The sequence below is a fragment of the Canis aureus genome, chromosome 36, assembly GCF_053574225.1.
Source record: "Canis aureus isolate CA01 chromosome 36, VMU_Caureus_v.1.0, whole genome shotgun sequence".
Taxonomy (NCBI): Eukaryota; Metazoa; Chordata; class Mammalia; order Carnivora; family Canidae; genus Canis; species Canis aureus.
The window spans coordinates 1,461,599-1,749,956 of NC_135646.1; the positions used below are offsets into that span (position 1 = coordinate 1,461,599).

General features: G+C 37.9%; 1 protein-coding gene, 4 long non-coding RNA genes and 1 pseudogene across 8 annotated transcripts; 3 read left to right on the forward strand and 3 right to left on the reverse strand.

The window, feature by feature from the left end:
• Nucleotides 1-16,814: 16,814 nt before the first annotated feature.
• Nucleotides 16,815-22,405, forward strand: SCG2 (secretogranin II). The gene is made up of 2 exons (XM_077885715.1): nucleotides 16,815-16,975; nucleotides 20,110-22,405. The coding sequence occupies exon 2, from the start codon at nucleotides 20,124-20,126 to the stop codon at nucleotides 21,969-21,971; it is 1,848 nt and encodes a 615-aa protein (XP_077741841.1). The 5' UTR covers nucleotides 16,815-16,975; nucleotides 20,110-20,123; the 3' UTR covers nucleotides 21,972-22,405.
• Nucleotides 22,406-88,533: 66,128 nt separating this feature from the next.
• On the forward strand, nucleotides 88,534-111,894 carry LOC144305947 (uncharacterized). The gene is made up of 3 exons (XR_013372979.1): nucleotides 88,534-88,633; nucleotides 91,884-91,966; nucleotides 111,672-111,894. It is a non-coding gene; the product is annotated as an uncharacterized LOC144305947 (long non-coding RNA).
• LOC144305944 (uncharacterized) lies at nucleotides 91,629-202,270 on the reverse strand. Of its 4 annotated transcripts, none has more exons than XR_013372977.1 (7): nucleotides 202,131-202,270; nucleotides 134,575-134,640; nucleotides 98,245-98,326; nucleotides 95,864-95,995; nucleotides 93,297-93,385; nucleotides 92,726-92,892; nucleotides 91,629-92,080 (listed from the first exon to the last, which is right to left on the reverse strand). It is a non-coding gene; the product is annotated as an uncharacterized LOC144305944 (long non-coding RNA). The 4 variants fall into 4 exon arrangements; XR_013372975.1 differs by having other exon boundaries at nucleotides 95,864-96,049; XR_013372976.1 differs by lacking the exons at nucleotides 134,575-134,640; nucleotides 202,131-202,270 and adding an exon at nucleotides 99,199-99,255.
• On the reverse strand, nucleotides 114,329-126,122 carry LOC144305946 (uncharacterized). The gene is made up of 3 exons (XR_013372978.1): nucleotides 125,999-126,122; nucleotides 117,561-117,753; nucleotides 114,329-115,200 (listed from the first exon to the last, which is right to left on the reverse strand). It is a non-coding gene; the product is annotated as an uncharacterized LOC144305946 (long non-coding RNA).
• LOC144306079 (large ribosomal subunit protein eL43 pseudogene) lies at nucleotides 115,691-116,084 on the forward strand (annotated as a pseudogene).
• Nucleotides 151,567-180,782, reverse strand: LOC144305832 (uncharacterized). Its single transcript, XR_013372855.1, has 3 exons — nucleotides 179,815-180,782; nucleotides 178,695-178,820; nucleotides 151,567-157,780 (listed from the first exon to the last, which is right to left on the reverse strand). It is a non-coding gene; the product is annotated as an uncharacterized LOC144305832 (long non-coding RNA).
• Nucleotides 202,271-288,358: the final 86,088 nt, after the last annotated feature.

Genomic DNA, 288,358 nt, shown 5'->3' on the forward strand with positions numbered 1-288,358 from the left:
GTGAGGAGCCATACTTCACCTCTGGCAAAGGTCCTGGGGGCTTAGAAAGCCACACTTCACCTCTGGCAAAGCCCCTGGGGGCTTAGAAAGCCCCAAGGGGCACTGAGGAACTGAAAGGTAAGACTAGAGCCAAAGGAGGTGGGACTCGGGAGACCAACAGAGACAGGCTCCCCAAGGACAGATGAGGAGCCTTAGGGACTGGGGTCCTAACCTGAAAAAAGTAGCTAGCCCTGAGGGACTGGAAGTAGACAGTGGTCAAGAACCCACAGCCCGCCGGCGTGGTTGGCCCCTGACCCCTGGCCTGGGCATGAGTGGAACGTGGGTCCTGTTGCAAGCCCCCTGGCTACTAGGGCCACCATCCATGCGGCCACCTCCCTGGTTTGGCATATCGCTGCCCCCCAACCCTCTCCAGTAGCTGGAACTTCCGCAGACAGACAGCTGCCCAGTGGTGCCAGCGGCCGCGGTTCGCAGCCCGGGGTCCCTCGGTGCCCACCTTCCAGCTCAGGTCTTCCTCTCTTGCCCTCTCGTCCCTGTGAAGGCAGCAGCATTCTAGTGGGCTTTACTCTAGCCAAATTTTGCAAAAATTTGATGAAAAAGGGATTCCGCTGCCGGGAATCACACTTTCCTCCTGATGAATGAGAGACAGGTCTGCGGGGGGCGGGGAGGGGGGGGCTTGTGCAGAGCTGAACGGCCACCTTCTGCCCATGAAAAAATGCAGGAATGACGACTCAGCAAGGCATTAATGCGAATATACAAAACCCAATTTGGAGCAATTAGGTGCAAGGCAAATAGCTCCATGTGTCCAATTATGAATTTGTGGGAGAATTAGTTCCCCAGTGGTCTTGGGATTAATTTCTCATTCTTGGAGTTCTGTGTTTAAATTCAGAAGAAATTTAGGGAATGAGTAAGTCACAGGGATGAAAGGCACAGCCCAGGGAAGAGAGTCAGCAGCATGCTAACCCATCGGGCCGGTGGCAAACCTGCGAGCCCAGAGCCTGTGGCCTTGCGCAGTCTCCTCCTCGGGCACCTGGACCACTGGGACGCTCGGCGCCCTCTACGCATCAATTAAAAAAAAAAAAATACAGCAGGAATGTGACGGTCTGCATCTGCTTCACCTGCCTTCCCAACCTCAGTGGTGTCCTGTGACTCTCCCCCCACGACTTTTCGATTCCGGGCTTTGGTCCAAACTTTGAAGAAATAAACAAAACACACACACACCTGAGTGCGGGGAGAGTGGGCAGGGGTTCCGGGCCGCAGAGCCGCGGGGAGGGTTCTTCACACCCAGGTCGCCCTTGCCCTCGGCTTCATCTGGAAGCTCTTCATTAAAGGCTCTAACTCGAGGCGGTTAACGTTCTCATTAAAATGCAAATTAATTCCACACAGCTGCCCTCCTAGTTTTCCTTGTGCTGTCATTTATTTCCTTTTTCCATTTAGAAAGTGTGACAGTAATGAAGCCCAAACTCCTTAACCTGGCTTCCCAAAGCACCTCCATCAAGACCCGGACCTTGCTCTACACTATCCAGAAGGCAGTGGGGGCGTGGCTGGGAGGCAGGTGTGGGAGGGAGGCAGGTGTGGGTGGAAGGCAGGTGTGGGGGCGTGGGTAGGAGGGAGGCAGGTGTGGGGGGCGTGGGTGGGTGGGAGGTGTGGGAGGGAGGCAGGTGTGGGGGCGTGGGTGGGTGGGAGGCAGGTGTGGGGGGCGTGGGTGGGTGGGAGGCAGGTGTGGGGGGCGTGGGTGGGAGGGCAAACTGGCCTGTGGTTGTCTCAGCTCCTGTTAGTACACACCTGAATTTGGCAAAATTATGAGATATTTTGCTCCTTCAGTTTCCTTCTCTGCAAAGAGGGAATAATAAGGGCACATATCTCATAGGCTATTACAAGGATGAGTGTTATAATTTATTTAAATAAAACACTCAACCCTTGGGCAGCCCGGGTGGCTCAGCAGTTTAGCGCCGCCTTCGGCCCAGGGCGTGATCCTGGAGACCCGGGATCGAGCCCGTCAGGATCCCTGCATGGAGCCTGCTTCTCCCTCTGCCTGTGTCTCTGCCTCTCTCTCTCTCTTTCTGTGTGTGTTTCTCATGAACAAATAAATAAAATCTTAAAAAAAATAATAAAACACTTAACCCTGTGCTTGGAACAAAGTAAACATTTAATAAACGTTAATTGTTGTTGTGGCAAGCCGAATTCCCTTTCCTCCAACAGATCTAGTTCCTCCCCGCTCTGCACCTTGCTTATTTCATTCACTCAGTAGAGCGTGTTCTTAGGTCACCTTTTTTTTTCTACCTGAAATATTTCTTCAAGGTCCTGTTCAAATGCCACCATATCCGTGAAGGCTTTCTTAAGCTTCTGGGAGAATGAATTCCTTATTCCCTCTTGGCCCTTTTCTTGGACCTCTCTGGAGAATGTATTTTTTTCCTGCCTCATCTGACCGTGATTTATGCACGTACCTCTTTCACCCCATCTCCATGCAACTGCCCTCATTCTCAGCCACTAGCCTGTGAGCTCTAAGAGGGCATGGAATACAGCTCATTCCGTCTTGAATAATTCAATCTGTTCAATAAACATTTGATGAACAAGCAAATGGCTGAATGAATGCATGAGTGGAAGGTCACTCAAATGGCTCTTTCTGTCATTATTACAGATTGGTTCTATCAGAGAGCAGGACTTCAAGAAACTTAAGTTCTAATATGGTTGGTGTTCATGGGCTAAGGTTTGAGGTTTGTGATGCAGCTGTGGAGAGACAGGCCTGTGTGAGACCAAAGAAGGTGTAGGGCCCCCAGAGAAATGCTACTTCCTTTTTAAGTTAAAAAAAAAAAAAAAAAAGCTCTGGGGCCTTGGTTTGAGTTGATGGTGACAAGTAATTACGTGAGAGATGATGAATAGACAAGCACAAAATGATGTAAATCTGAATATAGCAAAGTCCACAACCATCTTGCTGGATTTTGCACCTCCAGTTAAAACTCCCTGAGTAATAGTAGCTCTTGAAGGAGGGAACTGCTTCTACCAAAGGTTAATGGAGTTGTGTGGGAGACTGAGGCAGAACACACCATGTAGCCTGTGTAGGACCCAATTTTACAAAACCGGGTTCCAGCAATCCCCATTTAGCTTTAGATTTGTCTAGTGGGGAGAACAGTGGAAGAAGATTTTGGGGGAGTCTTTGGAAAGCTTTGCACTGTCATGGCTTCTGGGAAATGGCCATCAATGACACAACCAACAGGATGCTCTTGACATTTTATCGTTTTTATTATCTATGTTCTTCACGCTCCATTCCAGTAGTTTCACTTTAATTGAAACTAGCAGGCTCATCCCAAGTCTCCAGAAACCCAACAAAGGGCCTCCCGCCCAAGTTTTCTGACCTTGAGGTCCGTGATTGCTCCAGGTTCCAGCCATCAGAGTCTTTAGCTACTTACTCAACTCTCTCTCCTGTCCAGTTCCTTGGCATTCATGATTGATCTAGGTTAATAAAAAAAATTTTTTTTTTGGGCTCTAATCCAGCCTTGTGTGCAACTGCTACCTTCAAATGTGTCCATGTTTCCAGATTCAGGAGCTGGGGCCAGATCAGGGTACCAGGGTACCTGGAGGCCATGTCCTCAACCCCAGTCATCTGGTTGCCCAGGAAATGGAGTCTATTTGTTTTCTTTTTCTCCCTTACGGGGGAGCTAAGTTGCTATGGAAGACAAAATTATTAAGAACTTTAACATTTATTACAACTTTCCACTTAATCCTTGAAAGGGTAGGAAGTATTACTAAGAAGTAGTCTGAGCATAGGTCACCTGTGTTTATCTATGACACCCCCAGACTCAGCTTCTTTGTCAACCACATGGTGATAAGATTAGTTTGAATCACAGGAAATAGTCTATATTCAACCATTTTCAATATAAAAATGATAATTGCAGGTGGCTCAATATTCCCTGCTTTATAAGTTAGTTGTAAAGATATAGTTAATTGTCACGTGTGTGATTTGTAGTAAACTGAATTAACATTAGCTATTACAATTGTACCGTGTGCTTTGTGTATGTGCCATCTTCTGCTTCCCGTGTCATAGCTATAGTAGTGTCTCTAACACTTGGCAGATAGTAAAAACTCCATAAATACTTACTTAATTGAATTGGACTTGACTGAATTGGCAAAAACAACCCCCCCCCAAAAAAAAACAAACCACAAAACTTGTGCTGGATTCTATGAATTTCAGAGTGAATGTCATTTGTGACCAATGACCGTATTCATCCCGCTTGAGCCATCTTTGTGGGTGTATGGTTAATAGGTCCTGCTTTAACTTTTCTCATCCTAGAATTCTGAAAAGTGGTTGTCTCATCGTTCTACTGGGGCTACTTGATAGGAGCTATGAGATCCTATTTCAGAATCCAAAGACCAGGATATCCTGACAATTGAGAAAATCTTGGCCATTAGCAAGTCTCTTACTTGTTTTAAAGATAGACCCATTCTTTAACCAGGCTTAGTATCTTTGGGATTGGGAGACACTGCTCCCAATCCCAGACATTGGGGCACCCAATGTCTGGAGGAGCACCAGCATCCAGAACAGCTGCCTGTCTTGTGAGTCACGTGTAGGGCTCAGGACCAGTCTGAGCTTCAGACAAGTGAAGAAAGTGCTGTGTAGAATCTCGGCTGCCTGGGGGGTTAAGATGAAACAAATGCTTCTTCTCTTGGCGGCCGCCATCCATCTTAGACAGCCAAGTTCAAAGTTCCCCTGCTACCTGACATCATCTGCACCCCTGTCTGCAGAATTCATCGAGATCTCCCCTGCTCCTTGACTACACATTTCTGACAGCCCATTGCATCTAGGTTTGTACAGGTGGTTTCCCCAAAAGCCATTTTCTCCCACTAGACTCTGTGGGCAGCCGTCTCATGAATCTTGTTCATGTCCTAACACTGATGCCTAATGCAGTGCTTGGCACACAGAAAGCATCCAATAAATGCTTGCTGATAATTAGAGCACTATGTTTATTGAATGCTTATTGTTCTGATTGAATTTGCACAGAAACCATACCCGCTATGATGATTTCTATTTCATGGGGGAGGAAACAAAAGCAGAGAGAATAACCCGATCAGGCTCCCACAGCTCGCGAGTGGCAGAGGCTCGGTTCAAACCCAGGCAGTCTGGCGCCAGAACGTGCGCATTAACTGCATCTCACTCCTTTTAGTAGACGGAGGATTCTTGACTTCTGGCGAAGATGAAGAGAGAGGAAGGAAGGAAGGAATTCACGCGGTGGGAGAAAAAGAGGCTTTTATCTCCCAGGCTTTTGATTGCTCTTGTTAAAAGGCCCCAACCTGTGCTCGCGCTGATGGGTACCAGGAGGCGATGCCAGTGATTTAGGGATTTCAGAGTTGAGGTCGGCTTGGGGGCGGGGGACTGGGGAGAGTCTCCCTCGCTCCAGCCCTCTAGCTGGCTCCGCAGCGCGGGGGCCTGGGGCCGGGGACCCGGGCAGCCTGGAGCCCCGCTCCTCCCGGCTCCTCCCCGCTCCTCCCGGCTCCTCCCCGCTCCTCCCCGCTCCTCCCCGCGCGCGCATCATCAGCCTCGCGTCCTGGACATCGAGCATCGTGACATCTCAGCCCTGTTCCCGAGTCTCATTAGGACGGAGCCGGGGATGAATGTCACGCGGGCCTTCGTGAATGCGTAATGTGCCCACGGCTTCCGCGCGGGGGCGGGGATGGGGTGCAGGCTGCGCGGGGGGGCGGGAGACCCGTTACCTGGGCGGCGGGGGGCACCTGCTCGCTCCCGCTCAGCGCTGCGGCCGCCGGAGCCTCGGGGCGCGGACCCCGACTCGCGTCCCCTAACCGCCTCGCTCGGTCTGAGCCCGGGGCGTGTGGCGGGAGCAGCATCCCCCGGAGCTCCCCCCTCCCAGGAGCCCCCCAGGAGCCCCGCCCCCGCCCGCAGGCTCCCCGAGGTCCGCGCACACTGGCCTCTCTTCCGCCCTCCAGGTGCGTGCAGGTGGCTAATGACCTGCCTCGCAGGGGCATCCTGAAATCCATTCTCATCACATCGGAGTAAGGGAAATGATCTTTTAGCTTGATTACAATGAGCACTGGGTGTTATTCTGTATGTTGGTAAATTGAACACCAATAAAAAATAAATTTATTATTAAAAAAAAAAACAAAAAAAAACAATTCCAACATTCAGGTCTGGCTTAGTCCTGTTTCAGTGAATTCCCAGGGACTGGGAGGCGAATGCTAATTAGGCGGCGCATCTGCAGAGTGGCTCAGACTTTCTAGAGCATTCCTACAACTCTTGTATATTGGGCCCTTATCCCAGGTAACATCGCCGTCATTTGGCAAATTAATAAACAGGGGCTCAGAAAGGTGGAGTAATTTCCCTGAGGTCACACAGCCAGGCAGGAGCCCAGGGTTGTACCTTCCCCCATACATAGCTGCTGCCTGTTGAATTTGCTCCGAGGCAGGTTTTGCTGAGGAACTAAAATGGTTTTAAAACTTAAATGATTTTTTATTTTTATTTTTCTTTTCTTTTCTTTTTTTTTTTTTTTGTAAATCGAATATAGCATTTTTGGAGATGGGAAGGAGAAGGGGGAGATGTGATTTATACAACTAATAGTTCTGGACCCCGAAATGACAACTGAATCTCACTCAAGGTTGAACTACTACGTAACACAAAATGTCTAAAAAAATGAGTCATTTGAAGAGTTTTCTTGTTATCTTTAAGCATTATCTGTATTACTATTTTCTTAATATTTTTTTCTATATTGAGTCTTTTGTTAAGCCTAAATAAAAAGGAATTTGTATTACTGCCTCAACTTGAAAATTGTATCAGCTACATAAATAGGCATCCCAAACCATAAATTCAATAAAAATATAAATATGTTAATAAATTTCTGTTTAGATCCTGCAGCCTATAGAAAGCTCTGAGCCTACGGCCAAAAGGGGAAGATTTTCAAGTATCAGAAAAGTGTTAAAAACATACTAGCCCCCTGCTGAGAATTTCATCTTTATATAACCAGGAGAATTGTCCAAGGAAGAAATTTCAGACTGTAACTCAATTTTACTTTTGCCATGTTGATGCCTGACATCAAGTCATTCACAGTGGTGCTATGGATATACATGCTAAACTTTGGGAGACTTAGATGGATTCGATGAACTCTCTTCATAACAGGAGCCCCTAGGGGAAAGCAGGACAAAATCCTCATTATCTTGTCTTAACTTGTCTTACCATTCATTTCTGTATAAGACAATGACCATAATACAAGTTCTAGTAATATTTGAAAACATCAGTATTTGTATCTGCCAGTTTGGGCTAGGTTATAGGTAGTAACAAAAATCCTTCCAAATCAATTGCCTAAAACAACTTTACATCTTGCTTACACTGTATGCCCCTGAAAATTCTGGAAGACAATACTTCACATTGCAGTTAGTCCCTCAGAGACCAGGCTGTGTGGGCAGCCACTATCTCAAACCTTGCCTGCCACAGTAGTGAAGGAAAGCAAACTCTGATATGTCCACCTAAACTCATAAGCTAGAACTTGTCACATGCTACTACCCAATCATGAGTCTAAGAAATGTAGTTTCATCATATGCCCAGGAAAGGGGAGAATCAAAAATACTTAATGAATAATACTAAGTGTTATGACAAATTTTTAAGATTACATACTCACTGGAGCATCTGTTTATAGCTCTGGAGCTGTCTGATAAAAAGCACACTGTAATACGGACATAAACTTTTGCATTCAATTTCATGGGATTCAGTGGACCTCCAGTTAAAAATCGATGCTCTAAAAAAATGGAGTAACTGCATGCAGGGTTAGGGATTGATTGAGGAAGGCCTCCCTGAGGAGATTAGTCAACTAAATTTTTTTTTTTTTTAAAGAATTACAATGGTGTAAAAGAGAGGTAGACCATTTTCTGGGCAAGGAGAATGACGTGGCTGAAGATGGATCTGATGAGAATAAGTATATTTTCTGGTAGAGAAATTTATACAATTGAAGTTGAAAATCCAACAAGTTGGGAGAGGTATAGGAGAGCACTAAGAAAAATTATTGAAAGGCCTTGAACTATCTATGGAAAGATAATCCAGTTAGTTCTAGGTTCCAGCAGAGGAGCCTCATAATAGAAAAATGTTGAAAGATAATTTGCTACTGTATTTTAAAAGATCAAGCCCCATGGTTTGTATGCAGTAGACAATTAATATAAATTGACTGTGATTTTTTTAATCAAACACTCCAGTCATTCAGTCAACAGTATTTTCTGAGTGGTGGCCCAGAATAAAAGTAGGAATTATTTCCTATAAGTTGCCAACTTCCTGGTAGAAAAGGACATGTGACGAAGATTAGTGATAAACACTGGAGAGGAAACAGATTCTGAGAAAAATCAAACATTAGGGGACATGAAGAGGCTGTGTAAATGGATAAATAATAAAGGAACAACATGAAGAATTAGCAGTGGTTAGGGAAGGAGGGGTGGGGCGAGGGAGTGTAGGAATGAATTGAGATTCAGATTCCATGGTTGGAACTGAGGGTCAGAGACTATAATTGATCATGTGAGGACATTGACAAGGAGGTAAGAGACTGGGGGGTGATGGGGTTGGTCTTGGTATGTTTATTTGTAGATGTGATATTTTTAAGGTTGGCTTGGATGGCTTTGGGCATAGAGTGGAAGAAACAAAACAAGATCCCTGATCTCATGTCCTCAAAGAGATTACAGTCAATTGGGAAGAGAATAAGTGAAGAATCTCACAAATAAATGCTACATTACAACCACAGTAAGTACTAACCAGGAGAGACATATGGTCCATGAGAGAATATTCTGGAAAGAATTTGCTGTGTCAGGGATCCCTGGGTGGTGCAGCGGTTTAGCGCCTGCCTTTGGCCCAGGGCGCGATCCTGGAGACCCGGGATCGAATCCCACGTCGGGCTCCCAGTGCATGGAGCCTGCTTCTCCCTCTGCCTGTGTCTCTGCCTCTCTCTCTCTCTCTGTGTGACTATCATAAATAAATAAAAATTAAAAAAAAAAGAAAAAAAGAAAAGTAGCAAACTTTAAAAAAAAAAAAGAATTTGCTGTGTCAGGGAAGTCAAAGAAGGTTCTCCCACAGGAAATAGTAACTTAGCTTCCTCCGAAGTAGGAGGTTCAATGGGAAAAGCAGGCAGTATAGGTTTGGGGAGATTTTCTAGGCCAAGGGACTGGGATGAAGGATGGCTGCTCTGAGTTAGATGCTGTTTAGAGTTTTGAATTAAGACAAAGAATGTGCTTTGGGGATGGGGACTAGAACCATGACTCATGAAGAAAATTCAGTAGAGATATTTCACTTAGGAAAAACAGAGTGGAGGAGGAAGCATGATTTTGTTCATAGGAAGAAAATTGAGACCAGCTCCACAGAGCCCTGGAATTCTGAACTGGGATCCATAGTGAAGCCTATAAGAGGTCATACTTCAGGCCACTGCAAGGGAAAAAACTCAAAATTTAAGCATAAAGTTGTTCAAAGATGGAATAACAAAAATGTCATTAAAAGATGAGTTGCCTATCATTAGGGGTATTTAGGTATATGCTGGAAGGCTGTTTGTTAGAGATGTGACTGAGTAGATGAAAGCAATAGACTTTCCAATCATAATAATCTATGAGCTAGTTTATATTTAGATAAAGTCATCTGTATTTATTCAAGAATCAATTTGAAATGAAATCTTTTTAAGTTGAGAAAGAGATATTCTTTACAAATGTCAGTACGATTTCCATAGTGGGAATAAATAATGGATTAGCGAGCTGGTCTCTAGAAAAACTGTAGAAGAAGGTCAAATATATTAAGGTCAAATGTATTTAGATTTTAATTTGGTTTTATGTTTAATGAACATTTCTGATATGAGAACAATTCAAAGATGTAGGAAGAAAAATTAGTGTTTCATTATGCCATCTAAGAAAGGCATAGAAATACCATATCTTTTTTTAGAATATTGTATTTATTTATTCATAAATAAATAAAACACAGAGAAAGGCAGAGAAGCACAGGCAGAGGGAGAAGCAGGCTCCATGCAGGGAGCCAGATGTGGGACTTGATCCCAGGACCCTGGGATCATGCCCTGAGCCAAAAGCAGATGGTCAACCACTGAGCCACCCAGGTGTCCCCAAAATACCATATCTTTTGATAGAGATAGAGAATCAAATTTACTATGACTTGTTTTAATTAATTAAATTTTTAGTATTCTTCTTTATATCAGATGTGTTGTACGAAATGGCCCTGGAGTAACTGCTTCTAGTATTAAGCCCCTTGGGCAGCAATACTGGGGCTATTTCATTTCCCCATGTTTTTTTTTTTTTTCTTTAAATTTTTATTTATTTATGATAGTCACAGAGAGAGAGAGAGAGAGAGAGAGGCAGAGGGAGAAGCAGGCTCCATGCACCGGGAGCCCGATGTGGGATTTGATCCCGGGTCTCCAGGATCGCGCCCTGGGCCAAAGGCAGGCGCCAAACCGCTGCGCCACCAGGGATCCCCAGGGATCCCCATTTCCCCATGTTTAAAGCTGCTGAGGCAACTTCCCCAAATACTCACAGAGGACTAGTGGTACAGATGCATTTCATTTTGTTAATGTTTGCTTGTGGGGCTCTAAGTACTTTAGAGTTATTAAGAAACCTTCAAAAGGGGCTAGTTAAAGCAAAACTGTAAATTTATTAGCCATGACTCTCTTTGTTATTCTTTTTTATAAAGATTTTATTTATTTATTAATAAGAGAGAGACAGATATAGACAGACAGAGAGACAGAGCGGCAGAGAGACAGGCAGAGGGAGAAGCAGGCTCCATGCAGGGAGCCTGATGAGGGACTCGATCCAAGGTCTCCAGAATCAGGCCCTGGGCTGAAGGCGGCGCTATACTGCTGAACCATTGGGGCTGCCCTCTCTTTGTTATTCTTTACTTCATTTTTTGCTCCCACCTTACCCATTATCAGGGTTCTTACCTCTATTTTACAGTCTTTGTTCTGGCCTTTGAGGAATTTCAAGGTCCACCCTAGAGCCCTTTTCTCAGGTTTCTTTCATTCTTTTTAAAGATTTATATTTAATTGAGAGAGAGAGAGAGAGACAGAGAGAGGACATAGGCAGGAGGGGCAGAGGGAGAGGGAGAGAGAATCTTAAGCAGACTCCCTGTTGAGCAAGGAGCCTGTTGTGGGGCTTGATCTCATGCCCCTGAGATCACAATCTGAGCCAAAACCAAGAGTTGGATTTTTAACCAACTGGGCCCTCCAGGCTTGCGTTCTTATGCTGTAACTCACTGTTAATCAAAACTTAGCATCCATTAGAATCACCTAGAGGGGTTGTAGGACATCAATCACTAGGATTCCATCCCAGAGTTTCTGATTCAGTAGATCTGAGTGGAGTCTGAGAATTTGCATTGCTACTTTCCAGAAAATGCTGATGTTGCTGATCTGGAACCACACTGAGAATCACTGCTTTAACAGGTGCTTTAAATCACCCTACCTATAGCACTTCCGCCTTTCTTCAGTGTCAAAGTAGTAGATGATATGGAATACATCCTCGGTGGCTTTCTTTGGGGGAAGAGATTTTAGGTTGGAGAGCCTTTTTACAGTTCCTGACTTCATATCACACATGCAAGTGCCCTACCTCCAGAAGTGATATATTCGTTTCACCAAAATAGCACTCTAAAATCCCAACAAAGGCTAAGTGAACTGTGAAAGTCATCTGGTGAATCAGTGGGGGCACTGGACACAAAATGCTAAACTTGACCATGAAGATGCTAAACTTTGACCTTGAAGACTCTCCCACATCTCCTTGGGCTTCTGGTTAAAAGGAGGTGTAGAAATGTGTACTTGGGTGATTTCCAAACAGAAAATATCCTTGTTAGAATGTTTGCATGTATATACTCAAAATGTTGATTCACAAAACAATTATGTCAGGAGAATCTGAAAGATTGAGACATTCAGTGTTATTTTCAACAAAGTAATTAACTTCTAGTGCACAAACTTCTTTTCCCAAAATCCATTGAGAGAGCAGATGCTCAAACATGCATGGGATTAGATTAAGGGAATGGTACTTTCTTTTCCTCCAAGCACCAGATGGTTCTAGAATCCAAAGGCAATGGAAAATAAAGCCCAAATTTATTTAAGTGGCTCTCTTTGAGAGTTTATGAGAAAAATCATATTTTAATACCTAGTAGGCAAATGCAAAAATAATTTCACAGCCAAATCCCATTTCACAAAGAAAAGAGGCATAGCGTCCAAGGATTAAAAGAGGCCTTAAATGTTTATTTAGTTTGTCTGGAGCCACCAGCAATGTTGTACCTTGATAAGAAGAGGAAGTGGGGGGGGGGTGGGGGGAGAAGGAGGAAGTAGAAAAAGAACAATAACAAAACCCCCCAAAAAACAAAGAATAAACAAATACTAGTCATAAATAGCTTAGCTCACTTTTCTTATGTGCGATTGTGCGATCTCAAACTTTAGCTTAACTACTGGGAATATGTTTTACAAAATAAGGGAAAGAGTAGATAAACAGAGTGAAAGAAAATTTTCCTTAAAAAAAAACCCTAAACATAATTTGCTAGCAAAAAAACTCTAAACATAATTTGAAGCTCACATATAAAGGCAGTTCATTTGCCGAAGGGCACTGAGGGAACAAAAACATTCCAAGCTGGAGCTTGGACAGCACAATGATGACATGTTAACTTAATTCAACACAGCATCGTTTTGTAAAAGTCCTTATGTAAAAGGCAATGGGGCAGGCATGAGGGTACAGTGGTAGAAAACTGAGTTTCTGCCTCCTAGAACTGGTGGATTTTGTCTGAGAAACAGTACTGAGGGTACCCGGTTCCTGATTTATATGTTTTCTGAAAGCAATTTGGCAGGTTTTGCTTTTGCAAGGAAAGTGGTAAAACATTTCATTCTTCTTTGATAGTGTTTTTTTTTTTTTAAGTCATCTCAAGACAGGAACATTTATTAATAAAGAAAGTATACTACAGCTAAAAGAAATTTAAATAAAATTTGGAAGCAGTGCATCAGGGAGGCAAAGAGTAAACAAGACGTATAAAGAAGGAAAAGTGAACAGAAGAGAAGGGAGGCAGACGTGGGAGGAATGAGCAAGAAGTAGTTCAGGACTTTAGGAGTCTGGGGAAGACAGTGCACACCACCCCCTGCCCCTGGTAAATGCTGGAGGACCTCAGGCCATACCTGCTGCAGATTGGATTCCTCCATGAGTCTTAACTTCCAAGGGAGAGAAGGACAAGGGAGTTAAGAGACACGGGAGAAGGAGATGAGAGAATGAGGAGAAAGAAGCCACATTGACTTCTGAATCTTAATTGCTTTCTTATAAATTGAAACAAAATGGGAAACGTAATGGAGTGGAAGAGAGATACATTTCAAATTGAGGGATTACTAAGATTGCTTGTACAAACGACAAAAAAAAAATCAAAGTCTGGTCTAAATGAAATATGAAATTGAGTAACAAAGAATGAAATGACTAAGATTTAAGAAATTCTGATCATAGAAACAAATTAGTTCATTCAAATTACTTAGATTTGAATTGTGAATGATTGGCTTGATCTTAACAGCACATGGTGAAGATTCAAGCTAATTTAGTAAAGACTATTATCATACACAGTACATAATTATTTTGAAAATGTTCAGGATATAGAGCTTTGTTTCTTGGAGGCAATGATAGTTGGCAATTTGGACCTGACAGAAAATTAAAATTTTGTAAGGAACATTTAAAATGATTTTATCCAGGCTTAGTAATAAAAAGATGTATAGGTTATCTGTAATATACATGCTCTAAAAGATCTCACGTCAACAAAAACACTGTTTTCTCTCTATACATTATGTTTTAACTTTGTCAAATAGATTTCTATTTCAGAAAATAGTTTTCTTTAGAACAACTACTGGCAAAAATAATTGATTTCTAGAGTTATATTAAATATAACTCATTGGAAAAATCTATAGAACACAGGCTGCTGGTGAGTAGAATTTTCAAACTCAGTAAATACTCTCTTGTTTGGAAGACATTATAATATGCCACAAAGCATCAATAAAGCGATCTAATGTCAACTCTTGTTTTCTATTTTTGCTGCCCCAGATAGGAGTCTGGGCGTAGGCCATCTGGACAGTGATCAAGAAAAGCAATTGGGACAACCCCTGAGGATTTTGGTCAAAGTGGCTACATTCTGGACTTGGATCTTTAATGGTTGGATCCCTGCCATACTCATTTCTCTATTCCTGTAACCCAGCAGAGTACCTAAATCATAGTCTTTATTATGGAAACACCTTTGGAAAGAACGAATTCAAATTGTACCTCTACCAGTTATGAGTGAGGCAACCGTGGCTGACTTACTTATTTCTGAATTTAAGTTTCATCCTCTGCAAAATGGAGATAAAAATAACTATCTATTGTAGTTACAGGACGATTAAATTAGGTTGTAGAAGTTCCAACTACAGTGGTTGGAACATAATGGAACTCAATAAATGTATTTATCATAGTATCATACAGTAGGCAGAAATTCAGTTATCCACATGTGGCTCATTATTCTACCCACACCTGTAGCTGATGGAGCCAGTTCATCCCAGCAGCTGCCTTCTAACATCTCCATTGGAGTTTTTGAATGAGGTTTTGCATGATTAATCTCAAGAAAGAGATTGACTTTGGGGCCTTAAAAGAACTATAGCTTCTGGTCCCTGCCAAAAAAGTTCAATTCCTGAACTAGCCTGATCAAGAGTGACTTCCTTGAGAGCTATTGGGACCATGTTGAACCAATTCAACCCTTTAAGATTAAACTTCCAGAATTTTCTGGGGGCAGTGTTGTTGATATTGGTTAGTTCAACTGGCCACACAGAACTCCTGGAAAACAAATTAGGTCAAACTCAAAGTGGCTTAAATATTTATCAAGGTTAAAGAAAATATTATGTGTATATAGCTAACAAAAATATCAGCAAAAGAGCTAACTTTGAGTTGGTGGTTGAGAAATGGGATTTTCAACCTTTTCTCTTCAACCTAGCACTAGACGTTGCTCTCAAAACTCATTATGAAGGACACAAATTTTGGGGAATAGGCCCTAGGGTTCCAGTCTGAGCCTGTATCAGTTCCATGTCAATCCATAGATGATGCTGGTCTGGTCATTTAGAAAAATCAAATATTTTCAATAGGAGAATAAGGAGGGAAAAATCAAGGGTAATTTTAATTTTCCCTTGTTTTTTTCCTAAAATTTAAACTATTCCTATTTACTTGAGGATTTCAAGAGAACTGTGGTTTACCTAACATAGTTAGAAACCATTTTATTTTATTTTTTGGAAACCATTTTAATAAAACCTGATAATGACATATCTAAGTGAAGGCTCTTTTCCCAGGAGGCTCTCCACCCCCCTGAATTTTTCCCTTGAATTTGAATATGGAACCAAATAGCTTTCCACAATGCTTCCCAAACACATCTGGCTAACCTCTTTCTTAGTGCTTTCCAATTCATGCCAAAAGAATTAGTCTGTCATTCCCACCAGCTTATGTGTCCTTAAAAGTATATATATATAGATATATCTATCTATCTATATAGGACCATATATATTATATATATATATGTGATATCATGAAAAGCTATCACACATATATATGATATCATACAAAAGCTAACACACATATATAATTCATCTTTGTATCTGGCATTTAGTAGGCATTACAACTTACTGGATGGATAAATCAGTGGCTGGTTATTTATTTAACTGAGATTTAAAGGGATCTCTTATACAGCAAGATACTTTTAATATTTATTTATTTATTTATTTATTTATTTATTTATTTATTTATTATTTTTATTGAAGTTCAATCTGCCAACATATAGTATAACACCCAGTGCTCATCCTTAATATTTAGAGTATGTTTCAAACCATAGTTTTTAGGAAACATATCTTTAATAAAATAGTTAAAAATTTAGACTTATATAAATTATTAAAATAAATAATCATGCTATCTGGCAAAGCAGAGCTGTGGTCATGAATTACAAATCTGAAAGGTTGGGAGTTAACTACTATATTATTCCCTGGGTATTCAATTCATTCATCTGATTCCATAGGGGGAATATATTTATAGCTCAACTTCCTCTCACTTGCAGATGAATTCCCATTACATATGTGTTATATTTTTCTCTAACAGTTAAAGAATCTGTTTTTTTAATTTAATGGAGTATTTTCATTAATACTCAACTTCTAAGCTTCCCTTTTTGAGACAGATGTTGTAAAAGATACCAACAGATTCATATAGAATCATCAACCAGTAGACCTGAAATCTTAGGGATACCACTTCAAAATTACATTGTAGCTCTAAAGCAAAATTTCAACTCCTTAGAGCCTTAAAGTTTATTCTCATACGAGAGAGAGAGAGAGAGAGAGAGAGAGAGAGAGAGGAGAGAGTTTTCCTTTTTATTCAAATAAATTTGAGTTTAAAAACAATGCTGCTTCTGGTCATGTTACGAAATACGACTTTCATTTTCATAAGGTGCCTTCCATTCCTCCTGGAGTATACCAGGGAACGGGAATGTGATTTCTTTGTGGGCAATGAAGGAAAAAAAAGTCCTTTTGTGTAAAACTTTTTTACAACGACAAAAACAATAGCATCAAGAAACACGTATCACCAGATATTAGAACACGGATGAGATTACAGTTCAATTAGCCATGTCCGTCTGGCAGATTTCTTTATTTCTAAGGGGAATGAGTGCAGAGCGTTTTATCCCAAGCCTCAAAAATTTTGATGAAAGAAAAAAGAAAACTGCAATTTTTGCCACGGAAAGGCAGGTGGCGTAAGCATGCAGCATTTCCCCCCCTCCCTTAAATATATAAAGTGATTATTTTCTCTCGGGTTCTTTGAAAAAACTCGCTTGTGCTCGGGTTTGTGGCTGAGCGGGTGACGTCAGTGTGGCAGTGCGGACCGGGCCGGCGGCTCCCTATAAGCCGAGGAGCTGTCCGGGTGCTGAAGCGGCCCGAGCAGCTCGCCAGGCGGACCCGCAGGAACATGCTGTGGACCTCCCCTGCCTTGTAAAAAGGAGGTAAGACCGCTTTTCCCTTGGATTTACTGGAAAGTTCTAAATTGCGTCTTCTTTCCTTAATTCCTAGCTGAGAAGAAAAAGACCCTTTGGCAACCTTATATCTAAAGAATCACTGAATAGCAACCTGCTGCTCTTCAGCCAATGTAAGGACACCATATGTACCTATAGAAGTTAATCTAGGATCGATACCACTTGCTGTTAGGTATTTTATGACCACCATGCTATTTGGATAACCATATGTAAGAAGTGTGAAAAAGTTAAGGATTTTAACGTCAATACCCAATTAATGTAAAGTTAACTAGCCCTGATATTTTTCTTTCCTTCATGTGTTGTTTCTTCTCTTAAAAACTAGATACGAAGCCAGAGATATAATTTATCTGTTTAATATTCTTAGCAGTAGGTTTCCAATCATTCCGAAGCTGTTAAACACATGAGTCACAGAGGCAACCAATTTTGGAACTAGTTCTTCTTTTCCTTTGACATTTACCTTACGAGAGCTCAAAATTAATAACCTATATAAAATTATTTTCTGAATTGGTATACTCTGAAAGGCTTACATTGTTATTTCTTAGGTTTAGCCCCAGGAAAGTAAGACTAGAATTATCTTGAGTACTGGTTTTTTTTTTTTTCTTTTATTCAAGGAGGAATATTATCCTGGGTTATAGGTTGGATATGAAAGTTGATAATTTTGAATTACCATGAGGAAAACATTTGCAATTGTGTTAGCTATGATTATTATGTTTTGAGTGAAAGAGGTTGTACAATATTTTGCTGAAAAATTTTAATGGGACATGTTTTTTTCTATATCCTAATTAGTGGAATTTCTCAAATTAGATATATCTACCTGTATTTGTCAATGTTCCTAGTTTTACTTTCAGTAGAAAAGACATTTTAGCTTACGAGACATTAGTTCAAATTGTACATAGGATATTAGAGCTGTTGAAACCTTCTTCTGCATGTAGAAAAACTGCTACCTGGGAAAGAAATCCCTTGAGTCTTATTCAAAGGCAATAACTATGTCATCCAAACTGAAACCTTATAAATGACCAAGGAATAGCATGTGTTAGGCTGTGGTTTAAATACCTGCATTAAAAATTCTGCCCCAATTCCACAGTAAGCTCATCGACAGGATAATGATTTTAAAGACAAGCACATAACTCATATGTTAAGAATACTGCAGGATAAAGGTTTCAAAGTAAATAAGTTCATTAAGGTTCCTAAAATTACTATTTCAAATGCCAATGTTGAAAATAGATTATCAAAGCTAAATTAATCTTGAAATTATATATATATAAATATATATATAAAGAAGAAATTATAATGTACTTTTATTTAAATCTAAAAATCTGTGAATAAAATTTCTTATAGTAAACATTAATTCATAGTAAATATTTCAGAAGTTTTCTCTGACATGCCTTTAAAGATTTTTCTCTTTCAGTAAATTAAGTGATCTAATAGGGATCATTTTAATAAATATATGCATTTATGCTAAAGAAATTTCTATAACTACAACCACTGCTAGTTCTAAAATCTGAAGCTTACTAAAATACCAAATGATGAAAAATGATATTTTCTATAATTGATAACTAATAGAATGTCATACCCACAAAACAGTATATATATATATATATATATATATATCACAAAATCATGCAAATAAGATATCATGAATAAACTTGTGAGCTCTTCTTACATTTATTTGTAACAAAAATTGCAAATATTAAAATAGTTTTTCAATGTTAGCAATGCTGAATGTAAAACATGTAAAAAAATAATCCCCTTGCTAATTCATATGTGAGATTATAAGGCATTGGAGGAAAAAAAAATGAATGAAGATTTTTAAGTAGGAAGAATTCAACATATCGTCTGTGTTTATCTAAATTGGGAATTACATAGTGGTTATTTTAAGATTTTCTAGCAGTATGAGTCATTTAAGATTTCACAGGTCCACACCAAAATAGACACAGACATAAGTCAAGCTGAATCTGAACACTCACAAGTTCAGAAATAGACTGGTTAAGAAAACTTATGTTCTCTCTGTAGCATCTGTTATTATTTACTATGCATTCTTGAAGGCTGATGAAAAATATAACCATGATTGCATTTTGCAAGACAGTCACAAATAAAATGATTAGAAGCCTGGAGCACAGATATTTTAAAAGTTTCCTTTTTTATTATTATTATTTATGATAGTCACAGAGAGAGAGAGAGAGAGAGAGAGAGAGAGGCAGAGACACAGGCAGAGGGAGAAGCAGGCTCCATGCCCCGGGAGCCCGATGTGGGATTCGATCCTGGGTCTCCAGGATCACACCCTGGGCCAAAGGCAGGCGCCAAACCACTGTGCCACCCAGGGATCCCTAAAAGTTTCCTTTTTAATATGTTTACACAGAAACTTCACTAGGTTAGCCTACTAGCTGGGGCCAGAGAATGTTCTGGATGTTATTAAGGTAGAGAACTTTTAAAACCGACAGCTGGGTTTGGTGTCAGAGTGAGAACAAGTTATTTCTGAAAAATGTATGTAAATAGAACTCATCCACAAGGCAATTCAGTATGATTGACATTAAGATGCTGTGTTACTTCATCATTTATAATGTCACTGCTGTGGTGTTTCTACAACAAAGTCAGATGTACAAGTCAGGAGCTAAACCACAGGATTTTTGATACAACATCAAGGAAATCATTGTGTGTGTGTGTGTGTGTGTGTGTGTACATGCATGTTTTCAATTAAGCCAGCTAATTTTTTTACCAATGATTTGAATAGCAGTGCTATATAAGGGAACTAAAAATCAGCTTGGAAATTTTTTATTTAAACAGACAATGCATACTAAAAAAAAGTACGTGTTTTGCAAATTAAAAAATAAAATTTGAGAAACCTCACATCAGTGTTTTTGTTATTATTTTAGCAGAGTGAATGCCATGCAAACTTGATGCAGTTGGGTAACAATTTTGCTAGATTCTTGTAGTTAGCTTATGGGAGTTATATAGGAAATATGTATGGCTTTAAAAAAGAGTCATCCTAAATGTAATGTGAAATAATCTCTGCTATATATTTTCCCTCAATGGTCAGTTACCTCTTTTGCTATAGTGTCTTCTAGTTTTTCCTTTCTATTAACTCATATTTTCTATGCTTTAAGGACATCTTTCAAACATGGCAGAAGCTAAGACTCACCGGTTTGGAGCAGCCCTGTGTCTCATCCCTTTAATTTTCCTCATCTCTGGGGATGAAGCAGCTTCATTTCAACGAAACCAGCTGCTTCAAAAGGAACCAGATCTCAGATTGGAAAATGTCCAAAAGTTTCCCAGTCCTGAAATGATCAGAGCTTTAGAATACATAGAAAAACTCCGACAACAAGCTCACAAGGAAGAAAACAGCCCAGACTACAATCCTTACCAAGGTGTCTCTGTTCCCCTTCAGAAAAAAGAAAATGGTGATGAAAATCATTTGCCAGAAAATACAAGGGATTCCCTGAGTGAAGATGAGTGGATGAGGATAATACTTGAAGCTTTGAGACAGGCTGAGAATGAGCCTCAGTCTTTACCAAAAGAAAAGCCCTATGGCTTGAATTCAGAAAAGAACTTTCCAATGGACATGTCTGATGATTATGAGACTCAACAGTGGCCAGAAAGGAAGCTCAAGCACATGAGATTCCCTCCTATGTATGAAGAAAATTCCAGGGATAACCCTTTTAAACGCACAAATGAAATAGTAGAGGAACAATATACTCCTCAAAGTCTTGCCACGCTAGAATCTGTATTCCAAGAGCTGGGGAAACTGACAGGACCAAACAACCAGAAGCGTGAGAGAGTTGATGAGGAGCAAAAACTGTACACGGATGATGAAGATGACATCTACAAGGCCAATAACATTGCCTATGAAGATGTGGTTGGGGGAGAAGATTGGAACCCAGTAGAAGAAAAGATAGAGGATCAAACCCAGGAAGAGGTAAAAGACAACAAAGAGAATATAGAAAAAAATGAACAGATCAACGACGAAGTGAAGCGTTCAGGGCAGCTGGGACTCCAAGATGAAGATCTCCGGAAAGAGAGTAAAGACCAACTCTCAGATGATGTCTCCAAAGTAATTGCATACCTGAAAAGGTTAGTGAATGCTGCGGGTAGTGGGAGGTCACAGAATGGGCAGAACGGGGAAAGAGCAACCAGGCTTTTTGAGAAACCACTTGATTCTCAGTCTATTTATCAGCTGATTGAAATCTCAAGGAATTTACAGATACCCCCTGAAGACTTAATTGATATGCTGAAAACTGGAGAGAAGCCAAATGGATCAGTGGAACCCGAGCAGGAGGTTGAACTTCCCGTTGACCTAGATGACATCGCAGAGGTTGATGTAGACCGCCCAGACCTGTTCCAAAATAAAGTGCTCTCCAAGAATGGCTATGCCAAAACACCTGGTCGTGCTGTGGCAGAGGCCCTACCAGATGGGCTCACTGTTGAGGACATTCTAAATCTTTTAGGGATGGAGAGTCCAGCAAACCAAAAGCCTCCATATTTTTCTGGTCAGTATAACCGAGAGAAACTTCTGCCGAGACTCCCCTATGGTCCTGGAAGATCTAGAGCCAACCAACTTCCCAAAGGTACCTGGATGCCGGATATTGAGAACAGACAAATAGCGTATGAAAACCTGAATGACAAGGATCAAGAATTAGGAGAGTACTTGGCCAGGATGCTAGCGAAATACCCTGAGATCATGAATTCAAACCAGGTGAAGCGAGTTCCAAGTCAAGTCTCATCTGAAGATAACCTACAAGACGAGGACCAAATTGAACAGGCCATCAAAGAGCATTTGAACCAAGGCAGCTCTCAGGAGCTGGCCTCGGTAAGCAAAAGACTCCCTGTGGGGCCCCCAAAGAATGATGATACCCCAAACAGACAGTACTTGGATGAAGATCTGTTAATGAAAGTGCTGGAATACCTCAACCAAGAAAAGGCAGAAAAGGGAAGGGAGCATATTGCTAAGAGAGCAATGGAAAATATGTAAGAGTTTTCATCAATTGCCCTACTTTCTTCCTCCAACCCCAAGAAAACCCCAACATTTCTCTTTAGTGTGTTGACTTCTATCCTGTTAACACTGTAATATCTTTAAATGATGTACAGGCAGATGATTCCATTTCACTGGGGTACCTGCTTCCTTTATTCTGACCTGTTCTCTTGTGTATGGATATGTGTCAATGTTATGACTTCTGGATATAAAAAATTAATCATATCCCTTATTCAAGAAAGATATCTGTGATAGTGTTTAATAGTGTATTTAATGGCCGTGGCATTGTTGATGCTCACATATGATAAAGAGTGTCCTATGATTCTCTTGACAGTTTTTAATATTTATTGAATTATTTTGTTACTGTCTGTAGTGTTTTGTGAAGTACTGGAGCAAAAAAATAAAGCATTATAAATATATAGTTTTATTCATAAGGCCTTTTCTATTGTGTGTTTTATTGTTGATTAATAAATGTTATTTCTTGACAACTGTGGACTATTCATTCTGGAGATGACTATGGAGCCCAAAGAGAAAATTCTTACCTTCCACAGCCAACGCAGGTAAGAAATAAGTGTAAATATATTATTATGCTCTATATACTTTTAGAATGCAAAATCCTCTAACAGCCCACTGCTTAACACTTGCCTATGGCTTTCTCACATATATGATTTATGGTTATAAGCCCTTTATCGTCAGAATTATACCTTGCACCTTTGATTTATAAATAAATAAATAAATAAATAAATAAATAAATAAATAAATAAATAAATTTAAACCTTCCATATCCATAACCAGAATTGAAAAAAAAAAAAAAGAGCTATGTTCAGAGTAATCAGAAGTAACTACAGACTTGTAAGTAACCTACCTATTTCCAGATCCCCCTGGTCCTCAGAAGACAAGGCTGATGCCTCTTTTGTATGACTTGAGAGGGGTTAATGGTCTCTCAACCTGTCAGGTAAGTGAATGGGCACAAGCACATGGAAAACTCCAGTTGCATTCTCTTTTGTCCAAGTGCTCAGAGGATCCTGACGGGGCTAGGCAGTGTGTGATTGTCTCAATGTGTATGGTGTTGGAGGAGTGATACCAGCATCCTAACGTATCAAGGGGGAATCAACATTAGCAAAAACAGCAGCCACAACAAAATCTATATAGCAACAAAACAGTGATAATCCTAAAAAGAAGCAAGGAAATAATTACTGCTTACTGGATGCTTATTACACACCAGACACTATACCAAACAGCTCACCTTATTTAGTCTGTACTGTAACAGTCACAAGTCTCTTATTATCCCTGTTTGACATCAGGAAAAGCAAAACTTGGAAAGGTTAAATAACTTTCTCAAAGGTACTTGGCGTTACGAGTTACTGAAGCCTGGGTTCTTCACCACTTCCCTACATTGTCTTTATGGGCAGTGCCCTGTCAGCTGAGTTGGGACTTCGGAAGTGGGATGGTGAGAGGCTCGTGAGGTCTCGGTACTGGGTTACTTCCAAGTCATGACATCTATGTGTTTGTGGGTGGGTGTACCAGGGGTAGGGAGGGGAGGCCACACTTGAGTGGTCAGAAGGCAAAATGAGAGGGCCTGCATGCCTCAGAGAGAACACTAAATATAAGCTTTTCTACTTTTATGGTTTTGCCTAGACTCTTCTAATTATCACACAATTTTGTGGAATTCTAGGATCTGTTAAGTGCAAGAGACCTTAGAGGTAAATAAGCTCTACAGCATTTCTAATTAATACCCATTTAATTAATATTCAATACTCAAATACTTTAAAAATAGAGACTACCTCACTAGACAGTACTATGAATTGAAGATTATGGAGAGATCCAGGATACTTGGGTAGTTTAAGGTCTAGGTACATATTATATACCATGCTCGGCAGATGTCCACATATATCTTCTGCCCTTTGTGTATATTCTCTTTATCTTTCTGTTTCACACAGAAAGTCACTCCTAGTATCCCAAATCAACCCAGTGACTATTTTCATGCCACCCTAAGCAGAAATGAGAACTTGGCACATGACTCCACCCAACAGAAAAGCCCTCACTGTGATGTTTGGACATTCTACCCAGAGGTTAGGAATTGAGTAGAAGTTAATGGACATGATTCAGCTGATGAGTCTCCTGGCTGGGATTTACATACAGATCAGTGGATCTGTGTATGTCAAACCTTGCACTCATTCTGGTAAAGTGTGACATTTTTTTCATAGAATCACAGACTAGAAATTCCATGATTCTCTAAGGATGACATTACAGGCATCAGGATTAGCCGTTGGGGAGCTACTTTAATTTGGGATGTGTATTCTTTGCCTGACTTCTCTGCAACACCAGTCATCAAGTATCTCCCTCTTTTTTGCAATACCACCATATCCCCAGCTACTGAGTCATCAGACTTATTTCTGATCCAATGATTTTTTTTCATAAGTGCTTTAGTGCATTTGCTCTCTAGCATAAGAAAGAAAGCTCTAGCCCATTTAAGGATGGAAATGACAAATTAGTTGGGATTAGAGAAACAAAACGTCTTTCTCTGGCTAGAAGCCTCCTTCAGCAGAAGTCAGGGAGTAGCTTGAACCCTCAAACAGATGCCCTCTGTAGGCTACCAATACAAGGAGAAGAAACTGCCTGGGCATGAAGACTGCATCCCTCATAGGATTCCATGCCTCCATTGGAAGCTTGGCAGTCTCTTGTCAAGGCCCCCACTACCAACCTTCTGTCCCCTTAGCACTCACAGCCGCTCCACCCTACCCACCTTGGGAACAATTAGGACTAATTTGGTTGTGCCTTCTTTGAGAAAACTTCCAAGTTATTCCTCATTTCCCACACTCCAACCCCACTAAACCTTGTATAACACCTTTCTTTTACCCTAGTTCCTACTCTTTCCCATATTCCCATAGCATTTTGTATTATGCCCTTTGATACTCAAGGTCAGTTGTTAGCAAAATCCCCTGCATCCTTAATCTATTCTCTGAATAGTCTCTTTACTTTCTTGCTCTAGAAGAAAGATACCTCTCTCCTCCGAGGTTGCTGCTGCCACTGAAACTCTTCCTTTCTTCTTTTTGCTGCTTCTGGGACATTTAATTTTTCAACTTTTTTTTGGTGGGGGGAGGTGTATGGCATTACACAGCTTTATTACCAGTGAAAATTATTTTATATGCAGGTGAAAGTAAAACCGATTCAAATGAGATATATTAAAACCTAAATTAAGTAGAGGGTCACAAAATCCAAGTAAAGGTCAAGCTAAAATGTTGGACACCTAGAACAGCCGGACTAATGGCTTTTTAGAAAAATGAAATATATTTGACGAATAACACTGTGTGAATTTGAGGTGTACAATGTATTGATTTGGTACTTTGCGTGTCAGGCATCGCTCAGTAACACCCATTACCCCTTGCGGTTGCACTCATCCCCTGTTGCAGGTCACTTCCCCCTCACTCATTAAAGATAGTTGCTCCTCCTCACTTCACTCCTTTCAGCATTGCTCCTTCAAAGTACTTGTCAATTCTAACATTCTTGAAGATGGTCTTCCTAACCCTTTCCAGGAGCCATCCTCTGTCAGCTATTCACTTGCAATAACCATTAGGTCAATAACCATGACCTAACCTGAATCTAAGTCTAAATTTCACTCTAACAACTCCCTTCTATATTTCCAGTGCACTTCCTCTAGAACTGAATTCCAATCATCACCCACATCCACCAAGGAGATGGTATCCATGGACCCTACCATCTTTCCACTCTTTCTCACCCTCTCTATTCTTCACCACCCACCATGCCAATCTTAAATTTCACAGTTCGTCCTTACACTCCTTGTAAATATTCTTAACTTCCTTCAGTCTCTCGTGTTTCATAGTAAAGTCCACTTCTCCACACACTGTTACCTTCTCTCTTACAACTGAACATAACAGGAGAAAGACACACAACTATACTGACCTCATGCCTACTGACCTCACATGGCCCATAATGGGGGAATTCTGATATATTCCTTGTGTACTAGGACTCTTTCCCCTTAGACAGTAATTTCATACTTTCCTTCTGTCCACAAATATTCAGCTCTACCTTCACAATTCATATGCACATGATTATCTTGCTTCCTGTTTCACTGAGAAAAATGAAGCCATCTGAAGAGAAGCTCTAGAGGCCCAGCTGCATTTTTACCTACCCACCTGCCTCTGTGGGGATATATTCTCTGCTTTCTCATTCTTGTGGACAAATGTATTTTTGTCTTCACCGATCCCTCCACTTGTGCACTCAATTCTGCCCTCTAGCTTACTCGAGAATCTTGCTTCAGAAATTCTCTGTTTTTTGTGCATCAACTTTGTCCTCTCTACTGGATGATCTTTCGCAGCGTGCAAATAGGTTCCGATTTCTTTCATCTGCAAAACCAATGAAACAACTAAAAAGCAAACAAAATCTTTCCTGACTCTGCCTTCCCTTACACCGATGTTTCATGCCTATTCTTCCCTTTAAAGAAAAAAATCTTCAATAAAGAGTTGTGTGCACTTAACCGAACTCTTTTCTCATGTCTCAAACTCTTTTCAATCAGGTTCTTACTCCTACTCCACCGAAATGGCTCCTGTTGAGTTTGGTAATGACTTCCAGATTGCTGGGTATGATGTTCACTTCCAAGTCCTTATTTAACTTGTTCTAGCAGCATTTGGGACTGTTAAACACCTTCTTTTTCTTGGTATCCAGGCCACTGCACATGCCTGGCTCTCCCTCCACTTCACTGGCTACTCCTTCTCTTATCATTTACTGTCCCTTCTTTAATCTCTTCAACCTCTGAACATTGGAGGCTGGCACTCAGGCCTTGGAATCCTCTCTTTCCTTAGGTGAATCTATATGTCCAGTCCATAATGTTTTCCTGAACTCCACACTCATTAATTCAACTGTCTATGTGACATCCTCATTGGATATTCAATAGGTATCTCACCTGTAACTTGACAGTAGAACCCTTGGTCTCCCACTCCTTGACGAATTTCCATCTCCTTTCACAGACTTTTCCATCTGACCTCTTCATACCAAAACCCATGGTTTTGTTTCTGACTCTTCCCTTTATCTTATAACTCATTCATGAACTGGCATCCAATCCTGTTGTCTCAACTTCAAAATATATCCATAGTTCATCTTCCTACCACCTTCACTATTACCGACATGCTACCAACCATGATCATCCTCATCTGGGTTATTGGAATATCTTCTTATTATTTTTCCCTGCTTTCATTCTCCTTTCACTACAACCTAAAAACAGCAACCAACATGACCCAATTATAATCCAGATCAGATGATACCCAGGAGTGAGGGCCAAAGTTACTGCTAGGATCTACAGGCACCTACATGTTCTGGCTCTAAATTCATGTCCTAGTACGCTCCCCATTTCGCCCCCTTTTCCATGGGCACTGGCCTCCTCAGAGTTTCTTGAATATGCCAAGCATATTCCCACCTCAAGACTTCTGCATTTGCTATTTCCTCTTTCAGAAGTGCTTTTTCCCAAAATATCTGCATGGATTTTTCCCTTACCTTTTTCAAGATTTTGTGCAAATATTGACTTCTCCATGCCACTCCTCCTCAAATTTCAACTCCTACTCACTTTTCCTGTTTCTATTCCTTGCTTAACTCTTTCTCTTTACCATGTACTACATCTAGTATTATTATTATTATTTTTTTTAAATAGGCTCCACACCAGCATGGAGCCCAAGGTGGGGCTTGAATTCATGACCTTGAGATCAAGACCTGAGCCAAGACCAAGAGTTGGACCTTAACCAACTAAGCCCCCAGGCATGTCCTATTTCTAGCATTCTTTATTTATAGTGTTATTTATTGCCCACTTCTCCACCACTATAATGTGATCTCTCTGGGGGTCGCTATTGTTTGCTTTATCTATTGTTGCACTCTAGCTCCCTAGATTAGTAACTGGAACATAGAAAATGCATAGAAACTAGTCATCAATGAAATTAATGAATTGAAAATGAGAGGCAAAGTCTTGTACAGTAAAACAAGGTAAATTCTTGTTGAAAGAATAAAGAGACAGCAATTTTATTACATCAATACAGATTTAAGAACCACTTAAAATTTTTATAGAATGAAATTAATGAAATAAAGTTCCTGATTCAGATTTCAATATCCTCCTTTACCAAGTCTTTCATCTTTACCTAAAGGGAACATAGCAGGGGCACTGAAGCTCAATTACCTCTGTGACTTAGCAGGAAGGGATGGGTAGAAGTTGTCAGCTTCTGACAAGTGGTTCCAGATATTTTTCCAACTTAAGCATTACCAGAAGGGCCTATGCCATGATTAGGCAATCCTCTAAGATGGCGTTGTTTTCTAGCACTACAAAATTATAGTTATTTTGGTATTTTTATCAATATAGGTGAGAATTATAGTTATTTTAGTCCATAGAAGAAAAAGATTACTGTTATTAGAAATGCTGTGGAGATTAGTCACATGCTGATATAAGCTATGCCAACACGAATATGTAGCTACTACAGCTAATGCTATTTATTCTGTGACTATTATTCCTGACTGTTGGAAGGCTAAGAATCCCCGTGGGTTTTGATCAGGAAACTTCTGAAGGTTGAAAAGAACCAGGGACTGAAACGCCAGTGGAGTTTTCCTGGCGAGTTGAAGTCTTTTGATTTGGAACAAAGATGACAATTTGTCTGCAAGTGTTCAGACAGTATCTACCTTCTAGAGGGTTTATTGTAGCAATCTTCAGCAAGTTTTTCTGGAGGGCCAAACTCACATATGTATTTATAGTTAATTTATATATCATTCGCATATGACCATATCCACTCTGTCTACCATTCTTAGGACATTTTCAAGTAAAAAATGTATTGTTTATACCTTGAAATTTGTTCTTTGTCAGACCCTTTTTTTTTTTCCTTGAAGTCCTTTCATTAACTCATTATCGTTGTTGTGACTTCCGGACATCACTGGGGAACAGTGGATGGTGCTCTTGGAAGGATCTGGTGAAGAATGGGCTACAGTTTGTGATTAAGAAATAATGGTGTAATAGCCACCTAGGTTCTTTCTGTTGCTCCAAAACATTTTTTAAAAAAGATTTTATCTATTTATTCATGAGAGACACAGAAAGAGAGTCAGGGACACAGGCAGAGGAAGAAACAGACTTCCTGTGGGGAGCCCGATGTAGGACTCCCTTCCGGGACTCTGGGTTCATGACCTGAGCCAAAGGCAGACACTCAACTGCTGAGCCACCCAGTGGCTCCAACACATATTTATTAACGATGCTTTTGCTTCCTCAGTCTGATGGACTCTTCCAACATTGTAGTCATTCTTCAAGGTTTAGTGGACATGCTGCTGCCTCCATTAAGAGTGTACTGATTACTCCTTTTCCTCAGCTCTCCCAGGGATTTTCCTTTACCTTCACTGCACTGTTTATTTCTCTTGTTATGCCACATAGCCGTGGTTAATCATCTAACCTGTCTGCCTCATCTGTTGAATTATAAACTCTGAAATCAGAAACCTGCTCTGAATATCCTCTCAACATCTTCTACGATGCCCAACCTCTGTCTCTTTTAAGTGAGCTACTCAATGGACATGTAGCAAATAAACGAGCAGATGTTATCAAGCATACATTCTTCTTTGTTGTTTGGTGCTTTATGGAGTTCATGTGTGTGCTCCTGTTACCCTCAGCTCATATAATAGGAAAGAGTGAAGTGAATTGCCTACTGTGCATCCCACATGGTTGTTTGAAAGGGTTCTTTGACCTTGGTGTTTTCAGCACATTTGAAATCTCAGGATGGTGCCATGAGTTATGCTTTTAAAAAGTATCTTATTTAATATTCACCTTGATTTGAGTGTGAGTCCAACCCTAGATTCCCTTCTAGGCATCCCTAGATGGGCATCCCTTCTTAGCCGACATTTCTCTAATCCTGAGATCTAGAGACACTCAAGAGTTTCTGTTTCAAACAATTAAGTTTTCACACATGTATGATAGGGTGAGTTTGGACCACCACCTACTAATCTAGCTTTTCTAATGTTGGCTGGACTGTCAATTCCTGTATCACAGCTCAAAGACCATTCATATTTCAGTTCTAGAAAGTCCTCTGACCTACCTAAGGCAATGGAACATTTACTTGGAGAAGAGGCTTTCAGGCTAATAAACAAAACAAAACAAAACTGAACCAAATCCTGGCTTTGCTATTTTATTTGGTCAGGCACTTAATCTACCTGGATCTGTGGTAGGGACTATGTTTACCTTATAGGGCTATTGCAAGAAATTATGGGTAAAGTGTGTGAAGTGGCTCTACAGTGCCCAGAATAAAGTAGTTTCTAGATATAAGACAGAACTTCCCAATCAACTAATCAACAGCTATTATTAACCGTTTGCAATGTTGCAACCTAGTATTAGACATTATGTGGAAAGAGGGATATAACAGATGCACATTATGTGTTTCCACAAAAATGGACCATGTTGTGAAGCACTTTTCCTCCATATACAAACACAGGGTTACTTCTCATGCTGCGGCTATTTTAGAAAAGTGCTTTGTGATGAAGCAATAAGTTCTGATTCCATCTGTCATGGGTTCCAATTTAACTGGGGCCATTTCATGGGAATTGAAATGTTCAGAAGTCTGAAGGTGGCATAGACCAACACTTCAGGTTTATTTTAAGCTTAAAATCCCAATTCATGCTAAAGTTCAGGGAAAACTGATGAGATCAAGTTCCAATTTCATATGATTGTCCTTTCTACACATTGCTCCAAATCCCATCTTTTTTTTTTTAATTTTTATTTATTTATGATAGTCACACAGAGAGAGAGAGAGAGAGAGAGAGAGAGAGAGAGGCAGAGACATAGGCAGAGGGAGAAGCAGGCTCCATGCACTGGGAGCCCGATGTGGGATTGGATCCCGGGTCTCCAGGATCGTGCCCTGGGCCAAAGGCAGGCGCTAAACCGCTGCGCCACCCAGGGATCCCAAATCCCATCTTTTCTTTACAATGAATTTTCAATGAGGTGATAAAGACTTTAATTTTGATTTTATCTGTCCTCTACATCCCAATGATGATGTAATGATAAATTAACCCCTGTAGACATTACACGAATATCTAAAAATCATGCCGTTTTAAGAATGCAACATTGATTTAAAAGAAACAAGAAAATCATTCCTTCCTGGTTGTTCCATTCATAGGTGTTGCACAGCGCACTGCCTAAAAAATAAATAAGGTAGAAACCCCTCTTCTCTCCCCCTTAGTGATAATCCCACAGTTCAATTCATTCTGAACCAACAGGTTGCTATGGTAGCAGGAGAGTCAGGGTTACAGCATTGAACCATTCTGCAATGTGAAATCAGCACAAAGCAGGAGGTGCTTCAAAATTCATGAGCCTGGTGGAAGCAATTTTGTGCTTCAAACTTCAGGCTTCCTGCCTCTTTTAAGAGAATGAAAATAAGAAGGTGGCAGTGCCCACCTGAGCCTCTGTGGTGGCTTAGCTGCTTTTCCAGAGTTCTGGATAAAGTAAGCATCATCTGTGCTTTTTATTTATTGAGCTTAAAATTTGATTCTGATAAGACTCACTATTTATGGAAAGTTGCACGCACAAAAAATGAATTAGAAGAGTTTCTAATTTTGCATTCTATATTTCTATTCATGTCTGGTCAGAGCTAAATTAACGGTTTAATTTAAAAAATGTATATGTTTGGATATACTCAGACTGCATTATAATTGGAACCATTGAAGCACAGAATTCAATATAGTATAAAATGTTCACCTTTGAGTCTATCCATTATGTGAAAAATGCCTTTTTAATATGATATATAAAAATATTTGTAATATATGATATATAATATGTTAAAATACATGTGAATAGTATGTGTGCTTTTTTTTTTTTATGATAGTCACAGAGAGAGAGAGAGAGAGAGGCAGAGACACAGGCAGAAGGAGAAGCAGGCTCCATGCACCGGGAGCCCAACATGGGATTCGATCCCGGGTCTCCAGGATCGCGCCCTGGGGCAAAGGCAGGTGCCAAACCGCTGCACCACCCAGGGATCCCATATGTGTGCTTTAAAAAGGCATTATTCACATCATGAACAGACTCATGTGATACACTCCACTATGTTAATCTCACATGTTCACATATGTAAAATACACATAAGTGTACTGATCATTTATTCTACATATTTTTTAAGATTTTATTTATTCATGAGAGACAGAGAGAGAGAGAGAGAGAGAGGCAGAGACACAAGCAGAGGGAGAAGCAGGCCCCATGTAGGGAGCCCGAAGTAGGACTCGATCCCTGGTCTCTAGGATCAGGCCCTGGGCTGAAGGCCACTCGGGCTGCCCCTATTCTACATATTTAATATATGAATAAATCCACAAATCACAAATATTACCTAATATGCCCTCTGCATTCTTTCTTCATTTAGGATGGTTTTCTCTCCTTCGCCTGACTGAAATACTAACCTGCATCCTATGGATGAAGCTGTGACTATAAAATTAAAAGAAAAATAGTTACAAAGAGATAGATAAACCAACAGATCAACTTGATTTCTTAAGTCGGTAGTTTCTTATTTGCCGTAAACTGGAAGCATTTGGGGACTAGGGGTGCATCAGGGCTAGAGAGGTGTGGGAATTAGGCCATTCTGAATCCACAGAGTGCCACGGAGATGCTCCAGTAGGGGTTTCCGTGGAGGAAGGATGTTCCACCACAATGTTTCACATCTCAGTGACCTCATTCCATCCTCTTCCTCCATCTTGTTTTTCTACCAAGCTTTTGTTCAACCTTTGAGATGCAACTTTGCGAAGACTTTTCAGGTACTGCTCTTCTTGCTTGTACGCTCTGCTTTCACCACCCTCCCAGAATTAGTCTTTTTCTCCTTTGTAGTAACTACTCCTTCAATAGCACCCACCACGCACTATTGTAATTATCTGTTTATGTGTAAGTCTATGATAAAATACTGAATCTTAAGGACAGGAACACAGCGTGAGAAACTGTATTTTTGTTTGTTTGTTTGTTTTTTGTACGCTCAACATCCCACTTCCTCTTTCTTCTGGTCACACTGCCGCACCTTGCTTTGGGGACTGCCTCTCCCCATTTCCTCTGTATGTGTTGTGCTTAGTAACAGTGGTACCTCCCTACCTGCAACCACAAAACCATGTGGAGTTTTGAGTTTGATCAATCATAATACCCCATCTTCTTGTTTTTAGTGATGGTTCAGGGACATGCATGTGATCCAACCTGAGCTAATTAGAGTGTTTCCCCTAAGAATTTATATACGATGCTATGAAAAGAATTTCTTGGGACTTTGAATATTTCATGCCTGTGCATATCTATTGCCGTTATTGGACTGCCAGGCTTGAGGCCATGAGGGACATGGCAGTCCAGGGAAAGCTGAGATGAGACTGAATATACCGTGGCCATTATTAATCTCTAACAAACTTAGAGAGTTCAGACTGTGAGTTAGAGCAGCCTGGAAAACCAGCAGGGCGAGTGGCCTTTGGTTGGACAAGTGACTTTGTCCTGAGATGCCAGTAGAGTGCTCCAAGAAGCAGATCCCAAGATGGAGGAAGGGTGCAGTATGTTTGTTGGCTGATACCTCTGAAAGAAAAAGAAAGTGTTGGTTTGCGCTCTGGGAGCTTCCTGGGTAAAATCTGAAACCGGCCTTAGTACATGCAGGGCAGGGAGAAACGGAGGAAAGAGGGCCACTCCAAACTGGTACATGGCAGACTAAATAAGCAAGGAAGCTTGCGTCTGAGGCTTGTCTTGGGCAGTAAAATGAGTATCTCTGCATCTGCCTGTCTGAATCTTAAAATATTATGTAGAGGCCTTGACTGGGTTCAGTTACATTCAGTCTGGATGGTCTTAACAATGCCTAACTCTCTGAAGGCTATGTCCTGGGAACAGCTCCCATTGTGGGAACAGTAGGCAAAGCATACATTCCAAGGTCAGGGGTGGGGGGAAGTGAGGAACCTCTGATTGCAGAGTCCATTCATGAGTTTACCTGTGGTTATGACCCCTCAACTACCTCCTCCAGCAGGGAGGAAGCAGAATGGGCAGGGGAAGTGCTGAGACTAAGTAATCCTGCATAGGCAGCAATTACCAGGACCCCATACCATCTTGCTCATGCTGTGGCAAGGAGCCACCACAAGAAGACCACCACTAGGTTATCATATCATACCTTTACTCAGACTCTGGTCAAAGCCACCCAAGAAAAGCATGATCCTAGCTTTAAAGTTGAGGTGGACTCCGTAGGAGCTAATAGTTGACATCTAATCTCTGACAACTGGGCAGAGTTGTTTTATGCAGGATCTGAGAGACGTACTCCATGTCTGCAACAGACCAGAAGGAGATGATGACATTGCTTCAGGGGACCCCAATTCTTTCCTGGGGCTCCTAGAACACTCAGGTCTTTCCCTACCTCCTACCCTATAAACAAAACACTACTTTAGGGAGAAAAGCTTGGGAGATGAGGAGAAGATCTAAGACATCTAATATTTTTTAACAAATGGAAGGTTATTTCCTGAAAAGACTTTAAATTATTGTGTTGGACATTAGGTTAATTTGTTTTTCTAGTAATCCAGTGATGAGGTCTCAGGAGGATGAGTGGGATATCATCAGCAAAATAAAGATTTTATATTTTCTCATCATATATAAATGTAAGTTGAATTTTGTGATCCAGTCATTGGTGTTATTATCGCTGCTAGAGTCATGATGTGCTGCTAGCACATGGCTATCAAAAAAGAGCATTTTTGCCATGAGTTTGTCAAAGTACTTCCAGGAGATGGTTATTTTTAAGATTTTACTTTTTTATTACCTTCTTTATTTTTATTTTTATTTTTTGGTGGTTGTGAGTGTGGTGGAAAAGGGGAAAAAAATTGCTACCTCCTTTCCCTTTCCTCTGATAATACGTTTCCTCCCATGCATATATATTGTAAATCAAGAACAGAGTGTAAGAAAGAAAATTGGGCCCTTGCAGTGAAAGCCTATTGGATGGTGACTCTCACCTGAGGATTTCAAAGTAATGTGATTTATTGATTGCATGTTACAGATTGTAGCTCATGTATTCTTTCTGCATCCCAGGACACAGTAATGCTTAGACAGCCTCGCTGATTCTCTGTAATGCATGCAACAAACTGAAGCTCAGGAGTCATGGGACAAGGTCACAAACTACAGGAGAAATGATAGCAGGATATTGGAGCCAAATCTAGGAGAATGGGCGCTTTGCTTCCTATTTCATTCATTCATTCTACTTTGTTCTGCTTCAATCCATTCGTTAATTCATTCATTTTTATCTTGCAATTAAAATCATTCATCATTGGTTGTTTGTTAAATGTAGGGCACTAACTGTTAGGATGATGAAGATAAAACAAAATTTTGCCTTTAAGAGTTCACAATCTAGTTAGCACAACTGCCTTGTAAAAATGCTTATTTGGAAAACAAAATAAAATAGAACTATATATACTGCAGAACAGGAAAATGAGGCATTTAAGGGATGGTCTGTGAAAGTTTCTATTTGCCTGCTTCATGAAACTTGATATGAATACACAAAGCAACAAAAGAAAACACATCAAATCAAATCAAAAACAGAACTAGATCAAAACAGAAGTAGGTTATAGACATACCTTAAAATCCTAGCAGCTTTTATTCAAACTCTCCAGTTTTTAGTGGCCTCTCCCACCTTCACTCATCAAGACTCTCATTTTATCTTCTTTGAGGATTGTGGGGAAATATAAAAAAATCCTAGAAATTGGGGTCTTAAAATAATGAGACTCTGGGGAGGCTGGGTGGTGAATTTGGTTAAGCCTCTTGGTTTTGGCTCAGGTTGTGATCCTGAGGTCAAGCCCCACATTGAGCTTTGTGCTCAGCAGAGTCTGTCCTTCTCCCTCTGCACCTACACCCATGCTCTCTCACTCTCTCTTGCTCTCTCAAATAAATGTATTTTTTAAAAAATCTTAAAAAAAACGGGATCCCTGGGTGGCGCAGTGGTTTGGCGCCTGCCTTTGGCCCAGGGCGCGATCCTGGAGACCCGGGATCGAATCCCACGTCAGGCTCCCGGTGCATGGAGCCTGCTTCTCCCTCTGCCTGTGTCTCTGCCTCTCTCTCTCTCTCTCTGTGACTATCATAAATAAAAAAAAAAAAAAAAAAAAAAAACAATGAGGTGCTGAGTCAGCCCAGAGGTTGGCCCTGGTTTCTGCTCACAGAGGCTGCGGGGAGCAGAGTGTATGGGAAGCCTGAGTTGCTGCTCTCGGACCTCATCTCGCCCTGTGTCCTGGTCCAGTACTGCTTATACTTTGATGTGCACATGGATCACCTTGAGATCTCGTTAAAACGCAAATTCTGGGTCAGTATGTCTAGGGTGGGGTCTGAGATTGCACATCTAACAAGCTCCTGGGTGAGGCTGATGTGGTGGCTGGTCTGGGCAGTGTCCTACAGTTTGAACAGCGAGGCCCAGGAGCACACCGTTTCTGGGTTGGGTGGGGGAGAGCATATATGTGCTCCAGTGACCCTATTTCTCCTGCTGACCCTATATTAGTCAGAGGTGGTTGAGACCTAAATGGATTTTTTTGGCATCACTAGGTTTTTTATTTTTTGCACTTTCTCTTTCTAGGATCCCTTTCTGTCTTCCACTGTTGCCAATATCTTCTACACTCTCCTTTTTCTTCTTTCTCTGAGAACAATGGGTGAGCGATCAGAAGACCTGAGTCCATGTCTTGGTCACAAATGTGTGTGTTGGGCGCTTTTACATTTAATCTCAGTTTCCTCATTTGTAAAAAAATCAGGGACCAGACTCACCCACAAGTATTTACACATCTATGAATGTCTTGTCTATGAGGACACTGTCGTCTTTGTACACTGTTGTATCCATTACTCTCTAGGAGGATTGCACTGGATTCACACTTATCTCTAAAGTGGAATGAAAGGTTTAAATTCCTGAAAATGGGTTGCCTTGACAGCAAATATGTAGTGAGTGCAGATAGATGCCTTTCTTAATGCCTCTAAATTTTCTGTATAAAAGCTACCCCTTCCTCCAAAGGGTATAGTTGGTGGCTTTGGATGGGAATAAGAAAAGAGGAAACAATTCTACTGCATTTTCTTTCTTCACAAATAATATCATTCAGGCTTCCTTAAGAGCATTAGAGAGATGTTGGATGTGAAAGTGCAAAGGTCCTAAGGGCACCTATCCATGGTTCTGGAATGACATCCTTGATCCTATGAGAATCAAATCTATTAATTGTAAAAGGAGCAAATAGGTGACTCATGAAATCTTTGCTAGGTTATTGGGCATCAGAAAGCACAGCATTTTCTGTTATAAAGTTCACAAAATTAATTCAATCACACCTCTGTGAACATGATCTCTGTACCTCATTCTGATCGGCAACTTCCTGAGATCAATGGGAACACATAATTCTTCCAGAGATGAGAAGAGTGAGGATATGGGGCTATCTACTTTGAAGAAATATTGATTTAAAAAGGAAATAAAGGAGGAAGAATTTTTTTTAAGAAAAGATTTTATTTATTCATGAGAGAGGCAGAGACACAGAGGGAGAAGCAGGCTCCCTGCGGGGAACTGGATGAGGAACTCAATCCCGGGAGCCTAGGATCATGATCTATCTGAGCTGAAGGCAGACGCTCAACCACTGAGCCACCCAGGTGTCCCGAATTTTTGTTTCCATTCTTTTCCCACTGGGTGCATATATATTGTCCCCATAAGACAGGACTGAGAGGTGCCTCTAAGACGATGAGTGTGCCTTATATGTGTCTTTGAACATATTAGGTTCTTAAACACTTTTTTAAAACAGACTTTATTTATTTATTCATGAGAGACACAGAGAAAGAGGCAGAAATACAGGCAGAGGGAGAAGCAGGCTCCATGCAGGGAGCCCTATGTGGGACTCGATCCCAGGATCCTGGGGTCATGGCCTAAGCCAAAGGTAGACACTCAGCTGCTAAGCCACCCAGGGGCTCCTGGTTCTGAAATATCTTATATGCAATGAAGTATTAATGGGATACCTTGATGCTGAGGGCCTATAATCTATGTAGCCTAATTGCTAGTCATCAAAGAGAAAGTAGCTGTAGCTGCGGGGACAGAGAGCGTAGGTGTGAGAGCCACCAGCGATTCTCCTTCTAGTGGCTTTCATGGCATTTACTGCCTATTTCTGCTTCCTATCCTTGGAGTCCGAGTCCTTGATCTACGCTAATGATCCAGAGCTGGGGATGGACAATAGGCGGCTTACAATGCAAAACCCTAGGTGCCAGCTTACTGAGAGCAGTATAGGTTTAAGCCTTTGGTCCTGGTGTCTTTTCTGTTTAACATTTTCTTGAATTTTTCATTTTTTAAATAAATTATAACTTATAATCGGAAGTTACATTTAAATAAGTCGGGATGGGTTTCAGTAAGCCTCTACTGTGTACTTCCACCTTCCACCATGGTAACATAGTTTTGAGATTCCTGTGTAGACAACAGAATTCTTTAACACATGGTTAAATCTGAGAGATGATTAGTGGTAACTCACTTCTCTTTTCCAACCCTCTCTAGATGTAAGGTGATAACTACTTTCCTTTCTAAGACAATATGGAGGATGCTTGCAGGTAAACCAAGTACACACATATAAGAAGTTAGGGGAAGCCAAATCTTCTCAGTTTCAGATGGTGGTGGAAGAACCATTCTTTGCCTTTGCTAGCTTTAGCTGCACTACCCGGGGATGCCATGGTCTTGGCTGTGATCTGTGAGGTCCAGAAAGTTGCCAGACTGCCACTTGGTGTGATTTGGGATCAGTGGGAAACCAGAAATTATAGGTTAGGTGAACCATGTGTGGGAAATAGAGTTCTTCTGCCACAGAGTGCTCAGAAAGTCATCAGAACGTTCTTGCCATGATTTATTGTTTATAATTTATTGCATGCTGCAGGTCAACAGCTGCTCTTTTTGTCTGATGATGTTTTTAAACTTTTGCAGTAAACCTTTACAACAGAAATGAGCTAAAGAATAAGAGCAAGTACTTAAGAATAAATTAATTGTTAAATCTCTATTTTTCAAGAACGTTGATAATGAACTTTAATTTGCTCAAAATGTTGCCCACATTTGTCATCCACCTTGGGAGCTCTAGTAAGAAAACTGACCATAAGAAACCAGAAGACCAAAATCTTCTGAAGGAACACCAGCAACTATTTCAAAAATTGGTGATTATTTTGTTGACACTGTGCTCAAAGACCATGGTTTAATAGGTGTAGCTGTAGAAAGTTATATATCATGACTTTTCATTTAGATCAAGCTGCTGCATCTATAAATTAATTTAACTCATTTTTACTTCCAAGTAATAGTTGTTAATCTGTCAGTTCCGTGAACCAAAGGGCTTTGCAAACAAATTATGCCAGTTTAATGTCCAGGTTACTAGGTATTTTGATAGAAAACTAGTTAACTAGTTTAATTCCAGTATTTTTGTCATTTCTGATGCTTTGGTCCCCTTTGATGCCCATGAGTATTTAAGCTTAAAAAAAAAAAAACTTACTGGGGGTGCCTGAGTGGCTCATCGGTTGAGCATCCCCCTTTGGCTCAGGTCATGATCCTGGGATCCTGGGATCAAGTCCCACATAGGGCTCCCTGCGGGAGCCTGCTTCTCCCTCTGCCTGTGTCTCTGTCTCTCTTTCTCTCTGTGTCTCTCATGGATAAATAAATAAAACCTTTAAAGATTAAAAAAAAAAAAAGCACTCACTGTTGTTTTTAGGAAGGAACAGAGTGAAGCAGAAGCATATCAGTTTCCAGAGCAAGGAGGTCTAGGTTTGGAAGTGGCTCAGTGTCACATCTGCAGCATTCTTTTAGTCAGAGCAAGGCATGGAGCCAGCCTGGGTTTAAGGGGGTGGAGGAAGAGGCCCCATGGTTGATGGAAGGTGCTGCAGAGTCACGTTGCAAGGATACCTGGAAGAAAAGAAATAGTAATTGCGGCTGTTTATCAAACTGCCATAGTTTTTCCTCTTTTGAAAGTAATGCTTACAAATATAAATTCTGTGTCCGAAATGTGTCTTGAATTAATATTTCCCTTTCCATTCCCATGGTGCTATCACAGGGTAGGGAAGCCTCATCATATCTCCTTTTAATAGATTCTTACCTATTCTCCTTGCATCCAATTTGACCCCACTTCAAACCATCCTCTCCAATCTGAATTACATCTAATCTGAATATATCACTCCACCGTTTAAAACTTTTCAGTGGTTCCTCATAACCTAGGATTTGAAGTTGTTCTGAATCTATGAGATGTCTCGGCATTGGTTTTTTTTAATTTTTATTTTAAAGATTTTATTTATTTATTCATGAGAGACACACAGAGAGAGGCAGAGACAGAGGCCAAGGGAGAAGCAGGTTCCCTGCATGGAGCCCTATGAGGGACTCGATCGTGAACCCCGGGATCACGCCCTGAGCCGAAGGCAGATGATCAACTGCTGAGCCACCCGGGTGTCCCAAGATGTATTGGCATTATAAGGTGCTTCATGGTCTTGCGCCTGTCTCTGTTTTCCAAGTTCTTTTCTGCTACTCTCCAAAATGCTTCTTTAGTCGACAGCTTATTATCTTCCTTGTAATTCTCAGATACACTTCTTGATCTATGGAAAATTTAAAAATACTGTCCTGTTGTCTAGGGGAAAAAATTCCGTAGTCTCCCCAGCCCCTCACTAACTCCACTAACTTTTCTGTTTGGCAAACACCCTTCAAAGTCTAATTCATGTGTCATTTCCTCCAGGAAGCCTTCCTTATACCCCTAGATTGTGAGAACCCTTTCAACGTGCTTGGCAATCTGATTAATTATATGGTTGCAGTAGTCACCCCGTATCACAATTAATGGTTTACTTTTCTAACTTGCTTACTAGACTCTGAGATCATGGAGGGCAGGAACTACATCCCAGATATCTGATTATCTAGTTCTTATTATAGTGTCTCGCTTGAGGGACATTTTTGTTGTGTTTTCTTCCATAGAGAAATGAAATTAGAATACATGTAATTACACAAAAGGTAGAAAACTTAAATTAACTCTGCTTTGGAAGTTTACCAACTCTGTCTCCTGTAATTAATTATATTGCTTCTAGAAATTCATTTAAAATTTATCAAACAAGGTAATAATCCTATTTTTCAACAAAGAAGATTATTACTTGTGCTTGTAAGTGGAGCAGTAGTGCAACTATTAGCTGAAGTTTTAGTCTACAACATTTAAAATTCAGATCAGTCCTTTGATTTGTGTACTGAGGGATTTTTTCCATGGAATAGTATGTGGGCTCTCTAAAGATATTCTGGTGGCAGAGGGAAAGGGTAGTAATTCTTTTATAAGAAAAAAAGTGTCACAGACATATTTTTAAATGTTTAATATTAAATGATCTAATACTTCAAAAAATTAGAAGAACTCATCCTCCAGACTTAATTTATGATGTCATTTTGTTATATGCATATCTTATACATCTTAAAATCTCCCCTGTTCCATTCTTCTCATTCTCCTCTAGATATAAAAATGTATTCATTCATTTGTTCAAAGATAATTACTGAATTCTTATCAGATATTCTTCTAGGTGTGGGGAATAGCTGTAAATAAGTCCCTGTCCTCATGAAATATACAGTCTAATTTCTGATTGTATGCTCTACTCATCAAGTCAATGTATGCCTTATCAGTGTGTTTACCTGTATATTTACCATATTTATATGTATTAATAAAGGATATATCATATATTCTGTACATTAAGTTATATTGCTTAACATATGAACTTAGCATAAATTATATTAAATGACATATTACATAAATGATATACTATCAGAATGCCTTTTCCAACTTTTCCCCTTATACTTATGTTTTGTGGTTTACCTTGTTCATCTACTTAGTTCACTCATTTTATAGTATTTCATCATATATTTAGACTACATGTAATTTTTCCATTCCTTTCCTGGTGGATAATAAGGTGGTTTTCACTGTTCTGATATCATAAATAGTACATGCACATCTATGAATGTGTCTCTGTGCATATGAGTATATTTCTCCCAGAAAGCAATAGAAACTAAACTGGTTAGTCAAAGGTTATGTACATCTTCAACTTCTAAGAGTTGCTCTAAAAAAGTGGTTGGAACAATTTACAGTCTTATTACAATGTGTGATTCCATTTCCCTAATCACCACCAAAACCCTAGTGATTTTTCCACCAATGTCATGGGTGACTTGGAAATACTTTCTTTGTTTACTGGTCACTTAATTTTCTCTTTTGAGAAATTCATGTTTATATTTTTGCTCAATTTCTTATAGGATCATCTGTCTTTTAGGTATTGATTTGTAAGATTTATTTTATTTGGTCAACCTAAAGTCAGTTTATTAGTAACCAAATCACAGGGGTGATTTCCTATAGTATTCACTATATCACTTATATTCGAGGGTAGGGGATTATACAGGGTGAGAACTCCAAGGTGGAGGGAACCTTGGAGGCCATCTTGAAATTCCATATACCACAGTAGGCTTGCATTCTAAATTCACTTCCCCTGTTTTGAATACTTGAGTAAAGTTTATTATCCTTGGCAGGGTTTTTGAGGAAAACCCAATACATAGAACACTTCCTTTCTGCTTGATTTAAAAAAAAAAAAATGAGAAAGTAAACAAAAGAGCCAGCATAAGCAAAACTTTATTAGTGATAAAGTTAATGGTAGGAATGTAGTTCAGGGACAGAACCAAATGAGCACACCCAGTTGACTTTGGGTCTACTTGTCCAAAAGCAAGTTTTAATCTGTAAGGAAATCATTGCCTCAGCTGACATAGGGTGGAGGAAGAAAAAGAAAGAAACCAAATTCCCATGCTTTTGATAAGTTAACTCCACTTAGGACCAATGGGTTTTGCTCACACATGAGTAACTTGATCTACTTCCAACAGTAAGTTTTGGGACAGAGGCTTAAAGGATTTAAGAAAAATTCCTACTCATGGAAATCAGAGGATAAGAGGGGAATTCTCCTTTTTAATACTTATTTATGTTTTAATTCTGTCTCTAAGGGTCAGATTTTCCCAAATTGAGTAGTTTAAAAATAAAAATTAATACCTTTTCCCTTCCCACTAGAGCATCAGAAGCACTGATCAAAGGAGACCAAAAATAGCTATTTGGGATGCCTTAACTTCAAGGGACATAGAAGTCTTGCATAGGAATGAACAATGTAAAGGTCTGATGGCATTAATCCAAGATGCACTGAAGCACAACCAGGATTCCTTAGGATGTGCAGGACATGCTTTTTGGGTACACATTTGAACCTGAGGAGTCAACTAGCTCACTTCAAGGAACTTAAGGTGAAAGAATCTAGAGTTTCATTTTCATTGCACTCCATCTTTGAGCAAGAGAAACCATCTCTTTTCTTTTTGTAGAAATTTAGTTCCTTAGTGCAAAATAATTTTAATTTATCACCAAACTGAATTAAAATGACATTGGCAAAAAAGTATTTTGCTCTACTTCAGGCTTCGCTGTCAATCAGAGGAAAATTAGATTCCTTTGGACTTAGATAGAGGAAAGAGGGAAAATACTTATACAACTCTGTCTCATGCATTTCACTTTCTGCCAACTCTCAGTTTTCTTACTAGTTAAATAAGAAAAATATCCTGGCTATTCGACAGGTTTATTACAGGGGCAACGAGAATCAATAAATACGAAAGTGCTTTGTTAAAAAAAGATTATATAATTATAGCTTATTATCCGTTTTTATTTACAGGAGGATAATCCAAATTTCCAAAGTCTTTTAAAAACATCGATATGTGAAAGGAATATCAATTCTATGAAACATTGATTTAGACCATTTTTATCTGACAAAGGCATGAAAATTCCTCTTAAGTTTTACCCAGTAAAATAAACTGAAAAAAAAGTTTGAACAGATTTTCTAGAAGTCAAACTAAACTATAATGTCGACTTTTACATTTCTTTATAATTTCCTTCCTTAGGTTTTAGTAGGGCAAGACACAGTTGCCTACCAGCCACATTCTCCTACATTCAACAGATTTTTGATTTTTAATTCAAGTTTGTGGCACAAAATAGTAGAGAAAATAGAGACAGCTTGGACACGAGGACTCCCAGAAGACTCATGCCTTCTGGATAAGAAGGAAATCTATTTGTAAATCTCCTATTGCTACTGATGTCAGTATTCACCTTTGTAATTTAGGGTTAAGTGTTCTCTATTCCATTATCCATCTCTCAAATTTTGAAAATTTAATTCAAATCCCTTAAAGAATGAGTTTGTTTGGATTACCGTCTTTCCTTTAGCGTCATTTGAATTCTTGAGTCATGACGGAGGTGACTTCTAGTATGTCAACAGTTTGATAATCTTTGATTAAACTAATTTTTCCTGAGGATTTCAGAAAATCAAGGATTGGCAGAAAATATTATTCACAAAGTAAATATTTGGGGATGTTTACAGAAGAGCCTCAAGAAGAGAAAAGAACAAATGTTATACAGGGCTTTCTGGTTTTCTCCACTTTTGAAATGAAAAAGGAAGTCCAGAGGTGTGCAATTCTTTAGGCTAGACAAGACCACAGACCTAAATACTTTACCTGCCTACCTGACTGCCAAACCTGCTTGTAAAAAAAAGGAAAAAAAAAGATATAAAAATTGATTGGAAACTGTAAATTGCATTGTATATTAACTATAAAACACATGCAAATATAAAAAATAATTTTAATTTTTTAATTTTTTAAAGATTTATTTATTTATGATAGACATAGAGAAAGAGAGAGGCAGAGACACAGGAGGAGGGAGAAGCAGGCTCCATGCCAGGAGCTCGACGTGGGACTCGATCCCGGGACTCCAAGATCGTGCCCTGGGCCAAAGGCAGGCGCTAAACGGCTGAGCCACCCAGGGATCCCCTAAAAAATAATTTTTAAAAACAACATTAAATTGGTTGAAGTCAAATAAGTCACGTAAAATCAAGCCCTTGAATATTTGTGTAGTTAATACTTTTTAAGCTAAACCTATAGGTTTGTCTCAGTTTCTCCAGTTTTCTTGATCTATGAGTGAGGACTTCATGGGTATATGCTAATTTTATTAGCAAAGTGTTGTTTTGCTTTGTTTTTAAAGATTTTATTTATTTATTTATTTATTTATTTATTTATTTATTTATTTATTTATTTATTTATGAGAGACACAGAGAGGCAGAGGGAGAAGCAGACTCTCTGTGGGGAGACTGATGTAGGACTCAATCCTCATGTTTGAATGATTCTAAATTTTTTTATCTCCCATCCTAGATATTCAACTTTAGGAGATAAATTGTTCATTCTGACAGATTGGGGGTGACACCTGAAGATTGTTCTGGAAGCTGAAAATTAACATACAATTCCTTATACAATTTCAGGATTTGGTGTTGATAAAATGATGTTGTGCTCTCTATAAAATATGTCTTTAAAGAGCCCCTATTCATTTTCATATGGAAATCATCATAAAACTTTTCATGTGGTACTTTACAGCAGGAACTTAATAAATGCTGGCTGAATGTATGATGCACAAAATAAATCATACTGAAGAAAACACTTCCCTGGGGCACGTGGGTGGCTCAGTGGTTGAGCATCTGCCTTTGGCTCAGGTCGTGTTCCTGGGGTTCTGGATCTAGTCCCCGTCGGGCTCCCTGCAGGGAGCCTGCTTCTCCTTCTGCCTCTCTCTCTGTGTCTCTCATGAACAAATACATTTAAAAAATCTTAAAAAAAAAAAAAAAAAAACATGATGCAAGCCCTGTCCCTCACTACCTGTAATGTTGCTCATCCCAAACTGCCTTCTCTAACTACTCTAACCAGCTCAGAGGATGTGAAGTGTTAAAACATCTACTTAGTGGTTTTTTCTGTTTAAGTTCTCTGTTCGTAGAGGGGCGTACCAAATCATGTTGTTGAAAAATAACTGAATTTGGGTTGCATTTACCCCGAAGCGAGGGGGTGAAGGACACAAGGTTTAGGAGACCCCATGTTATGCAAACAGCTGTTGAGCGTCTCATGATGGCCATTTGCTTTCTGTTTAGCCTGATTCACCACATTTCAATACCTTTTTTAAACCTTTGATTCAACAGAAGCTGTTTTCTGATCAAATCAGTCCTCATTCCTCACTGTGTGACTACCTAATAAAATAAAATACAAGGAAAGTAATTAATCAAAGCTGTAGTGGGTGCCTGAAATGCCCCAAGCTATGGTTGCAATGCAGAGGTAGTCTTTCCAGTAAGAAGGCGATCTCATATGAAGGGTGTGTGCTCTTACATCCTTAAATTATTCTGTGCTATTCAAGCAAAATCCACCAAATTGCCTTCTTTGCAATTACTCAAAAAAAAAAAAAAATTGCTCCATTAGAGGACATTTCCATAAGCCTTGATTCAACTGCATAGTGTCTTCTTAATTTTTTTTTTTTTTTTTTTTGAGGAGGACCTGAGGCATAAGTAAGCCTCATTTAAAAGACTCTCCATGCTTCCCATTTTATCTTCTTTGGGTACTTTGGCTTCCTGTAATCAGTCTGAGTATTAACCTATTGTTTCATTTGCATTTTTTTCTTCATATACAATTTCTTCATATTTCCCTAAGAAATGCCAATATCTAATTCCGCTTGATCCATGAAAAGTTTTCTTTCACTTGTAGGAGGAAATGGTCTGAAATTACTGAAACCATTGAACATAATGCTAATAAAATCTTGAGTTCATAGAGACCTTCCTAGGAAAGGTTATTGCTACCAAGCTGCTTATTGATTTATCTTCTCAACATTACAAGTCAAAGAATTGTATGTTGGCAAGAAAACACATTTAGTATAAATTATTCAGTACCTCTCATTCTAAATCAGAGATGAGTGTGTACATACAGAAGTAAAGAGACTTAAGACTCAGCCCCTTTCTTTTCCAGTTGTAGATGGTAATTTGTGCCCACAAAGAACAGAAAATCCAGTAGGTCTCTGTTTGTATAAAAAAAGGTGGAGGGTCTTCCTTCCTGGCTTCTACCTCAAATAGAAGACAGCCAGACAAATAGGGCAGAGACAGGTTGATTTAGTCACTAGTTTATGGGTAAAGAGGATGAAAGGAGAAAGGGTGGGGGGAGACAGAAAGAGAGAAAGAGGAGAGGGAGAGAGATGGGGGTTGGGAAATGAATAGCAGGCTTTTTCTAGAAGGTAGATGGAAAGGCACGGAATCTGCTCTTTTGTCCTGGATTCTCTCTAAACAATCAGATGAATTACTCCTCCTCCCACACATGGGAAGCAGTGAATAATTGATAAACAAGATGATGGAAATGTCTGCTTTAACATGCCACCTGCAGAGAGAAGAGAGAAAGCTCTGTCACCTTCAAATGGAGGTCTAGCCCTTTATGGCCCATGTTAAAGAATTTAAGAATCAATCCATTCCTCTGGACCCTGCAGGTTTTCATTCTTTCTGCAGGCATGGCAAAGCAAGGGAATAATCTGAACCCCCTTCCTTTTAAGCAGAAGATTTATTACTCTCACCCAAAACAATGCATATTATATAGTAGTTTTTGAACTATCAACCTGGTTTTGTCAAACTTGATTTTGAATTCCATTTGACTAGAATATAATTTTTTACTTTCTAAGAGGTGAATCTTTCATGGAGCATCAATGTATTGCTGAGGAAGACAGTGGAATGTAATGATCCTAGGATTCCCCAGGTTTCTGTCTCCTTTTGCTCTGACTTGAGGAAAGCAAGCAGGTGAAAATTCCAGAATGGAAGAAGTAACAATAATTCAAGGGAAACATTACCTAGATGGCCTAGACAAAGTCTATGGTAGCATGAGATGGAGAGAAAGAGAAAGGTGCTGAAGGTTAATTGTGGTTGAACTAAGTAGTAGATTTGGATTCAACCATAGGCAGAGAAGGGCACTGATTAGAAACATGATTTTAGGACTTTTGTTAAAGACGTTTGTGTTCCATAAACACTACCTCCATCTGTTCACTGAGGTTCTATTAGCAACAAAAAGTGCAACCAACACTTACATGCTGCTCACTTTATGTCAAGTAACTTTCCAGCAGCATATATTGTACATATGTGTATGTGCATATATGCTTACATATATAATACATATATTCAACGATCATAACTTTATATAGAGTTATGGTCATTCCCATTTTATGGGTGACAACTGAGAAACACAACTGGTAAGGGACAGGACCAGAATTTGATCCCTTAAGACTGTCCCATTGAAGTTCTCACCACCTCGATATACTTTAAATGGAAATTTCCCCAGGGCAGAGAGCTCAGGGTCTGAGATTTACACCAAAAACTTACATCAATTTCTTCCCAAAAAGAAGGTGTGGATACTGGAGAGGTAGAGCTCTGGGACATTTGTAGTTCATTTTCTGTATTTTCTTTTTCAGTTTCTATATTTTCTACTGTCTGTTATGATTTCTTCTTTGAGCCATTAATTATGTATAAATGTATTTTAAGGTGTCTAAATATTAAAGTTTTTAAAAAGTTATCATTTAAAAAATCAGATTTCAAACTTTATTGCCTTGCAATGAAACTGCAATTTTTGACCTTTATTGGGATTTATGTTGTGGCTGAGAATTTTGAGAATTTTATTCTCTATTTCTTCAGGGTTCCAGGCATGTTCATTAGCTCAGGCTTGTCAGTCATGCTGTGTTAATTGTTTATTATGAATAACAATATACATATTAATGCCTATAATTTGGGGAGATATGTTAAGTAGCTCTTTTTGTTTGTTAGCCAGGGGAACCTGGAAATTTAGTTCTCTTCCTTTCATGCATAAAGATGAAATATACTGATACTTGATAGAATGGTTATCTGAAAACAATACTTATGAATTATTTTTGTCGTATCAGCATAGAATTATTTTTTACTTACCCTGCTTGAGACTTGGAATATCCTGAATCTGATAACTTATTGTTTTTATCAATTCTGGATAATTCTCAGCCATTATCTCTTTAATTATACCTCTCCTCTATTCTTTCTTCATGTGTCACACTCCAAATAAATAAATAAATGTTAGAATTTTTCTTTCTTCTTTTCATGTCTCTTAACAGTTAAGATTGTAAACTCTAGAGCCTAAATGTACCAATTGCAGTTTTGCCATTTTCTAGTAGTGTGACTTTGGGCAGGGTATTTCATTTCTTTTTGTCCTAATTCCACTGTTTGTAAAATGAGAACAGAAGAGTTTATAAGAGTTTACTGGGAATAAAAAGAGTTAATACAATTAGAGAATTTTGTATAATACTTGAACATAAAAAGTACCATATACATATTTACTATTATTGCCTCTGCACTTTGTATGGGTAAATTCTTCAGATTTATCTTCCAGTTTACTAATTTTCTCTTGAGCTATATCTCATCTGCTGTTTCAATTGTTAAATGAGTTTTTATTACAATTATTATATTTTTTATTTAAGCATTTTCTTCTTTTTAAATTATGCCTGATTTGGGGGGGTATAAATACTCCTTCATGTTTTATATTTTATTTTTTAGACATTTATGTTCTATATATAATAATTCCAATATCATATTCATGGGGGATTTTATTCTGCTGCTTGTTTTCTTTAATTAGTCTCACACCAGGCAATGTCATATTTCCTTTTTTTTTTTTTTTTTTTTTAAATATTAGATTCAGAGCTCATAGGCAGTGTGAATTTACCTACTCTGCCACGGGTGGGGAGGGGGGCGTATCCTTAAGAGGGAATTTATTTGTTATATCCAATGTCCTAATGGGTTACCAACATAAGAATTGGCTTGGGGTTTTTCAGGCCAAGCAAAGAGTGTAATCTTAACAGCAAACCCATGTGAAGGCAACTCATGGTAATGAATTCTCTTTTTTTTTTTTTAAGATTTTTTTTAAAGATTTTATTTATTTATTCATTATAGTCACAGAGAGAGAGAGAGAGAGAGAGAGAGAGAGAGGCAGAGACACAGGCAGAGGGAGAAGCAGGCTCCATGCAGGGAGCCTGACGTGGGATTCGATCCCGGGTCTCCAGGATCACGCCTTGGGCCAAAGGCAGGCGCCAAACCGCTGCGCCACCCAGGGATCCCGGTAATGAATTCTCAAAGATTTCCCTCTGCAGTTAATAGCTAGAGCAGGACAGACACATTTCATTGGTAGGCAGGTGAGTTTTTCTTCAGTCTGGAGAGGGTTCCTGTAATGGTTAGAAGTCTCTGTTCCAGTTCTGTGTCTTCAAAGGCTCTCATTTGGGGACTCTCACTTAAAAGGTATCTGATGGGCATACTGCCAAAAATAGAAGTTTGTTCTCCTACCTCAAAGAGACACCAAAATGGAAAAACAGGATTCATAAAGAGAGGCTGGAAGTGTTGACCACGATCATCAACTTCTTTGCTGAGTCACAGCTGATCCTGATGGCCGATAAATTCAACAGTTCTGATCTTCAAGCACATGGCAGACAGATAAAGGAGAGCCTGAGTGCCTTGCTCATCTGGCATTTCACAATTATGTATTCAGTATTCTTTTTATTTTTTTAAGATTTTATTTATTTATTCATGATAGATAGAGAGAGAGAGAATGAGGCAGAGATACAGGGAGAGGGAGAAGCAGGGTCCATGCCAGGAGCCTGAGCGGGACTCAGTCCGGGGCCTCCAGGATCGCACCCTGGGCCAAAGGCAGGCGCCAAACCGCTGAGCCACCCAAGGATCCCCATGTATTCAGTATTTTTTAAAGATTTTATTTATTTATTTATTCATTAGAGACACATAGAGAGAGGCAGAGACACAGGCAGAGGGAGAAGAAGGCTCCCTGCGGGGACCCCTATGTGGGACTCGATCCCAGGACTCCGGGGTCACGCCCTGGGCCGAAGGCAGACGCTCAACAGCTGAGCCACCAGGCTTCCTTTTTTTTTTTTTTTTTTTTTTTAATTTTTATTTATTTATGATAGTCACACAGAGAGAGAGAGAGAGAGAGGCAGAGACACAGGCAGAGGGAAAAGCAGGCTCCATGCACCGGGAGCCCGACGTGGGATTCGATCCCAGGTCTCCAGGATCGCGCCCCGGGCCAAAGGCAGGCGCCACACCGCTGCGCCACCCAGAGATCCCACCAGGCGTCCTTATATTTGGTATTATTATTGGTTCTTTGGATAGCAGAACACAACACAAAGATGCTCAGGAGCAGAACTTTTTGTTCTTTGCAGCTCTTAACAAGAGAAGGCTGCCACACAAGAGGGCTGCACCTGGGGACAGGGTAACAGCAAACAGGGACTGCAGGAGGCACCATCTGTGAGGTGGAGTTAGCCAGGTTTTGCAAGAACTTTTTAGGGACTGGATATTTTGAATAGTTCTGCAGAACAAAAGAAGAAGGTGTCATCCCTCGGGTATTTGGGGGCTCCTGGCAGGTGGGTATGTGACTACTGTGGCCCAAGAGTATTAGGGCCTAAAATGGGACTAATTGGGTTGGGGGTTTGGTAAAGGCCCAGGAAGAGGAATTGAGAGTCTGTAGCCATGACTTCAAAAGTGGGTCAAGATAAGACTTGTGGAATATTATGTTACATCTGGGAAAGCTGGGAAGAGCAAAGGTGCCACCTGAGCCTCATCTTGGAAGGTAAACAGGAGACTGTGAGACCAGGGTGTGCCAGGCATGATGACACTATGGAAAAGGTGCAGAGGAATAAGAGGAATGGCATGGTAGGGGGATATCACACAGCACACTGAAAGAGTGTGGGGAAGGAATGAGAAAACGAGACTGTAAGTGTAGGCAGGAGTCATATCATAAACTGTCCTGTGGTCAGGAGTTTACCTTTTACACTCAGTGAGAACCCAATGTTTCAGCAAGAGATTCCTGAGTGTGCTGTGGAGACTCAACACCAAAGGGAAAATCTGACATCTATTTCAGGGCATAAATTTTGGATGAAGATTTGGAAAAGGACAGCTTTTCAAGATATTAGAAGAAACCCAGATATAAATGGAAAAAAGCCTAGGACAAAAAAATACATTCAATGAATTTCAGTTTCACAGATTTCTTATTGCATTACGGGATCCTCTTTCCAGGGCATGTGATATTTCTCTCCCACCAGGATTCTCCTTTGCCCTGTTATGTTTTCATATTGTCCTCAGATTGGCATCCACTGAGAAAAGGATCAGCGTGTCTGTGGTCTCACAGTTGTTACTTCCCTCGATGAGCAAGGGCTCTCTGGCTAAGAGAACCTCAATGGAGGATACTGCTTCTTGAAACTCTGAAATCCCTGGCCTATATCTCATTAATGTTTTCTTATTTTCTGTGGGCCTTCTGGCCACGCATCATTGACATTTTATGTCATGCCATTTCAATTAATGGAACAACTGACATCTTCCTTTGGCAATTTGAGATCAACTTTAAATCAAACAGCCCACATGGGCAACCTAGTGTGACAGGGTCCCTGGGGATGGGGGTCTCTGGAGGCTGTTGTATAAACACTCAGCAAATAAATAATAATGGGGAATAGTTACCTTGGGAGCGGCTAGGATTCATTGCTCTTTAAAAGCTCTGCACAAGGACTTGCGTAGGAGGCAACATGATGAAGTGGGAAGAAGTTAGAGCAAATAGATCAAATTTTGAATCCTGGCTCCTTGCTTAACTGAGGTACAGTCCTCAGGGAAATTAATTACATAAACTATCCAAACTTTACTTTCCTCCTCTGTAAAAAAGGAGATAATCGTGAGCCTTTTGCAGAGTTGAAATGACGAATAAACGATAAAATATATAAGAAAGCACCTGGATCACATTAGTTTTTTTAATTAAAAAAGTCTTGTTCCAGGGTACCCTTAGGTAGTTGCATGTCTTTGAGGTGTGTTAATCAGTTTTCTAGGCCAATGGATGCTCTGTAAAACTCTCAGGTAGAACTAGAAAATCCATAAGTTCTCTTTTGGCATGCATGTGCACACACATATGTATTTCCAAACAGAAATGGCTACAACATCATTTTTAGGATAGAGGCCTTCATTTTTCATGATTTGAAATATCACTAATTATAAATTATCTTAGGCATGCATGCTTGTTTCTGGATTCTCTATTTTGTGGACTTGATCTATTTGTTTATTTTGGGTAAAACTTATAGTTTAAAAATGATCACAGCCTTATAATTCTCTTTGGTATCTATTAACCAAGTGACTACATGCTTTTATTGTTCCTTAACAAAAATGTCTTGGCCATTTCTATGCATTTTTCTCTTCTGGGTGAATCTGAGAATCTGCTTACCAAGCAAATTCCACATCCTGCTTATAAACATAATGTATCTCCTTAGAGCATCTTTTATACTCTTCATAAAAATAGTGCACACGTTTAATGGGATTTTTCTACAGTTTTCATAATTTCTGTTATGATTATGATTAAAATCTTTTTATTCTCTTATTTTCTATTGCTATTCTAATTAGCAGTAATTCTAAGCAATTAATTCTGTCCACTTTTGAAACTTTCTTATTAGTTCTTATAGGCTTTTAAAAATTATTAGATTCTCTTGGGTCTTTCAGGTAGACAGTCATATCATCTAAAATAATGAGGTTTTGATTTCATTGTTTCCAAAATGAATATATACCTTTTATTATTTTTTTTCTTATCTTCTTTATTGGCCAGGATTGCCAACAAAATGTCAAAAGGCAATGGTGATGGTGGACATCTTTATGATCTTTTCTACTTTTATGAGCATGTTACAAATATTTTACCATTAGGTAAAGTACTTGCTCTCAATTTCTGTTGGACAACACTTATAAAATAGGTTAAGTTTTTTTTCATTCTTCATTTGCTAATAATATTTTTAAAAATATAAACGTGGAATTGTATCAAATGCTAAATAGAATCTATTAAGATCTATTAAAATGATTACATGAAAGTCTCCCTTAATTTATTAATGAATGTAATTAGTTCCATAGATTTTTGTTTGTTTGTGTTTCCTGAATTCCTATTTGTTTTTAGTATTAGGGTTATATCAATGTTGTTTGATGATTTGGAAAATATTGTATCTTTTTTTATATTGTAGAACAGAATATTGAAATTTATAGAACACAAATATTCTGTTTTCTATGAAGACTTGGAAAAATCTGGCTATGAAATTATGATTCTGATGCCTTTAAACATTGTATAGTAGTCATTTGACCAACTTTTCATTTACTCATCTATCCATGTTTTCTACCTCTTATTGAGTTAAATATATATATTTTAACCTTTCTGAGAAAAGTATCCTTTTCATGCATATTTTCAAAAGTTTTGGCGTAACTCTGTACCCTATTTTGTCTTATAGTTTTTTTAGAGGTGGGGAGGGGCAGAGGGAGAGGGAGAGAGAGAAAATTGAAAGCAGGCTTTTCCCAGCAGAGTCCCAGCAGCTTTGGAGTCCAAAGCAGGACTCAATCTCACGACCCTGAGATCATGACCTGAGCCAGAATCAAGAGTCAGACACCCAACCGACTGAGCCACCCATGTACCCCTTGTCTTAAAATTTAAGAATTCTTACCTATGCCAATAGAGTCTCTAAGACCTTGAGTTATTCTGTGATTCTGCTGGGAAAAATCTATTTTCCTGGTGAACATCTTTTATGGCTGCATGGGTTCCTTCACATGTGAACGGCTACGCTAGAATAGGAGCTCTCTCCCACAAGAATGCAGATTCATAAGGGGAGGGGTGTGGGCCCGCCTGGCACATGGCAAGCATTTATACTTGTTGGTAAGTAAATTTGCAGATCACTATCAACTGTCCCATCTTCTTCTGACAACTTTCTGCCTTTTTGGAGCTTTGGTGACTATATTTTTGTATTTCTTTTGTGATTGTAATGGGATTTGGGAAAGAGGAACATGAGTTCAGTAAGATGTCTTGAACTGGCCATCTGTGACTACCACGCAGCAGCTGCTATGTAGCCCACCGCGAACTTTCTCAGATGAGATTAATACCTAGCCGTGGAGACACATTGTTCCCTCAGGCAGGATTTGTCTTTTCTCTTTCATTATATTCCTCCCCCTGTCCACATTTCTCAGATAGTCATGGAGAAACAAAACCACTCCATTAAAGATCTGTTTAGCCTTCTTTCTCAGCTTAGCCTGTACACATATCCCTGTTCATTTTCGCTTTTCTTCGTGATCTTTATCTCCTTGGAAGTAGGACTGTGGCTTCCCACCCCCATCCCAAATTTTCACAATTATATCTCACTCATTTCTTCAAATACCATGCTTCCTTACAGTGTGATCAGTTTTGGATTCCAAATTGAAAACTGCGTATTATTGGATGGCCAGTTCTCCTCTGTAGCTCTGTAGTTCTGTTCTGAGCGCCGAGGAAGAAAATCAACATTCTTGCTTCATGCTTTACATGTGTAACAAAGAATCTTTACTTGGGAGCTTCCCTTATTGGCAAACTGGTTTCTCATCCTGTTCTTCATCACCTTTAGGTCCCAGAGAATGGGTGAGTTAAATGCCACTTTTAGAAGGAGAATATGAAATTGCTACATCCCAGACAAAGAAGTAAAGAGCCTGTGTGAAGACAACATTGTTGGAAGATGATGTGTTTTTCGAGCTCTCCTTGGACCAGTGTTCCAGGGAGGCCACAGTGAGAAGGGTGTTCTATAGGATGAGATAAATTTGAGACAAGGGATTTGATCTTATTCTCTTTTGAACCCCTGGGAGGAGACTGCTACGTGGTTGGCCCCACATATGTTCAAGAGAATGATGGCATAACAAGGGAGTAGAGTGCTAGCCAGAGGAGCTAGCTTTCTTGAGTTGCACTCAGCTCCAGGAGGGATTGTGGAGGACCTGAAAGTTTCTACAAACTCGTATTGGTGGTGGTAAGAACAACTAAGAATTTTCTGGGCATACAGTTGCAGGGACAGAGAAAAATGGGAGTCCCCACTCCCATTTAACAAATGGGTGTTACAGGAAAGCTGCAGACTTAAGCAGGGCCCCATAAACAAATCTTGACCAATACAAAGAAATCCATCACAAATATGTCAGCTACAGACTTGAGCAGTGGACAACAGTAGAAGAACTGCACCCAATTAGGGACCCTGTCACTTGTATCTCCACAGAGCTCAGCCTTGGACAAGACCAGACATGCCATTTTGAAAGAGGGGAAGATCAGTGAATACCAGATCTTCCCCTTCTCCACCAGCATAAGTCTCCCTAGAAATCCATCTTGTGGAAGAAGAGTAGCAGGGACGATTTGACAAATAATGTTGAGATCTTTTGAGATCTTTTCTATAGTAGATGTTAGTATTTTATTGTTTTGTACTTTTCCTCACTTACTCATGGTGAGTTGAGGGAGGGGGAGGAGGATTCTTAATGAAGAAGATTTCAATCAGTTATAGAAATAAGAGCTAATTTTTTCCCAGCATATTGAATAATGGGTCCTGTGTGCTTCCCTCTTAAAGTATCTCCTTAAATTCTTACAAAAAAAAGCCTGTTGGCTGGGTACTTTTTTTTTTTTCCGCAAATGAAGATATTGAAATTTAGAGAGATCAAGTGTTTCTCCTATAGACATTCAGCAAGCCAAATAGCTACATCTCTATTCAAGCAAAAAGTGGTAGACTCCTAATCCCTGTAGTATTTTGTGAACTGTTAGGTGAAGTTCCTGCAACAGTAGGGAATCATTTTTCTAAAGCTTGGGGAGCTTTCGGGGTCAGCACCGTGAGCACAGAGTAACTCAGTCTGTTCAGCTCAGAGGGAATGCTTTGAGTGTGAGCTCCGAGGCCAATGCAGCACGCGCTGTGGGGTTATGAATTGCTTCTGGCCAGGCGTCAGAGCGGAAACGCGTGGGATGCACGACAGGTTGGCTGGGCTTCTGCCCTGGGTGAATGCAATGCAGATGGTCCTACTGAGGATGAAACGGGCTGCCAGAGCAATGTTCAATAGGTTAATTGTGCATGTTCTCGGATGAGTCAGCCCATAATTGCTGACACCAATATGTTTGCTGTTGCTGCCTCAGGGGCTTGGTGTGTGAGTCAGATGATGGAAATTAGGGAAAGCTGGCCTTGTTTCCTGAAATTTTAGAAACCGAATAATAAGTTTTTGAACTTGGTCTGTGATCAGAATCACTTTGGGGAAAAAACTATAAGCCAGAATGAACACTTATGACTACTATCTCTCTACACATTATGAAGGTAACAGAACTGAATAGCTAATTATAATATAACTGGCCATTAGTTTTTAAGAAGGTGAGTACAATTAGCTTAACCTAATTTTAAATCTCAGTTTTCCTTCCCCAAGCACGTATTTTCTATCCTCAGCCTCAGAATGCTCCTTAGTAAGCTGAGGAAATCCTTAAGCCTGCAGGTGATCATGGGTCACCAGTGGGGGAACAGGTGGGTCAGTGCTGTGGGCTGATATCCTGTGAATCTCCTCCCTTTTTGATTTAACTTTATTTTTGGACTATGTAAAGTACTTCCACAATTCAGCAGACATTAAGAAAGGTCTACCCTTAGAATTTTTATTTTTATCCCCATCCCTCCCACCCAGTTCCCACGCACCCCTACAGGTAATCAAGTTCATTTGTTTGATCAGTTTTTTTAAAACATACACACAAAAGTAGCATGAAAAGGAATAAATAAATAAAAATAAATTAGCCATTTTTTTAATTAAAGAAAAAATAGCATGGAAACAAGCCAGGAGTCCATCAATAGCTGAATTGGTAAAGAAAATGGGGCATATACATACAGTGAAATGTTACTCTGTCTTAAAGTCTTAACAGAAGGAAATCCCGCCATTCACGACAACATGGATGAACCTGGAGGACATTATACCAAGTGAAATAAGCCAGTTACAGAAGGGCAAATACTGCATGATTCCAACTTACATGAGATATCTAAAATAGTCAAACTCATAGAAGCAGAGAATTCAGTAGCGGTTGCCAGGGGCTGGGTGGTTAGGGACCTGGGGAATTGTCTCTCAATGGGTAAAAAACTTTAAGTTATGCTAGATGAAGAAACTCTAGAGATATGCTGTACAACATAGTGCCTATAGTTAACGATACGGTCTTGTGCATTTTGAGATTTGTTAAGAGGACAGATCTCAAGTTAAGTGTTCTTGCCACCAGTAAAACAAGAACACATGGACAGAAAAACCTTTGGAAGGTTTCAGATATGTCTGTTGCCTTGACTGTGGTGACGGTATCAAGGGCGTTTGCATATATCCAAACTCTTTAAATTGTACACAGGAAATACATGCAGTTCTTTGTATATCCATTATACCGCAATAGAGCTATTTTTTTTTAAACCCAAAGTAGCCTATTTTGCCATATACATGATCTTGCTCTTTTAAGCTTACAATAGACACTGGAATCCAGGCCATACCTATTCATAAAGTTCTTCCTTTTTTTTTTTTTTTTTTTTTTTTGTGCAGTTGCAAATCTCCATTGTGTGGATTACCGTAGTTTATTCAACAACAGCTCCCCAGTTGACTATTTGGATTGTTTTCAATCTTTTGCAACTGTAAATCATAACTCAGTGCATAACCTTGTGTATGTGTTGTTTCCTTTTGTGGACATATGCCTTAAGGTAGATTCCTAGAATGGGGATTGCTAGATCATAGGGTAAAAGGCAGATAATTTTGTAAGATACTTCCAACTGCCCCACTTAGGTTTACGCCATTTCATACAACTACCAACAATGTATGGCTGTGGTGTCTGTCCCCTCACAGCCTTGTCAACAGGGTATTCCTCAAACTTTTGATTTTTGCTAGTCTGAGCGGTGAGACATAGTATCTGAGTTGTATTGTGCATTTATTTTATTGTAAACAAAACTGGGCTTATTTTCTTCCTTACATGTTAATTTGTGTGTCTTAATTTCTGTCCATTTTTTGTATCAAGTTTTTGGTGTTTCTTTTTTTCTCATTTTTAAGTTACTTATAAATTAAGAAGGTTACTCCTTTTTTTCTAGGCGGCAAATATTTTCTACCAGTTTGTAATTTCCTTTTTTCCTGATGGCATTTTTTCATGCAAAAGAGTTTACTTTAAGTTTCTGTAGTAAATTAATCCCCTTCCTTCCTTCATTCCTTCCTTCCATCCTTCCTTCCTTCCTTCCCTCCTTCCATTTTTGAACTTTCTATTCCCTTTAATTGGTGTCCCAGGACCATTCTATTATAAAACTGTGTTTAAATCTAACAGAAATTGTCCCCTCACATGGCTCTTCTTTTTTTAGGGTTTTCTTTTCAGATGTTCTTGAATGGTTAAAAATGCATGTAGACTTTAGAATTATTTAGTTCTAGAAAAAAACAAACTTTAAGTTTTTTATGAGATCTCATTTTATTTATATATTACCTTGGGGAAATGTGACAAGTTTGAAGTTAAATGGGTTTGTTCAGAAAGGATAGTGTCTTTCTGTTGTTCCAATTAACTTTATCTTGTTTGAAGAGCACTTTAAAGCCTTTCTTATTTGAATTTTTCAAATTCTTGCTCAAGTTTTCTTTTTTCTTTCTTTTCCCTCTCTCTCTCTCTCTCTCTCTCTCTCTCTCTCAAATAAAATCTGCTCTCCTATTATATATTCTAGCTGATTAGTGTTTGTATATAAGTAAAGGGCTGGTGGGGCTAGGTAGGGAGAGATAAGTAGGGGGCTATGGGATAAGGCTCGCAAAAATCCCAAGAATGTGGAGGTGTAAGAAAACCAGAGATAAAGAAACAAACCAGACCATCCTGTTCTACCTGTCAGAGGTGGGTGGGGTCTTGTTATAACAGCTACTTGCGACCAACAAAGAATTACAGGACCCTCAAAAGGAAGTAAGGCTATTTTTACTAGTCCTTACTCAATGGTGTTATCAATAGAGATGTTAAAAGGATTTAGTTTCTCTGGTCAACTTTCAATAAAAGACCAATCCTACAAGCTCCCAGTGGCAACCTTGTCTGGACCTCTCTCACTCCTGAGAGCCTTTTCTCTATCCTTGCTTAATAAAATTCTTACTTTGCTCACTCTCTTTAGTCTGAGATTCGTTCTTTGACTCTACTCCACGAGACAAGAACCTCACTCTCCTGCTTCCTATATATGAAGGTATTAATTTTTGTGTACTATGTATATCTTTCTAGCTTACTGAATTTTTTTTTACTGTTTTTGTTAGTTTTAGCAATTGATTCTTTTAGGTTTTTCGAGGACACTATTTCATCATCTGCAAAAAAGAAATAATGTTATCTCTTCCAATTTCTGTACTTCCAATTGCTTATACAATGTTTATTTTAGTTTTTAATTGAGCTTCTCATGGTGAGGCATATGTTTTTTTTTTTTTTTTTAAGATTTGTTTATTTATTTTAGAGAGAGAGAGAACATGTCCAGGCAGGGACAGAGAGAGTAGAAGAGGGAGAGAATCCCAAGCAGTCTTCCCACTGAGCATGGAGTCCAGCGTGGGGCTCCATCTTACGACCCTGAAATCATGACCTGAGCTGAAATCAGGAGTCAGATGCCTAACCAATTGTACCACCCAGGTGTCCCAATAAAGCATAGGCTTCTAGTCTGCTTTAATACCCTCCGCCCCTACTATTAAACTCAGAACACTTCACTCATGATTTTGCTAGTCTGACTCCTGAAAGCATTCAAATACATGACCCTGTCAACAGTCAACAATTTTAACATAATTTGATCAGCTGCTTCCCTCATAACATAATCGTGTGTGCATTTCTACTATCCAACACAGCATCAGGTGGGTCAAGATGATAAGGGTGGGTCAGCACCATAAATTGGATTAGTCTTGGGGAAACCAACTATTCAATGTACCCTTTAGGGGTGGATACTTCCAGAAGAGTACAGGAGGAATCCAAAATTAAGCCAGTGAGATTGGAAGCAAATGCCAAGCCCAAAGGAGGAAGAACAAGATAATAAATCAGAAACAGTCAGGAGTAGGTACTCAAACAAGTTGGGATCAAAACAAGAGCAGATCAGAATTCTACAGGACGATTTCACTACTCATGGGTAGGTATTTGGGGTTTACCTTTATAAGCAAGTGCATGCCTGGTGTGTGGGCTTATAGGGCTGGTTTAAAGTCTCAAGCTCAAAATGGGTGTGATCATCACTGCAAAATTTTTGATACTGGGTTATAAATGGGTTTTAGGATTTTTTTGCTATATTGTTTTCTGAGAACAACAGCATAGAATCTGCCCTTTAAATCAGTACATATCTCTAACTTTCTGCAATGAAGGGAATGTTTTATCGTGTGTTGTGTGATAAGGTAACCACTGGCCATATGTGGTTATTGAACACTTGCTATGTGGCTAGTACAAGCGAGAACGCTGAATGTTTAACTGTATTTAATTTTAGTTAATCTAAATTTAAATAGACATCGTGGCTAGTGACTACTGTATTGGACAGTGCAACTCTAGAACTTTATATTCTAAAGGGTAAAATGGATGGCTTGTGGATGCCTGTGACTTAGCTGTGCCAGCCACTTGCAGCATCCATTAAACGCTAATATGACCTCTCATTTGTAAGAGATTTGCAATAGAATGTAATAATAATATAATATAATAATAATTTGAAATAAAATATAATATTTTATATATTATAAAGCTTTTCCGGTTAGTTTATGTTATGTTACGCTAATATGTTCTGTAAATTATGATCATCCACATTACATAGCAAGGAAATGAGTCAGGAAAAATAGTGAAATAGCTTTCTCAAAGTCATGAAAATTATTAGTTCCAAATGTATGGCTTGAAATAAGGTCTTTAGATTACAGGTTTAATCTTCATTCTGTTATACAAGGGTGTACTTTTCAGATTAAAAAGTCATTAAAATGTGTCATTAAAAATGTGTTTGATAATGTTAAACATATGCTTGCCATATAACCTGGAAATTCCATCCCTAGTATTTACCCCAGAAAAATTAAACTATATATTTGCATAAAAACCTTTGCATAAATATGCATAGAGACTTTATTCACAATTGCCAAAAACTGGAATTAATCCAAATGGCATTCAGGTACTTAAAGAAAAACAAACTGTGGTACATACTCATTATGGAATGCTATTCAGCAATAAAAAGAGCCATTGATACACACTACCACATGGAGAAATCTCAAATGAATTATGCTAAGTGAAAGAAGACAGATTAAAAAAGTTACATGCTCTGTAATCCCATTTATTGGATATTCTGGAAAATCCCAAACTAGTGACATATAACAGATCAGTGATTGCCAGAGACTACAAAATGGCAGGCAAAAACTGGGAGGGTGGGTGGAAATGTTCTATAGTTTTATTATGACAATGGTTGTGTGACTGTATATGCTTGTTCAAATCTTAGAAATGTTCACTAAAACGAAAGAATTTTATTATCCAATAAAATATAAAATACGCCTTAATAAACCTGCTGTATGTAAAGTGTGTTAGCATTCTATCCCAGGCTGGTGGGAAAAAGAGTAAGATTTGATCAGAGATAGTCAAGACTTAAACAACTGGTCTGGGGTGATTGGCTAACAGTCTAAAATGCGTTGAGTAAAGTGATATGATCAGATTTCCAAGAATGCGTATGGGGAGGCTGTAGGCCTAGCTCTGAGACTTTCAAGACAGTGATGACACCCAGAGGGAACCTTCTCAATGGGGGAATAGGAATGGCTTTACTGCGTGGTCAAAACAGGACACAGCCAGCCTCCTGAACCACAAGAATAGGGTCTGACCCGAGGGAGGCATCACCATATGTCAAGATCCAGCTCAATTCAAGAAACCAAGGCAGGACTCCACTCACTACCTGCTGGACTCTCTGGACTTCCTTCTGTTCTTGCTATATGTCAAGCTGGTTTCTACCTTGTTGCCTATGCTCTGGCATTCCTCTCTGCTTGGAGACACATGAATAGAACCTCACTGATCAAGTTACTTAAATTAGCCCCCACTACTCTGCTTTCATTACTTAGTTTGATTCTTCATAGCACTTATTAGTATCCGAGATTGTTTACTTCTTTGTTTATGTCTAATGTATGTGTATATGAATGGATGGATGGCTAGGTGAATGGATGGATTTACTATCTTTATATACTGGAGTGCAAGCTTCGTGAAAACTGGGGTCCTAGCCATCTCATTCACCACTCTATCCTCAGCCTGTAGCTGAATGCCTGACGTTGGTTGGTGCTTAATGAATAATTGTTGAAAGCATAAATGGACTGTCTCAGAAACTGGATGGGACTGAGTTCGCTTATTGTAGGTTACTATGCCTGAAGCTTGCAAGGCTGAGTAGGAAGACTGACAAGCTCCAATAATTGTAATTCCAGCTGGTGTGTAATTACAGATTGAGGTGAGCATCCTTAGGCTGGCATCTTCAGTCTGGCTTTCTGTGCTGAAGATCAGGCATAATGGCAGAAGGCTGGCATAGCACTTGATCCCAGTGTGCTCCTGTGTATTTAACCAGCACTCATTTCCCCAGTGTTTCACATGTGGAAATTGTTCCTTTCAGGACCAAGGGGGTTTTGCGGAGGTGCTTCTGCCCTTTCAAATGTTTGCTCATTTTCCTGCTGGTGCTCATCTCGGTTGCTAAGACAGTTTCCATGGCAAAGGCCCACCAGCTAAATGAGGATTACATACAGTAAATATTTTAAACAGATGAACTTGACATAGGAGCAGCTGCTTTTCACCAAGCAGAAGGCAGGAGTGTACTGGGATCAGATTGGCAACTTAAGCCACATTTTAAACCTTTGTGTGGCAAAGGTTTAAAGGTGCAGTGACTGGCTTTGAGGTTTTTGCCATTGGCACTTGCGGTGGAAAAATATTTGAAGTCTGTCCATAGTGATGTGCATTTAAGAATATTCCAATTTACTGAAAAGAATATAGGAGCTATTGTATAAAATGGAAGGTTGGCAGACATTTTCCAATAAAAGGATGATGTAAAATCAGCTGGAGTCCTGCTATGGGTTGCATGAAAAGTGAGATTCCTGTTAGATTTTAGATGCAAAGAAAAAAAGGCTGTTATGAGGAAGAAATGTGGAAAGGCTCGGCTTGGCTTGATGGTGGATCATGCCAACCAAAGGTTAGGTTTTTGCCACCAAGCGCAGGGACCTTAAAGAGTTTTCAATCAGCTGCACTGGCAGTTATGGTCATCATACATTCTCCAGAGGCACAGATGCATCTGCCTATTTTTCTCGGTAAAATAGAGATTGCAATCTTCACCTGCCAATTCCACATATTTTTTTCACTGATGCTAGTAGCCATTCATACTTTGGCCAGACAACCTTTTTCTTGTACAGAAAGACAAGCTTGTCTCAATTAACATTTGGGAACTTGCAACTCGATATTCAAGGACTCAACTGTGGCTCATACATCCTAAACCAGCTCTCACATTCTCTCCAATGTTTTGCTTTTTTTTTTTTTACGGTAGAAGGCTTGCTTTCTTTGTGTCTTACACTTCCTTTTGGAATCTTCCAGTAATTTCTGGGATGTGCAGTCATCCCTGTTTGCCTTTATTCCAAAGAGTTATACTTCAGTCTCAGTTGTACGAGGACATAAAGAGCAACTACTTACGTTAGAATCCTCCAGCTCATGGCAAAGGTCACATGTTTCCACCTCTTCTTTATTAATTTCCAATCAACAAATATTTTTTGATCGCTGACTGTGTGCAAAAAAACCGTGGTAGATGGACATCAGAAGGACATCACTGATGGCTTATGGTTCACTCACACTCCAGAGAGTCTTGAAACATGCTTCCAGCACTAGTTATACTTTTTAATCCTTCCAGCATCTCTGCAACTACAGTGTTCACCGTAGCCTTCTCTAGTATAATGCTACACCACAAAATGCTCAGTGTGCACGAATAAGCATCAACTTGTATTTTGAGTAGGGTATATGGGGAAGTTTAGAATCATGGTTTCTCTCTGTCATGCTTCTGATTTTTTTTTTTTTTTCCTGATTCTGGGTTTAAATAAATTCTAGGACATCCATACTATGAAATGCAATATAGCTATTTGGAATGAAAATGCAAATGTATATTTAGTTGTGTTTAATATGTACATTTCTTATTGCTGAGGGAAGGAAAGTTACAAAATCTATTTTAGGATCATTCCATTTATAAAAAGAATATGAATATATAAATATATATATGTCCAGTTAGATGCATATATGTATACATTTACATTTACTAAGAAAAGTCTAGAATATTATAGATAAGATGTTCATAGTGGTCATCACTGATAGAGAGCAGCACAGAAGATTCAAACTTTTCTTGACATTTTCCCCAAAGAAATTTCTATAGTGAACTTCTATTTTTGTGTAAAGGAGGCGTAAGCAAGAAATCAGGTTAAAATATGGGGACATCACTGGGATCTGGGGATTCCATGTCACATAGTTGAGTGCTCCCTAACACCTCCTCCCTAGAGGAGATACAGATATTAGCATTTCAAGACTTAGTTCTCTTTAATGAAACAACAATATACCCAGTCTTTTTCCAGTAATTACCTTTCCTCTCTAAAACCAACTTTTAAAATTCGAAGAATACCCACAGTTCTTTCATACTGAATCTTATGCAGGGAAAAAAAATATAGCGGAGTGTGAAGTGGATGAGGCAAGGGAATCCGGGGTCTTTGAAAGCTGGGAAGGACTCACCGGCTACAACAATGGTGTTCGCACTAGCAAGGTTTGTTTTCCCCCAAGACGACATTCCTGAGTTTGCATACATTTGCTCTTTTCAATGAACCATGTACTCTAAATGTCACCTTGCTCTCATTCAGCGCCGCCTGTGTTCTGACAGTCCAGGGGCCTCCGGGAAGGCCGCAGACCCAGGGCCTGCTGAAAGCTCCCTCATTATCTCTCACTGTAAATGTCTTTCATGAGTAATCTCTCGTGCCCTGGATGCAGAGCTCCTTTGTATGCGTGCTGTGAAATAAAATCTCAGATAATGTGTGAGCTAATTTCTAATACTCTCTCTGCCGTTATCCCTACAATGTGACCTCAGAGCTAACTGTTTATTTAATTAGCAAAGCTCAGTTTAACTGGCACTAATTGGAGAAGAATTGAAAAGTAAAGGATGTTAGCATGTTTAAGCAAAGAAAAAGGTGTGGCGTGGTGTGGCGTGTGTGTGTGTGTGTGTGTGTGTGTGTGTGTGTGTGTGTTGATATATCAGGAAAGAACATTTTTGAAAAATTAGTACTGGAAAGTATATATTATTGTCTCCTAAGAGATTGATTTTATTGTTCTTTACTTTAAAGATGAAAAAAAAAGTACTTCTTTTCTATAATTCTTACCCAAAAGATGCTCCTAAGACCCATACATAATTTTTTTAAAGTACAGACATGCAGGTTATAAGCATCTTTTTTAGGGTAACTACTATTTAAATTGAGTTTGACATACTCCTCTCCTTACATATGCAAAAATCTTGAGCTCATACCAGATCTTTTTCCTATAAATGCTATCCTTTTCTGTAGTCACATCTGATGGACCCTGATCAAAACACATTTTTAAAAAAACATTTATTTATTCATGTTAGACACAGAGAAGCAGAGACACAGATCGAGAAGCAGGCTCCATGCAAGGAGCCCGACGTGGAACTCGATTCCACGACCCCGGGGTCACAACCTGAGCCAAAGGCAGACGCCCAACCAGTAAGCCACCCGTGTGCTCCTGATTAAAACACCTTGAAGAAAGCTCTGGGTTTCTGGGTTCCTCTGCTCTTCTTGCCATGATCTCTCAATCTGTCTCTGGCTTTCAGCCAGGAGAGGCCACAGTTTAGACTGGGGCTGTTTTACTGGGTCACAGTCATTTGGAGAAGAGTGTAGACCACCACAGCAAAAGGATCGAAACCCAGGGTCAACAAGGCTGTGGCCCCTTTGGCTTCCCCCTCCTTCTTCCATGGATACTCTCTGTCCCTCTCATCAGGATAATGAACAGGAGTTGAATAAACAATGTGACACATCCTTGCAGAAGAAATACTACTCAGCAGTTAAAAGGAATAAAATACTGGTACCTGCTACAACAGGGATGAACTGATTTTATGCTAAGGGGAAAAAGCCAGACACAAAACACTCCATCTCATTTGATTCCATTTATAAGAACTGTCTAGAAAAAACAATCTGTGGAGACAAAAAGAGATTAGTGCTCACCCAGGGCTGAGGTGGGAAGGGAGCCACAAATGGGCACAAGGGGTCTTTCGAAGTTTTTGGAGATGTTCTAGGATTGGATTATAAGGATGGTTGCACAAGTCCGTAGGTTTACTAAAATCACTGAATTGTACACTGAAGATGAATGAGTTTTAGGGTATATATTATACCCCTAATAAGGCTGTTTCAAGAAATTATAAATAAATTACAAGTGGTAAAAAAAAAAGACCTGGAACCAATCCTGTTTGAGAAAAGTTCCACGGGAGGGATGCTTGGGACCATCTGTGCTCTGGCTAGGGGGCAAATCCCAGACTCACTGCTTCTTGCCACAAGGTGTTTACTTTTCATATTGGCTTTAGGAGAAAATTAGTAAATGATGTTCCAGGATGCAGATGCTCAAGATACAGGTAGGTGTTTGTGTTTCTCGTACTTAAGGAAGTCTGTTGTGTGGGAGGGTCAGGGACATGAACATTCTGTGAAGAGCAGCTGGCACTCAGGAGTTCTGAGTTCTGAAAGCCTTCTCCCAGGAGGTGATATCCGAGTGGAGAGTGAACGACTGAGAGGGGGAGAAGATGGAAAAGGCAGAGAGAAGGAGAGGAGAGATAGCTCTGCATGCTGACCCCGCCCCCACTCCTGCCTTTGCATTCACTCCTCTGGCTCATGCCCTGGCCCCTAACTTACCCCCACAGTCTCCTGTCAAGTGTGGGTCATAATTTAAGGTTGATGATGAGGGAAAGTCAAGCCACTGGCACAACATTTGATTCGGGGGTAAGACCGGGCTCAAGCAGTGCTGATCACAGTTCTTACTGAAATTTAATATAATTGGTTCTCTTTTTAGAAGTCATGATCATGCAGTTTTGTGAGTAGCAGCACACACATTTCTCTTTGCATTAAGAAAGCATGACTGTAGAATGATGCTTTCTTGCAGGGAGAAGCAGAACAGTGGTGTGTAATAGTGCAACAGAGAGGGGGTTTAGTTGGTGCCATCATTCAAACTCTGGCCCAGCCATGCCTTAAGCAATAAACACCACTCCTCTCCTTATTTCCTTTGGGTTGAGTTTCTCCATAACCTGGAAGTCTTAATATAAAGTGCTTATAATTGTGAAGAATGCTTGGTACATGAGCTTGTAGGCATGCATGGCTGTAGGCTTCTTAGGGAATGGTGAAGTGCAGGTGGGCAAGAAGCAGCATGGCAATTGATTCAACTGGGGTTATGATTATACGGGGCTCTGACATGCTCCATCCCTCTTATTCCATTTAGCCTCGCTGGAGATTTCCACTGTAAACTACCTTGCAGACTTGAATCATTGAGGAAGTGAAGGACCTCATTGCTACGGGAAGCAGTGGAGAAGGAAGGATATATGGTCCTCTCCCACCTAAGATGTGGCTCTTGGTGGTAACCGTGGTACCCTCCATAGTGGAAACGGCACTCCGTTCTCTTAGGGATGCTTAAATGTCTATGTTCCCTTTCCTTCATGAGCAGGATCTAACAGAAAGTGTCACCAGTTGGTTTGTCTTCCCCACAAGCAAGTTGAAAGAAGTGAATTTTCTTCCTGGTCTTGGAGAAGAAGTTCATGGTGGAACTCAAAGAAATCAACGTAAACAAGAAGGCATTGCTTATTTCTGACAAGATCATATGGAACCTAGGAAGCCCTAGAACAAAGTGGATGCCTTTGATAAAGTAGTTTTTCAGGTCAGCTGTGCGGGTGGGATATTTAATTCCTCTTACAGTCCGAGGGCACAGATATTTGCTTTCTGGGTTTGTGCTGAGTGAGTTCCTGGGAGCGCTATGGATTTAGGGTGGAGATATGGAACTCTCAACCTGGGTTTTGCTGTAGGACATTCACCTTTCTTAGTTAAACTGGTAACGGCAGCTTTACTATTAATTAGTGAAGTACTGACTAAGAAATAGATGATCACATTCTGTCACGGCAGATTTCTACAACTACAAATACTGTTGGCATTGACCAACATTTGCACTGTGGACTGCCTTCATCAGGATCACCAATATCCTTATTAAACTACAGATTCCTGGGCTTTATCTAAGAGCTACTGGAGATGTTCAATATGATTTATAAGAAATAACACAACTAGCTTTGTGTTAACGGGGTAGCTTTTGGAAAGTACCTAGGATGAGAGTTGATGGCCAGGAAAACCAACTCTGGGTGGAGGATTGAGATTTTCAGTTCCACAGCCCTGACTGAGAAGGGGAGAGGGGCTGGAGGTTGAATCAGTCACCAATGGCCAATGATTTAATGAATCATACCTATGTAATGAAGGCTCCAATAAAACCCAAAAGTACCGGGTTTGGAGAGCTTCCAGGTTAGCAAACGTAGGAGTGCGAGGAGAGTGGCATCCTGGAGAGGATACAGGAGTTCTGCACCCCTTCCCCATACCTTGCCCTATGTATCTCTTCCACTGGACTGTTTCTGAGTTACATCCTTTTATAATAAACTTGTGATGTAGTAAGTAAAATATTTTTTTGAGTTCTGTGACCTGCTTTAGCAAATTAATCAAGCCCAAAGAGAGGATCCTTGGAACCTCCAATTTATAAACCAATCAGTCACAAGCATGGGTGATAATCTGAAACTGGGGAGGGGTGCAATCTTATAAGACTGAGCCCTTAATCCATGGAATCTGATGCTATCTCTGTGTGGATAATGTCAGAATTATGTTGAACTATAGGACACCCAGCTGGTGTTAGAGCATTGCTTGCTGGAGTAGGACTTTCCCCACAAATACATATCATAATTGGTGGCCAGAATCTTTAGGTTGTATCTCAAAAATAGGGATCGTAAACAAACTCTCCAGGCACTTCTTATGCACATTAATATTTGAGAACAACTAGCTGAGAGTCTGATACGGGCTCATGATTCAGGATAGAGAACTCAAGAGATGTTCTCTGAATAAAAATTTCCTCTGTTCACTCACAAAGGGGATTCTTTAGAACTGGTTACGCCACACCCCTTTTAGTCTGAAAAGCACAAGTACAGGAAATTGAAAAGTGCTCACCATATGCCTGTAGAAAGACAGGCAATACTTATATTTTTCAAGTAGGATGAAGCGACTTGTTCAGCAAACTCAGTCGTTGCTGGGAGCCAGCTGGTGTGGCTTTTACAAGCGCACCTGGCGTGCTGGCAGTTGGAGAACCACGCAAGTAGCCAGGATGCATCGACTTTATTTTATTTTTTTTTTTTTTTAATTTTTATTGATTTATGATAGTCACAGAGAGAGAGAGAGAGGCAGAGACACAGGCAGAGGGAGAAACAGGCTCCATGCACTGGGAGCCTGATGTGGGATTCGATCCCGGGTCTCCAGGATCGCGCCCTGGGCCAAAGGCAGGCGCCAAACCGCTGCGCCACCCAGGGATCCCAGCATCGACTTTAATACTTCAGTGTTAAACTAGATATTTGTGGACATTTCTGAAATGAAATTTGTTACTCTAAGCATAAATGCTTCACTTTATCCTTTCTCCTTTCCATATTAAGGCATGCAAATATATAAAATCCAGGAACCAGAGAAACAAAAAGTACTGAATTATGTAACTCTCACCCTCTAATGATTAAGCAGATTCACAGTATTTTTTGCCCATCGAACAAATGACACCCTCTCCCTCAAGGTAGTATGTAAACAACAGTTATTTTTGGCTTCTTAAACAGACACATACAAGGCAAGGAAACAACTCTCCTCTCCAAGAAGCAACAGCAAAAGTCTGATAATGAAAAAGGCAACCGAATGGCTGTCGGCACTGCCTTTTCCCCTGAGTTTGCCTGATATATATATTTGTGAAAGACTAATGGAGAGGCAGCTGCTGCAGCAAATAGAATTCAAACCCCCATTAATATTGGTGACTCATCAGCTGGATCCTTTCCCCACGTCTGAAAATGTCAGGAAATTAAAAAGGCATCGTGGCATCTCTGAGAGACAAGTCCCAAGTCAGAGCTGTAACCAACTTCTAAATATTCTTGGCCTCATTTGGAAATTGGATGTCACCTGGGACATGGCCTGGTTTGTAGTCCCATCCATGGGGGCAGGACCGACTATCAATCTGAGTAAAGCACTCAGCTCACCCTTCAGCAGAGCTGGCATTTTGAAGATGGAGGTGTTGTTGCTTATAATTAGATGGAATGGTTAGGGAACTACATGTGTCCTGGGCTTGGCTTCCTTAAGTGCAGAAGGAAAGAGGGGAGCAGGCAATGACTAAAGCTACATGAAACCCTTGTTCAATTAAATACATTTGTCTTATGCTCTGTATAAGACATAGGTAGAGATGGATACTTAGAAACATCCAAATAATTCTACTTTGATTTTTAGTCTTTCCCTAAAGATTCAATGAATTGAGTAGTTATTCAAACTAATAAGAATTAGTTTCCCAGTCACTTGAAACAAACCCAATAATCTTATTTTAATTCCACTAGATTTTTTTTTTCATCCTCCACTATGGGGAGCAGTGACTTGGTATGTGTATGATGAACAAAAATGTATCTTTGTAAAATGACATTTCAAATCCTTATTGCAAAACTGGAATGATAATATCTAGAATGGTAATGTGGCTTATATGGTTGTCAGGTTCTTTGCTAAAGTGACACTTGGCTCTAATTCACTTAAATAAACTTCTTTTTTTATTAACTTATTTTATTTAAATTCAACTAATTAGCATGTAATGTACATTAGTTTCAGATGTAGAGTTCAGTAATTCATCAGTTGAATATAACACCCAGTGCTTATTTTTTGATTGGCGTCCCAACCGGTAGCATGGACAGCATGAATCATGACATGAATTCAGAAGGTAAAAGATACGGATATGAACATCTTTGCCAGAACTGTGGGAACATTTGGGCCATACTTTGATGAAGCGATAGCTTGTGTGCATGTGGAGATACTGAGGAAATCTCTCCAGGGCAGAGTACAGGAGGAGAGGCTTAGATTTTAGAAACAGTTGGCTGTTTGTTTGGCATCTAGTGAGGAAAAGTAATGTTTTTCCTTTAAAAAAAAATTAAATTCAATTTGCCAACATATAGTATAACACTCATTGCTCATCCCATCAGCGCCCTCCTTAGTGCCCATCGCGCAGTGACTCTGTCCCTCCACCCACCCACCCCCTTCTGCAACCCTGTGTTCATTTTCCAGAGTTAGGAGTCTCTCATGGTTTGTCTTCCTCTCTAATTTTTCACCACTCAGTTTCCCTCCTTTCCCTTATAATCCCTTTCACTATTTCTTATATTCTGCATAAAAGTGAGACCATATGATGATTGTCCTCCAAATGACTTAGGGAAAAGTAATTAAAATGGTGAATAGTGGAAAGTCTTGAAAACTGAAAGGAACAGTTTGTATATCATTTTTCAGTCAATGAAAGTTACTTATCAGAGGTAAAAGAGTTCTTTTATTTGTTCTTTATTTAACTGATGTTTATCAAGTTCCTACTATGTGCGTTAATGATAGGTACTGTTGATTATGCAGTGAGAAAAACAAAGAACTTGTTATCTCAGATTTGGGGAGAGAGTACAAGAGACAGGTGAACAAACAAATTACAGACAACACAGCAGGATAAAGAAGTGTGCTATTTTAGATAGGACTGTAGTCAGGGGAGGCCTCTTGGAGTTGATGTCATTTGATCAAAGACCTGAAATAGTGGTGAGTGAATCATATGTGTCCTAGGGAAGTTAATTCCAGCCAATGTCATTCCAGTGATTCCAGCAAAGGCTAGGCCCTGAGGCAGGAGCTTGATAAAGAGCAAGGAAACCAGTATGCCTAGAATAGAATGAAAGGGAATATATAGAAGGAAGAATAAATGAGGTCTGTAAGGATTAGGATTTAGATCACCTATAGCCATTTGATGGAGTCTGGCTTTTCTCTAAAAGAATGGGAGCAATTGAAGGATTCTGAGTACAAAAGCCATTATGTCTGAGCTTTGTTTCTAAAACATGCCTCTAGCTTATCTCTTGAGAATAGATTTTAAAAAAACAAAGAGATAGGATTAGAAAGACAAAGAATAGTCTCCTGACTATTGTCATAATGAGAGAGAGAGAGAGAGAGAGAGAGAGAGAAATAATGTGGGTTGAACCTGGGTAGCAGTGGTGAAGGTGGTCAGCAGAGATCAAACACCAGATACACTTTGAAGGTAGAGGCAACAAGGTTTGCTGATGGATTGGATTGAGCGAAGTGACAAGAAAGAGAAGTGTCATTAATTACTCCAAAGCTTGCCTTGAGTAATCATTAAATGGGTGCAGTTGAGATAAAGGAGTTGAGGAAAAGTATGTAGAGATAGATTTGGAGGTGGTCAAGAATTTGCCTTGGGCGTGTCAGGTGTCGGGAACAAGAAAACAGACTCCACCTCCCAAGTGGAGTCATGGATCAGAAGTCCAGGGGAGAAGCGAAGGCTGTGTGTATACCTTCAGGAATGATCCGTGCACAACATGGCATTTCAAATCTAAGTGTGGCAAGCTATGGATTTGAGAGGTGTAGAGGTTTCCAAAAGTGAACTGGCAATATTGCAAAGTGTGAGGGCTGAGGAAATGAGGATTATTTACTCATGATCCTCGGAAGGAGAAATGTTTAGGTAGGAGAGGAACTAAGACTAGGTGTATTCCTTGAAGAAAGCATTGTTTTCACCATCACTTCTTAAAGAAGTGGACCTGAGGTGACATAGCTTGTGAGTGGCACTGCCCATGCTCTTTTTTTTTTTTTTTTTTTTTGAGATTTAAAAAAATTTATTCATGAGAGAGAAAGAGAGAGAGAGAAGCAGAGACACAGGCAGAGGCAGAAGCAGGCCCCATGCAGGGAGCCCAACGTGGGACTCGATCCAGGGTCTCCAGGATCAGGCCCTGGGCTAAAGGCCGCACTAAACCGCTGAGCCACCCAGGCTGCCCCCATGCTCTTAACCATATACTCTTCTGCCTATAATGGAGTTAAGGGTTATCTGCAGAATGGAGACACATAAAAACATTTTTGTTTTGTAACCAGATTTTTAAGCTCCATAGTTAAACACTATGTTTTACTCATGAGTCTGCTCCACTACTGCTGAAAAGGAAGAAGCTCAGTAATCCTGATGCTGTATGAAGGAGGCAAGAACTCCCCCTCAGATTCCAGAGTTAAGATTTTAATAGGAAAGCACAGTGCAGTATTATTATAGTGTTAGAAAGAAAACCCCAGGTCCCAAATGCCCAGACCAAGTCACCAAACCAGAGCTTACTACCTAACCTAATGGCAGTTTCAACCTCCCCCAGAAATGTAGTCTTACCTGCCAATCAAGAATTTTCTGATAAATACCAGTGAAGTCACTGGTCACAATGGCCCTCTGCATCCCCCAAAGGAAGATGAGGTAATCTACCCAGTAAGGCCCTCTGCCCTTCCACCTAAGAGAAGGTGACCGTGCCTGGCACATCCTTTCTTTTCTTTGCTTATCACTTTCTTGCCCCACTCACCTTCCCGTAAAAACCTTCTGTTTTAGACAACTCCTCAGAGGAACCCTCTAGATGGGTCACTGCCCAATTCATGAATCATTTAAAAGGCCAAGTAGATCTTCAAATTTACTTGGTTGAATTTTGTTTCTTTAGCAATAGATATATAACTAAATAGTCTTCTATCAACTATTGGTTAAATTAAAGTGCTATAGCAGGAGACAAAAATCCATTTATTCTAGTTGGGACAATAGAGATATTGAGCTGCTGATTGTATTGGGGAGTGAATAAATGCAGTCTCCTGTTTTTATCATATAGAAAACTAGTCTCCAAGTCGTGTTTTTCCAGCAACATGGGCTAAGCTGTGTCCTATTCTGGTTCTGCATTCTGGTCAAGATTCCCCAAGTGCTGTGTCTACTAAGCCCTGTATTACTTTAAAACATAAACGCTGAAGATATCAGATCTGCAGATAAACAATTTAAATTCCGCACATCAGGCTGAAAAATTCCTGAAACTTGATGATGATCTTCTTAAATTTTCTTCAGGCTTTCGTTTTCCAGGAGCAGGAAAAATAGCAACTCCTTCCTCCTTGACATTCTCACAGCACTTTGTCTTTCATGGGACACTGATTACCTGAAAGCATTATTTGCACTTAACACACCTTAAGTACTTGCCTTATGACGGTGTGGTTGAGTCTACAATCTCCTCGTGTCTTCCAAACCCAGGATATTGGTGTGCGCAGGCTGCTGTAACAGAGTACTCCACACTGGGCAGGTTCATAACAGAAATTCACTTTTTCACAATTCGGGAGATCAGAAGTCTGAGATCAGGGTGTTGGCAGGGTTGGTTTCTTTTGAAGCCTTTCTCCTTGGTTTGTAGATGACCATCTTCTCCCTGTGTCTTCACATGGTTTTTCCCTCTGTCGGTCTGTGTCTTAACTTCCTCTTTCTATAGACACGACTCATATTAGTGACCCCACCCTAATGATCTCATTTTAACTTAATTGGCAATTTAAATACCCCCATCTCCACATATAGTCACATTCTGAGATACTGGGGGTTAGAACTACAACATATAAATTTTGGAGAGACACAGTTCAAACCAGAAAATACAGGAATCACGAGTCTCTGGTTTCCTGCTTGATCCTTCTTCTGAATACAACAGTGGGGACTACTCCACCTCCATCTCCAAGAAGTGGCATCTGTGTTCTGGCTGACCGGGAAGGTGGGACTCATGATATTAGAAATAACAGAAATAAGAACATCTTTACAATTAAGACTTTACAATTACCTGCCAAGATGTGCTTCACTCTGACTACAAGTATTTATGGAGCTTTGTGGCACTAACCTTTAAAGCAGATGGTGTTTGTTTTTTTATTGTTGTTTTAATGTTAAATCTATGTCTTTATTTTTTATTTTTATTTTTTAATTTTAATTCCGTTATAGATGACATGCAGTATTAGATTTCAGGGTACAATGCAGTGATTCAGCCATTCTATACATTGCTATTCAGCCATTCTATACATTGCTCAGTGCTCATCATGATACGTGTCCTCTTAATTCCCTTCAGCTATTTCATCCATTCTCCTACCCACTTCCTCTCTGGTAACCTCAGTTTGCTTGCTATTGTTAAGTGTTTGGTTTTTGGTTTCTCTTTTTCTCTTTGGTCATTTTTGTTGTTGTTGTTCCTTAAATTCTACATATGAGTGAAATCATATGGTATTTGTCTTTCTCTGACTTATTTCACTTAGCATTATACTCCTTAGATCCATCCTTGTTGTTGCAAACGGCAAAATTTATTCTTTTTTATGGCTCAGTATTATTCTACTCCCTCTCTCTTTATATATATATAAATAACTTCTTTATCCATTCATCTAATGAGAGACGCTTGGACTGATTCCATAATTTGACTATTGTAAATAATGCTGCAATAAACAGAGAGGTGCAAGCCTCCCTCTGACTTTATGTTTTCACATTTTGGGGTAAATACTCAGTAGTGGAATTCCTGGATCATCTGGTAATTCTATTTTTAATTTTTGAGGAAACTCCGTACTGCTTTCCACAGTGACAGCACCCGTTTGCGTTCCCACCAAGAGTGCACGACACTTTCCCCCACATCCTCACCAATACCTGTTGTTTCTTGTGTTTTTGATTTTAGCCATTCTGACAGGTGTGAGGGTGATATCTCATTGTCTCATTGTGGTTTGACTTGTATTTCCCTGATGATGGGTGATGCGGAGCATCTGTTCAGGTGCCTGTTGGCCATCTGGATGTCTTCTTTGGAGAAATGTCTGTTCATGTCTTCTGCCCATTTAATAAGGTCTTTACACCTCTTGGATACTAACCCTTTATCAGATATGCCACTTGGAAATATGTTCTCCCATTCAGTAGGTTTTCTCTTAGTTGTGTTGATTATTTCCTTTGCCATGCAGAAGCTTTGTATTTTGATGTAGTCCCAGTGGCTTATTTTTGCTTCTGTTTCCCTTGCCTCAGGGGAGATATCCAGAAAAATGTTTATGGCCAATGTCAGAAATCACTGCCTGGGCTCTCTTTTAAGATTTTTATGGCTTCAGGGCTCTCATTTAGGTCCTTATTCCATTTTGAGTTTGTTTTTGTGTATGGGGTAACAAAGTGGTTCAGTTCCATTCTTTGGCATGTTGCTGTCCTGTTTTCCCAACACCATTTGTTGAAGAGACCTTCTTTTTCCCATTGGATATTCTTTCCTGCTTTGTCAAAGGTTAATTGACTATTTAATTGTGGGTTTATTTCTGGATTTTCTCTTCTGTTCCATTGATCTCTGTGTCCATTTTGTGTCAGTACCCTACTGTTTTGATGACCACAGCTTTGTAGCATATCTTGAAATCTGAGATTGTGATGCCTCCAGTTTTGTTCTTCCTTTTCAGGATTGCTTTGGCTATTCGGGATTGTTTGTGGTTCTGTACAAATTTTAGAATTGTTTGTTCTAGTTCTGTGAAAAATGCTGTTGGTATTTTGATAGGGATTGCGCTGAATATGGAAATTGCATTGGGTAGTATGGACATTTTAAGATTTCTTCTTCCAGTCCATGAGCATAGAGTATCTTTCCATTCATTTGTATTGTTTTCTACTTCTTTCCTCAGTGCTTCATAGTTTTCAGAGTACGCTGAAGTTTCACTTCCTTGGTTAAGTTCATTTCTAGTTATTTTGTTATTTTTGGTGCAACTGTAAATGGGACTGTTTTCTTAATTTCTCTTTCTGCTACCTCATTATTAGTGTATGGAGATGCGACACATTTTTGCATATTGATTTTGTATCCTGTGACCTTACTGAATTCAGGTATCAGTTTTAATAGGTTTTGGTAGAGTCTTTAGGGTTTTCTGCAGATAGTATCATGTCATCTGAAAATGTAAGTTTTACTTCTTCCATACCAATCTGGCTGCCTTTTATTTCTTGTTCTTGTTTGATTGCTGTGGCTAGGACTTCCAGTACTATGTTGGATAAAAGTGGTGAGAGTGGACATCCTTGTTTTTTTCCTGGTCTTAGAGAAAAAGCAGATGGTGTGTTTTTGATGAGAGAAATCTTGATCTGTCTTAGGACACCATTTTACCCTGAATGGGGTTCTGCTACTTTGAAAGCACAGCATTTTCTTTGCTTTTTTGGAAGTGCATAACCATATCATTCACCGGATGCTAAAAGGTAAATGAATAAGAATGTATGGTTCTTTTCATATCTGGTGAAAGCCAGATCATTCGGCATGGTTTTACTTTCTGAAAACCATGATAAAGAAGGTAGCATATATTGCCTTAAAAACTGTTTCCCTGGGGCATCCTGTGTGGCTCAGTGGTTTAGCGCTGCCATTGGTCCAGGGTGTGATCCTGGAGACCTGGGATCGAGTCCCACATCAGGCTCCCTGCATGGAGCTTGCTTCTCCCTCTGCCTGTGTCTCTGCCTCTCTCTCTCTCTCTTTCTGTCTCTCATGAATAAATAAATAAAATCTTAAAAAAAAAAAAAACTGTTTCCCTGAAAAATCAATTTTAATCCTCCCACCTGAAATTCTCCAAACCATTTTGGAGATTCTTAGAGAATTTTAAGCCAGAGGAAACTGCTAAGAAAAGGACTTCCATATTTTGAATGAAGATGTTATTTGAATGGAATTCGGGGACACCAAATGAATGTAGTGTATTTGTGTTTCAATTTAGGCTCTATTCTTCAATCCAGGAGATTAGAGCTTACATCACAGGTAGGCTCAGAGCTTAGCAAATTAGCTCAAAAACTTTTGAGTCCTAATTCCTGAAATCAGAAATTACCATAATCATTTCTGCCGTTCCTACCTCTTGGACGGTGTGAATCACAAAATAACAGAATTTGTTATTATTTATGAGTTGGCTGGTCAGCAGATCTCATATAAGCTTGCTCACATATCTGTGGTCAGCTGCTGTTACAAGTGTAGGAGAGCCTCAGAAGGAGAATTCGGCTCTGTTCTTTTTTTTTTTTTTTTAAGATTTTATTTATTTATTCATAAGAGACACAGAGAGAGGCAGAGACATAGGCAGAGGGAGAAGCAGACTCCATGCAGAGAGCCCTATGTGGGACTCGATCCCAGGATCCTGGGGTCATGACCTAAGCCGAAAGTAGACACTCAGCCGCTGAGCCACCCAGGTATCCCTAATTCAGCTCTGTTCTACGTGTTATTTCATTCTCTTTTCTCAGACAATTGTAGAGAAGCAAGAGGGAGAGGAGAGAATGTAAGGTCTTTGGAAGCCTTGGCTCAAAACTGACACCTCCTCACTTCTTCCACATTCATTTGATCAAATAAAGTTAAAAGCCAGCCCAGATTCTCCAGCTCTGTTACATTGATGATCTGAACCATAATCATCACTCTAACTCTATCCCTTTCCAGCTATGATCACTTCTGCGTCTGTTTGTATCCTTTGTCACTTCCACCTGCCAAAATTCAAACCCAAATGTGACTCCTTGGGACGCTTGGTGGCTCAGCGGCTAAGCGTCTGCCTTCAGGTCAGCAAGTGATCCTGGAGTCCCAGGATCAAGTCCCACATCGGGCTCCTTGCTGGGAGCCTGCTTCTCCTTCTGCCTGTGTCTCTGCGCCTCTCTGTGTGTCTCTCATGGAAAAATAAATAAAATATTAAAAAACAAACAAACAGCAACAACAACCAAAATGGCTCCTCCCCTCTACTACATTACTTTCTTTTCCTCACCCTTCCCCTGTCTCCACAGTCACCTGCTCTTTCCCGTACCCCTTCCATTCATTCTTCAGTAGAGGAATAGGAGTGAGCTCTTGATGGAGGAACTTCAGAGTCATCTAGCAATGAGCATGGAAACAGGGAGGACTGTGAATTGGAGCCATTTTTTTTTTTCCAAACAATCTACTACAGAGAATAATTGAACAGTAAAGTCTATTTTGCCTAATGATTTATGACCAATATTTTTCTTATGATCTCTATGTATTTAGAAAAGACACTTCCCATGATTTGATTCTAATTTTTTGCTCTTTCTACATTTGGAAATCAAGCAGAAAAGACTTTTACTCTATAAAGCTAGTATTTGGTGCTTTCTGGCACTTCTAATTGAAATGATGCTGCATTTTTAAAAATTGTGAAGTGTGAGATGACATGGGAAAATTTTCAAGTTCCATTGGGACTTATATTGGACTTACTTCACAGTTGCAATATAAACACAGTGAAAAGCGTACAATTTATTCTTTTCTTTCTTGGAAAGACCATTATCATTTCCATTTCATTGTTTTCAAAGTAATTGAAAATGGTCAGTTTCATATTCCTTTATAGTAAACATACTGAGTGGAAAATTTCAAACTTAGCCATTTCTCCTGTTTGATAAAATGATTTGTACTGTAAGTCATTGATAGTAAATGAACTGTTGGACTATTAAGTCAGAGGATCACAGAATATATGTATCTGTCACATAAGATTTAAATCCCAACTTTTTCTTTAAAAAAGAGTCTCTAGTTATTTATAATGAAAAAAGTATATATTAAGTCCTTTAAATAACTATAAAAATATAAAGAGGAAACAAAAATGAAAATAGAAAAAATCTGAACCAATGAAATTACTGTTAAGTTAGCATTAAATTAGGTTTTATGTTTCATAATTAGAAAGAAATAATTGAAAGTTCAATTTATTTTCTAGAGCGGTGATCTTATCTAAAGGTTAATAACACAATAGTATCACAAGTAATTTGCTGTTAATAACTGTTAAAGTTGTTGAATTATTTCTTTTTAAAAATATAGATAAAAAGGATTTACTTTTACCTACTTCCTTTTCTGAGTGGAAGAGGAAGGTATGTGTGTACAACCAGGTTGTTGTTTGTAGAAGTTTGGCTATATGTAAAATATAAAAGTCACCTAATGAAATATCAAAATGGTAGAAAGACTGAAAGCCTGCAACTCCAAATGGTGGGGATTCTTTTCCCATGACTAATTAATGCATATTAGATCTTTGCATTAACTTGAGATTTGGGGAGAGCAGGAACTTTCAGAATGTCACAGTTGTGCAGGGATTACCTATAAAGGGATGACATAATGGCCAGTAACAGCAGATAGATGGCTACTAATGATAGCAACACCATCTGGAACAAAATATTTTTAAAAAGAAACTTTATTTTCTAGAGTAGTTTTAGGCTCACAGCAAAATTAAGAAGAAGGTGTAGAGGTTTCTCATATCTCCTGTGCCTCTTCCCCCACATGTATAGCCTAGTTCATTTTCAGGGTACCCCGGCTGAGCAGCACATTGTTAAACTGATAAAACGACATTGACACAAATTACCCATTGTTTACATTAGGGTTCACATTCTCTGTTGTATATACTATGGGTTTGGACAAATTTATAATGGCATGAACTACCATTATAGTGTCATACAGAGTAGTTCCACTGTACTAAAAATCCTCTGTGAGCCATCTATTCATCTCTCCCTACCTCCTAACCTCTGGCAACCCCTGATATTTTTTTTTCTGTTTCCGTAGTTTTGGCTTTTTCAGATTGTGATATAATTGGGATTATACAGGGTGTGGCCTTTTCAGATTGGCTTCTTTCACTTAGTAATATGCACATAAGTTTCCTCCATTTTTTTAATGATTTGATAGCTCATTTCTTTTTAGCACTGAATAATAATATTCCATTATCTAGATGTACCACAGTTTATTTATCCGCCACCTACTGAACACTATCATAGTTGCTTCCAAGTTTTCCAATTATGAATAAGAATTCTATAAATATCTATGTGCGTATTTTCGTATGGACATAAGTTTTCTTTACCCAACTCCTTTGGGTAAAGAACAAAGAGCACAATTTTTGGATTGTATGGTAAGAGTATGTTTAGTTTTGTGATAAACCACCCAACTATTGTCCCAAGTGACTACACCATTTTGCATTCTCGCCAGCAGTGAATGAGAGTTCTTGTTGCTCCAAATCCTTGCCGGCATTTGGGTTATTTGGGATTTTGGCCATTCCAGTAGGTGTGTATTGATATCTCACATTTTCCTGAGGAAATATGATATGGAGCATCTGTTTATAGGCTTGTTTGCTATCCGTGTGTCTTCTTTGGTGACGTGTCTTTTAAAGTCATTGGCCCATTTTTGAATTGCATTGTTTGTTTTCTTATCATTGAGTTTTAAGAGTTCTTTGTAGATTTTGGATGAGCTCTTATCAAATGTGTCTTTTGCAAATATTTTCTCCTAGCCAATGGCTTGATTTTTCATTCTCGTGACAGTGTCTTTTACAGAGCAGAAATTTTTAATTTTAATGAAGTCCAGTTTCTTAATTCTTACTTCCATGGCTTATGCCTTTGGCATTGTATCCCCAAAAGCTATTGCTAAACCCAAGGTCATCTAGATGTTCTTCCATCTTACCTTCTTGGAGTTCTATACTTTTTGCATTTTACATTTAGGTCTTTTGCCCATTTTGAGTTAATTTTTATGAAGGATGTAAGATTTGTGCCTAAATTTATTTTATTTTATTGCATATAACTGCCCAGTGTTCTAGCACCATTTATGGAAAAAGCTCTTTGTTTCATGGTATTATCTTCACTCTCTGGTCAAAGATCAATTGTCTATCCTTATTGGGCTTATTTCTGGGCTCTCTATTCTATCTTATTAATATCTCTTTTTGATGGATTGACTATTTTTTTGCTAATACCACAATGTCTTGGTTACCATAGCTTTAGAGTAAATCTTGAAGCCATGTAGTGTCAGTCCTCAGACTTTGTTCTCCTCCAGTACTGTGTTGATTATTCTGGGTCTCTGCCTCGCCATATAAACTTTAGAATCAGTTTTATATCTACAAAATAGCTTTCTGAGATTTTGATTAGGACTGCATTGAGTTTATAGATCAAGTTGGGAAACACTAATATTGTGACAATATAGATTTTTCCTACCCATGAACATGGAATATCTATTTATTTACTTCTTTGATTTTTGTCATTATGATTTTACAGTTTTCCTCATATAGATCTCATACATATTTTGTTAGATATGTATCCAAGTACTTCATTTTGGGGGTAATAATGTAAATGGTATTGTGTTTTTAATTTTAAATTCCATTTATTCATATAGGAAAGTGGCTTTTGTATATTAACATTATATTCTCCAACTTTGCTGTACTTGCTTATTAATTCCAGGAAGTTTTTTAAAAATATTTTATTTATTTATTTATTTATTTATTTATTTATTTATTTATTTGAGAGAGAGAGAGAGAGCATGCGAGTGAGAGAGCACAAGTGTGAGTGAAGGAGAGAATCTCAAGCAGACTTGAGATTCAGAGAGTCAGACAGAGGCTGACTCAGGGCTCCACCTGAGAACCCTGAGGTCATTACCTCAGCTGAAACCAAGAGTCAGACACTTAACTGACCAAACCACCTAGGAGCCCGCAGGATGTTTTATTGATGATTCAGGTTTTCTACATAGATGATCATGTCATCTGTGAACAGAGTCCATTTTATTTCTTCCTTCCCAATCTATTACTTGTTATTTCCTTTTCTTGTCTTATTACATTAGCTAGGACTTTCATTACAATGTTGAAAAGCAGTGATTTCTAATGTTAGTGGGAAAGGCTGAGTTTCTCATCAGTAAGTATGATGTTCACCATAGTTTTAAAGATATTCATATGAGAAATTCCTCTCATGAATAGTATTCAAATTTGTTAAATATTTTCTCTGCATCTATTGATATAATCATGTGATTTTTCTTCTCATCACATTGCAACAGGTTAGTTAATATGATGAATTACATTAATTTACTTTTGAATTTTCAACCTGAAATAAATCTTACTTGGTCATGGTTTGTAATTCTTTTACCACATTGCTGGATTTGATTTGCTAAACTTTTGTTGAGGATTTTTGCATCTATGTTAATGAGAAATATTGGCCTGTACATTTTAAATAGTATTTTTATCTGGTTTTGGTATTAGGGTCAGCTAGTAGGGTCAGAAAGTTAGAGGTTTTTCTTTCCTCAAGTCAGTTAGGTTCTGATAAAACCCCAGTTGTTTAGGCTCTGGTTTAATAGTTTCTCCTGAAGGCAGACCTTGTTAGACGAACAGAGTGCTCTAGTATACGTCAAAATTATTCCTTTTCCCCTCTCTTTGCTGGAAGCATAAATGGATTTTTCTCCAGTCTTCACTGTGAGAACATGGTGGAACTCCAGAAAGCAAATTTCACAAAAAGAAGATCCTCCCAATGGCTGGACCCCCCTGGAGTTTTTATCTATTGGACTTATCCACACTGAGCCCCCACAATTCATCATTCACAGTTTAGGTTTTTCTACCCCAGCGCTGATTCCTTTTTTTTTTTTTTTTCCAGCGCTGGTTCCTGTGGAGGTTTCAGCTAATTGGTTTCTGCTCCAGTAAGTTGGGATCCTTTGTATTTGACTGTGAGTCACTGCAGTTTTGGAGGCAATGTTTTGCCCTGTGAACCAATTCTCTTACAGGTCTAAGAAGAGTTGTTGATTCTTCAGTTTGTTCGGCTTTTTACTTGATGTCAAAGAGAGTGGCTACTTCCAAGCTTTTAATATGTCAGATTAGAAACCAGCATATATAAGACACCTTTCAAAAGAATTTCCTGCTCATTATTTGATCTGAACCTCACAAATCCATAAGCATTTTAGGGAGGTATTTTTTTTGCTAATGAAGAATAAGGACCCAAAGAGATAGAATATCTTGCAGAAGTTAATGCTGTCTTAGGAACCCAAAATTTGGGTTTTTCAGAGCAGTCCAGAAATTTCCTGAGCCATAATAGTCAGACTGGTTTTCTTTCCTAGGACAACATTAACTTCTGCCAGTAGAGATGTCCTGAGGATATGCTAGAACTGGACTGAGAGAGATGAGATCTTTCCCCAGAATCCTCACGTCTTGCCAAAGTAACTGACTCTAAGAGCTGACTAATAATTAAAAGGGACACTTGTGTCACGATGTATCTAGACCTCATTACTGAGATGTCATTAGCCGAAAGAAACTGGAGTACAAAGAATTATGGTTTCTCTATCTTGTTTTTCTAATAATTCACTGGTCAGAAAATTATTGAATTCAATGTATTTTTAAAGTTTAAAACGCAAAACTTCATTTAAAGAGATAGAAAGCAGATGATCATGTACAAGAGAATGAGCTCAGAGTTTCACACACATATATTCCTTTCTGTACAGATTAGAAATTTGATTATGTCTGTGATTTATTTTTAAAATGACACATCCTTAACAGCACAGTGTTAACACCAAGCTTTTGGAGTCAATAAAGCTACTTTCTGTCCTGGAAACAATGCCACCTTCTACTTACTGAGGAAATTAAATGACAAACTAAAATGCAATGTTCTTAACTGACATCAAGATTTTCCTAACTGAAAATAATAAATAAATAAATAAATAAAATGATTTTCCTAACTGGGGAAAAGCAATGAAATTAGTAAGTGTCTGTACAGGTAATCAGTGATGCCACAATGCATTAATTCTAAGATTATATCAATGATCAGATCTGTTTTTGGATAGAGGTATAGTGTACTAGTTTAAAGGATAGCCTCTGGGGCCAGCCACATTTGATTTTAAATTCTTAAGTACTTTGTGAGATCAGAAAACTATTTAACCTTTTCTTTTTCAAATATTTATATTAATGTGTATCTTAAAGGAATGTTGTGGGGATTGAGATTTTATAGAGATTATAGAAGTAAATGTGTCACCACAATACTAGGCATGTAGTAAACTCTTAACAACTTATAGTTAGAAAAATGTAATCAAATGCTGTGAAGAATATAGATATCTTATTGGCCTATTCTGGTTATCACTTGCATAAATTTGAATACGTTAATTGAAGTACAAGATATTCAGGGCTATCATCAAAAAAACAAGACATAAATGTTGGCAAGGATTAGAGAAAAATAAACCCTTATGAACTGCTGCTAGGATTGTAAATTGGTACAACCACTATGGAAAACAGTATGGAGGGTCACTTTAAAAATTAAAAATAGAAGAACCATATGATCCAGCAATTCCACTTCTCCGTGTGCATCTGAAGGAAATTAATACACTATGTTGAGGAGTAATCTGCACTTCCATGTTCATTGCAGCATTATTTACAATAGCTATGACATGGAAACAACGTAAGAATCTATCAACAGATGAATGAATACAGTTGCGATACACACACACACACACACACACACAGAAATATTATTTAGCCATAAAAAAGAAGGAAATCCTGCCATTTGTGACAATAGGAAAAGATCTTCAGGGCATTATGTTAAGTGAAATAAGTCAGACAGAGAAAGACAAATACTGTATGATCTCATATATGGGATCTAAAAAAAATTCCTCACCTAAAGCTAATTATTACACTGTATGTTAACTAACTGAAATTTAAATAAAAACTTAGAAAAAAAGTTCCCCCAAAACAAAAATCTTAAAAAAAAAACAAGAGAATGAGAGAGTTCAAACTCAGAACAAGAGATCAGATTTGTGGCTGGTTATGAAACGTGGGTTAGGGAAAATTGGAGAAAGGTGGTCAAAAGATAGAAAGTTTCAGTTATAAGATAAATAATAGGTATGTGATGTACAACATGATAACTATAGTTAGCATTGCTATATGGGGGACGTGTGGGTGGCTCAGTGGTTTAGCACCTGCCTTCAGCGCAGGGCATGATCCTGGAGTCCCATGATTGAGTCCCACATCAGGCTCCCTAGGTGGAGCCTGCTTCTCCCTCTGCCCATGTCTCTGCCTCTCTCTCTCTCTGTGTCTCTCATGAATAAATAAATAAAATCTTTTTTTAAAAAAACATTGCTATATGGTATATCTGAAAGTTGTAAAGATAATAGATCCTATGAGTTTTCAATACAAGGAAAAAACATTTTCATGTTTTTTGTATCTGTATGAGATGATGCATGTTAACTAAACTTTCTGTGATAATCATTTCATAGTATATGTAAGTGGAATCATTATATATTATACCTTAAACTTATATAAAGCTATATGTCAAATATGTCTCAATAAACTGGAAAAAACAAAATAAAATAAAAATAAGAGTAGCTCCAAACAAACAAAAAGGAAATACAAGATATTCAGAAATATTTTGGTATTTAAATTTAGAAATTATATGACACTCTTAACATCAGTATATGTTTCACTTTTTGGTACCTTCCATGGTGCCTTCTTGATAGGAAATATAAATTAAAAGTTCAGGCATGGCAATTACTTTTCTCTCAATCTCTTTCTCTCTCTCTCAATCTCTACCTGATGACGAATGGCATCCAATCCACTAGGTCTGCTTGAACAAAATGCACTATGTCCATGATTTCAGTAGGTTAAAATCTAAATCTAAGAGGTGATTAAGCAGCTGGGCTTAGAATTTCAAGCATGAACAGGAATTTCTAAAACTTGGCAATTATGCATGCCTCAGTATTATGAGTTTTTTGTTTTGTTTTGTTTTGTTTTGTTTTGTTTTGTTTTGTTTTGTTTTTGAGCCTGTTTCTTTTATAGGAATGAAAGGCTGGTATTTCAGTCTACTAGTCCATACCAAGATTTTGTCCTTCAGTCCTTCCACTGTGGGAGATTGTTCTCCCCTCTGTCCTATGGTGTTTTAAGTGATGACCAGGCAGTTAAGGACAATGCAGGCATCTGATGTCTGCCCGATTTCATGCTCTGTAAGCGGTAAGTGTTCAGAAATGAGAGAGCTAGTAAAATTTTTTGGAAAAAGCAAGCTTAGATATGGATGTCAGGAGTCGAGGTTTATGTACCGACTTTGCCACTCATGATTTCTAGCTTTGTAATTTCCCATCTTTGAATAATAACAACTGGAGTTTTCTTCCTAAAGAACATTTCTTATCACACATTAGCAGCCATGCACGTGTTTACTAGCCATGCATCAGTAAAATTAGGACTCCTGATAGGAAAGCTGGAGTTGAAGAACCCCTGTATCTTGGGTGGGGTAAGATGTCTTCAGATCTCTCTCCATCTTATGACAGACAAAAAAGTCAGGGGGTAGAAATCTCATATCCCAAGACTTCAGGGTTAAGCAGATTTCACTGAGAGATAGGGCCAGTTATGATCCTCTGAGCTGTCCAAGAAAGTCAGGTGGATGGACCAATGGGTGCACCTTCTCCACAGGGCTTCCTCCTTGCACAGCTCTGTCATTCCAAGAGTGTGCTAGCATTTTAAGTCTGGTTGTTGCTTGCTGTTGGATACCATCTAATCGCACTCTTGGATAGTGTTGGCTGTCAAACTAACTTTCTGAAAAATCCCAGAGCAGGTGACAGCTGCACACTAAAGGATTTTTAGGATAGACAAGGTAAGCAATTTGTACTTCATTAACTGTCTATACAGACAAGAGGTAACCATGTAGTACACTGAATCAGCTATTGGCTGGTGGCCTGCAATTGATTGTCATTTTATTTTTTAAAATTCTCCACTCATAACATATGTAAACTCTTGGAAAGTATTAACTAAATCTCACATAGATGAACTGTGTATGTTTCAACTATGTAGATTCACCACAATCTATTCCCCAATGTCTTCATACTTCCTAAAACAACGCAATTCTTCCCATAAGTGTTGAGATGGATTATCAGATCCAATGCTCATGAATCTACTTTGCCAAGATATTACCCTCTTAATCATTTTTTAACACATAAAGAAATCCCCGTGTTGAACATTAGTAGTAAAAAATACCAGTCTTATAAGCCAAATGCAATATATCATAACTTTTCTGTATGCATTTGCTAGGATTCAAGGGATTCAATTTTAGCTGTTATATTTCAAGATACTGGCTATAGCTAATAGAATTATGCATTAGGTTCTAGAATTGTTCCTTTATGTGAATAGAATCAGTGAACCATTCTAAAATTCAAAAGTTACACAGATTTTTAGAAACTAGCCGCATTGAAAAAAAAAAAAAAAAAGAAACTAGCCGCATTGACAATATACTCTTGGGATTGAGGTGGGCTGAGATTTAGAGCAAATTTGTAATTACCTATAAGTTATCAAACATTGTGGTTATTTAATACTTTTATAAATTTTCACTTATTTTGTTTTTAATTATGTTGCTTACCATTAATTAGCTGGTATTTGCTAGTGTCTGTTTAAGTCTCACATTTCCAATGAACCCTACAGATAGGATACTTCAGAATAATGAGTCATCATGTGTTATACAGCACTGATGAAATTTTTAGGATAGTCTTTCTGGATTGAACTGAATGAATGAATAGACATCTTCAGCCAAAATGAAGGTGGGATTCCTTCATTCTTAGGTACTCATCCTTTAGCAGATAAGCTGTCACATCTTTCATGAGACACTCTTGTTTCACGGTTTATATTCTTTCTGTCACTTTATCTGCCTGTGCTAGACCAAAAGAAAGATCAATTCAGCCAGATATTTGCAGATGGATTTGAAGGACCACTTCCCATTTCTGATGATAAGACCTCCTGTGTAATCTGGAAAGAATATCTTTTCATCTCCATCATCTGGACATCTTTATTCTAAGACAATGAACTAAGTATATCTGACCATTATGGGCCAAGGGAAATCAGACACCAGTGTACAATCTAGGTAGGCTCAGAATATTCTGAGAAGGGAAAGAACCAAATTTTTAACCCAGAGAGAAATCTTAATCATAATCTAAATCATAATCTTAATCATCTTAATCTTAGAGAGAAATCTTAATCATAATCTACTTAACTTCCTTACACTGAGTCCCAGAGAATCTGATGATTTGCCTAAGGCTTAAGGTGAATTAGTGTGCCAGTCATGATTGGAATCTACATTCTCATTTCCTTAGCTATGAAATACGGATAACAATAACCTATCTCACTGATGGGTGATGATAAGTGTGTATTATCTGCAGAGCTTTCACCTGTGAGATAGATTTTTTAAAAATATTCCAACATAACTTTTGGGTTCTCCTGGTAAGAGATTATACTTAAGTGCATAACATGTACATTCCTATCTATGATTATCTGAGCCTCAAACCTCTCATTTGTAAAAGATGGCTAATTTAAATAATCTTATGTGATTCAAGAGTATGAAGTAGCATAGTATACGTGAAAACCACTGTAGACTATGCAGTAAATTTTCGGATTCTAGTTGGTATTATTATCTCTGCAAGTTCTTGTTTTAGTGTAACCTCAGATGTCTTCAAGAGAGCATCACCTATATGAGTTTAAATTTGGTATACAATCAAGGAATTTAGTTAGCAGAAATAATTAACCTAAAAATATACCTTTTTTGAATAGGGAAACACAGGTTGCTGGGGAGAGAGTACAGTTGGAACAAAACAATATCAGGGTTAAGCCATTTTGTAGCTAATGCCTTCCCTGGGCAATCCTATTGATGTATTTGGACATATCCTCTTTTCATTGGCCACCATGACATAAAATCTGATTGCCATAGATCCCCTGGAAATTACTCTCAGAAACAGAGCCAGATACCTGAGTAAAGTAAGGTAGGCAAAACTAAAGTTAAAATATAAAGTGATTGTTCAAAAATTCATTTTATTTCATTTTAAAATGATTTCATATATAAATAGAGTTGGATAATTGATTGCTAATGTACATATCTTGAGATTCAAAATATTTTTATATTTATAAGATAACAAAACTCAGATAATGCCTACTTAAGCTAGTGATTGGAAAATGTGCTTTGAGAAAGCTGAACATGGTTTGGTTTGCTTGTTTCTTGCAAAGAGGCAGAAGGGAAGGAGCCTGACAGTAGTAAAGCTTTGGGTACTTATCCAGGTCTAAGGCAATAGCCTTTTAAGTATTTACTTCAATATGGAATTAATTGGCTCTGATGGATATTTTTAATCCTTGTTTCCAAAGACAATATGAACGGTTCTAGTCACGCTTACTGTATAAGGATTCTGATTGTTAGTTATAGCCACAGAGGCACCATACATAAATGCTTTCTGAAATGAAGACAGATATAAACAAACCAAAAGAACAAGGAGTATATAATTTTCTTGATCATTGCACTCACTCTACATATAGTTTCCATTACTTCCTTCAAAATTATATTCACTGAAATTACAAATGCCTTCTGTTATGAATACATTTATTGAATTCCTATTAGTTCACGATAGCAAGCTAAATGAAAAAGTAGCATTGTGGAGGCTATTGATAATTAATCAAATTTGGCCCCAATAGTAACTCCTTACAAAGTTAAATAGTAATTTAACCAATGGAAATAATGAGCCATCTTCCTCTTATTAGTAGTTGTCAAGGAAAGAAAAGAGAGCTGACAAAAACAGTGATTATATTGGCCTTAGTTGGTTGGTGCTCTAATCCTCTACCTAAATGGAATCTATTAACCAACCTGTACTTTCTTCAAAAATCACAGCATGAAATAAAGACAAGAGATGAGTCACAGTCCTGTGTGGTGCTGAGCAAACTGGCTTAAGTCATGATTCATGAGACTTCAGCTTTGGAAATTGCAAAGTCTTTTCTTCTTATTCAAAAGTTAAAGGGAAAAAAATGAATTCTTAATTGTGATTCTAAGGAACAATAAAAAAGTGATTTTATGTTATGTTGATCCTTTATATTCTGAATTATATTAAATAAATGATTAAACTTTATATCCTATTTACTTTGAACTGAAAAGAGATAATTTTCTAATAGTTCTAGCCCTGAGCTAGAAATTAAAAGTTCAGAAAGACTTACTTATTCAATTTTTAAAATAACTGCCTTTCTTGAAAAGCCTAGGGATACAAGAGCTAAGGCATCATTAAGTATAAAAAATATTTAGGCCAAGAGATGACAGTAGTAATACAAAGGAGAAACCAGGACAGTTGAAAAACAGCACTCAGATAATGATGCCTCATTAGTACATTGAAGCAGTCAGATTTTTAAATAATGGTCTAAAACAGAAACTAGGTCACTTGGTTCACACTGGGGCAAGGGTTGTAAAGACAAAGCTCTTCCACAGACATTTTCAGGGCAAAAACCTTGGCTTTATTTCTTTGTATTGTAAACAAACAAACAAAAATGGGTGGCACAGTGCCTCAATAAGAGAAATTTTGATTTCTGAGGCTGCCAGGATTAAAATTAAAGTAGGCTTTAAATAAAATCAACAACTGCATTGCTTGTATGGAGAGAGTATTTGACTTTCTTTGACTGACTGCCCAACATCAAAATCTGATAGTATCCCGATTTCTCCTTGGAGAGTTACCTCTCCCTTACTCTGTGTCTTTTGGTAGGAGAATGATTCCTTCTTCATGCCTTCAACTATGGAGCTGGGAGGACTGTGGCAGTCTTCTCCTCCTCCTTGTGTTTCAATGAGGTAGGTATATGACTTAATCTTGACTGACAGGGTGTTTTCTTCCAGGACTTCAAATCTTGATAGTGTGAACCAAGGGCAGGAAAAATGGTTGGATAGAATTATTTATGGTGGCAACTATGGAGAAATCGTCAGATAGATTTTTCTGTGAGATATTATATGTTTCCAGTTTCTAGCCCTTTTGTGCTCCATTTACAATCTGGTCCTTTGATTTTTATCAATTTTGTGGGACTCTGAATTTCCCAATCACCTTCCTTTGCTTAAGAGTCCATTTCTGTTTTTTGCACTGTGAAACCACAACTGTTCCACATGGTGGAAGTTAAATATAGCCAAATTGTAAGGTTAAGCCAATGTTTCCTTGCAGAGTAGGGGTTATTGCATTTTGGAAATTCATGGATATATTTTAAGAATGAAAGCACTTTGAAAGGGGAAGCATAGTATTAGTATTCTTTTGCCTTTGATGCCTGATAATGCTTCCTATCAGGGGATGAATTGCTCCTGAAAAATTTAAGATGTCCTGACATACTATAGCCTAGTCTGTACAGGATTGAGAATAGAAACCTACTTTTGTACTCCAAAAAGTTAGAGGAGAGCATTGTGGTCTTGATTTTATTGTGAGATAGCTCTTACCCATCCTTTCCACATCTCTCTGTTTAAACATCTACATAAAAGTAGCCAAAGATGGGCAGAATGAATCAATAGTATACATCTAAAATTGGCAAAAATCTAGGAATCATGCAGGTCAGCCAATTTTGACATTACCTTCCTTCTGTAACACCTGATCAGTTGCACTGTTGGTTGAACACCATTGGTTATTGAATGCTCACTATCTCACAAGGACAGCTATACTTATTAGAATCTTTCTTTTTACTTTCAGTCCAAATATATTTTCCTTTACATTGTATGTATTTGTTGATTATAAAATTGATCTATAAAGAGACAAAAAATAGTTTATTTCAAATATTTGCTCATGATCCCTTAAATCTTTTTTCTTTCTATATGTGTACCACTAATTAAAGATTAAAAATGGTCAATATATGCTATAAAAAACTCCTAAGAAAGCCACTAAAACATGATTAAAATAAATAAGCAAGTTCAACAAGGTGGTAAGATATAAGATCAATATGCAAAAAAATCTGTTGTATTTCTATTTAGTACCAGTGAACATTCTAAAAATTAAAAAAAGAAAACATTACTATTTATAATCTTTCTTTTTTTTTACCATTTATAATATCTTAAAAAAATTTTAAATACTGAAGATAAGTGTAGAAAAGAAGGGAAAATTTTGTACACTGAAAATTACAAGAGATAGTTGAAATAAATGAAAGAATACCTAAATATGACTATGTAGTCTTTTGACATCTCAGTTTCATGGATCAGAAGGCTTAATGCTGTTGAGATGACACTATACCCCAAACTGACCTACAGATTCAACACAATCACAATCAAATTGTTAGCTGGCTTTTTACAGAAATTGACAAGCTGATCCCAAAATTTATTTAGAAATGCAAGGGAATATAGTCAAAACAATAATGAAAAAGAAGAACAAAATTGGAAGACTCATACTTTCTGATTTAAAAATGTACACTATTGGGATCCCTGGGTGGCGCAGTGGTTTGGCGCCTGCCTTTGGCCCAGGGCGCGATCCTGGAGACCCGGGATCAGATCCCACGTCGGGCTCCCGGTGCATGGAGCCTGCATCTCCCTCTGCCTCTCTCTCTCTCTCTCTCTCTCTCTCTCTGTGACTATCATAAATAAAAAAAAAATAAAAAAATAAATAAATAAATAAATATGTACACTATATGCTGCAGTAATCAAGATAGTGTGGTATTGGCATAAGGATAGACCTATAAATCAATAGAATAAAATTGGGAGCCCATAAATAACCCTTTCCATTTATGGTCAATTGATTTTCAACAAGAGTGCCAAGACAATTGAATGGGGGAAAAGAATACTCTTTTTAACAAACAGTGTTGTTATAAATGGTTATCCACAGGCAAAAGAATGAAGTTACATTCCCACCTTATACTGCACACACAAAAAAATTCACTCAAAATGGACCATAGACCTACACATAAAATTTTAAAGTATAAAAGTTTTAGAAGAAAATATATAATCAAATCTTTGTCATCTTATATTAGGCAATGGTTTCTTAAATGTGAGACCAAAAGTATGTGTAAAACAAGCAAAAATAGGTTTACTGGACATCATCAAAATTATAACCTTTTGTGCTACAAGTGATATCATCAAGAGAAGGAAAAGACACCTATTTAATGGAAGAAAATATTTACAAATCATATAGCTAATAATAAACTTATAACCAGAGTACTTAAAGAACTCTTACAATTTAGTCCTAAAAGCACAAATAATCTGATTTCAAAAATGGGAAAAGGATATGAATGCCCATTTCTCCAAAGAAGTTATATAAATGGCCAAAAAGCACATGAAACATGTTTATAAGCCATTAGGGAAATGTAAATCAAAACCAGAGTGAGATACCACTTCACACCCACTAAAATGGCTATTGCCAAAAATATGGATAACAACAAACATTAGAGAGAATGAAGAGTAATTAGAACCCTCATATATTGCTTATGGGAGTGTATATTGGTGCACCTGCTTTGAAGAACAGTTTAGCAAATCCTTCAAATCTTAACCATGAAATTAAAATATGATTTATAATTCTGTTCCTAGATGGATATCCAAGAAATACAAACATATGTCTACACAAAAACTTGTCCATGAATGATGATAGTGGCATTATTTGTAATAGCTAAAAAGTAAAACAACTCAATGTCCAAAAACTGACAAATAGATAAATAAAATGTAATATAGCCATATGATGACGTATTGCATGGCCATAAGAAGGAATGGAGATATTTGTACATCAACATTCAAAGTAGTGATATTCATTATAGACAAAAGGGTGGAAACAACTCAAATGTTCATCAAGAGAAGAATGGATAAAAAAATATGGTATATATATATATATCCAATGGAATATTTTCAGTCTTAAAAAGGAACAAAATCCTGACACATACTGCAACACGGATGGATCTTGAAAACATTATGCTAAGTGAAATAAGCCAGACACAAATGACCACATAGTGTATGATTCCATTTATGTGAATTGTTCAGAATAGCTAACTCTATGGAGACAGAAGTAGATTAATGTTTTTCTGGAGAAATTGAGAGGGAAATGGGGAGTGGCTAATGATGGGTATGGATTTTCTTTTTTTTTTTTAATTTTTATTTATTTATTTATGATAGTCACAGAGAGAGAGAGAGGCAGAGACACAGGCAGAGGGAGAAGCAGGCTCCATGCACCGGGAGCCCGATGTGGGATTCGATCCTGGGTCTCCAGGATCGCGCCTTGGGCCAAAGGCAGGCGCTAAACCGCTGCGCCACCCAGGGATCCCCTGGATTTTCTTTTTGTAGCGATGCAAATATTCCCAGGTTTGACACTGGAGATGTACAACTCTGAATATATCAAAAATCATTGAGTTTATACTTTGAACGTGTGAATTTTATAGAATGTGAATTATATCTCCATAAAGCTATTTAAAAATTTATTAAAAACAAACAATGTGGCAAGACCAAGAACAGATCTTTGGGTAGGCTAAATATAGAAAAGGAGTATCTCCATTACCCTGCATGATTCCTTTGCAGCATATACCATATTTTATAACTATTGTGCTTCTTTTCATGTAATTGCCTGTCTTTTTAACTAGCCTCCGAATTTCTTGAGAGTAACGGTTACTCCTATCCTGTTTAGCATTATATTCTTAGCACAAAATACAGTGCCTGGCACTCACAGATATCTAATAAAGATTTGTTATTGCTGGTAAGCCAACTGAAACTTACTTCTAAGCTGAGAGTAATCCATTGAATAAGTCATACCGTAACGTTTTCCAAATGGTTAAGAATCCAATTTACCAATCCAAATTTTTCTGTGTTGCTCATGAAAATATCTTGAGAGGCCACATCAACAGCCATGCAGAAATCTAATTATTTCCTATCTTCAGTATTGCACTGCAACATTAATAAAGTGGAATGAGCTGAGTTGGCATCACATTCTCAATGAGCCTGAAACAACATAAGAGTTTCACATAATGGGAAGGAATTTATTAAGAGTTCAATAGACTAAGAGTGCGTCAGAAAAAAAATGTTCACATAATTCCTATGTCAATAATTCCCATAGCATCCTATGCCAATAATTCCCATAGCACTGGCATCTTAATAATGATAGTATTATCATTTTTAAAAAGATTATTTATTTATTTATTTATTTATTTATTTATTTATTTATTGGAGAGAGCATGTGTGAGCAGGGGCAGGGCAGAGGGAGAGAGAGAATTTAAAGCTACTGAGTGTAGAGCCTGATGTGGAGCTTCATCTGAGGACCCTGAGACATGACCTGAGCTGAAACCAAGAGTCAGACACTTAACTAACTGAGCCACCCAGGTGCTGCAATGATAATATTCTCTTAAATGTATATAGTATTCTTCTGTTTACAAGGACCTTTCACATGTATGTTCATTTGGTCAATAGTCAAGTGAATATAAGTCCAACTAGAAATCTAGACAACAGCCTTTGGCTCTCCTGCTAATAAAGATTCTAAAGATTCTTATCATTGTGTATAAAAAAAAGGGACAATGCTATCTAATGTCAGTAAAAGAACCTGTAATAACTGCCTATTTTTAAAACTTCTCAGGGATACTATAGACTCTGGAGGGAAATTCCATGCTTTGTTCATCCAGAAACATCCTCTTTGTTGTCTTATACTTAAATGGCTTCTGTGTATGGAATCCTTTGTGTATAGATCATTTAAGCTTGATAATCCTCTCTCAAAGTATTTTTTAGGACCCATGTCCTACTCACCATCCTCTGCTGCAAGGATATCTCCAGGTGGTTCCCCCGTTACGTCCTGTATCCCATGTTTGTTTGACTCACCATTATGGTGGCTCCAGCCTCATGGAAGCAGAACTTCTGATCCTGTGTGGCCCTTCTCTGAAGCCATTTAGCCATCCATGGAATGGTGTCAAATGATTTATCTTTAGCCAAGTCAGTCATTTAAATTTTCTCCTTATACTAAATATTAATATTGAGAGAGAATTGGAGCATATTTTTGTCTCTTAATGAGAAGAAATTTTTGTTTTCTGCTTTAGAGACTTCTTGATAACTCCATTTTCAGGCATGTCATTGATTTTACAATTGGTACAAATATTGCAATATTGCTACTTGGAATAAATAAGTTCATGAAATAAAGAAGTTCGTTAATTGACCTCAACTCTTAAGGGTGACAGACAAAATGTTGCTTATTCTCAGCATCACTTGATTGACTTGGTAAATGTTTCTTATGCCTTAACAGGTATAGATGTATTTGTAAGATTCCACAGAAACCTCCACATTGTCTTAAACCAATAGGGTTTAGTAAATTATTCACTTCTATATAAATAAACGTTCAAGATCTATAGTTGAAACAGACTTCATACTGGTTCCCTCATAATTATTTCAGAAACAAATACTGAATTAAACAAGTGCTTTGAATTTCTTGGGAAGTAAAGGTAGGGGTCAGAATCAAATCTCTTCTCCAGTGTGATGTTTAGATGGTCATGACATGACTCGTGTTTGGGTCAAAAGAGATAAGAAGAGTTAGAAAGATTTCTTCTCGATCTTTATACTGCTTAAAAGCACTATAAAAGCCTTTATACTGCCTAAGCACTATAAAAAATACAGCTTTAATTTAACCTAGATCTTCTCCACACAACAGTCAAGTTTCCCCTCATTCCTCTTGCTGAATGACTATGGTATGAACAGGAATTAAAGAAAGTTCTTGCTGAACAGAATTATTGGTTGGATAACATTTGTTGCTAAAAAATTCAACAAAGCAATGTTCTTTGCATCATTTTTACAGATTTAAAAATTGCTTCATTTACAGAGTGTTTCTTTCTTTACATGGTATCTGAATATACTAGCCTTCTAATATTCTATTTCTGTGTCATGGTATTAATATCTCTTTATTTCTAGAGAGAATGTTACCAAGGATAAAATTATTTTAAATTGTTCTGTGACCTCCAAGTATTAAAAGGGATCTGGCGATTTTAGTGTTTGCTTTTGGTATATTGCTATTTTTTCCCACTGAATTGGTTATTATATAGTACTTGGGACATTTTTCACTATTTTCTTTCATAATAAATAAAATAATAGCATAATCTGTAGGAATGAACCCTAGATTTGCATCAGAAAGGCAGACCTTGAATTGTACCTCTGGCACTTACTAATTATGTGGAATTGAAAGATCCACTTCAATTCTCTGTGTTCTGGTTTCTTTATCCAGAGAATGGAAATAGTCCACAGGCCCTGTATAAAAGAGAGGGATGTTATTGGAACTCAAATGCAGTAATGAAAATTGAAAGTCTGGAAACTAGAAAATACAAACAAATGTTATAAGACTTCATTATTGTGAACAGGTTACCTTTCAAAGATTCATTTTTCAGTTAGTTATTTGGAACTCAGAAGATATTATTTGCTATGCAGGGAGATTTTCAAATTTCCTCAGGTGGGGAGCATCTAGAAGGCATGGTAATTTTGCAAAACATCATGACATACTGACATTTATCTCCATCATAGGATTTAGTGACATTCAACTAGTGAGAAATATAGTTAAGTATATGTATGTAATTTCAAATCACAAGCAAGAGCACATGTATCCATGAAAATAATTTTTCCATTTAAATATCATGTGTCCTTTGTCCAATCATCACTGATGTCTTGTCATTTGCTACAATTAATTATAGATAAGAATGGTTGGCAAAGATTTAAGACAAATTTTAAAATTTTTTAAATTTAAAATGAAGAAGTATTAATGGAAAAATTTTAAATAGAGAATATATTCCAAGAATATGGATTCTACTCTGCCTCCCCTCCCTCTCCACCCCCCGCCCCATCTCTTCACACCACTATACCTGAGAGAGAACTAAATCGTGAACCATCAGTATGTGGGAGAACAGAATGAAAATTATCATAAAGGGTGATTCTGAACGCAGGTCAGCTAGTCTATTTAATCCATAACACAGTTGTTCTAACAGTAGTAACAGTACAGGTCATTTATAAACCTAGTGTTTTTAGATTTGAAAATGCTGTTTTTTGAAATGATGAAGAAGGTAAATTCTAATCATCTTTATGGGGGCTTTTAGGATTAAAGAAAAGCAGCTTATAAAGTTTTTCCTTACATAATAATGACAAACACTGAGACTGAAGGCCCCAGGAAAGCTTCTATTGTTGCTCCTGTTAAAAAAGAAGTATTTTTATTATTTCAGTGAAGACTTGGTGAATGTGAAAACTACAGTTTCTCTTCCCTTTTTGCCTACTACCTCATCTAACTGTTAAAAAATGTGTAGTATTGCCTGAAACCTGTTGACCATTTGGGTAAATAATTCACTGAAATAGAAGAATCAGACTCAAAAACATGGCCAAGAGTTAGAACAATTTAATAATCTAGCTTCTATGCTCTATTGACACCTACCAATTAATTACTAAATCATGAAAGTAAGAAGTCAAAACGGTTTCCCTGGAACTGTTTCAGTTTCCACGGCTTAGGCATGAGTTTTTCATCAAGCTCCACTTTTTCCTTATGATGCACACATCCATCGTGGCACAGACCATTTAATGTAAAGTTTATAAAACTTGGTGTCAGTAGACTGAATTCTGATCCCAGGACTGCCCACCAGATAAGTAAGTCCACTTCTGTGAACATTGATTTCCTTGTTTTTAGAATAAAAGGATGAGATTTAGGGACTCTATCATACTGAGCCAGACCTATGCTCCATCTTAGATAAGTACTGGGGCCCTGAGCATGAGACAGTTTAGCTCTCCTTCTATCTATTGTTCTTAAAGGCTAGGCACATTGAAACATCCCGTCTTCCCTAAATAATCTGCAATCCATGTGTCATTCATGAATTTCTCTAATCATAGAGGATACTAGGCATCTGTGTCTCTAGTGTGAAATCATCAATTACACTGGTAATGTTGAATGTGCCAAAAAAAAAAAAAAAAAAACAACCTGCTCTCATCAGATGGTGCTGAAAAGAGGGAGAACAAAGGTGGTAACCTAATCATGGGCAAATGTAGTCATGGGAACCCGTGCAGGTGAAGTATAGGGGGTGTTGTGTATTGTCCTCTCCCCCATAAACTTATTTAGGAGCTGTCAGGAGAGAGACTGGCTCCTGTAATTTTCTGCAGATGGAAACAGAAGGAAATGAAGAAAGATAGATTTTACAATGTGAATGATATGGTGAGAAGCTAAGTGTTAAAGCAAAGTGTTAAAGTGGTGAATTATTGCTTGGAATTCCTTATGCACTCTCTGTATTAGAATTATATATCAGTGCCCTTTGCCATGCAATGACCCGCTACTATGGTTGGAATCTATTTTCCCACCCAGTGATGTTGGGTTGGATTTTGTGGCTGACTTTAGCTAACAGGGTGTGAGTGGAAGTGACAGTGCCAGCTCCAGGTTGAGTCTGTGATTTGTCACAAGAATATACCCCTCATTGTCACTGGTCCAAGGAGAATGGAGAGTGGTGTGTAGATGTGAACCCCACCTCTAGTTTTTGATCAAACCCAAATGGCTTAAAAGGCCAATGCAAAGCTGTATCAACCATCTCACGGATTACTGAGCAAGGAAAATAAATTCTTAAGGTCTGTAAGCACTGTATTTTAGGGTGGCTCACTATTTAGCCTTATTGTGGCCAGAGCTGACCAAAGCACTTAGAAAATGTTTAATTGTGTTAGAAGATGAAATTTGTAATCAATAAATTAATAAGTCTACTCACCCTCCCTTTCTTTCTTTCTCCCTGTCTCCCTGAGCTCTTTCCTTTTCTGTTCATTCCTCCTTTCTCTCTCCTTTCTTTTCTTCTGCAAATATTTATTAAAAGTCAACTAAAGGTTCAAAATTGTGCTGGAATGAGGAAGAAGGCTGATACAACCTCTGCCCTTGTGAAACCTGACAGATATGATATGCGTTATGAAGGAAAGCGATGTGATAGGTAGGTATGGAACTCATAAGCCTGCATGAAGATTCTGAAACAGGGGGAACTGCTCAGCAGTTTAGCACCTGCCTTCAGTCCAGGGCGTGATCCTGGAGACCCAGGATCAAGTCCCACGTCAGGCTCCCTGCATGGAGCCTGCTTCTCCCTCTGCCTGGGTCTCTGCCTCTCTCTGTGTCTCTCATGAATAAATAAATAAAATCTTAAAAAAAAAAATCGGGGCGCCTGGGTGGCTCAGGTGTTTAGGCATCTGCCTTCAGCTTAGGTCATGATCGCAGGATCCAGCTAGGACTTGACATGCTGCACCCTGCTCAGTGGGGGGAGGAGGGGGTCTGCTCCTTCCTCTCCTCTGCCCCTCCCCCAGTGTGTGCTCTCTCCTCTCTCACTCTCTCTCTTTCAAATGAATAAATAAAAATTTTTTTAAAGATTTTATTTAACTATTCATGAGAGACACAGAGAGAGAGAGGCAGAGAAGCAGGCTCCCTGAGGTGAGGCCAATATGGGACTCAATTCCAAGACCCGGGATCACACACTGAGCCAAAGGCAGACACTCAACCACCAAGCCACCCAGGTGTCCCGTGAATAAACAAAATCTTAAAAAAAAAAAAAAAAAAGAACTTTATCATAATTCGCAAAAATAAAAGTAGTGCATGGCAAAAGGCAGAGATTTAGAAGGAATGTGTAGTGACACATAGAAGTAGGCAGCTTTGTGGGTGGAGGTAGGCATTTTGGACTGTTTCCATAGAAGATTTGGAATCCACTGGAGAATTTGAAGCCCAATGTGCTTCAGTTTAGGAGTTTTAGAAAGATCCTCTGGCCTCAGAGCACAGAACCGATTTGAAGAAGGAGAGAATGGGCTCAGAGGGTTGTAGGCTTTTAGTGAAGTGAGTGAAGTGTCCTTGGCTTAATACAACTTAAATAGTTATAATTACATAAACAGTGAGATTGATTGATTTAATCCAAAAGGGTAGTATAACTCTCGGGAGGATCGAAGATGGTAGGAGGATTTGTAGAAGAATTAAAATCTCATTAAAAGTTTAATTTCAATACAATTAACATACAGTTATATTAGTTTCAGGTGTAAAACATAATGATTCCATAATTCTTTACCTAATCATCATCATAAGTGTACTCTTTAATTCCCATCACCTGTTTCACCTGTAACCCCACCCATTTCTCCTCTAGTAACCATCAGTTTTCTTGCTATTGTTAAGAGTTTGGCTATGGTTTCCTTTTTTCTTTGCTCATTTGTTTTGTTTATTAAATTCCACATATGAGTGAAATCACACGGCATCTGTCTTTCTCTGACTGACTTATTTCACTGAGCATAATAGCCTCATATTATGAGAGGTTAGACGAGATAGATGAGATTCATCTATGTTGTTGCAAATGGCAAAATTTCACCCTTCTTTATGGCTAAGTAATATATATCACTTCTTTATCCATTCATCTAATGAGAGACGCTTAGACTGATTCCATAATTTGACTATTGTAAATAATGCCGCAATAAACAGAGAGGTGCAAGCCTCCCTCTGAATTTATGTTTTCACATTTTGGGGTAAATACCCAGTAGTGGAATTCCTGGATCATCTGGTAAATCTATTTTTAATTTTTGAGGAAACTCCATACTGCTTTCCACAGTGACAGCACCCGTTTGCTTTCCCACCAAGAGTGCACGACACTTTCCCCCACATCCTCACCAATACTTGTTGTTTCTTGTGTTTTTGATTTTAGCCATTCTGACAGGTGTGAGGGTGATATCTCATTGTCTCATTGTGGTTTGACTTGTATTTCCCTGATGACGGGTGATGCGAAGCATCTGTTCAGGTGCCTGTTGGCCATCTGGATGTCTTCTTTGGAGAAATGTCTGTTCATGTCTTCTGCCCATTTAATAAGGTCTTTACACCTCTTGGATACTAACCTTTTATCAGATATGCCATTTGGAAATATGTTCTCCCATTCAGTAGGTTTTCTCTTAGTTGTGTTGATTATTTCCTTTGCCATGCAGAAGCTTTGTATTTTGATGTAGTCCCAGTGGCTTATTTTTGCTTCTGTTTCCCTTGCCTCAGGGGAGATATCCAGAAAAATGTTTATGGCCAATGTCAGAAATCACTGCCTGGGCTCTCTTTTAAGATTTTTATGGCTTCAGGGCTCTCATTTAGGTCCTTATTCCATTTTGAGTTTGTTTTTGTGTATGGGGTAACAAAGTGGTTCAGTTCCATTCTTTGGCATGTTGCTGTCCTGTTTTCCCAACACCATTTGTTGAAGAGACCTTCTTTTTCCCATTGGATATTCTTTCCTGCTTTGTCAAAGGTTAATTGACCATTTAATTGTGGGTTTATTTCTGGATTTTCTCTTCTGTTCCATTGATCTCTGTGTCCATTTTGTGTCAGTACCCTACTGTTTTGATGACCACAGCTTTGTAGCATATCTTGAAATCTGAGATTGTGATGCCTCCAGTTTTGTTCTTCCTTTTCAGGATTGCTTTGGCTATTCGGGATTGTTTGTGGTTCTGTACAAATTTTAGAATTGTTTGTTCTAGTTCTGTGAAAAATGCTGTTGGTATTTTGATAGGGATTGCGCTGAATATGGAAATTGCATTGGGTAGTATGGACATTTTAAGATTTCTTCTTCCAGTCCATGAGCATAGAGTATCTTTCCATTCATTTGTATTGTTTTCTACTTCTTTCCTCAGCGCTTCATAGTTTTCAGAGTACGCTGAAGTTTCACTTCCTTGGTTAAGTTCATTTCTAGTTATTTTGTTATTTTTGGTGCAACTGTAAATGGGACTGTTTTCTTAATTTCTCTTTCTGCTACCTCATTATTAGTGTATGGAGATGCGACACATTTTTGCATATTGATTTTGTATCCTGTGACCTTACTGAATTCAGGTATCAGTTTTAATAGGTTTTGGTAGAGTCTTTAGGGTTTTCTGCAGATAGTATCATGTCATCTGAAAATGTAAGTTTTACTTCTTCCATACCAATCTGGCTGCCTTTTATTTCTTGTTCTTGTTTGATTGCTGTGGCTAGGACTTCCAGTACTACGTTGGATAAAAGTGGTGAGAGTGGACATCCTTGTTTTATTCCTGGTCTTAAAGAAAAGCTTTCATTTTTTCACCAGTGAGTATGATGTTAGCTATAGGTTTTACTTTTTTTAAAAGATTGAAAAAAATTTATTTGAGATAGGGGAGAGAGAGTGAGTACATGCAGAGGAGGAGCAGAGGGAGAGGAAAAGTAAGTTGTGCACTGAGCAGAGAACCTGATGTGGGGCTTAATCCCAGGACCCTGGGATCATGACTTGAGCCAAGGGCAGACACTTAATGACTAAGCCACCTAGGTGACCCAGGTTTTTGATATAAGGCCTTTATTATCTTGGAAACTGTTCCCTTTATACCTATTTTGTTGAGTGTTTTTTTTTTTTCTTAAGATTTTATTTATTTATTTATTCATGAGAGACACAGAGAGAGAATGGCAGAGACACAGGCAGAGGGAGAAGCAGCTCCATGCAGGGAGCCGGATGTGGGACTCGATCCCGGGACTCCAGGATCACGCCCTGAGCCAAAGGCAGGCGCTAAATCACTGAGCCACCCAGGGATCCCCTTGTTGAGTGTTTTTATCATGAATAAAGGTTGTACTTTTTCAAATGCTCTTCCTGCATCTATTGAAATGATCATATGGTGTTTATGGTTTTTATCCTTCTTGGTTTTTTGTTTGTTTATTTGCTTGTTTATGAAGGATACTTTTTTTTTAGTCATAAACCTGGCAATATTTGACTTCTGAAATTATGTGCATGTATTACTTTTGTTTTAAAACATGCATTAAAAAAGACAAAAGCAATTATCTGATAGGCACAACATCCTTTTAATGAAATATTCTGGTTAAGCACAAATTTGTAACTGAAATACTCTGACAACAGTGTGTTTTAACTATTAATTACTTCGGTAAAGGAATCAGTTTCTATTGCAGAAGGTAACCAGGGTCACCAATGTAATAGGAATCTCCCTTAAAAGCTAGAAACCAGTTGCTGTTAGCCAAATATTGGAGCTCACACATCTCCTTTGGCCAGATCCAATTTCCTCTTCCTTTACCCACATACTTGGGAGTGTAGTCCAACTGTTCCCTCACTGCCACAATCACGTCTCTACATGGGTCCCACCACTGCCCCACTGTTGCTATGACACATGGAAAGCTTCCCCAGCTTCCTGTCTCCCTGCTGTCTCTGAATTTAAAAAGCAAACTCTTTTTGGGAAAAGCTATTGGTGTTTTGGGCTCTTTATATCTTCCTTCTACAGGGAGTCAGGGAAATGACTGAGGTATAAGCTTCTCACAAGGGTACTTCTCACCCAACTTGTCTTGCTGTTCATTAAACAGTAACAGAACTAGGCTTGTTCTTCTACCATTTCCTAGGTTCAATTCTGGGAAAGTCCTAATCTGTGTGCCCTGCAAACCCTTGAGCAAACCTACATCATTCTCTGTTTCATTGTGAAACAAATGAACTCTTATCATTCAACACACCCTCTTATTCATGTGGTTCCAAGTGCACTAGTCTTCTGACTGTCACTAGAACTCATCAAATACTCTCACATCTTAGGATCCTTTCTACCTGGATTGCTCCTCTCATGAGTAGCCATATGATGCAATGCCTCACTTACTTCAGATCTTTCCTGAAGAAAGACCACCATCACCTTGTCAACGAAGTCTTTTTTGACCAGTCTATTAAAAACTACAGCCTTCTCTGAACGCTTCCTCTACTGCACCCTGCCTAACATGTCTCCATACCACTTACTGACATTTAAAATACTTTACATATTTGTTTATTGCCTGTGTTTCCCTTCCAGAAGGAAAAATCATAATAACAGGAAATTCTGCCTGTTTTGTATCCCAGGTATCTAGAGCAGCTTCTAGCATGTGTCCTTAGTAAATATTTTTGAATAATAAAGTATTAGTTAATAATACATATTAGGGGCACCTGGGTGGCTCAGTGGTTGAACATCTGCCTTTGGCCCAGGGCGTGATCCTGGAGTCCCGGGATCGAGTCCCGCGTCAGGCTCCCTGCATGGAGCCTGCTTCTCCCTCTGCCTGTGTCTCTGCCTCTCTCTCTGTTGTCTCTCATGAATAAATAAATATAATTTTTAAAAACATATCTTAAACCCTGTCCAGTGAATAGTACAGCTTTTTAAGTACTTTCCAGTAACCAAATACTTTAGGTAAATTCAAAATATTAGTATTTTTAATCCTAGGTCCAAATATTGGATACCGTAAGAGGAAAAATGCTTATACTTATTTTCTAATATAGTAGTGGGTGCTCAATAAATATTTATTGGATGACACTATAAAAGGCAAATAACATATTTCAATATAAAAATATAATCTTAAGTTGTCCCCAAAAGATTCATATACTTCATTATAACCAATGATTTTTAGAAGAGGAACAGGAAGATGTGTGAGGATTGATAGGAAGGAGTAACTTAGTCAGTTTTGTGTTTTACAAAGAACCGTTCTTTGTGGAAGTGGGAAAGATGGATAGGGAAGGCTGTCTACACTAACCAAACCAATTAGGTGATTGTCATGGTCCAGGTGGGAGATGATGGGGATCTGAACTGAGACATTGATAGTGAGGTAGAGAAGAGGGTGTAGAGACCTAAATATTCATCATGTCAAATCCTTGTTTGACATTCCTGGTGGGATTGTAAAATGATACAGCAACTTTGGAAAACTTTGACAGTTCCTTAAAATTGTTAAGCATAGAGTTAGTATATGATCCAGAAATTCCACTCCGAGGCATCTACCCAACAGAATTGAAAGCACATGTTCATACAAAAACTGATACATGAATGTTATTCATAGTAGCTCCAAAGCAGAAACAACTCAAATGTCCATCAACAGATGAACAAATAAACAGACTGTGGAATATTCAAACAATGGAATATTATTTGGCATAAAAAGGAATGAAGTACTGATACATACTACAATGTGGATGAACTTTGAATACATTACGTTAACTAGAAGAAGCCAACCACCAAAGACCACTCATTGTGTGATTCCATTTATATTGAATATACAGAACAGGCAAATCCAGAGAGAGAGAAAATGGATTAAAGGCACTCGGGAGAGGATGCAGGGAGAGTAACTGCTAATGGGTATGGAGTTTCCTTTTGGGGTAATAAAAATGTTCTGGAATTAGAGTGTGGAAATGGTTGTGCAATTCTATGAATATATTTTTTAAATTACTGACTTGTACACTTTAAAAGGATAGTTTTTATGCTATGTAAATTATATCTCAATAAAGCTGTTATTTAAAAAAATATTCAGCAAGTAAAATGGATAGTCTTTGGTGACATATCGAATGTGGAGGATGAAGGTAAAGGTTAGAGCAGAAGGACTTGGAGCCTCTCAGTTTGTATAAGCGATGAGAAGCAATGAGGATATTTTTCCCAAAGTAACTTAAGAATAAAAAAGAGGGCTGGTGGGGGGAGATGCCAAGAAACAGATATGGAGCTGGACAAAGAATGCCCAGCAAAAATAAATCTATGAATGGAATGAGCAGTGAATTCTTTGTTTTATTAAAATAATTTAAAAAATCATCTTAGAAGACATGATGGAAAGTGTACACTGCTCTTTAAAAATATAATCAAATGAAGTCAAATTTGATTAACACGGCAAGTATAAATCGACTGTCCAAGAAATATAAAGACAGAAGTGTCAAACAAAAATGTCATCTGGAAGGAATAGGTTTGAAATGACACAACTTCGGTATGAAGAATTATTTTGTTCCATGAAACTCAGTTTATATTGTACCACATTCCACTGAATAAATAGTATGGCCAAAATTGAAAAAGAAGTTAAAATAGAATCTGATCTTTAAGGATTCTATGGGTTAGAGGACTAGAAGAAATATTCTCAGACACAAACATGCAGATCTTATATATTTGGTGCCAATGCTATCAACTTTAAAAGCTGACCAGAGCATGAATTTTTCAAGTAAACCTAACTTCAAGCTGCATAGTTGCCATTATTGGCTGTTCCTGAGTCAGCTCACTGCTGTTTGCATCTGTGCAGGGATGGGGCAAATGGATTGGAGCTTGGCCTGTCCCCAGTCCCAGACTCTGAGGCTGAGCTGTACTTTCCAGGACTCTTCCATGTTCACATAGTGTCTTTTAGCTACTAGTACCACTCCTCGATTCCTTGTAGTATACGGACAGTTCAGGTTAGATGACGCTGGAGCTGATATTCCTATTTTTATGGAAAATACTGTGCCCCTTGCAATCAAATGCGTTCCTCCATGCACTACAATCCAATCCAAAAGCATTATGGAAGAACCACATGACCTCAAACCATCACTCTGCACTGAAGATCTATCTTAAAGGAGAACACAGGCAGAAGCCCCTTTAACCTCAGCCGTAGCAACTTCTTACTAGACATGTCACTACAGGCAAGGGAAACAAGCAAAAATTGGAGGACCTCATCAAGATAAAAACCTACATAGCAAAGGAAATAACCAACAAAATTAGAAGGCAGCCTACTGAGTGAGAGAAGATGTTTACAAATGACTTATCTGATAAAAGGTTAGTATCCAAAATCTACAAAGAACTTATCAAATTCAATACCCAAAAAATAAGTAACCCAGTTAAGAAATGGGCAGAAGACATGAAAAGATATTTTTCCAAAAAAGACATCCAGATGGCTAACAGATACATGAAAAGATGCTCAATATCACTCGTCGGCAGAGAAATACAAACCCAAACCACAATGAGATACATCTTACATCTGTCAAGATGGCTATAATTAACAAAAGAAACAACAGGTGTCAGCGAAGATGTGGAGAAAGGGGAACCCGCCTGCACTGCTGGTGGGAATCCTTCTGGAGAACAGTAGGGAGGTTCCTCAGAATGTTAAGAATAGAACTATGTTCCAACATAGTTCATATGTTGCACTACTAGGTATTTCCCCAAAGAATAAAATACAGATTCAAGGGGGAACATGCATCCCAATGTTTACAGCAGCATTATCAACAGTAGCCAAACTATGGAGAGAACTCAGATGTCCATCCACTGATGAATGGATAAAGAAGATGTGGTATGTGCACACACACACACACACACACACAAACACACACACACAGAGGAATACTACTCAGCCATCGAAAAGAATGAAATCTTGCTGTTTGCAACGACATGGAACTAGAGTGTTTCATGTTAAGTGAAATAAGTTAGTTGGAGAAAGACAAATACCATGTGATCTCACTCGTGTAGAATTTAAAAAAGAAAACAGATGAACGTAGGGAAAGGAGAAAAGAAAAAAAAAGGGAGAGGGAAACAAGCCATAAAAGACTCTTAACGATAGAGCATAAACTGAGGGGTGATGGAGGGATGTGGATGGGGGATGGGGGATGGGAATTAAGGAGGGCACTTGTTATGATGAGCACGGGGTACTGCATGTAAGTGATCAATCACTGAATTCTATTCCAGAAACCAATATAGCCCTGTATGCTAACTACCTAAAATTTAAATAAAAAAACAATATTAACAGTTATCATTGCTTACATATCTACCACATGCCAAATAGTATATAAACTGAAGCTCAGTCACTCAACTTGTGCAAGCCACATGGCTGGTGAGAAGTAGAATCAGAATTGAACGCAGGGGTACCCATGCCAAAATCATACTCATAAGTGCATCATGATATTGCTCCACTGGAAATCCCCTTCAGTAATAACAAACATCTTGGTTTCCCCAGTACATTTTTGCTGGACCAACATCCCAAAACAGGGCTGTCGTTCTACTCAAAAACCTGTGTTCTACACTTCCCAGAAATACAGCATTTGTCCCACCACCCATTAATACTGTTGCCTTTAAGCACCGTAGCATCTGAACCAGTTAAGCAGAATCCCATCCTCAGATAGATTGCATTCACCTTTTGAGAAATAGTCTCTTTTCTTTCCAAATTGTCCTTTGGCAACCCAGCCTTGCATTTCTAACACCCTTGATGTCGTAAACTGTTGGTAGAGCCAAGTTGACATTTCATTTAGGGCTGATTTTATTCAGAAGCGTTTGAACTCGACTTTGAGACTTTGGAGACATGAAACACAAAAAAGATAACTTGAAGCAATACCTGATTAACGCTGAATAATTCAGAATTAATCAAAGTGTATTTTAAGCAGGATGCCTAAGCTAACACATTCTGAATATGAGCCATATGATTACTCAGAGAAAATGAGAAGAGGAGTTTTTAAGTTCAAACAGATTTAGAATCAGCATTTTAATTGCAGCAGCACTTCACAGTCTTCTCGTTTCCTTTGTCTGCCACAGATGTATTTCCTCCCAAATCCTTATATTTTAATTTTTTTCTGTGGTAGTACTTATTTTAAGCTGTACTATCATGCAGTTGCTTCTCATTTCTCTACACCAACAGAGAGGTATGAAGCAGCACCGCCCTACTGAGTTAAGGGTGGGACCAGAGGCACAGTGAGTAGCCACTTCTAAGAACAGGAGGTTGTGCAGAGCAAATGCAGCTCCAGAAATGAGAGTTGGAGACTGGGAAAGCAACAAGTGATATAACCTCATAAAAGCTGGGGCTCAGTGTCTGAAAGATATTACATACAAAGAAGTGACATCCAGCAAGCAATAGTCATAAAATAATTATTTATTTATCAATTTTAATAAAATAATGACCAAGGGAACTAATTCATAATCCATAATCATACTACATAATTTTCCTTTTCTCACATTACTCCTCATTCTGGAATCTTCTTACTGCCTCCTCCTATTCATTCTCAATTCCTTCCCAATCCCCAAAGTGCTTGTCAAGTCATCCTTGTTCTTTATTTTTGTCCCTTGTCCTAGCAGTTCTCCAATCTTCTCCTTCTCCCCCCTCTTTTATTTTCCCTGGTTGGCACCGCATGTCTACTGCAGGGAAGAGCTATACTTTTGTGGGGTATGGGGGAGAAGTCCTTACATCATGGGAGGTGCCCGGGTTTGAGATGCCTGGTATCATAATCAGTCAACTTTTCCCTTCATTGGGCAAGGCTTTGTCCTTGCAGAATCAACAACTCAAGGGCTTCCAATAAAACTTTGAGTGTCCACTGTCCTGTAAACAAATGAGAAGTTCAAGGCCCCTTCACTCACGTGATTGCTTGAATCTGTTGCCCATTCATCTAGTCTGAAGCCAAGTGGGACCTCAAGTGGAAGAGAGATGTAGCTGACCATGTTTAGGGACACCAAAGCCTTCCTGCATTTTCAAGTGACCCAAGTTTGCCAAATCACATCTGCAAAAACTCAGTTATGAGGTGAGGTGAATTGAGATTTAAACCAGAAGTTCCAGTTATGAGCCCATAATCCTCTGATCTTTCAAAATATTAAGAAATCCACTTAAAATATTTTATATATGTTAAAATAACATCATAAAATCTGGATGAGCAGGACTGGGAACTTACTATGCAGTTATGATCATGCCTCAAGGCAAGTACAGAAAAACCAGTTGTTAAGGAATAGATTAAGTACCCATCTGCTGTGCAATCTTGGGCAGGCAACTTCTCTGAGTTTCAGTTTTTTAACTTTAAGGGATTAGATAGTCTGTTCTCTGCAAATCTTTTCAGCTATTACATTTTATGATTTTAATATACCTGGGTTGTTTTCACCTCTTGTTTTCATCTCATTTCAGGCAAACTTCTAAAGATTTTCTACTTGCTCCTCTGTACATTTTGATCATAAGAGACAAAGAGAATCTAATCTACATGTATTATGGCAGAGAGAAGACCCAGAGGCTACAGTAAGATTAATATTATTATCTCTAGTTACTTTAACAAATGTTGTTGATTTCCCCTACTCTTTTCCTGGACTACCTCAAGCTTTTTATACTTTCAATACAATTTCATTTTAAAGAACCTGACATTTTCTAAACCTTTGAAGGTCATATTTTCTGTCTGTGTGTGTGACTTGAAGAATTATTTGTGTTTTCATTAGGAGTTCATGCTATTTCGCTGGAAGCATTAATAACCACCTTAACTTTGTATGTGTATGAAGCCTCTTTCCAAGGGTCTTGACCCTGTAGTCTGCAGACTGATAGATGGACTGGCTAGGAGGCGAAATTCTAAGAATAAATCTTAGTTAGATTTACAATACAATTATGTAAAACTCAAAAGAGAGAGTTCCAAAGGTACCCACCACAGAGGTCTCCTTACCCTATCTAATTATACCATATTAATGGATTAATACACTGAGTACTGAAGCTGCTCTCCTGTCACCTCTTTCCTCCTTCCTTTTTTAAAAAAATATTTCATTTATTCATGAAAGACACACACACAGAGAGGCAGAGATGCAGGCAGAGGGAGAAGCAGGCTCCATGCAGGGAGCCAGACGCGGGACTCGATCTCGGGTCTCCAAGATCAGGCCCTGGGCTGAAGGCGGCGCTAAACCACTGAGCCACCTGGGCTGCCCCTTGAGGATGTTTTAAAAGCAGCAAGTTATAACAGACATCCTGCCCAAGTGCCACCCAAGGATAGTCCCCCATAGTTTATTTTCACTTAAAACTTCTTACTTTGCAAACTTATACTTTGCATTTTTTGACAACCTGAACTCTCTGAATGAGTTTGTTAAAACAAGCTAAATGGGTAAAGTAAGTTCCTGTAAGACAGGCAAGTTGCGTTTAAAATGGAACTCACCCAAATTAATCTTAATTGTTAGAACTTGGAACTGATACCTAGATAATTTTTTCTTCCCTGAAACATGTGCAGGGTAGATGGTGACAAGTGGGAAATGGAAGATATTGGCTTCTCTGCCATCTTGTTTTTCACTTCCTTAACATATGGTCTCTAGTAGGGAAGATAGACTATATTTATTCTTAACCTCCTACTATCTCTTTCACACCTTTTGAAACTAAAGGATCCTCTTGAATTAGTGCATTATTTTAAATTAAATGTCTTAATTTTTTATTGAAAAAGTAATGCATGCTTACCCAAGAAAAATAACATTTATTCCTTCTTCTTTTTTCTTTTTCTTTTTAAAGATTTCATTCATTTATTCATGGGAGACATACAGAGAGAGAGAGGTGGAAACACAGGCAGAGGGGGAAGCAGGCTCCATGCAGGGAGCCCGACGTGGGCCTTGATCCCGGGTCTCTAGGATCAGACCCTGGGCTGAAGGCGGCGCTAAACCGCTGAGCCCCCCGGGCTGCCTTTATTCCTTTTTCACATGTTCATCAAGTACTTATTTTAGGACAGATACTATTCTAAACTCATATATTTGATTCCATTTATTTCTACAGCTACATTGAATTACTATTATCTTATTATCTGTAATTATCATAAAAGTATTATTATTTCCATGTTTGCAGATGAGGATATGGAGTTACAGAGAAGCTAGGTGACTTATCAAAGGTTACAGAGGCCCCAGAACACAAGTGTCAACTCCAGAGTTCTGTTGTGTACTCTGAAGGGATATCTAGCATCCTACCAAGCAAATGTCACACTGTCAGCAGTGCATATTCGCTCATTTTTCATATGGCTTGAGTTTTTCTAATTCCAAACCATCATAGATGAAGTTTGATCCTAACTCCAATCCACCACGTTATAGACAATGGATGAGGACCTTGTGATTCAGCAGGATCATAAGATCTGCTTGAAGATTGTAGGGACTTGTGTGGACAAGAATGCTGTCTGGCTCCCTGGTGAGATTACTTGAGGCTTGTGAGATAAGCACTGGAGCCCCCTACTTTATTTGGCTTTTTTCTAGGAGGTGTGACTGTCATACTTCCAGTGTGTCCAAAGGCCCAGTCTGGGTGCTGTAGGGGAGGCAAGGAAGGTTCCTCATCCCTGGAAGACATATGGCTCTTCTTGTGGTATTGCAGTTTCTCCTAGAGTTTTAACTCTATGTTCTAATCATAAAAAGTCTTTGATTCTCAAAACAAACACATACCCACCCACCGTTTTAGACAAACACAATAAAATTATTGCAGTATTTGGTACATGACCTTATTTTTTACACATCCCCTTTAATAATACAGTTTTGGTGACCTAGATAGTTTCTGGAGCTATTCTCTATCTACCTTAAAGCTTGACTATACCTTTAATTGATTGTGGAATAATAACTCTTTGCTGTGTAAATGTTGGAGGACTGATGGAATGATTTTTCCCAGAGTGCTTCTGAAGAACAGAAAAAATACTGTGTTCTATTTCAACACATCTTCTTTGTACTATTTTTATCGCTGAGATTGAGCAGCAGGCAGATAATGAACTCACTCTTAAAATGATGAAATTCAATCATATATTTTAGATAACGAATTGGTCAGTCTGTAATGTTCAATGGATAACTTAAATGCAGTTTTCTGCAGAAGGAAACCTCTGCTTTTATGAAAGGAGAAAAAATTACTAGTAAAATAGACCTTTTATGCAAGAGCTAAGAAGGCAAAGATATTCATCATTGTTGTGGCATCGTAATATTTCTTGTGAGAAAAAGTAAATTCAGCTAATTGATTGCACTGACAGCACATGCAACATCTACATTTAAATTATTAAACATCACTAATGTTCTAGAATCTTCCCTCACCATCACAAAAGTCAGGACCAGGCTGCTTTGCAAGGTCTCAGTGATGATTCATCTTAGACCTAATGACAGAGACACAGAAGCAAAAATTTGGTCTCACCGTACTGCTCTAGGTCCTGCTGCTGGAGTGATCAGTCTGGGTTAAAAGTGATACCCGCCATAACAATTCACAGACACTAAAGGCAAATGCCATCCACATTTCCTAGTTGGCAAGAATTTGTGGGAATTTGAAACATTTCAGGTTTAAAACAAGACTCGATGTAATGTCAATATTTAGAATGGGCCACATTACATGGCTGTTGTATAATGCCATACCAGAACAGCCCAACTTGTAGGACTGGCCCTGGATGGCACTGGTCAAGTTCTGTTTTGACACATTTAAATTCATTTTATTGACCCTTTGGTTAGGATGAGTCAATGCAATTGATTTCACTTTTCATTTGACCCCTTGGCTTCCAGGGCCAGAGGTTCTCACACATGGGATCTCCAAATACTTCCCTTGACTTTGATAAGCATCAGGTACTTCAGTGACAGCAGTGGTTAACAGCAAGGGCTCTGGAGTTAGAGGTCCTCAGTTGAATCTCAGCTTTGCCGCTCACTAGCTGTAAGGGCGTGGAGATGAAAAGTAAGCTCAGTGTCTGTTTCCTCACCTGTAAAATGAGAATAATAATAAAACCTACCTCAGAAACCTACATACCTTATTCAGTGCATGTGAAATTCTTGGAATAGTACTGAGCACGTAGAAATTGACCATTTTTTAAACTATCATAATGATTATTATGCACAGAATGACAGTGGTAAAGCCTGCATTGCAATGTCTTTTTGAGCATTAAATGAGATAAAATATGTGAATGTTTAACACTGATGCTGAACATGAGCTATGTATCCAATGGGAGTGATTAATAATAGTTGCCATTGGCTGGGAGTTTACAGCACAGCTGGCCTGTGGAAGTACTTTACACATATTCTACCAACAACTCTTTGAGATACTTATGAGTAATATTCCTATTTTATTGAGGAAATAATTGAGGCATAGTGAAGTTAAGTAATTTGATTAAGGTCAGGGAAAAACTGGACATATTCATTAAGATAATGTGAGCTACTTCTTCCTCTCTGGGCTCAGACCTGGTTGGCGGCAAGATGGCCAAATGCACCAAGAAGGTCAGAATCGTGGGTAAATATGGGACCCGTTATGGGGCCTCCCTCAGGAAGATGGTGAAGAAGATTGAGATTAGCTAGCATGCCAAGTACACCTGCTCCTTCTGTGGCAAAACCAAGATGAAAAGGCAAGCAGTGGGCATCTGGCACTGTGGCTCCTTGCATGAAGACTGTGGCTGGTGGCGCCTGGACCTACAACACCACTTCTGCTGTCACAGCAAAGTCAGCCATCAGAAGATTGAAGGAATTGAAAGACCAGTAGAAGCTCTGTCATTTGAAACATTGCTAGGCTATAATAAATGGGTTAATATATATATATATATATATATATATATATATATATATATGAATGATAATGTGAGCTACTATGAAGAATAAACTCATAGCTCTTAGTGACTGAAAATAGAGTATTTCCCACATAAAATCCAAATGAATGATTGGTGGGAAGTCCTTCTCCACATAGTGCTCCCAAGATCCAGGTCCTTCTATGTTGTGGTTCTAGAATCTTTCACAAGTGGCCTCCAAGGTCACTATGATTTCCATCTTGGGAAGGCAGAAGGGGAAAGAATGTGAAGAATTCCACAGGTTTTATGGGCAAGACCAGTGTGCATAGTATTTATGTTAATATTCATTATCAAACCTGAGTTATGGCCATACCAGAATGCAAGGGGGGCCAGGATGTAGAATCAAGTTGTGTGTCCTATTTTTAGCCCAGTTTCCATGGAACTGAATCTTTTGACCAACACTACTATCATTTAATTTGAATTAAAAATGCAGTTGATCTGGGCTCCTGGATGACTCAGTCTGTTAAGCTTGATTTCTGCTCAGGTCATGATCTCAGGGTCCCGAGGTTGAGACCTGAAGTGGGCTCCAAGCCTAGCGTGCTTAAGATTCTCTCTCTCCCTCTGCTCTTCCTCTCTCCCTCTCTAAAAATAATAGCATTACAGTTAATCCCTGGACAATGTGAGGGGTAGGGGCTCCGACTCTCTACACAGTCAAAAATCCACCTATAACTTTTGACTACGAACAGCCTACTGCTAACCGGAAACCTTACCGATAACATAAACAGTTGTTTAACACATATTTTGCGTGTGTATGTATCATATACTATACACAATACTTAAAATAACATAAGCTAGAGGAAAGAAAATGTTAATGAGAAAATCACAAGAAAGAGACAATTCATTTAGAATACTGTAATGGATTTGTCTAAAAAAAAAATCCACACATAAGTAGACCCATGCAATTCAAATTCATGTGGCTCAAGAGTCAGCTATACTTTCCTGTAGCTGGCATCTTTAATGATCTGTTTCATAAATACTTTATTTATTTGGCTCCTAAAACTACTTAGTATTAGATCAATGTCTTCCATTCACCAAAATTCGCTTTTTGGATCTGCCATCTACCGGGCATTACTATATTTCTCGATTTATATCTACCAAATATTAAGTCAACTAAGTAGACTGCATCCAAAATTTCATTTAAAAAAAAAACATTTAACTGAAAAATAGCAAACAGCCAATAGCGACTGAATTTTTTTATTACATATTTTAGAAGCTTGTAAATCCAGCCTATGACATTTAGATTTGCCCAGAATTAGATTGTCCTTCAACTGAAATCACTTCTTTAAAATTGTTTTGGCCCCAGGCTGCCTTAGCTTGTTTGAACATGCAAAAATGTCTCAAATATCATGGGCAAACCATGTCAGAAATCAAATTAAGAACATAATACCCAGCTGCATCTGGTGCCAAATCTTCCCAAATGAGTTTTACTTAACAAGGCTCTGCAAGATTATCTGGAGCCTTGTGGGTGAACTTTCAGTCATCTGATTCCTCTAGCTCTTCTATATTACCTTGTAGGAAGAATCAGGACTATCAGGTTGATATTTTGTTCTTGGTAGAAGGTCCTTTGGTTACCATTCCACATTAAAAGAAGGGCTTGAGAATATTGAAAATTTCAAGTGGGTGACATTTTGGAAAAGATCACTCCATATGTCGCAATACAGTGTCACGTTCTCCCCAGGAAGAACAGGCTCAAAACTCCATCTAAATAATGAATAAAAGTGAAAACTAAGAAGAACAGTTCTTCAAGGTTAATCATACTGTGTTTGATGGATGATTTTTTAGAAAAAGAAATACTGCTCAGGCAGCATTTAGTCCCATCGAGGAAAGAGAAGGTATCACATGAGGTCACAGAGACTCATCTGTGTAGACCAGCTGTTCACCCTCAGAGTTTGGGCCCAGCTGCTACAGTATATTCACCTTCCTCTAGATGGGAGGAGAAGAAGCCATATCAGCTATGCTGGGGCTGTTTCCTCCCTGTAGTAGGAGATGAGACCAACAGACACCTGTCCATACATAGATCATTGCCTTTAGGAACACTGAGAGAGAAAAGAATCACTGTGAGAATCAAAGATAATTTTCAGATGTGCTATTTTTTTTATCTTCAATTGTTGTTACTTGTTAGAAATAGTCAAAAGTGAGATTGGTTGAGATCTGGAAAGAGAGCTATATCACACTGCCATCTATCCTAGAGCTTTTGACATGCTGTCCTGGATTGGGCTCTCTGCCCGCCCTCATCAGTGTCATTGCACACTCTTTAACAAGGACACGGTTACTGTCTCAGGAAAATAGGAAAGAGTCACCATTATATAGTGGTGACTCTTATTCACATTGCTAATTCAGAATTTTTCATTGTTTCCCATTTGAATAATAAAAAATTTGTAATAGCTAACGTTAGCAGGCAATATACTGTGTATTCTCAGCCACAGCTCATCCTTAGCAAAAACAGGGAGAGTGAAAGGATGAGTGTTAATCACCTCTTATTCATCTTCCCAATTCTCGGCCTGGTGTGTCAGACAGACAACAGGTCTATTTCCAGTGCTGGCTACCGTAGCTTGTGACCTAAATGCCGTAAAAGCTTAGTGAAGGGTGATACTGATTGAGGCACAAATACTTGTGGAAAATATCAGACAGGAGGGCTTGAGGCTGAGGTGTTCGAGGGTTAGAGTTGAGCAGGAGGATACCTCAAATTCACTTTTCAAAATCATCTCCAATTCATTTGTTCTTCATGGCCAAGGCCGTAATCTTAAATGGGTATTCAATAGCTGAATCTCAGGTAAAAGCTTTATAATGATATCTGAAACTAATATTTAGTGATTAAGGACATAAGACCATATCACAATCTCATTTTTATATTCCATCAAGTGTCGTTCTTGTCATTATGAAAAAGAAGCAATTCCTGTCACTAAGCAAATAATGTCTGGTAAAGACAACTGAGCCAAGCTCTGATTTCTTTTACCCCCTGTTTTTATAGAATCAAGGAAATTCAAATAAGAGTTCTAAATGGCCTGATACTTTAATATCTTTTTATTAAGATTTAATGATCATTTTTTGATTGTACAACGAAGATAGAGATCATTGGTTTCCCTATTAGAAATGATCATTTGTAATAGATTCTATGGTCATCGGCCCTGATCCTTTCTTCAGGGCTATGTAGTCATGTCTCAGTTATTGGGAATATGGCTCCTCATAGCTGAAAGTTTTGCCCCTTGCTAGAAATTTTTCCCAGGTGGCCATTGCCTTCTCAAAGTAACATTCCCTTCTGGGGGTAGCCCCAGTCAATGTCTGGTTGATGCAGTTATACAAAATTCTGGCTCCATTGCCTAAATTTAGAATAACTCTGAGGGTCTTTCCAGTTTCAGGACACCTCCTGAGGTCTTTAGAAGCACCCATGCCACCACAGTCAGCTTCTCTATCTAATCTTGCTTCCGTCACTTCCATGCAGATATACCTGAGAGCACTCCCCAATAAACTTTGTGCAGGCAAAATCTGTCTCTAGAAATTCGATCTAAGAAAACATTCTTTAACATTTTGATATATTTTCCCAGGGTATGTTTTACAGAATTGGGATCACACTAAATATACAGTTTTGTATTGTTTCTTTTTAATTTAATGATATATTTTGAGCATTTTTATTTTATTGATTCTTTCTTAAGTATGTTACTTAGTAATTTCATCACATTTCAATAAATGATATGCCATAATTTATTTAACCACTCTATTCAAAATTGTCTCCAATTTTTCCATATTATAAATAATACTATGATGACATCAAATAGTTTTATACATAAAGTCTTTGACCATTTCAGATTATTTTATGAAAATACATTCTTAGCAGAAGAATTACTGAGTCCAAGAATATGAACTCTGTTAAGAATTTTCAAATACGTTGCTAAATTGCTTTCCTGAAGTATTTTTGACATTGTATTTTTTCGTGGATTTACATTTCCACTATCACTTAGGATTGTATTGGTCTCACCATGTTCTTGCCAGAGTTGAATACTTATTATTATACTTAATTCAATTTCTGGCAGAGTTCTTTAGCACCAACTTGCTATTCTTGGATTGAAGTCTAAAACTGACCTTTTCATCCAACTGTATATGGATGGTCTCCTCTCAGATTCCTATACACTTGGTCCTCGCTACTTCAGTACCCTGTTGGGGGCCCTGTCATAAAGTCTGCATATTGATGTCATGCTGAGCATTTCCCTTTAACCTTAGATGAGTTATTTGTGGTGACTTTGATTATTAATTTCCTGTTCTTATTAATCTATCTTCCCTAACATGTAGTATGGATCCCCATACGTGACACATGTGCAATAAAAATGCTTTTTAAAATAATTTATTGTCAGTGGCCATTCATCAGTTTGTCAATTCTATAATTTGCCCACTTTGTGTTTCAAAGAACCAGTGTAAGATGCCAAAGTAGCCAATTTGCTAACTATAGGTCTTCCTGCCTTACGGATGCAACAGAGGCGACTATAAACTATTGTGATGGGCAAGTCCTTTGTTGCTAATGTGTCTTGTTTTCTATTTTTTGCCTTGAGACCAGTTGATTGCTGGTGCTTGAAGAGTTCAAAACAGAAGCCCCGAATAATATGATTTTCTCATTTATTTACTTATCTTAGTATATTAATTTCTATAAATTTATGATCCTAAAGCCATGCTCTTGGACTTATATATTAGTAATAATGAATGCATTTTTAATTTAGTTGGGTAAATATCTAGTGATACTTGTTTGGCAACTAAGTAAAATCTATTTTGAGTGACTCAAGTATGCTGGTTTATACCTGAATAAGATTAATGAGCTAACTAAATTATGGTGGCTGTGTTCTCCAGACCACATGGAATTGTATTTTAAGTAGCTCAGACTAGATTCTCCTCATATGTGTTTCTCATTCATGGGGAAAATCCAAAAATCTGCTCTGTTTACAAGAACATCAATTGTAATTTCCCAACCTGATTCAGATCTCCAGTTTCTAGACACTTATTGAGCTTTTTGTAGAAAATTCATATTGGCTAAAATCAATGAAGCAATTCTAAAACCCCTTCACAATACCTTTTGGTACAAAATAATTAACTCGGGGGCCCTAATGTTTCAGTGAGTAAGCAGACCAATTTTCTCATGCAACAGTCAAATCTCTGAAAGTGCTGGGTAGTAGAAATTCATTTTTGAAAGCCAATGTTGGATCTAGGGTATTTTTTTTTTAATTTATTTATGATAGTCACACACAGAGAGAGAGAGAGAGGCAGAGACACAGGGAGAGGGAGAAGCAGGCTCCATGCACCGGGAGCCCGATGTGGGATTCGATTCCGGGTTCCCAGGATCGCGCCCTGGGCCAAAGGCAGGCGCCAAACTGCTGCGCCACCCAGGGATCCCCTAGGGTATTTTTATTTACAAATTTAGCAGTGGTTTATATGACAGTAAAATGAATTTATAGAGCAAGAATTTCCACTCCCTTCAATCCGTGAGGAATAGAAACTCCTGTGGGTCATTTTGTGATAAATTTAAGATAGGTAGAAGTTTAAGAGCAAAGAGAAAGTGAGGAAACTCAAGGAGAGGAATTATAATCATTTTCTCAAAGTGACTCCTGTGAGTCTGCAAGCACCAAGATTAAATGCCTTTACTGTAAACCCCTCAAGGCTCTCTTTCTTGATTTCCATGCAAATAGAAACAGAAGCAAGAGAGAAATGAGTTGCCTTCAATAATCAAAACAAATCAAAGTGCTGGTGAAAGTGAGGGTAGAAAATATAGACAGCATCTCCATCCCAGAAGTGTATATGGTTAGAATCATAAAATCAAGAAACAATTACACTTTATTAATGTAGGCCCATCTAGAAAATCTTTCAAGGGCAGATGACTGCAATTTAATAAGATAAGGCTTCATACTTCAAACTCTTGCAAGGAGAGGTGTGAGGCAAATCCAAGATTGTATTACAAATGTTTATATATTTCCCCATATTGGTAAAATTTTAGAAAGATGCTTAAAACAAGAATGTGATATGATTATAGAATGTAAGTTCACTGTTAGAATCAGGTAAAAACTGTGTAGACACCAGTATAAACCAATATAGTATTCTGTGGGGGATACACCTAAATATGAAATAGTAGTTAAAAGATTGAGTTATTTCTTAAAGCTTTGGCAATTAAGAAATAACTGCTTGTTCACTTGAAGAATTTATGATATTACTCAATGCATGATAAATATTATGATTCATTTAAACAGTACCCTAAAACATGACCAAATTTATTCATGGCATACTGTGTCAGAACACACAAATAAAATTTTGTTTGGTGGAAATGAGTGGTTAATCATGGTGAACTCACTAGAACCTGCTAACCTTGGTTCCAATTGACTATCACCCATCTGAACCTAACGCATTCTGAATTTGCAAACTTTTACAAGTCATTCTTTAATATCATTACTGTCTTTTTAAAGTCCATATAAACCTATTGGCTTTTAAGTGTTTCTTATAGGGTAAAATAAAAAAGAAATAGGGATATTTTAGGAAAAAAATATTCCTTTTCTCTTAACTTATCAAATTACTGTAAGTTGTCAAGTTGACAATATTTATCCCACTATTCCCCAAGGAAGAGTTGAAAGCAGTTATATTGACAAAGAAAAATCTAAGCATACCAAACTATCTTTAGAGAGAAAGAATTTGGAAGATTATAAAAATAATTTAGATTCTTAGATGTTATCTGAGATGCAGCATTCTCCTAGGATTGACCTTTCAAGAAACCCAGTAAGTGTGTTTCTCCAAAGAATCAGGTTATATGTTCCAGGAAATCAGAATGAAGATTAGAGGGGAGATTTAAATGTGGGGAATTTGGGATGCCTGGGTGGCTCAGAGGTTGAGCACCTGCCCCTGGCTCAGGGCGTGATCCGTGGTCTTGGGATCAAGTCCCACATCGGGCTCCCTGTCTGGAACCTGCTTCTCCCTCTGCCTATGTCTCTGCCTTTCTCTCTCTGTGTCTTTCATGAATAAATAAATAAAATCTTTTTTAAAAATTAAAAAAAATAAATGGAATTTGTTTGGAGCCCTCAACTGTCAATTGAAAACACTCTACTGTATCTCTAGATAGACCTAGAAAGTTGGGTCTTGGTAAACTTGCTTTGTCAACCCCATCTTACTTAGTTCTCCACTCAGAATAGAACATGTCAGCCATCAGGAATTAAATTATTTGGGAAGATTAATTATAAGGCATTAATAACTTGGAATTTAACAGAATAGGAGTGGTGGTAGGCAAAATAATGACCTCCAAAAGATGTTCATATCCTAATCCCTGGAGCCTGTGAATGTATTAGATCATATAGCAAAGGGAAAATAAGGTTGCAGATGAAATTATGATTGCTACTCAGCTGACCCAAAATAGTGAGATTATCCTGGATGATCCAGTTGGGCCCAAAGAAGGCACAAAGTTTCTTAAAGGCAGAAGGATGCAGAAGAGTCAGGGTGAGAAAAGGATGACATAAGCAAGGTAAGAGTGATGCCATGTGAGAGGTACTCAACCTCCATTGCTGGAGGTGAAGATAGAAGGAAGGAGCCATGAGCCAAGGAATGAAAGCAGCCTTGAGAAGCTAGAGCAGATAAGAAACAGATTCTCCAATAGAGTCAACAAAAGAACACATCCTTTCCAATGCATTGTTTTTAGACCAACGAGACTGCCAGTCTTCTGACATATAAAACTGTGAGACATTAAATCTGTATTGTGAAGTCACTAAGTTTGTGGTGCTTTGTTACAGAAGGAATAGGAAATTAATATGAAGAGTTTTTGGTATTGAATGCAGGATGCCGCTGTAACAAACACCTAAACATGTGGAAGAAGCTTTGGCATTGGGCAGGGGGAAGAGATCAAAAGAAAAGAAGGATAGAAAAATGCCAAGGATGCTGTAGACTGTAAACTGAAACACGAACGCTCATGGTTCTGCTAGTGAATGTGTAGAAGAAAATAAGAAATATATTCCCAGCAATGAAAGGAAAGAGAACCCTTGTTCTATGGTGGCAGGACACCTACAGTCCTGTCCTGCAGTCCTGTGGAAAGCAGAACTTATAAATGATGAAATTCAGGAGACTTCCAATCATTGCATTGAAGGTATGGCCTCTGTCTCCTCATTGTTTGCAGTAAAATTTGAAAGGAAAGACAAAAATGAAGGAAGAACTGTTAAAAAAATAAGTAAAAATTGATGTGTGGAAAATTCTGAGCCAATTCTTCCTGCAAAAAGTCAGCGTCCAGCCACACAAAAGGCTATTTGAAGAAATTGAAATTAGATCCCCTCAGCCATCTCAGCAGAAGCTAAAGACAGGAAGGATCACCCAGGAAAGATCTGTTGAGAAATCTCTTGTCTGATAGCATGAATCCCTGTGACATACATGGAAAATCCACAAGTTTCCTCCCAAGTTTTTATCAGCAGAAACATTACCACCTTGAATTGAGAGGCAGAGAGAATTCAGTTGTGTCTGCAGGAACAGGCCAGACAAACATTGGAGTTGACGTTTGTTTTAAGTAGAATTCACCTGGAAATGTCATAGCTTAGTTCTTTCTGCAGGAGAAGGAGCTAGTAGATAATAGGAGTTCAATTGCCTTCAAGAAACAATAACAAAAACAAAAAAAAACAAGACATTGGTAGGGAAAGGGAAGTGAGTTTATAAAAGTTTGTCTGATTATAGATTAGTGCTATTTCAGATAATAATGATCATGTGAGAATTCTGTGAAATATCTATGAAAGTTTTTGCTTTAACCAATATTAATAATTTCTTATGTTAGAACAGACTATCCAGGATGGGACTCTTCTATAATAGGTCCAATATGCAAGAATCTAAGATGAAAGAATATTTGTATACATATCAAAGATGTGTATACAAAGACTTTATATTGCTAGATTTTTCAAGTGATGGACAATCATTGTTTAAAGGCCATTTAAGTAGAAGGCAATTCTTTGAAATAGTTCCACTTGTTTAAACTTCTCTCCTTCCAGTAATTGGATTCCTAACTAAAAACTAACCAGACTAACATTTGTGGTGGATCTATTATATCCCAGGTCCCATGCTTTACACAACTTGAATAAATTATCTCATACATTTTCACAAGACATAGAAAGATATGTACGTTATCATCCCTATTTTTCAGATGAGGAAATTGAAGCACGAGGGAGTAAGGTAACTTGCCCATGTGGTGAATGGCAAAGCAGAGATTTCAATTCAGTTCTTTGAAATTCCAGAAACACAGTCTTTAGCTACACAATTATCCTTCTTTGTAAGCATTTGAACATTAACTGCTCATATTCACAGTTTCCGATAGACCTGGAGCATAGCATGTTTCCTCTAAAGCACAAGTTTCTCAATATGGTAGATATATATAGTATCTTCTCTCTAATATTCCTGCCTGAGTTTAGGAAAACAAACAGAATTAAATAGAGACTGCTCTAAATTAAGATCCATTATCTATGTGCCTCCAGAAGGGAATAGTAGGAACAGTAAGTATTGATGTCCATATATATTTTGACCTAACCTAAATACTAGGCCAAGGACTTTCTGTACTTTATCTTGTTTAACCTTCATTCACAAGGGAACCTATTTTATAAGAGGGAGAAATTGCTGCATGAAAGCTTATCAATCAGCCTGGTCATACAGCTGGTTAAAACTGTGAGTCAAGGTTCCAGATCCATACTGAGACCACTAGATTTCCTGCCTTAGGTATAGCTACATGTATATATTTTTGCAAAGGAAAAAAAAAAAAAACATGGTGAGTTAAATAATCTGCTCCTTTTGGTAATATTTAGATGCTGGGTAGGATTCAAGAAAGGAAAAATGTAATTTCTCAGCACATGGAGTGCATGAATGTTTTGTGCCTGAAATATCGTTTGGTAGCTCAAGGCAAAATCCAGATGGTTCCTGACTGGGCTATCACCTCATAATGTTTCAATGTTAAATAAGTTTTCCTCGCCTCATTTGCCTGAACCACCTCAAATCCTGGGACAATTTCCTCTCATCTATTTTCAACAGGTTGGTGTTGCGTCTCCCCAATCTGCTATATTGAAGTACAGCTGGTGTCTCAGATCTATGTGGGCCCCTGAGTCATAAAGAGTGGGTACTTAGCAACCAGATCAGATAAGCACAGGATGTTCCATCTTTAATTGTATGATTTATAGTTCAATATGGCCTTCCATATCACTTATTAACATTTTAGACTATAAACTGATCTCAAAATAGTTTAGATTAGGAAAGACAGGGAAATCATTTCTAATCATAGGTCTGAAATTTACCCTAACATTTTAATGGTTTTTGTTGTTGTTGTTGTTGTTGTTGTTTGTTTTTTTATCCTTCCTGGTACTAGAAGTGACTTTGGCTGCATAATAACACATTTCAAAGGTTGACTGGATATTTATTTCCCTGTTCTTATTTTTCTCATGTTGAGGGAAACAAAAAATGAGTTGTTGCTAGGAAAATACTAATAGTCACCAACTGGTTTCCTGACATTTGAGTGAGCTTAGAAGCCCATCAATAGTACATTATGAATCAAAGCTGGTTCAGATAATTTCATAGCCACATCAATCATTGACTATTCTTGACAAACTACAAAGCAGAAAAGACTTATAATATATTCTATAGTGTATGTCCCACTTTCCCACCTTGAGAAACAGACTTTCTATTAGCTTAAATGCTACTAATGTGCACTCATTAGAAGAGAAACCTTGAGAAAATGTCAATATACATCAAAACTGACTCGTTGAAAAGAAGGTTATGTTTTATAACCAATAGGTAGACTGGGCAATTTCCTATGTAGTATAATGTGAATGACACCATCAAAGATTCTTGTCCTAAATTCTTTTCCATAATTTTGACCACAAAGTGTATAATTTCCACACTTCCTATTGAATTAAGATATAGAAGGTATTTGTTAAAATGTGGCTATCTGATAGGAGTAATACCTGAAGTCATATTATGACAAATACCCACGGAGAGCAAGTTTTAAAGAGAAGGAGATTCAAGACTGGTAAGAGAATCAGGAGAGATATCTTATGGGGAAGTGGGAAGGGAGGAGGAACCAGAGGTTGGCCTGAGATCAGTGGGCAAGCGTGGGAAAGGTCAGGGGTGGTGTCAGAGTAGGAAATGGAGAGAGAAGGGACAATGGAGGAAGACACAGGTAGAGGGTAGAAGTTTTAGAAGAAACATTGGACAAACAAGTAAATTCAAAATTTACCAAGAATTGAGCTTGATTATGTACAAATAGAGTTGTCAAGTTGACAATATTTATCAAGAAGTTTATACTTATTTATGCCTCTGGTTTAGTAATTCTATTTTGAAGATTTGAATCTGATAAAATAATCCCAAATACGGAAAATTCATATCATTATTTATAGTACAAAAAACGTGGCAGCCACCAAAATGTCCAACCATAGATTAATTGTTGAGTAAGCCATGTCTATCTACTCAATTAGATCTTGCAAATACTTTGAAAGTTATGTTTAAAAGAATATATTTAAAAATGTTTATGATCTAAAGTTGAGTTAAATAAGAAAAATACAAAATTGAATGCATAATTATTGAAATGCATTAATATATTGATTGGGGCATATCAGACTGTTCTAAGTGAATGTATTTTTGTGAAGGGGATTATAGGTGATTAATCTCCCATCCCCATTCCATCAATTATTTCTTTTAGAAATCTATATCTTCCAAATACACTTTAATGAGTATTATTTTGCAATGGAAATTATTTAAGTATCAATATCAGTATGATCATCCCAAGGCAAGACTCTAAAGCTATCGAGGCATATATTCCTTTCTTCTGAAAGTCTTAGCTTTAATCAATGACAGCAGCCCAGAAAAAAGATAGATCCCTTGCATCAAAGATATAGGATTAATGCTAATTCCCTAGCAGAATCTCTAAAGAAGATTAAAAATTTACCACCAATGTATGGAAAAAGAACATATTAAGATTGTTGTATCAGATCAACTAGTTGTGTTCTGTCTGTTGGATGAAAAATGTAAATGTAGATTGCAATATCTTCAGAATGGTTATTCAAAGTTTGCCTAAAAGTTAGCCAGAAAGATTAGGCTCTTTTCTAAGGGTAATGTGGGGACACTTGAATCATCTGTTATCTTGAATGGTCCAATACTGGCTGATCTTGATAGTAAGCAGATGAGCAGTTATTGCCTCCATAATTGGATTTTGTTAGGATAGGAGACAGAAATAGAGATGGATCTATTTTCTTTCCTTAGAGATTTGACATTTTAAAAGATATCCCTGCCAGTGGAGAATTTGGTGAAGGCTGCTCTTTTATAGTGGAAATCTTAAAGAAAAACATGTTGCATGATGATTCATGGGAAGGGTGCCAGCCTATTTAAATGAGGACAAGGTATTATTTTAATGCTGAAAGGAGCCTGGGAGTGTATCTGATATTTCAGAGGAGATGTGTCTACATTTGTAAATTAATTATTCTTTTGAATACTCAATGATGGGTTGGGCTGTCATGAAAACAGAGGCAGTATATAGAGGGTGGTAGACTTTGGAATTAAGCAGAGCTGGGTTTCGGTCCCTTACCCAATGCCTTGAAAAATGTATTCCATATCATTGAGCCTCACTTTATTTATCTATAAAAAGCACATAATAGAAATATTAACTAGCCACTATGCCAAACACCTTATGTTCATTAACTCATTTAATTCTTACACTGACTCCATGAAGAAAGTACCATTAGGAATACATAAGACTATGTATAGGACACAGCTGGCAGATTTTATAGAACATATGGAGGGGGACAATAAATTTCATCCTTTTCCCTTAACAATAAGATTCATGATCCTGGCCCACAATCTACTGACATAAATATGGAGTGGTTTGTTAGAGCGGATAGCTTTTGTTGTTTCTATCCGATTGGATAAATTTGAATAATTTTGATTGTACTAAAAGCAGATCATGAGACAAAGACTTGGGTACAAGAAGTTTATTTGGGGAGTGGAGAATTAATAAAGGGAAAGTGGAATTAATAAGTGATTCATTGTTTCGGGCATTTGGGATTCAATCCTACTAGGGCCCTTTTACGAAAATGTTTAAAAATAACTTGAAATCTATTTTCAGGGGGAAAAGTAGTTAGAGAATTTATGTCACTGCTTGGCAGTCACCCCTGGGCCAATACCCACACCCCCTTCTGGTCTTCTGCATGCTTACTTTGAGCAAGGTCCCACACCCAGAAGGGGGTCAGGCCAGTGACCTAAGGGGGGAACAACGGGAATATTCACATCTTCTGCTATAGTTACATAAGGACCTAACGTAAGAGCAAAACATCAGTTTACTCTGGAAGGAAAGGGTTATCAGATTTCAGTAATTTCTACATTTCTTTCATTTGAGTAGCTCAGATTTCTAAAAGTGTATGCCTTGCACAGACTCAGCAGAAATCACACCACGTCTTTGGATTTACATGAGACTTAGACACGCAGAGGGACCATTTAACAAATTATTCTAGCTGTTCAGAACAAACAATTAAACAAATAGAACCTGCTGCTGCTTGCACCCAGCTGTGAGCTCCAGCCAAAGACTTGGCTCTGACGTATTAGGCAAGAGAGTCATCAAGAAGAGAACATCAGCAAAGAAATGGTAGAAATGAAAGAGAAAGAAACCTACAGCTTAAGACCCCAAAGGTAAACAGAATTCAGGGACCTAGAAGAACCCCAAAAAACAGGCTCTCTTGTACCAGCATAACCATCAAGAGACAAATTCACTTTCCAAGAAATGCAATGGCCTTAAGGCAGTACATATTTGGAACTAGGCAGGTGCCCATGCTGAAAACAATGGTTCCCGAAATCTAATGTTATGTATGTCTCAGGGCTGATATGGAAAATAATTTACCAGTACTTTTCCCACAGGAGATTCAAAAATAGTATCTGTGACATTAGTCTTCTAGCCAACAGGACATAAAGCATAAATGCAGTGTGGGGATTAAGAAGTAGTTAATAGGACAATTAAGATGATGAGGAGGAGAAATGTAGGTCCTGGGGAATAAACTTACAGTGCAATTCATTCACTGACTCTACAGAAAATAAGAGTATCAGCCCTGCTTTTAATTAAGCCCATGTTCTAGAAGGGAAAGTGTGCTAGTAGACGATTTGAATCCTTTCTGGTAAATGGCACAATACATTGAAAAAAGAGGGTTCTTTGGTATGCTAGAGGAACAATTAATTAGTATCACAGATGGTCTGAGAAAGCACCGTCTTGTTGCTAATGCCTTATCAGAGATGAGAAGGAGATTCAGTGTCAATATTTAATCTGGGGATATGGGATGGGTGGAAGCTTGGAAACAGAAAGGGTTATCAAATACATGGTGCTATAGAAAATATTCCAGTCCTACAGGGAAGGCAAGAACAAGGCAAAATAGAGCCCTCTTGGAAGCAGAACAGCACAGTGGCAAATAAAGCTAAATAAGCTGATATGTGCTATCATTTCCTATAGACATAAAATTAGTCTCTTGTTTAATAGAATTTCTTTTTTTTTTTTTAAGACTGTATTTATTTATTTGAGAGACAGAGAGACCATGAGCAGAGGGGAGAGTCAGAGGGAGAGGGAGAGGGAGCAGCAGGGAGCTCGGGGTCATGACCTGAGCTGAAGGCAGACAGACTGAGCCACCCAGACACCCTTAAAATTTCTTTATTCATGCATATAATAGTATGGTGCAAAATTTTTTTGAACATTTTTCAGGGAATAGAGTTGTTGGCTTTACTCATTTTTATTATTTTTTATATTTAATGAATTCATGCAGGCTTCAAGTTTTGGGAATACTCTATGGGAACCTCTCTGTGACCTAGGGATGCAGACTCAAGATGGAAAGGGACATTTGTGAGGAACGTCCTTCTCTATTTCATTGAGCCTGGCATGTAAGTGTGTGCATTCAGCATCTGGGGAGACTTCTTATCAATCTCTCTTTCATTGAAAAACTTCTCTCGTCTCCAAAGGACACTCCATTTCCAGGACGACAAACCTATGTTTGTCTAGCCCAATCAGGGAGATGTAAGGAAAGCTGCACATACAAGGAGGGATACATTGGTGCACATTTTAATCAAATGCATCATCTAATGGGGATTAGGGTGTATTCCAGCCAGCTGGTTGGAATACCAGGACTCCGTTTCTTTGACAAGGACCAGATTGTATAAAAGAACCAGGAAACAGCCTGGTGCATTCTGTTGCTATCAGCCCATTATATGGAGTGAACACATTTATATCTAAAGTTCTCTGGGTTTCTGGGTGGAGGTGTGAAAGTTTCAGCCCCCACTTTTTCCTTGACATTGGAAGGCAGAGAGGCCCAAGGAATTGGTTGTTCATTAGGAAGAGCTGAGATTGGACTTGAATAGGGAAAGGGCTGACAATATTAACTTAAGAATAGCATAAAACTAATTTGATAAGCTCCATCATATAGTAATTTCTCCTCAGGTCAACTCAGACCTGTATTTTGGCTGTACATTATTATTAGATATTGTGGTCTGGAATGCCCTAACTGTGGATTTGGAGGAAAAAAATGCTTGTAAAAATGTAATTGTTTAAAGTTTGTTTAAACATGAAAAATCAATATTGAGTAAAGCCAACTCCTTCCTTCTCTGGAAAACCTTCCAAAAAGTTGAAATGCACTATTAGTGGCTCGAATAAAGGAATTTTATTATTAAAATGATAGAAGATGTATAAAGAGGCACTAAGTTAGCTTGGCAGAAAACACGAACCCAGCTGAACTCATTTGGAGACCCCAAGTAGATGGAGAAGGAGGCCAAAATTCTTAAAATGTGCTTCTCAAATTTCAGGGTGTATATGAACTGCCTGGATGTCTTGGCAAATGCAGGTGATGATTCTGTAGGTCACAGGTAGGGCTCAAGATCCTGTATTTCTAATGTAGTGGATTTCTAACACTTCCAACTAGCTGATGCTGTTGGTAGAGTCGCCACACTTTGAGTAACAAGGATCTAAGGTGAGAGCTGGTTTCTGCCTCTCCACCAGGAGTTTCACTTGCTGTGTCATTCTGAGAATGTGACTTTGTGCAGATTTGTCTGTTAAAGATAAAGAATTTTGACATCATTGCGCTAATAGGAATTTCTGCAAAAAAAAAAAAAAAAAAAATCAATGGCAGAAAGTGCAAGGGACTTGGCATCTCTAAGTTCTGGGATTGATTCCAAGCTCTACACTATTGTGTGACCCTGAATGAGTCATTTAACCTTGCTGAGACTCATTTTCCTCAGTTGTAAGATCTATTCCTACAACCTCTGCCTTCCTATATCTGGGGATAGTTTAAAAGATCAAATGAGAGTAGCTAATATTGTCTCCTTAGTATTTGTCAGTAACTGTGATAAAACCTTTAAATATATTAATTTACTAATTCACACAACCCAAAGTATATACTCTTATTGGAGACTTCCTGAGGATGTGTGGGGCCCCTGTAAAAATCCACAGTTTGATTTTTAAAATATATTACAAAGGTCATAAAGAATGTATTTGAAGATTCAGAAAAAGGAGTAAAGAATAGGAACTTGGGGGAAAAAGAGAGAAAAGGAACTTAGGTACTGTTGATTGCCTAATCAGAGCACATGGAGGTTCTTTGCGCTGTCTAGGAACCCTCTCTTCCCTCTCAGCTACAAGAACCCTCACTTTAGGTCCTTTATTGTTAGATGCACCACTCTGCACTTTAATATCTCTCATCACAGGAAAAGATAGCAATGGTATCTGCATTAATTTTTCATGCTGCATAAAAAATTATGTCAAAATTTACCACTTAAAACAACACCCATTTATGAGGTCACAGTTCTTGAGATCAGAGGTTTAGAAAAGGCATGGCTGAGTTCTGTGCTCAGGTCCCACATGCTGAAATCAGAGTGGTAGTTGCACTGTATTCCTTTCTGGAGGATCTAGGGACAATCTGCTTCTAAGCTCCTATTATGAGGGTCACACAAAAAAGAGTAATCCTTATAGCCGCTGGACTGAAGTTCTCACCTCCATGCTGTTGGTTGTCAGTCAGGGGCTGCCTTTGGCAACTAGGGGCCACCCATTCCTCCCCAAGTGGCCCCTTTCATAAGTCCTCTCACATTTTGATTGATTGATTGATTGATTGATTGAGTGCTAAGAAAAACCAAGTCACTTTTAAGAATTCACCTATTTAGGTCTGGCTCACAGAGGATAATCTCCCTTCTTAAAAATCAACTCCACCACATAGAACCTCTTTAACATAGAAACAAATTAATCATATTTACAGTCCTAGTAATTATGCAGAGTATGTACATCAAGGGGCAAAAATTGGGGCAGGGGCAGTTAAAATTTTGTCTTTATCCTCATGGTTCTTTTTTTCTTTGAAGATATTATTTATGTATTCATGAGAGATACACAGAGAGAGGCAGAGACACAGGCAGAGGGAAAAGCAGTCTCCCTGCGGGGAACTGGATCCCGGGACCCCGGGGTCACGAACTGAGCCAAAGGCAGACACTCAACCACTGAGCCACCCAGGCACCCCTATCATCATGGTTCTTTGGGACTATTTGTATTAAAACAATATAGATCATCTTGCCTTTGTACTTCCAAAATGCCATTTACTTTTAATGTTGGTTGTATCATTATTTATTATATTGCATCATCCATGTGCTACCCAAGAAGAGTTATTTCCAATGGCACTTTAAAAAATTCTTTGCTTGATAACCACAAATACAAGTCTTGCTCATAATATGTCTGAAAAATATGTGAATGACAATTTATCTTCTGATATGTTCAATTTATCATTCCAAATTATGTAGAATAAATGTAGAAGATGAATCTTTTAATATGTCTCCTATTGAACCCTTTATCTTGCAATCAATATACTCCTAGAATGTGAACTCTTAGTGCTGACTCCATCTCTGCTATGTATATACTACAGAGAAAATACTATAGACTGTAACTTAAGACTGACAAGGAGAACATGACACTACCACATTGGTTGAAGGCAAGAAAAACATTAATTAGTAGGATCCATTGACATTACAGAGGACTTGTATTAAAAGTCTCCAAATGAGATAGTTATGGCCACCCCCAAAACTCAGTTTGGTATATGATGTGAAGACTGTATAGAGAATAAAATGATTGCCCTTGTCAGTGGGGATACTAAGAGTTAAAAAATGCCTGCCGCCACCAATGCTACCCTTGGTTGCTATAGACCAAAGATGGTATGATTGAAACACAAATAGGCAAGGGCTGATGAGTGAGTCCCCATACAGAGATTAAAACTAAAGCTTGAGGGGCACCTGGATGGCTCAGTTGGTTGAATGTCCAACTCTTGATTTTGGCTCAGGTCATGATATTTGGGATGTGGGATTGAGCCCCACCTCAGGCTCTGTACTCAGCCAGGAGTCTACTTGAGATTCCTTCTGTCCCCCACTTCATGCACATGATTGCTCAACCTCTCTCTCTCTCTCTCTTTCTCAAATAAATAAGTAAATCTTTTAAAAATCCAAACCAAACCAAATCACAACAAAAAAACAAAGCTTGACAGTGAACCATCCATAGTCTAGTGTCCTTACCTTATTTTTTGTTGGATATGAATAAGAATCACCCCAAATGACCAAGCCAGCCTCATTCTGGTTGTCCTAACAAAAGAAAATACAGCTTTAGTCAGTGAGAATAATCTACATGCCAGGCCTGCCTTCTGGAACTGGAGGCCTAGATGCCCCCACTGGTGAACTCCTAGAGTTTCTCAAGGTATCTGGTCAACCTCATATGCATGGCAGTTCCCTAGTGGGGACAAATGGAGCCTGCTGGGTATATGGATCCTGGTCTAGATTTGGGATTCTCTGCCTGATAGCACTGTCAGCCCTGACCAGTTCTAAGCAATGGAAGTTTACTCTGAAAATTTTAAATAACTCACTGGAAAGTGTTCCTTTCTGTTCCCACACTACATAGTGCAAAGCCCCCAGTATCTATATCTAACTGTTGTCTATATCTAACAGTAGTACTGCTTATTATCATTCTTGTTTTACAGAGGAGAAAATCAATACCTGGAGAAATTAAGTAATTTTCCCAAAGTTAAATTGCTATTAAGTATCAAAGAATCTGATGTCACAGCATGTACTCATAGCCAATTTGCTATGTGACCTCTTAAATACTATATGCATGTGCAGTCATTTTGTGTGAAAGATATATTTCTCTATTCATAAAGTGTTCTGAAAAATGCATTCCAGCTATAAATATAAAATGCTGTGAATGCTAATTATTAAATAATAAAAAATTACAATCATCATAGATCATTTAAGCAATTAAAATATAAGAACTGCAGGAATTATATAAGGAGAAATAGGAAATGGGAAGAGAGTCTTTGCATCAAAAACATGAGGCAAGGCAGGATACTCTGTCTTACTTATGACTGAGTTCCTAATCAAGAGGATTTCAAATAAGACTGAAGTCTGCTTAGTAGATGGTTAATGAAGTGCTTGTTATAAAGCAACTAGGCATTGGTAGTATTCTTCCTGTTCAGAGAGAGAGAGGGAGAGATAGAGAGAATAGGTTAAGAATCCCATCCAGAGAAAACATTGAAGCTGGAGAAGACAGCCTGAACTCATTATCAGACCAACTGTACTCATTGATCAAAGGGCAGTTTCCAGAAAGCTGGTGCATGTATGAAGTTTGAGTAGTAGCAACAGAATTCTCCTAACACTAGATGCCTCATTTTTATACTTAAAAGAGCTATTGGAGGAGGAGTTACAGTTCTAATAATGGTGGAAAGCTTAAATCAAACTAAATGTCACATGGATAAAAATTATCAGCAAAAAAATATAAAAGAAAATTTTGTAAATGTGCTGGAGAGTAAAAAATATAGGCAAAATTGAAGAGAATATAAGCATTAAAATAAGGTAAATGCATGGGTAAGTGTTATATTTATAACACTTTCCTATGAAGGCTCTGTCCAGTATACATAATATGGGGTAACTAGAATCCATGAAAAAGTATAGTCTTATTGACTTAAGTATCAGGGAACAAAGTCTAAACTATTGAAAGACTATAAATTGGTGAGTCCACAGATATTCATACAAGCTTTCTTCAAATATTTGTCTGCCCCAATAACTATCAATGTGGAGAATTCAAGGAGTACAGCAAAAAGCAAAAATTAGATGACTTAAAAAGCTAAGTAGAAATTTCAGCTCTTGTCCACCACCCAGATTATCTAGATTATGGTCTGAATGCTCACAGAGAGAAAATCTTAGGAGTAAATATTAGTTCCCAGAACTGAGTTTAAGAGGAAAATTAAAACAGACCTGCACTGGCGAAGTGTAAAATCAAGTCCACAAGTCTAAGGCAGTCCTGGTAAATATAATCAAAACTATACTTAGGCAAATCAAAAGCAAATAGCTGAAAACAAGAGATAAAAATAAATCTTGAAAATATTCATAGAATGAAAAGCACATCACAAACTGGAGAACAATGATAAGAATATGGCTGATATCTCATCATAACAGTAATAGCCAGAAGAACAACAGGTGTAATAAGAAAATGGCATCAACCCAGAGTTGAATATCCAGCAAAGATATCCTTCAGAAATGAATGTCAATAAAGACATTTTAAGATAAACAGAAGCTGAAAGAATTACCAACACATGGATTTATACCACAAGATGATGAAAAAATGATGAAATGATGAAAAAGAAAGTTCTTTAGGCTGAATGTAACACTAAATGGAATCTCAGATTTGCAGAAAGAAATGAGAAGCACAATAAATCAGTTATATGTGGGAAAATCAAAGAATATTTTTTTCTTTTTAAAATTTTCAAGAAGAATTGAAAGTTTATTGCAAGAATTATAACATCATATTTGAGATTTTTTTAAAATGTTGTTATAAAATATATGACAATTATGGCTTAAATTGTAGGAGAGTAAGTGGAATTAATTATACTGCTACATGGCTTTTATATTTTATGGGAGGTACCACAATACTAATTCTAAGTAGAGTGTGATAAATTGTGGACACATGTTTTAATCCCTGGGGCAAATGCTAAATAAACAGAAGTTATTGTGAAAGCCCCAATAAGAAAAATTTAAATGAAAAACTAAAAAATACACAATTAATTAAGGAGAAGGTAGTAAAAGAGTAATAGAAGTAAAAAATCAGGTAATACTAATAGAAAACAAAAAGCGACATGTTAGATTTTAATCCAACGTTATCAATACTCTCATTTATAGATGTAGTCTAATTGTTCCACTTAAAATGCAGAGTGTCAGACTAAATAAAAAAAAACAAGATCCAATATATACTAGCTCCAGAAAATACACTTTAAACATAACACAGGTTAAAACTGAACAGATGAAAATTAATATTTCATGCAAAGAATAGTCATAGAAAAGCTGGAATGGCTATCAAAGTGGACTGGAAAGTAAGAAATTTTGTCAGAAACAGAGAAACATTTCCATCATAAATGGCTCATTTATAAGAACACACAACACAACAATCCTAAATGTGTGTATTCCATGGAGTTTCAAAGAGAAAATGACCAAACTAGGGGGAGAAATAAATCCATGATTGCTGGAGATTTTCAATATTCCCCTTTCTTGTAAATGACGAAGTAGGAAAAAATAAGAGTAAGAATAAAGAACTTTTGTTTTTGACTTTAATGGAGTAAGCGGGACAGAACAGAACTTGCCATCCACCTTAACAACCAGAAAACTGTACACAAAATATCAAACAACCATTTTTAGAAATGGAACAATAGGTAGCACAGGACGGGATCCCTGAGAGAAGGACAGTCAATGTGGCCAGACTTAGAATCACCTGGCTTTGTGCCTGGAGAGCTTCATGAATTGGCCTGTGAGCTGGGTTAATTGGAACGTTATAATGGTCTCACAGAAGAAATGGGTAGTTCAGGAGTTTAAAGAGGGTAGGAATTTGTGGGACAGAGTCCCAAAGAGAATAAAGCCAGAGAGATATGGCTCTAGAAATCTGTATAGGGCTTCCCTCAAATCTGCTGCTAAATACTAAGCCACTTGGGTAAAGGATGAAATATCCTGAGGACAAGCAAAGAACAAGTGGGGAGCTCTGAGCTGAACAATTCCTAGAACTCTCTCTCACTTAGGAGGCATTGAGCTGTGACTAGCAAGAGCAAGGTGTCCCACTGATCACTTGGGGCACTTGGCGGAGACACTACCAAAGCATCATGCATCAGTACCAGAACCATACTTGCCCTCAAATAAAGGCTTATCAAGAACCCACCTTAACAAAGCTAAAATCAAGGCTTGAAATAATCAAGCTAATAGACAAAAATGTAATTGCTGGAAAGTATAAAGTTCAATAGTCTTTAAAATTTAGTAACCATAGGGGCACCTGGGTGGCTCAGCAATTGAGCATCTGCCTTTGGCTCAGGTCATGATCCTTGGGTCCTGGGATCAAGTCCCACATCGGGTTCCCTGCAGGGAGCCTGCTTCTCCCTCTGCCTGTGTCTCTGCCTCTCTCTGAGTGTCTCTCATGAATAAATAAATAAAATCTTCCAAATATATATATATATATATATATATATATATATATATATATATATATATATAGTAACCATAATCCAGACATTCAACAATGTAAAATCACAAAGTCTAGAACTTTGTAAAAAAAGAAAAAAATCTAAAAATAGCAAAAAGCAAGTCATTATGACCTATAGCCAGGAGAAAAATCTGTCAAAAGCTACAAACCCAGAAATCAGGTATTTAATAGGATTATGACAAAGATTTTTAAATGGCTGTTTAAATATGTTTCGAGTCACAGAGAAACATGATGATAATAAGAAGAGAAATGGAGGGTGAGAAAAATAAATAAAAATTCTAAAGACGAAGAATATATTATCTGAACTATAAAATTCACCATATTAAAAGCTCTGACTAAACTCAACAGACTAAACTCTGATAACATTCCTCAGCAAATTAGCAAAAGCTACCTTCCCCAACCTGTCATATGACACTATGAAAAACTTAAGAGCTAACATCAGACTTAATGGTGAAGGACCAAATACTTTCCCCATTAAGGCTGAAACAGGGCAAGGATGTTAATTGTCACCACTTTTATTCAACATTACATTGGACATCATAGCATATGAAGTAAATAAATTTGTGACTTACTCTTGCATTACAGCTCCAACTAGTTCATAGTAAATACCCAAAAGCCATATTATGTTCTGTTTAGACACAGAAGATTGTGAATTCCAATCCTCTCGTATAGATGAGGACTCTAGAATGGGCTTTACAGCCCCAAGGAAACATAGATCATACATGCTAGGAAGATAATATTTTAAACCATATTTCAATGTTCTTTTCTTTTTGTATTGGTGTCAGTGGGACCTTCTCCTGCTCCATCCCCATTCTTTCAGAGGCATTCATTTGTCTTGGGAGGATTAGGATCATTAAAGCAGAGATACAAAGAGAAAGAGGAGGCATTCAGCTCTTGCATACAAAGTAGAATTTTTGAGTCTGCAACAATCAAATTGTCTTATAACCCAGGCTTCATAGAAAGAGGAAGTATTTTTAAATTCCTTTGGATTTCATTAACATATTAGGAGCTAGGCTTGACAGATTGGATCACGAGGTTTCTTCCATAGGGTTGAGAAAAGATTGATTCTGCCATTAAGACTGCACTGTGAGACCTGATGTTCCGGTAAGATGAATGGTGATCGGTGATATACTTAAGTACAGTCCATGACAGAAGAGGAGATGAGATGAAAACCTTCCTTTATGTGGTGGTGAAGTATGGAAGGAAAGGAAAACAGTGAGAGATGAATTTGCTATTGCTACATAACAAGCCACCTCAAAATTTACTGTCTTTAAACAACAATTATTTATTTAGTTCATGATTCCGTAGGTCATCAAATTTGATTGAGTCCAGCTAGGTAGTTCTAATCTTGGGTGGGCTTACTCTTAGGTCTGTGATTGGCTACTAAGTTGATTGGCTGGTCTAAGATGGCCTGAGATGGGCCAGCTTGTCTTTATCTTCCAATGTCCCCCCTCCTCCAGCTAGCTATCCTGGGATTGATCATATGGTGGTGGCAGTGTACCAAGAAAAAGGACAGAGGGGGATCCCTGGGTGGCTTAGTGGTTCAGCGCCTGCCTTTGGCCCAGGGTGTGATCCTGGAGTCCCTGGATCAAGTCTCACATCGGGCTCCCGGCATGGAGCCTGCTTCTCCCTCTATGTCTCTGCCTGTGTCTCTGCCTCCTCTCTCTCTCTCTATGTCTATCATGAATGAATAAATAAATAAAATCTTAAAAAAAAAAAAAAGAAAGAAAAAGGACAGAGACACATAAGGTCTTTTGCAGCCTACAGTTAGAAATGGCATGGCATCATTCTGCTGCATTTCGTTGGTCAAAGCAAATCACAAAGCCAGCCTAGTTTCATGGGGTAGAGAAAGAGACACACCTCTTCATGGGAAAGACTTTAAGTCATATTATCAAATAGCATGAATGGAAATAAGAGTGCCTCCTTTTTATAAACAGTTTCCCACGAGGTTCATGTTCCCCTGTACCACCCTGTGCCTCTTCCTCTTGTTGAACCGTGTGCATGAACAAATGAAAGGAAAATAAAAATCATAGAACCTAGTGCTGATTCATGTTTACATCTCTAAAAGGAGACCTCAGTGCCAACTTAGGGACCATACAGGGCAATAAGATTAGCAGCATTAGCTGCTGAATCATATGGAGGTTCTGGGTCTAACCACTGAAATGGTCTCTCAGTTCCTTGGTGACAGTAGTGGAAGGTATCTAAGAGTGTCAGCCTGCCCTTTGAGAGCTACAAAAGACAGCTGATGGTGCTAGACCATTCCAGACAGTTCATTGTACTGGAGTCAAAGTGAGTTTGTGCCAAAGACTGCAGGATGATTACCAAGACCAGGAATCAAGTGAGCATCACAAGCAGATCTCACCAGCAAGGTTCCAAGTGACCAGAGTACCTGAGAGACTCAGCAGAGAGACCAGAGTACCTGACCATATTGAGGGAGGGTAAACCATGAGCCCTTAGGCTGCAGAATTTGGCAGCCAATTCCAGAAGGATGAGCAGTGTGACCAGTAGACTTGGGAAGTCTCCATTGTTACTGAGGGGCAGTGGTCCATGTCCCATCAAAATTCACATGTTGACATCCTAACCCCTGAGGTAAAGGTATTAGAAGGTAGGGCCTTTGGGAGGTGCTGAGGTCATGAGGATGGAGCCCTTATGAATGAGACTAGTACCTTTATAAAAGTGGCTTAAGAAGCTTCCCTTGCCACTCCTGTCAGCTGAGATTATAGAGGGCTCTATCACAGAAGGACGCAGTTGACTCCTCTTCATACATCTGTAGGGGAGTGGGAAGGAAGATCTACCTTACCTAAAAGTGACTATTTAAACCAGAAAAGATGGAGATTTTGTTAAGTTTAAATTACTTTCTTGCCCCATTCAGAGGAAGCTACAGAGGAAGACTAAATCAGAAAAAAAATTTTAATTATGTTTTCTTTACATAACTAGTTTATCTAACAACCCAAACTGAGTGAGGTACAACTGTGACAAGATTTGATTTGTCTTCACTCACTGACATCAAACACATATAAGTGACTCAACCTTTTAGGTAGAACCCATAGATTTCTTGTCACTTGCAATTAATAACAAATCTAATTAAAATGACTTCAAGATCTGGAGGTGGCAAAGATTTCCTAAATGGGACACAAAAACATATCAACCATGAAAATATTAAAAATTGGAGTCTATTAAGATTAAGAACATCAAGTTCGTGAAAAGACATTATTTTAGAAGGTGAAAAAGTAACTGACGGGGGGGAAGATATTTACTATATATAGTGGGATTGATATGGATTCATATCTGAATATATAAAGAACTCATCTAAATAGATAAGAGCAAGAAAACTGTATTAAAAATGCACAAATATTAAACAGACCCTTCACAAAAGAGGATATGTAATTGGCCAATAAACATACACAAAGTTGCTTAACTTCCTTATTTATCAGGAAAACGCAATTTTTAAAAGAAGTTTTACTGACCCAGTAGAATAGCTAGCATAAAATAGAGACTACCAAGTAGAAAATGAAGATGTGGGGCAGCAGGAATGATCACATACTGCTCTTTAGAAGACTGATGACTTATCCCCAAGCCAAAAATATGACCCAAATATCCTAGTCCTGAGTACAAATCCACCACAAAAGTAAACATATTTTCACCTAAACATATGTACTAGAATATATTATTGAAGCACTATTTAAGATATCTCCGAACTGGAAATTATTCATGTGCCCATAAACAATAGAAGAGATAAACTGTGGCATATTCACACAGCAGAATGCTTCCTAGTAATGACAGTTAATGACCTACCAATATTTGGGAAAATGTGAATGATTCTCACACACATGATACTGAATGAAAAAAAGCCAGACCCTAAATAAGCTGTGGGATTCTATTTGTAGAAGGCACAAAACCAGTAAAGCCCATCTATGTTGTTTGAAGTCAGATATTGGTTACTTTTGGGGGAGCAAGGTTACTTTTGGGGGAGCAAGCAAGGTTACTGGAAGGGAGCAAGAAAATGTCTTGGAGCTGAGAATATTCTGCTTCTGATCTGGAAATTGGTAACACCGGTACGTTCCGTTTGTGAAAACTCAACAATCTACACACGGAAGTGAACTTTTCAGTATGTTTATTACATGTCAGTAAAAACTTTCAAAACATCTGGTCTAGACTAGTTGAAAACTGCAATCTCACACTTCGGCATCCTTTCTCCATCCCAGCTTCTATCAACCTGAGCTTAGAAGTCCTGAGTAGAAATGGAGACGGTCTAGTTTCTCCAGGTTCTGACGCCTTCCTGTAACTTCTGGAATTAAGGTGAGGGAAGACGAGATGAAAGAGGAACTCTTCTCCCCCTTAGCCGACCGTGTGACTTCCCTATTGTTGACCGCCATAGCTTTTTTGGCCAATATGATATTTCCTGATGCCCTTGGCGCAGCAGGCGAAATACTGGCTCTTATGGACACGTGTATCAGGGTGGAAGTGCAGAGCCTGTGGGGTTTCCCAGAGCTCAAATTCCCTGGCACAGGAGATTGAGCTGTGATGGGCCCCTTCCTCTTCTCTGAGGGTTTCTTGACTTGCAGACAGATTTTTAAAACCTGGTTGCCGTTTCTGTTTAATGCACAGGAAGTAAGCATCCTGTCCATTCCAAATTGTAGAGTGCAGGCTCTTCGCTTTCTTCAGCTTGCCACTCATCTCCAATTATCTCCTCCCCTAGTGGCTCACATTGGATCAGAGCAGTCTCAGCTTATGTCCCATTTGGAACTGTCTCATAGGCACTCCAGATTTTGATGAAAATGAATAACTTCCGGTTTGGAGATATCTAAAATACTGGTTCAGTAATATATTCTAGTTCATATGTCTGGGTGAAAATATGCTCACTTTTGAGGGTTTTCTTGAACCCTCTAGGGTAGACAGAATGGTTCCTCTCAACCCCCAAATTCATCTATGCTCTAATTCGCAGCCCCTGAGAATACTACAAGGGGGATTAAAATTGCAGGTGGATTTATGGTTGTTAATTAGATGACCTTTCAGGGAAGGAGATTGTTCTCAATTTATCAAGGTGGGTCCAATGTAATCACAAGGATCCTTAAATGGGGAAGAGGGAGGCAGGCAGTCACTGTTAAGACTAAGGTCACGTTAGAAAAACTTGATTGGCCATTGCTGGCTGTGAAGCGAGGGGCCCACACACTGGAGAGTGCAGGCAGCCTCCGGAAGCTAGGAAAGGCAAGAAAGCAGATTTTCCCATGCAGCCTCCAGAAAGGAATGCAGGGCTGCCAACAACCTGATTTCAGCCCCGTGAGATCCACAGCAGACTTCTGACTTCCAGACCTGTGAGATAATACGTTTGTGTTGTTTTAAGCCACTAGGTTTGTGGTTTTTTGTTACAGCAGCAACAGGAAAATAATGCACTCGCTCTCTTAGCTCGGAGGGAGGGCGAGGCTCATCCCCTCCACGGTTACAGACCTCTGCCTAAGCAGGCTCAAGGCCTCGGATTCCATAATGCTTTTTTCTTCCTCCATCCCACCCCTAAACGTCCTCTCCTTTTATCTCTTGAAGGGAATAGAGAGAAAGAAGGTATAGGACAGTGGTTGGGGGGCCGCAGAGTCTGTTTGGCTACATTTTGCTTTGGGGAGGATGTCTGGTGCTCATTATTTACAGGTCTTTTTAGGATGCCTTACTTCCAGCCTCTCGAGCCTCCTGTTATCCCTCCGTTTCTAATTACAAAGCAACAGGGTAAGTCTGCATACAACATGCTGTCAGATTTGCATCACTGAGTGGTGGGATGCACATGACAATTTCTGACTATATACCATGTGTATAATCTACACTGTGAAGGCACAGATTCAAATAGCTCTGCCCTGACATTAAAAATTTATTTTTATATTTTAGCGAGTGTATATAGTTTAAAAAGTCTAATACTATTATGAAGCTGATCATTTGACGACAGAGCTATACCTTGCCCATTTCCCAGAAAGACTCATTCAATATCCAGGCTGGTTGGTGTGTCCCTGATAGCTGGGAGGGGGCTGGGTGTCTGGCTCTCAGGAATTCAGGTTTTTATTCATTACTCTGTTTTCAAGCCAGTGAACTGTTGCTCCCTCAGCTTGTGCTTCCAGGAGAGTTACCCAACTCAGTGTTGGGGGTGTGAATTGGGGGGTGTGGATGCTCAATCCACCAGCACCACACGTCCTGTTTTCAGCCCCACTCTATATCCTGGACTTCATTTGGAAGATTCTAGCTCCTTCAATCACTGTGCCTTTGAGGATTCTAGCATGAATCAGCCTGCCTATTGTTGTCATTCCCTCCTCCCCCAACAGACAGTTTGATTTTAGCATTTCTGCTCTGCTAAGTCAGTTATGACTCATCTATCTATTTTCCAACCTTCAAAATTCTGTTGACAATCTGGCCTGTTGTCATCCTTCTCCTGCTCTCTTGTCTAGTATGAAAGCTCAAACCTGTCTATCTTACATCCTTTTATTGTTATTGAAGGAGGTTCTGGGGTGGAGCAGAGATAAGCATATGGGATCTACTTTATGCATCTGTTAATTTCCTTCCATTGTTTCTTTAAATCCTTAAGTTGTTTGTGTGAATATTACCTTTAGGAAACAGTACAAAATACCAATTCTGCTTCCTTGGATAAAAAACAAACCATTTCTCCCATTTGAACTCCTCCAAAAATGCCCATAATCTAATGTAATTCGATAGATCTGTAAAGCTTGTGTGCTTCCAGTAGCAATTTAGATAAAGTGGTAAGTGTGGCCTCCATTGGGGTCAGTTTATAGCACCTGGTTGCCATGGTCACAGGTTCTATAAAATGGAGCAAATAATGAAATACTATATCCTTCTCCTCAGCACAAGACATTTATAGTATTCAAATATTTACAGATATAATAGACTTACCAAGTTTTCAAAAATATCAAAATGGGTCTGTTTTCTAAAGGGCAAATTTTTGCTATTGGCAGCGAAGACATAAATAAATGAAATTCTTGCCTTTGAGAAGCTGACACTAAAAGAAAACTAAAATATACTCTTCCAGGACTTAATTTTAGTTTACTTTCAGAGATCATTTACTTTTCCACAAAGAAAGATGGACATGGTTTTATTAGTTATGGATTAAATCATTCGGTGAATAAAGTCCTAAGAGACTTTCTCTGCTTGTTTATACTTCCTATTAATGATTATGAGCATCAAAGGTAGATTTATTTATGTCATTAGAGATGGTGACTTCAATGTGGGATTTGCAAGACTTAAAATTTATTTTTATCATCATAACAACACTTATCAGAGATCTCCCTTTTAACAGACTTCTGCTTTTTTTTTTTTTTTTTTTTTTTGTCCTAAGTAATCTCTACACCTAATGTGGGGTTCAAACTCACAACCCAGAGATCAAAAGTCACATGCTCTCTACTGGCCGAGCCAGCCAGGGACCCCATCCATTTAACAGATTTTTAAGTATACAATACATATTCGTAACTGTGGGAACAATGTTGTAGGGCAGACCTCTAGACTTTATTCATTTTGTATTACCGAAACCTTATACCTATTGATTAGCTAATTCCTGTTTCTTTTGAATGATTTACGAGTCACCAACCAGCCAATCATTTTTCTGCAAAGATGCTTCCTCTAGACTTTGACTCACAGAGCCTAAAAAATTCTGATGTGATGCTTCATTAGGAAAATAAAGTAAAAATTTAAATCAGAGCATGTACAGAGAGATTAACTTTAGGGTTCTAGAAAGTACACGAGGAAAATGTAATTCTCCCATTAGTTTTTGCTTGTTCCAATGGGGGGAGGTCATGAGGAAGCAGCAAATTGGAGAACGACTGTTTTTGATTAAAGTTTCTGTGTTGCTTTCAAAGACAAATACAATAGCATAAATCTTAAAAAAAAAAAATTCCGACTTTTATCCCAGGCAAAATTACATAATATATTTTTATATCAAAATCTGAAGGAAAAGCCAGGTTCCTTAGGAGCCTGTTGGTCTCTAGATAAAGGGGATAGATGGGCTCCCTCTGGTGGTGAATTTGACAATAATAATAATTGAACAAATGTTACTGTTGAACCCAAAGACCAGATGGGATTTAAAGGATCTTTTTAATTGTCGGCCAGACGTCCTCTCCAAACTACCATTTCCAGGGTCTTTCCCATGTTCTCAACCAAGGAAATATAGCAACATAGAATATTTATCCACTTATTTTACGTGAGTTATCTGGCACTTGAAATAAAAAGCTGACTTAGAAATCCAGTGCTACTGTTTCATCCTGTAGAGCCCCTCTGGATTTTGTAGAATTATTCACCCTCTCCCTTGCTGTGTGTTACATATGGAAACCTTTGGGGTTCATGAGTGCCCAGGCTGTGGTGCTGAGGAACTGGTCTTTTCTCCACCATCACCATAGTTAGTTGGTACATATACCCGTACCTGGCATCTTTGTGGTTGTTGGAGATAGGATTTACTGCCATCAGCTTCTCTTCTATTATTTGTAGCCAATAGGGTCTTGTCCTGTTCCCTTGCCTTGTATAAAGGCACAAAATTGTATGCCTTGCATCCATTACTGTTATTGAAGCGGTTTCTTTTTTTTTTTTTAAGCTTTTATTTATTTATTCACGAGAGACACAGAGAGAGGCAGAGAAGCAGTTCCCTGTGGAAAGCCCGATGCAGGACTTGATCCCAGGACCCGGGGTCACGACCTGAGCCAAAGGCAGATGCTCAACCCCTGAGCCACTCAGGCGTCCCTAGAAGTGAGTTCTGTGATGGAGCAGAGATAGACATATGTGATCCGTCTGCCTTCTGTATCTTCCTTCCCCATTTATATTGAAAATGTATCTTTATACAATATTACAAAGAGGCTAGGTTTGATATGTACCTTATGTTTGGCTTTGAAAAGCATAAATCAAAACATCTAATACAGGTGATCTTACAAAGTAATTGTCTATGGTAAGTGCTCCTTCCCCACCCTATACCTGCTTTTCCCTTTTAGTCCTAAATTTGGAGCCTTGAGTGCATGTTCAGTCATTCAATTTCCATATACATAAAATAAACTAGCATGGGGGCTCTAAATTCATAATTACTCAAGAGTCAATCATTTTATAGCCAAGATCCTTGGTTAAGTTATTTACCCCAAAGATGTAGTTATTAAAATGACACATTTTTTGAAGGATATCATTGAAAGGGGGAAAAAAAAACTAAAAATTTAAAATACCACATTTCCCTGAGAACAAAATATCATTGAGAAGTATATATTACCTTGCAGGGTGATTGAATGTACGTGGTAAGCACTTGACAAATGGTCTTGGTTCTTTTAAAATTCAAACAACAAACCATTCTGGACCACTTTGATGTTTCTCTTTCTCAAGATAATATTCCTTACGTTACAATTTGATCCTGTCTGTATAAGTCAAACAGAAAAAGAATCTGTCTCTGATATTGTTGTAATGTGACGACTTCAAGAAGATGCTATAAAACTGAAACAGATGCATGTGAGATCGTATTTTGTCAGAACTACAGGAAGAAAAGAATGTTACTATTTTTTAAGATGTCATTTATTTTTTTGAGAGAGAGACAGAGAAAGAGAGAGAGCATGAGCAGGGAGAGAGGGAGAGGGAGAGACAGACTCCTGCTGAGCAGGGAACCCCCTGTGGGGCTTGATCCTAAGACCCTGGGATCATGACCTGAGCCGAAGGCAGATGCTTAATGGACTGAACCACCCCGGTGCCCCTAAAATTATTTTTTTAAGATTTTATTTATTCATGAGAGACATGGACAGAGAGGCAGAGACACAAGCAGAGGGAGAAGCAGGCTCCCCGTGGGGAGCCCAATGCGGGACTCAATCCCAGGACCCTGGGATCATGACCTAAGCCAAAGGGCAGACACTCAACCATCGACTCACCCAGGCGCCCCATGATCACATATCTATTATCTAATTGCTTATTTGGTTCTTGTCAGTTCTCACTAGATTGCAAAAAACCTTGAGGTTACAATCTTTATATTTTTTACCATTGGTGATATCACTCTGTCTGGCATGCAGTAAGCACTCAAACTATTGAATGAATGAAAACATGAAGACAGAGAGCTGACAATAGGATTCAGACAAGGGGTCATTTAATTAGGTTGGGGGGGGGGGAGAAAAACCCAGACATAGTAACTATTCTGTTATCCTGGGAGAAGTAGATGATTAAATATTTATTGAGTACCTGTACCTTCTAAGCCTCACAAAACTGATTGTACCAATATAATCACACCTCAGGTTTATAGTATCTGCCAGTAAAGAAGATAATAAAATACAAAAATCTTGGCATCTAATGATAAACTGGCAGTGATTATCTGTTTTATGAAAGCTCCTTTTTTTTTTTTTTTATAAGACTATTCACAGTAGGACTCTTCTAAATAGCAAACTCTCCGGGAGAACTTAAAATATGATTCAATTTACACACAAGCTCTTAGGAATATATCTATAAAGTCAACCGTGGTTGTTGCAATGCCTTGGTTCTATAGAGGTTCTTAACGGGAGTAAGGAAATCCAGTCATAGAATTTTATGAGCCATTTTGGGTCTTTGATGTATTTCACCTCATTTCCAAACTCCCTCTAGTGTCAGAAAAGAATAAAGTCCGCTGACATTGGTAGTGAATGCTACAAGCATTGATTGGGAAGAAGCAAATGAAGCATTTTGAATGATTTTGAAAAGGACAGGAGAAATCTTTTCATTGTAAACTATGTGTTAAAAATATTTTGAAGTGTTTTTTTTCTTTTTTTAACTTTATTGAGGTATAATTGACAAAATTGTAAGGTATTTAAAGCATACATTTGATATTTCTGTACATGGAGAAAGCATTTCCCCCATCAAGTTAACACATTCATCACCTTACAATTACCTTTTTTAAGAAAATGAGAACATTGAAGTTCTACTGTAAGTTTTATTTCCAATATGAAAAGTTATTGGAAAGAAAATATATACAATAGCTCATTAGCTCACTAATTGTATACAAATTATGAACATTGTGAGACATTCACAGATAACAGGAAGGCACAAAATAAAGACAGAAAACCTCCTTTCTTGCTGCCTTACTCTTGCTCCTCTAAAGGAGTTCCTACTAAAGTCTCCAGGTCAGCTTCAGAAAAAGCAGACAAACAAAATCTTATGCATTTTCCAGTATATATTTACATGGAATTTTGCCTCTTAAGAATTTATATAAAAAGAATCAAACAATACAAAGTGTTTTGCATTTTGCTCTTTCCAGTTGCTCTTAGGAATATTTCTAAAACACCGCCTAATTTTTTGACAGGGACTTAATATTCCTAATTCTTTATTCTAATTTTTGGCAATTACATAGTATTCTTCCATTTGGTTACACTCTAATTTATTTTTAAATTTTCTAAAAAATTTTTATTCCAGTGTAGTTAACATACGGTGTTATGTTCGTTTCAGGTGTGCAATATAGTGATTCCACACTTCCATTTATTAGTCTGTGCTCATCAAGTGTATTCTTAATTCCCATCACCTATTTCAACCATCCCCCAACCCACCCCCCCTCTGGTACCCATCTGTTTGTTCTCTGTAGTTAAGAGTCTGGTTTTTGGTTTCTCTCTCTCTTTTTTTCCTTTGCTCACTTGTTTTGTTTCTTAAATCCCACATATGAGTGAAATCATATATGTATTTATCTTTCTCTGACTGGCTTATTTCACTTAGTACTATATCCTCTGGATCCATTTGTATTGTTGTAAATGGCAAGATTTTGTTCTTCTTTATGACTGAATAATAATCCAGTGTGTGTGTGTGTGTGTGTGTGTGTGTGTGTGTGTGTGCACGCGCATATCACATCTTATTTATCCATTCATCTATCGATGGACACTGAGGTTGTTTCCTTAGTTTGGCTATTGTTCGTAATGCTGCAATAAACATAGGGAATGCATGTAACCCTTTGAATTCGTGTTTTTGTATTCTTTGGGTAAATATCCAGCAGTGGCTTACTGGGCCATGGGATAGCTCTTTCTTTAACTTTTCGAGGAACCTCCAATACAGCCTTCCACAGTGGCTGCACCCAGTTTGCATTCCCACCAATAGTGCACAAAGGTTCCTTTTTCTCCACATTCTTGCTAACACTTGTCTCTTGTGTTTTGATTTTAGCCATTCTGACAGGTGTGAGGCGATATCTCATTGTGGTTGTGATTTGCATTTTCCTGATGATAAGGGATGTTGAGCATCTCTCCATGTGACTGTTGGCCCTCTATATATGTCTTCTCTAGAAGTTACATTCTATTTTCAAGGTCCCATATTGATGGTCTTTCTACTACTGGATATAATGGTGCATTGGATATTGTTGTGCATATATTTCCTGAAAACATTTTTGGGGTATATGCAAGGATGAATAGAACTTTTCTGGGTCTAAGAGTATAAGAATTCATAGTTATTAAAAATATTACCAAATTCCACCCCCCCAAAGTAGCTCAACTAATTCATTCTTCTAGGTATTAGCTTTTTATTACCAATTTTGGTATGTTAAAAATGAAACTAATGGTAATGGAGAAATAAGGAAATCCTTAATCTGAAATCAAAAGTAAGGATTTTTTTGTTTATAACAGATTTCACCTGAAGTTTTAATAAGAGAAGTCTGACTTTAAACCATTTATTTAGAATTTACTTACAACATCCTATGTGATACTGAGGTGGTCTCTTGGTGTGATAAGGTATATGATTGTCTTTATTATTTAAAGGTACAGACATTTTTGATGTGAAAAGATATTTTTAACTGTTTAGCAAATAAAAACATTTGTTATTAATTTAACTGGTGATACGTTTAAATAGTGATAAGAAACAATTTCCAAATATTTCTCATTTGCATTTTGCCTTAGATATCAACATATTTCTATTCAAACTAAAAATGTTTTGTTCACTGGGAATTTTTAACCACATAATGTCAAATGTACCACAGAAAATCTTGTTTTAGTGGAAAAACCTAATTTACTTAGTTGTCATCAAATGACATTTTATAGAGCATGCCAATTTAAGTCCAAACCATATTACTATTGTATTTATTTTATTTTTGTTAAAATAGGATACTGATGTAAACTACGTAATCGCTACATGAACAAAATCAACTATCAAGAGTCACAAGTAAAATGAGGTCAAGTTTTGTTTCAAATAGCTACAGACAGTTTTTGTTCAGAAATATCAATATTACCCACCTAAGATAATTATCCACCACACACATTAGAAGTCAGTCTCTGAAAGCAGAATAATGGCTGTTGTTAGAATTTTATATGTACAATACACACATGCTTATGCTCACACATACCAGTTAACCAAAATTATCAGGCAATAAGCATTAACCTTATTTACCAGTTTTCTGAAAAACTCACTTCTATTGGCTGCATCTCTAAAATTGAAATATTAGAAAATATGTCTTATAAGATATTCATATATGGATCTATATAGACCCAAATTGGCTTTCCAATTTTATTTGTCTGCTCAGGCTGCCCTAAAAAACACTGTAGGCTGGGTGGCTTGAACAACAGATATTTATTTTCTCACAGTCTGGAGGCTGGAAGCCCCGGTCGAGGTGTCCTCAAGTTTGGTTTATCTTGCAGCGTCTCTCCTTGGCTTGCAGATGGCTGACTCTTGCTTTTCCCCAAAAGACATGTGTCCTCAGTGAGATTACTTCCCTGGTGTCTCTCTGTAGGTCTTGGTCTCCTCTTCTTATGAAAACACCAGTCAGATTGCATTAGGACCCAACCCTCTGGCCTCATTTAACCTTAATTTCTTCTTTAAAGTACCTATCTCAGGGGTAACTGGATGACTCAGCAGTTGAGAGTCTGCCTTTGGCTCAGGGCATGACCCCAGGGTCCAGAGATCGAGTCCCATCGGGCTCCTTGCATGGAGCCTGCTTCTCCCTCTGCCTGTGTCTCTGCCTCTCTCTCTGTGTCTCTCATGAATAAATAAAATAAAAAATTTTTAAGATAAATAAAGTACCTATCTCCAAGTATGGTCACATTCTAAGGAACTATGGGTCAAAGCTTCGACCAGATAATATGTGGACACAATTTAGTCCATAATATGAATCGATAGATCACACTAAGCCATAGTGTTACCAATTATCTGAAGAAAGGAATTTGCCTACACTTATTAGGCTTAGCTAATGTCAGCAACTAAGAATGAGCTAGTGTGTGCACAGGATAGGACAGGATAGGATAGGAATCATCCATTCTTGTTTTTTAGCATGTTATATTATCACAGAGTATTTAGAGTATCAGTATCATAGAGTAATAGAGTATACAGTGGAGTATATTTTCAGAAGTGGCAGAAAGCCCAGGCTCTGGAGTCAGAATTTAAGAGTGTCTCAGTTTCACTACTTATTAACTGTGAGCTTAGGCAAAAAAAAAAAAAAAAAAACCCAGCAAAACTCTTTCTGCCTCAAGTTCCTTACCTTACAATGAAATAAAAATAGGGCCCCCTCATAGGGATCGTGCAGTATTAAATGAGTTCATCCATGTACAGTGCTTAAAACAGTGCCTGGTATTTGGTACAGGCTTCAAGTCTGCTAATTTTGTCATTGTTGTTGTCAAGAATAAGTTAACCGTAGTGTGGATACCGGAGAATTTCTAGGGATCAGGGAGTGAATTAAGTGGCAAATGGTAAGCAGGGAAGCTAAAAACCAAGGCATATATAAGACAGTGTTTCCTTTGTCAGGTACATGGTGATATTTTGAGGTTAAAATAGTGAAGTCTCTAAACCAGAGCAGTCTGACATGCAGTAGGACGTTTTGACTAGGTCATTCTGACACGGCGTTTTGACAACAATGACATTTTGATGTGATCATTTGATCTTAATTACATAAAGCAGCTGCTTCAAAATGTAGAAGCCCTGTGTTGTTACCAAATAAAGTGTGCAGACCAGACACGCCTGACTCCTCCCTACCACCGAGCAGGGTTACCCCCGACAGCCCCCCTCCCTTCCCAGGATGTGCGTTTCAGTGCTGTGGGCATCCTTATTCTTCATAATTTAACTGATAATAAGTACTTTTGCCATTGCAATATAACCAGAAAGATAAGTTCAAGATTCTTGGCATGTTTTTCATGTTTTCTCACACTCTACTTGGGAGCGGGAGCATACGCCTGGTTTCCCCTGGTTCCCTGAGCCCTCTATGACACGGCATTCCAAGGAAGCTGCAGTGGGGTGGGCTGTAGCTCAGTTCAAATGCAACAAAGCTCTGTACCAAAGATTAATTCTGGACCAAGCCATAAATCCAAACCAAGGACAATAGCACAACCTTTTATAGCAAATTGACAATTACAATTTGACACAAGCAAAATCATTAAATCAGCATTCTATCTCCAAAGAAAACCTAATAAGATACAACTTAAGAAATGGTGCTCATTAGAAATTGGACAAAAAATTGATGGAGAATTGATTTAATGGGTGATCTGTGGGAAGCCTGTCATATCATGGCTGTGCATTTTTACAGAAAACCATAGAGAATGCAGGGTGAATAGCATCCACTTGGGATGGCATATTTTGGAGGTGTGCACTGCAGTAGTCCTAGAGCAAAATTTCTACACAACCACTTTAACCCTCGATACCTGAGCCTGTCTGCAGACCCTCTCCTTCCAATGCAGGTCCTCACTCCCTTCTGAGTAATAGCTTTGAGATGGACAAAGCTGGGCCTCTGTCTAACTAGGAAAGCTAGTCAAAGGTATTGGTAACCCTTCATGTGCTGAGAGTTTGCTTTTATATATTCAACTAAACAGGAATCTTTTTTAATGAAGAGAGAAACGTTAGGTCAATCTTACTTTAAAAAAAAAAATCCCTTGATTCCAGGACCAATTTTATGGCAAAGTTCAGCCATAATGTTTTTAAAAACTGAAACAGACCTCAGGATATTTGTTTCGGCTTCTGGAGAGCAAGCAAAGTCTCCTCTTTCCCTCCAAAAAGGGAAAGGGGAGCAAAGCAAGCAAGACACAGAACAGGTTGTCCCCTTATGTTGAAATGGTGCAGCCTTGCTCAAGACCCACAGTGAGGATAGGAAAAATCATGCAGCTCACAGTCTGCACAGCTACAGGGGGCTTGTGTTTGCCTAAAGAAAGAGAGCTTTGGGGCGCCTGGGTGGCTCAGTGGCTGAGTGTCTGCCTTCTGCCTAGGGTGTGACCCCAGGGTCCTGGGATGGAGTCCCACATTGGGCTCCCTGCATGGAGCCTGCTTCTCCCTCTGCCTCTGTCTCTGCCTCTCTCTGTGCCTCTCATGAATACATAAATAAATAAATAAATAAATCTTTAAAAAAAAAAAAAAAGGAAAGAGAGCTTCATCCTGTAACTACAAAATCAGGTCACATTCCTGTTTGATTCTTTTTTTTTTTTTCCTGTTTGATTCTTAAATTAGTGACTCTAAGCCCTTCCTGAACTCGCTTAACTGGACAGAAAGCTTTCCCTCTCAAATGTGTGTCGCAGCTGCTTCTGTGAGTTGGCCAAAGGTCTGGTCCAGGACCCAGGGACTATTGACTCCTCTTTCTCTGCTCCTACCTGTGGTCCTGCCACCTACTCCACAACCACTCCTGTGCCCTATGACCATTGTCCTGGCCTTACCTGGCAGGGACCATTGGCTCTGAGGGGAACTGCACTGATTGCTCTGCTGCTACTTCCAAATCACAGGACTGGCCCTTGTCCCTCTTCACATCACAGCTAAAGGCAGGTGTAACTTCTAACTAGACCTCTTGAAGGCTGGGAAAGAAAGGAAGATGGTAGGGTAGACAGAGAAAGAAAGGGATGGGCAGAGAGAGAGAGAGAGATGTATGCCAGCAATCCCCAGACCTCTCCTCAAAAACGCACACAAACCACATGAAAAAGATTATCCATACAGGCCAAAATATCCTTAACAACAAAGAATCCAGTATTACATGGGCCCCATTATCTAAGCGTGTTACAGTACATTTAGAAATCATAAATAAAAAGAAATTGAAAAAAATCTCAGTGCATTTATCTTTAAAAATCTTCACACTGCTAAATAATCCATAAGAAATGACTGAAAATTATAAAGTGAATGGCATCAAAATCAGTACATATCAAAAGATAGGAGAGGGAGCCAAAATAGGTCTTACAATTAGCGTAAGAAATCCTGGACCAACAGAATGGATCATGTAGCAAACAAAACAAAGTTTCTGCCACATGGTAGAGAGACGCCACATCGCTAATTTTTATGGATAAGTTTTAACACACCTTCTGGAATTAATAATTCCTACTTTATCTAAATAGCTTCTGAGATCTGCAAAGGTCATATTTAATCTCCTTCTGTCATTTCTTCCTCGAGCCTTTTGAACTCTTGTTTTAAAGGACACATAATTTATTTATCTCATTTCATGCAGAGCTATTTATTGAAAAGTTCGGATCATTTCAAATAACGTTAATGTGCATCTTTGTTTTTACTCAATTTTTTTAAAATTTAAATTCAATTAGCCAACATATAGTGTATCATTAGTTTCAGAGGCAGAGGTCAGTGATTCATCAGGTACATAGAACACCCGGCGCTCATCACATCGCTACCCTCCGTAATGCCCATCACCCGGTTACCTCATCACGTCCCACCACCCCCCTCTAGCGACCCTCAGTCTGTTTCCTAGAGTTAAGAGTCTCTCATGGTTTGTCTCTGTTTATTGTTTTTCTCCTTTTTTTTCTTGAAATGTTTTTCCTTAAGTCTGAAGCATTTTTTGGTTTCATTTTGTTTTGTTCTAGATTGTTGCTTCTCACATTTGGACGAGGGTGCTTTTCCTGGATCAACTATTTCCAGGAAAGTAGATTTGGGTGGAACCAGAGCATCCGAGTAGCTTGGACTTTGGTCCACTGGTCTTTCATCTCCAGACATTTTCCTATCAACATTCTCCACCAGGGAGTTTGATTCTGCTCAGGGCACGTGGTCTTCCCAGCTTGGATTCAAGGCGGTGTGGCCAGCCTTGACCAGAGGCATGGCAACTACCCTTTCTCCACTCTCGGGCTACACTGTCAGCTTTCTTCTTGCAACAATGCCAAGTCTTCATCTTTCTTCTTGCAACCTCATCTCTCCTTCCCTCAGACACTTTCCTCAGGCAAATTCTCACAGCTTCCCTATTGCCTCTGAGGTCAGAGGCAAATCTGCAGTGGCAGGTAGTGGGCCTTCTCATCCAAACCATGTAGCTGTCTGGCTTCTTTTGTTTGGGGTTAGGAGTTCTTCCTATTTTTAATAACGAGATTTCTTTGTCTTCTGTTCTCCTGGTTGCTTTTGATTGGCTTCGGCAGGGAGAAGCAAGAAGACATCTTTCTACCACTATCTAAAACTGGGAGACCCCATCATTACTTTAGTCACCTGGGATTGGAAACCATACAGATTTTCTAGCCCACAGATCGACAACCAAGTGATATGTCTTATGGAATTGGTGACACTAATTTTACTTTTTATTTAATTTAAGAAACTAATTTAACAAATAAATAGAATAGAATATGAATTAGTGCTGGGTGTATATTACTACCAATTTTTTTTTTACTACCAATATTTTTAAAAGGTGATCTTCAAGCCAGATCAAAATGTTCTCATAGCTGGGTCAAACAGCCTCATCACGATGTCCTTGACATTAAAGCAGCCACATCAAAACATAGAAGCATCAAAATGTCATGTGCCTGCTGATAAAACGCTCCATATTACCATGGAGGAAATAAACTTTACTCTTTAGTGGGCATGAGCATTTGATGCCAAAGAAATAGACTTGTAATCTCAGGCAGGTGTTGAAAAGGTTACACATATAAACTTGTCCAAACTCCTACTGGATTTGCACAAAGGCTTGAAAAGAACACCAACCAGGACTCTCCTTATGCTTCACCAGGCCACTGGTGGGGACTGTTAGGTTTATCAGAAATAGTTACAGAAGATATTTAGAATCATACCTCACTTTCCTGCTACACATCTGCCTAATTGCATGTTGGAGTCACTTTGCAGAGTTAAAGGCATGATTAAGGTTGACTTGTAAGTGATGATCAGCTGCAAACTTGGAAATCAGGATTCCCATTAAGACAGTGGGCTAGCTTTACATATAAGTGATGTGGGTAGTTTACTTTCAACGAGGAAAGTGCCCTGAATCATAAGATCTCCCTTACTGGATTCTCTCCTTTGCCTAGAATTCCAATGCTGGTCATTCCTTAAATTACAGGCATCTAAAGAAGTTTTTGTTTGTTTGTTTGTTTGTTTTGCTTTGTTTTCAGTTGAATAAAGGCAGGACACCTAGTAAAAAAGAGGAAAGCATGCCATTGGAGTGAGACAGATACTTAACCTCTTGACCTTCAATTTTTCCTTTGCAATAATGCATGGCAATGATGGCAGTAATAATAGCTAACTTGTAGATTTGCCAAGGGGAATAAGTTAAATGACACAATAAAAACATCTAGGAAAATGTAGGTGGTCAGAAAATGGTAGTTTTATAGCTCAAAATATCTGGGACAGCATACTAAATTATCAATTATCTAAAAAAAAAAAAAAGGTACCATTCTAGTTTACCAGCTCCTTAAAGAAGCATGTCAGAGAAGCTGGGATAAAACATAAGTTTAGAAGAAGGAAGAGGGAAAAACTAGTATGGGACACTTCTAACTATCGGAACTTCTGATTGTCCACTTACACCCAAGGCTATTAGAAGACTTGATACCCAGGGCAAGAGGGAAAACAGCAATTATTAAGCATTGACCCAGGAATGAATCAGAACGCTTTGGGGGAATGTATGTGAAGCAAAAACACTCTGAGTCTAAAGGGAAGGGAATAAGCAGAGGGATTTAACAGGACCAGTTAGGAGAATTCAAGACTTTTACCATGGACAGCACAGAATCCAATGGACTAGGTTTGGATGACTCTGCAAGGGATAAGCTCTTGACTGTAAGTTGCACCTCTAGGGTTTGGTGTCCCGGTCTAGAAACCATGGCACTTCCAGATCTTTCTCCCTCTTCCAAGTTCTAACAGGAGAACAGTTAGGATATATAGGGAAACTTATCTAAAATAGTACCAGCTCATATGAACAGCTTGTGAGTCAATAGGATGTACTCAGGAGTATTTACTTCATTTCACATAAACTACTGCTCCAAAGGCACCGAACAGAATGAACTAGTAACCTGGAAGCCACATTCTACCTTCCCTTTGAATATACAAATCAGCACATACCCTGACATTGCTTGAAAATAAATGCATATTTAGAACACATACCAATATATACCTAATATACTTTTACATAATAATCCTGTCCGTGAAATACAGGTTTTAGAAATGTAGTACTCTATATTCGTAATTATTTGACAATGCACACTTCCCCTTGTGATTCAGGATTCTTGCCACATCCTCATCTTGAAAAATAACTTCAGCGAAATCGCTTTTATTCTATGGTGCTCCATTTCTTTAAAGTGAGGTCATTAACACCATAATTTTCCATCAAACTTGTGTACCCTGCAAAGCTGAACTTCACAGATAGTTGTGCATGTTCATTCTGGTTAGCCATGAAAATATATAAACACGATTACATACGTATATAGTTAAGAGCATAAGCCTTCATGTTGCTATAGTAATACCAAGGGCACTTCTGTACTAAGGCCCGCAAACACAATTATGTTAGCAAAACACTTCAACACGGTTACATTTTACTTTGAATGCATCAAGTTGACGTCTGAAGGTCCTGTGAGCGAAAGCACTAAATAAAGTTCTCATTTTTATTAAAAGAGCAAAATCTCTTCCAACTGTTCCCCAGAAAAGATGGGAAATGATTCAAAATATCAAATCTTCATCATATGTGTCAAAGATAAAATAGACTGTATACTTCTTTTTACTCTTGTTTAGAAGAATGAAAAAAGGGGAGAGGGAACCACATGAGTAAAATTATAAAGTTTGAAAGAAAGCTTTAGGGAAATCAACTTTCATCATAATTATTTTCTCTGAAACAAGTTTCTTGTGCCAGATAGATGTTCTTTCCTTTAGAAAGCTTACATAAAAAAAAAAAAAAGAAAGCTTACATATATATTGTGAGGAACTTGAGGTTCTAAGCCTATTTAACGTACCTAGGACAATGATTATTACTTCTTAGGGTTTTTTTTTCCCTCCCTTAGGTATTTAGCAAATATGATTCCCTTTACTTAGACCATTTGACCTTCTTATTTATACCTTATATTTTTCAGAACAAAATTCTTTAATTCCAATAGAAAAGAAAGTTAAGGAATTCAATGTTCTGATATATACTTGGTTGCCTCCTGATTAACATTTGTCCATGAAGATCTTTCTAAAAGATCTATGTTAAAAATCTTAGTAAAACAATAGTGTGAATTTAGTTGAGTTTTAAAACAGAATTGAATTTTGATAACTGAGTATTTCCCAGGGCACAGGCCATCATTCCAATCCTTATAGCAGTACCTGCTAAAAAGAAATATGAGAGATAGGAATAAATGTGCACAACTGTTAGAAAATAACCTAAAAGTGATAGGACTTAAAAAAATAATATCTTGTGGTTTTCTTTATTATTCTAAAATTTATGATGAATTAAAAATATTTTTTTTAAATTGAAGGCTCTGGTCAATTGGTTTTTAGTTAATTGATGTTTTACAATATGTTAATGGTAAAATATCTCTTTCATTGGTAGGCATGGCAACAAGAGTGGAGAATGCTAATTAAATCTAAAATAAAATTGTTGGGCAGCCTGGGTGGCTCAGCAGTTTAGCGCTGCCTTCAGTCCAGGGCGTGATCCTGGGGCCCTGGGATCGAGTCCCACATCGGGCTCCGTGCATGGAGCCTGCTTCTCCCTCTGCCTGTGTCTCTGCCTCTCTCTCTCTCTGTATCTCTCATGAATAAATAAATAAAAATTTTTAAATAAGTAAAATAAAATTGTTTTTCAGTCATCAGAAATATTTATTAAGTATTGACCATGGTTTCTTTTTTTTTTTTTTTTTCCTGGAAAATAAACCAACTCTGGCATCAAAACAATAGTATGTTCAATTTATGTATTATGTTATTGATTGACTTTTTTTACTATGATGGAACTTACACGTAAATAGAAAATGAGAACTAGGGTTGATCAAATAGACCAAATAATATTTATAAATATCTCTTAAGATTTGAAGTCAATGGCAACATCTCCAATTTAAGCACACATACAAGGAGCTAAAGTATAGGTGGTTCAATTAACTAATTTTTTAAGAGAATCACTTAAGAAAAAAGATTAGAAACATTTGCTTTTTTTCCTATCAGAAGACTTTGTATAAATTGGAAACATTTTTATCTATGAATAAAGGAATATGTTGCTAAAGAATGCAGAAACACTATAGTGTGTTATAGTAAACAAGCTTTTAAGCCTCTTCATATAAGATATTAAGGAAAAGAAAAACTTACAAAATATAAATGGAAGTTTTATTAGAATTGGGAGTATCTTATTAAAAACCATTTTCTGCCTCTAGTTAGAGGAGGCAGTGAAGGCTTCATCAATCAAGGTCTGTGTAATCTACCAGACTCAGTATGGTAGGGGTGGACCTAAAAGTGGATACAGCAGCATCTCACCATATGTCACTTCTTTAATAACATCAAATACCTAAACATACACATGAACTAGAAAATGCATCTTGAAAATTCTGAGGGCAAAAAATTAAAATAAATCACAAAATCTTCTCAATAAAATTCCCTTATTTTGCTATAAGGAAAGGCCCTCAGAGCCTATTTATTTATTTTTGATTTGAATAAAATTCTAACAGTCTTCAAATTTTATGCACAATAAGAACTCAGTGGTTAAATTTAATTACTTAATTTAGAGTGGGATCAATAAAAAAATGGTGGTGGTGATGGTGATGGTAATGATTCTTTTCCTTTTTTAATTTGTTCAAAGTTGGTAAACTGAGTTTACAGAGCTGTCAATTTGCCCAAGCTCAATCAATCAAATACATATTAAGCATCTATCTACTTCATACAAGATATCCTTCTGAGTGCTTGGGTTACATCAAAGTAGAGAAAAATCTTGATTTTCATGAAGCTTGCAAATGAGAGAAAACAAGATAAATAAGGATATAATGACTAAATAAAATATTTGATATGTTAGAAAGTAGTTATATAGAAAAAGGAAAAGTAAAGTAAAATGGAGAAGAGGTTGTGTGGGTCAAGGTGGGTTGTGATTTTAAGTGGAATATTTAGGATGGGCCACAGAGGTAAAAGCAACATTTGGGTAGACTTGGAATTCATGAAGAAGTTGGTCACATGAAGTTACGGAGGAAGAGTTACAGGCTGAGGGAACAGCTGGACAAATGCCGCAAGACTGGAATGAGTTTTGAATATTCTGAAAAGCAAGGGTACCTTGGCTGACATAGATTGTAGACAAGGTGAAGGAATGACAGGCATCAGGTCAGGTGAAGCTTTGTTGGCCATTGTTAGGACTCTGGCTTTTACTCAGTGAAATCAGGGGCTTTGGAGGATTCAGAGCCAAGAAGTAGTTTTATCCTCCTACTGCTTCACACACCGTGTATAATCTGCCAGAAATTCCTGTTCACTCTGACTTCAAAACAGCCAAGCATTGACTCAATGACCTTCATGGCCCATACCACTCTTATCTCTCAAATGGACTGCTATGAGGGCCTCCTAACTAGGCTCCCTCATTTTACTCTTGCTTCCCAGTCTATTCTCAACCAACAGCCTTGAATAATCTAAAATTGTAAGTCGAATCATCCCCTTCTTTGGCCAGTCAACAGGACAAGCAGCATTGTCTTCCACCGAAATGGGTTTATGGGAAAAGGTGAGTTCAATTTTGAGCATGTTGAATTGAAATGTGTCCAGGACACATGAGTGGAAATAAAAGCCAGAAATCGTATATGTGAATCTAGAATGGGGCATTGAGGTCGTGGCTAGACATTGAAATTTGGGGGTCAGAAATTTGGGTAGCATATTGATGTTTTGTCAAAACAACAAGAACACATTGAGTAGAAGAAAATATTTACAAATCATGTATGTGACAAAGCACTTGTATTTATAACCTATTTTAAAACTTTTCTAAATAGAAAAATAAAACAAAAAATTAATTAGATAATGGGCAAAAGATACACTTCACAAAGAAGATACACAGATGGCAAAATAAGTACATGAAAATGTATTCAACATCATTAGCTACTAGGGAAATGCAGATTAAAACTCCAATGAGGTATCAATACACTCTTGATAGAATGGCCAAAATAAAAAATTTTGAATAAAAAGTAAAGTATCAACTACTGTCAAGAAATTGTATCACTCATATGTGGCTGGTGAGAGTATAAACTGGCACAGCTACCCTGGAAAATAGTTTGGCAATTTCTTAAAAAAAAAACTGAACATGTGCTTAGTATATAACCCTGGCAATCACATTCCTGGGTGTTTATTTTAAAGAAATAGAGAGTTAGATTTACACACAAAAATGTACATGAATGTTTATAATAGCATTGTTTATAATAATTCAAAACTGGAAATTATGCAAATAGTCTTCAACAGGTGAATATATAAACAAATTATGGTACATCCATGCCATGAAATGCTACTCAGTGATTAAAAAACTGAAATAGTGGTTTTGGATGGATCTCAAGGATATTATACTGAGTGCAAAAAGCACATCTTAAAAGGTTATATATTGTATGATTCCATTTATACAGCATTCTCAAAGTCACAAAATTATAGTGAGGGAAAAGAAAGCAGTGGTTGCCAAGCATTAAGTTTCAGAAAACACTGTGACTATTAAGGGTTACTATAAAGGACAGGTGTGTGTGTGGTGATGGAAAAGGTCTCTATCCTGACCATGTTGAAGGTGATTTTAATCTATGCACAATACAATTTCGTGGAACTATATACCAACATTTTAAAGAAAGGATGCATGCAAAAAGTGGTGAATTGAGGTCCATCCCTTAGTTAATAATATGGTACTAACATCAATTTCCTTGTTTTAATAATGTACTGTGGCCCTGTAAGTCATTATCATTAGAAAAAGCTGGATGAAAGGTACATGGGAACTCTTGTACTTTTGTGAATCTTAAAACATTTTAAAATAGAAGTTACCTTTTTAAAAGTTCATAAAGATCAGGGGCATATTGGAACTCATGCACTTTCTGGTCGATTTTTCTGTGAACCTACAGCTACATTAAAAATTAAAATAAAATAAAGGTAAAAATAAAGCTCTAGCAACAGTTTAAAAAATGGTTCAATGAAAGAAAGACTTCCTCCCTACAATGGTGAATGTTGATGGCAACATGTTTCTCTTTATATTGCTCCAAAAAAGCCTCATATTATACATGAATATATGTCACAGAAATAAAAAAATTGTCTTTTAATACATCATCCATGACACATGAGCATAAACTTCTTCCCAACGTGGCAAGTGTCTCATGTCAGATTACATTTTCCAGAATATCTGCAGATGGACTCAGACTATCAACCTCTGCAGGGGGTAAGATTCAGTAATGCAGTGTGTGGATTCTAAAACTCAAGATTTGGAAAATATTTCTTTCCAATCCACTCAAATGAAGTCCAAGAAGTAGTGTAGCTATTTACATAGAGATCTTGTTGTTTGTGTGGCTGTGAAATCCAAATTTATATCATAGTTAACCAAGGATTCTTCATGATTTATAATGACTCCCAAGAAATGGCCATAATCACAAAATTGAAGGCATATCTTGAATGAGTAAAGGTATCTTTTACAATATTCCTCAGGGGAACTTTTGCCAAAGTTGTTTAGATCTCCATGCATCTTTCTGAATTACATGGATCACAGAGCTCCTGGTGTGAGAAACTGTTTTGTGAGAGTACTCAGCTTGGCATCTTTTCAGAAAGTTTCCACCAGTTAACATGAGAGGTAATAAAAAAAAGCCGCTTGTCAAAGATGTGACTGTCTCAAGACATATTCACACCATTACAGGAGGTTGCCTATCCATTTGCCAAAGGGCCTGTCAAAGCACTTCAGATCTAAGAGAAGGAAGTAAAATTCCACCTGGATCCAACCAATAAATCAATTTATTTGAAAGCTAGTACCATAACTTTGCCTGTAGGAGAAAATATGGAAGAGAAATTTAAGCACATTTATCATGTAAGGTGCCCTTGGGTTCTTACACAGACCTAAGTTGCTATACAAATCATGCTGGTGCTGCAGCTTAATTTTAAAGAGAAACTTTGTGGGAACTACTAAAATCAGCACTCGTATTACGTGTCCACAGTCAATACTGTGCTGGGGAAAAAGGCCTTAAAGCTTGGCCCTGTCCAAGCTCGACTGCACCTGGGGTTTGAGGTTACTGCTCTACACACCTGTGCAAAAGCCAACCATCAGAGCAATGAAAGGAAAGCATTCTTGGTTCTCAAATCTCTAGCATGTTACCTAAACCCTGAGTTCATGGACCCAGGTGTGGTAGCAGTTTTCAGAGTTCAGAAAGGCCTTCAAAAATAGTTCACACAATTTTTAAATATCAGGTTTCTGTAAGAAAAAAAAAAACATGAATGTGAAATCAAAGCTTCTGGTGCCAACTTTTTCAGCTCTTTCATATATGCTAGAGCAAAATTCTTAAAAAAAAAAAAAGCAGACCTTTTAAGGGATACTTAGTGTATCCTCTGTTTTTGTTCCCCCCAAAATAGTATTTAGTCACATCCTCATCTGCAGGAAAATGATGCTTCATAACTGGAGCCACCAACAGGGAGAGATTTCCTCCCAATATCTAAGTAATGGACTCTCTTTCTTTCTTTCTTTCTTTCTTTCTTTCTTTCTTTCTTTCTTTCTTTCTTTCTTTCTTTTTCTTTCTTCTTTCTTTCTTTCTTTTTGTATATTTTTTTATTGGAGTTCAATTTGCCAACATACAGCATAACACCCAGTGCTCATCCCGTCAAGTGCCCCCCCTCAGTGCCCATCACCCATTCACCCCCATCCCCCACCCTCCTCCCCTTCCATCACCCCTAGTTCGTTTGCCAGAGTCAGGATTCTTTATGTTCTGTCTCCCTTTCTGATATTTCCCACACATTTCTTCTCCCTTCCCTTATATTCCCTTTCACTATTATCTATATTCCCCAAATGAATGAGAACATATAATGTTTGTCCTTCTCCGACTGACTTACTTCACTCAGCATAAAACCCTCCAGTTCCATCCACGTTGAAGCAAATGGTGGGTATTCGTCATTTCTAATGGCTGAGTAATATTCCATTGTATACATAAACCACATCTTCTTTATCCATTCATCTTTTTGATGGACCCCGAGTCTCCTTCTACTGTTTGGCTATTGTGAACATTGCTGCTATAAACATTGGGGTACAGGTGTCCTGCCGTTTCACTGAATGGACTCCTTTCTTAGACTGCAAAGGAGTTGTTGATTTCCAAATATTTACCATTATGTTACAATAGACACGAGCTACTCCTTCTGGTTTTTAATACCTCCTCACCTTAGCATATTAGCCACAAAACCAGTTAAACTGAAGCATTTTCTACTTGAACTGTGTAAACGCATCCCCTTTCATTGCCAAAGAAACCTCAATGTCAACATAGGAGCAATCATAATAATGCACTATGAACTCTCTATCCACATTTTCATCATCTGTGTCTACCATTTTAGGATATCTTTCTTTATAAAAAGCATTCACCCTTAATTATATCATCACCAATGCAACTTGGGAGTAGTGCTCATTCATAACTAAGCCTTCGTGTGTAGTCTGGAAAAGCTATTGATTCTGTAGACATTAGATTTGGTTGAGTTATCTTCATTGAAAATAATGACCTGCCTTCTTAGTTGATAAAGTTGAATGAGTATTTGCTAGGTTCATGGGTTGAATTGGATATATAGGTGTCTGGTGTCTGGTGTCTGATAAGGGCATAGCTTAACAGAGCAAGTGAGGAATATAAATTCTGTAAGCAGAAAAGTTGACGTTTATGAGGTAATCATTTCATTGAGATTTCTTGTTTTTCACATTGCTATCATACCAGATGCAGCATACTTGGAAGTCTTCATGATACAAATAGATTTTCAGTATAGATATGATCTCAAGATGTTCAAGAGCTTCCTGGTATCCGAAATCAATGTAGATATTGAAAGGGCTTCATACCGAGCCATGCCTCATAGTCCAACAAGTACTTCCTTTGCTCCAAAAAAGGACCGAGCTTTGTTAAGATTGGCACTGCAAGAATTCATCATTTTCTTCTTAGTATTAGACAGGAAAGTCATCTATTGTGATAGAAATTATATTAGCAGTTCTTGGAGCATTGGATAGGGGTGAAAATGTAGAAATTAATTATAAAGTCATGAGGGGACTTTATGGGTTGAATAAATGGTCTATATGTTGATCAGGTTGGGGGCTATATGTATATATGTATCTCAGATCTCATCATACCTTGTACTTAAAATATGTATGATTTATTATATGTAAACTGTACATATTATGTACAATATGTACACTTATTATATGTAAAATGTCAAACTACAATGTAGTTTAACAAATGAAAAATAAAAATTAATACAGAGCACAGAAACTGACACTTAATATTAATAAATATTTATTAATTTAATGAATATCTTAGGTCTTTGTGTGGGTCTTGAGAGACAAAAAGATGGAAAGACAATTCTTCCTTGTTCTGTTTCTCCAATTTTAAAAGGTTTGAGCACAAAACGTTGTCATGGATTCTATGAAATGCTATTCTCACAACGTAGAGAGTTATATGGACCCAGAGAAAGAAAGGAGCCAAGAAAGTTACCAGAACAACCTAACCCAAATTTCACCGAGAGATGTTACCAAATGCATTAGCAACAATGATTGATTCACTTCTGGATCCCTGGCATAGGTCAGAGAGTCCGGCATGTAGTAAGGCTCATAGATTATAGTGAATGAATGAATGTCTGCATGAGCAATAATCCATACACCTAATATTAACTCTTGATTTAGTAAAACAAAGTCACACTAGGCAGGCCAAATTCTTGCTGAGGCATGTGTCCAAGACTTTAAACAATTTAGCTATATTCCTGACTATTCTTGTCTATGGCAACATATAAGCAAGGGCAACAGGGCCTACCTGTTTCTTTGGTAAATTGTCATGGCCTATGTAATATGGCCCCCATGGAATATTAATATATCACCTCTCTCCTTGTGCCCAACTTGCTTTGAATAATAACTATAAGTTAGAACAGACCTCAGAGACTAATTCTATTCCTTCATTTTCAGATTAAAATCGGCCTCAAGAAGTAACTTACTTGGGATTACAAAATATATTGATAGAAAATTCAATTCTGTGAAAACTTCTAGTTTGGTACTTTTGTTGACCTAAGACACTCTCCAATTAAGAATTTTAAAATTATCTTACCAGGGAAGGAGAGGAAAAAAAAGAGAGCAAACCCTTCCTTGGCTTGCCAAGACCCTATCACAAAGATAGAATCAAAGGCCCCAGGAAGAGAAACGCAGTGGCCACACCAAAGTCTAGTTTTCACATGTTTTTCTTGCTTCCAGCTGCTTTCCTTTCAGACTAGTCCAAATCCCCTTCGGTCCTGTGTGACCGTGCTAATTAATTGTTAACTTGAGCCTTCCATTAACAATCTGCAGGACTGGAAGCCAAAAGAGGAGTGATAAAATATTTAAAAGCCCTTAAGCCTGGGGCACAAGCTGATCAGGGAAGGAGGCAGAAAGACTATTTCCCCTGGTGCCCAGTGGCTAAATTAAGGAAACTGAGTTTGCTGCACTCCTTTTGAAATACTTTCAGACTTGCATCCAATTTTAAAGGCTGGACATCAAAGAATCATGGCCCATTGGTTGGCGCCATTCTGGATCATCCTGCTCCTTATCATATACACTCACAATGCCTTGAGAATAACATGGATTATTTCCAAATGAGGCCCAGATTCATTAGCTTAAGTGAAAATCTTGGGTGAGATATATTTAATGTCATCTTTCGCACATAGCAAAAGTACAACTGAAGCCAGAAAAGACCTACTAGTTAGGCTCAAATGTGTCCAGTCTCACCAGTGGTATTTATTACTAAATGACATCGATTGAGTTTGATTAATTAACTAGGAATGCCATATGTCCTTTTGCTGGCTGGCAAGCTATAGATCAGAGGAAACTTGGGTAGAGGAAGAGAAACAGAAAATGATTCAGCAAAGACAGTTTGATGTCCTTTGTTCTCATCAACTAACATGTTTTGAAAATTGTGTTGGGTGCTAAGGGAGATATTTCAATAATATTAAAATGTTGACTGGGGTGAATCATTGTTCTCTGCATGTCATTAAAAGCCAGTGGGTGGAAATATACAATGTGCCTCTTGCCAGACTTAAGAGAACTTAGTATGTCTCACTTGTTCTGAAAACAAAACGGGGAAAAATTATTAGATTCTGAAGCAAGTATGTGCCACGTTCTCAAAAAGAATTTCTGGGAGCACTTTAATTTCACTCTAGACAATACCTCTTTAATCATGTTCTGAGGGAATTTATAAATTCCCAGTAGATGAAAGCTAGTTTATTTTTCAAATGGAGATGTAGTCACTTTGATTTGGGGTACTGGGATAGAAGGGTGCAATTTTCTTATGAAACAAATTACTCCAGGTAACTCTAAGCCATGAGAACTTCTAAGACACATCTCTGAGGGATCTTTAAAGCATTGTAGATGTCAGTTTCAAGGCAATAGGTGGTTGGCTCCTTAATGAATCCACCATGTGATTCATGCTTTGTCATAGAATGTATGGAAGAAAGTGTCTTAAGTGCTTTACAAATAGTAAGTCATTTCATTTTCATAATAGTCCTACAAGTTAAGAACTGCTATGATTTCAATTTCACAGACTATAGTGAGCCTTGTTGTGGATAATGGACTTACTCAGGTTACATAGCTAATAAGGATTGAATTGGGATTCAGATCAGCATGACCAGCTCGAGTACATTTTTTTTTAAAGATTTGAGAGACAGAAAGAGAGAGAGAGAGAATAAGCACAAATGGGGGAGGCAAAAGGAGAAGCAGACTACTCCCTGAGCAGGGAGTCTGATGCATGGCTCCATCCCAGGACTCTGGGATCATGGTCCAAGCCAAAGGTGAACACTTAATTGACTGAGCCATCCAGGCATCCCTCGAGTCCATGTTCTTAAATATAACAACTTCTCCAGGCCACCTTGGCAGATTAGGAAATTAGGCTGGAAGGAAAGATGCTCTTTGCATTGACAAGTTTTGAATCCTAAATACCAATGATGCTAAGTTATTTTCAGAATTACTCATACAGACCTCGATTATTAAATGTTCGAGCTCACGTTTATCCATCAGTAAAACATGATAATACCTATGCTATACTATTTTTGAAAAGATTAAATAATTTAGTGTGTATGTAAAGGGCCTAGAACTTAGTTTACCAAATCTTTATGTTTATTGTAACCCTACTAGATATAAAGCCAAGTCAGAGCCACTGGGAACTTGGTTCCAATGGTCATTAGACCAGCATCAGCAGCATTACCAGAGAGAGGTACTTGTTAGATATGCACAATCTCAGATACACCCCCATGCCTACAAAACCAAAATTTTAACACCATCCCCGGTGGTTTGTGTTCACATTAACTTTTGAGCACTAATACGTAGTGCACACACAATTCACCGCTTGCCAGATTGTCTCCCCTTTTCTATACGTGTACAATGACCTTTCAAACAGGATTCTCTCGGAAGGTCCTAATTTCAAAAACTTCTTTCTTTTGTTAGACTATGGGTGTTGTCAGACCATGTGTTCTGGTCTCGTGTTTGGAAAAAATGATCTGGGTATATGTTTTGTGTCTCAACATTTTCCAAATTTTCTATGCTACAAAAATGCCTTTAATCTTAACTAACAATTCCATCATCTGCTCCATCTGTCTTGGTTCTCCCTGTCCACATTCCTGAGGGGTTGCTCGGGAGCAGGCTGTAGGATGCACCACCAGATCTCACAGCGAAGTTGCACAATATAATGTTCTTTAGAGTATTCATTTCTGCCTCCCCGGGCCCTTCCAAGGGGCAGGCAAGCATCCAATCAAATATACACAGTTTTGAAAGTGAAAATTTAGCCCAAAGTTGAAATACCTGTTCCTATCATTTAAAAATACAGTTGGCTAAGAAGATTAAGAGGCAAAAACAGGAGCCACAGAAATCAGTATGTAATATGGGATGGAATCTAGAGATTATTAGTGAGGCTGCCATAAGGCACAGTTTCTTAGGAAAAGGAAACAAATGCTGTTTTCTGGTAGGCAATGGTATAAATCAGAACAAAATGAAAAATCACAAGATATTTCTTGGAGGTGAAATTGCCCCATGAATGAAATTGTACTTGGGGGATTTTAGTAAAAAAGAATATCTGAAAGTTACTCTTGTCAATATATCACAATGAATGACAGGTCCACAGACGAATGCCCCAAATCGTATAGTCTATCCATGCTTCATTCTCCTACTTGTACCTTTAAAAACCACTAAACATGGTAGTTTCATATGCAAAGCGCACAGGCCTGGGAGTCAGGGACCTTAATTCATTCACAGTGCTGCCTTCGCCTGGCATTCAACTTCTTTAGATCTTGGGGTTGTCATCTCTTAAATGGGACAGTTTTTGACACATTGATCTACAAGCTTCCTCCAATTTTGAGGTCCTCAGATTTAAAGATTTCACAGTCACCCCTCCTCGAGAAGTGCCCCTGGCCTTGGAGCCAGGAGTTCTTTTTTTTTTTTTTTTTTTTTAAATTTATTTATGATAGTCAGAGAGAGAGAGAGAGAGAGAGAGAGAGAGAGTCAGAGACATAGGCAGAGGGAGAAGCAGGCTCCATGCACCGGGAGCCCGACGTGGGATTCGATCCCGGGTCTCCAGGATCGCACCCTGGGCCAAAGGCAGGCGCCAAACCGCTGCGCCACCCAGGGATCCCGGAGTTCTTCTTGTTAATAAACTACACCTATTGTCCACATCTATTCATTTTCTGCTCTGAGTACTTGCCAACAGAATCTCACCAGCACTGTCCTTTGACTGCATTTCCAGCGTGTAAAAAGACTAGCTCCTGTAGCAGGAAAGAAGTGAGAAAACCAGTCAAGTCATTGTGGAGAAGAGAGAATTGGCATTAGGAGAAGAAAATGAGGAGAGAGGAAGAAAAGTAGAAAAAGTAGTCAGGGTATTCCCAAGAAGTTTGCCACTAATCAGGGAAGCAGGGTTACCTTCAGAAAGAAAGGAATGGAGGGAGGAAAGAGGGAGGAAAGAAGACAGGAAGGGAAAGAGGAAGGAGGAAAGGAGGGAAGAAAGGAAAGAAGTCACCAAATTGGCAAAGAGGAGGGGAGTAAAGTCAGTCAGTCAGGAGCATGGCCAGGGAGGTGCCAACTAAAGGGAGTAGCCATTTACTTTTTCTATCTTCTTTCCACTTCCACAGCAGACATATACCTCAAAACCCAAAGATAAAGATTTGTTAGAAGACAGTGACCCAAACAATGATGTTGCTTAATGCAGACCAAATTGGCTTCTTCTTTCTGATGTTCTGTTCAGTGAAATAGCCCAATTTTGCTTTTGAAGACAATGCTAACTTCCTTTCTCCCTCCTGAGAGAATTTGCTGTTTTCATTTGGTGTCTTGAATAGTCCTTGGCTGCTACAAAAGGCAGAGTTCACATTTATTCAAGAAAGGTGCTTATTTCATGTGGCTTGACACAAGAGCAGTGTTTTAGCTGGAAGCCTAGAGCCTCAATCGATTTCAAGGAAACCTGGTGCTATTGACAGAGTACTTCTTGCTGTGCTTTCGAGAAGCAAGAAATTTAGCCAAAAACAAGATGTGCTGGTATCTATCAAAGGGGCAGACAGCAAAGGAACTGAAAGATGATGGAAGAACCAAGATCTGAGATCCAGCCCATGCTTTGACGTAAAGTTATTGTTTGATCTTGAGAAAGTCAAACTCACTGTGCATTCGTTTTCACACAAAGAGATGGAAAAATATCAGTACTTTCTTTCCTCAAGGATGTTGCAAGTTTCCATTAATCTCCTTAGAAACACACATTGTTTTAGTACCTATGACTTTCTCCTCCTTCCTGACATTTCCCATCAAATAAGAAGAAATACTTTCCTCACTTTTCAGAGGCTTGAAAATTGCTTTACCTTGATATGTCATTTCCAATTCAATTTGAAGAAAATCAAATACATTTCAATACAGTAAGGAGAAATTGGAGGAAAAAAGACCTTGAAACTCTACTTGGTCTTCAGCACTAATCAGAATTGATACAAAGGTTATGCTATACAATCTCAAAGGAAGAAAATTGGCTCTTTTATATTTCATTGCCACTAGAAATATTCAACTAACATAAAAATAACAATTTTTTACCTATATTGGTACTTCTAAAATATTTTAAGTCAGTCGATTATTTTAAAATCCTTGTTTACATGATAACTTTACTGAGTAAATCCTGCCCCACCTAACTTTTTTTCAGACTAAAAGCAGCACAAGAATATCAGGCAGTAGTTTGGAAAATTACAATAAATTTTGAAAGTAGAGTCTGAATTCCAAAGGTTTTCTCACCAAATCTTATAATTAGGGCTGGCCGCCCCCCACCCCCTCCCCTATAATTAGGGTAGGAAGAGATTTTAGAGAATATTTTACTCAAATTAAATCCATAAAGCCAAGTTAATTGCCTTCAGTTACATGAACAATTAGTGGAAAGTTCAGAATCTTTTAAAAAGATTTTATTTATTTATTCATGAAAGACAGAGAGAGAGAGGCAGAGACACAGGCAGAGGGAGAAGCAGGCTCCTCGCAGGGAGCCTGATGTGGGACTCGATCCCTGGACCCCAGGATCACGCCCTGAGGGGGAGGTAGATGCTCAACCACTGAGCCACCCAGGCGTCCCTGAAAGTTCAGAATTTGAACCCCCTTTTCATTAGACTCTCTTGTCTTTCTCATTACAAGATGTTCATTATTGCTAGTGAGCAAAATTGGTATTTCCAAGATGGTTTGGACAATACAATGACTGTAGTCAACTATCAGCATCAACCAGGAGTCAGTTGTAGGTTCCTTTGCATTGGTCATGGATAAAACTGAAGAAAAATGGTTTAACAGTAGAAAGAAGATTTTAGTAGTGGAGATATTGTTGCCTCTTTTCCTCATTACTCACTGCTCCTTCCTTCCCCACACTAACAATGTAGCACCTTAACGAAGGGGTTTCTGAATGCTATTCCCCTAGAGAAGGCAATGCTCTCTCCAGCTGCCTACTTCCAACTTCTCCCATATCATCTAGGACTTCCAACAACCCACACTTTTGTTGGAGTCTCACCTTTCCAGATCATCTATCTCTGGTTCAATTTAGTATAACTGTAGGCAGACTCTAGTCTACAAGTCCATTTCTGGTGGCTAGGAATCACACATCTAGTCCACTTTCAGTAGATGTACAACTCACTCATTCCCAATGTAACCTTCTCTTTGCTCAGCCATCACCAACCAGCCTCCTGCCTTCTCCCATCTGAAGCAGAAGCACCATGACTCAGTGTGGAGCTTATTGAGCAGTACTCTGGATGCTTTCTCTCTCATTTGACTTGAGGTAAAAAGGATGCACACCCTCATCTCCCTGGGGTGGGGTTGCCCTGCATACTGAAAGCCCTCTCTGTAAGTTCTCATTGCAGACCAGTACCACCTCTCTTCCCTAATGCCTCTGAACTTCAACTTTCTAGTTTATCGAACTTTCAGGAATGTTGTAAGAATTATGTGAAATTAATAGTGTGATAATGCTTTGAAAACCATAACCTGCTGGACATGTTTGATTACTACTACAACATTAATTATTTTCCATTGTAGACTCATCTAAAAATTCAGGTAATTTTGAATCAAATACCCAATTTTTTGCCTCTAAATTTCTATCACTTTACTGACTTTCTTCCTTCATTCTTGTTTTTTTCCCCTTAGAATCCAATCCCATTTTAAATGCACTAGTGGTTGAAGTATAGAGATATAGATGTACATAAATAGCCTATCATTTGCAAATCCCTGCATAAATTTATGATTTCAGGGTTTTCTAACCAAGCCAACAAAATTAGCATACTTATTTGGCACAGGCAAGCTCAGCCTGGGACTAATCATTTTTTCTTCTTTATATAACATTGATGTGCTTTCAGAATAGAAAAAAAATGTTATTATGATTTCAATTGTTACAGATGGTGTTTTCTTCACTCTTTCAAAATAATTTTGGTTTTGGAATTAAAAAAAAAAACAATATAGCATTACCCAATGTGGCATGAGAAAAAAGAAATCTAGTACTTTCTTGTATGAGATAATAGGAGGTTCAGGCAAATTGAGGAGGAAAACCAATAGTTATATAATGCATTGGTATTTTGCTTTTAAGGAAAACATGTGTTGAGACATGACTCATCTATTATATATGACCATTACTACCACTAGAGGGGACATGATGATTAACATTATTTGAACTTCTTTACATGGCCTGGGGACCATGTTTGCTCATATCATGCAAGAATGGTGTAGCTTTGAGTACTAGAAAATTTGAAACAGTGGCTTTATGAGGTAGGGGACTATTGATTTCACATAATAAGAAGTATTGAGAAGGTGACTCTAGTTTGGCTCTAGCTGCTAAAGAATATATAGGAACAAGGCTCCTTCTAGTTTCCTTCTGTGCCATTGTGTGGTTTTATACTGATAACTCCAAAATGGCTGCTCTACCTACAGGCATCATATCTTCTTCCCAAATGGGAAGAAAGAGATACAACCAAAACTTTGTTATTTTAGTTGAGAAGGGAACCCCCTTCCTGGGAGACTTCCATGTTCAAAGACAAAAGAAGGTTAGAAAAAAAGATTCATAGGAGAGGACCTATGATCCTTCTTTGGAATTGATCTTTCTTTCCAGCAAGCAGGATACACTTCAAGGGCTCTGGAAGATATTTCAGCACTCTGGGCATCAAAGAACCCAAGCTGGGAGGGATGGCCGAGAGTGTGTGTTTGCAGGGAATAGCAGAGGAACAGAGCATCTGATGGGCTGGCCGCTCCCCACCCCCTCCCCGCCCCTGTGACCACAGGCCAGTCCTTTTCCCCCTCTGGGCCCCAGTCTTTTTATCTTTAAAATAAAGAGATTGGATTAGATTTAAAAAAAGAGAGAGAAAGAAAGAAAGAAAAAGAAAGAAAGAAAGAAAGAAAGAAAGAAAGAAAGAAAGAAAGAGAAAGAAAGAAAGAGAAAGAAAGAAAGAAAGAAAGAAAGAAAGAAAGAAAGAAAGAAAAAGAAAGAAAGAAAGAAAGAAAGAAAGAAAAGAAAAAAAGAAAAGAAAAGAAAGAAAAGAAAAGAAAAGAAAAGAAAAGAAAAGAAAAGAAAAGAAAAGAAAAAAAAAGAAAAAAAGATTCAGAATAACATTGGATTAGCCATGCAGCAGTTTCTGCCACAGTTCTTTTGCTACTTAATTTAACCTTTAGTATTGTCCCAGTACATATTTGGAAACTGAGGCTTACAGATTTTAGGTTAAGTTGCCTGAAATAAACCACCCCAAGTCCCATATGTTTCTAATCACTCTTATTGCACTTTCTTACAACTTAAAAAAAAATTTCTAGATGAAGTAAGTTATAAAACAGAAACAAATTATTTTACACCCTAGTGTGTGGAAACCATTTATGGGTGTAATCACAAGAGTATATGATTTTTTTACCCCATAGCCTAAGTGTGCACACACATAAAGTACAATACATAATGATCTTGAAAAGCTATCAGTGAGGTTAACAAGGTAACTTTGATGGCTTCTGTTTTATCATTTTTATTCCATAGTAAAGTCTTAGGGAAAAGACACATTGCTAATAACCCAGCATAATAAGACCTTAAAAATAGCAATTGTGTTTAGAACCAAAGAGCAACTCCTTGAAGAGTGTAAGTTGCTAAAATAATAATAATAATAATAGGAAGAAGAAAAGAAGAAGAAGAAAGAAGAAGAAGAAGAAGAAGAAGAAGAAGAAGAAGAAGAAGAAGAAGAAGAAGAAGAGGAAGAAGAAGAGGAAGAAGAAGAAGAAGAAGGAGGGCAGGAGATTTAAAAGATAAAGCAGACTTATACATGGGAGAACAAGTACATGTTTACTCAAATATGTACAAATACATATTTATGTATTTTGTGCCCTTTCAGGATCTGCTTTTTTTCTCAGGCTTATGGAAATAGAGCTTGCATTTAACTTCTTTATGTAAAACCTGAAAAGTGCAAATCACATTGTCAAGCTAATGTCTGACTTGGATATATATTTTGAAAATGAAAATTATCTCTATATCTTCTACCTGACTGTATTTGTGGTTTAAATCAGAAGGAATATTTTGCCCATTTATCCCAGCTGCTGCATGCTGCCATCCCTGCCAAGGGAAAAAAAAACGTATATGTTATCAGGAATAATCCAATTTGCTTTGCTCCTATTTTTTTCTTTAAGTGAAAGCATTACCAAGTAGGGAACAGGATGGAAAGGGAGGAATTTGCCAGTTGCTATCCAAAATCAGTTTGATTCCACAGGGCTAGAATATTTCCTTCTATAAATGTGTGGCTATCTTGAGCATAATCTATATAAGAGGCTGGCCAAAACTTTACCCCGTGAATGCAAAGTTTTCTTAGGTGAAATTAGAAACTTTTAATAAAGGGCTGAAAATACCAATAGGTAAAATTTTTTCACAACAAATATAATTTCAAAAAGTCATTCTGCCAATAACCCTTTTTTCAGGTCTTATTCCAAAGTGAAGACATTTCTTGCTATATTCTAGTTCCTTCAGCTTCTAGTTCATCCCCTTTTCATAATAATTAATTAAGTCTGAGGTTATGTGACTTATTCAAAGTTATTTGATTCATTAAGCAGAAGTACTAAAAATTGAATAAGGTCTAGATGACTCCAAACCACTTTGTATAAGTCAGCCTAACAAAGTTCACAAATTTCCATGGGAAAGACTGAGAAGTAGATGTTATAAGGGTGAGAGTGAACAAGGCTATGGTATTGGAAAAATGAGAGCTGGCTTAAGGATGATGGTCAAAGATATCCAAGGTCAGGACTCTGGACAGTTCTGGACTGCTCCGGAAATTCCCTTCTGACTCCACTCTCTCTCCAAGCTTAATCTGTTGTGTCATCTTTTATGGCAACACCTCTCACTGTTGCTTAAATTCTTCAAATAGTATTTGCATATAAGTGATTGTATTTCAATATAAAATATAATTGCAACATGGGATGGCAACATGGTATATTGGATATGGAGTCACATTTGAATTTGGGCCTGAATCTCTAATTTATAGTGAGATATAAGACAAATCACATAACCTAGTTTTGTCTCCTCTCCCCTCATGAATAAAAAATATGTATGAATTAATAAAATGATAGTGTCTAACTTTATGCCCAGCACATATAGCCACTTAGAACAGTATTACTTTCTCCTGCTCTCTTCCATGTCTTTTTCAAGGAAAATTCTATGCCATAGTCAGGGCTCATTTGGTTATAAGTGATGGAAAAAACAAAAAGCTCAACCTAGATGAAGCCAAACAAAAAACTTCATTGGTTCATGTAAGCTGAAAAATCAGAAGGGAATATCTTCCTTCAGGCATAGTTCAGTCCAGGGATTCATGGCTCTAATGTTCTTCATCTCTCAAATAGGGTCATTCCACATGAGGAATCTTTTATGATTGTTCTAGTAGAAAGGCAGGATTATAATTAGGATTTTTTCACTATCTGCATTTCCAAGCCTTGGAGAAGTTGCTGATTAATAGTCTTTCCTTTTCTCATCAGCCATGAATAGTGAATTATTTCTACCAAGAAATCAGTTTCTTACAGAAGTGCTGATCCCTGTGTAAGTCACATAAAATGGGTGCCACAAAGAGAAAAAAAGAGAAGGGAAACTGAGTTGCTAGAGGAAAGGGAAAGAGATGGTGGGCAGATAAGAACAAGTAACCACTTCAAATTCTCCCTATATATCTCTGACCCTTAGTTTCAGGGAAAAGGTAAATCAATTATCTATTGAATAATTTGGATTAAAAAAAATTACCTGTGATATAGTCAATAAATATTTGAAGGAGCAAATTATTTAATTAAAAAGCCCTTCAGAGCCCAAAAGCACACCATAATTTCAATGAAGTCCGTTCTAGGAGAAGGAGGATGTGAACTGGATAGGAAGGCCATGGCCAGTGCTCTTACCCCTGAAGTCCCATCTCTCCTTTGTTGCAAGGATCATGTCCTGTGAAGAGTCAGGCCCTGATGAATGCTTACCGGTCAGACCACAACAAGTAGTCAACAACACGCTTCTCTGATGCAAGCTCTTCTCATGATGGGCTGCATACTGTGATGTCACTTTGGCCATGGTCCATAGCAGAAGAAATTGCAGGCTAAGAAAGTCTGAGATGAGCAATAATACATAAGATGCTGAGCTAGTATCTGGCATATAGTTAAGAGCTCAGTAAACTGTAGCTCCTTCTTCTACAAAGCTATGGAATTATCATAATTTACTCTTGGGCAGCAGTTGGTCTGTATGACATCATAGCCAGGGCAGGTTGTGAAGTATGCCTTTGCTATCACCATCTGTGAGTGCAAAGTATCTTTCTGGTAGAGATGGTCTTGGGAACAATGTTTTTACCACTAATTCTAGTTTGGGGGATTCACTGCCTCCACACACTCATCTGATAAGTCATTAGAGCAAGAATACATTTTTAATCTTTTGTTCTTTTGATCATGTTTTGCAAACTTTAAAAAAAAAAATGTAAGCCAGTCACAGAAGAACTGATATTGTATGATTTCACATGAGTTACCTAAAATAGTCAAACTCACGGAAGGGAAGAATGGAATGATTGTTACCAGGGGCTAGAGGAAGGGAAAATGGAGAAGAATTGTTCGACTGATATACACTTTCAGCTATGCAAGATGGGTAAGTTTAGAGGTTGGTTCTAGTGCATAAGGTCTATGGTCAACAACACTATAATGTACACTTCAATTGTGGGACAGTAGAGATCTCATGTTAATTGTTCTTATGCTCCCTGATCCCCAGCACAAACACACACACACACACACACACACACAACAACAACAACAACAACAACAACAACAACAACAACAACAAAGGGATTCAAGGAAACAAGCAGAGGTGTGGATATGTCTACTACCTTCATTGTGGTTATGGTTTCATGGGTGTACGCATATGTCCAAACTCATTAAATTGTATACATTAAATGTTTACAGCTTTGTATATCAATTATACTTCAATAAGGCAATTAAAAAATGAGTTCAAATGCCTTTTAAAAAAAGAGTTAAGTACCTAAGGTTATATCTAGATCCCCATACTAGACAGCTATTCTTATATTATTATTTTGGATTATATTTTTAGGTTGCAACTCACCTAGTTCCGTACTGGACTTGCCCTTTGATGATTTTCCAAAATATCTACCTGTTTTCAGGTACTCTTCTTGTGAACCCTTTTCCAATGATCTCTCCATCTGATAGCTCAGATTCCCAATTCATTCTTGAGGCTATTGTTCTCCAAATGTCAGAAATAAAAAAATTATGTCCATTTCCCACCGTCAAGCAACTTGTCAACAGTATATCTCTATCTATGAGAAACAAGTTAATAATAACACAAACATAGTACAGCATTATATATAGGAAATTGGAGGCAATCCAAATATTCTTCGATGTCTGTTTAGTCTACCCAGGCTTGAAGTTGTCAGGAAGATATGTCACTCAGTCTCAGACCCTCCTGCAGCTGTGAGGAGGGTGCTCACCAGACAGTCTCCAGCTGTCAGCAGCATTAGGCTCTGCACGGACATAAGAGCTTTTTGCACAAAGATATATTTTCCCAGACCCACCTGCATTTGACCCAGGGCAGAACACTCTGATGGTGAATACTCACTCCAGAGCCCCCATCTACTTGCCGAGACTTTATCAGGTCTGCATCTGTTCAGCTTTACCCTCTGCCCAATTCTTCCATTTCTCTTCTCTTCTCTTTTCTCTTCTCTTCTCTTCTCTTCTCTTCTCTTCTCTTCTCTTCTCTTCTCTTCTCTTCTCTTCTCTCCTCTCCTCTCCTCTCCTCTCCTCTCCTCTCCTCTCCTCTCCTCTCCTCTCCTCTCCTCTCTTCTCTTCTCTTCTCTTCTCTTCTCTTCTCTTCTTTCTCCTCTTCTCTTCTCTTCTCTTCTCTTCTCTTCTCTTCTCTTCTCTTCTCTGGCTTTGATGCCTATTTTTTTCACTCCTCACTCCCACTCAGTGTCTGTTTCTGTGGAAAGCAACTGTAGCAAACCCCAGTCCTCTAAGCCACCTAAGCAAATCACCATACATGAATAATCCCTGTAATTTCCAGTAACAGATAAGTTTAATGAGATTCTATTATTTTAAAAAGGCAGTTTAATAATTCCTATAGTATCTGCTATGTGAACATCTTATCCAGATTTGGTAGTATGGCATCTGTTTGGTAAGTCAATTCTAGTTTTTCAGTGTAGAAATCTTAAGAGGGTAAACCATAAGGGATGGTACAACTCGCATTTGTACTTGCATACTGTGTGATGCAAAACAAACAAATATTCAAAACATGGCTGTATCTTTTGAGTGATGATTAGAAACACAGATTCATCATCTTCATTATCAGTGTATATTTCAGTCAAATGTCTTAAGAGCCATAATTGCAAAGGAAAGCTCAAATGCCTTTACCCATATTTCTGTAATGATCTTTGTCCAAATATCACCCCAGAGCAACATATTATTTCTGCTAGGAATCTAATGTATTGTTTCCAATTTTCCATAATGAGTACGGAAGTGATCATGTTAAGGCTGAACAGTTTGCCCATCACTGCAATGTAAGCCAAACCCATCACAATAAACATAACTATAGTAAAAAAGAAAAAATCCAATGAGGAAAAATGATTTGGAAGCCATGGGTTGTTTATTTCATTAAAAAGAGCTTATCTTTAAAGCAAAGGATCCATGAGATCACAGGCTTTGGCCACTTAGGAATTCCTTTTCAGAAAGCTTTTGAATTGGTTTCACTGTATTATTTAGCTTCTGTAATTCTCTATGCCAACTCTGGCAGCCTGATGGTGCTTCTAAACACTTATTTCACTGTGATGATCACTGTCAATAATAATAAGGAAATAATGGTAATCATTTATGTGGGGCTGTGCAATTTATATTTTCACAAATATCACATCATTTGATTTTTTTTTTTTTTTTTGGCCTTGGAAGTCATCAAGCTCCTTGCTTGTCTCAACACCACACTTACCCAAAAAAGTGATAAAAGTATCCTTCACGTTCATGCAGTTTTTCTAGATCATGCTGCCCTGCTTCCTTCCCAGAACTACCACAGGACTCAATAAAGCACAATTTATTCTTGCAGTCATTAACCTCCTGGCATTACAACCCAAAGGGTATACCGAGTGTCCTCATCTAGATAAGCCTAAACAGGGCAGACCTCTTTTGTTGGAGAAAGGAGAGTAGCTTCTAACTCTTTTCTGTTTACTATTGTTGAGTTTATTATAGGAGCTTGAACCACATTTCACCACCTTCCTTAACCCAACTACCCACTTTTTATTCAGGATGCCCTGCCAAGGGCTTTCTATATAAAGATTCCTGGATGCAATGCCCCAGAGTTGCCCTGTTATGTTGTCAATCCATCTCCCCATACACTGTTGACATTTAGTGTGGTAAATATTAACTGTCCACACCATTGGCAGACCAAAGAGCAAACTATACTGTGAAAAACATATTGCTTTTGCCATTCTCTTCCTGGATGATGAATGTTGTAAAGAAGTAAATAAGTTTATTATTTGTCACTTGGTGCATTATGAAGAGATATAAATCAATAATTTAGTAGACAAATATTAAATTTTAAAAATATGTAAACGTTTCATCTCTCTTGTGGATTTATTACACTTGGTGAGTGGTTTTTTGGGAGGTGGATTTCAACTGACTTAAAAATGAAAAATTTTCAGGAAAAAACAAGGTTGTACCTAAAGATAGAAATGGAGAAACGTCCCACAAATGCATATAATATGCAATTTAGGTAGGAATGATGAAACCTCCTAAGTGCATATCCTGATTAGCTGTCCTTAGCGTCTAGGATAGAAGTCCCTCCAGGTGTCTAGACTCTCTGAAACATTCTCCCCATTGATGTTATTTGTTTTCTTCCCCTACCCAACTTGCTTCTCTTATTCTCGTCCTTAACTACGCCCTCTGGAACACCATTTCACCATCAGCAAACCCAAACGATACAACCTTAAGTTCTTCGTGACACATTCTTCTCAATTACTGCATTTAAATGAAACACAGCATGCCTGCAAGACTCTACTCCCCATCCTGTCTTCTTTCTTGGAATGCAGCCTTCTCACTGCCCATGGTAGTAGAAAAGGGAGGCTGACTTTCCCCTCCCCAGGGTATTGCATGGATGAGGTTTCTGTGATTTGTCCTGCATAACTGACCACGCAGACCTGCAGCACACAGGCAGGTTAAGGAATGATGTTTCTGAGACTCATGCTGCATAACTGACCTCGGGAGCCTGGTTCGTTGACATTAGCTGGCTTCCGGGTCAGAATTGGCCCTTCTGGTCTGGATGCCATGAGCTGCAAATTCTGCCTTATATTCCCTCCAGTTCCAGGCTGGGTTGACCCCCCGGAATGGAATCTGGGAGGGGAGGCAAGCACACGTAGCCCAGGCTTCTTGAAGGTGTAAAGACATGATAACATAGAAATGCACTCCAAACTGCATGTAGGTGAACAGATGTTTAACTTCAAACCCCTCCATTTTCCCTATAAATACAGACCTTATAGGGTTGGTCAATTGGAAGTCTCACCTGGTGGGAGGATGCCCCGCTCTGTCTTCTCCATCAGGACCCCAGCCTGGCTGTATCCACAGGGCTTCCCCAGCTAATGAGGTGTGATGTCAGAAGTACCTGATTTGATGTAACTCTGTCTTATGCTCCTTTACTGCTTACTATTGCCCTCATCTATGCATAGATTTCCCTTTTCTTCTGTTTCTATTAGATTTTTGTAATATCAATAAAGTGTTTCTTCCCCTTCAAAATCAAGAGTATAGCTGTCATGAATCTTTTCTTTCGAATACCCAAGAAGGTTTTCAATTCTTCCTCCACCTTCATGTGAAACCTCGCATTCTGAAGGCACCTGGGTGGCTCAATTGGTTAAGCATCTGCCTTCAGCTCAGGTCATGATCCTGGAGTCCTAGGATCAGGATCCACATCAGGCTTCCAGCTCTGTGGGGAGTCTTTGCCCCTCCCCTCTGCTCATGCTCTTTCTCTCTCAAATATATAAAATAAAATCCTAAAGAAATACAACCCTATATTCTTTTGATGCTCATGCCACCAATTATCCCTTAATTGGGGTGTGTGCCTTGCCAACAGTTTTCTTCCAAATGCCAATTCTTGCCATTTCCCTGGATTCTTTGATCAATCTGTGGCAATGACTTTGGGGGGGGGCAGCCAAGTGTCATTTGAAATTAAACAATTTTCTTAAAAAACAGTATACACTATTTTCAGACAGCAAGGCCTTCAAAGCTTTTACTTCTCCCAATTCTCTCATTGAAATGATCAGTATAAATTGTATAACTACTGCTTTTCAGTTGGATTTGGAATCTGCACAGTATCAAAGTGAGCACGCAAGTACACACACACACATGCATAGACACATCCAGCTGTTAGGAGCTACCCAGTTAACTCAGACTGTAAATATTTATTTACAAATTCAGATCTTTCCCATGGACTCTCTCCATAATCATATGGTAGAGTACAAGGGCTTTCATGATATTCAGTGATTTTTGGCAGCAGCTATTCCCAGTCTTTAGAGGATGCCAGATCCCTGGCATTATAAGGAGAGTTCTGGCCTTATATACAAGAAATCCAAGTCTTCATGATACCAGAGTTTAATACAGCCAGAAGCTTTATATATAATATACACACAGAATCTCTATCTTGCCTTCAGACTGAACAACTGTTTTCCCCCCTTGTGGTGTGTTGAAAAACTGCCATAACTACATGGACAGCTATAGAGACTCACACTCAAAATCAAAACAGACAAACCAATTAAATACATTTCACAAACAACTTTCAAAATGAGTCTAATCTACCAAAATACACAATGAATTGACTTAGATACCCACATAGTGACAATGACATTTTTTTCTGATTAAGAGAGCTATCTTTTTTGTTGTTGTCATTATTGTAGTTGAAAACAATGAAATCTTGCCATTTGCAGTGACATGGCTGGAACTAGAGGGTATTATGCTAAGTAAAGTAAGTCAGAAGACAAATTCCATATGATCTCACTCATGTAGAATAAGAAACAAAACAGATGAACATGAAGGAAGGGAAGGAAAAATAAAATAAGATGAAAATGGAGAGGGATGCAAACTATAAGAGATGTTAAACTCTAGCAAACAAACTGAGGATCGCTGGAGGGAGAGTAGGATAACTGGGTGATGGCCATTAAGGAAGGCACTTTATATAATGAGAGCACTGGGTGTTATATGCAACTGATGAATCACTAAATTCTACCTCTGAAATGAGTAATACACCATATGTAAATTGAATTTTTAAAAAAGAAAGAAATACTTGATTTTAGGCCTGTAAGTGCTCCTGGAAAAGACAATAGGCTTTATACATTTTTTCAACCGAATCCTTGCCAAATGCACTAGCCAAGGAACCATGACTTCTAGCTAAAGTGATGGGGTCTCCTGGTCCTGGCTTAGTTATTTATGAAACTAATGACAGGACCCTCCCTGAGCCTCATGCATAGAAAAAAAGAGTACAGATCTCATTCTCTTTCCTCACACAACTCTTATAAGGATCAAAGGAGATCCAATTGCAGGAAGTGTTTGGGAAACTCTAAAGTGCCTAAAGATAGTTGGTAACCATCCTTTGGATTCTTATGCAGACTTCCTGGGTGACTTATGCAAAGGGTCCTTTTGTAATAAAAAAAAAAATTCAAAACACAAACACCCCACTTTGCAGAGCTATAAATCTGAATTTCTACACCAGATTTCCTTAAAGCAACATGTCTCTGTTTTCAATTTGTGTCAATGACTTTTAACACAGTGGCTTCTCAGTTTCTTAACCTCTTCATGTCTAACAACCTTCTTCTCAATTCTATTCAGGCCAGTTACTCTCAGTCATAACCTACATCCTGCAATCACCAGGAAGTTTCCTCTCTCTGAAATTGGAAAAAAATAAAAATCAAGTACTCCCCTCTCTGACAATAGTCACATCTCCATTCAGCTTTCTCATTCACTACTCCAAAGATCTTGGTTCTTATGAGAACCCCTAATACATAAACATTTATGATTCCTTTATATACTTTAACCTCTTTCTGTTTTCACTTTCTTCCCTCTGTGGTTTAGAAGGCAAGATCCTTTTGTCAATCACAGTGTTGGATGTATTTATTGCACACCTCCAGATTCATCATCTATGCTTCTTTGTCTTTCTCTATTCCTTAAGCAGCAACAAATAAAAGATGATGGGGGATAAAGAAGCTAATGATAAAGACAAAATTATTTATTTATTTATTTATTTATTTATTTATTTATTATTTATTTATTCATGGGGGACACAGACACACACATACACACAGAGGCAGAAATGCAGGCAGAAGGAAAGCACGCTCCCAATGGAGGACTTGATCTCAGAATCCTGGGATCATGACCCAACCAAAGGCAGATGCTCAACTACTGAGCCACCCAGGTGCCTCAAGACAAAGTTATTTAATGATGGAACTAAGATTTTTTAAACCGTGGATTGAAAATGACTAACAAGGATACAAGTATTATATGCCTTGACTATATAGAAATTATAACAACTAAAAAAAAAAAACTGGAGAAGAGGAAAAGACATTGAAGACAAAAATTAAATTTTCTGATGCCTCATCTGTTATAGTTGTGTAAACAAGGAAACCATTTAAAGCCAACAAATCAAATAATTAAACTATAAGAATATTTAATAGTGTAAAATCAAGTAGTAAGAAGGATAAGATAGTACTATTTGTGGAGGCTGAGAAAATAAGGCCATTCCACTTTAAGTTCAGCTTTAGCACAAGTCCAGCCATCCCAGGCCCCAGGGAATAAGAGCTGAACTTTACCTTACTTCAGTTACAGGAAGAGAACAGTTTACAGCTTAACGTCCTAGAAAGCCCCATATTAGAATAAGAACAGAGCCCAAGCCAAGGGCAGGAACCCCCTATTAGAGTAAGAACAGAGCTCAATGCCCTTGAAGGCCCCATATCAATATGTAAACAGAACTTGAGGAATTGCTCCACCCCTTCTGGAGGTCCCCTAGACCAGGCCATAAAACTAAGCTAAATCCCACCTCGGGATCCAAGTCGCTGCTCTGCTGGGTCGGTTATACTTGGTTGGACCCAAGCTCCAGCTTGTAAATAAACCCTCGTGTGTTTGCATCGGTGTTGGCTCTTGGTGGTTTCTCGGATTCGCGATCTTGGGCACACCACTATTGACTAGAACCAGATGGCACTCATACATGAATAGACAGCTCACCTATGAACCAGAATAGCAAGTCCAGAACCAGACTGCAATACATATAAGAATTCAGTACATGGTAAATCGGGACCTTCAGATCACTAGCAAAATGTTTAGGTTTCACTCTGATGATATACATTTATTTTACTGTATTTCTAGAAGAATGTTTTGAACTACATGATTAAAAATCACAGAAAATAATCAAATACTTGAAACATTTTCAAGGTGAGAAAAATGTTGCAAAGGAAAATAAGACTTGCTATAACATAAAATGAGGGAAATTTTTCTTTTATGATTTTATTTATTCATTCATGAGAGATACACTGAAAGGGGCAGAGACACAGGCAGAGACAGAAGCAGGCTCCATGCAGGGAGCCCGACGTGGGACTCGATCCCTGGTCTCCAGGATCAGGCCCTGGGCTGAAGGCAGCACTAAACCGCTGAGCCACCCGAGCTGCCCCAAATGAGGGAAACTTGTTCAATTTGGGATCAGCAAAATCTTCCCTAAATAAATGATTTCTAAGCTGATCTACAAGTTTCTATAGAGGGAAAGAGCATTGTGCATCCAGGAACTGAGGTATAGCTCCAGAAAAAGCAGCGAGAACAAGAGTGGTCTGTGATGAAGCTGCAGAGGTAGACATGGGTCAGAGAAGGCAGGACCTCCGAGGACCTTTCCACATGAAAGGCTTTGTCTTAAGAACAGTATGAAGCTATGAATGGATATGATGGGAACTGTGATCAGATTGAAAAGATCACTCTAACTACAACTTGGAGACAGATTGGAGGGCACAAGAACAGACAACAAGTATTGTAGCTGTACAGGCAAGTGGTGATTATAGTTTGGGTTGGGTTGATGGCCACAGAGATAGAAAGAAATGAATAAATCTGATAGTTTCCATGACTTGCCAAAGCTACTGAGGCTATATATTTGTTGCTTTATTTTCATGTAAGTGGGGAATGGGGAAGAAATCTTATCGGATAAAACATTAACATCTTGAACCAAGGAAAACTCATGGTATGTTCTTTAGAATATTATTGAATCATACCAGACATAGAAAAACACCCTATCCCAAAATCGTATTACTTTTAATCATGTGCCATATCTTGGTGTCTTATTAATGCTATCCATGATATTCCAGCAAAATTATTTAAGCTAATGGAGCCCCTGCTGTCTTCAACACATAATTTTCAAGATGGCCCTGGGCGAGGACAGCCTGCAAAATGAAAGAAGAGAGCTGAAAGGTAGGCTGGAAAGTTTTATGAGCCAGGCTTAGAAGGGCACATATCACTTTCATCACAAATCCACTGTCCAGAACCAAGTCACAATGTCCCATCTGATGGAAAAAGTGGCTAGGAACCCTTTCTCATTATAGAAGACCACAAATCTGGTGGAGCATTATCTAAACTCTGCTTCCCCCAAATCATTTTTGTACTATTGGAAAATAGATGTATAATTACCATATTGAAAGGCATTAAATATCCATTTCTAATTCAATCTGAATTCAGGAAACTTTCAATTAAAAACTGGTAGTTTGCATATCCACATAAATGAATGCATGCAATTATTGGAGTCCCTGCCAAAACCTTATGTAATGCTAATGTGTTACATTTCCAGGCATGTCATCTGATATTTCTTATCTTACCTATAATTTTTCTTTGGCCAGTATGCAGAAGCAGCAAAAATCTCACAGTAAGTATATTCAAGATTCTTAGCTGGCAATAATAGTCTACCCTCTGGCCTCAGTGGTTCCCATCTCTCCCACATGCAAAAGACCCTCATTTCCCTCCAAAGATCATCAGAATCTCATCCTATTATAGTCTCTGGCTCATGACTGATGTTTAGGATCTTGTTATCTGCATCAGCACAGGTGTCGATGAGACTCTTCACTGTGCTTCTGTAAGTACAGCTCTTCTACTGAAGCTGTCCATCTCAGCCCTGAGAACTTAAGAAAACAGGTTCTCTGCTCTCCATACCCTCAACGTGCGATGCTGAAACATGCTGGAACTGCAGTAGACATTCATTCCTATTCAAAAGAGAGGGGGAAGACTAGAAGCATGTTGCAGTCACTGACCCATAGTAATTCTAAAATCTAGCTAGGTGCATGTTACTCTGTCTTCAGCTAGTGCTCAGTTCTTCTCGTTCAGGGTGATTCTTGGTATCTCTTAGCTTTGCCCTCTGGTCTCTTGGCTCTGTTTTTCTGAGTCATCTTCTTGTTTTTATAAGAAAGGTCTGGGTTTTCAACTGAGTAGTTTGCTCAGCCTTCTCAATAACCATAAAAGCTTTGGGGCATTAAAGGCTCTTTTCATTTTGAACCCTCTTGCTTTTTTTGTCAGAGCAAGAAGGAAGTACCTAATTTTTTTTAATTTGATATTTTCAAAAAGTGTATTAAAGTAGTTATCACAGGGAAAAGACTATTAGATTTCCAAGCCCTTATTTCAAAGTTTAGTGTTATTTATCATTTGTATTTCATACAAGTAAAAAGTGTAATTTCTTCCTTCTATAAATTATAAATTATTTAGATACACAAAAATATAAAGATATTATTGCTTATTTGCCACTCATTTTAACAAATATTTATATAAATATAGATAGGACCATCCTCTATTTGTCTTCCTAACTTAATTTCTTGCTTTCCTCATGCACAGTATATCTTAGTAGTTAAAGCTGAAATGATTACATTCCAGATTTCCTTCTTCCAAGCTGTGTAGTCTTGCACAAACTATTTAATCTTTTTGTGTCTGTTTCCTTAATTATTACATGAGAATAATAACATTTACTAAGTAAATTCATTTATGGAATGAATATGTGTGTGTGTGTGTGTGTGTGTGTGTGTATATATATATATATAATTTAATATATATATACACACGGCACTGGCACTCAAAAGGTATCATATAGGTGTTAGCTGTTGTTAGTTTTCAATGATTAGGATAGTTAAATGTTCTTGATCTGGCTCTATTAATGAGCTAGGAATTCCTCTCCCAAATAGTCAACAGGAAGCAGGAATGGAGCAAGTTCACTTGTCCTTTACCACTCATTTTTCCCAGTCCTACACTTCATAGTCTACTGAAAGGTGTTACTTACCCCCATTGAATGGTTAGAATAATTTCTGAAGCCATTCTTAGTGTAAAAGAGGAAAGTTGAAGCTCTCACTAACTTGTACTCACCCAGAAGACCCAAAGGGAATATAACCCTGACTCAGGGTCATTAGTCTCTATCCACCCCCCTTAGGATGATCTGTCCTTTCCCCAAGGAGAGAATTTAGTCCCTAAATCCTAGCAAATACTGATAGTGCTCCATTCGGATTCTCTTAGATCCTTTTGAAAGGTTTTGTGTACATATTCTCCAGTTTCCATGGGCTTTTCTTTTAAAGACATGTACCTGGGATTCCATTCAGAGGAAGGGTCCCATGGGAACTACAAAGGCTTTTTACCAGAACTGGTAGAAAGCTTGCCTAAGAGTTGATTCTTCTAGATGGCATGGCTATTACTGAGTGGACCAGATTGATTGCCTTGTAGTTGGACAAACTGCAATCTATGTTCAAGGTATCAGGCTGAAGCTGAGACTGTTGAGATGGCACCCCTTACTTGGCTTCTTCTCTTCTCTTTCCTGTTTCTCTCCACTTTCTTACCCATGAATCCTGGGAACACTTTCTTAATTAATCACTTACACAAACAAATCCCTTTCTTGGGTGTCTTCTTTTGGAAAATCTGACCTCAAATACTCCATAAGGGATCTTGGGCAAGCAACTTAATCATTATGTTGAATCCAGTTTCCTCACTTGGAAAATAAGGATGACAAAAGGGTAATTAGAAGGAATGATATGAAATATAATGTATAAAGAACACAGTGCACTGCCTCACCCATGGTTAGGACTAACAAAATGTTAACCACTAATTTTGTGGCAAAGCACTTAAAGGTTATTGAGCTTAAATGTGAATCCCAGGTTTCTTTTGCTCAAAATTATTAGTATTCAAAATTTTCTGACCTTTTCTATGATAACAAATAGCTTCTAGCAGTATGTTACCTTGTAGGTATTTCTGAAAAATATAAACACACTTAATCGGTCTTTTCAAGATAAAGATGACATTTTAACAGAAGAGAAAAACATGTAACAGAAAAATCATTTTGAAAAAACAACATTTGAAATATTTTTGTCATAATGCTAAAAGTAATGTGAAATATCACTTATAAAAATTTTCCCATCTGAATACTTAGAAACTTGGAACAGAATTTTCTGTTTTACAATTTTCCAAAGAGTTTTAGTGGATTCGTCACTCAATTTTAAAAATATAAAAATGTAATTCCTTCTGATAAGTGCTCAAGAACAACTGATTGACATCGTGGATGAAAGAAATTTACTTTGGAATTTAAAACAGACAAACAAAAACAAAAACCTTTGTCTAATTTCATGTGAAGATTAAAGGGAACATTGTTATGCAGCAAGCACAATCAATAATGTGGTTTTCACCCCTTTTGTATCTAAATTTCTCCATGCGATATAATTTTTAGCTGTACATTCATTAAAATCATTATTAGATAAATTTCCAGATTTAAGTTGCTATCAAAATCATTATTCCAAGATTTTAAAAAAGATATATTTAATCCTATTGCTTTCACTTAAATATACTTAACATTATTTTAGTGAGAAAAAAATTCTTCTATAACATAAAATATAATTTAATGTATCATAAATACTGTATTTAATCTTCATCCAGTTCTTACTAAATCTAGCGGTTGTATAAGGTTTATAATTTTAATATGGTTATATAAATGTCACTCACAAATTATTTATACAGGTAGTTGAATTATTTATACAGGTAGATAAAGACAAAAACATGTACATAAAGGTTTTTTTAATCCCTCAAATTTCATGTGATCAGAAGTTTGGTGAACTAGACTGTTTCTAATGTTCTAAAACAATGATCTAAACACACCAGTGAAAAAGCAGGAATTGTCAGAGGGATCATAAAACAAAATTCAACTACACTTTTCTAAAAGAAATCCACTTTAAACACAGAAACTTAAAATAGTCTAAAAATAAAGCAATGGAGAGAGATATGTCATGGTGACACTAATCAAAAGAAGTCTGGATTAACTATGCTACTTTTAGGCAAAGCAGACATTAGAACAAGAAAAAACATTAGGAGTAAGATGGTATTACATAATGATAAAGGAGTCAGTTCTCCAAGATTATATAATAATTCTAAATTTATATACACCTAAAACAAAGAATCAAAACACGTGAAGCAAAATTGATTGTACTGAAAGAAAAAAAAAGACAAATCCACTATTTTAGCAGAGACTATAGTATGTTGGATGTTGGAGACTTCAACATCCCTTTGTCAGTAATTGACAGATCAAACAGGCAGAAAATCAGTAAGGGTATAAATGGCTTAAACGTCACTAATTACCAACTTCATCTAATTGACATTTAAAACTACTCCCATCCTATTGTAGCAGAATACACAATCTTCTCAAACTTCCATGGAACATTTACCAAGAGACAGCATTCTGGGCCAAAATGTATGCCTGAGCAAATTTGAAACACTACAAAACATATGAAGTTTATTCTCTGACCAAAATGAAATTAAACAAGAAATCAACAAAAAAAGAGCTGGAAAATCCCCAAGTATTTGGGAACGAAACAAAACATTTCTAAATATCCCATGGAACAAAGATGTCCAGGAAAAATTTAAAATATTTTGAATTAAATGAAAATAAAAATACACAGGTTATCGAAATTGGTGGGGTGTAGTGCAAGTACTTCTTAGAGGGAAATTTATACCATGCAATTAATATATTAGAAAAGAAAAGGGACCCCTGGGTGGCTCAGTGGTTAAGCACCTGCCTTTGGCTCAGGACATGATCCCAGAATCCGCGGTCAAGTCCCGCATCAGACACCCTGTGAGGAGCCTGCTTCTCCCTCTGCCTATGTCTCTGCCTCTCTCTCTCTCTGTGTCCCTATGAATAAATAAATAAATATTTTTTAAAAAGAAAAGAACAATATCTAAGATTAATAATAATCTTCTACCTTAGGAAAGCAGAGAAAGAACACCTTAAGCATAACTTATACAAAGAAAAGATATAACAAAACTAGATAAAAAAATTAATGAAATCATTAAGAGATAAACAATAGAGAAAATTAATGAAATCATTACCTGGTTCTTTGAAAAGATCAACAAAATTGGTAAACATTTAAGTAGAGTAACCAAACCAAACAAAACAAAACAAAACAAAAAAAACAAGGCATAAATCATCAATAAAAAAATAAAAGAGGGGTTGTCATACTGATCCTATAAACATTAAAAGTGTAATAAGGGAATAATGTGAACAAATTTGTACTCACAAATTTGATAATTTAACTTAAATGTTCCAATTCCTTGATAAACACAAACTGCCAAAATGCATACAAGGAGAAATAGATAACCTGAATAAGCTTTGTACATATTCTAGAAATTGAACCAATAATTAATAATCTTCAAAAAAAAAAAAAGACCAAGTGACTTCATTGGTGAATTCTACTGAACATTTATTGAAGGAAATAATACAATTTCTCTACAATTTCTTCCAGAAAATAGAAACAGAAGAAATAACTTAAAATTAATTTTATGAGCCAACATTACCCTAATACAAATTCAAATAAAGATATTATAAGACAGGAATATAGACTAGTATCTCTCATGAACATATATACAAGATTCCTCATCAAATTCAACAGTATATAAAAATAATTATATTCCATGACCAATTGAATTTTATTCTAATTTGAAAATCAATGTAGTCATCAGAAAAATAGACCAAAGGAAAAAAAAATCATATAATCCTATCAACTGATGCCTAAAAAGCTTTTAACAGAATTCAACATCCTTTCTTGGTAAAAGCTCTCAGAACATGAGGAATAGAGGAGAGCTTAATAAGAAATACCTACCAAAAAGCCTAGAGCCAACATCATGCTTAATGGTGAGAAGCTGGATGCTTTTTCCCAAAAATCAGGAACAAAGGAAGAATATCCTTTCTTAACATTCCTATTCATTATTGTGCTGGAAGTCCTAACTAGTGCAATAAGACAAGAAAATAGAGATAAATACAAGATATACATATTGGAAAGAAAGAAATAAAACTACCCTTATTCACAAATGACATGATTGTTTATGTAGAGCACCACAAACAAGCAACAACAGCAAATCCTGGAAATAATAAGTGAATCAAAGGATACAAGATAGGATCACAGGATACAATTTTGGTAAACAAAAGTCATTGTTCTCTTATATTTCAGCAATGAGCAATTGGAATGGAAAGCAAACAAAAATTTGCAATAGCACTAAAAGAGCAAAGCAAAAAGAAGGAAGGAAGGAAGGAAGGAAAGAAGGAAGGAAGGAAGGAAGAAAGGAAGGAAGGAAGAAGAAGAAGAAGGAGGAGGAGGAGGATGGGGAGGAGGAGGAGGAGGAGGAAGAGGAAGGAGGAGGAAGGGAAGTAGGCAGGGAGGGAGGGAGGAAAGAATTCTTAGATATAAATCTAATAAAACATATACAGGACCTGAATGCAAAGAAAGCAAGCAAACAAAACGAAACAAAACAAAAAACAAACAAAAAACCAAACCCAAACAAAAAACAAAACCTACAAAACAATAATGAAAGAAATAAAACAAAACCTAAATAATTGCATAGATATTTCATATTCACATAAGTTAGGACATGAATATTTAGTCAATAGAAGACTAAATATTGTTAAGATGTCAATTTTTCCCAACTCAATCTGTAGATTCAAAACAATCCTAAAGTTTCAGCCAAAAATCTCATAGATATCATTAAAATGATTCAAAAGTTCATATGGAAAGGCAAAGCACCAAAAATATCCAACACAATACTTAAGAATGAAGTTGAAGGACTCACAATAGCTGATTTCAAGATTTAATATTAAGATTATATGATAGATACAGTGTGATGTTGGCAAAAGAATTGGTGCATAGATCAATGCAGCATAATTGAGAAGCTAAAAATAGCTCTATACCAATATAGTCAACCAATTTGAGACAACGTGCAAAGACTTTAGACAATAGAAACAAAATACTATTTTTAATAAATGATACTGGAACTGAACATCCATATCCAAAAATATGAACCTAGACACAGATCTTATATCTTACAAAAAAATTGATGCAAAATGCATTATAGACCTAAGTGTCAAATGGAGGAGAAAAGTTAAATTTCCCATGCAGAATTATAAATAATGAGGGATAGGTAACCCTCAAGGAGATGAAGCATAACTCTCCACTCTTTAAGTGTGGGCTGTAATTACTGACTTCTGTATAAAGATGACAGTTTGGAAATGAGGGGAAAGAATAACTCTATAATAGAGAAACCCGACGAACACTACCTCAGCCAGGTGAGCATCAACAATAAGACATATTGATGGTATGCATCCTTGATATCCTGTGATGAGAATGGCACTTTAACTTGGTGGTCTTCCTCTCAAATACAAATAATCTTCACCTAATCCTGAGGAAAATATCAGACACATTTTGATTGAAGTACATTCCACCAAATGTGTAACCGGTATTCCTCAGAACTGTCATGTTCATCAAACACAAGCAAATCTGAGAAACTGTCATAGCCGGGGAGAGCTTAAGGAGACACAGTGACTAAAAATAATGCGGTATCCTGGATGGAATCCTGAAACAGAAAAAGGACACTAGGTAAAAGCTAAGAAAATCTGAGTAAAATGTAGATTTTAGTTACTAAGGTAACAATATTGTTTCATTAGTTGTGATAAACGTACCACATTAGTGCTAGATTTTAATAATAGAGGAAAGTGGGTACAGGACATGTGGGAACTCTTTGTGCTATCTTTGCATTGTTGCTGCAAAACTATTTACAGGGACGTCTGGGTGGTTTAGTGGTTGGGCGCCTGCCTTCCACCCAGGTTGTGATCTTGCGATCCAGGATCAAGTCCCACATTGGGCTCCCTGCATGAAGCCTGATTCTCCCTCTCTCTGTGTGCCTCATGAATAAATAAATAAAATCTTAAAGAAATAAATACAATTTATTTATTTATAAATAAATAAAAACAATAGGTAAAAACAATAGGTAGAAAAATACTTTTGAAATTAAGCAACATACTTTTTTTTTTTTTAAGAATTCATTTATTTATTCATGAGAGACAGAGAGAGAGAGAGAGGCAGAGACACAGGCAGAGGGAGAAGCAAGCTCCATGCAGGGAGCCTGATGTGGGACTTGATCCCGGGTCTCCAGGAGCACAGCCTGGGTCAGAGGCAGGCGCTAAACCGCTGAGCCACTCAGGGATCCCCAAAGCAACATACTTCTAAAAAACTCAAGGATAAAGTAAGAAATCACACTGGAAACCAAACACATTTTGAACTGATTAATAATGAATATAACTACATAACTCCCATTGTAAGACGTAAATAAAGCTTTGCCTTATGTGCATGTAGTATTAAAAAAACAAGAAAAGCTGAAAACAAATGCATGATCTAAATATCCATCAAAAATTCTATGTATAAAGCTTGAAAGACAGACTCCACCAAAAATTGTTAAAACTGATACATGAATCTGATCAGAAAAGTTGTAGGATGTAAAATCAAGGTATAGAAATCTGTTGCATTTCTATACACCAATAATGAAGCAGAAAAAAGAGAAATCAAGGAATCAATCTCATTTATAATTGCACCAAAACCCATAAGATACCTAGAAATAAACCTAACCAAAGAGGTAAAAGATCTGTATACCAAAAACTATAGAACATGTACAAAAGAAATTGAAGATGACACAAAGAAATGGAAAAACTTTCCATGCTCATGGATTGGAAGAACGAATGTTGTTAAAATGTCTACTACCCAAAGCAATCTATACATTCAATACAACCCACATCAAAATAACACCAGCATTTTTCACAGAAGTAGAACAAACAAATCTAAAATTATTTTTAGGGGCCAGAAAAGACTCTGAATAGCCAAAGTAGTGTTTTTTGGTTTTTGGTTTTTGGTTTTTGGTTTTTGTTAAAAAAAAAAAAAAAGCAAAATGAGAGTCATCACAATTCTGGGCTTCAAGCTGTATTACAAAGTTATAATCATCAAGACACTATGGTACTGGAAAAAAACAGACACATAGATCAATGAAACAGAATGGAAAACACCATTACTTAATGGTAAACTAATCTTCAACAAAGCAGGAAAGAATATTTAATGGACACAAATGGTGTTTGGCAAATGGTATTGGGAAAACTGGACAGCAACATGCAAAAGAACGAAACTGGACCACTTTCTTACACTGTACACAAAAATAAATTCAAAATGGATAAAAGACCTAAGTGTAAAATAGGAAACCATCAAAATTCTAGAGAACACAGGCAGCAACCTCTTTAACCTCGGCCACAGCAACGTCTTACTGGACTTGTTTCCAGAGGCAAGAGAAACAAAAGCCAAGATCAACTATTGCGACTTCATCCAGATAAAAATCTTCAGCAAATGAAGGAAACAACAAAACTAAAGGGCATTCTACAGAATGGGAGAAGATATTTACTAAATGACATATCTGATAAAGGGTTAGTATCCAAAATCTAAACAAGAACTCTTCAAAATCAACATCCAAAAAATAATCCAGTTTCAGCATCACTCATCATCAGGGAAATTACAAATCAGAACCACAGTGAAATACACTTGGGTGTTATTATTATTATTTTTAATACTAATGAAATCTCTAAACTCAACAAATCTAATCAAGGAGAAAAAGAGAAGAGACAAATAACAAAAATCAGATAAGGCCATCACAGAAACCCTAGATTTTAGAAATGTAGAAAGAAACTATTCTAAACAACTCTAAGCCAATAACATTAAAAATGTAGATGAATAGACAAATACCACCTCACACTTGTCAGAATGGCTAAAATTAAAAACTCCGTAAACCACGGATCTTGGCGAGGATGCAGAGAAAGTCGATACTTACACTGTGGATAGGAATGCAAGCTGGTGCATCCACTCTGGAAAACAGTATGGAGGTTCCTCAAAAACTTAAAAATAGTACTACCCCATGACCCAGCAATTGCACTACTAAGTATTTATCCAGAGGATACAAAAATGCTGATTCAAAGAGGTACATGCATGTGAGTATTTATGACAGCATTATTAACAACAGCCAAAATATGAAAAGAGCCAGTGTCTTTATATATATATTCAGCCATCAAAAATAATGAAATCTTGCCATTTGCAATGATGTGGACAGAACTAGAGGGTTATAATAAGTGAAATATTAATAGAGAAAGATAAAAACCATATGATTTCATTCATATGTGGAATTTAAGAAACAAAAGAGATGAACATAGGGAAAGGGAAGGAAAATTAAAATAAATAAAAAAATAAATAAAAACAGAGTAGCAGGCAACCCTTAAGAGACTCTTAACTCCAGGGAACAAACTGAGGATTGCTAGAGGGGAAGTGGGTGGGGGGGGGGGTGACTAAGTGATGGGCGTTGAGGGCAGGTGATGTAATGAGCGCTGGGTATTGTATATTGTATGTGGGCGATGAATCACTAGATTCTGCTCCTAAAACCAGTGCTGCATTGTATGTTAACTAACTTGAATTTAAATAAGAAAACAAAATACATAAAAATCCATCAAAAAGTGAAAATAACAATAGAAAAATAAATATTGAGTAAAAGGGAGAAAAAGAATAAGTAACAATGGGAGAATTTATGAAATAGAAAATTAACATATATTAGAGCCCAGAGAGATTCAATAGACACCCAAGAAAGGGATTTGTTTGTGTAAGTGATTAATTAAGAAAGTGTTCCCAGGATTCATGGGTAGGAAAGTGGAGAGAAACAGGAAAGAGAAGAGAAGAAGCCAAGTAAGGGGTGCCATCTCAACAGTCTCAGCTTCAGCCTGATACCTTGAACATAGATTGCAGTTTGTCCAACTACAAGGCAATCAATCTGGTCCACTCAGTAATAGCCATGCCATCTAGAAGAATCAACTCTTAGGCAAGCTTTCTACCAGTTCTGGTAAAAAGCCTTTGTAGTTCCCATGGGACCCTTCCTCTGAATGGAATCCCAGGTACATGTCTTTAAAAGAAAAGCCCATGGAAACTGGAGAATATGTACACAAAACCTTTCAAAAGGATCTAAGAGAATCCGAATGGAGCACTATCAGTATTTGCTAGGATTTAGGGACTAAATTCTCTCCTTGGTTAAGTTTATTTCTAAGTATTTTATTCTTTTTAATGCTATTATAAATGGAATTGTTTTCTCAATTTCCTTTTCAGATTACTCATGGTTAATGTTGTAGATTTTTAAATTTAGGCTTTCTTTATCAGGTTAAAAAATTTCCTTCTCAGTGTATGTGTCTTTTTAAAGTCATATGGCAGTGTTGAATTTTCTTTGTGCTTTTTCTGCATTTATGATTTTTATTAGTTTCCCCCTTATCAAATATATTGGTACATTTTTAAAAACACAACACAAACTGTGAATATCTGACATTAAGCTAACTTGGTGATGATTTTATATATTACTAAATTTTATTTGATAATGTTTTGTTTAGAATTTTTGCATCTACATTCATGGGAGATTTTTTATTTTATTTTTTTCCCGGTAGTTTTTTAGCTTTTGGCATCAAGGTTACCCTGACCTTATAAAATCAGTTGAGAAACTTTTTTTCTTTTTTTTATTCCTTCGATGTGTTTGGGTTATTCTTTCCCTAAATGTTTTGTAGAAATTATCAGTGAAACCATCTGGGCCTAGGGCTTCATTGTGGGAAAGTTCTTTTTTTTTTTTCCCTAAGATTTATTTATTTATTCAGAGAGAGAGAGAGAGAGAGAGAGAGAGGCAGAGACACAGGCAGAGGGAGAAGCAGGCTCCATACAGGAAGCCTGACATGGGACTCGATCCCGGGTCTCCAGGATCACGCCCCGGGGTGCAGGCGGCACTAAACCGCTGTGCAACCGAGGCTGCCCAGTGGGAAAGTTCTAATTACAGATTCAATTTCCTTAATAGCAATAGGACAAATCAGATTTTATTTCTCTGTTTCCATTTTATAAACTTGTGCCTTTTTAGGTGTTTGTCTATTTCATCCCATGAATGTAGATGCAAAAATTCTAAACAAAACATTATCAAATAAAATTTAGTAATATATAAAATCATCACCAAGTTGGCTTAATGTCAGATATTCACAGTTTGTGTTGTGTTTTTAAAAATGTACCAATATATTTGATAAGGGGGAAACTAATAAAAATCATAAATGCAGAAAAAGCACAAAGAAAATTCAACACTGCCATATGACTTTAAAAAGACACATACACTGAGAAGGAAATTTTTTAACCTGATAAAGAAAGCCTAAATTTAAAAATCTACAACATTAACCATGAGTAATCTGAAAAGGAAATTGAGAAAACAATTCCATTTATAATAGCATTAAAAAGAATAAAATACTTAGAAATAAACTTAACCAAGGAGGCGAAACATTAATAATTAATTAATATTGTTAAAATATCCATATTACCCAAAGTAATCTACAGATTCAATATAATCCTATCATAATTTCAATGGCAGTTTTTACAGAAATAGAAAAAAAAAAGATAAAATACAGAACCACAAGTGCTCCCAAATAACCAAGACAATATTGAGCAAGGAAAACACAGTTGGAGGCATCAACCAAACTTCCTGACTTCAGTATGTTTTTTACAAAGTTCCAGTACTCAGAACAATGTAATACTGGTAAAAACAAAAACAAAAACAAAAACAAAAAACAGACATATAGACCAATGGAATAGAATGGAGCGCTCAGAAATAATCTCATGCATATAAAGTCAACTAACCTTTGACAAGGATGCAAAGAATACACAATAGGGAAGGAATAGCATCTTCCACAAATGATGTTGGGATAACTGGATATGCAAAAGATGCATGCAAAAGAGTGAAATTGGACCCCTACCTTATATTATACACAAAAATAAACTCAAAATGAATTGAAGACTTAAGCATAAGACCTGAAACATTAACACTCCTAGAAGAAAACAGAAAAAACTTCTGGATGTTGGCCTTGGCAAGATTTCTTGGACCTGACAATGAAAACACAGGAAACAAAAGCAAAAATAGGGATCAAACTAAAATGCTCCTAACCAACAAAAGCAATAAACAACAAAATGAAAGGCCACCTATATAGCATGAGAGATAGTATTTGCAAACAATATATCTGATAAAGGATTAATCTCCAAAATATATAAGGAACTCCTCCAATACGATAGCTGAAAAACAAGCTGATTAAAAAATGGGCAGAGGCCTACTGGGGATTTCCCCAAAGATACAGATGCAGTGAAACGCCGGGACACCTGCACCCCGATGTTTCTAGCAGCAATGTCCACAGTAGCCAAGCTGTGGAAGGAGCCTCGGTGTCCATCGGCAGATGATGGATAGAGAAGCTGTGGTCTATGTATACACTGGAATATTCCTCAGCCATTAGAAACGACAAATACCCACCATTTGCTTCGACGTGGATGGTACTGGAGGGTATGATGCTGAGTGAAATGCGTCAGTCGGAGAAGGACAAACATTATATGGTTTCATTCATTTGGGGAATATAAAAAATAGCGAAAGGGAATAAAGGGGAAAGGAGAAAAAATGAGTGGGAAATATCAGAAGGGAGACAGAACATGAGAGACTCCTAACTCTGGGAAATGAACTAGGGGTGGTGGAGGGGGAGGTGGGTAGGGGGTGGGGATGACTGGGTGACGGGCACTGAGGGGGGCACTTGACGGGATGAGCAATGGGTGTTATTCTATATGTTGGCATATTGAACACCAATAAAAAACAAATTTATTTAAAAAAAAAAGGAAAAAAAATGGGCAGAGGATCTGAATTGACATTTCTCCAAGGAGACATACAAATGGCCGGTAGTTAAATGATCTAACAGGTATATGAAAAGGCGCTCAGCATCACTAATCCTCAAGGAAATCCAAATCAAAACCGCATTGTGGTATCACCTCATAGGATGCCTTTTATCAAAAACCAAAAGATAACAAATATTGGTCAGTATATGAAAAAAAGGGACCCCTGTACACAGTTGGTGGTAATGTAAATTGATGCTGCCTCTATGGGAAATAGCATTGGAGGTTTCTCAAAAAAACAAACAAACAAACAAAAAAACAAAAAAACGAAAAATAGGACCACTATACAATCTAGCAATCCTACCTCTGGGTGAATCTCCAAAGGAAGTGAAATCAGAATCTTGAAGCAAGAACGGCCCTTCCACGTTCATTGCAGCATCATGCACCACAGCCAAGAGAGAGAAACAAGGAGCAGGGGACGATCCAAGTGTCCACCAACCGATGGACAGATAAGGAAACTGTAGTTTACACACACAATGGAATATTGTTTGAGAAGTGAGGGGGGAGTCTTGTGGAATTTGCATAACCAGCAAGCACATCGCTGAACTTGAAATACACTCTTGCCTATCTGCTCCGAATATTGTTGACCTCTTTAATTGTATCTGAAACTTGAAGAGTGTGTTCAAAGCTGGGCACACGTTGAACAGTAAGAGTTTAAGGCAGTAGTTCTCAACGTTGGCTGCATATGGAAATCATTTGGGGCGCCATTGTTAGATATTCTGAATTACTTGGTGTGAGGTGAGCCATAGCACAAGTATATTCTAGAAGGTGATTCCAGTATGCACTCAGAGCTGAGAATCACTCAGGTAAAGGTGCCGTCATCTTTGCCCCAACTCCTCCAGGTAGACTTGTGCTACAGGAGCATGAGTTATTAATACGCTCTTATGCCACTTGCTTGCTTGCAACTTCTGTGCTTCTAGTATTAATGTTTTTATATTTTGTGCTACCAAGGATTTCTCTATTAACATAAAAGGAATAAAACCATAAAACAAATAGCATTCAGGTATCTGCATTTTTTAGTACCTATGTCTTTTTAATTTCCCCATGTTTCTCGAATGGAAACTTTGCATTTTATTATTTTATTCATTTCATGGTAATTTTAATGTTTAATTAAGCATTAAATGTAAAGTTTATTACATCTTATTTTAAAATGTAAAGTTTATTACATTTTATTTTAAATTATTTTATAACCTCCTCATCTCTTACGGTCTAGGCTTTTATTTTCTATCATAACTCAAAACTTTAACCTTTCATTATTTGACTCGGGCCCCCTAACATTTAATATTCCAGCTTTCTGTCTCCCTTTTCATTTAAATTTGATTCTATTTTCATTTTTCTGCTGCTTCCTCTAATTACCTTTCATCATCGTTATACATAACCATCATGTCAATATATTCTTTAAAATTTTGTTGACATGGGCAGCCCCAGTGGCTCAGCGGTTTGGCGCCACCTTCCACCCAGGGTGTGATCCTGGAGACCCCGGATTGAGTCCCATGCCAGGCTCCCTGCATGGAGCCTGCCTCTCCCTCTGCCTGTGTCTCTCATGAATAAATAAATAAAATCTTTAAAAAAATAAAAAATAATTAAAAGAAATAAATTTTTGTTGACATGGTGTCAGTTTTGAAGAATCTTCTCAGAGGAGTATTGATTGGCCAGCGAAGGTCATGGAGAAGTGGGACACCTGCTCAGTAATGGGCCTTTTCTTTGGAACACAACACATAGGCCTAAGCTTTACTGCTCTAACATTGTCTTCTCTATTCTCTATCATTTTAAGGGTCAACCCTTATTTTTTCTTACTTTTTAAACTTGGATAAAGTCTTAGTTTTCTGAATCTTTTATCACATAGTTTTTTTTATCTTTCAAATCTATCTTAATATTTTACCATTTTATTTTTGATTATTTTCTAAGTTGCACCTTCTGTTTTAATTTTTAGTTCACTCTGTCTTTCTCCTGGTTCATAATGAGGATAATCAGAAAAAAACAGCCATGGTACAAGCCCACCCTTCACCCAAGCAAGGATAGCAAACTATCTCTTCATCTCCCCTTTATAGATTTCCCATCTGGTCCAATGTTGGCTCTATAAAGTACCTTATTCCCCATTTCTCAGGATATGTATGACAATTCATTTACTCAGGATATTTGTGATTTTACCTGTTTGATAAGAACAGAAAATACTGGAATAGTGGTCTCCTTGACATGTTATAATTACCAGCCTTTTTATGTGATTTTAGAACCTATGATTTCAACATTTAAAACTATTGAACTTAGGACAAAGCCTGCTACCTAACAGGAGGAGGAAGAGGCGGCCGTGTGGTTCCATGTCAGCAGGAAGCCTGAGGCAAGTCGCTGTCCTGGCTTTCACGGAGATTCCTTGCTGGTACATTTCCCACAAGAGAAGAGCAGTGTTTGGTTCCTGGTCTCTGCTCTGTATTCACCTGCCTTTGCTACACATCTTATTTAGTTATTGTCCTTTCTCTATGGAATTACAGGAAAAGTTTTCTGGTGTGTGTCTGTCTTCTCGTTTCCTGCCTCTAATACTGATGAGCTGGGGATGCTGGTCAGAGCCGAGGTCATTGCCAGCAGGGTGTGGCTTTAGATGGATCCGGCTGTACTTTTGCTTCCAGATCCAGTTGTACTTCCCATCACCCCATTTTCTCCTTAGTGGAGATTCCATGCCTTATTAGGCTGCTGGAGTCTAGAGAGAAGGGAATGACCATCCTACCCTTTGGCCCTGGATCTTTTCCTCTCTGGGAAAACATCAGAGGACTGAGGGAAAGTGGCTGAGTTGGGCTTCTCCCATGTGTTGTCCTTCTTTCCAGGAGGGAAAAGGATGGTATGTGGGAAACATTAAAGTCTTTAAAGGTAGACTTGGTCATTCTTCAGGATTCATGAAACCATTATTGTTAATGGTACATCACGTTAGTTCAAGTTATGCTACAGTCAAGAACACACAGCCCAGCAGCCAAAAATGATCTTGAAATACCTGAAATCTTTTATATTCCACATAAACCACAAGGAAACACAAAGCACATGATTGACATCAACATAGCAACCCTCTTGCTTTCTCCCCCTTTTTATACCTATCGCATCCTACAGCTGCTTGGACCATCTCTCTCATGGTTTCCCCAAACCTCCTTGCTACCTTTCTTTACTCATTTTTGCCCCTCCCCCACTTCTCATGCCCAGGCTTTATTATGTGGAAAGGAAGATCCTCCTTTTAAAAAAAGATGGTGGCACTGGACTAGCAATTATGATTCTTTTTTGGCAAGCTGAAGAAGACTCAAGGGAGGGTGGCTCCGTCGTAGCAGCTGTCTTTGTAACCGCAGAGAGTTTGCTTATTCCATATCGGTAAGCACATACACATCTTTTTCTCCCTTCAGTAACATTTTCTACCAACTACACACTCAGGATAAGACAAGGACTCATCCAAGACTCTCCCTGACAATGTGGCTGATTGGATCCTAACAGTAGGATGGTTCTTCCCATGTGAGGCATCTTCACTGATAAGGCATTTCAAATGGAATATTTCTATGGATTATCCCAACCATTGAGGTAATTCAATATATATTATCGTTGTTCCCATTTAAGATAAGATCATTGAAGCCTACAAAGGTTGAATAATTTGCCCAAGGTTATACACAAGGCATAGGTGGTGGAGGAGAAATTAAAACCTTATCAGTCTGACTCACAGCTGAATTCTTTTCAACAACCTACACTGAACAGGGTGGCAATTCTGGTCTCTGAGATCCCAGGAGCTTGCCTCCAGGCTCCTAAGCTGCAAACCCCTCCTTCCAAGTCTGATTTCTTTTCTAAATTGGATGTTATTTTCTCTATACTCTATATGCACACCCTTTCTTCTTAGATATCCAGTAACATTTCAATGACCTTTATTCTCCATGTTAGACTTAATTTCAATTCTTTTAAGATGATCAATGAGGTAAAATTTCAGGGCACCAAAAGACCTGGAAAGCTAGGGTCATTTTCTTTTATTTTCTATTAAAAACAGCATTACATGGCATTCAGTTATTGCCATACAGACTTTAACACTTGCCTTGCTTAGGAGAAAGCTTTTTTCTTTTTTCTAAAAGATTTTATTTATTTATGAGAGAGGCAGAGACACAGGCAGAGGGAGAAGCAGGCTCCCTGTGGGGAGCTTGATGTGGAACTTGATCCACAAGTTCAGGACCTCGGGATCATCACCTGAACCAAAGGCAGACACTCAACTGCTGAGCAACCCAGGTGCCCAGAAAGCTTTTTTCTTATTTGAGAAGAGAAGGGACACCATGTAACTCTCTACTTTTAGAGGAGAAGTCCAAAGAATTTGCTTTCAGCTGGATATTTTCTTTCAAGGTGGGACCTAGTGTGATCTCTTTAATAGCTCCCCTCCCCAATTCCCACAAAAATGATTGGCAGTGAAGTGGTCCAATCACAATGCCATTGTTTTTCTTTTTTTTTTAATAAGAATTCTTTAGGTAGATCCCTCTCTGGTTACCTAGTAACAACATTATAAAAGCAAGCTAGCATAATTTTGGGTAAAGATTACACACAGGAATTTTAAAGTACTGTCATTACATTCATTGAAATTAAAACTCACAGTTCGTCTGAATGTGAATAAATTGAGAACAATACCTAACTATAACAATCTGTTATTTCCATCTCTTTTATCCTTTTACAACGGAACTTGTAAAAATCACTAAATGTCTGGCAAGTGACAAAGAGACTTAATGCCTGTGACTAAAAATTTGATCAGAGTCTCACTGGAAAAAAATCATGGAAAAATTATCTTTAGAACTCTGAATCCTAGTATCTTGGCAACAACACAATGGATCTCTGACTTTCTGGGGACCATTCCTCTAGAGCAGAGTTACTCAAAGTGTGACCCAAGGAATATCCACCTCAGAATCATCTAAGGATCTTGTTTCAAACATGGATTCTTGGATCCTCTCCACATATTTTGAATCAGAATCTCTTGAGAGTGGACCTTGGGAACCCACATGTTTAGCAAGCTCCTTGGGCGATTCTTTTGCACATTAAAATCTGAGAAACCTGTTTTTTGAGGGGGAATAGTGATATTCACTTAATGGAAAATGCCTCATTGCATGGACTACGAAGAAAAATGTGGTTGTGAATGGAAGCACATCTGGAGGAAAAACTTGGAAGACATTGTGTTTCTTTCTCTAAGCATCAGGCTAATGTCATAGTCCACGGTCAGGGCAGATATTTTGGCTTGATAGAAAGCGATTACTTTCTGCAGACCTTAATCTTTGCTGTTAGTATTGATGGTGAAGAGTTGAGAGGAATGAAATGATAAAATGTGTCTTTTAACTTGACTGGTAGATTTTTCTCTCTAAGGAAATTTTAAACTTGGTATAGTAAGTAAAAAAAAAAAAATCCTCTCTTACATCTTATTCATGAGCTTTTTAGAGATTTTATTTATTTATTTATGAGAGACACACAGAGAGAAGCAGAGACACAGGTAGAGGGAGAAGCAGGCTCCCTTCAGGGAGCCCAATTTAGGACTCAATCCCAGGACCCTGGGGTCACACCCTGAGCCCAAGGCAGACACTCAATAGCTGAGCCACACAGGTGGCTCCTTATTCATGAATTTTGTAAAATGTTTATGCATTCCATGTTTGGGCAAATGTGGGGTCACCTAGTTGATAAGAACTATAAAACATATGACATAAATTCTAGGCTAGGCTGGGCAGCCCCGGTGGCCCAGCGGTTTAGCGCTGCCTTCAGCCCGGGGTGTGATCCCGGGGTCCCGAATCGAGCCCCGCGTCGGGCTCCCTGCAGGGAGCCTGCTTCTCCCTCTGCCTATGTCTCTGCCTCTCTCTCTCTTTGTGTCTCTCATAAATAAATAAAATCTTTAAAAACAGAAATTCTAGGCTAAGCAAAGAAACATTTGCTAAACAAAATTCCAGAAAATTTCCAGAGAAATTTCTCAATTTAAACCCTGCTGTAAAGTCACGATCAGATTCTCAAACTCAAGTAAGAAAAATTATTGTAGAAGAATCTGTCTGGGACACCTGGGTGGCTCAATGGTTGAGTGTCTGCCTTCTGATAGTAAATCAGAACTAGTAATGAGACAAATTCTGGAATGTGTGTACCTATTCATGATCTTAGAAAGTAGAATTTATGATTACTTAAGGTGAAATCTGTCAAAAATCTTATAATAGTGAAGAAGTTTCCAAACTTTTTCAGTCCACCATGTCCTCAGTGTCTCAGTAATTCTTTTGTGGTGTTCCTAGGTCAAAAGTAATATTTAACACTTCTGATTTATGAAATAGTCAGGCTCAGACACTTGGTGGCAATTGTTCAACAGTCTCTTACAAGTATTGTTGTATTTCCATTGAAACTGCACAACATCTTGCAGTGCGCCTGTGTGTTTGATGGGACACTCCAGAGCCCATCAGCATAGATATGGGAACTGCACTAATCATGTTTACAGCATTTATTGATCTCTTCTTGGCTCTGAAGAGTAGATAAGTATGATCAACTCTGCATGTGCTGATTATAGACAATTGGCTGATGATAGTTTATAGAAATTTCTCCTTATACTCTGAGAATCAAGGCTCATCACAACATTGAACAGTATCTGGTCCTCCTTCTATCTTATTGACTTGAAATATTTTTAATTATTACACTCTCTCATTTCCCCTATCTCAGGAAACTCAACATATTCAAAAGTATCTTGCTCTTTCTCCTATATTTATTCCTAATCATGGTGAACCAACCACCTTCAAAGCTGGAAACCACATGGTCATCTATGCATTCCCATCTCTGGCATATTCTATACTAGTGGCCTGGTCCTTTAATTCACCTTTCTTTAAAATGCTTTACCCATTCCCTCCTTTTCACCTTTAGCTGTTCTTCCTTAGTTTATCCCCATATGGATTGATGTCCAGTTTTGATGCCTTCCTGCAGACAATTTTATCTTTCCAATATGCCTTTTTTGACAGAATGAATCTTTCTAAAAGCACAAGTCTGGTCCACAAGTAGCCAAACTATGGAAAGAGCCCAGATGTCCATCGACAGATGAATAGATAAAGATGATGTGGTATTATATACAGTGGAATACTACTCAGTCATCAAAAAATCTTGCAACAACGTGGATGGAACTAGAGGGTATTATGCTAAATGAAATAACTCAATCAGAGAAAGACAATCATCATATGATCTCACTCGTATGTGGAATTTGTGGAACAAACAGGATCATTGGGGAAGAGAGGAAAAAATAAAATATGAAACCTGAGAGGGAGACAAACTGTAAGAGACTCTTAATCATGGGAAACAAACTAAGGGTTGCTGGAGGGAGGGAAGAGATGGGGTAGCTGAGCGATGCACATTAAGGAGGGCACGTGTTGTGGTGAGCACTGCATATTATATAAGACTGATAAATCACTGACCTCACCTCTGAAGCAAATAATACATTATATTGTTTATAATTATATAAACAATATTAATTAATTGAGTTTAATGAATCTAAAAATAAAATAAAAGCACAAATCTGATTATTTCACTCATTCTCTTGCTTCAAGTTCTTCAAGGACTCCTTGCTATCTCTCTACTATTTGAGCCTAATTTCTTCAGCATTAACCATGCCATCTCTTCAGCTTCCTTTCTAAGAACTCTGTGCACTGTCCTTCCTTCCATCACCTATACATGTGCTATGACCCCACTTAAACCCTGCCACTAATTACAGTGAACCAATAATAACTACTGTCAGAGACCAGGTCACACACTCCTCTCATTTTTGTTCATTTTATTCCTCAGCAAGGTGCTTCTTCCTCTATGTTTTCCCCTTTTTCTTTCTTTAAAATAGTCAGACATAGCATAAATATATCCACAAGTCATTCCATCTCTTTGGGAAACAAGATAGGTTATAAATATTAAACATAAATGCTCTAATGTAACACTACTATTATGACAAAAGAAAAAACGGACCACTGATAGCAGCTATGAATATGAATCAAAAAAATAATGTTTCCAATTTATAAATTAACCAATAGGTAATCCTTGTCCTGTAAATTAAGAGGTAGAAGAAAAGCCTCATATTGACACTGTACCCCAGGACCACAGGAGCCTCACTCAGGGTCTGCAATCTGATCAATTACACAACTGTGTGTCTCTCCAGCCATCCAAGAAGGTAAAATGGTCATTCTCCATTCAATAAGCATTCATCAAGTGCTCATGCTTTGGCAGGCTCTCTGTTAAGTGCTGGTGACACCTATCTAAAATGGCGCTTCTGCCTCAGTGAAGCCACTTGCTATGGGAAAGAAGACAAATACTGGTCAAAGCAACCTCAGTTAGGTTGTTAGAAAGGACAATCAGTGCAGAGTATAAAGTCCTTGAGAAATGCTAAAGTTAGTTCAAGAAAGTTCAAAAGCATTTTATTACCCACGAAAAAGCTGTTAAACCTTTCCATTAGAGACCTGGACTTATTTGTACATTTTGTAATGAACAGTCAGAAAGAATATCCATTTGTAGTTCTATTTTTGTAAGCAAAACTCAAATGCAAGTTAACAAGGGTTGTCGCCTCCATGACTCACTTATCTATGCCCTTGGGAGAACTTTCTCTCAAACCCCAAAGGTCACCCATGTCCCAGGACCCAGAGCACCTAGGAGGAAATAGCATGAAGGATAGCCTTGCAACTGAAACTGCAACATCACGCCAGAGGTCATAGATCCTTAACATTTGCTCCAGCTTCCGATGTTTATTCTTCACACCATAAACATCAGACTAAACTCTGATTATGGTAACAGTAATTCAGAGCATTGTCTCAATAGGATTAGATTTAGAAAGTTAGTGTTATTTGATGAGTAGAAGAAAGGATTTAATGTAATTTCTTTTTTATCCTTCCATAATACTTGATGATTCATAATTTGTGATCCATTCCCATGAACTGAGCCCTCTCCTCTTGAGGTCCCTGCTGTCAGACATGAGTGTGCATTTTTTATTTTCTTCCATTTGAGGTGAGACTTTGGAGGCAATGAGATTCACAGGTTCCTAGCCTGAGGTCGATTAAAGGTAGAAGAGAAGTGTAGAGGGTCACAGTGAGAAGAGTTAAGGGCAGATTATCGTCAAGGGTTGGTTGGAGGAAACCAAAAGCTAGCATCACCTAACACATAAAAAGGACTTGTTTCTGAGGGTCCTGTCTCCATATGTCTTAAAATTCTGACTTATCCACAATAAGACTTCTTTCAGCCTTTGAATCAGTGAGAGCTTACATTCTCATAAATAACTGAAGTGGAAGGAAAGGTATTGATTCTAGCTTCATATCATGAAGTAAAAAAGCATCAGTAAGAGTATCAAGTATAAGATCTCTAAAATATTCATTGTTAACAGACCTAGGGGAAGAAGCTCAGATAACCATAGCAACACTGAAACATTCAGGCTGTAAATTCTGTGAAATAGATAAACCAGCAGGAGCTGATTACAGTGGGGGGGGGGGGGGGAGGCGGGGGGAAGCACATTATTCTAAGTCATACTCTTAGCATGGGATTTTAGTGTCAATTCTTTAAATGTAGTGATTAATTTAAAAAGCAACCAGGTAGAGTATATACTCTATGAATTTTTTCCATAAAGTAGTGACTGCACAATTTGTGTGGCTTAAGGAAGAGACATGGACATTCGATACTTAAGATAAATTTGTTTTCTCAGCTAAATAAAGAAGCTGCAGTTAAGAATTAAGAAGTCAGTTTAATAAATTCCTCATGTCTATGTCCTTCCAGATTGGGGACTATGGAGGAAACAAACCTTATGGAAAACAATTAAAAGAAAGAGAAACACTAAGTTACTTTCATGTGACCACTAGACACGTTATGTCTTCTAGGCTGAAGAATGTCTTGTTCACTTCTCTTGCTTTTTGAAATCTTTCACTATTTTTCATTGTCTCAAGTCCTACCTCATATAGGAATCTTTATTCAATTCACCAATCCACCTGAGGCCTCTTCTCTCTAAACACTCGTAGTATACACAGGTTATTCCACACAAGACAGCATCAACTGCACCGTATTTTGGGTTGGAGAAACTTGCAAAGAAATGGAATGAGAGCATTCCATTTCTGGGAGTAAAAGGTTCAGAGAATGTCTCAAATCTCTTTCAATATCATCCTCTGAATTTCTCTCCCTTTTTGTTCCCAAAGAAGTGTCTTTTAGGGTGACTAAAACACTTCCAAACACCCTATATTCTTGGTGAAAGTCTGCATCCTGTTTGAAATTAGAACTTGTTGTAGTCTTAAGCATGATAAGCATAAAACCAGTGATGGAATTTCTGATTTTTCTCTTTGCTTAATCAGAACTATGCATCTAAGGTGTTTGTCATATATTGATGCCAGCTGTTGGAGAGGGACAGAAGTCTGCTAAGAGGCATCATTGGCACCAACCTGTCAGTGGCATCTTGATTCAGATGGGAGGATTCTCTAGTCTCATTGGCTAAAATAACAGATATCCACCTACCAGGGGGCCTGGAAATTCTCAGATTGTATCATGAAACCCAACAGCAGTGCTTCCTTCTCCCCTTCTGGCAATAGCCTCTATTGCTTTTTATGGGATTTGGGTCATTGCCTAATAGGCAGAGGGAGGTTTATTTATTTATTTGAGAGGAAGAGGGAAGGTGAAGGAATGTACACAGGCGGGAGGAGCTGAAGGAGAGAGAGAGAGAAACCCAAGCAGACTCAGCACTGAGTGCAAGCCGTCTGCTCAGCTCTGTCTTACAACCCGGAGATCATGACCCCAGCTGAAACCAAGATTCAGATGCTCAACTAACTGAGCCACCCAGGCACCCCTGGCAGAGGGAGTTATCACATATAGAATTTTATACATAATATAATTATACATAATTATAATTCTACATTTTATACAATACTTTATATTACAAGCAGAATATAAAGCAAGTTATGATAAAGAGAAAGACTTATCCTATGAAGAACTCTAAGGCTGATATATCCATAGGGATTTTGTATTCTTTGTTACCTTCATCTTGTGACTAGAAGATTATCACCACTGGGTAACAGTACAGAGGTGAGAATGATGGATGTCCTGTGATTAATGGCATTTTCCAGCATCTTACAAATGTTCCTATTGTGTTTGTTGTGTATGCTACACCTTCCTATTGTGGTCATAAGCTTTAAGAATAGGATAAGCTCTCTGTTATTTTAATAAGTCGTATCCTTAGCAGAAGCAGGAAATAAAGTAGACATCCAAGAGACAGCTAAAGGTAACAAAGGATAGGATGATAAATTCTTAACATCACCAGAAGAATTTTAATCTGAACTCCAAGTCCTTATTTAAGTTTTTCGTATACTATACTTAAAACTTTGGAAATGTTTAAATTTGATATGGACCTATATTAGGGAATAGTCCTAGAAAAATCTACTCCATTGTCTCTCAAAAGGGCTCTGGCTTTAATCATTAAGAACAGAAGAATCCCTACATAAAGATAAACTATCAAAATATAACGATGACCCGGAAGGATAAAGATTGATAGAAGTTCTTTTCAAGATCTGTATAATTAAAAAGATTAAATGCATAGCAGGGTAATTTTTTCTCCAGATCTTAAAGGACAACACTTGATAATATATTTCCATTAAGTTTGAAAAAAATGTGATTTTAGGGAAAAATACAGGGAAATATTACTTTGTAGAGTGAATGGAAAAGAGGGTTTGATATTTGTTAAATGTTTTTATAAATTTCTTATCTAATTACACAATATCCCTAAAAGTTGAGAAGTTATTTTTCCCATTTAGAAATAAGATAACAGAAATGCATAGAGATTAAAAGACCCGTCCAAGCTGGTAGTGAAGAACAATTTTGTACCTTGATTTACTGATCCTAAGTCTAATTTATTTTGTGGCATACACTGCTATCAGAACCTCATTATCCCAAAAGAGGTTTCACCCTAACAACATAATTATGTGCAAAGAAGTTTTGGATGATTTTCTGAAAGACAATTCCAAAACAGATTTGTAAGGCAATTTAAGAATGTAGTGTTAATATACATCCTTATGATTTCACAGAGGAAGCCGCAAATTCTCATAAAGCAGACTTTGTTGCTACTCAGAAAGACCTTGTAGCACGACACCATTGGTCCATCACAAGATTATATTTCTAATATTCTTAGAAAGGATCATAAGAATGACCTTAACTTTTTCTAGATGGAGTCAGAAATCACTTCAGTATCACCTTAGACAAATTCCAGGCATAAATCTGATTATCAGGAGAAAGGGCAGAGATGCGGCCAAATGAGGAAGAAACAACTTGAAGGGAAAAGCATAAAATTGGAGGAAGCTTTTCTGCTAGATGTGCATTTGTGTTTGCTCTTTAAGGTGGCATGGGTGTGAGGGAGCCCTTCTTAATATCTATAATGGGCTTCTAGGTTCCATATTTTTGCTACCATTTCTGGCTGTATGTCCTAGAGCCTCCTGAGGCCATGCAATTTGGAATCATCTTATTTCTGCACTTACCATTTATCTTTGGTGTTTCCTTTTCAAAACTTTCAGTATTTGTCTTCTGAAGCCTTCATTCTTGCTATATTTGGAAAATCCTGACAGATGGTATTATAAAACCTAATGTAATGCAGTCAGTACTTGTTTCTCTATTAATACTCACAAGATTGCATTGGGGGTTCCCTTCCTTTCAGAGCTACTCCCCACCCCTAGCTCCTGTTCAGGGAACACTCCAGTTAGGAATAACCTCAGGTTTATTCATCTTAGCAGAGGCCAAGGACTCCTGAATCAGCCGCAGGATGGAGCCCACCTCCCACAGGGTTCTGAGAAAATAATATCTCCTTGTCATGAGCCCCTTGGAGTCAGAAAATGTCATAGCTCATTTAGCGCTATTTTCTGTTGTGTTTTTTTTTATTATAGAAATAATGCATATTCATGAGAACATTTTGGAAATACTAAAAATGAAAATAGGAATAAAATTAAAACCATGCATAATCTTACCTCCTAGAGATAATTACTGAGAGGATGGATGTTAATCTGTCTTTTTATCATATATAATATTTTTTTAAGGAATTGGAATTCACCTCACATGCCTTTCAATGTTCTTCTACAACACGAATTTCAGTGATAGATAATATTACACTATATAGAAAGCATACATTGTTCATGTAACCAAGCTGCCTAGTCGAAGACATTTGGTTGGTGTGGCAGGGTGCCATTTTAACTCTATGACCCTTCCCAGAAAGGGTTTGCCAGAAACAAGAACAAAAGCACTATGTTTGAGATGACTCAGTTCAACAGCCTCAGCCTAGTTATACAGACCACGTGGAAGAGAGATATTGAATGAATACTTGCTGAGTCTACTTTTTATTTTCATTCCTACCTCCTCAACACTCCTCTCAGCCTGAGAAAAAGCAAAGTACTCTTTTAGACCTGAGAAGGAAAGTGCTAGATGCTAGCAAGGGTTGAAGAAGAGGCTCTGCCCCGGGGCCCCACCTTGCAGCATTTCTTAGGCCTCAAGCAAGGGAAGCAGTGAAATCCAGGAGAGTTTGGGGATCTGAGAATTTAGGAGTCTGTGTTCCTCTCTGAGGCTATGAGTCAGGAATGGCAGCCCTGTGAATGGAATTCCTAGAGTCACCCTGACTGTAGAAAGGCCTGAGGCAGGTGTCCTCAGCCGCAGAAAGATAAAAGGGACACAGCTAAATCTTTCCTGTGTCCTGAGAAGGGGGTGAACGACCATTATTTCATTATTTTCATGTTCTTTTCTATTGTTTTGTTTCCCACTGTTAATTAAGGGACATGATGATCCAAAACCTGACATGAGGCAAAAGGATGAGAAGATATCTTTTTAATATCATCCTAAAACACTGGATAACACACTTGCTTTAGGACTATTTCATTCTCTGGGAAGTTATACCCATGTCTGACTTACTAATTGCTATTGATCAGGGCTCAGACTCTGTGAAGTGACACGCTAACTTGTAGATGCCTTTTTATCTCTTAGTCTGAAACATTAATTAATGTATTTTCTCTTTTGATACTAAAAATCCTAAAAGTTGCCTTTTCCTAGATTGCTACTTCAATCACACCCTGTAGGTTTTGCTGTCATGGCCTTTTACTTACAGTGTTAACAATAGTTCTAAGCAAGGGTCTGAGTTGGTTGGGTTCCTGCGATTGCCCTACAGCAGACCCTAGAGCAGTATTCACTTATTTACCTGGAAGGTTTTGAGGTAATGTTGATTTTCCTGCTGTCTCCTAGCTTCTTCCAGTTTCAATCTTTCATTCTCTTCTAGCTTGCCCACTAAAATACTGTTTCTTCTCTGCAGAATGCCAGAATTTAGCTTATTTACAGAGGACATTGACATTGGAATGAATTAATTAGCCATTATCAGGCTCATGTTACCAGCTCTTATCACACCTTCTATCCTCAAGTGATCTGGAGTCTTTCATCAAAATTCCACGGTACCAGGACACCTTGGGCACATATTTAAAAATAATGATTAAAAGACAGACCGAAGAGAAGACATTTCATTACTTTTGATGCAAGAGTAATCAATTCTTTGACAAATGACCTGGTCGCCAGTGCCTCTGACATGTAAATAATTCACAAAGCAATCCACAACAAAATCCTAATCTATAATAGTATCTCCGATGACAACTTGAGAAAGATATTTCTCTGTACATCTCTGGGCTGTAGAGTCAGACAGATCTGAGTGCAAATCCTGGCCTCGCTACTTACTATTTGCCTTTCAGATGTTCAAATGAAAAGCACATATCTCAGTATCTGGTCCTCACAAATGCTAAATAAATGCTAACTATGGTCATCTTTATCCTAACACTAACATGTACATGGCTGCATATATCACACACACCATGGAGAAAGCTGTCCTGTGATATAGATGTCCTGTGACTCAAAACCCATTTTATAAAAATGAAAGGAAATCTGCTAATGTGCTCTTTCCATTAATAAATGAAAACCTGGACCTCAACTCTCTCCCCTCCCAAATTAAAGTAGTGGAAGATAAGGTATCTTTCATCTAAAGAAGAATATTAGGAAAATGGATATCCAATTTGATGGGGCAATTTCTCTCTAATCTTCTTCTAAATAGTAGAGGTTATTAGGACTGCAAAATTACCATTCACTGGGCAGAGAGCTAAACTGTCACTAAGAGCTTAAATATCAAAAATGAGTTGTAGGAAAAGCATCCCCATGGCTCCTTACATTTGAGCCATTTTGTCTCTGCCTAGGTTGGCATGATGCTGTGGTAGGACCTAACGGACTTTACAACCTCTCTAGATGTCCTTAGAGACTGTGATATCTCTATTCACACAAGTGGTTCCTGCAGTAAATAAAAATATTTGAGTCAAGAAAGATATCCTACTTCAGTTTTTTTTGTTTGTTTGTTTTATAGATGAGAGAAATAAGAAATTAAGAAAATTGCCCAAGGTCACCCAGATAACTCCAAAATATCTCCACTATTACCCTCCTCCCCCCCCCCCCCCCCATAAGTAACCAGAAGTTCACCTTTAGAGTCTCTCCTTTCTTTAGTCCTCACTAAAATGCAGGCATGCTCAGGATATAGCACACCTACAATTTGTACCATTGAAGGTGAGTGTTCAATGAAACCCTCCAGAAAGGAAATAGGCTCCATGGAATGAGCTACAGACCTCTTGTGGCAAAGAGAATTGCAAAACTGGGGAGGATACTCCTTAGGTCTGAAGCAGTCAGCGTGTGGGCAGAGGCACAACCAAGGAAGACAAGCCAGAGATAGTGCATCTTTGCAAGTTCCCTGGGACTGACTCCGATGACTAGTGTTGATTTTTGTAAGGACTTCCTAACATTTTTCTACATAGTTTAAAAGACTGGATGCTTTTACTTTTTTTCTTGACAATGGCTAAAGAAAATGCAGAGAAATATGTTTGTTTTCTTCTAAAACAACATAAAACATAATATGGGTGCTGGTTAAGGGTGGTAGCACTGGAATCGGGGTGCCTGGGCTCAAATTCCACATATCAGATATTGTGGTAGCTTTAAATACATTTAAACATTGTTTGATGTGTGTCCCATTAAGAAGCAAGGTTTATGTCCCATCCTTGTTAATCTCTACTGCCTTCAGTGACTCCTTTGTAAAACATAGACTGGAGTGGTAGTCACTGGGTGTGACTTATGAAGAAAAAAGTTGTGCAGCCTCCATCTGATTCTCTTGGGACACTTACTTTGTGAGGAATCCACCACCAAAAAAAAAAAAAAAAAAAAAAAAAGCCTCTTCCTAATTCCTGTTAGTATGTTACGTGGCAAAGGGAAATTGAGGTTCCTACTCAGCAGATAATGAGTATCAGCCTGGGTTAGTCAGTTGGTCCCAATATAATTATCAAAGTTCTGGGATCCCTGGGTGGCGCAGCGGTTTAGCGCCTGCCTTTGGCCCAGGCCGCGATCCTGGAGACCCGGGATCGAGTCCCACGTCAGGCTCCCGGTGCATGGAGCCTGCTTCTGTCTCTGCCTCTCTCTCTCTCTCTCTCTCTCTCTCTCTCTCTGTGACTATCATAAATAAATAAAAATTAAAAAAAAAAAAAGTTCTTAGGGAGAAGGAGGCAAAAGAGGATGGGCCGAGAAAGAGAGATGATGGTGGGAGCAGAGTCAGAGAAATGCTACTGTGCTGAATGTGAAGATGAGGAAAGGGGGCTGTGACCAAGGAATGTGAGCAGCCTCTGGAGGCTAAAAATTAAAAAATTAAAAAAAATAAAGACAAGGAAATGGATTTCCCTCCAGAGCATCCAGAAGGAATGCAGCCCCACTGACCCCTTGACTTTAGCCCAGTGATATGCATGGCAGGTGTTACCCTCAGCACCGTAATAAATGTGCACAGCTGTAAGCCAGTAGCTTCCACATAACTAGTTAGAGTAGCACAGAAAATGAGGTGCATCCTACCTGTAGCCTCTTATCCAGAGGGAAACACTTGATGCATCTGAGCAGCATTCATCTGTCCCTTCCCTCTGAGAGGTTTCTTCTGACTTTAAACCTTCCGAGGTTCTCTGACAACTTCTCAGATGTCATGGGTCCGTTTCCCTGACCATCCCAATCAGTGTCCTCGGGACAGAAGTCTGACTGCTGACATGGCACTTAGGGCATATGCCCTAGCATGAGCCACCAAGGTGCATCACTTCGGAGACCAGGCAGGGTTCCCTCTTTGCCTGGACCTTTTGTTGTTTCTTTCTCTAAGGGCTGGGGATGTTTTAGCTTTTGAGGAGCCACATCCCATTACTGAGAGAACAGAGCTTTCAGCTAAGAGCACCCCTCATACACACGCCCCTTAATGTTCACAGGTGGTGCCAATTCTCCAGTAATTTTGTTCATCATCTAGTATGTAAAAATATGGGATTCAGATTCCATAATTATATATATAATTATAAAATATATATATATATATAATTTGGATTCCATAATTCAGATCTTCTCTCTCTCCCAACATTTTGTTTAATACAAATCTGAATTTTGTCCCATTAGTACCCTCCTCCAGGTAATGAAGCCCCAGAAGAGGGGACAGGGTTCTGCAGCACAAACTGTAGACTCCCCTCTGGCTTCAGTCATCCATTCTGTGAAATGGATTGAGGACCTGCGGTAGGGTGACCAACCATCTCAGCTTGCCTGAGGTGGAAGGATTATCTGGGATTAGGGACTTTCAGTGCTAAAATTGGGACAGTCCTGGGGCAACTGGGGATCCTTGGCCACGCTAAATGTCAGCAAGACTCATTTTGTGTTGGCCACTAGAAAACTCTAAAATAAAACACAGTGTTTGCTTTCAAGGATCTCACAACCTAGAATCTAGTTTTTCTCAAATTCTCAAGATTTCCCTATATACTCTACTTTTCCGTGATAGGCAAGATCGATTTCATTCTAGTCTCTGTAGTTTATGTTAAGAAAAAGAAAAAGAAAAAGAAGAAAGAAAAAAAATGATATGGCCAACGTTTTCTTTTCAAAGTATACCCCTTTATGGCTTATGAATTATACTCAGCTCCTGGTTACGGAAACCAGAAACTTTAAAATAGTGAAAAGTAGTCTTTTTCTCATGTAACTAGCTATCTAGAAGAAGCAACTCAGGGCTATTGTAATAGTTCCATGATGGACTCAGGGATCCAGGCTCTTTTCCTCTTACAATCCAGTCGTCTTTGCCTGTGTTTATCTCCTCGTGGGTACAAAGGAACTGATCCATGTTCTTGTTTCAGGTGGGAGAAAGGAAAAGAACAAGGGACAAAAGGTGCACACCAGTCAAGTTAGCACTCTTTTAAAGGGTTTGGAGATACAGTTCTTTAACTGGGCACATTGCCACCATCATCACCATCGGTGCCAATAATTAATTACATAATTAAGAAAGAGTCGGGCAGGGGGGCCTGGGTGGCTCAGAGGTTGAGCATCTGCCTTTGGCTCAGGACGTGATCCTGGGGTCCTGGGATGCAGGACCTGCTTCTCCCTCTGCCTGTGTCTCTTTCTCTGAGTCTCTCATGAATAAATAAATAAAATCTCTTAAAAAAAAAAAAGAAAGAAAGAAAGAGTGGGGAACTCCATATCAGTTAATCAGCTAGCTGTCTAAACCTGACTCTCTCTTAAGGAGATCCGGCCTACTCTGTAGTTACTTCTGTTGCTCCCCATGAAATTTCTTGTTTGTCAACCACCTGTTTGAAATCTAGTTCTACAATGTTAATGACACATTGCTAATCTACTGTTGTAATGATATTCTTGTCATAAAGGCCTACAGGCAACTTTAGCTAAATTAATGGAATTTACGTGAATTTATGAATGATCAGAATAGCAGTTTTAAGAAATGGGTTTGCTGTCACTTATATTACAGTCTGAAAACTGAAATAACCAAATTATTTTTCACTACTCATTTATTTTATTTTATTATTTACATTTAAGTTATGTTCAAGGAAAACAGAAGCCACTAAAGTCTAATTACGTTTGTAAATATTTTAGGTTACATATTTAAACGGAAAATAAAAGCATTTTGAGTCTCTTTTGAATACTATTTATCATTTCTATTCAACAGAGATGCTATTCTAGACACAACGTTTCTTTGAGGTGAAATTAGCACCATTACCTTCAGTGTACTTGCAAAAAATAGGGACACTTCGTGACCTTTCTGTGAAAGCTGAGTAATTATTTGGTTATAAAGTGCCAAGAAGATTAGCTAAAAGCTGTGGTCCGTGGCTTGTGCCACTTCAACACTTAAATACAGGTTATTAAGTAGAGCTGCTGTAACTAAAAGTGTACTTGGTCTTTGGAACTCATTGCTAAAATACAGTCACCATGTTATAGTCGGGGTAAAAGCAGAATAAAGGAAGAGCACCCGACCTCTTATTTCCAAAGTAACAAACCTCTTACAATCTACATCTAAGACTGGCGCTACTGGTACTAATAATTATAACCATCTTTCACTTTGATGTGCCAGACACTGTGCGAGGAGTGATAATCCATGATCTCTAACCCACATGGCAAATGTATGGCAGAGACATTCTGAGCCCCATTTTACCATTGAGGAAACTAAGATGAGAAACGTCCTGTAACTCAACCAAACTTATGTGCACAAGTTTCTAAAGCATAACCTGCCTTTCCAAAAACACTTCTCTGCCCTTTATTCACTGATCCTATGAGAGCCCTCAGCCAACAGGTTGTCTGAATACTTGTTTCTCTGTTACAGCCTTTGAGAAAAACTGAATGGGAAAGTGAGAAGCTCCAGCGGAGGGTCTTAACTTGTCTACCACTTACCAGCTCTGCGAGCCCGAATTCATCTTTTCACTTCTCTGAGCCTTAGTGGCCTCGTTTGTATAATGGGTTTTATAATATCTACAAATATCAGGAGTAGTATCTATCAGATAGAGTCATTGATAGAATTAAAGAAAGTAACTTCTGTGAAAGACCAGGAAAACAGTAGGTTTTCAGTAAGTATTATGTGAATCAGGGGGAAAAGAAAGGTAAAGAGATGGAACCAACAGTTTATAATTAAATAATATATCAGGAAAGCCAACATAGTGGAGGTTGATTTATTTGATTAACTCCTTAACTCTTAGGGATCCCTCGGTGGCTCAGCGGTTTAGTGTCTGCTTTCGGCCCAGGGTGTGATCCTGGAGTTCTAGGATCAAGTCCTGTATCGGGCTCCCTGCATAGAGCCTGCTTCTCCCTCTGCCTGTGTCCCTGCCTCTCTTTCTCTCTCTCTCTCTCTCTCTCTGTGTCTCTCATGAGTGAATAAATAAAATATTAAAAAGAAAACCTCCTTAACAGTCATCAATAATGTCTAGAGGAATGGGATTTGGGAAAAATGAGTTTTATTGGGGCAGCATGGTATAATAGAAAGATCATAACCTTTGGAATTAATGGGTAGGAGAGCCAGGGTTTGAACCTCAGTATGAAGTTCATAGGTTGCAACATATAAGTGCTGAGGAGCAGGGAGTTTGGAGAGAAAATTGTCCTGAAAAACAGTATAAAGAAACACCAGCTTTAAATTTTTTTTTTTTTTTTAGAGGAGACAGAGTTCACAGAGTAAAGGATCTGCCAAAGTTTGGGGTCTCCAGAAGCAGGCACGGAGATAGGGTTTGGGATACAAGCTATTTATTAGGGATCAACACCAGAGGAAGAAGGGAGAAGAAGCAGGATTGAGAAGAGGGTGAAGTCTAACTGGTTCAGAGTATTGGCAAACTCAACAGGTATGGCTTGTCAGGTTGTCCTCCATCAAGCAGAAGTGGCCAGGCCTTTACATATCCCACCCAATAGAAACATCCCAGGAAGAATGTGCCTCAGGTGAGATGGTCCTTTATAGACCTGCAAAGAATTAATGACTGAAGTTTGCCTGCTATTATAACAAATCTTTCCTTGAGTGGAACCTGAATGGTATATCTTAGTTTCAACCTCAAGATCACATGAGGTTTTGAACTCATGAGATCAGAAGACTAACAGTGCTCAGCAGGGATCATAAGATCAGGTATGGTGTCCAGATGCTTCTCCAACATTCTGCTATCTCTGAATTTGACTGTGTCACTTGGAGATCTATGCCTTGATGGAACAGGGGTTTGGCCTCTGTGACTTGGACTGTTATATGGCTCTACTCCTTCAACATGTATTTACTGATGACCAACTATGCCAGCCACTTCAGGGCATGTAGTGCTATACCTGTGAAGAACATAGATAAAGCCCCTTCCCTGATGGAGTGGACATTCTAGTGGTTTTAAAGTTCTCTTCATTATAAGAAAAAGGAATGAAGTAAAGATTTAATTAGTAAAATTCTTTAGTTAAATCACCATAACACTCCTTGGAACTGCTTCAAAGCATAGGAATTTTATACTGAAGGTATAAAGGAAAATCACATTCTGAAAGCTATTTGACAAATTATTTACTGGGTCATATCAAAGCTTCCACACACCATACAGGCAGTAATATATTCTTTTCATGCTTTGTCTATGAAAGCTAATAAAATTATTGACAATCTTTCCTTATGGCAAAGGCCAGGAAGAAAATTAAGGTCCAGAGTAGGGGAAATAAAATACAGTTTCGGAAATTTGGACTGAAAACACATCATTGCTCTTGTCTGTGATTCATCCAGAAAGTTATTAAAACCACAATCATAACACAAGATACGGCAACAAATAAAGAATATTTCGCTTCATCTCATATGTGCTTCGATATTACATTTTTCATTTCTGCTGTTGTGATGTGGGGGTGAAACTGTAATTTTAACTTGCAGCATATCCCTTTTAAATTCAACCAACAACCCTATTTGTGTTAGCTCACTGGGTAACAGTATTAGGTAAAGCTAAGGATATATTTTGAGCGAAAAGCATCTTGATTTATGAGGATTTAGTCACCAACTTAAATGAATATTAAATTAACAAATGGGTTTTTGACAGCATGATTGCAATGTGTGATTCCACAGTAATAGTCTATTCCTTTTTTTCAGAGAAAAGATAAAAGCAAGTTAGGAACAAGATTTAGGAAAATCATTATAGCATATTTCAACGTTATTGAGTTTTTGTTTTCCTAATTGGAACAGAGGAGGCAGCATGAACACTCGCAGGAATCACTGCTGGTCCCTTGGTACACATCCCAGTGAAACACATCTCATCTTCCAGGCCATAAAGAATGTGCCTCTGGGTCAGAAATTTGTCCTTCTTTGACAGAAGTACAGCTAGGTCTGAGGCTGAATGGGTCTCCAGTCCTGTCCATAAGTGAAATGCATTAAGATCTCGCATGTTGAGGAATCCACTTCTAAAAATGGCAGGCAGACCAACTTTCTTGCTAAGAACTAGCAAAATTGAACAACAGAAATCTACCTAAAGGTATTAAATAGCTTCTGGGGCACCTGGGTGGCTCAGTTAAGTGGTTAAGTGGCTGACTCTTGATTTGGGCTCAGATTATGAGATCGAGTCCCGCATCAGGCTCTGCGTGGAGCAGGGAGCCTGCTTAGGATTCTCTTTCCCTCTCCCTTTGTCCCTCTCCCCATATCCCTCTCTCTAAAAAACAAACAAACATACAGACATTAAGGATATTAGGTATTAAACAGCTTCTAAAGCAGTGAAGAATTATAGAGCCAAGGGTCTAGAGAAAAGAAAATTCAGAGAAGTAAGCTAGGCAGGAGGGACCTTGCACCTAGAGGTTCTGCTGATTCCCTAGGAGACTGTGATGATGATGATAAAAGCACTGGACAGAATCACAGGCTGGTGGACCAAGAGTGAGTTTCAGGTTCCACTGGGGAGTGGAGGCCTGAAAGAAACACCCAAGATTGTGTCTGAGACCACAAACACTATTGCCCAGGAGGAAGAGAGAACCATAAATAGAAGTCCACAGTCTGCCGAGTAAAGGCCAGCTGGGAATGATTTCCATCTCTGATTGGATTAGGTGATGGGAGATTGCCAACAGCTCTCAGCTCCTTCCAGGAACAAATGTATACCACAAAAGACATAGTTGCAAAACTCCATTTACATAAAGTCCGAAACAGAAAAAAAAAAAAAAAAACTCATCTACTGTGTCGGAAGCCAGCATAGTGATTATCTTTGAGGAGGAACAAGGGTAGTGATTAAGAGAGGGGAAAGGGGCACTTCTGAGGAGCTGATTATTTTCTTTCTTGACCTGCATGGTGGTTACATGAGACTAAGAGTATTGCAATAATTCTTAAGCTTCCAGATCTCACTGACAGAAGAATGAGTCTACCCAGCTGAGTCAACAAAGCTTCCTGCAAACCACTTCTACTTAGAGTAGCTTTGTGCACAGATTCCATCTGCCTTACCCATGAGGTTAGAGCCTCTCAGACTTTCTGACACAAATAGTCTCTCCTCCTTTCTCCATTGTTTAGAGAATACAAACCAACTCCCATAAGCCCCAAAGCTGATCCTGAGCCCCTCTCCCAGCTAGGGTCCTTCTCCTTGTTTTAGATGTAGCAACTAAAAATGGAAGATGCCCAATGAAATGTAAATTTCAGGTCAACAATAAATAATGTTATAGTATAATGTGTCCCAAATATTGCAAGGGGGATATACCCTTACTAAAAAAAAGTGTCTTAAACTTAATTGGGAATTTTGTATTTTCCCTGACAACCCCACTCCTGATGCATTTCCTTTGCTCTTTGGATGGAGAGATGAGGCCTCAGAGGGAGGAACAATAAAGCAGCTACAAAGGAACCATACACCACCACCGTCTGATTTTCCTTTCTAGTCTGTTGAATTAAACATTAAACAAACATGCAAGAAGATTTGAATATGGTTTTGAGATTCAAAGCTAGTACTATGGGCTACCATCCACATCATGACCCCACATAGCAGAAACCTCTCAGTCCAGAGAGAAGAGAGTGATGCTTCTGCTTTTCCCATTTTTCTGAAGATGGAGAAGATCCCCTTGTAGTCTGATCTGTGCTGTCCAACATGGTAACCACGAGTCACCGGTGGCTACTTACATTGAAATTGTTAGAAATTCATTTCCCCAGTCTCACCAGCCACATTTCAAGCAACTCAATAGCCACACGTGGCTAATGCTATCCTATTGGACAGGGCTAACTGGAAAGCACTTCTATTAATGTGGAACAACGTATTAGACAGCAATGCTCTAGATTATCTAATTAAGACTTGCCTATGAAGAGAAGAGAAGTGAAAAATGAGGTATCAGGCACTGCATTTTTGAGGCTGACCAGGGAGGAAGACTTGCCATCAAGCAGCATCAAGCTGCATGTGGAACTTTTTCTTCGGGCTTCTTTCTTTGTGGTTACAAAGCATTGTCTTGATTTAACACCTTAGAAACATTTTTAACTGAGCTTTCCTTGAAAGCTCACACATTTATTACCAAATTATAGACCTTGATCTGAGGCTTCAGACAAGGTGGGAAAAACCTTTGGGCTGGGAGTCAGGAGATGCGAGTCCTAGTGGCTTTTCTGCCATTTTCTATCCTGAGAACTCGATTAAGACACTTCTCTCTCTGGATCTCCTATTTCCTTCTCCAAAGGCACATTTTGTTCTCATTAAAATAAGACTCAAAACTGAAACGAAAAAACTAATACTATCCATCTCCAGAGTGAAATTCAATCTAAGTGAGTTTTTCATTGTGTGATTACCTCTGAAAACAACAAGTCTCTCCCAATGTGAATTTCCCAAAAGTAAAGCAATATTCACTCCTCAAGACAGTAATGGCCTCAGAATTCAGAAACTCAGGATGACACTTCCAGATTTGGATTTCAGTTTATTATTCCAGTCTGGCACGAGTTACCTGGAAAAGAGCCTGGAATTGAAAATGAGAAGACATTGATTTAAATCCTGACTGTGAAATATTGAATAAATTGTTTAACCACTTTAGACTTTAGTCTACTCTCTAGTAAAGCAAGGATAATAACAGCAGCATTATACATTTATTAAGATGCTTAAATTAGGTAACGTATTGAAAATGCTAATGGGAATAATAAAGGAGAAGAAAATATTAAACAGAATCTGTTATTGATAATGACTTTTCCTCTATTTTTCGAGCAATAAAGATAAAGTAGTATTAACTCCATTAATTTTAAATCAGCTTAAGCGCCACCCAATATTATATGTAATTTATATCTAATTAGGAAAACACTTATATTTTAAAAGATTGCACTTAATATTGACCAAAGAGGTACACACAGTATCTGTTTATCCACTAATGTACATTATAATGAGAAGTTGTCACCTTTTGAAACATCCTCAGATTAATATTATAATTATCTACTGCAAACAAACCACCCCAAAACTTAGTGGCTTAAAGCAACAACTTATTATTATTTTTCACAGTTCTATATGTTGACTGTCTCAACTGGGAGGTTCCTACTTTGGGTCTTTCATGGTGATGCAGTCAGCTGGGGTTACATTCATCTGAAGGTTTAACTGAGTTGTTAAAGAAAACCAGAACCTGATAAACAAAACAAAACAGAAACAAAAACAATTTTAATTAAGGAACTACTGCAATAGGAGAAAAGAGACCTCAGTGGAGAGAGGCTCAAACAACAAGAGCAAGGGTTTGTAGTCAAATAGCAGGTTGGCAGCAAGGATTGAAGTGGTGATGAATAGAGAATTAGTAAGAGTAGGCATCAAGATCGAGGGGAATTCTTTCTAAACTGACCAAACAGTATTTTTTTTTCTGAAACCAGACAAGACTGATCAAATGTTAAGAATAAGAGATGAAAAATTTGAATAGATATCACAAGCAATCAGAGGTCAAAAAGGAAAAAGGTTTTCTCCAAACTGATTTAGCAAGATTCTTGCTATAGCTGGGCTGTGCAGGTCTGACATGGATAGGGCCATGGTGGAAACCTAGTTAGAAGAGAGCTCTGAAGACCCTGGCTAAAGTCGGTTGAGAGTCTTAGTCAATGTCCAGGATGAGTCACTTGAGTGTCTGCCCATTAGTACTGGCTATAGGCTGACAGTCCAACAGGGGAAGTCACATCACCAAATATGATGTCTCTGGATGACTTGAGCTTCTCACAGCATGGCATCTGTGTTTGGAGAGAGTGTCCCCAAATCAAGCCTTCCAAGAGATGTGCGTGGAATCTGTGAGACTCATTTCCAATAGGTGTTTTTGTCAACAAGTCACTAAGACCAGCTTGGATTCAAGGCAAAGGGCTTCATCCTGTCCCCTCTCGATACGAGGAGCAGAGGGAAAGAACTGATGGCAGTCGTCTTTGGAGACTACCACAATATCCATACTCCAGGCTGTACAATGTTCAGTGAATTCTACAACATAAATGTCTGAAGCCTCACAAAAGAGAAGGGAGAGCTCAGGCGGTTTGCCTATATCCACACAACTTGAACTTGATAGAAAGTGTTCTAAAAATCATGTTTCTTGTAGTAAGTGGTTGTGGATGTTCCAGTGAGATCTAAATAAAGGCAAAAATATTAATAGAGCCGCTCACTGCATCAGAGACATCTCTCCCACATCTCTGGCGAAGTTACAAATATATCTGCTTAGTCCAGAGGACGACTTAGATACCTGACCAAGACACCACATTCCTTGTCCCTATATAGAAAATATGTCTTGGGGCAGCTGGGTGGTGGCTCAGCAGATGAGAGTCTGCCTTTGGCTCAGGTCATGATCCCAAAGTCCTGCAATTGAGTCTCACATCAGGCTCCCCACAGGGAGCCTGCTTCTCCCTCTGCCTATGTGTCTGCCTCTCTCTCTCTGTGTCTCTCATGAATAAATAAATAAAATCTTTAAAAAAAAAAAAAGAAAATGTGTCTTAAATAATAGGGGTTATCATAATTTTTAATTTTATGTATCTCTTAACATTGCCATTATAAAATGTACTTTGCCCACTTATATTTGAACTTCAAATCAACAACAAAGCATCTTTTAGGTTAAGTATGTCCCAGTTATCTCATGGGACATGCTTACACTAAAAACAACTGTTTATCTAAAATTCAAATTTCACTGTGCATCTTGTAATTCGATTTGCTAAATCTGCAACCCTATTCCTGAATAATATTGTGATTTTATTTCAGACTTTTTTTTTTCAAGCATATCAAGTTGAGACTAACTTTTGCATTTAGTTCCAAAATTACAGTATTTTACTAAATCCCCAATATAACTTAATCCTTCCTTCTGCATGCAGGTAATCCATACCTAATTACAAATAGGCAAGGCCAAATTGATCATGGGCTCTCTGTAGGAATGAGGACAGGTAGACAGATCACAAGGATATACAGAATGCTTTCATAAAGATATTGAGAAAAAAAATAAAGATATTGAGATAAATATGTTATTTAATATTCCTCAGGACTTTAGCATCATGGCACCTTTGCAGATTTGGCACAGAGTTATTTTTCCCTCTGCACCCATACATTCTACTTTGTTAAAATCAATGCTATTTTCTTCCCTTTGGGGTAGAGATGAAAACAGCTGGTCACCACAAAAAAAAAATGCTTCATCTATTTAAAGGCAAACATTATCTCTGAGCTTTCTCTTCTTCAGGCTAAATTATGTCTGCTTGTTTTTCTTCTTTGGCTTTAGTTCCAACCTTTTTATCATTTCTGCTTCTCTTGCTGGCACCCTATAAATTGTCCACACTTCTAAAACTGTACAGATTGAAATGACATGTAACCATAAATATTGCTTTGATTATATATTTCTGATTGTAAATGTATAATTTCAAAACATACACTATATTTTAAATGCATAGACCAAATATAGCTAAATGCCAATAGATAAAATGGAATTTAAAACAATTAAAATATAATACAAAGCAAGTCAGAAAAAGAGAAATGGGGGGTGAAAAACGGAAGTGATGGTTGAAAATAAATAATCCGCTTAAAAAATAATAAAATAAGAAGGCCTAAATCCAATCATGTGAATAATTATGTAAATGTTAGTGGACTAAATGCTCCAATTAAAAGGTAGAGATACTCAAAATGAATAATGAAGCCAGATGCAACTATATGCTGTCTACAAGAGATACTCTTTAAGTACAAAGACACAAATAGCTGGAAATACTCTCTAGAGGGACTGTCTGCTATAGAGCATACAAACAGGATGCATAAGCAGACTGAGGGGCTATACTAATATCAGATAAAAGTATTCAAAGACAAATATATGAGATATAAAGAGGAATATTTCATAATGATAAAAGGGTTAATTTTATATAGCCTTACTATATATGAATCAAAAATTGACAAATTAAAGAGATAAACAATTTTATGCCTATAGTAGGAGACTTTAACAGCCATTGCTCAGCAATTTATAGAATTACTAGGCCAAAAACCTGTAAAAATATAGACAGCCTAAAGAACACTACCAACTATCCTGGCCTCATTGATATCTATACTCAACTAAAGCAGAATATACCTTCTTTGTACTTTCACCAGTCTAGACCATATGCTGGGCCATAAGAAGAGTATCAACATATGTAAAAATACTGAAATCATGTACATTATTTTCTAACCATGCAAGTAAATTAAAATGCATAGACATCGTCTTTCAGATATTTCAGTTCTTATTCACACGTATTTTCCCACTTCTTTTAACACAGTTACATTTTCCCGTGGGTACACCTATCCTGCTGGTTTCGACATTCCTCCAGCCAATTAATGAACCCAGGCTCGTTAATACTTGCAATTATCCTCTTATGAGACACTCTCTTCCTTTTGGATGTTCCTTCTAAATTAAAGAACATCCAATGCTTGAAGGTACATAGCTGTGCTGTGCTGGAATAACATACGCCCAATTACTACCTCATGCCAACTAAACCTGTCACATATGCTTCATTCTAGATACAAAGTCCTCTGTAACACTACTGAGCCAACTATTCCATTTTAATCTCTTGCATTACCTCTACCTCCTTATCTCACATCACAAATGAAAGTTGGCTATTTATAATTTTCTGAGGATTACCTTCAATGCCCTCTCCATTCTTTGCTTACATCTATGCTATTTCCAAAATACTCAAATATCCACTCTCTTTCCCAGGATCATAATAAATGCCCTCCCCCTTACCTATTTCAGAAAAAATTTTTTAAGAGATTACTAGTGCTCCCCAATATTTGGTTCTCCTTTCTTTTTTGAACAAGAAGGAACACTACACTTTTCAGTCTCTTGCCTTAGTTCTCACCAATAAAATATAAGTGGAAGTGGCACACATCACTTTTGAATTGAGATTTTTAAGACTCCATGCTCTATCCGGTGTGTCCCCTAGTGATCCTGGAGGTCATGTATCCTAAATGGCATGTATCCTAAATGCTACAAGAAGGTGCAGCCTTCATCACACTGAATCCTTGCATGACTGTACAGCAGAACCTTTCTTTAATCCGCACTGGGTATATAAGAAGGAGAAATACACTTTTGTTCTGGTAATTTTTTCGTGTTAAATTTTTACTATAACATAGTCTAAACTGTCCTTAATAATACAACTTTATAAATCCTCCTTTTCCAAGAATTTTTCTCTCCTTTAAACTCAGAAATTCATTTATGGTTTTCTTATAACATGCCTTATCCCTGTATGCTAACTAGCATTATTTGTTAGTTATCTAATCCTTTCTATGAACAATCCCCTATTAGTCAGGGGGCTGCCTCTTAATCACTTTTTATTGAATGTCTACTATTTGAGAGGCACTAAACTCAATATTGGTAATTCAGTGTCCATTATATGAATAATAGTAGGATAGTAGGTACTTAATGAATGCTACTCAAATTGAAAATAATATGATATTTGGGAAATGAGAAGGAAGATCTGTAATTGATACAGACAAAGTTGTTACAATCTCAGAAACATTTTTAAAAATTGCTTATTTCTGTTCCAGGCTGTGATATAGTGAACAAAACAAAATGAATTACAGAAATATCACTGTTTTAGACATAACAATCTTTGACATTATCAATTTTGCATACTGCCAAACTCAGGAACTCTACAATGTCAAAATCTTTCTTTTACTCTCTAGAATTTAACTAATAATTCTCACTGTGATTGTACCTCAGGTGTCATGTACATAATTAGATAGCAAAGATAGAATGAGACAATGAACAAGAGATAATAAAAGCAACCATATCACTCTCTAGTCTGATTAAGATCCTGATGTGAGTAAAATGTGTATGTGATGTTCTCTTAAGTGGCATGAGTGAGATTGATGGCATTCATTTCTGCCTTATTCTCAGGGGGAGGTGTTTTGAGTGAGACTAGCTATATTGGTGAGATTCAGGGCAGAAGATAATTGAATTGGTGATATGCCAGTTCAATCACCCACTGCCATGGTTGTAAACATTCATCTGTTTTGAATTGCCCAAAATTTATTTCGTTGGTAATAAGAGATCAATCAACCAACAAATATTTATGGAGCTTTTGCTATGTCAGATCTCTATAAGAACATTGATTCCATACAATCAAAAGGAATTGGTGAATCACTAGTCCTTGAAGAAAAGGGCATAAAGTATTGAAATGACCTGATAAACAATTTTCCAAGTAAAGAGAAAATTCTTCTCAGAGAGTAGAGAACATGGTGTCTACAGAAGTTAATTGGGTTACATTTTCTGTTAAGGGTAAAACTCTTCATACTGAAGTGTCAATTTGACCTGTTATCTCCAGAATGAATCACAATGTTAAGATAAGGCAAAGACCATAAAGAATTAATTATACAGTATGTCCACAAAGATCTTTAAAAAAAAAAAAAGAGGAAGGGTGTTTAGTTCAGATTCTTGAGAATTAGCAAGTTTGGACTATAGAGCACTAGGCAACCCAATTACCTATTCTGGGTGTATTGGTCAGGTTCTCTGTTGGGAGGTGCAGAAGTCAACTCTTAAGGCTTGTAAGGAAAAAAAAGATATTGAGTAGAAGGATACTAACTAGCTCCCAGAGTCCGAGAAAAGCTGGAGGCATCAGGATTCAAGAAGAGGACCTGAAGGCAGCTGCGATTGTCACAGGAGCAGAAACTCAGGAAAAGTCTCAAACTCTGATATGGAAGGGCTTGGGCATAACCAGATTCCATCCCCCTGTCACTCTGAATAGAGTCTCTTCAGCCTCACTTGGGTGTAGGCTTGAGCAGGGAGCTCTCATCCTTCTGGATCTTCTGGTTACCAAAGATGGACAAAAGGGGAAACACTGAGTTCCTGCAAATCATACTGAGCCTGAGTTTTCTCATCCCCTTTAGAGCAACAAATCTGGACTAAAATAACCCTCAGATCCCTTTGGGCTCTCATGTTCCTTGACTTTTTTTCCCCATTTAGAAGGTAATCAATGGCAATTGAAGGAAATATCCAGATTTGAAAGGACTAAAGATGCCACACACTACATAGAGTGATTTGTTACTAATTAGTTGTATGATCATGGATAAGTTAAGAATTTCATTGTTATAACCAAAGTATAAATATTTTAAGTAAATTGATATGAAGCACATTACTCATCTCAGATTCTGCATCAAATCTACATCGCCTTAACCGTAAGTACTTGACTTCCTACAGGGTAGTCTAGAGTAAACGTTTTACACCCTAAGTCATTTTTTTTTGTCTTGACCCCCAATTTTAAGCACCGTTATTTACACTATGGGTTAAAATTTTGTAAAATCAGACCCTTTTTTTCCTAGTAATATTATGAATTAATTGCTTCTGTAGGAAAGAGCTATGATTTACACAAGCAGAGGCTTTAAACCCAAAAGGTTTTTTTATGAGAATGCAGCTCTACATAGAACATGCAGCCTTAAGTATATGACAGCTAAAAATAGCATTTAGATGCACAAGGGTAGATGTTTGATGTTTGGTGGTGAAACAGGATATATTTTGAACTGTATAACGCCATCTGTTCTACATCAAACAACCATAAAACATAGCATTTTGATGTTCTTATACTGTGTTCGCTCACCTTTCCTCTTCAAATAGTCTCAATTATAATGTTCCTTCCAGAAGCAGAGATTATTTCTCCTTCCAATTCTGCCCAGGCCTATTTTAGGCACTGTCTCAGTGTGAAATTGTCAGGCTGCTTGTATGCCCAAAGATCATTTACTGGGTTTGGAATTAGTTTCTAGAATAGTGCATTATATTTTTTGTTTAAAGAATAAATGAAGTTCATTTTTATGGTCATAAAACACATACTCATAAGAAATTTGGAAAGTACAATAAAGGAAAAAAAGATCATTACCAGTATTAAATACTATTTATAGTATTTTTATATTTCCTTTAGTAGTGTGTGGGGAGTGTATGTAATATTTTAAAGTTTAATCATATAGAAAATAGTATTTGTGATTTTAATGGCTGCATGGTACTCCTTCCTGGGAATTATTTAGTAGCTTTCAAACTGTTTTCACATATATTCTTTTTCTCAATCAAAGAAATGCCTTAATAGTCTTTTTTATAAGACTATCCTCGGCAGTACGAGATTATAAAACAAGCATTATTCCTAAAACATGAGCCAAATACATATTGAAATTAATAAAACAGCATATTAAAATCTTCCCATACTCCTCAGTGAATTTTGCAATCTCTGATGAGTGACTAAATGTCTATTCTGCTGATAAAACTTATGCCAAAGTTCTGGCCAACTTTTATTATAAAAAGCAAAAGCAAAGAAAAGGCCATGAGTATTTCTTGTAATTTCTTTAGACAGCTGCCCTTGGATGATAAGCTGACACTTTTAAATGGATTTTATACAGTGATCTGATTAGTAATAAAAATGCTGGATATTTGGACCATTTCATGTCAGGCTTAAGCTACTTACACATGCTTGGATAAGAGAGAAAAGGGAAAAAGAAAAATAATTTCTGGTCCCGAGAATTAGGAGAAATGCACACAAGCACACACACTCTTGCAGTAAGAATTAACTCTGCAAAACTTTTAAGGAGTGAAAACCAACATGTAGTTACTTCTATTGAGTGGTGTGTGCTAAAGCTGTAAGTGATGGTATTAGTGACACAGACAAACTATTAAACTTTTCCTATAGACAGCTTTACTACTTCACCTCTTCCTGATACTTCTGGTTATTGGTTGCCTTATTTGGCTAAAAAAGATAAAAGAAACATTCGGGTAGAGTTTTGAGTTGATGGTTGGAAAACATGACTTTAGTGAGGTTTTGCTTTTCATTGGGTGTTGCAATTCTCTTCTCTCTTTGCTTCCCACCTAAGCCAGATCTTCACTGAAGATCTACAGCACTCCTCAAAACTTTGGATTCTGGTTGCTTTTCCTACAGATGCATCGATGTACTGAAAACTGACTGTGAGACAAAAGCAAGTGTCCCTTGCTATGTATATATTTTTGAAATTTGGATGGTTGAGAATTTCCAGTAAATGTGTAATTCTGTCCCCTGGGAGTGGTGCAGTAAAGTATAAATAGAAATCAAAAGTAAAAAGCACTGAACAAGAAGTTAGAAATTGGAAAAGCCACCATCTTTGGGATATCACTTAAGCTCTCTTTACTTCGGGTTTGTTACCCATAAAATGGGGAAAATAATCTTTGAACTTTGCTTTACCTACCTTTTCTGTAAGTGTTCAATAGGAAGATATTTTTAATTGCTTCACAGATTACTGTTTCATAAGTATAAAGGTTTATTTAGTTGACCCTTGAAGCTGACCCTTCATGCACTTGAAATCCTGCGTATAACTTTTGACTCCCCCAAAACGTAACTACCAATACTGAGGGCCACGAGAGATCACTTTTGCTGTGATACACTCTTTACTGGGGCATCATCTAGTGTTTTTTTAGAGATGATTCAGGTCACCTAGCGTTTTAAGCCAATACTTGCAATACTTGAGCTCATGGCACTAAGAAAAGGAGGTGGCTATGAGATTGTTATGGTGGTACAGCATGTACAGCACTTAACTTCATGCGGCTAGGATCTAATACGGCATCTTGACATTCCTTTTGACTGAATGGTGAGGCGTCTAGTCTATAAGTGTGTCCATATGTTTTGATAAATTTAAAATTTTTATAACAGATTTGTGTATATTTGATAACAGTCAATGATAAAGTAACTACATATATTTTATGCATTCATGAATACCAAACTTTTTCTTAATGTTTTTATTATTTTTTAGGCAGTTTTCAAGTTTATTCAAATTGTCACAAATCCCTGACAAACCTTCCAATATAGTTACTGAAAAGAAATCCACGTAGAAGTGGACCCGAATACTTCCAACTTGTGTTGTTCAAAGGTCAACTCTTTATACAGGAGATTTTTTTTTTTAAGATTTAATTCATTTATTCATGAGAGACACACACAGAGAGAGAGAGAGAGGCACAAACACTGGCAGAGGTAGAAACAGGTTCCATTCCATGCAGGGAGCTTGACGTGGGACTCGATCCCAGGTCTCCGGGACCACAGCCTGGGCTGAAGGCAGCGCTAAACCACTGAGCCACCTGGGCTGCCTTACAGGAGACTTTCTGTTGTTAACATTCCCCAGTTGGAATCCCATTACTTCATTTTTTTTTTAAGATTTTAATTTATCAATTCACGAGAGACACAGAGAGAGAGGCAGAGACATAGGCAGAGGGAGAAGCAGGCTCCCTGTGGGAAGCCCAATGCAGGACTCCATCCCAGGACCCTGGGATCATGATGTGAGCAGAAGGCAGACACTCAACTACTGAGTCACCCAGGCATCCTCCCATTAATCTTTTGATAGTCTATTCTAAGGTCTTCTTTAAAGTCTGCCGTCTTGTCATTTGAACTAGATATTTAGTTCTAGTTTCTACATTTCTTGGCTAAATATCTTCTGTTTGCAACCCCTTTTCCCCTCATTCACACTCTATCCTCTCCACCTGTTCCATGCCTGAGGAGGTTGAGTCATATGGATTATATCTGTGCTTTTTTACCTTCTCTTCAATTTCTCTGATTTTCCAGGGCACTAGCAGAAAACCAGAGGGTGGAAGGAGAGTGAGGTGCATTCCCTGCTTTGCTCCAGCCTGGTCATTGTGCCTGGTTGTGTCCTTTCATCAAAGGCCAACTCCCATTGGTGAAGGGTCCTCTCCACACAACTGCCCTTCCCAGGTTCTAGTCACTGCTTCCTCTACTTGTCCCTTTAGGCCTAGCAGTGTTTGCTGCTCCGCACTCTTGCGAACCCTGAAGCACTTCACTGTTTTCTTCAAGCTTGCCCGGGCCCTTGTATACAGTCCCTTTATTAACCCTCATCAAATTACAGGCATACTTCATTTTATTGTACTTTGCTTTATTGTCCTTCTCAGATATTGCATTTCATAGATATTGTGTGGGTTTTTTTTTTTTTTTTTTTTATAAATTGAAGATTTGTGGCAACTCTGTATTGAACGATTCCACCAGTGCCATTTTTCCAACAGTAACCACTCACTTTGTGTCGTATTTTAGAAATGATAATATTTCAGATTCTTTCATTATTATTAAATTTGTTATGGTGATTGATCTATGATTAATGATTATGATTTGCTGAAAGCTGAGATAATGGCTAACATTTTGAGCAATAAAGTATTTTTAAATTAAGGTATGTACATTGTTTTTTTAGATATAATGCAATTGCACATTTAATAGACTACAGTAGAGTATAAATATAACTTTGTTTTCTTTTCTAAGATTTTATTTATTTATTCATGAGAGACACACAGAGAGAGGCAGAGACACAGGCAGAGGGAGAAGTAGGATCCCTGTAGGGAGCCTGCTGCGGGACTTGACCTAGGACCCCGGGATCATGACCTGAGCCAAAGACAGACGCTCAACCACTGAGTCACCCAGGTGCCCCCTAAACTTAACTTTGATATGCACTGGGAAACCAAGCTATTCATTTGCCTCATCTTATTGCAATATCCACTCTATGATAACCAAAACCGCAACATCTTCAAGGTTTGCCTATACTCCATTTAAATGTGCCATCTGTGTTCCTTCCCAAACCCTGACTGGTTCAGATCTCATCACCAAACACATTTATTTCTCCCCCTGTTACCTCCCCCTAATCTTCTACTTTCTCCAACCAGAATTTATATTGTTTTCCAGCTAGTGTTCTGGTTTTGGTTCCCCAAAATAGACAGCTTTGTATTCATCTCATAATGAGGGAGCCAATGCTTTTTTTCCTTATTACACACTAGTATATGAGGTAAAAGCTATAAAGAAAGAACCCCAAATATGAAACATCACACAAATGCAAATATTCTAAAGTGTCCCCCCCATATCCCTTCTGTTGCTTCCTCATACCCACTATCATGAGTGCCCCCCCCTTACATACACACACCAGTCACAGACACACCTGATTCAAAGTAGGTGATGGGCCTGAACAGTGGCCTCACTAAATCAGAACCTTGGATTTTAAGGAGTAGATAATAAGGCTGCTGCCTACCCAATCTTTCCAAGTGCTCAGGGAACAAGAAGAAAAACTCTTTCAACTAACATCCAAATGCATGGTTTGTTATATAGGAGAAAAGAACACAAGACAGGAGGAAAGTGGTGGGTTCCACTTGTTTATGGCTCTACATGGAACATCCCTATTAGATAGAATGGTTCTGTTTTTAGGGATCTGGATTTTCTGCAAAAGTAGAAAGTTAACACTATAAAAATACCACATTTCTTAAGAATTGGGAAGATACAACTACATAACTTTGAAATAGTATAGGAAAAATAATGAGAACAAAAGAGAAGAATAGAATAGTCATTATCCCTCAGTACCAAAGAGCCTTTAGAAAAAAAGTGGCAGAAACTGTTTTATGATCAGTACTGTAATGGGCAGGACCTTCCCCAGAGTATGTTATGGTGAAGGTAGAAAGAAATATTTTTTTCAAAGCCCACTGATGTATTTCCTTTAGGCTTAGATAGACTCAGTCTCATGGCTGATTTAATGATGAGTCTACAACTATTTAACATTTTCATTACATTTTCAAACAGTACAAAAGTTCATCTTTCTTAAAAGGCCAAGGGTACAGAGAATGTCTACAACACAATTATGAAAAGGACAAAATGGGGATATTTTTAAAGCCATAGAGAAAAAATGAGTTAACAAGGACTTCAAATTGTTCTATTAAAACTCCAGGACATCATTTTTCCCAGTTAATAGAATAATAGAAGACAGATCATATTCAATCTTTCTTCTTCTACCTGGTAGATGGGGATAATAACTGAAATGATGTTCCAACTACAAAAATAGAAATAAGCACAACAAACAAACAGACTTTGCATAATATGGCAAGGTGATCAAGAATGAGAGAGAGCATCTCTTTCCATACTCATAACTTGAAACCAGTTACTAAACTCACCATGAATGTCCTCAAAATATTTCTCTCCTGTTCACATGTATCCTATGCTGCCTCACTTTACATGGATATTCTGTATGGTGCATTATACCCTCATTAGAGTTGATCCTGAAACCACTACTTAATGTTGACTTCAACCAAACACCCTCGCCTTTCAAAACACATCCCCAAATGCAGAGGCTCTGTGCAAGAAATTCCTATCTGCAAGCACCAATGCCTTGGGCTAAAGACTACATCTCCAGGAGCTTCTGATTCAAATGCCTCATGAAGCCCAAGGCAGCATTTCCCCCCAACAAAGTCATGGGCATAGGATTGAGAAAAGCAAAGCTTCACTTGTTAATGAAGAAATTGGAGCCCCAAGGCTCTCTTTCCCTCCAGGTCCCCATCTCCATGACCTTGCCTCTTCAGAGCTCCTATGCTCACAGCTTGAAAATCGCTTTTCTAAATTATTAAACTATTGGCTTCTTGTCCAAGGAACTGTCAAGGCCCCGAGGCTATAGCATAACGGATAAATGCATTAGCAATTAGAGATAGAAAATAGGGAGAAATAGCCACATGAAAACTAGAGTTTTTGCTTTCCTAACATATGCTAACTATCATGCTACTCACATTACATGCATCATTGCATTTATTCTTAATCGTAACCTCATCCAACAGGGATTTTTATCTCCATTTTCCAGGTAAAGGAAACAAACTCAAGGGAGTTGGGTAAATAGCCTAATAGTGCACAGCTGGTAATAAGCAACTAGAAATTGAACTTAAGCCTAGATCCCAAAGCCTCTGTTCTTTCCCTGGAAACCTTGGGTTTCCCAAAGACTTTGCTATTATGTCTAGAGACTCAATACATACATACATACATACATACATACATACATACTAGTTTTACAGTAGAGAATATTCTTATCTGATTCGTTAAATAGTTAACTGAAAATGAAAATGTGCTTTTAATTTGTATTACACTTTTTAAAAAGATTCATTACAGTTTGACTCATATTTCATTCTTTCAAACACTTTTATTTATGATTTGAAGTGTCAATTGTAGTTTAAGAAACAGAACCAGATCAAGGGCTAAAGACCTGGATTCTAGTCTGTCATATACAGGTTGTGTGACATTGGATAAGTAACTAGCTTTCCCAAACATTAGTTTGGTATATGAAAAATGAGGAGTTAGATTATGTTAGAAGAATTTCCTAAAACTGAGTGACCCTGATTCATGGCTGTACATGCAATGAGCCACAGCAGGCCTCCGGAACCCCAGAAATGACTTTCAGTAAATCCAATGTTTGTTTAGGATAGATCAAAAAGGCCAATACAATGGTGTATGGATAAAAATAAATTTACTATGCCAGTCTTTTACATGTATCCAGTAGAATATAAATTCCAGATTAATTTGGTATACATCATCTATTTTTAAATACATGAAGAAATTTTACTTTAAAAAGCAAAAATATCATATAGTTCCTTCTTGCACAAGGTATTAATCTTACAGTTGCTGGACTGTGAAGCAGTCTTATAGGCTCCAGGCTCCAGGCCCCAGGGGAAGATCTGGGACTGAACTAGATCCACTCCAGGATTCAGGGAGATAAATATTACCAGCCACTATAAAAGTATCAATAGTTTGGGACGCCTGGGTGGTTCAGCAGTTGAGCATCTGCCTTTGGCTCAGGGTTTGATCCCAGGGTCCTGGGATCGAGTCCCACATCAGGCTCCCTGCATGGAACCTGCTTCTCCCTCTGCCTGTGTCTCTGCCTCTCTCTCTCTCTCTCTCTCTCTGTCTCTCATGAATAAATAAATGTAATCTTTAAAAAAAGTATCAATATTTTAACAAAAAAATGTCTTCATGTTATGCTTTCCTTGAGAGACAAGCTGTTTATTGCAATATACTCAGAAAGGTGGGGGAAATTCAAAAGTTTCATTTATTTCACCTTTACTAGTCCGATATGTTTGATAAAAACATTTTTGTCTTACTCTGTGTTTTAAATATTTTCATCAAAACTTTGGAGCTGCTGATTCAGCTCATTTAATTAGTAGGTAACATCCATCACCTAATCTAATTCAAAAAGCCAGTCTTTATTATCAGCAAAATCAGTCTAGTTTTCTGGCAGGAAAAGTCTAACCTCTTTTCAATTTAAATAACTGCAATGAGATGCCTTCCCATGACGACCATCTCATTTTTAACACTAATTTTACCACTAATGGGTAAAACATGGCACCCATCCATAATGAAATAAGGCCCAGTGCCCTTTAGTACTTTTCATCAGCAATCTTGTCTTTGCTTTGCTCTCAAAGGAGCCTCACCTCAGAGAGACTCATTCTACAGCAATAGCCAGCAGATGGGAGAGGAAAGGTTATTTGAGCAAAATAGTCAGCATTCCTCCCTTCTCCTTCTTAAGTGTATGTAAATTCTGGATATCTCAACATGAATAAAGATACCAATGATCTAACTCCATGATTTTCTCTTAAAAGAATCATGTATAAGACAATAAAAACACAAAGCCGGACATCAATATTTCAAGTGGTCCATTTGTTTTTGGTCTAGAGGTTTGAACGTCCAAAAGTACAATGTAATTATAGAAAACATGCCAGATGGGTGGGAGGTATGCCTTTCTTTTGCAAAGTGGTAGGAAGGGAACTGTGAAAAGGGAAGTTGAGAAAGGAGAAAGCACTAGTTGTTTAGATTGCCACAAGCTTGTTCTCAGGCAGGTGTAGTTCAGGATACAAGTTAAGGGTCTGTAAATTAATTCCTTTAAAATTATGCTGCTCAGGTAACTAGCAAAGTTTGTGCACCTCTCAGTTTGGAGGATACTAGACTAGACTCTTCATTTTTGGGCTCATGTTTTAGATAAGATCTTGGTCATTTTGTCTGATGGAATCATAACTAAAAACTTAGAGGAAAAAATTCCATCAAGTGCTATGTTAGCCAAATAAGCTAACCTGCACATATGGACTTGCACCAGTTGGGCTGATGCTGTTAATTGCTTTCAGTGTTGGGGACAAGCTCTCCTTGGGTCATTCCCACTCTGCCCTTTGACTTCTCCCAGGACAGATTTGTCAAGTGCTAATAAAGGAAAGGATAGCCCATAGAGTGCAACAGGACAAAGTTCTGTGGTAATTTTATTTTGATATTTTTTTAAAGATTTTATTTATTCATGAAAGACACAGAAAGAGAGGCAGAGACATAGGTCAAGGGAGAAGCAGCTCCTCTAAGGAAGCCTGATGTGGGACTCGATCCCGGGACCCTAGGATCATGCCCTAAGCCAAAGGCAGGTGCTCAACCACTTAGCCACTCAGGTGCCCCAGCTCTATGATAATTTTAGTGGGATCATAATCTCCTGATATTTTGGATCAGGTACAGAAACATGTAGAAGATGCTGTGGGATCTATAAATTGTGCACCTCACTCAGTGGGAGATGTCAGAGAAGGAGACTGCTGAGTTCTGAAGGATCAGGAAAGAAGTTGGCCAGATGACAGAGGTGGGGGCAGCTGAAGATAGTGTGTATGAGGGGGAAGTAGGTATCCATAATATATGCCAGATAAGGCCATGGTAGGTCTATTCTATGTTATTGCTGGCTTCATAAATTCAGTAAATCCTGATGAGGCCACCAAAGTCCTGAGTCAAGAATCTGAGTCTTGCTTTCTCAAAATCATTTCATTTCATGAAATCTAAAAAGCTCTTGATTTCAGACACATTAAAACGTGAAGAAAAAAAAGAAAGAAACCAAGTATGATTTAGCAGTTCATACCTGGAGATGTTGACTAAGTTCTGGATGCCTGAATTAGAACAACCCACCTCCCACGAGACCGAGACTGAATCAGGTGGGAAATATGAGCACTTTTAGGACAGGAATTCTTATGTCCATATCCCAGGAGCATCCTTTTTCCTGATTTTCCGAATAACTAGATGCCTGGAAATTCTACCAAAAGAGTGCGAGGTGCTTGAAAAGCAGAAAGGGGATCTGGCTGATATTGACCACGATTGGGATCTTCAACAAGGGATAGTATGGAGTCTGATGGATCAGTTTTACTTCATTTTTAGAAACCTCATCCTATGTCTGAAATGTCTACATCTAATTGATTCATGATTTTAGATATATTTTAGACATGTATATATCCTTGGAAAATATATATTTGGGGGGGGGCAAATATATCCTTAACTTTGGTAAACTGTGGTGTTACGTTTTTAAAAGCTTGTAAGATGACGATGTAAAATGGTGCAGTCACTATGGAAAGCAGTTTGTAAGTTAAACAAAGAATTAGCATATGACCCAGAAATTCCATTCCTGGGTATGTTCCCAAAAGAATTGAAAACAGGTGTTCAAACAAAAATGTATACACAAGTATACACAGCAGCACTAGTCACAATAGCCAAAAGGTATAAACAGTCCAATGTCTATCATCCAACAAATAAAGTGTGGTACATCCATACAATGAAATATTGTTTAGCAAAAGAGAGGAAGGAAATGCTGATACATGCTACAAAATAGATGAGCCTTGAAAACATTTTGCTAAGAGAGAGAAGCTAGACACAAAAGGTCACATACCGCAAGACTCCATTTATTTGAAATATCCAGAACAGGTAAATCCAGAGAGACAGCATATTGGTGGTTGCCAGGGGCTAGGAGAAGGGGAGAAAGGGAAATGACCCTTGATGGGTATGGATTTCCTTTAGAGTGAGGAAATATTCTGGAACTTGAGAGAGGTGATAATTGCTCAACATTGTGAAATTACTGAATGTCACTGAATTTTACACTTTAAAAATGGTTTAAATGGTACACTTTATATTTCATGGATTTTACCACAATTTTTAAAAATCACACACACAAAAAGCCTTGTGAAGCCATCTCAACCCTTCTTTCTCTTACCCAGGAACAAATGATCAAGCTCTTTATTTTACAGCATTTTTAAAATAGCATTTGTCTTTAACAGCAGCATTACTTCTTCTTTAACAAGGGAGAAAACAGGGATCCCTGGGTGGCGCAGCGGTTTGGCGCCTGCCTTTGGCCCAGGGTGCGATCCTGGAGACCTGGGATCGAATCCCACGTCGGGCTCCCGGTGCATGGAGCCTGCTTCTCCCTCTGCCTGTGTCTCTGCCTCTCTCTCTCTCTCTCTGTGACTATCATAAATAAATAAAAAAATTTAAAAAAAAACCAAGGGAGAAAACAAAAAGACCAAATTACCCAAATTTAAACCCTATAGGGAATAAAGAATATGACAAGAAGATGAATGGATGCACAAATGCCTCTTACCAGGGATAGATAGAATCACTCCTTCCCCCTCAAGAGGACAGTGATTTGTAGCAGAATTTTCCTTTTAAAAACAAGATCTATCCCTGCTTCTAGCTTCTCTCCTCTATATAGCTCCAATTGTGTGGGTTCCTGTTGGGGGTTCTTCTTTATGTTTCATTTAGATAATTATTTTTATTTATGAAATCCTTCAAGTTCTTTTATATATGTTTTTAATTTGCTGGACTTTCAGGCAGAGCAGAATCTGTCAAGGGAAACAGAAAACAGACCAACATTTCTCTGTGTTGGCCGTGTAGAGCATCTGGGCTCTATCCTGAACTACTCGACAGTATTTGAAGATAATTTGTGGAGCAGGTGGTAGGTGTGTGTATATTATGCCAATGTCAGTCCAGGGCTCCAATAAGAGATGAAGAGGGAGAGGGCACTGACTTGTGTACTAGCAATTTTTAAAGTGCAAAAGTCTGTAGAAGACTGAAAGCTAACTTAAGTTACTTCAGCAAGTAAGTTAGGACCAGAAGTAATTCAGATTGCTGAAGGTAAAGTAACGTTGTGTTCCAAATTATTAGAGAAAGATGATTTAAAAGAACTCATGAAATAAAATGCAAACTCAATCTTCAAAAAAATAAATAAATAAAGCAAAACAAAGAATTTCTTGGCCTTGTCACAAGCTCTTGCTCCTTACTTAATTTCCACTTATACAGAAAACTGAAACATTCTCAGTGAAAAGTACATTTCTCTTTTCCTAAAAGGATCAACTGTTTTCTTTGTTTCTAGGAAAATGCTAGTTCAAATGTTGTCTCCTTCCATTTCACCTGAATTTCCTGAATGAGTTACTTTAATTTTACTATTCCTTGGTCAAATCTGAATCATGAATCAATCAGATGTAGACTAGCTCACTGAGTTATTATGAACATAAAATTATATAACAAAAAAAATAAAATTATATAACAATAGTAATTGCTGACATTTACTGAATGCTTATTATGTGGCAGGCTTAGTCCTATGCACCTCACATCTTTTATTATTTATATCAACCTAACTTGGTTAATAACCCTGTTTAAGGATGAGTAATTCCATCCAAGGCTCCACGACTAGCAAGTGGTTAGACCAGAACTTGATGCAGTCTGGCTTCAGAATTCATGCTCCTGACAACTCCACTGTGTTGCATGGTGCCTGGCAGACAGGAGGGACCTGGGGCCATGGGTCCCCTTCCTCCTACTTGTAGAACTGTGGCAGCCGCTCTGCAGATGTCAATCCTTGCCGCCGTTCCATGGAGTGGTGAAGACTGTGTCTTGAAGAAGAGGAAATGCCACCTCACTTCTAGCTCATAGATCGAGCCAGGAATTGTGTTTGTCCTGAACGTATTCTGAAGAAGGACGTCTTTCCTAAACTATCCTTCAGGTGGATGGGGTCTGGTTAGCCAGGATAAGAGAGCTGGCTGGAATAGCAACAGCAAGACAAAGGCTGCTGCTATTGCCTGAGGCTGCTCACGTCACTCTAGGACAGAGCTGCATGCAGGACATACTTTAGGACAGAGCAGACCAGCAGGCCACCCAGAGAAACAACAGAAGGTGAAAAGATAGTGCTTTGCCCAGCCATATTGGAGCCTAAGGCAAATGGGGGAAAAATCACTAATCCTGAACCTCTTATTTAAAATTTTCATATTTTTGATTTTCAGAAATACTGCATTACAATCTCAGTTATCTTGATCATTGAGGTCTTTGGTGCAATGAGAGTACCTCCCCTACCTCACCCTGGTCCCAGCGCCGACTGATCTGGTTGCTAGATGACCTGAGTTTACTGCCAGCCCTCTAACTGCTGTATATACGTCAGCAAACTATTTGCCTAGTGTTCTCATCTGTGGACTGACATAAAAACCTTTCTACACTACAGAGGGCTTTAGTGATAAAGGAGCGAATGTGACAGAAGTGCTTTGAGTTCGAAAAATGTGACTGTGAGGAAGGCAGTATTTCTCCATTTCAGCTGCATCCCCAGACTTGACTTTGAGTCTCTGCTCCTGTTGAGAATAGTGCCTTTGTTTTTTATGCACCAATCTTCTCCTTTGGATGATCAATATACATATTAGAAAAAATGTGTCATACCTCTCTCCATCCTCAGGAAGTGCTTTAGAATTAGTCTTTACTAATAAGTCAATCGGAGAAGGACAATCATCATATGGTTTCACTCACATGTGAAATATAAGTAACAGTGAAAGGGACTATAAGGGAAAGAAGGGAAACTGAGTGGGGAAAAATTAGAGAAGAAGACAAAATTAGAGAGACTCCTAATTCTGGGAAACAAACAAAAGGCTGTGGAAGGGGCTGGTGAGGGGATGGGGTGACTGGGTGTTGAGCACTAAGGAAGGCCCTTGATGGGGTAAGCATTGGATGTTATACTATATGTTGGCAAATTGAATTTAAATAAAAAAATAAATAATTAGTCTTCACTAATATTACACAGTTAATCATAACAGAAAGGAGGGAGAAATGAACTAATTCATGGCAAGGGAAACAAAGACATCAGACAAGCAGGCAGCTTTGCCCAACTAGATGGAGTTTGCAGGGTCCTCCTGGCTATATATATATATATATATATATATATATATATACTCTCCTGAAGTATACATATCTGAAGAAAACGGGGAGTGAAGTAGCAGCCTGCTGCTGAAAACCAACTGCATCTAATTTCAAGGTCCTCAATGGAGAATGCTTTGCTTTAAGCAGAGGAGAAAAGAATGAAGCTATGGAGCACCTAGGATATTCAAGGTGTGTAAGTCTGAACTGCACTAGCAGCTTAGCTAGTGTTAGTGTTACCCTGTTAACACTGTTACTACACCGTTATCCAAACTTCTTGAACTCAGACTTCCTACTGCCATTATTAAGTTTCTATCAAGTGAACAAAGGATAATATCTCTGCTTCATGTTCTTCATTCAATCATTTATCCACTATATGATGAGAGCCTGCTTGTGTTGGTAATCTACTGCTACATAATAATCCAAACCTTGGTGGCTCAAAGCAATAGACATTGATAGTCTCAGAGTTTCTGTGGGTTCGGGATGGGGGCTCAGCTTGCCTGGGTCTTCTGTTTTAGGATCTCTCACAAGCTGTAAGCAAGGGGTCTCGAGGTCAGTCATCTCAAGGCTTGACTGAGGAAAGATACACTTTCAAGCTCATGTGGTAGTTGGCATTCCCAAGTCCTTTACAGGCTGTTGCCCAGAGGCCATCTCCGGTTCCTTGCTTCATGGGCTTCTCTAACTTGGCAGCCTGATTTATTGATAATAAAAGCCAAGAAGGAAAGAGAGAGAGTCTGCTAGCAAGACAGAGGTCAAAATCTTTTGTGACCTAATCATAGATGTGGCATTCCATTCCTGTGGCCAAATACTATTGTTAGAAGCAAGGCACCAGGTCCCTCCCACATTTAATGGTAGGGGATTTCACCGGATAGTGACTACCAAGATGGGTGCACCATCGGGAGTCATGTCACAGGTTGCCAACCACACGTCTCTAAGGCAGACTCTGTGCTTCGTGATAAAGATATGCTGACAAATCAAATGAGGCTCCTCCCTCCTGAAGTTCACTGCAGGAGTGGAAGATTTTAACTTATGAAACTCCAAGGGACATCTGTAAGATGAGAACAAGGGGCAGAGTAGGAAAGTAGAGAGGTTCAGCTATGCTTCCTCATAGGTCCTGGTCAGGTGGACGGATGAGAGATGAGTCTGAAAATTCCTAGAACTCACAAGGGCAGTTCCCAGTGTTGATGGAGTAGGTGGCTGCTAATAGGAAGTAATCGGAAAACAACAACAAAAAACCCTCTGCTGATAAAACTGCTGCTTCAAGTCTCTTTGCGAGAGGAGTATGCCTTTCTTTTCTTAATCACACGTGTTCTAACACAAATGTCTCCAGAATAGGTCATGCCTTGTAGCCAAACTAATGTGCAAGCACCTGGTTGTCAGATTCTCCAAATTTGGTAGGGGAGACCCCTGCCATGGTGGGGGAAAAGGAAGAATGAGGGGAACCTGGATGGGGTGCTATTTAGTCATTACTGCAAAATAGAAATAACAATAGTACTTTACTGTGGCTGATAGAATAATGCCCCCCACTCAAAGATTTGCACACCTAATCCCCAGAATTGGTGAATATATTACCTTACATATTCATACAAAAGGGTCTTTTCAAATGTGATTAAGGTTAAGGATTTTGAGATGGGAAGATCATCCTGGATTATCTGGGTGGGTACAATTAAGCATAGAGTCCTTAAAAGTGGAAGAGTGGGACAGGGAGATGCAAGGGCAGAAGCAGCTGTAGAATTTCAAAGCATGAAAATGGAGGAAAAAGGCAAACACCACGGAGCATGGCTGGCCTCTAGGAGCTGGGAATAGCCCTCAGCCCATAGCCAGCAAGGACATGGAGACCTCATTCCTACAACTCAAAAAACAATCAATTCTGCCAAAACCCAAATGAACAAGGAAGTGGATTCTCGCCTTCGAACTTCCAGAAAGGAACACAGCCCTGTAGACTGTGATTTTTCACTCTGTGAGATTCAACTCAGACTTCTGACCTACAGAACTTTAAGATAACAAATCTGTGTTGTTTTAAGCTAAATTTGTGGTAATTGATCATGGCAGCGATAGAAAACTAACATCCTTACTAATAGGATTGTGGTAAGAATTTAGTTCCCTAATATGTTTGGAATACTGGAAATCCATCTGGCACACAGTAAGCACGTCCTGTGCACATGTTTGCCATTATTGTGACCCTGCAACCTAGGAAAACATGGCCCAGCTTTAGAAAAAATGCCTTAAAGAATGTCTCCATATATTTCTTATATTTCCAAATAAATCCCTTTTAATAATCACGTGTCATATAATAAGCTGCCAGAGCCCTAGAGGAAAGGTGACCAACGCACAATATTTTTAATGCTATCCAGTAAACTGGATAAAGTGCCCACTGACCTTTTAAGATCTAACATTCTGGGGGATCCCTGGGTGGCTCAGAGGTTTAGCGCCTGCCTTCTGCCCAGGGCGTGATCCTGGAGACCCAGGACTCCTGCAGGGAGCCTGCTTCTCCCTCTGCCTGTGTCTCTGCCTCTCTCTCTGTGTTTCTCATGAATAAATAAATAAAATCTTAAAAAAATAAAATAAGATCTAACATTCTATTTTTTTTTCAGTCTGGTAATTTCCTCTGGATTTACTATAATTCATTTAGCATTGAAATAAGATTGGATCCACAGGTCAAATCCTAAAATAAGTTTATTTCATGATATGTGTTCATCTTAGTATAGTCAGGTTATCTTCCCCCCGCCCCACCCTTTTCTTTTTATTCACCACTATCTGCCCAGCACTTGCATTGCCAAAATCCAACCAGCCCCTACCACAAAAGAGTTGCTCAGTGCTTGCAATCACTATAAGGAATCATCATAAGGAACATTAAGCTATTTTTTACCCAACTTATTTTTTGAATCAGATCCCATATTTTTAAATTTTATTTATTTACTCATTCATTCATTTGTTATTATTGGAATATAGTTGACATGCAATATTATATTAGTTTCAAGTGGAGCTCCCTTACTTATCCTGAGGCTCAAGAAACTTACAGGTAGTAAGGGAGACCAAGATCTTTATACCATTTCTATCATCAAGAGGCTTACTAACCAGTGAGGAGATTAAAATGCATCCCCGAACATAACTGGCAACAGAGGGCAATGCATTATAAGATGGGGGGGGGGGTCTCAAAGTGTGGGATATGTGGCATGCAGGGTAATTTTAGGCTGTGCAAGAACAGAGTACTAAATAACATTGAATCAGAAAGCTAGTCTGCTTTCCATCTTTCTGACTACTCTCAGAAGAAAGCCTTAGTTTCATGCTAGGATGCCCTTACCATCCTTCTCATACTTGGCTTGTCTCCCTCTACACCCTCAAGAGAAGGAGCTTCAGGCTGAGATACCCAAGCTGGCCCAGTGTATCTAGAATTTAATTACATTGTTTGGCTCCTGTTGTATTTATTTCCATGGATACCTTCTGTTTGTGGCCAATGAAATGTTTTTCTATTTTTAGTAGTGATATAATGTTGTCTTTTAAAATTACTTCATTTAAATTTTTAAAAACTGAGTCCAATTTAAGTTTTTTTTTTTTTTTTTTTTTAAGAAAGTAATACTGCCCCAGGTGGTTCATTGATATGGCAACAATTACAAAAGAGTTACAACAATAACTGAAGTTTAGGAAATAGTATAATAAAATGGAGTGTGTAGTAGAGGCATAAGTATAATATTTGAGAGGTAGGAATCACTATTGTGAACTGAGTTGGTCAGGTTCTGATGCGCCATCACGGAGGAAGTAGAATTTGGCACGGGGCAGTAAATGGGGCTGTGGTTAGGAATATGGCCTGTAGGACCTGGGATGCGAAACTTGAACCAAAGCAGAAATGGCTTCAAAAGATAGCGAGCAGAGCACTTCCCCTGAAGTAAAGGTATGTGTAGGGAAGTAGCAATGTGCGAACCTTAACGAGGTAATAGAAAACCTTGGGTCAAGTCTACAAAGTAAGAGTTTCCTTTTTCTGTCCAGGGGCTGGCCCAAGCTAGCTCCCAGGTGCCCCATGATAACACAATAGAAAGAGGCCCTGTGGGATCTTGTGTCACTTTGCTGCTGTGGCTGTTGCAATTGCTGAGGGCTGTCCTACATACCCCAAACTGTCTGACACACAGCCCATCAACAAAGGCTATGGGATATGTATATCCCTCTGATGTGTTAACACCAATACTTTCATTTCATTTATATACCATTTTGACCATTTGCAATGTGAAGCTAACAAGCATCTCTGTCTCTCTCTCTCATTTTTGAGAGTCTGCAACGCTAAGAGATGCCATCCACTGAGTTCAATCTGAGTGCTCACAGTTTACCAAAGATTTGTGAGTTTAAAAAAAAAAAGTCATCTTCTACGTCCAAAATCAAATGGCCACTCTAAAGTTAACCTCTGCCTGAGCGTAACACTAATGGAAGAATTGAGGTTCATGGGGAAAGACTTGGAGGCCCTGGTCATCTTAGGAGACTAAGTTTTAGAAGTTTTAGATTTCCTACATTTAAAGAATCTAATCCTTAATGCAAGTGTTAGACTTCAGATCTGATAAACCTTAGCTGGCTTAGTGGGTCCTGGAAAAGTAGAATTTTGTTAACTGGGTTTATTAGAAGGGGCAGAGGAAACTTTTGAAACCAATAAAGTATTTATTGTATCTGACATCCGCTATTATTGTGCCTGACATCATCACTGATCATTAATGACTAACGTCTTTAGATTCAGGCATCAAAACCCCAAAGTCTGTATCCTTAGTGAAGTATCACAAGGAGCCATTGACATCGTTGCATGAATCAAAACCCGTTAGATTCATAATGGTTATAAGACACACAAGTTTTGATAGAAAAGATGCTTAAGAGAGAATCAGTATGTTAGGAAAACAGATTTTAGTGGGCTTACATTGGAGACATGGTGAAGAAGAAGCAGGAGTGACTTGTGAAATATTTATAATAGTATGTTATGAGCACTGAAAGGACTGTAGCCCAGTCAGAATGGGCACAGGCCCTCACCAACTGGTGGACTACAGTGGTACATTCTGACTGAGCATCTGTATTAAGAGAGGCCATCAGAAAAGAAGGCATCCCAGGGACAAATTCCGAGAGCTCCTGTAATGTTCACTCACTTAACATAGAGAACACTTATTAGGTTCCTATTGTGTGCAATGTGCTATACCAAGTGTGGGTGTGGGATTTTGGAAAGGACTGCCCTTTGTATCTAGCCATTGCGCAATGCCATAACAAATAAGGTTTAAGGTGTTTTTGTTTACGTCCATATTCTATGGCATACTTTAGTGATAAAGAAAGAAGCAGTAATGTAATGTCACTGTAGGAAATTGGCCACGGTGCATGGATCTACTACATTCTGTCTCAGCAGTAAGAACACTTGTGGTCTGTAACAGCAATAATGCAGTCCCTCGGGGGTTCTATTTTGCTTGAGCTACTTCATCTTACCTCATTAGGTCAGAAGCCTCATGGAGACCTACTAAGCAAAAAGACCTGTCTGACCCACGTGATGTGAGAAACAAGGGACAGCCTGACCCTCCTCAGACAGATTGCTTTGTCTTAAGCTCTGCTATTTCCATCTATTTACTGCCACTTGTAAAATTAACAATCAGTTGCCCTTTTAGGCTATCATTTGAAGCTATTGGCCTCAGGAAAGCTGATGTAGAAATGTGACAAATAACACAGGAACTAAAAATGACCAAACATAGGGCAGCCGGGGTGGCTCAGCGGTTTAGCGCCTCCTTCGGGCCAGGGCCTGATCCTGGAGACTCAGGATCAAGTCCCACGTCGGGCTCCCTGCATGGAGCCTGCTTCTCCCTCTGCCTGTGTCTCTGCCTCTCTCTCTGTGTCTCTCATACATAAATAAATAAAATCTTAAAAAAAAAAAAAAAAGACCAAACGTGGAGGAATGGCACACTAAAATTATCATTAAAAAGTTACATTTCTCCTAATGGATGATTAAAAGCATGTTGTTTTCTTGGGACACTGGAGACATGGAGAGGGAAGGTTTTTTTTTTTTTTTATTCCTCAGCCGATCAATCAGCTGAGGAATAAAAAAAATTCAATTGAGCTCCTAGGCTGCAGAAGATGGAGGAGGAATCTTTTAGGCCACAAGGTTATATAGTAGACATCCACTATTTTTGCATGCATAGCATCTGTTTCTCATTCTTTTGGCAAATGCACCTAATTTCCCCTGGGGTCTATTCCTCTCCTACTCTCAAGTCCAAGTTTCTCCATCTCCTGACTTTTAAGATGAGTATATGACTCAGGCCATGTTCATTAAAATGTTTTACCCACTCGGGCACAATAATTTCTATAGAGATGGGCAGATGAGTCAAACAAAATCAATAAAACCAATAAGAGTCAATAGTCTTTAGTCTTTTCTAAACAATGTGATGGGGAAGTCTTCATTCCACTGGGGTTACAGAACGGATAGATTGTAAGTCCAGCATCTGGCAAATATCCTGCCCCCACAAAGAAAGCCCAAAGTTTGAGTAAAAATGAAAAAGCCCTAATAAAAACATTTGAATCCCTGGACTGAATCCTTAGAGCAGTCACTTGAACTGAATACTCCTTTATTTAAACTAATTTGAAAGGACTTTTGGACAATTCAGGTAATTCCTCCCAGGGCCATTTTTATCTGTTTACTCTAGGTAACAAGTTGAAATTCTTTGTTTCTTTGTAAAGAAATGATAGATTTTAAATTTTGAGGGATGGAGCACTCCCAATGACCCTGAAAATTTTCCTTAGGCAACAACCAACTGTTCTGGTCCTGAGTAGGATTCAGTGCCATAAGGTGGTGGACAAGCAGACTGAAATACCAGTCATGAGAGTGGCCCATCATCCTAAAGAAGGAAAGTCTAACTATTCTCATAGAAACATCAAGCCTAATTCAGCAAGGCCATCTGTGATTTTTTCCAGTCTCTAGAGCAGCAGAGAACAGTTGACTATTCTGCAGATTACTCCTTACTATGTTGCCTTTACAATTTAATTTTATATCCTGCCTTTCTCATTGCCAAACTCTGTCCTGAAGAGCAAGAAATACCACCATCACTGCCCATCAAAGGTTCTGGTATTTGGGGGAAACTTTAATAGCATGAGAGAAAATTAAGGATGCTAGAGAAAGAAAGTAGTATCCTACAGCTGCTAATTAAGGGTCTGACTGAAAGGAAAAGATTTCCATATAAACACAGTCTGATTTCTTATTAGGAAGATGAGGGTGACCATAATATATTGAAATTTTGATAATCTGCAGGTCATCAATTGCAAATCTAAGTTTTCCTGTGGTTTCAATTCACTGATACTAGAAAAATAAAAAGACAAATAAATATTCTCTATTGTTTTCTGTCAGCTTATCTTGCATAGAATTAAATGAGATTATTGGGATCACTAAGGAAGCAGTAAATCAGTAAAGTGTGAACTCTGGAGATACATCAACTGATCTCAGCCAATTACCAATTGTCTGGATTTAGACCTCGATATTGCTTATTACTACTACTACTGTCGTCATTGTTATCAGTCCAAACCCTTCATGCAGGAAACTAATATCCCAAGGTGGCTTAAGGGTCTTAGTCTAGTGTTACCCAGTTGAGTTGTATATCCAAGTTTGGAACTCTTAGATTCAGAAATCTGCATTATCCATCTCTGAAATGTCATGTGATAGTTCCATTTGTATCATATTTTTAAACTATGGTCAAGGAAGCTTCAGATATTCAGATACTGTAAAAAGAAGAGGTTATTAAGAACTTGTGGGAAGTAAAAATATGAGTGATGATTTAAATCTGTTAAATTGTAAAGAGTCACCAACGAATAAGAATGTCTGAAGCTGCAATTAATATAATAAAAATCCTATGCCATGCACACAAGGAGATAACCAATTATGAATTCCCCAAGACTGACTGATAAGAACAGCTTCTTTGCTAAAATTATGGAGACAAATTTCCTTGGAACAAAGAAAGTACAGGGAGTGTAGCAAAACAGAAGGCAGGCAACAACCTTAATTAAGCAAAGTTTTTACATGATGTTCTATATATGGTTTTATTACTCTGTTTGGATTGTTAGCTTCTTAGGAGCTCTCCACCAAGGCCTATCTTCCCATAAGAAGCTTATTGTCACACCTTTTCTCTTCTTTTTTCCTCTCTCCCATTCCTCACACCAAACCAACAAATGAGCCGTCCTATTTTCTCTGGACCCTGTTGGGTGATACCTCTTCAAGCTGATCCACTGCTCTGGGCTAACTGTGTGACAAGGAGCTAATGGCTCAGCATGCCATGCTCTTGGGATATATCTACATTGTACATAAGTCTGGCTTCCAGAAGCTCAAGGTTTTAACTCAAAGGAAGGAGGTTAATGAGAGAAACTCAAATAGGTATGATGGAGAGAGTGAAGACACAGTATCTGGAGCTCTTTAACAGCAAAGATCCCTTACCTGGATAAAGTGGACAGGTGCTTACTACAGTATCTCATAGAGCTTGCTCCAAAGATGGGTGAGACGATTTCATCTTTGGATTAACCCCAGAATATGTATATTTGTTTTCATATCCACAAACCAAATTCAGTTTGTGCCTAGGCCTCTATTTTTTTTAAAAATATTCTGGTTTGGAGCTTAATGCTCTTTGCAAAAATTACACTAAGCTCGGCTGATTGGGTATGAGGATGAATAACATTTTTACTTGTTTTTAAAACAGAAGAATACTTTCTTAAAATCTCTGATATTTGTTTGAAAGTGTTCAGAAACAACATTTAATTCTCTCAACCAAAACTGGCATTGGGATTCAAATATATAAATGCATACAAGAAACTGGTCAGCTGGGGACCAGATGTGTGTGTAGATTCCTAGCCCATCATATTTACAAGGGGCAGATGAAAGTTTATACAAAAGAGAGATAGTTTAACTTGCTTACTTTTATCATACTTGCAAGTATAGAAAGTTTTTGGAAAATGCATCCAAGGTTAAAATTAAACAATGACATTTAATATAGACTTTCAAGCTAATACACGCTGGTGTTTTTTAAGTGATTTCTTTAATAAGCAAATTAGTAAAATAAAACCTTTACAAAGTTTAACAAGATACTATTTTCCCTTTTCACACCACTGGGATCTTTAATACACAAAAACAGTCTGCCCTGTCAGGATGGGGACCAATGTCAAGTTACCAATGAATTTGGAAAATATTTTCCATGCTCACAGGAAGAAAATATACAGCAAGACTAATTGATAAAGCAAGCTTAGATGTTAGCTCACCATGGAACATTGGTTGTGCATTCACTGCCAAGAGAATGCCTTTAGGATGTTGGATCAGAGAAACTGTTTAATTCCCCAATTTAACCAGTAGGCATAATAGCTCTGAGACAATCCTTGTTCTATAAAACAAGATGGAAAAAAATATCCATGTACATTAGCATTTTTTTTTTTTTGCCAAAAGTCTCCGATGTGACCAGACAATTATACTCAAAAACCTAAGTTTATTTAAAAGAAATGCTAGTGTCCTAAAGAAGACTCTCCTCTTTCTTGGGGATAATGGAAATCTTTTGTTTCTGATAAAATATGTTTCCTGCATGCCTATTGGGATCTCATAAATACATATGATAAATTCCTATCATTGCTTAAAGAAAATGGTAGTTTATCGCAGAAATCTAGAACTTCATATGGGTTTTATGTAGAAACTTTTGACCAAAAAAGTTTTGCAATAGGCTTTCAATGATGAAGATATCAAATTTAGTTCCTTAATCCCAATAGTTCTAAAACAGAATAATAGGAAAGTAAAGTTATAATTTAAACTTTCTTATTCAACTTTGTGCTTAAGTGTAGAGAACAAGAATTCAATCAAATGAGGAAATGCTCTAGGTGATCTTCTTTTCATCCTGGGTAATCCTTGGGATTTTAAATCAGTAAAGATTGGGTGAATCCTGGGACAGAGTAAGTAGTATACATCTTTTCCAATGTAATCAGAACGCTGACAACTTCTAGTTCAGTGTTAGCCCACAGGCCCCATTCATGTGCAAAAATTCAGCCATCAGCTGGAACAAAACTGGATTCTCCTGGGTTTGATTCAGGTTAGAGCCTCAGGTGTTGGTTGGCTCAGGATTTAACCATCCACATAAGTAAGGCAGAGCTTCAGCTCTTCTGAATTCTCAGTGTCAGCTCATACTGTGAGTACTGCATATGGTAGACACCTTCTGGCTCTTATTTGTTTGGAATCTTCAGCATTTAAAGCATACACAGATATGTAGAAACTCAACCTAGGAAACAGATTCATCCTTAGTGGTAAAATTGCCTAATTGTCTTCCATACACACCTCTGAACACCTGTGAACATGTACCATAAGCTCATGTTTCAGTCAGAACTTATTTTTTCTAGTTTGTCTCTCTCTCTCTTAAGATCCATTCTCTCTCTTCTTTAAAATTAATTAATTTATTTCAGGAGAGAGACAGAGAGAGGGAGTTGGGGAAGAGGCAGAAGGAGAGGGAGAGAATCCCAAGGAGACTCCTCCCCAAGCATGGAACCCAATAGGGGGCTCGATTCCATGGCTCTGAGATCATGACTGGAACCAAAATCAAAAGTTGGATGCTCAACAAACTAAGCCACCCTGAAGATCCAGTCTCTTAAGATCATTCCTCCTTCCTCTCTGGGTCTCAAGCAGATGACCCCTAGAGGCCACCTCCCTATTTCTTCATTGCACTGACTTCCAACTGGGTCTGACTCCAGTGGGAGGGAGATGTTAAAGTAGGAGAAAGTAGGGTGAGGTACCCTAGCTAATACCCACTGAATCCCTTTCCACATGCCCTGTTATCAAGGCAGTTCCAGACAGACTTTCATACTCAGATGTGTCCAGATGACCTCAAGCACCTATCCCTGCACCTACCCTTGGGAACACACACACACACACACACACACACATATATATATATATATATTAGTATTTTGACTAATGCCCCTTTCATTGGGCAGGAGAAAAAAGACTACACAGTGTTTCATTTCACTAAGAGCGCTCTTCAAAGATGTTCCACCACCAATTTACTTCTGAAATGAATCTTTCACCTTTGTTTTTATAAAATCTGGGGCTAGATGATGGGCTTTGGTTACAGAGCTAGTTTTAGGTGACTCCCTTGACAAAAATGCTGCATTCACGACCTAGTGTTCCATTTTAGAATATAGAGATTAGCTTGTTACCATTTTTTCTCAGCTTCGGATCCACAGCTAAAACTCTAAAACTAAAAAGCCTCATTTTAGTATTCTGTTACAGATGTGACTTTTCCTTTGGGCTAGATGTGCCATTCTTACAGAAAAAGGATTTTGAGTTGGAAATTCACCCTAAAATTTTTCTTTCACACCTTTCTGATTATACTATGGGGTTCTTTTTATGATCCAGTATAATAAATGGTGTGAATACTATAAAACAGAACACACATATTTTAATGTGGTTCAAAACCAGTTTCCAAGTTCCGAAGGTAAAACGAAGAGTAAATTTTTGCCCTTTAGGTGAGTCTCTACACAGAATATGTAAGTATCAGATAACAGAATAAAAAAAAAACAAAAAACAATTTCTAAAGCCACTAGTATCACCCTAGAGCTCCAGGAAATGCAGAATTCTCACCTTTACCACTCCAGGAAGTGAGCACAAAGAATAATGGGAAGAGGTGTAACCTAGTAGGTATCATCCAGAAGCCTGTGACTATAGCAAAAGCAATCCCAGTATCAAAAACTGCAACAGAAGTTCTATGAGGCCAGACTGCTGCCTGATTAAGAACCCAATTTCTCCTTGCTTTTTGGGGTAACTGAACTTAGCCTTGGTTCTTATCAAGGGTAATTATACTTGCATGGGCCAAGAAATCCAAGCCCCTCATTTTATTTTATTTTATTTTATTTTATTTTATTTTATTTTATTTTATTTTATTTTATTTTTTAAGATTTTATTTATTTATTCATGAGAGACCCAGAGAGAGAGAGGCAGAGACACAGGCAGAGGGAGAAGCAGGCTCCATGCAGGGAGCTCAATGTGGGACTTGATCCTGGGAACCTGGGATCAGGCCCTGAGCTAAAGGCAGACACTCAACCAGTGAGCTACCCAGGTGTCCCAAAGCCCCTCATTTTATACCACCATGACCAAGTATACCCTTAAAATTAAATCATGGCACTTTCCTTTACATTCCAGTTACTGCACTATAACAAAGTTGTATCATATCTCTGATAACATGGAATCTGTAGTCTTTATGGAAGTTAGGAATCAACCTAGTGACTAAAGAAGAAAGTCTCATATCAAAGTAGCTTTTATTTCTAGTTAATTAATTAATTTATTTATTTATTTTGGAAAACTAGTCTTAGAAAAGGAGATTTTTCAGAGAAACTGGCCAAACCATCATTTAGGTACTTCAAATTGCTGTTGAACATTTTTAGTGACTAGGTTGTCTTATCTAAAAGGAGCTAATCCTACTTTCTCAGAGTCAATAGGTTTAATGTGTTCAGTGTCTTTTTTTTTTCCAGTGCTAGTAATGGTACTTAATATGAGCATATCTCATCATATACATCCATTCACAATCTCTAAAATGGCCCTACTTTACTCAATTGAAAAAACATTGCTTGAGCACCAAAAGTGGAAGATACTCTTATAGGTAATGGGGATACAAAATTGACTAAGACATGGTTCCTGCTCTCAATGAACTGATGATTGCTTTGAAGAAATGAATACTTACTCCCTGTATTATAATGTGATGTGCAGGTATATCCATGGGATATACTAAGTTTAAGATCCCATGAAAATTCTGTGTGTGTTGTGGCCTTATCTGTCACTTGAAAAAAGTCAGAATTTCTCTAGACCGAGGCGATGGGAAGGGCATCCAGGGAGAAGTAACATATGTACTCAGTGGTAAAATTCCTTAGAAATCCAACACTGAAAGTTTTGGTGTTTAAAATAGGGTTTCATTGGTTCTGTCCCAGGCATACATTTCAGTCATGAGAATTCTCATTTTCACATAATTTAAGGACTTTACCGTGTTTGATTTTTGTTGTCCTCTGCCAACAAAATGAATAAGTTATTTATTCTCCCTGATTTTCTTCTAAGAAGTCTTACTTTATTTTAGCCAGATTTTTCCTTCTCTGTTTCATAAATTTAACAATTTAGATACTTTCCATACTTCCATGCTTTCACATGGTTTGCTCATTCTTCCTGAAATACTCTTCCTTCCACCCATTGCACACCTCCTATTTTTTGCACATTTTGTTTCTATTTATTCTTGTAGATTCCTATCAAGATTCCTGTTCTAAGAAGTCTTCCTTGACCCTCTCTTTCATATGAATTCGGTGCCTTTACTGGGTACTGCTGCACCCCCTCATACATATACTCTTCACAGGGTTTACCACTCTGTACTATTACCAATGGTTTGTCTCACTCCTTTACACTTGTTCTGCTAAGGTAGAATAATCTCCATCTCTGGTTCCATAGTGATTAACAAAGGTTCCAACAAACAGGAGGCAGTCATGTTTGTTGATGAATGAATGAATGGGTGAATCCTGTGAAAAAACTAAAATCAGAATCTAGTATTTCTCACAAGTCCAATGCTTTTCTTATTTCTTTTATAATAAACTGTCAAAAATGAATGTGTTCTTAAGCATCAGTGTACTCAAAATATATCTTGATTATTGAAATTAAGGACTGTCTAAACCTGGAGCAATGTTGCATTCTTTAGTTCCTACGAATAAATGCTCATGCTCTTCAAATGTTCTCTCTGTAGGATGAACATAGAAACATAATCCAAAAATATCTCAATAGATTTGAGGAAAGCCTGAATCCAAGAGGATGAAAACTGATGGAGATAAATTTAAGCTTTTGTACAAGCCCTTGATAGGAGAAGGACATAATTCAGCAAGAGCATAGCTGAAAAAGACTTAAAAGTTAATTTAAAGATAACTGTGGGTTTTTCACAAATCTGGAGTATAATTTGGCCCCTGAAAATCTAATGTAGTCTTCAACTATAATCAATAAAAGTATTGTTTCTAAAGTAAGAAAGATAAAAATCTATTCCACTGATTCCTGACACTCTGGAGTCATGATCTTCAGACTGGAATAGAATTACCCCAACAATATGCAGAGACTTGCAAGGGAACAAACTCAGGGATATTTTAAGAGGAATGCATTTTCATATCATCACCACCCATATTTATTCTTTTCTAACCTGATCCCCCTGAGAAGATGACTATGGTCAAAATTCTTCTCTGCTGCCCCCAGCCCCCATCATCATTTTTCATGATATAAAAGGAAGACATAGCTCTCACTCACCCACAGTCTTGGTGTGTTGCTTGAAGTTTTAAAACACTACAGAGAAAAAAGGACAATTATACAAATCTTTCAATCAAGGGTAATTCTTTACTCTCCCCATCTAACTTATTTAAAAAGTATTAACAAAAAGAGTTTACCTTTTTTGTTTGTTAGTCGTTTATCAAAATTTATAATGAGGGGATCCCTGGGTGGCTCAGCAGTTTGGCGCCTGCCTTTGGCCCAGGGCGCGATCCTGGAGTCCCTGGATGGAGTCCCGCTCGGGCTCCCGGCATGGAGCCTGCTTCTCCCTCTGCCTGTGTCTCTGCCTCTCTCTCTCTCTCTCTATGTCTATCATAAATAAATAAAATAAATCTTTAAAAATAATTTATAATGAGTTCATTCTTTGGTAAATTATATACTGATATTATATTGTGCTCATAAATTTTTTTAACACATAAATCCTATCATCACAGGAAATAAAAACAATTAAATTGGCTTTATTATTACAGAGACTAATTAGCTTCATTAATATATGGCATTAAATAAAGAAGTATATTACATTTGGATAAAGTCTGTGGGAAAAATGAAACAGAATTATGACTTCAAGAAGAAATAAGAGTGAATCTAAAACATCAACAAAATATAAATGTATGTGCTTTTTCAAAATGGATAATGGAGAATATTAAATCATCTTGATGTTTATATTCCTTTAGATACATTAAAAAGAATGATGCAACACTTTTATTTTTAAAATCAATGTCTCCAATGTACTGGAAATTACATCCACTGCAACTATTTATACTCACAATGAAAAGTTTTAGATGTCTACCTACAAAGGTTCAAAGGAGTACATAGTTTTTCAAAGTTCTTTTAAGGAGCACATGAGGAAAACTAAACATTCCCCAGTGAATCACATTTAATACTGAGCATAACACTTCAAAAGGGGTAGAGAGAAAACAAGATATCCGAGGAAGAATCATAGGATGACAAAAAAAAAAAACAAAAACAAAAACAAAACCTTGAAATCATCTCCTATAAGAATTCTTAAAAGTAAGCAAGCAAACTAACAATGAGTTCTTATCTAGGGGAAGAAAAGAATCTATAGGCCTATTTCAGTGATCTTAGCTCCTTGGAAAGCTGTGTTTACAGCCCACAGGAAGGTCAAGGACTAAGGGTGAAAGATCCCAGCATTTCAGCTCCTATTTAAATTTTCTTCAGGGTAGAGGACCTTTCCTTTATCCCTCTACACACAGTACTCTGATGTAATTTGGCAAATAATAGACACACAACAAATATTTGTTAAATGAATGAATATATTTAGTTTGAGGAACAATTTCTCAGCATTAAATCTGCTTAAAGATTAAATGGACTATTGCAGGAGTTCCCTTCCAGGATGGATTCAGTTTCAAGTTTAAAAGGGATTAACACAATAGAGTGTTTGTTGGCAGATATATATCTTTCGAGTCACCTTCAACTTTCCTGTTCTGGGATCCATGATATAATTTCTTTTATATCAGGAAGAATTCTATGTTGGGACCCTAAATTATTACCAGAAAAAAAATTCCACTTTTTACATGCATATATTTAAGAGACAAAGATTAATTTCTCTGCCCAACATTAACAGGAATAGTTTTTGTGTAAATAAGAATCGCTTTAATACTGTTAGGGAATGTTGAGTTTGAGGTGGACATCACTAATTTAATTGGGACAACTTCGATAACCAGAATCAATTAGAACCTTAACAAGAATCAGGTGGCTGTGTTAATTCCTTTCTAATCGTGTCTGTGACTCACTAATTTAAGAATTATGGCCAACAGACTGAATTTTCCATCAGGGCTATCTTAACTGGATCCAATTAAGGAAGGCACCTGGATGCCTCTTGAAATAAGCAGCAGAAATTAAATTTAAAGAGGACTGTAAATGCCATTTATTTCCAGAAGATTTAGAAATTATTCTTTCATTTTTATATGGGAAAATTCTCCTAAACTTCTTTAGTAAGAACTCGTTACATTTTCTTCAGTAAAGAACAAAAATAAATATCTAGGTGCTATAATTCAAGATGATAAAAAAAAAAACCACATAACAATCATGGCCCTTTGAAATATTGGTTGCCTCTATCCACCTTTGTCCATCCACTCTGATTTCTTTTCATCTATTTTTAACCCTGGCTTACTGATCCCTGGACTTCTGTAACCCAGTGTGGAGAACTTACACGTAGAGATTCTTACTTATCTGATACCACGGACAGCTCCTTTTCCTTTCCCGGATAAAGAATCAACAATAAAATCCATGTTGTTTTTCCCTCTTCTAAAAAGTAAAGTTAGGTTTTCAACCAAACCAACTCTCAATCTTCAAGAGTCCTATATTTTTAGTGAGCACTTCTAGGAGACCCTAGAACTCTACACAAAGCTTTAGTAGCTGACCAGTTGACTCAGGCAATCACCTCTCCAGGTGTCTCTCTGAAGGATCCATTTTGAAAGCCAATACCTCTCCAATACCAAGATAATACTTAGCATAATCTCTCACTCAATATCATATTACTATTAATATTTATTTTCATTCAGTGAACAGATGTTATTAGAAATTGTTCCTACTCTGCCTTTGTAAAAAGCAAAGTAATGTGAATCTAGAAGTCTGGGCCCATGCCCCAGTTTAATGTTGAAATATTGTGTTTCTCTCACTTTTTCGGATTCTAGTCTTATATAATTTTCATAATAAGAGGATAATAGGCATTAAGTACTATGCTCACAGGAATATTTCATCCCTGATACCTATGATAGTATGAATACTATAATATAGTTACAGACAAGAAATGACATTTTATTCTCTTGACCTCACCTCAACATCCCTTCTTCCTTTTCACTCTTTTCAGAAAATTCTGCAATTTAAAGTTTGTATTTAAACTAATCAATTGTTCCTTCCCTGTATCAGAGCAAAACTACAGATTTTTTTTTGTTTTATCCCTTTGACCCAGTGATAATTACTCTGCCCAAATCATCTGTTCTGAGTATATGATTTTTCACCTGTCAGTAGCTTCTCTTGACAGATTGTATTCCTTTTTTACACTTTTCTGCCAGATTAACACAGAATAGAACAGGGAAAAAAAAAAAACCCTGAGTCTACATGGCCCCACATCCCAATCTCTGAGAGCATAAGAGCTATTACTGTCCTTTTGAAGACTGTCTCTTTCGTGTTCGCTAGTTATTTCATGAACTTACCTGGACCAAAGTCAAGTTATTGGAAATGAGTGGTTGCTTTTCTAGCTCAATACTGGCTTTGTTCTCCTGTCTTTCTCTTTCCTGTTTTAACTCCCATAATCATTTTTTGAAAGGGAGCATGTTGAAGATGAAAGGACATAGATAGTGGAGCCAGAACAATAAGATTCTTATCCCGTTTCCACTATTTACCTGATAAATGAGCTTCCTGAGCCTATTTCTTCATTTGTATAATGGTGATAATAATAGCTAACAAAATAATAAGTGAAGATATGTTCAGAAACCAGAAGGTCAACAATAAATGGCAGTTGTCTTTGTACCAGGTGTGATTCTGAGTGTTCTCTGGTCAAGTAGAGTGTTACTGAACAATGTAACATATAGTAAAAATAATAATTTATATTATAGAGGCTATATGCTTATCATGTCTCCACTCCCTACATTAAGCAGTATCTTATGAGTAAAACATGAAACTACAGTACATGACAATATAATAAAATGAGAGAGTAATTCTGGAAAAAAAATCCAATGCTTTATTACAGAGTTTTTACTAATTATGCCCTAAAAATATTATTTAAAAAATAATTTTGAAACTCAGAGTAAGCATTGTAAGTGACTTATCCATATTTTTAAAACCTATTAATCTTCAGGCTTTTTTTCTCCTTTGTTAGCTTCTTTGAACATAAATTATCAGAGAAGATATTTTGGACATATTACTACTCAACTATTCTAATTGCTAATATTATCCTTTGAGAAATAAAATTGGATGTGTTTAATCAAACTACAATGCTATTAGTTAATTAAGTTTCTCCTTCCTTTGCAGACTAGTCAGTATTAACAGTATTTGAGGACTGTTTCCACTAAGTAACACATTTATTAATAAGTTGTGCGTTTTTAAAAATTTTAAGACTTCTGAACATGAGATATTTACTGTATACTCACTCTCAAGAACATATACAAAATGTTTCCATAAAACAGAGCTCTTGAATATTTGCTTTTATTTAGTAAACCAATTTTCACCACTTAACATAACTTGTCTACAGCTTGAAGTACTCCCACATCTCACACACACTTTACAAATAATTGGAATATTGGTATATAAACATCATATGCAATGCTATATGAGGGCAAAAGCAGTTACACATTTGCCATAAGTAAGAGAATGTGTATATGTATGTGTGTGCCTGTGTGTATGTGTGTGTGTCCGTATACACACACACATATATATAATTTGAAGTGGAATAATGCAAAAGGCAAATACATAGACAAACAGGTGGAAATGTCTCAAATGGAGGCAGACACAATGTTGAATTTGGATGTCCATATAAATCTATTCCAGCTATCTAAGTCAAAATTATACATCCTTGGGATCCCTGGGTGGCGCAGCCGTTTAGCGCCTGCCTTTGGCCCAGGGTGCGATCCTGGAGACCCGGGATCGAATCCCACGTCGGGCTCCCGGTGCATGGAGCCTGCTTCTCCCTCTGCCTGTGTCTCTGCCTCTCTCTCTCTCTCTCTCTCTCTCTCTCTCTGTGACTATCATAAATAAATAAAAATTAAAAAAATCTTTAAAAAAATTGTACATCCTTATAATGATGCTTAATGTTAATTTACAGGAACTTAGAAAAGAATGAATTCATTTACAATATTATTTGCCTCCTGCAGCCAACACATGCACAATTCTTCAGTCTTATCATTCAGTCTCCACATTATTATATTGTGGTAAGCTACAAAGGCACTACAATCTCCATTTAAATAAATTTACAAAGCAAAAAGACAATTCACCAGCATTCTGGAGGATCACAACTTTAACAATAGCACAGGGAAATTTGCCCACCATAATGCGTGTCCTGAGTTTCCTCCAAGATAGATATTTCAGAATGTATAATTCAACATTTTTCAAACAAAAGGAAAATGTCAGGAAATATACTGTTCCTCTATTTTACTTTACTTATGGGCAGTCAGGGAAGCATTTAATAATATTTGCCTGGGAGTGCTTAGAAAAATTTTATTAAAAAAAAAGAAGAATCAATGGGAAATAAATCAGATCAAGAACAAGTGCAAAAGATATGTATTGAAGAAATTGATGCTAAGAACTCCATTGTCTTCCTCTGAATGGAATCTGACCTTTCATTCACTGAATGAATAGATGCAATGATATGCCTGAAGAAATGATACAAAATATCTGCTACTGCCTAATAGCAGCTCCCCATAAGTCTAACGGATCCCTTCCTATTTGGAAGAGTCCCACTGAATAAACCAACACACTCCTTTTTTGGAAATAACCACCACCACTTATGAAACAGGAGGAAAATCTCTATATCCTTGAAGTTACTCTCAAGCCTCACTTTGGCTCAGCTGCTAGGCTCTCTTTCTGAGTCACTTTTTCATGCTCATGTGTTTGCCTGTGAACTTCTTACCTACATCATTTTATGGGCAAGTACTCTGCTTATTGAACTTGTTACTTTAATTTTCCTAACTACAAAAATGATGCATATTAATAATGGAGAATTTTTAAAATAGAACAAAGAATCAAGGAAACTTCATGCATCTTCCTACCAAGTAAATAAACTACAATTAAAAATTGGTGCATTTTAAATCATATTTTTCTACCATCTTAGCAGGCAGCCATGATATGATGCAAAAAGCTTAATCTGGACTTCAAACTTGTCTCACTTCCCAATGCAATAGGATGCTTTTATAATGTAGATAAACAAATGAGTCTGACCTACATGTTTAAGCAGGAATATGTCAAAAACCTTGTGTTGAGGGGAGAAAGCAAGTCAAAAAATGTATTCAGTATAATAGCATTCATGTAAAAATTTAAAGGATATTACTCAATATCTCAGCATATTATCTTTGGGTATGTAATAGGTTAAAAAAAGATAAGCACTTAAGAAAGATAGCTTCAAGGTAATAATGAGCTTTGGGGAGGAGAAGATGAAAACAGAGTGTTGGTGCTTAAACTCTATTGGAAATATTTCACTTCTGAAAAGTGATATTTAGAAGTGATAGAAATGCTCATTATCTTGATGGCAGTGATGGTTTCATCGGTGTCTACATACACTAAAACTTAACAAATAGTACATTTTAAACTTATATAGATATAGATATATGTGACATATGCCAACTAAACTCAATAAGGCTGTTAAAAAAAGGAACAGTCAAAAACAATATAAAGAAAACACGACAAAAGATAATGTAATTGATCTGAATTGTGGCACATGGGTGTCTGTGATATCTTCCTAAACACTCTTTTATAAGACTTAAATATTTTGTAAGTAAATAGAAAAATACTATTTTTGTCCAGAATGCAGAAATAAATATTAAATCATAAAAGCCTCCTCTTCATTTCTGGAATCTGAAAAAACTACCGCTTTACAAAATGTCACACTTGTGTGTGGTGGTGATGGCAGACAAAGTGCTGTTTCTAAAATACAAACTGAGGGACACTGTCAGGGGATCTGGGAGAAATGCAGTGCGTTCATTTCTGCCAGTGTTATCAGAAGTCCTCTTGGGGGACCAGTTTCATGCTACAAAGAAGAATCTTTGTCCTTTTTTGTTAAGGGAAGGAGTTACCTTATATGTTTCTGTGTACTTTAAATATTTAACTGGGAAGTTTCCCTTGACGTTCAACAAAACACGTCAGACACCACCTTGTTCATCTAAACTCAGCAGCTTATTGCCGTCATCTGGCTGACTCACCGCTCCTGCCTCAGTATCTATCCCTCTGTATCTTCTCCCCTTTGGATCTTCTATGTGCACCCCCACTGGATGTGGTGAGTCACTAACCATGAGGACTCTCATATAATTAAATAAATTAATACCTGTTAAGCACTTAGGACCTAGTAAACACACGATAAATGCCATTAATCATGCACCTTATTGTCTGAGAAAACATTCAGCAGTTGCTTGCTGTCTTCAAGGTCAAGTCCAACCTCTGGATTCCTCCATCCTCTGCTTTAATGATTTTTTTACTTTTCTTGGCAAAAACTTCTCTAGTCAAGCCTATTCTACCTTCATCCTAAAAGCTGTGTGTTTTTGTACATATTCTTATTTAACCTTTCTCAAACCTCACCCATGATCATTCTCAGACTGCCACAGGACTTAGAAACTCTTTATTCTCTATTCTAAAATCTACTTGCTTCTAGTATTTGAACTGCTCATGTTAACATTCAGAACACACCTAGAAGAAAAAAACAGAATTAGGTGTTATATCATATTTTCCCCAGTAGACTACACATTATGTAAGAGAAAGTCCTCTCTTTTGAATTTTATGGTTTCATATTTGACACCAAGCTCCAGAGGTAGTAGGGATTTGGTAAATGATGACTGGAAACCTCGGGGAGGAACAATTGTGTGAAGAGTGAGTTTACTTCATTTCATTCCAAACTAGTGTTAGGTTACCCTTAGAATCACTACTTAGCTCATCATTTCCAATCCTCTTTACTTTTTCATTCAAAGTCAAAGTTCTAAATTTTCTTCCAAAGCTGCCTAGTTATCTGGGATGAAATCAGTCCCTGTTACTGGCCTGGGTGAAGCCAAGTTTGCTTATGCCATCCCAAGACAATAATAAATCAGTAATTATATATATGTATATAAAATCTCAAGTAGCAGTAAGTATCATGAAGAATGATACATCCAAGGTGAGGGGACAAGGAGAGATAAGCAGTGCATTTGTAGGAAGGGTGATCAGGAAAATCTCTATTGAAAATATGACATTTGAGTAGAAACCATAAAAGTGAGAGGATGTATCCTTTATGTATCTTGGGGGATTGGAATCATTTGGGAACAATGAAAAAGCAGCCACAAATGTCTTAAGGCAAGAGCCTGGAAGGAAGCCAGTGTGGCAGGAGCAGAGTCTGTGAGGGAGCGAGGGATGGGGCTGGACAAGTACTGGGGAGCAGATCACATGAGCCTTGCAGGATAGAGCAAGTACTTGGAATTTTATTCTGTGTGAAATGAGGAACCACAGCAGGTCTTGAACAGAGGTATGACATGGCCTGACTTGCATTTTAAAAGTATCACATTGGCCACTGTGTGGAAAGTATGAGCAAAGGGGGAATGAGGAACCCATTGGGAATGAGGAACCCATGTCCCACTGCAGTAGAGCACGTGGGACATGGCATTGGCTGGCTCTAGGGATTTGCTATTACAGTTATTAAGACACATTTCAATTTGGAATCTATTTGGAAGGTAGATCCAGTGGGTTGGATTCATGGATTGGATGTGGAGTACATGAAAAAAGAGAGAAAGCAAAGATGTCTCCAAAGTTTTCAGCCTGAGAAAGGGAGCACATGATGGTGCATTTTGCTGAGATGAGTACCATCTTTAATTTCACTTCTATTGAAAAACACCTCCCTGAGACATATTACACTTTTACTGCATTAATAAGCATGAGTATAGAGAAAATTTCAATCTCTGCTCTTTATTTGAAGGTCTTACAAGAAGCTTGGAAACATGATTTTTTTTAAAGCATCATCAATGTATATAGAATGTGGTGCTCGTTGAGAGTTACTCTGAATCAGGCCTGACAATCTAGCAGTCATGGCCTTAAAGAGAATTCTGAAAAATAATATGCTAATGCAAGCTTGTTTGTGGTCCTTATTTTTTCCCTTGAAATGGAGAACAGAGAAAAAATTAATGCATGGTTCTGTTGAGTTATACTTGGTGTTTTTTTAAATGATACTTAGCTTATCACTGACTAATTCATCAATGTATAATAAATCTTTATATATGACCGGGATAAAACAAAGGAGACTAATCTAATAATTGTCACTAGGGCAACAGTCTTCTGAAAATTAACATTCCTGCTTTAGAACAAGTAATTTCAGCCACCTCATTTTTTGCTTTGTAGGATTTGCATCCCTTCGTCAAGAGCTAAATATGACAACATGAAATTAAAATAGCAGAAGACAAAAATTATTAGTAGGAGAAAAGACCAAGAAAATAGCCACTAACAGCACCTGACTACCTTGGTCTGGTTTTATAAGACTATAGCATATTATCTGCCTTGCTTGAAGAAGAAAAATTGAGGGAGGAAAATTGGCTAGAACTCTTGTCAGGCTCTTGTTGAGGTAATGACACATTATCCTTTTCTTCCAATATTCCTTAGCTGCTGAGAAATACCCTAGTGAACCCTGGCTAGGGATCAGCATTGTAATTTTCACAGTGGGAATGACATTGCTTGCTTTCTTGGATATCTGCAGTGGTCTCTTCCCCATGGAGATGCTGGCTACTTTATGGGTCTGCTTATAAGCCCTGTTCTCACTCATTGTAGAAAGTTCTCCCATTATAATTTTTACCACCTGCCTCTGATATTCAGGCTAAGACTGTCTGACTAGGAAGCATGACACAATATTGAAACAACTCAGCCAAATCTGCCCTCACATGCCTTACTTCTATCCTTAAAGCAAAGTCTGTTCTCCCTTCTTAGCCCTCAGGAAAAGAATTACCCAGGCATAGGAATAACTATGAACTTCAGCAACTTTAACAGAAATATATTTTCTGTAAGGCCAGACACATATATTTTCATCAGTAACATTGATCCAAGGGCAATGGAGAGCCAGCCAATTCACTTAAGAAATCTTGGAGGATTTTTTTTTAAGTTTTTTTTTTTTAATTTAATCATGAGAGACAGGCAGATGCAAAAGCAGACTCCTCACAGAGGAGGGAGCCCAATGTAGGACTTGATCCCAGGACCCTGGGATCATGACCTGAGCTGAAGGCAGACGCTCGACCCACTGAGCCACCTAGATGCCCTCAAGGAGGATTTAAAATCAGATTTCTAAACATATTTAGCTTAGCCTGGGACCTACCAATGCTCAGAATTGATACAATTTTATTTTACTAAAACAGCTCTATGATCCATACTTGACAATATCGTCAAATCATCGATACCATATGCAGAGGGCTGTGCTAGGCATTATGTGGGTAGAAACATACAGTTAGAGAATCACTAATTTTTTATTCCTGCTGCCACGCTTTGCTACAAATAGTGGCTTAAAACAACTTAAGTTTATTATCTGATAATCCCAGAAATCAGGAGACCGACACAGGCCTCACTGGGATAACTTCAAAGTATCTGCAGCAAGACTGTGCTCCCTCTGGATGTTCTAGAAGAGAACCCATTCTCTTGACTTTTATAAATTGCAGAGGCTGTATACATTCCATAGCTCTTAGCCACTCTCTTCCATCTTAAAAGCCAGCAATATTGCACCTGTCTGACCTGTTTTCCCTCGTTACATCTACCTCCAACCTCAACTGGAAAAGATTTTCTACTTTTAAGGATTCATGTGATTAGGTAGGACTCACCTGACCACCTAATCCAAGACAATATCTCCATTTCAAGGTCTTTAACCTTAATCATATCTACAAACTCCCTTTTCCATATTAGGTAATATATTCTCAGGTTCACATAATCCTTCTTTGGAAGGCCACTATTCTGCTCTCCAGAGAGAGACATGATAGAGTGAGACCGAAGGCCAATCTCCACATGAAATAGTGTTAAGTCCTCAAGTTCCTTTGAAATTATCAACATTTAATGGAAATAAAAAAAAGAAAATGCATAACATTTTTTTCTTACCCCAGTTTGCTTAGCATTTCTAAATCTGACATCCATAGTTTATCACTTAGTATTTGATCTGAGAGGATAAAAAGAATACAAAGACCTTCTTTTATGCAAACCATTCTATTCAAGGAGGAAGGATAGAGAGGGGGAGAAGCAGACTCTCTGCTGAGCAGGGAGCCCAGTGTGGGACTTGATCCCAGGCCCTTGAGATCATGATCTAAACCAAAGGCAGATGCTTAAGTGATGAGCCACCCAGGCCAAGTTTGTGGTACTTTGCCATGGAAGCCTTAGCAAATTAACATAGCATCTGACTGAGAGAAACTACTTAGGAGACACATGCTTAGCCAGTCCCCATTAGACAGTGCTAGAATCAACAAAATTGCCTCCCCCAGAAAAGAGGCCCTAGGCAAAGTAACCTATCTTTTGTGTGAATCTGTATCTACACACACACATATATATGTGTTAATATATGCATTTATATATTCATATAATATTCATACATATATAGTTGTTTCATAAGATCTTACATGGAAAATATCAAATGGGGGAAGGATAACAAGCCAAGGACCCAGCTAAGCCATGCTCAGATTCCTGACCCATAGAAACTGTGAGATAAAATTTAAAAAAAATAACTAACTTTGTGGTAGTGTGTTACACAGCAATAGATAATTAACCCAGGCATCAAGCCTTTTGAGCAGGATGATTATGTATGTTTCTCACCTTTTATCTGCAGCACGTAGCCTAGTGTTATTTGGGACACAGTAAATATTGATGGATGGAAGCCAGGGAAGGCATATTCTATGACAGGATTAGGAAAAGTTACAATTTAGCCAAGGATACACAACTGAAATGTTTGAAACAATTTGGAAATAACTCTATGCTGATTTGTGGCTTTGGGTGTTTGAAGACAGAGCCTGAGCTACTCCTGGAAGGTGTGGGGAAAATGCAAGTGGGTGAAAGGGAAATGTCTGAAGCTGGCAGGTGGGGAGAGATGAACAGGGCATGTGCAGGAAAATAATCAACTTGGCCCAAGACAAGGATGAGACTGGGTTGAGAGTGACAAACAGCCACCTTGAAGAACCTAGAGGTGGTGGCTATGAGGGTCTGGTGGTGCTGAGCATGTCTGTTATTTGAGGGAAGGGAGATTCAGGTGGTCACGACTATGGGGCCCGGGGTGATCTGCCTTCTGCTCTGGTGCATGGAACAGTGAGGGAGTTTGCTACAGAAACCAGGTGCCCGTCACTGGGGGACACAGCACTGACAGACACCCTCCTGTTGCCATCTGTCCTCCATGCAGCAGCCAGCCATTATTTAAGAACATGAGCCAGAGAACATCACACTCTTCAGAGCGTATTGCTCTCCTCTCTCAGAACCTTGCACCGACTTCACATCTCATTAAATGAAAGTCAAGAGCATAAATCATCAGTGAGACTCTGTCATATATGCGCCTCCCCACCTGCCACGCTACTTCTCACATTGTTCCTGACATATGAGACTCTTTTCTGTTCTGCAAACATGTGAGATACCCATCAACCCCTGTCACAGGGCCTCCACAGGGTCTGGAATATTCTTGCCCCAGAAAATTGCTTGGCTAATTTCCCCACCTTATAAAATATTAGCTGTATATATCTTTCCAGAGATGCTTATTGAGACCACGGATTATCTGAATATTCCACTAGAAAGCAAGCCCAGCGAAAGCAAAGTGTTCTCTGCCTTGTTTCTATTTCCTGCTTTATTCTCAGATCTATCCAAACTGCCAATACAAGAGCCTGTCCCAGAGTGAGTGCTCAGTAAACATCTGTGGAATTGAATTGAATTGAATCACTAGGGATAAATTCAGGAAAGGCCCTGGCATACTCTGTATCTAAGGGGGTGGAGCCACAGAGAAGGCCCTCAGACACTTGAGTGCAGAGCCGAGTTGTTCCATTTGACCTCCCCAAGGCCCTATTCCTGATGGTGGTGGGAGGGGGGTCACAGGAGGCAGTAACACTGAGCTGTGTCAGAGAGAAAGCTTGGAAATTCCCAGGTTGTCTCCAGGGCAGGCCAATCCCAGGGTGCAAATGATGGTTCTTTTGTACCAAGGCTGACCCCACCCTTTTCACAGAGTACTTGCCAGGCAAAAGGGAGATCTCAGCTGGGGGACAGATGGCCTTTCCAGGAAGCAATTTTCAGCAGCAGCGCAGACTAGTGAGGCTTGAGTCCACCCAGAAGAGGCCTCCTGCATGGTGTGGTATCAGGCCAATTCTGTTCTTTCGCCTTCTGTCTCCTTACCCTTCTTAAAGTCCCCTTATCATAAGCTTAAAATGTAAATGGAAGAATGAGCATCACTGAGGCTCTACAGGGACACCGTGAGGTCTGAGGAGGGGAGGAAAATACTCTTATTACTCCTTTTTTTTTTTTTTTAACGTGAGCTCAGTAAGACTTATCTATTCATAGAAAATTGTTAATTTTTTACATTTCACTTTTTTCTCTCATACATAGCCTCCCCTTCTCCCAAGACTGCAACTAAGATGTCAACCAAGGTCTCATCAGAATACTCGACTAGGGAAGGATCCACTTCCAAGCTTATTAAAATGGTTGTTAGTAGGATTGAGCTCTTCATAGATTTTTGGACTGGGGGCCTCATTTCCTTGCTGGTTGCCAGTTGGAGGCCATTCTCAGGCATGTACAGCCTATCCATAGTATAACTCACAACATGGCAGCTAGTTTCATCAAAGTCTTCAAGGGAGAGGGTTTACTAACAAGACAGAAATTACAGTTATATGTAAAACATAATTATGGAAGGAACATCCAATTACCTTTGCAATATCCTGCTGATTAGGAGCAAATCAGAGGCCCAGCCCGCCCTCAAGGGGCAGAGATGATACAAGAGCAAGAGTCCCAGGAGACAGGGGTCACGGATCCATCTCAGAGTCCATCTGACACACAGTCAAGACTTTAGAGATGATATTCCTCAACATGACACTCAAATAAGGTGAGACTGAAAATGTGACAAAGCCCATGAAGGAGACATCCATGGTGCTGTGGCATTTTCTTGTGGGGGACGTGAAGTAGACAAATTAGAAGAGAAGTTTTTTCTGAGAAAGAAACAACTGGACTAGGAACTGAAGGGGCAGTAGGGGTTAAGTAGTTATTTTTAAAATCATTTCTTCTATTTTCTCCCTTCTCTGACTCTGAGCCACTCATTTAAATCACAAAGCTATTTAGGGAACAAAAGATACAGAGAACATTGTATTTTACATGAGATTAGCTCACTCTAGAAATGTGCAGAGCACAAATGTCACCTTCTTACAGTAATCAATAATTTCTTCAAAAGGAAAGGGAAGTGAACAGCTACCATTTCCAACATTCTCATTTATGAAAACATCACTCTGATTATAACAAGACAGGAAAAAAATTGAAGTAGATTGATATTGATTCAAAAAACTGGAAATTAAAAAAGGTTTCATCAACTTTTTTTCAGAGTAAAGAAAACTAAATAGTAAAATAAGGTACCAACCGACGCTGAATAATCTTGGCCATTGAACCCAAGTATTTTCTTTCTCTTCCTTTCATCTCCTTACATATTAGCCTCAAGGACATGAGTGAGCAATACCTCATTTAGTTCATCCATACTGAAATCAGAAACTCAGGATATGTGAATTGATATACAGATAAAAATAAAAAATATTCTTTAGTATATGAAACCTATAAAACGCCATTTAACTGTTTTGTTTTAAGTCACAAGGACATATTTAGGAAACCATTTATTAGTCTTTTATAACATTTGTTCTTCTCTTAAATTACTTATGTCTTTTATAAGACATTACGGGAGCAGTTCCCCAGTTTGCTGGTGCTTATTTTATGTCCTTCTATAAGATCAGCTATCTTTTCTCTTTATGTGGCTTCTCCAAACCTTCTTCCCACTTTCCACTGACCTCTCTCTAATTTTTGATTCATTATAACCTAAGAAGATTGGACATTCCCTAAGGAGAAACTAAGCTCAGTTTGTGGAGTCGGTAGCTTGACATCATACAATTTCTAAGTCTGAAGAGGATTTTATTTCTCTCTAGAAGAAAAGTTTATGGGCCATGTTATAACCCTGGTTACTTCTCAGAATAGCCTTCATTTATTTTTGTATTTAAAATTATATTCCAGATAACTGAAACTGACAGAGATTAACCACCAAAGGAACAGATCATGACATTGTGTGTAAAACCAAGGTGACAGACATTCCTGTTCTCTGAAGCAAACTCATAGGTTTTATAATGGTCATTTTTTCCCCTTCTCAAATATATATATACATTTGCTAGTAAGTTGGTGTCAACTGGATCTGGTGCAATATAATAACTTGAAATTTGGTTTTCATTATAAATGATATCAAAGATTCACAAATTGGCCTTCATTAAAATTTAAAAGTTTTCTGCATCAAAAGATACTATCAAGAAAGTGAAAAAGCAACCCTAAAATGAGAGAAAGTATTTGCAAATCAGTATCTGAAAGGGATTAATATATAGAATATGTAAGGAATTCCTACAGCTGAACAACCAAAAACCAAATAATCCTATTAAACATTGGGCAGCACTTGAATACACATTTTTCCAAGGGAGGTATACACATAGCCAATAAGCACAGAGAAAACACTCAATATCATTTATCATTACCATTAGGGAAATACAAATCAAAACCATTTCATATCCATTAGTAAGACATTTATTAAAAAAAAAACAGAAAATAACAAGTGTTGATAAGGATATGGAAATATTGAAAGCATTATGCTTTGCTTTTGAGAATGTTAAGTGGGTGGTTCAGCTACTATGAAAAACAGTGTGGTGATTCCTCAAAAAATTAAACATAGAATTACCCTATGATCCAACCATTTCAGTTCTGGTTATATACCCAAAAGAACTAAAATCAGGGACTTGAACAGATGCATATACATCAATGTTCATAGATGCATTATTCACAACACCCAAAAGTGGAAACAGCCCAAATATCAATCAATAAATGATAAACAAAATCTATCTACAATAGAATAGTATTCAACTTTAAAAAGAAATTAAATTCTTATATATGCTACCACATGGATAAGCCCTGAGGACTTTCTAATAAATAAAATAAAACAGATAGAAAAGGACAAATATTGTATGCTCCCACTTATCTGTCAAATTCATTAAGAGAGAAAGTAGAATAGTGGTTATTAGGGGCCAGAGAAGAGGGAATAGAGAGTTATTGTTTAATGAATACAGAGTTTCAGCTTGGAATAATGAAAGACACTTTATACCATATGTGGAATTTAAGAACAAAACAAGCAAACAAAGAAAAAGAAAAAAAGAAGAGAGACAAACCAAGAACCATTCTCTTAACTATAGGAAACAAACTGATGGTTGCCAGAGGGGAGGTAGGTGGGAAGATGGGTGAAATAGGTGATGAGGATTAAGAGTATATTTACCCTGATGAGCACTGGGTAATGCACAGAATTGTTAAATACCTATATTATATTAAACACCTGAAACTAATATAACACTGTATGTTAACTATACTGGAATTAAAATTTAAAAACAATTTTGTTTTTATTTTTTTAAAACAATTTAAAAAAAAGAAAGACCTATAGACAGTGACTCTTAGCAAAGTATATATAACTTCAAACTATATTTATATTTAAGGAATTAACTTTTTAATCTGAAGGAGTTATTTAGAAGTCAGCTTTTGTAAACATTAGACTTAATGCTAAATTTTGGGAGCTTTTCCTCTGAGTTCAAAACAAGAGTAAAGATATTTGCTATCACTGCTGGTATGCAACACTGTATTGGATGATTTTTCCTGTAATGAAGTTTAAAGCATTGGCAATTTTGTTTATTTTTTGTTTTTGGAAAAACTGGTCTTTATATGTTACTATTTATTCTGGTCTCTAGTTTATTTACTTCCAACTTCTCTTTGTTATTCCCTTCCTCTACTAAATTTCAGCTAAGTTTCTTCTTTTTAGTTCCTGTGGTGTAATGTTAAGTTGTTTATTTGAACTTCTTTTCTTAATACATGCATTTATAGTATAAATTCACTCTAACATCTGCTTTTGCTGTATCCCACAGGTTTTGGAATATTATGTTTTCTTTTTATTTTGTTTTGAGGTATATTTTGATTTGCCTTTTGATTTTTTTTATTTAGCCCATTGCTTGTGCAGTAGTGTGTAGATTAATATTCATATATTAAATATTTAATATTTACATTGTAGATTTTCCAGCTTTGTTTTATTGTTGATCTTTAGTTTTATACCATTGTTGGTGGAAAATATACTTGGTATGATTTCAGTCTTCCTGAATTTGTAATATATGTTATCTCTCTTTTTATGCGATTTAAACAGGGGATCCTTCTGTATGTATATGAAGAAAATGTGTATTCTGTTTTTCCCAGATGGAATGTTTTATATATATCTTTTAGAATCTTGTATTCTGGAGTAGGCTTCAAGTGAGAAATGTTCTTATTGAAAAAGAAAAAAAAAAAAAAAACTTTAACTGAGGGTACTCATTTAAAATAAAGCATATCAGAGGGGCAATGGGTGGAAGGATGGGTAAAGTAGATGAAGGGGATTAAGAATACATTTATCATGATGAGCACTAAGCAATGTATAGAATTGTTGAATCGCTATACTCTACACCTGAAACTGATATAACACTGTATGTTAACCATACTGGAATTAAAATTTTAAATTTAATAAAAAATAATAAAATTTTTTTAAAGAAGAAAATATATTCACTTGCTTTATCATACTTAAAGCAACATTGTATTGATGTTCTAGCTAATATGATAAAGTGTGATAAAGCAAGAAAACTATATATATATATAAAACTATATATATACACACATATATATTATTAAAATGTATATATAATAAAATATAACTATAGGTAATGAGGAAAGTAAGAAATAAAACTATCACTATTAACAGAAGATATGATTGTGATTATAAAAAATCCAAAAAAAATGTATAGTAGATGGTTAGTAATAAGGAATTCAGTAAGATCATTGAATATGGGCTCAATACTTTTTAAAATGCATGTTTATACCTCTGAAAAAAATAAAGACAAACAGGGGATCCCTGGGTGGCTCAGTGGTTTAGTGCCACCTTCGGCCCAGGGTGTGATCCTGGAGTCCCAGGATCAAGTCCCACATCGGGTTCCCTGCATGGAGCCTACTTCTCCCTCTGCCTGTGTCTCTGCCTCTCTCTCTCTCTCTCTCTGTGACTATCATAAATAAATAAAAATTAAAAAAAAAAACAAACTACAAAACATTGGTGAGGGAAATTAAAGATTTAAATCAATGGAAGAATACAACATGTTCCTGTATCGTAAAGATATCAATAACTATCAAATTGATCTATAAATTCAATGCAATGTTAGTCAAAACCCCAGCAGTTGATTTTGGAAAGCCGACACAATATTACAATTTATATTGGCCAAAAATAGCCAGACAGCGGTGGTAGATTCTTTTCTTTAATCTTTAAAGAACAGGTAGATTCCTGTTCTTTAATCTCTGTAGTAGTATATACCCACATTCTTCTGCTAACCTCACATAAACAGAATTTACTTCCTAGACTCTGGACTTTGGGGTTTGGCTATGTGAATTGCACAGGATGATGAGATATTATGGGATGTCACGTAAGCAGAAGCATGAAATGAATTCGTATGGATGAGTTTTATCTCTAGTATTTTGCCATTACCATGAGAACAAACTCTAGGTAACTATTCTCTCTTCAGCCTGGGTTCCAGAATGAGATCAATGGAGGAGGCCATCCGCCCACCTACCTATTTGCAGCCTGAAGGAAAGCCATCAAATCCAATCCACAGATCCAGGAGCACAGAATTAAATGTTTACTGTTGAATGTCACAAAATGTTAGAATGGTTTGTTATCCAGTACTTTTACAAAAATAGTTCCCTAAAACAAACTAGAACAATATAAAAAAGAACAATGTGAGAGAACCATGTATCAAGACCTGATATGATTTATAGTAACAATGACACAAAGACAGACAAATAAATAAATGAAACAAGTAATTTAGAGAAAGACTCACATATAAATAATGAATTAATTTATGACAAATATGGGACTTAAGTGCAGAGAGAAAGGAATAATCTCTTCCATAAGTTGGGTACCCGTATGGAAAATAATAGATCTTGACCTCTACTTCAAACCATACACAAAATAAATTTCAAGTGGATTTAATGTCCAAATGTGAAAGAAAAAGCAAATATTTAGATGAAAACAAAACAAAACAAAAAAAAACAAATCTTCACTTACCAAAATTTATAAAAGATTTATTTTGGTAAGTGAAGATTTCTAAAACTAGACTCATAAATCTCTAACTATAGATGAAATAAGTGTAAGTCAAATTGCATTAAAAGCAAAGACCTCGGGATATCTTGATGGCTCAGTTGGTTAAGCACTTGTTGAAAGGAGTCTGCTTCTACCTCTCCTTCTGCCCCTCTCCCCACTCATGTTTTCTCTAGCTAACTTGCTCTCTCTCTCAAAAATAAATTTTAAAATCTTTTTTAAAATTTTTTTTAAAAAGCAAAAACCTCTGCTTATCAAAAGATATGACTAAGAAAATATAAAGGCAATCCACAGAGTAGGAGAGTATATCTGCAACACATGTATCTGAGAAAGAATTTTATCCAGAGTATATAAAGAACTAAAAATTAATTTCAAAAAAGACCTCCAACAAACAATAAACAAAAGATTTGAACAACTACTTCAAGAAGAAGAAATGACACTCACCTTCTAAGTCATCCAGGGAAGGAAATGTTAAATCAGAATGCAACCCATTCAAAAGAATAGTTAACATTAAAAAGGCAAAGAACCAGAGGTGTGCTTGAGCAGGACCTCCACATCTGTTCTCAACTTTGCATTTAGTAATGTCATGTTGGTACCTTGAAATTTGCTGTGGTAGGAGAATTTATATCACAAAATTGTCAAGCACTATAAATCATGGCTCTTTTTCTCCCCAAGGAGCTGATTTATTGCACACCACTGTATGCAAGGATATAGAATGATGAAACTTCCATATAATGCCTATGTAAATGTAAATTAATAACTATTTTGGAAAACTAGCAATATTTTCCAAACATGAACATTTTCAATTTCTACTACTATGTCTATATCCAACAATAATGCACATGCAGTTCACAGAAAGACATGAGCAAGACTATTTGTAGTAGCACTATGCATAACATCAAACTGGGAAGAATTGAAACATGTCCCCAAAACTGGTTTTCTTTAAAATGATGGTATATGCATACAACAGAATACTAAGCAGAAATATAAAAGAATAAACTACAACTACATTCATTAATATAAATGGATCTACCAAATACAATTTTGGGTGAAGGAACCCAAACACAGAAGTGTAAATACTCTGATTCCATTTATATAAAGTTCAAAAACAGGCAAAAACTAATGTATGGTATTAGAAGTCAGGAAAGTGGTTAGCTTTGACATTGAGGAACAGACTAGAAGGGGTCTGATGGGAGAACCTGGAGTGCTAATAATATGTTATTCTTGAATCTGGGTGCTGATTCACTTAGTAAAAATTTACTGCATGTTATATAATTCAGCTAGACATTTGAGTTTAAAAAGTAAGAAGGCAGGGACCAAGGGATAGATAAGCTGTGATTCAGTTCATTTACAGTTCACAGGCAAACAGAGTGAATGTATGGTGAAAGAAATCAGAATGGTGTTGACTTTATGGAGAGTATTGACTGGGAGGTGGAAGATGTGGGCTTCTGGGTGCTAGAAATGATCTACATCTTGACCTTAGTGGTTACATGGGCATGTACATTTCTGAAAAGCCATTGTACTTTAAAGTTAAGATTGTGCACTTGACTGTTCTAAGTTGTAATTCAATGAAAGAAGTTGAATTACTGTGAGGAATAAGTCTGATCAATCTCATGTATCTTATTGAAAAGCCTTGCTTCCTGTTTGGCATATTCCTCATGTTCAAGAGTTAAACATTTGCCTCATTTCTCTGCTCACTGACTGGGACTCAAAGATGATGAGAATTCAATGAAAAAAGATGAATGGATTCCATTTATAGGTAAAAACAGTGAGTGAGAGAGTTTATTGACTGTTCAGTCAATAAAGGGACTAAATAAATATAGGAACTATACTAAAATCTATGGAGTAATACTGACATGATAAATTACTCTCAAAGAGCCTATAGGCTAGTTGGAGAAAAAATACACTGAAATATATAAAACATTTACAGAGCAACATAAAAGCAAATTAATAAAGTGTCATGAAACTAGCTTTCTCTGAGGTATTGCCACCTCTAAAATACAATTTTCAGGCATAAGACAACTTAATATCTCTCTTACCCCTTCCATTTTCATTTCTGCTCCTAATTCTACATGCTTTTAGGAACATATAAAGGTACCTGTAGTAAACACATGAAAAATCAAGTGTGTTTCTATTTTAAGAGTGATTTTGTAGTCTCATGACTTAACTTCCTTTTTGAGTAAAAAAAAAAAAAAAATTTAAAAGGCTAAGTTAAAGCTATCATAAAACCTGTAAAGCAAAGCTCTAAATCATTAAGCTGGGAAGAAGCTGGGTTTTATTGCTCATAAAAAGCTAACAAAAAGAGAGAAGGAGCCAAGTCACTATTCCTAAAATGAAAAGGCACTTAGGAGAAGCAGAGAAGTGGGATAATAGGAGCCAGAGGGAAGCAGGAAAGTGGCATGGATAAATCACTATGTCTACCTCAGTCACATGTCCTGGTTGTCTGACATAAGTTAACTCCTGTTGTCCCGAAGTTCTACTGTGTTTAGCATTTGTCCCTGATGGTTTTGGTTGTAGTGCAATAAACTAGGATGAGTTCTGAGCATTGAACCTGAACAAGAGTTCAAAGCAGAACTCGCTTTTGAACTTGAAGCTTCTGCCAGGGTCTCTTCCTGCTGTGTGTGAGAGATAAGCATGTAGTAAGAAGATACTCACTTGAACATGTTGTCAAACCTGAAAGACAACCGGGGAGAACCCATCTCTCCCTCCCTAGTCCCACCCAGACACAATATAATGAACATCTCCTGATCAAGGATGCTTGATGCTATAATGAGGTTTGCTCAAACAACATAGACTGGAGATGGATGGTGGTGTGAGAAGGTTTGGGTTCTGCTTCCTCTGCCCGCCACTGAGCATGCCAGTCGGTTATGTTGAGGTCTGCTCTGTAGCCTGTGATATGCAGGAAACTAGTTTGTAGGGTCAATGGGCAATGTGGGAAATTATAACTTAAGTGAGGACAAAAGGAATGGAGGAAATAGAACCTGAGCTGCTCTGCTATAGAGTGTATACAATTGTCTGATTGTTCTAGGATAGTTTTGTTAGTTTGCCTTAGTACATCCATCAACAATCATTCGTATTATTTTATTTTCTTTTAGTATTTTGCATTAAACTCGCAGTTAACAAGCTCAGTAAAATAGTGCATATTTAATCAATTGAACCAAACTTCCATATCTTAAGAAAGTTTATGATGAACATATGACTTGTGCAAGATGTTTCTCAATATTGACCACCCACATTGGAGACCACAGGAATAACACAGATCACATAACAGCTATAAGCCTCAAACCTACCATATGTCAGCATCTACTTTAAAAGTTATTTATATTTATTTCAAAAGACTTCCCCAAAATGATGATTTAATAAATGCATTTGTAGATACCTGTATATATCACTCTGTGAAGCATGACTTTTTTTTTTAAATCAAATGATAGTGCTTTCTAAGTTAATTTCATGTCTTTTCAATACCAGATTTTCTTTGCATATGAAAAATAGCCAAGTGGTTATTGCTAGTGTCTTGGCTCTATTGACAAAAGAACATTGAAAACAATAATATGGAGTCAGTTTTATATCAATGTCATTGGATGCCTCAGATGGAAAATCAATTAAGTTGATTTCAGTAATGCTCAAATTTTGGGGGCATTCTAATTCATGGAATCCAGGTGAAAGTTTTGGAAATTGACTCAATCAAAGATAAAGCAGTCAGTACTATTGTGAATTTAGTTTAAAAATTCAACATTGAAATTGATGGATGGTGATGGATGATGAAGGCAAAGTTTTATATGTGACATTCTTTTTTACAGTGTGTGTGATTTATTTTTTTTATACTGATAAGATGTATATGATTTTTGTGAAACATAATACCATGGCAAAAATGCTATTCTTATTAAATTAAGAAATTTATAGAGCAGAGATAAGCTTGTCATTTCTTGTGTTGTGCACACAAATCTTAACTATAACCGAACAAATGACAGTATTCTCCCAATAAGAATAAAAAGCTATAGATGTCAAAATACACAAATATTTTTCTAAAAACATAGTTAAAGCAACTAATCTCCAAGTGATGGAAATACGCTGAATTTTTTTTAAAGACTTTATTTACTTACTCATGAGAAAGAGAGACAGAGAGAGCAAGGCAGAGACACAGACAGAGGGAGAAGCAGGCTTCCTGCAGGGAGCCCAACATGGGACTGGATCCTGGGTCTCCAGGATCACTCCCTGGGCTGAAGGCGGCGCTAAACCACTGAGCCACCCAGGCTGCCCTATTAAATATACTTCTCTTTTTAAATCAGTCATAATTTGGATTTTAAAAATATTTGAACATTGGAAGAATATCTTTGTAAATCAACCTAAGTACAGTTGGCTTTTGAACAACACAGGGTTTAGGAGCACCGATTCCCACATATGGTCAGAAATCCATGCATAATTTTGACTTCCCCCAAAACTTAACTACTAATAGCATATGGCTGACTGGGAACAGTTGATTAACACATATTTTGTATGTGTCATGTAATGTATTCTTGCAATAAAGTAAGCTACAGAAAAGAAAATGTTACTAAGAAAATCGTAGGGAAGGAAAAATACATTTATAATACTGTACTTATTGAAGAAAATCCTCTTATGAGTGGACCCATGCAGTTTATAGCTATCCTGTTGAAGGATTAAGTATAGGGATCCCTGGGTGGCGCAGCGGTTTAGCGCCTCCCTTTGGCCCAGGGCGCGATCCTGGAGACCCAGGATTGAATCCCACGTCGGGCTCCTGGTGCACAGAGCCTGCTTCTCCCTCTGCCTGTGTCTCTGCCTCTCTCTCTCTCTCTCTCTCTCTCTCTGTGTGACTATCATAAATAAAAAAAATAAAAAAAAAGAATTAAGTATATATTACAATAATATCAAGCACTTTCTAAAGGAGTTATCAAAATTTGGTTGCTTTTTGCTGAAAATCATATATCTTTAATCAAACTATTCAATGGATGATATATCAAAAAAGTTCAGCTTCCAGAGAATTGCAATTTTTGAAAACAAAGCTATAAACAAGAAGTCATTGAATTTTATCCTGATAAAATTTGGGAAGAACTGAACAAATTTATTTATTTTTTTTTAATTTTTTTTTAATTTTTATTTATTTATGATAGGCACACAGTGAGAGAGAGAGAGGCAGAGACACAGGCAGAGGGAGAAGCAGGCTCCATGCACTGGAAGCCTGACGTGGGATTTGATCCTGGGTCTCCAGGATCGCGCCCTGGGCCAAAGGCAGGCGCTAAACCGCTGCGCCACCCAGGGATCCCAGAACTGAACAAATTTAACAATGAGAACTCAGAGTATTCAAAATCAAAGACTTAAGATTAAACCACTATTTTTTGAAATATCTAAACCAATGAGAAGAATCTTTTGACAGAGCTACTTTTAGCTTAATACATTTATTTGCTGAACCACAATGGAATGAAATTCAGAAGGCCTCTGTTTTATAAGATCTAAAATTGATAAAACTTTTTTTAAAAAGTATACAGAGAGAACTTATTTAATAAATTTTTTCTTGAAAAAATACTTATTGAAGAAAGGTTATCTAACTAGAGTCAAAATGACAAATGTTTGGGTGGAAATATTTATACATCTTAATATGAACAATTACAACTGAAAATAAACTCCATTTGACAGAATTTTCTCTGTGCTTACCGGGTGCCCCAGCAAGTATGGACAGAGTATTTTCTCAATTGAAAATCAAGTTGATTATGGTATCAGCAAATAGTATTTATTAAACAAGACAATGGTATCAATGAACCACTTTTAATAACCATAAGATGACACTTCAGAAATAGAAACGAAACATAGCGAAAAAAATGTGTTCATTAGAAAATACAAGCAACACAAACATTAGAAATAGACAAAGCTAAGTAACTGAATAAGATACATGAATATGTACCATGAAAAATTATTCTGCTCGTGATATTTCCTAGGATTTAGGATCTAGGAGTTTGGGGGGGTGGGGATGAGAAGGTAGTTGACCATAGATTCCATTAGAAGAATAATAACAAATATACATTGAATATTTACTCTGTGCTCTATGCTTCACAAGCATTATTTTATTTTACCCTTGCCACAACACCTTGAGATAGTAACCATTTGATTTATGAGGAAAACTGAGACTCAAGCATATAAGTAACAGGAGATGCCATAGCTGTGAGTAGCAAAGCTCGGATTCCAATGCCAGATTTGAGGTCCTCAGACCATAATTACTACTGAATGGGGCCATACAACCAAGTGGATCAAAGTAGACATGGCCTCTGAGTAGAAGAATCTTTTTTCCTCTACTTTAGGGAGTTATTTTTTTTTATTATATGTGATTTCTTTTCCTTAAAAAGGGATTTACACACAAAAAATCTTGCAGTTATAAATGTAAAACTCTTTAGTCAATTGAATTTCCACCATATTGCTTCCAAAGCGCTCTTCCCCACTCTCGCTGCATCACTCTGCTCCCATATGGTGGCAGCATACATATACAGCAGGAAAAAGATGTTTAAAAACTACATTTGGTGATAAACTTGTGAAATATCCATCCTTTTTGTTATTAATTGGGACCAACCATTCACCTAATAGTTCTTGATCTCTAGATAGAGGCCCTTTCACTGCAGTAAGAGGACCCATGCATTGTTAGAAAGAAGTAGTAATGAAAAGGATAACTGCACACCATTCTATGTGTCTTCACAGTGAAATTAGGCAGGACTTGTTCTGGAGGACTGCCTTGAGAACAGTCGTAGCAAGCCCGGCTTACACAGCCACCAACAGGGATTTAGAAAGTATTGAAAGTATATTCAATGACATGAAAAATGCTCATGACACAATATTTAAAAAGGAAGCAAAATTATAGATAATGAATGATAACAATTAAAGATGCGTGTGTTTTATGGATAGACAAATACTTAAAGCTTGTAGACGAATAAGAATGACTTCTATTTTTTCAAAAGTTTCTACATTTTCTAAGTTCTCTAGAGTGACAAGGTATTGTTCCCACTATCAGCTTGGAGAAAAACTTTAAAATGTTCAAATTAACGGTTATTTCCTAAATTATGAAATAATAGAGTCAGCTACAAAAGCAGAGATAATTAAACATATGTGTATGAGAGACAGAAACTGAAAACAAGAAAGAGATGGCATTTTCAACTAGGAGCACTAAAGGATATTAAAAACAATAGAAGACAGTCTATGTACACAAAACCCTTAAACCTGGGGAGATTTAAAAAGGTATCTACAAGATGATTGAAATTAATCTCACAGACAATAACTGCTAGAAAAGAACTCTGAAAGAGGAGAAATATTTGAAGGCTGATGGGACCAGTGAAGGTAGATTGATCTAGGTTTTAAAGGACCAGTGAGATAAAGTCAGAGGAGAGAGAAAGGATGCCAGAATGAAAGCACAAGGGTGAGAAAGCATGTGGCAGGTTCAGTGACAACAGGAAAGCAGATTAACTCAAGCAATGATTTTGGGTAAAGAAATGGCATGAGGACAGTATTGGACAAGAAGCCTGGGACTGGACAAGCTGGACAAGATGTTGAAATTTGATCATAGGGTATTGGGTAACATATAGGACTAGGGAGATGTCAAAGATTTTCAGCCTTGTTTAGTAAAAAAGAGAATGAAACTAGACCACTCTCTTTCACCATACACAAAGATAAACTCAAAATGGATGAAAGATCTAAATGTGAGACAAGAGTCCATCAAAATCCTAGAGGAGAACACAGGCAACACCCTTTTTGAACTCGGCCACAGTAATTTCTTGCAAGATACATCCACGAAGGCAAAAGAAACAAAAGCAAAAATGAACTATTGGGACTTCATCAAGATAAGAAGCTTTTGCACAGCAAAGGATACAGTCAACAAAACTAAAAGACAACCTACAGAATGGGAGAAGAGATTTGCAAATGACGTATCAGATAAAGGGCTAGTTTCCAAGATCTATAAAGAACTTCTTAAACTCAACACCAAAGAAACAAACAATCCAATCATGAAATGGGCAAAAGACATGAACAGAAATCTCACAGAGGAAGACATAGACATGGCCAACACGCACATGAGAAAATGCTCCGCATCACTTGCCATCAGGGAAATACAAATCAAAACCACAATGAGATCCCACCTCACACCAGTGAGAATGGGGAAAATTAACAAGGCAGGAAACAACAAATGTTGGAGAGGATGCGGAGCAAAGGAAACCCTCTTACACTGTTGGTGGGACTGTGAACTGGTGCAGCCACTCTGGAGAACAGTGTGGAGGTTCCTCA

Bases quoted from the DNA above. Each gene is read 5' to 3' on its own strand.
- SCG2 (XM_077885715.1), top strand. From the start codon at position 20,124: ATGGCAGAAGCTAAGACTCACCGGTTTGGAGCAGCCCTGTGTCTCATC.